A 275,189-nucleotide genomic window follows, 5' to 3' on the forward strand; every position below is an offset into this window, starting at 1 on the left:
TTACGTGAAGAAAAAAATAGCTTAGTAGTTTGTTTTTATGCCGGTGCGCTCACAGCCTTCGAGTATTTTTTTCCCATTCGTGTTTAAATCCTACGCTCTACAATGTGGTAAGATTTGGGTAGAGTCGGGGAGTGCGCGGGGACTGGCAGGGGGCGGTCCCTGCCTCGCTTGTCTCCACCTTTTATTTTGACCGGTCCGATGGCGACCGGCTCGCACTAGGACCCAGGCGCCAGAGCGCCTCCGTCTGTCCTGTAGGTTCATTCAATCTCCCATACACACAGACCCACTGCGAGACGGACACACACTCACACTCAGACACACAACTGCACGCAGCGAGGCTCGGGAAGTCAGGTCGCCTCCTCGCCTCGGCGCCTTCTTCGCTCCAGCCAGCCGGTTCTCCCCTGGGGCCCGGAGCTCGGCCGGGCCGCGCAGCCCCAAAACAGGACGAGCTCGGCGGACCCCGGTTCCTCCATGGGCAAACGCGGGCGGCCGCGCAAGGAGGCGCGCTGCGAGGGTGCGGGGCTGGCCCCCGCCGCGCCCCCGGCCGTGACCGCGCCCCAGCCCCCGGCCCAGCCAGAGGAGCTCGCGGGGACCAAGCTCAGGTGCCCCTTCTCGGACATTTTCAACACCAGCGAGAACTCGATGGAGAAGCACATCAACACTTTTCTGCAGAACGTGCAGATTCTGCTCGAGGCCGCCAGCTACCTGGAGCAGATCGAGAAAGAAAACAAAAGTAAGTTTGGGGGCGCTGGCTCCTCCTCGGCGCCCGGCTCTTTCTTCCTCGCCCATTTGGGCGACCCCTGTCGCCTGCTTGACCCCCCTCCCCCAACACACACACATCCAGCCCTCGGCAGTAAAGCCGATGACACCGGAGAAAGGACACGCACGCACAAAGCTGCTAAAGATGTAACAAAGACGAGCGGGGGGGAAGGGGGGGCCCTGTCGGTGCGTCCGTCTGTCCGTCTCCCAGAGGCTGGCAGGACCGCTGGGCCGAGGAGCGGGGGAGTGTTGTTGTTTGCTGACAACTGAGCCGAGAGCTCATCTCTTCGAGGTCGCCTTTCTTCCTTTTTTTTTTTTTTTTTTTTTCCGGAGCCTTCTCGGGCAGACAAGTGTTGTTTTTCTGTCGCTCGTTCCTGGGTGGGGTGGGGATTAGAAGCCGAAAGTTGGAAACTGTAGGCAGAGCTTAGCGGTTCCAGAAAGAAAACACACAGACACACACGACAACGATAACACCAACAACCAAACAGCCCTCCACGGCGTGGGCTCGGGCTGGCTCGGCTCTGCTTCTCCCTCCTGTCTACTTTGCTTTTTCCTCTCCTCTCGCAGCAAGGCTGGGCTCAGGCCATCGCGTCCACGGATACAGTCCTCCTGCGCCTCTGGTGCCCTGTGGTTTCCTCACCGCCCCCCCACCCCCCACCGAAAGAAACAGGCCGGCAAAGCCAAGCACCGCCAGCAGCTCGCCCCGGACCCGCCGTCCTGCGCCCGGGAAACTTGGCGAGGGGGACGCAGCCAGTAGGAAACTTTGGGATCTCGCAGGAAACAATAGTTATGGAAGAAGGTGTAGGCTGTTACGTTCGGTTTTTTTTATTTTCCGGGATACGGCTCCCGAGTGAGCGCGCTGGGCGAGCAAGGCAAATGCCTTCCTCGTGGATTTCTACTGTTTCCCCCCCCCCACCCCAGATTCAGGTGGAGAGCGATGCTTGGGGGGGGTGCTGGGAGCCCCACCCCGGCCTGGCCTCCTTTTTGTATTTGTTTGTTTCATTTTTGCCTCTGCCAACTGGGTCCCCCCATCCTCCCCAGGCAGTCGCTCAGCGCCGTTAACGGGGGCACGCGTGTGCGGCGTTTCCAGCACGGTCCTCACAAATAATAGCTGCGAGAAGGGCGAAGGGGCCGAGGAATATAGACCGACAGAGTAGAGAAAAGCAGGCTGTTTAATCTGTCCGAACAAGTAGGAAGATCAATGAGATGAGAGAGAGAGAGAGAGAGAGAGAGAGAGAGAGAGAAAGAAAGAAAGAAAGAAAGGGTCCGATTGCAACGTGTCAGATCTTGCAACCTACTCCCCCCTCCCCCAAACACAACAACAACCCTCAAACACAAAAACACCTTAGCTGACCGATACCCCAGGCCTTCGGGGTTAAAGTAACCGTGTGATGGCAGCGAAATCGTGCAGTAGCTTAAGGCAGAAACAAGGATTTGTGTAGCGTGGTCGGTGGTGCGTTCTTTTCTTCTCTCCTGTTTTCTCGGAGTGCCTGGGTTGCGAGAAAGGCGCATCGTCGGCCGTGTAGCTGAATGTTTGCGATTATTCACGGGTTTTTTTGGGGGGGGCAGTGTGCATTCGTCAGTAGGGTAGTTTCTGAAAAGCCAGAGCTGGTGGGGAGGTGGGGGAAGACGTGGTTTTGTTTGGTGTGTTCGCTTTTGTTGGAGGGGGGAGGGGCGTGATTTCTTACGCTATCCTCGGCCCGGGTGCCCTGTTCCCCTGAGTCTGTCCCGTGGCGCCGGCTCTGGCCGGGGGTGCACCCAAAGAGGGCACCTTGGCAGTGTGTGGCAAACCTGGTTGGCCCCCTCCGCCCCCCTCTACAGAAGGGTGTACTAAACAGGCTGCTGGAGCTTCCACCGCATCCCTCGCCCCCCGCCCCTCGCACTCGCAGACAATCGGAGACCTCTACTCCCCACCTCGCCGCCCCCACCCTCGCTCCCCCGGCCGCCTCGGCCGCCTCAACCTCCTTGTTTACCGGTGCCGGGGCTCTGGCGTGGCCACCAGTCACGTAAGCAGAGGGCCGGGCGCGCTGGGCCGGGCTGCCCCGTACCGGGCGGGCCAGCGGCAGAGGAGCCAGGCTCCCGAGACCGTGGAAGCCAAGGGGCTTCCTCCTGGTCCCTTTCCCGAGGCGTCCGCGCTGCAAGACCCCGAGAGGGGCTCGGGAACCTGGGCACCCCAATCGAAGTCAACTTCGTGTGCGTAATCAGCCCCTCGGCCCCGCTGCCCGCCTCCTTCGGCCGGCTCCCCGCGGGAGTATTTTTAGCTCTCTTGCCTCTTTTCGCAGCCGCTGTTTGGCTCAGCATGACGTGATGCCAGCGGCCCCCAGATTTCCCCGAGAGCGGGAACTCCGCTCGAGGCCCTTGCCCCCTCCCCAACAGCTCACGCAGGCGAGGGTGACCTCCAGCAAACTATGGGGCGACCATCCGCAGGGCCCTCTATTATCTCCCCTTAAAATTGGAGCGGCCCACGGAGGCCACTTTATTTTCCCCACTCTCGCCCCGCCTCCCGCCCAGTCTCGGTCTCCTAGTACGGAAAACAGCGGGCCCTACATCTGCCTTATTTTATTAGGGGTGCTTCTTCGCGCTGGCGGCGCTCGCCGTTGTTTTCTGCTCGCTGCACACAATGCCTGCGCGTCACGGCGGTCCGCGTGTGCACAGCAATAACGCGAGTCGGGGGGCGGGTCGTGCGTGCGTCGGGTTCGGGCACTGAGGGTCCCTCCGCGCGCGCAGGACTTGTTTTGCTTCAGAGCCCCGCTTTCCGAAACGCTTACATCATTCAGTCGTTGGGGGAGGGAGGGGAATCTAGGCGTTCCGATAGGATTACAGTGTTTCTCAGGTCCCTGGTTTTTGGAAGGAAGCAAGGACCCTAGCTTTTTAATTATTTTTATGATTGGAGGGCGCCTCAAGTTTTGTTAGTTGAGCAAGGTTTTTTTGTTTGTTTGTTTTCTTAGGTCACTACTGCAAAGGGCATTACTGGCCGGCTCAGGTGCACAATCTCCCCGCTTTCATTTCAGCCAGTTCTCCTGTAATCACTTGATCTCAGTTTCTCCGCCTCCTCCTCTTCCCCCTCCCAGCTAGAGACACATGGTTTCCACATGGAGACAAACTTCTTTCCTCTGACTGGACTTGACCTAGCAGCGTCGCTCAGCCAATCGGCAGCTTCAGCTTCCTCTGACGTCACGCGTTGCTGAGGCCAGAGACTGGGGGGTGGAGCCAGGAGGCAAGCCAGAAAATCACGGGGAGCTCTAGTGTGGCCAGCTGGTACGGTCCCTTCTTAAAGGGACGCTCTTCACCCGGGTGTTGAGCCTCAATTCTCCATTTCGGGTTCTGTGAGACATTCTCGAAATGCACCGATAGGCCCTGGTCACGAGTTTACACGTTCCGCTTTTACCGTTTGCAAAGTATTTACTTGGCAGGAGCTTGCCTTATTTTCCATTGTCACCAGAGCTGCTTTTCATGGCATCTTTGAGGTTTCCGTACTAGGAGAGCTCACTGAGTGTACACAGTACTGAATTATTCTCAGTATATATAATGAGTTTTCTTGGGGTGTTCAAATTAAGTCACTCAGTATTGACTGCTCTGTGCAAGGCAAGGATTGCTTAGGATATGCTGGTACATTCTCCCAAAGTTCCAACTGATGTGAATCCCTGAGAATCTCAAATTAAAGGCCTCCAGAAATATTAATCATGGATACTGTGACCCTGTTATCACAAATTCAGAAATTATACATAAATAACCTCTGACATATCACCCATATCCATTTGGGGTCCAGTGGAGGGATAGCAATTTAGGACTGACTGATTAGTAGAAAAAATATGTACTTCCTGTTTTGGAAAAGGTTAAAAATGAAAGGGAATAAGAAAGAAATTCACAAAAGGGTGTTCTGTGCATAAAAGTTGTTCAGCAGGCAAGTGGAAGTTACTATAACCGGTAAGGTCTACAGGACAGAAAAGGGCTTCCCAGTCTGTAGGGAAGGTGGCTTTGGGGCAATGCTTAAGATAGAAAAGAAAGATTAAATGGGAGTAGAAGCCATGGGTGGCTCTCTGGAGTGCATTACCTGGGTTTGAGGGTGAGGTGCTTTCCTAAGGGCATGGACAGGCCAAAGAGCAGCCTCTTCCTCCTGATAGAGTAAGCTGCTGCTGTGTGGTGTCATTTGGCCCTACCCTGCCTTCCTGACTTAATCTCCTCTGCTCCCGTCCAGCAGGTCCACCAGCAAGCAGGCTTTACAGTCATGCCTCTATGCTTGACTTAGACTCTTCCCTCTGTCTAAAATGCCCTCATTCTCTTACTCCCCTGGGGTTATCTGTGTCTTACCTACCCTTCAAAGCCTAGGTCGGTTCCCACCTCCTCCAGGAAACCTCCCCTGAATATTTCTTAAGTCAGGGTAGTTGAGAGAATGAAAGCTTTACAGTCACCCAGAGCAGGGCCCAAATTCCCCCTTCACTGCTTACTGGCTGTGTGACCTTGGGCACAAGTTACCTAACCTTTCTGAGGTTTCATTTCTTTTTTGTAAAACAAGGATAACAATAGCATCGGCCTCCTGCCATTGCTGAACAACTAACTGAGGTGCTCCATTTAAAGTACCTGGAATATAGTAGGTGCTCAATAAATAGTCACTTCTTTGAGCCTTGATAATCAGCAAGTCTCTACTTGCTTGCTGTGCATTAGCTTTATCCTCACAGGGAGAAGATTAGCATCTTAAGGGAAAAGATCACTTACAGTATTTCAATATATGTCACTGTTGCATAACACTGGGCATACGGTAGACAATATACATCCTTTGATTTGTTGGATTTGTCATTTACTGGCTATGGCACAGTGATGAGGTTTGAAGGCCAGGGGACACATGACAGACTTTCTGAAGACTTGGAGAAGAGTTGGAAATACTGATCTCTTCCAAGGAAGGAGGATGTCTCCCATTATCAATGCAGAATGCCCTTGGGCTGTAAAGACCAGGGCTTATAAGGAGATGGTAGGTCAGGCCTAGAGAGATGAAACTACATCAGCTGTGACCCTACAGACGGATCAGTTATTGGTTTAGAGAGCAGGAAACCAGCGCAACTTATGCTAAAATTGAGGGCTTTGGTGGCAACTAATGTTCACCTAGGTCACATTTCTGTACAGCAGGCATCTTATGATTCATTCATTCATTCATTCCACAAATATGTATTGAGCATGTACTATGTGCAATTGCTTTTTTTTCTGAAAACTCCATGGGTTGATTTATGATGGGAGTGGAGTGATGTACTTGTTTTTGGTGGAGTTATGTAAAGAGCATTATTAAATCAGGCTTCTGTTTCCTCTGCATCCTAAATTATGTTCCTCAGAGTCAACTTTTTTTCCAGTTTTAAATATTATCTCTGCCCATAGGTAAATGCCAGAAATAGACTTTTGAGGACTGTTGTGGCTTTCAGAGTCCCATATCTCCCAGGGACTGGGTAACCTGTGGAGGGAACCCAGGAAAAGCATCTGGACCTTGGGAAGTTAGAGAAGCTGAATTGAGCCATTCCTGGTTTGGGAGGTGGGGGTGGGGGGGGAGCTCTATCAGATCCAAGGCAGAACAACAGCTGCTCACCTACCTGCCCTCTCTGACCAAAACACTGTCCCACTGATGGACCTAGAAATGGGGGTTTTCATCTGAGGATGGCTGGCAGAAGTCTGGGGGTAGAGCTGAAAGAAATGAAGAGGGTGCCAGCATGCGGCGGCAGCAGCAACTAATTGCATTGTATAATGTCAACACTGGCAACTATTTATCGAGCACTGACTATACTTGGTAAAGAATGGGGCTAAACATGCGTTATCTCCTCCAATCTTCACAACAACCCCATGGCACATGCACTTCTATTACCCCCATTTTACAGAGGGGGTAACCGAGGAACAGGGAGCTGAGTAACTTGCCCAAAGGTCACAAGGGTTAATAATGGCAGAGCTGAGTTTTCAACCTAGGCCTCTGATTCAACTGAGCCTACAGTTTTAACCATATATAGGTGTATGCATTTTCCAGCCAAGGAATGAAGTCCAGAGAGGTGAAATGACTTGCTCAAGGTCATCCAATAATCTGAAGCAGGGCGGGTGTTTGTAACACCCTGTTGACTGTCCAGGGTCTTTCTGCACACACTCTGCTTAGAAAAGGTTTAGAAGTGAAGCTGGAGACAGAAGAGCCAACCAGAGAGATTTTGTTTTTGTTTTTCAGAGTTGTTCAACTCTGCTGGCCCTAACTCAAGTTTAGGCTCCTAGGAAACACTGCCCCCCTCCTACTGCCTTTCCCAAGTCTGTCCTCTGGACATATTAGAGGACTTGGGGCTGTTGCTATGGTACTAGGGCCAACAGCAGGTTCACCAAAAGCTGGGTCTTTTGCCTTTTTTAAAAAAGCCTGGCCCTGCAGCAATGAATTGGCCACAAAGATTTGCATCAGTCATTGTGGCTTGTTCTGTTTTAGATCCCCCTGCCTCCCTACCCCACCCCCTCTTCCCTACCACCACCACTTTCTATAAATACAGTTGGATAAATATTGATTTAAACTGGGTTTCTGGAGGAGAAGCCCATGGTTGCCCTGCCCTGGTCTTCACTTAGATACCACCAGTATGCCAGGCCTGACACACCTAACCCCTGATAGCGCTGGCTTCCAAATGACCCGTTTAGGGGAGGTGACTTGTGGTTTTTGAGTTAAAAAAGAGAGAGAAAGAAAATGAAGTATAAAAAGCAATAACTCAGCAAAAAATGGGAATCTTCCTGCAGAATGAATAAAGGCATATTCAGCAGGAAGAAATGGGGGAAGGTTTATGGTAGCCTGGCCTTCTGAACCAGTTCTCTTCCCTTTCCCATTCTGCCTTCCACTCCCCTTTTGGGTTTTGTTCTAAAGGAGGCAGGTGGTAAGACGGAGCATCAGGGCCAGAAGGAGCCCCAGAGGTCACAGAGCAGCCATCATCCTCACTATATAGAAGGGGAGGTCGAGGCCCAGAGGGGGACAGTGGCTTACCCAAGATGACACAGGAGAGGCAGAACCAGGTCCTTCTGGGCTGTGTTCCCTGCCGCCTGAGAATGGGTCCCAGGCAGAGCCCCAAACCGGGCTTTTGTTTTACAAGTCAGGTGTTCATAAAGTCAGCAATTCTCAACCCTGGTTTAGTGATCACAGGGTGTGTCCGGTTATTGCAAAGGTCATTGCAACATTCTCAATAGTCTCTCAAAATTGAGCTAATTTGAATTCACCATTTAGAAGAAATATTTTCTTTTACATTTAGGGTGGGGGGAGTGGGTGGAGCCCGAAGGCGATGACAGTGAGAGGATGGCTACCCAGCCTTAACTGAGGAGGAAGAATTCAAGTCTTCCCAGAGGGGCCTCCTTCTGGGGGTGGAGGGTGGAGCTCTGGCTCACACTGGAGAGAAGCTTCAATTCCGCAGGGAGAGACACCTGCTCTCTGGCTCTTCTGCTAAACTAAAGGGAAGTAATTTTCTCGATACTGTTGTCCCTGAGTGGCCTGGCTGGAGGTGTTAAAACTGTCAGCAGCTGACTTGATCTCTCCGGCCAAAACCAGTGGGCATTTGCCACCATCCTCCCCAGCTGGAGGTTCCTTCTTTGCTTCCTCATCTTGGCAGAATGCTGTACAGGGCCCCTTGCTTGTGAAATATTTTGAAAGTTCAGGTGACCCTTGTTTTGAGCAATACATCTCCAGGAAATATATGTAAATAGGATCTCTTTTTTAAAAATTTAGGTTAGAGAACCTTTCTTTAAAAGGCCCCTGTGGCAAATAATTTTATCAAATGTGGAATTATATTGCATGCCAGGAATTCTCCCTAAATGTGTTCTGTGAGTTTGTTCATTCATCTATCCATCAAACTGGTATTTAAGGGGTACACACTGCTTTATGTCAGGCTCTGTGCTAGGACCTGGAAGTACAGTTTCCTGCCATCATGGAGTTAAACTCTACTGCCGTGCCAGATTTTAGAAATTCAGTTGTCTTAAAGTAAACCCCAACAATGTGGGACTGCATCTGACTTGGGCTTTGTGTCTTTGGTTCTAGCCATCATTACAGATAGAACAAAAATGTATGCCGGGCTTCCAAAAAAAGGAATAGTCCCTCCCCTCCCTGCATGCACCCTGCCACCCCCCATCCTGGTGTTTAAAATCCTTTGTGTTCTGTGTTTATCCTTGTAATATTTACAGATCTGACTCTTTTTTTTTTTTTTTTTAAAGCTGCCTGAGCTTAGGAAATCAAGTACTGTGTAAGCAACCTTGTAAACAAGCACATTCCACTCCTAGTTCTTTACAGACGGGGGCACTCTGCACTTGGAGGATTGTCCATAGCAGTGCTCCTACCAAGCCTGCTCTCCCATACAACATGCCCTTGGCCTCATACCTCTAATATCCAACTCCAGTGTCTGCCAAGGAAATTTAAACACAGCAAAATTAGAAAGATAAACACAGTGTCCTGAGGGAGAGAAAGATTGGGAAGTTTAAAGCTAATAAAAGGGGATTTGGATTACCTGCTATTGGAGATATTTTACTCCATGTCTTTATTGCCATTAGCAAGGATACTTGAATAAAGATGATTCGGGACTATTTTAATACTGTTGTATTAAAATGGAGGGCGTGCCCAGGGCTGCTCTGTTTTTGGCCATGGGTGGCAAGTGTAAGCGCATGTGGCCTTTGTTTTTATTTCTACAGGGGCCCAGAACTTCCTAATGATGTCCCTGTGTTATCTCCCTCTTACCTCCACCACACCTGACCATCTCTACCATATTTCTTGACTCCCAAGACTCTGAGTACCTTGCATGCAACTTTCTTTCCTTTTTTCCACCAGCTGTAAAATTTCTAACACCTGTGAGGAGCCACGCACTGTGCTTGTTGCTTCCAAAGTGCAGTATGTATGGTCTCCAGTTCCAGTTCTATATTCCAGTGCAAGTGACAGACAAATAGAGAGCAGTAAATAATACTTGCCTGTGTCCTGCGAGTCTGATAGCCTGTCCCCAAGGAGGCTGCTGACAAATACAATGTTGTCTCTGTTTTCCAAAGGCATAGTGATAATGGTGCCCTTTTACTGAGCAGTTACTATGTGCCAGCACAATGCTAAGTGCTTTATATTAAATCCTAACAATCATCCAACAGGAGGGTGCTGTCATTATCCTCATTTTATAGATGAGGAAAGCCAAAGCCTTAGCCTTAGCAAGGCTAACTGACTTTCCCAAGGCCACCTGCTAACAAAGAGTGGAGCTGAGACTCAAAACCAGGTTTTTCTTTCTTCCTGGGAGACTTCAGGACTCTGAGAGAAGTGTCAGAGAGCAAGAGGCAAGAAATGGAATCTGGAATGTTCGAGGTTCAGGCTGAGGGTCCCCTTGGGAATGCCTCCCTGGAGCGACTTCCTTTACTTCCCACTCATCCTAGGGCAGAGAGAGGGCAGCCAAAACCTTCTGGGACTCTTTAGGCATTGACACTGAAGCCAGATAGGGCCCTTTTTTCTGGAAGGCAATGGTCTAGGGTGTTGCCACTTGCCCTTGCAGTGCCACCTTGCCCAGCACCCCCTGGGGAACTCACCCAACCAGTAGGGCTCCTGATACTCTGGATGCTACAATGTCAAGGGTGTGAATCCACACCCTGTCAGGCTCTACTAGGTTTCCAGAAGGCACTTGAGCTTGTAGGGCAACTGGTCTGGCCCGTGCGTGGCCAAGTGTGAGCCGCACAGATGAGCTTGAGGCCCTGGCTGCCACCTTGCCAGTGTGGGCCAGCTGGTTCTGGTCAAACGGCGTAAGTCCAACCTCTTCCTCTCCTCCATCGAGATCTAGGAAACAAGAGTGATCTTAAATATAACTGGGTTCATGTCATTTATTTGGTTAAAGCCCTTCAATAGTTTCCTTCCTATCTCACTTAGAATAAAATCCATATTCCCTGCATGGCTGTCACCCTTACTGTTTAACCTGAGTGTGGTCTGAAGATGGGTAGCCCTGGTGTCTCCTGGGACCTTGTCAGAAATGGGACTCCCAGGTCCCACCCCAGAGCTGCTGAATCCAAATCTCCATTTTAGCACGATTCGCAGGTGATCTGTGCGCTCATTAAAGTTTGAGAAGCTGGCCTAGACAGCCCTTGTGATTGCCCCAATCCCTCTACCCACCTAAAGCTACACACCCCATCTCATTTATTTTTTATCCCTTATCCTACTTATCACGGTTTACAATGATTTTACTTGCTTATCATCTGTCTGTCAGGCTAGAATACAAGCACCGTGAGGACAAAGACCACAAGCAGTTTTGTTCATTGTTCTCTTTAGCATCTAAGTTAGTGCCCAGCATGTAATGGAGGATTAAGGAATATTCATTGAACGAATGATGAGTTCTCTGCCTTTAACCTTCTGACCTAGTGTTTATCAACAAGGGAGCTATTGATGAGACAGTTCTTCTTGAGCAGATTCATCTGGAATACTGCAGGATTTAACATCCTTGGTTCGTACTCACTAAATGCCAGTAGAACTCCCCAGTCATGGTGACACTCAAGAAAGACACTCCTGGGCTTCCCTGGTGGCGCAGTGGTTGAGAGTCCGCCTGCCGATGCAGGGGACACGGGTTCGTGCCCCGGTCCAGGAAGATCCCACATGCCACGGAGCGGCTGGGCCCGTGAGCCATGGCCGCTGAGCCTGCGCATCCGGAGCCTGTGCTCCACAACGGGAGAGGCCACAACAGTGAGAGGCCTGCGTACCGCAAAAAAAAAAAAAAAAAAAGAAAGAAAGAAAGAAAGAAAGACACTCCTACACATTTCTGAAGTCTTCTAGGTGGATGGTATTACGCCTGGGTGAGACCATTGCCCTAACCAATTTTGTCTGACCTTGTCTGACGGAACATACCCTGACGTATGCCGTGGGGTCCAAGAGTTGGGAGATCTAGGTTTGAATCCATTTGCTACCTATGTGACCTTGGGCAAATCACTTAACCTTTTGGGGCCTCATCTGGGAAACAGGAATCTCAGAGGTGTGTCGAGGATTAAATGAACCGACTATACAAGGGGCACCACGCACATAGTTGGCTCTCATTATGTAGCAGCTAGGAGGCAAGTGGAGGCATGTTGTTCTAGGATCTCTGGAGAATCCCAGAATCCTAGAATCAGAATGCTGGAAACAGAAGTGATGGTGAGATCACAGACATCTTTGGCCAGGCAAAGGCCTGGTGTTTTATTCTAAATAGTGCACCTGAAGCTGAGAACTCAGCCACGAGGCAGCAAGGCTGGGTGTGTGATTTAGTGTCCGGGGCCTGGCTGGCCCTAAGAGTGACCTCCACAAGGAGGTCTGCCGCCTGAAAGGGAGTGGTGATGCCAAGGGGTGGTGAGGCAGGGCAACTGTAGGCAGGCTCCTGGCAGGGGAGGGGGGGTTACCCAGGGTTGTGTCAAGAATGTGGGGCATCCTCTTAGCAGCAGGGAAGGCCTCTGGTAATATATTTTGTTAAGGCTTTAAAATCAAGCTGCATTTAACTTTGAAAGAATAGGTCATTGCATCCAAAACCTGATAAGTGCAACAAAAAATGACAGTACATTCTTGCTTTTGAATATAGATGGCAACATTCTAAACAAAATATTAACCCATGGAATGAGCAGTTTTAAAGAACAACATACAATGGCTGACCAGGATATATGCCAGAGATGGCTGAAAGTCACAAAATCTATCAGTATAAATGATTATAACCACAAGTTAAAGGAGAATAATACATGACTACAGCAACACATGATGAAATGTCATTTGAGAAAAAGTATTCGGGAGGCATTCCTAATGAAGGAAGCTACTCCCATACAACAGAGATCATTTACCTGTGCTGGTCTTTTAATTAAAGTGATGTAGCGAGGTTGGGCCCATGGCTTGTGGTCATCACCAGCAGAGGAGTTGATTCTTCCCTTTCCTTAGGGAAGAATGAACCTTGAACAGAAGATGAAACAGAACAGGCTTCGGATCCCTTTGGAATGTAACTTGATCTAGATATTTAAAGGAGAGGGTCTCCATAAATTTAAAAGACCAGAACATGTATTCCACTTTATTTATCTATTTATTTTTTATTTATTTTATTTTATTTTTTTATAAATTTATTTATTTGTTTGTTTGTTTTTGTTTTTTGTTTTTTGGCTGTGTTGGGTGTTCGTTGCTGTGCGCAGGCTTTCCCTAGTTGCGGCTAGCCGGGATACTCTTTGTTGCAGTGTGCGGGATTCTCATTGTTGTGGCTTCTCTTGTTGCAGAGCACGGGCTCTAGGTGCGCGGGCTTCAGTAGTTGTGGCACGTGGGCTCAGTAGTTGTGGCACATGGGCTTAGTTGCTCCATGGCATGTGGGATCTTCCCGGGCCAGGGATCGAACCCGTGTTCCCTGCATTGGCAGACAGATTCTTAACCACTGCACCACCAGGGAAACCCCATATTTACCTATTTATTTTTAAAACCACAAATCAACTAGAAAAAGAATTATGGAGATGGGTAGAGAGCACAGGATGAGAGTCTGTAAGACTGAGTCCTAACCCTTGCTCCATCAGTTTGATAGATAACTGTGTGACCTTGGTAAGTTACCATACCTCTCTGAGCCTCAGTATTTTCATCTGAAAAATGGAGGCTGGATTGAGGAATAAGCTTAACGATACAAACTTCTATGAAACAAACCATGAAATGTTATTTGGGGGAACATTCACTTGGCATGGCCCTAGCAAGATCCTCCTGCATACTTTATCAGTTGCACCCCCAAGTGGGGTGCTCTGGGGTAAGCAAGAGTCTTACGTGTGCATATTAATTGAGTCCTGCAATGCAGATTTCTTCTTGGATCCAAGTTAATGCAAAAAAGAAGGAAGAGGACATTCGAGAGATTAACACATCCCTTATAATCACCGAAATAGGCTGCTGTTATAAGGGCCATTTAATAAAATGTAAGAAGCCCTTTTCTAAGAGGGAAGAGATAGGCCAGGATGGAAGTCAAGTGCAGCTGGTTGAGCCTCTGCCAGTGGCCTGATCTCACCAGAAAACCAAAGTTAAAAAACAACAAACTTCCAGATTCAGCGATCTCAGATTAACACTGCCTCCCCCTGCTGTTTCCTCCACCCTCATGTCCTTTCTTTCCCTTTATCCCCAGCTCAGGCACCTGGGTCGCGGTGCTTTTCCGTGTGGTTGGGATGTCAGCCGGCAGCCCTGGAGACTGGAGCCCTGGGAGGCGGCAGCTACCTCTCGGGTTTAGCATTACGTCATCCCTTCTAGACCCAAATTTATCTCGGCTGCACACAGACCCGCAGCTCTGAGCTGCTGCTGACTCGAGGAGAGCTTACGCATGAAGTTAGGCAAGGCTGACTCACTGGGCAGAAGAAAAGGTTTTCTGCTGCTCTTCACGTTTCTGGGCTCCGAGGGGAGAGGCGAGGAGGAGGCTGCGGTTGTCATTTTGGGGTGGGGGATGGAAAGATGTATAACTGTTAACAGTTCTTACTTAGGAGCTCAGGACTTACCCTCCCCGGTTCCCACCCTTAAAGATAATTGCGGAAAACAGTGCCCTGCACAGTATACACTTTGCAGTTTCAGGGAAGTTCTCTTAAGCACCAGGTGTCACTAAGACAGTGACTTCGGACTTGCACCTTAACCTCGTGGCCCCTTCCCCTCTATTCATCTTTCCTGTCTGCAGAAACGATATAACACAGACCAGCCTCCTGCATTGTTCATGGATCTGCAGTACATCATTTGAAAATTTACGTTGAGTAAACGGTGCAGGGAGAGGACCCCTAGGAATGGAGAGCTTTGCCGTGTTCTTCCAGAAGGCAGACTGTCCCCATCCAGGCTGTTTGTTACAGGGCTGGGGGACTCTGGAGGACTTTTTCCGTCTTCAAAAGAGACTCCCCTGAGTGAGATACTTTAGGGGGAGGACAGAAGAACCAGAAACTATGGGTAAGATTCCAGGTTCTTTTGTCAGTAGACTTTGGAAGCCTTGCTTTTCCTCAGTTTCCCTATTTGTAGTGCAGATTGGATTCATCTGCCAATGAAAGGCCATGGCTGCCTCTGGGCTTCCCCAGGCTGGGCTGGTGCTGAGGGATGGTTTGTGGGTAGCATCACTCTCCCAAGGCTAGAGCCCCAGGCTTTGTGCTGTAGGAGGCCCTTGTGGCCAATGTCCATGCAAGAACTCTGGGAGTCAGCCGGAGCAGGTCATTTGCTGTTAGAAGAGGCTGGATATTTCTGTACAGAAACCAGTTCTTAACACTGCCCACCATCACCATTACCTTTTCTCTTCTTCAGCATATGCAGGTGGCCTTTTGGTGATTCTCGCACTACTTTCCATCTCATCTCCCTCTTGGCCATGGCTTTAAGAGAAGGGTTGGTTAATTCACCTGGAGGTCAACTGTGAAAGGCCAGGCATGTGCTCCAAGCATCCTGCTTTCTCTAAATAGCCTGCTAGGGCTTATGATGTATGGATTTAAGCCCATCTTGAACACATGTGTATTTTCAGTTTGTACTTTTTCCTTGACTGCATGTCACATGATTTACCTCCCATTGGGTAGAATTTTGTTATAAAGCTACCTCTTTTAAGTTCCTGGGGTAGCCCTTGGCAATTTGTGATCTGAAGTGTTAGAAATTTTCAACTTTATTAGAAACTTTCAACCTTATTTTTATTTCTACCCTCAACTTACAGATGTTCTGCGTGAACAGGTATTTTCTTTTAAATAATTCCATTCTTCCCCTAGCCAACATGTCCCTTGTTGAATGTGGAGGGTGCTTGTTACCAACACCCAATGGGAAAGCCCAGATCTGGAGTGACCTAGCCAACAGGTGAAAAAGCACAGTTCCTGTTTCAAAGCTTTTACAAAAAAAAAAAAAAAGCTCGGGCTTCCCTGGTGGCACAGTGGTTGAGAGCCCACCTGCTGATGCAGGGGACGCGGGTTCGTGCCCCGGTCCGGGAAGATCCCACATGCCGTGGAGCGGCTGGGCCCGTGAGCCATGGCCGCTGAGCCTGTGCGTCCGGGGCCTGTGCTCTGCAGCGGGAGAGGCCACAACAGTGAGAGGCCCGCGTACCGCAAAAAAAAAAAAAAAATCTCCTGTGGCTTGTGAACATCTCTCATTTTGGGTCTCCCTGCATTTGATGGAACATCTATTTGGTTCTTAAATGTGGTGCCAAGTGTAATATTTAATAAGGCTGGTAGAATTTTGCAAATTTTGACCTCATTGGAAATCTTGTTCACTTTGGAAAAAAAAAGGAGGGAGAGCATATTAAAATGCAGCATTAAGCCCATGACATTTTTGAGAGTAACATTTTCATTCTGAGATGGTTATTTTCTGCAGTAGCCACTGGAATGACCACAGGAAGTTCTCCCCTCACCAAGAGCTTCCTGTTATTCTGGATGTCCACCAGCAGGTTAAAATAATCAGGGTGGGGAAAAGTTATGGATGTTTATGCAATTCCCAGCTTGCTCCTAGAGCTTTCAACAGTTATGACCCTCTTGCCGTTCTTCGCCCTAGACCAGAGCTTCTCATTCAGGGGTGATTTTCTGCCCCAAGAGACATTTGGCAATGTCTGGAGACATTTTTGGTAGTCACACCTGAGTTGGTGGTGTGCTACTGGCATCTAGTGGGTAGAGGCCAGGGATACTGCTGAAAATCCTACAAGGCACAGGTCTCCAACCCCACCCCCAGTTAGGAATTATTCGCCGAAAATATCAATAATGCTGAGATTGAGAAACTCTGGTCTAGACTTTGAGGACTTGGAAAGACGGTGATGGTGAGGGCAGCCACCGGCAGTCTTTTAATGTGGTCCTGCTGTCTTTAGCCTCTGCTTTCAGTTCCTGCTCTGTGGAGGAGAGCGTGAGAGGAAATGATCATCATAGCTTCCATTTATTGAGTGACATGTACTAAGTGCTGGAATTATTTAATCTTCACAATTAGCCCTACTGACTACACACTCCTTGAGAGCAAGGCCCATCTCTGTTTATCTCATTACTGTACACATTATGTCTAGTACAGTGCCTGACACATGGCAGGCCCTCAATGTTTGGATAAATGGAGTAATTATATCTGATATAGATGTGAGGAAAATGAGGCCTGAAGAGTCCACACAACTAGTGTTAAGTAGCAGAGTCAGAACTTGAACTGAGCCTCATGTGACTCCAGCACCAAACCACTGAATTATATCCCTCACTTGCAGCACCAAAGAGGTTTTCTAGCTTCTAAAATCTCGAGGTTTTCTAGCCTTTTCCCGTCCTGAGGGAGGGGAAAGGAGTTTTAAAAAATAAGATTAAAAAAAAAAAAAAAAAAAAAAAAAACTACCTCTCTGTGAAAATTGAGGTGGAAGAAGGGCCTGATGGGAGCCCTCTCTGGCTCTGATAGGATCAACCCTTGTTCCTGAACAGGGATTTTTGGCTTTTCAAGTATTTATTCTGCACATGGGGCAACCAAGGCACACAAGTTACAGGAGAAAGTAGTAGTAGATAGAAAATTGGAGCGTGGCACTGCGGATCAAGCATGCTCCAGCTCCTAGGCGCCCGCCAGGAGTCACTGAGAAAAGGGCTCCCAGGGAGTAGACTCACAGTTCGCTCAAATCCTTCCCTCCGCGAAGCAAAGCCCAGAGAGCTTCTTAGTCTTTGCATCTGGGAGGTACAAGTTGAGCGGGACTACATCTCCCGGCGGCCATTGCGGAATTTGGCAAGGCGCAGGCGCACTGAAGCGGCGTGCGCACTACGACTCCCGGCGTGCAGTGGGCGGGGCGGGACTACATTTCCCAGGAGGCAGAGGAAGGGGCGGGAGGGGGCGGGCCGCGGCGCTGCTCCCGCCCCTCCCCCGTGCTCGCGCGGAGAGGTAAACAAACCCCGCGCCGGCTGTCTGCTGAGCCGCGGGGGCGGCGGGGCGGCGGGGAGCGTGCCGAGCCGCGGCGGGGCTGGCCCGCCCGCCGCCGCACATGTCCCGGGGCGGTGCCGGATTGTAGCCGCCTGAGGCGCCTCCTGTCGGCCGGGGAAGGGAGCGCGGAGAGCCCCCTGTCGCCGCCCGCGGTGCCCATGGAGCAGGTGCGGATGATCAACGTGCAGCGCCTGCTGGAGGCGGCCGAGTTTTTGGAGCGCCGCGACCGAGGTAACGGCTGGACGCCGCCGCCTCCTCCACCGCCTGAGCCCGCGCACTCCAGCTCCGCGCAGGGAGTGCGGTGCGGCGGGTGAGGGGTGCGTGTGTGAGGAGGGTGCGTGTGTGAAGAGGGGGTGCGTTGTGAGGAGGGTGCGTGTGTGAGGAGGGGGGTGCGTGTGTGAGGGGGGTGCGTGTGTGAGGAGGGGTGCGAGTGTGAGGAGGGGGGTGCGTGTGTGAGGGGGGTGCGTGTGTGAGGAGGGGGTGCGTGTGTGAGGAGGGGGCTGCGTGTGTGAGGGCGTGCGTGTGTGAAGGGGGTTGCGTGTGTGAGGGGGTGCGTGTGTGAGGAGGGGGTGCGTGTGTGAGGGGGTGCGTGTGAGGAGGGGGTGCGTGTGTGAGGGGGTGCGTGTGAGGAGGGGGCTGCGTGTGAGGGGGTGCGTGTGTGGGGAGGGGTGAGTGTGTGGGGGGGTGCGTGGGGGGGTGCGTGTGAGAGAGGGTGGGCATGTGAGTGGAGGGGTGCATGAGGCAGCAGGTATGTGAGGGGAGGAGTACCACTGGTGCGTGCGTGAGGGGGCACATGTGGGTGTGTGTATGTTAATGAAGGGGAGGAGACTGTCACCTGGGGGAGATGGAGAGAGGGGTCAGGCTGGACCTGGGAGCTGCCCTGAGTGGAGGTGGACCAGAGGAGAGGGAAGGAGGGTGTTGAGAGTGGAGGTGATCTGAGGACCTGGGAGGAAAGAGGATGCAAAGAACTGGAGGAAAGGGCTGGGAGCAGTGCAGGTAGGGGTGGAGGAGACAAGGCTGAGTGCAAAGAAAGGGAATGTCTGCTGAAGAGCAGGGCGGAGGAGGACAGACACTTGTGGCCAAGGGACCTCTTCGAATCTGAAGTGCGATGCGATGGAATCCCCTTAGGAATGGAGACTCAGGGAGATGTAAAGAGATTGGGGTATGAAGAGTACAGCCCCTGGAAATGGTGTTGAGAGAAAATGTCCTCCTAAGACTAGGTGATTGAATTACTTGAAGCACACAAAAACGTGGGGCTTAGAGAGACACCTTCTAGAAGGGGGATAGTTAAAGGAAAAGGGCTTTTGAGGCAAGTGAAATAATTTAGGTGAATGGTAATTGGTCTCAGAAATGAAGGTGTTGGAGTCAAGAATTCTTGGAGAAAAGGATTTTGGAGAGGAGGGAGAAGTTCCTTGGTTTAGAGGAGGTGTTGGTACACCTTCCAGGGGCGAGTTGGGTCCGTATATAATGTCACAGGATTGATGACCAGGCAAGGACTGGGAATTTTATCTTCCAACCAGAAAGAGTGGAAAAAATTTACCTCTTTTTCTTCTCTTGTTTTCAGCAACCTGTTACTGCAAGGACCTGACATCTGTAGATCCATGAATTCGGGTATATTCCTCTTATCATATCTTTTTTTCTTGCCATTTCTTTAGAGTGTGAACATGGCTACGCCTCAGCATTCCCCTCCATGCCGAGCCCCCGGCTGCAGCATTCAAAGCCCCCACGGAGGTTGAGCCGGGCACAGAAACACAGCAGCGGGAGCAGCAGCACCAGCACTGCCAACAGGTAGCAAGCTGGGGAGGTTTAGAAAGGCAGCTGGGGGCTTCCCTGGTGGCGCAGTGGTTGAGAGTCCGCCTGCCGATGCAGGGGACGCGGGTTCGTGCCCCGGTCCGGGAGGATCCCGCATGCCGCGGAGCGGCTGGGCCCGTGAGCCACGGCCGCTGAGCCTGCGCGTCCGGAGCCTGTGCTCCGCAGCGGGAGAGGCCACAACAGTGAGAGGCCCGTGTACCGCAAAAAATAAAAAATAAAAATAAAAAGCATAAAAAAAAAAAGAAAGGCAGCTGGAGGGCGGGAGCACATACTCAGGCAGAAGTGCTGGCCCAACTGACCTCAGTTCTCCAGTAGCGAGTCGAGAGCAACACTGAACAGCCAGATGGGTGCCTTTCCCACCCTCCCTCGGGATTTGGCCCTTTTAAAATAATAAAGCCTCGGAATCATAACCTACCTCTGTGTAGAAGGGAAGAAATAGAATCTGGAAAGACAACTAAAGAAGTTCCTGCTGGGGATTATTAAGTGAAGATGTCTGTGACTGAGAGCGATAGTAAGTTCAGAGACCTGGCAGCATGTGTCCATGCCTGCAGCCACATGCTAAATGCAATCTTGGGTCAGCTTTAAACTTGGATGATCCAAAAATTTTTTAAAATCAGAAATAGCTCAGGCAGGATATAAAACAGAATCAAGGGTTTTGTCAAAGGAATAAAAATATTTAGGTAGAGTAGGAAGTTAGTGGGCACAGTCTATTTTTTTGTTTGTTTGTTTAAGGATGATAAGATTGAATTGGGAGCTTTTAAAGGAAAAAAAAAACGGAAAAGAAAGAAGGTGCTTATTCTTCAATCAAAACAGAAACTTAGAAAATGCTTACTTGGCTGTACTCAGACATAGTTGACTTATATTTTTTTTGAAAATTTTTGGTAGTGTCTGGCTGTCTCTTCAGTGTTTTTGTTCTAGAGGGTCAGTGAATTCTAAAGATTCATCTCATATGAAGTTTTCAAAAGTCCGGTCTTGAAAGAAAGTCAAAATCAACAGATGCTTGCCTTTTCCATTGATAAAAGGAATTAAATGAGATCTTTTTTTCCAAAGTTTGGTCTAGAGAATGTAAGCATTCATTTTGGAGGGACACAGAGCAATCTCTGGGTAACTAAGTTTGCCTGAAGACTTTGGAGAGCTCCAGACAGGAAACTGGGTAACACCTGGGGAGGTGGATTGGGGAGGGAGCAGGAGTAGGGGCTCTAACTCATTGATGCAGCAAACCTGAGGTTCCCGTATATAACAGAGCTCAAAATGGTGGATCTTCCCACTCTGGATTACTGAGGCACATCACTAGGATTCACTCTTCTTTCTTTGACTTATCTTCAAAGCTGTGTTTCCTTTATGGCTTCTTTTCTTCATTAAGACTACTCTGTGTATTTTAAACAATTTTAAAAATTATAACAATCATTAGCCATAAGTGTAATATGCTGTATCTATGTTTATGTGTGGATCTAGAGCGTTTGTTGTGGTATGGTAGGTTTGGGATGAAAATACGTAGTATGATATGCAGCATTAAACAAAAAGTACACATAAATTTTCTTGCCCCTCACAGTTTCTCTGGTTAAGGTTTCGTCAATTAAAACCTGTATTCAGGAATTTATGAGTTTTCCAATCCACGTGTAGATTAAAAAAAAATTTATTTTTAACTTTGAGACATGGGAGAAATACCAGGTAGGAAACCAAACGTGGATTCTGCCATGCTGCAAGTATTTATTGTTTCCTACTTTCTAGAAATCAAGTATATGATCTCATCGCATTTTTTCTCTGTCCTTTACTGTCGTCATAGTAAATTGAGGGATGAACTACGTACTCACCAAGGTCCCGCCTTCCCCTGAAGTTCTGTGACACTGATTTATTGACAGTTTTAGAAATCAGTTACTATATTGGTTATTCAGTACACCACCCCATCATTGCAAATGTGACATTTTTACTAACAACTCAAGGATTATAGAGGTATAAATAAGATGTGTATTTCTAGATTTTACCAGTTATGTTACGGGTCATTAATGTCTTTGTCATCTGTTGACTTATACTTTGCTTAGCTTGGGGTTTTGACTAAGTGATGTTTCTCTTTCATGCTAGTGTTCTTGTCAGGATTCTACTATTGTGTGTGGGACGACATTGCTAATTACTGTGTATTTTAGCACAGCATGTCAGATAATTTGTAACACTACAAGTATGCCATGTTGTTCTTAGTACCCAAGGGAAAATAATTACATGTACATTGGACCACCTAAGACTAAGTAAAGTAATGTTTCATGGGAATATAAATAGTAAGAAAGAAAGAAAAAGAGAGAGAGAAAGAAAAAGAGATTTTAGGATATATTATCTCAAGGTCCACCCATGTGTGGGATTTAGGGTGGGGCCTTTAGATGAAAACTAGTATGTTAAAGTGGAACACTAGAAATTATTTCTCCTTACCATTTAAGATTTCTGCTTCATGGAGTAGGGAACCAGGGATCAAATTCTAATCCTGGGGTACTTGGGAGATAGTATTGTTGTTTCATTTGTAAGGGAGCACTGTAGACTCCCTGTTAACTTTAAGCCTATTACTGGATTTAATAAAAGATTTTATTATACTGGTTGCATAAAGCAGAAAGAAAGAAAACGTGTAAAAATTTTCATTTATTAGTCATCTGAAACAAGGAAAGGAATAGAGTTGATGAGTATATGCGTCTTATTTTCCTGATCAAAAAGCTACCTATGTGGAAGTTGCTGTTCTTATGCGTCTTGAACATTGATCTCTTGTATGTCGTAAAGTGACATTTGTTCCCTGACATTGTAGTATCCTTAAGATGTAATGTTGGTTGACTTTTCCCCCTAATATTCTCAGATATAATATGATATTCCTGATATAAATGTTACTTTATAAATTTATGCTGAGAGTTGGCTCATAATATTATAAATTCCTATTCCTCCTTTCTCCCAAGCGTTGAAACCTTACTTTCATAGAAGTAAAAAGGAGAGAAAATGAGTGATGTAATGTGAGTTTAAAAGCATGTACCTTGAAAATCCCAGTAATTTTATCATTTGGGATCCTTTTAACAATTAGGAGGTGGGATCTGTAATACATAATTATTTTTTAAATTCATGGTTGACTTTAGTCTTGGTTCATGGCCTTCTGGCACACTTCCAAAAATCACCCCTGCTAAGATATTACTGCTATTAGAGAACTGGCTGCAATTGCTATCTGGCTTATTGAGTAGTATAAGATAAGTTCAAATTCCCAGCTTCTTTACTGTTTGGTCTCACAGCTGAAAAATATTAAGATCTGTCATCTTTAAAACTCTACTGACACTACTCTACATGGCTTCAGGGTAACACTCATTTCCTCCTAAATACCTCTGAACCTGCCTTTTCTCTTAGCTTAACACTGATTTCCTCCTAAATATCTCTTGAACCTGCCTTTTCTCTTACCCTCCTAATCCAAGATACTATCACTCCTCACCTGGACAGCTGTCGCGACCTCCTAACTGGTATCCCTGCAAATACTCTTGTCCCAAATACAATTCTGATGAATTATATTGGCTAGCCTTCCTTCAATTGTTTCAATAGACCATGTTTCCTCCTACCTCAGGGTCTTTGCACATCTGTTCTCTTCTGAGAATCATTTTTCTTCCCCTTTTGCCATGTTATCTCTATCTAATTACACTCTTACTTCAGCTCAATAATAACTTCTTCAGGGAAGCCTTTTCCTCATCTGCCAAACTAGAGCAGGTATTCACATACCTCATGGCATCCCTACTTTTCCTCCACTGTTTATCACAGTCTGTAGAAATGCAGTTATCTGATTGATAAATTCATGTCTCATTTATTGGACTGAAGACTCCATGAAGGCAAGGATTGAATCTCTTCTTCTTAAAGATTTATCCCCAGTACCCGTCACAGCGCTCTGTACACAGTAGATGTTTCTGACGAATGGAAGGTTTTCAAACTCCAGGTAGACTGTCCTAAACTGGAACTGAGTTTTTCTTTTGTGCCAAGTATTATATTAGACTCTGTAAGTAGAAATAATGGAAGAATGTGCAACTCTGGCAAACTCTGATTACTTTGTGTTCTGAAGGATATTAATGATAATACATCTGGAAAGGAAAACAATATATAGTATTTGAAGAATAAAAATCTTCAGATTGCCAGTTCTTTTAGACAAGTATGTTATAGTAGACGACAGAATGCTACAATTAATTTTAAAGACTACTATTGTCATCTATGTCATGAGAATTCAGTGATATCAGAACTCATATGCAAAGAACCAAAAGTCTGTCAAATATTGGCAGTAAATATTCGTATGAGCTTGTACCACGCATATAGTAATTGTATTATTTTAAGGTGATCTACAAAGTAGTAAGTACAGGCATACCTCATTTTCTTGCACTTCCCTCTATTGTGCGTCACAGACATTGTGTTTTTTACAAACTGAAGGTTTGTGGCAACCCTGCATTGTCAAGTGATGGTAAGCATTTTTTAACAATAAAATGTTTTTGAATTGAGGTATGTACTTTTTTTTTTTAGACATAATACTATTGCACATTTAATAGACTATAGTAGGGACTTCCCTGGTGGTCCAGTGGTAAAGAATCCGCCTTCCAATGCAGGGGACACGGGGTCGATCCCTGGTTGGGGAACTAAGATCCCACATGCCGTGGGGCAACTAAGCCCGCGTGCCACAACTACTGAGCTCGCGTGCTTCCACTAGAGAGCCCGCATGCTGCAAACTACAGAGCCCATGCACCCTGGAGCCCGAGCGCCACAACTAGAGAGAGAGAGAAAAAAAACCAGCACATCACAACTAGAGAGAAGCCCGCGTGCTGAAATGAAAGATCTCGCATGCCTCAACAAATATCTGGTGTGCGGCAACTAAGACCCAATGCAGCCAAAAAAAAAAAAAAAGACTATAGTATAACGTAAACATAACTTTTATGTGCACTGAGAAACCAAAAAATTTGTATGACTCACTTTATTGAGATATTCGCTTTATTGCAGTGGTCTGGAACCAAACCCATGATGTCTCTGAGGTATACCTGTACCAATTTACGGTTGAATTTCAAGTTGATGAAAAATGTCTTACATTTTTCAGCTGCAGTATTTCAGTACTATGTGCTAAGATTGATGACATAAAAAACAAAACAAAACAACTTTCCTTTTGCTTGTAAGGCTTTAGTTTAACTTTTCTTAAACTACAGAATGATGAAATGTTTTAGTCTTATTTTAGAGGGAATGATGTTATATTTTCAGCTTTATATCCTTTTGTCTGTCTTCTTCATGGATTATTAGGGGTTTTTTTGTTTTGTTTTGCAGGAGCGGGGTGAATTCTTTTTCTAGTATAGTTGTAGAGGTTTATTTTCCCCCTAGTGGAAGTAATTTGAGATATATCTTCGGTTTTTATTCTTAAACATGTACTTATTTGTTCACAGAATAATAGAATGAAGACTTATTTTTATTTTTGTGAAATTTCTTATTTGTCTATATTTTTCAATTTTTCTATATTAAATAACTAGTTGCTGAGTCTTTGTCCAGTATAGAACTCCCAAAGTTTCAGGACAAAAGTGGAAATTAGTAGCAGTTAAACGCTTAATGATATTAGTGTTGTTCTTCAAGTACTTTCCAAATGTTGAGTGATGTGATCTGATGTGTTCTGTGATATTCTGTTTTTCACTAAAACCAAGTTTAAATGAAAAATTCTCAAGAATTATTTATATACCTCAACAAACTCAGATTTTCCATTAAATGCTTCATTGAAGCATAAGTTTGCTGTTGTTGGATTTCTTAAGAATATATCCCCCGGTGGAAGTATCGTTTGAAGGAGACTTGCATGATCATGGCTTGTATGTTGGTAGGACAACTCCTTCTGTTCCTATTTGATGAGAGGCCTTTTGCCAGAATATTTATGTGATACTGTAATATAGGTCACAAATCATAGAAAGGGAATTGAGGATTTCATCTGGTACAGCTCTCTGCTTTATGAAGGTAAGATATTATCATATATTTTATGGTTAAAGCTCATGTGGCCTAGAGATGCTTAAGGGATTTTTGTCCAAGCCTTATAGCTATAAGTGATGGTTAAGTTTAATATCAGGCCAGATTTTAAGCAGTATATGCATAATTCTAACCAGGCAGGAATGTTAACCTGAAGAAAGCTTTCTCTTCTAGTTTTTTCCTTACAAATTAAACAGCATTGCCTCCTTTTGGATATATTGTAGCATGATTCTTTGTCATTTCTTAGGTGAAGACACTTTCCCCAATACTAACCTAATCAAAGAGGTTTTGTGGTGTGGTTTGAAAAAATATGTATCCAGATCTCATTTCTGTTCAATAGTGCTAATGTAATTTAAGTATGCATATTTTTTTAGATTGTTTTTATTTTCATTTTGGCTTCTAACATTTTAAAACACTGGCAGACTTTTCTTCCGTGTGTGTGTGTGTGTGTGTGTGTGTACACATATGTATACCATCTTCATTATCATCTAACACATGTTACCAAGTAAACATATAAATACATTATTTCAAACTATGATGAGCTTAATAGAGAAAAATAGAGGATCCTGTGAAGGCCATAATAGAGGACCTGATCAAGTTTGAAAGATGAAAGAAGGCATCTCAGGGTTGTGAACCTTTGCAATCCTGCTTTCACTTATCCTGAACATTTTTTCAAGTTTGTACACATCTGTTAAGTCATTTTTAATTACAGCATGATATTCTACTTCATGTGTGTACCATAATTTGTTAAGCCAACCATCTGTTAATGACGTTTTTTAATTTTATTTATTTATTTATTTATTTATTTGGCTGCACTGGGTCTTAGTTGTGGCACGCGGGCTCTTTCGTTGTGGTGGGCACACTCTTTGTTGCGGCACACAGGCTTCTCTTTAGTTGTGGCCCATGGGCTCCAGAGCGTGCGGGCTCAGTAGTTGTGGCATGCAGGCTTGGTTGCCCTGTGGCATGTGGGATCTTAGTTCCCCGACTAGGGATCAAACCCCTGTTCCCTGCATTGGAGGGCAGATTCTTAACCACTGGACCATCAGGGAAGTCCCTGTTAATGACATTTAAAATGTTAATTTTACATTACTTTTTCATGCCATGCAGGGCTACTATGAACATCTTTGTACAGATACTTTTGTGTATTTGTCCACCTAGATCCTTAGGATAAACATGAAGAATTAGAATTATTGGATCAAAGGGTAGAATCTATCTTCAATAACACCTTGCATTTAATATGCTACTTGTGTGCAAAGCCCTTTAACATACATTATTATTTCTTTTGAATTTCAGAACATTTCTGTGAGGTGAAGTGGAATTTATTTCTCTATTTTTTTGATAAGGAAACTGGACTGGTATGCACAGTACAACTAGAAGATGAGAGAACTCCCTGTAATTTGTTTCTCTGGAATCAGCAAACAGTCCTTAGTAATAATTTATTTAAAAACTAAGACTCAGTGACAATAACCTGAAATTTATGTGTTTTACTGTTCTCCTTTTCTGCTCTGGGAAATGCCTGAAACGTGTGGTCTGCACCTGCTGTTTTAATGCCTTATCACCAGAGTTTTTTTTTTACCCTTTGCAATTTGCTTCCTTATTTGCTAGCTATTGGAACTGCTCTCTTAAAATAATTTGTAATCAAATTTATTGAACTTACACTATATATATAGAACTATTGCTGAACATGCTTCCCTACCATAGAGGAGCTTGTGGTATATTTGGAAGAATAGTATATATAGTAAAAGTGATAAATAATACAAATCAGCAAGATGTTATAGACAGGGCCATTTTTATTTATGTTGGATGATGGTACAGAGAGTAAATAGCTTAAGTTTATAGAAAAAGGTTATTATGGAAATGCTATAGATTCACAATACATACTTGTTCATTGATTAAATTTAATGTGCATTCAAGGAGACATAGGGATTCCACAACATAGTATTAGAGAGAAATTCCTTATGTTTTATCTAAGTAATGAATTTCTTATAAGAGAAAATATTTGGTTTAGTAGATAATTTTGTTATTAATGTTACTGTATACATTTCAGGGGAAAGTGTTATGGATTTTCTTTTTATTTAGTTTTATGACATTGGATAAAAGGGTTTTCCATGTGGTATTTATTTCCTTGTCTTTGTTTATCATGGGAAATATTTTTGCTAGTCTTTTGAGAACACAATGTAAATACCATTTGTGGAGGCCACATGATGAGAGCTTTGAAGCCATTTGAAATGAGCATTTTTAAATTATAGAAGAATATAATCTTAGTCTTTAGTCAGTCATGTATTTTGATAAAGCAACTGATTTTCCTTTACTCTTATTTTGATTAATTAGACGGGGCAATTTAGGATTCTTTTTGAGGAACTATAAAGAACCTTTCCTCTCATGTAATAAAAGAGACTAGAGAGTAAAATGTGGTAAGTTTGCCTTGGTATTAGAAGAAGTAAATTTTCAGGTTTTTAATTTCGATCACCGTAGTCCTGTGTGATAGTATATATCTTCTATAGGAACAACAGAACAAAAGTGATCTTTAGTCTCCACAAAAACTCTGGATAATGTATGGTCATTAATACTTAGTCTGTTGGATGGTTTTTTGTAGTCTTTGTTGGTAACAGTAAATGCACATAAGTTACAATTTAAAATTTGGATTTCTAAGCCTGGCTCTTAAGGTTTGGTGTACTTAATTTTATCATTCTAACATGTTACCCAATCATTTGTCCTTTGGAAGGCAGGTTACATTCCTGGAAATAGCACTATTAGTCAAAAAGAAATATTTGAATCTCATTTTCGTATAGAATCATTGTTTATTGCTGGGTGGGGGGGGTTTACCAAAAGCTCAGAGTCTAATATTTTAATGGAATTTATCACAAACACCATATTTAATCCACTGACTGTTTAAAGAAACACAGTGATTTATTTGTATAAAATTTAAACATGCTTAAGCATGTAGAAATTAGTTTAAAAGAATTACATGGTGGTTATCTAACATTGTAAGAATATAGTGCCATAGTGTATGGTATATAGTTGCAATTTTCTTAGTAAGTCCTGTGTTACTTTTGCTGTTTTTGTTATTTTTACTTTTTGCAAAAATTGGATGATGGAATGTGAGCTACATGAGGGAAGAGACTTTGAAATTTTTAAGTACTTATATTCCCAGTGTAGGCACTCAATAAATCCTTACTAAGTAAATGAATGGCTGAATACTTTGAGCATGATTATGTAGACCCGAAGGTACTTTTTATGAAATGTTGGTGTAGTTTTGAGAAGACTTTTAGAGAAACTTAGGCTTAATTGATTGTTTTGTATGAAACTGATCTAGGGATGTTTAATATCTTTATTCTCATCATCAGTTTATTTGTAGCAGGTAAACTCATTGGAGACAAAGTTGTTTTTGTTTTGATTTTTTTTAGCATTTGAAGTTAAGACCCATATTATCAGAAATAGCTGAGTAACATGTTTCTTTTATTCTTTCAACAAACATTTTAAGTATCAGTAGGAATTTAATATTAATTTATTAAATATCAGTATGTGCTTCATACTGTTGGCCACAAATGTGAAAAATCATTTGGCTGTTAGTGGTAAAGTGTAACAAGTGTGAGGCACTGTCCTGTAAGATGAAGGTCTCTTATTCTACAGGAGTCCACAGGAAGACTTGAACATGCATGGTCATGGCATTATTCGTAATCACCGAAAGCTGGAAGCAATTGAAATGTCCATCAGCTAGTGAATGGGTAAACAAAATATAGTATATTGTACAATGGAATACTACCCAGCAATAAAAAAGAAAAAATACTCATACATATGACAAAATGGATGAACCACAAAAAACTTATGTAAACAAAGTCAGAAACATAAGAGTACATATTGCATAATTCCATTATATGAAATTTATATTTATAAGGCAAAACTATAGAGATAGAAAGCAGATCAGCGGTGGGTGAGGGGACGGAGTGCAGATTCACTGCAAATGGACATGAGGGGACTTTTGGGGTGATAGAAGTGTTCTAAAAGTAGAATGTGGTAATGGTTACACAAATACGTAAATTTACAAAAGCTCATTGAATTGTACACTTAAAATGGGTGAATTTTATAGTATGTATCAATAAAACTTTAAAAAAAGATTGCCTGTCTTATTGCAGTAAGATAATGAAGGGTCTTGAACATATGACAAATGCTAAAAAGAACTAAAGGTAGAATGAATGAATGAATATTAAGCAATGTTTCCTTTATTTTTTTCTTCCAGTTTTATTGAGATATAATTGACATACGGCACTATATAAATTTAAGGTGTATAGCATAATGACTTACATACATCATGAAGTTATTATCACAGTAAGTTTAGGGAACATCTATCATCTCATACAGATACAAAATAAAAGAAAAAGAAAAAAATTTTTTTCCTTGTGATGAGAATTCTTAGTATTTACTGTCTTAACAACTTTCATGTATTACAAACAGCAGTGTTAATATTTTAATCATATTGTACATTACATCCCTGGTACTTACTTATCTGATAACTGGAAATTTAAACACTTTGACTGCCTTCATCCACTTACCCCTCCCGTCACCCCCAGCCTCTGATGACCACAAATCTGATCTCTTTTTCTATGAGTTTGATTGTTTTTGAAGTATAACTGACCAACAACACTATGTTAGTTCCCAGTGTACAACATAGTGATTTGTTATTTCTATTCATTACAAAATGATCACCACAGCAATGATTCCTTTAAAACTTGAAATAAACCAATAAGGAGTAGTGAGTGTAGTCAGTTGGAAGAAGGCACCTCCACTCTCCTGCAGCAACCAGAACAAGGAAAATTCAGCTATCCTGCCAACCTCTCCTCCCTTACTCCCTTTGAGAATCACTTTTCTATGTGATATATTTCCCATAGACAGGAGGATTCTTTGAAATAGATACATGTATAACATCTGTGTCTGCTTCTAGTACTATAGTGAGGAATGGAGTATAGTAACAATGAAAATTGGGATCTATGGGCTTTCTATTATGAATAGTGCTATTAATTATGGTACCATTTGGGGTTTTTTTTCCTCCAACAAATATCTACTCAATGTTTATTTCATGCCTGACTCCTTCCTGAAATACTGAATTACAATTTGGAAGTCCAGTGATTTAGGAAATCACTGATATTTTTTCCATTTTTAAAGATTTTTTAGAATGTTCTTCTGTAATAGAATCAAATAATGAAGCAGTCTAGGTAATTAGTGGTTTGTCTTTTTAAATGCCTTGTTTTAACTTTTGAAAATTTGTTTAAGAGCAGTCATTTTAATCTTGAAAATTCTCTGTAGTTCCCAATATTGCTTTTACCTAAGAAGTGATTATTCACAAATACTGTAAAACTTTAGTATGTATTTAGATGTGTCTTAATTTCTGGCACTAAGATAAAAGTTAGTTAATACTAAATGGCTTACAAATTAAAATAACATTCCTCTGCTTCATCTATCCCCATCCAATTTCTGCTTCCTAGAGGCTACAACTTGCAGTAATTTAACAGTTTCTTCTACTGTTTGCTCTCATATTTCTAAATTAGGAACTTATCCTGCTTGTTATCTGTTGACTTCCTGTTATGAAGATGAAGATTTGACTGTCTATACTCTTGACTGACAGCAGATTAATCATATGCCAGATATGAAAAAAAATTAAGTAGATGAAAGAACAGATAGTCCCCAAAGGGCTTATGTTTTTAAATTATGCACTTTCTAGTAATTTGTATTATTAGTCTTCTAGAATAAGGAATTGATGTTTTAGTCTCATTCCTGGGCACTTTATGGTAGATTAGAGTATTGCCTCAATTGTAGGATGAGGTTTATAACTTAAAAAAAAGTTTTGATGCAGTGTAATTTCTATACAATAAAATTCCTCAATTTTTAGTGTATGAGTCAGTGACTAGACGTGTATACAGTCATGCAACCCCCAACACAATTATGATACAGAACTTTTTTTATCTCAAAATATTATTACCTCATGCCTCTATAGTCAGTTTCTTATCTCCACCTTCTGATCTGTTTTGTCACTACAGTTTTGCCATTTCTGGAATTTCATATAAATGGAATCATGTATATACTATTCTGTGTCTGACTTCTTTCACTTAGCATAATGTTGTTTGAAATTCATTCATCTTGTCCTATGAGTCAGTAGCTAAGTCCTTTATATTGCTGAGTCCATTGTATGAATATGCCACAGTTTGTTTATTCATTTACCAGTTGATAGACATTAGGTTGTGTATAGTTTCTAGCTATTATAAGTAAAGATGCTACATACTTTTATGAACAGGTCTTTCTGTGGACATATGTTTTCATTTTTCTTAGCTACGTAGGAGTAGAATTCTGGGTCACATAGTAAGTGTGTATATAACTTTATAAAGAAACTATGAAACCATTCTCCAAAGTGGCTGTACCATTTTACATCCTGACTAGCAGTGTAGGGTACTTCCAGTAACTCCAGATCCTGGATAGCACTTGGTATTGTCAGTTTTTTAAATTTTAGCCATTCTAGTGGATGTGTCGTAGTATCTCACTGTGTTTTATTTTGCATTTTCCTAGTGATTTTGAATATCTTATTGTGTGTTTGTTTGCCATTGATATATCTTCTTTGGTGAAGGGTCTGTGTCTTTTGCTTTTTATTTTATTTAGTTGTTTTCTTATTGACTTGTAAGAGTTCTTTGTAAATTCTGGATACAAGTTCTTTGTTACATATGTGGTTTACAAATGTTTTCTCCTCAGTGGTATGCCTTTGTCATCTTCTTAACAGTGTCTTTTGAAAAACAAAAGTTTTAAATTTTGAGGAAGTCCAGTTTACATGTTTATCTTTCATGGTTCATGCTTCTTTTTTTTTTGAATTTTTGAATTTTATTTATTTTTTTATACAGCAGGTTCTTATCAGTTATCCATTTTATACATATTAGTATATACATGTCAATCTCAATCTCCCAATTCATCCCACCACCACCACCCCCCACGCCACTTTCCCCGCTTTGTGTCCATGTTTGTTCTCTACATCTGTGTCTCTATTTCTGCCCTGAAAACCAGTTCATCTGTACCATTTTTCTAGGTTCCACATATATGTGTTAATATACGATATTTGTTTTTCTTTTTCTGCCTTACTTCACTCTGTATAACAGTCTCTAGATCCATCCATGTCTCTACAGATGACCCAATTTCGTTCCTTCTTATGGCTGCGTAGTATCTCATTGTATATATATATACCACATCTTCTTTATCCATTCGTCTGTCAATGGGCATTTAGGTTGCTTCCATGACTGGCTATTGTAAATACAGCTGCAATGAACATTGGAGTGCATGTGTCTTTTTGAATTATGGTTTTCTCAGGGTATATGCCCAGTAGTGGGATTGCTGGGTCATACGGTAGTTATATTTTTAGTTTTTTAAGGAAACTCCGTACTGTTCTCCATAGTGACTGTATCCATTTACATTCCCACCAACAGTGCAAGAGGGTTCCCTTTTCTCCACACCCTCTCCAGCATTTGTTATTTGTAGATTTTCTGATGATGCCCATTCTAACTGGTGTTGGGTGATACCTCATTGTAGTTTTGATTTGCATTTCTCTAATGATTAGTGATGTTGAGCAGGTTTTCATGTGCTTCTTGGCCATCTGTAAGTTTTCTTTGGAGAAATGTCTATTTAGGTCTTCTGCCTATTTTTGGATTGCGTTGTTTGTTTTTTTAATATTGAGCTGCATGAGCCATTTGTATATTTTGGAGATTAATCCTTTGTCCATTGATTCGTTTGAAAATATTTTCTCCCATACTGAGGGTTGTCTTTTCATCTTGTTTATAATTTCCTTTGCTTTGCAAAAGCTTTTAAGTTTCATAAGGTCCCATTTGTTTATTTTTGTTTTTATTTCCATTACTCTAGGAGGTGGATCAGAAAAGATCTTGCTGTGATTTATGTCAAAGAGTGTTCTTCCTATGTTTTCCTCTAAGAGTTTTATAGTGTCCAGTCTTACATGTAGGTGTCTAATCCATTTTGAGTTTATTTTTGTGTATGTTGTTAGGGAGTGTTCTAATTTCATTCTTTTACATGTAGCTGTCCAGTTTTCCCAGCACCACTTATTGAAGATACTGTCTTTTCTCCACTGTATATCCTTGCCTCCTTTGTCATAGATTAGTTGACGATAGGTGCGTGGGTTTATCTCTGGGCTTTCTACCCTGTTCCATTGATCTATGTTTCTGTTTTTGTTCAAGTAACGTATTGTCTTGATAACCGTACCTTTGTAGTATAGTCTGAAGTCAGGGAATCTGATTCCTCCTGCTCCGTTTTTTTCCCTCAAGACTGCTTTGACTATTTGGGGTCTTTTGTGTCTCCATACAAATTTTAAGATTTTTTGTTCTAGTTCTGTAAAAAAAATGCCATTGGTAATTTGATAGGGATTGCATTGAATCTGTGGATTGCTTTGGGTAGTATCGTCATTTTCACAATATTGATTCTTCCAATCCAAGAACGTGGTATATCGCTCCATCTGTTTGTATCATCTTTAATTTCTTTCATCAGTGTCTTAGCGTTTTCTGCATACAGGTCTTTTGTCTCCATAGGTAGATTTATTCCTAGGTATTTTATTCTTTTTGTTGCAGTGGTAAATGGGAGTGTTTCCTTAATTTCTCTTTCAGATTTTTCATCATTAGTGTATAGGAATGCAAGAGATTTCTGTGCATTAATTTTGTATCCTGCAACTTTACCAAAGTCATTGATTAGCTCTAATAGTTTTCTGGTGGCATCTTTGGGATTCTCTATGTATAGTATCATGTCATCTGCAAACCGTGACAGTTTTACTTCTTTTCCAATTTGTATTCCTTTTATTTCTTTTACTTCTCTGATTGCCATGGCTAGGACTTCCAAAACTATGTTGAATAATAGTGGTGAGAGGGGACATCCTTGTCTTGTTCCTGATCTTAGAGGAAATGCTTTCAGTTTTTCACCATTGAGAATGATGTTTGCTGTGAGTTTATCATATATGGCCTTTATTATGTTGAGGTGGGTTCCCTCTATGCCCACTTTCTGGAGAGTTTTTTTATCATGAATGGGTGTTGAATTTTGTCAAAACCTTTTTCTGCATCTATTGAGATGATCATATGATTTTTCTTCTTCAATTTGTTAATATGGTGTATCACATTGATTGATTTGCATATATTGAAGAATCCTTGCATCCCTGGGATAAATCCCACTTGATCATGGTGTATGATCCTTTTAATGTGTTGTTGGATTCTGTTTGCTAGTATTTTGTTGACGATTTTTCCATCCATATTCATCAGTGATGTTGGTCTGTAATTTTCATTTTTTGTAGTATTTTTGTCTGGTTTTGGTATCAGGGAGATGGTGGCCTCATAGAATGAGTTGGGAGTGTTCCTTCCTCTGCAATTTTTTCGAAGAGTTTGAGAAGCATGGGCGTTAGCTCTTCTCTGAATGTTTGATAGAATTCACCTGTGAAGCCATCTGCTCCTGGACTTTGTTGTTGGAAGATTTTTAATCACAGTTTCAATTTCATTACTTGTCGTTGGTCTGTTCATATTTTCTGTTTCTTCCTGGTTCAGTCTTGGAAGGTTATACCTTCCTAAGAATTTGTTCATTTCTTCCAGGTTGTCCATTTTATTGGCATAGAGTTGCTTGTAGTAGTCTCTTAGGATGCTTTGTATTTTTGCGGTGTCTGTGGCAACTTCTCCTTTTTCATTTCTAATTTTATTGATTTGAGTCCTCTCCCTCCTTTTCTTGATGAGTCTGGCTAATGGTTTATCAATTTTGTTATCTTCTCAAAGAACCAGCTTTTAATTTTATTGATCTTTGCTATTGTTTTCTTTGTTTCTATTTCATTTATTTCTGCTCTGATCTTTATGATTTCTTTCCTTCTACTAACTTTGGATTTTGTTTGTTCTTCTTTCTCTAGTTCCTTTAAGTGTGAGGTTAGATTGTTTATTTGAGATCTTTCTTGTTTCTTGACATTGGCTTGTATTGGTGTAAACTTCCCTCTTAGAACTGCTTTTACTGCATCCCATTGGTTTTGGATCATTGTGTTTTCGTTGTTAATTTGTTTCTAGTTGTTTTTTGATTTCCTCTTTGATTTCTTCAGTGATCTCTTTGTTATTTAGTAACGTATTGTTTAGCCTCCATGTATTTTTTGTGTTTTTTCCATTTTTTTCCACGTAATTGATTTCTAATCTCATAGCATTATGGTCAGAAAAGATGCTTGATATGATTTCAGTTTTCTTAAATTTACTGAGGCTTGATTTGTGAACCACGATGTGATCTATCCTGGAGAATGTTCCATGCGCATTTGAGAAGAAAGTGTTACCTGCTGTTTTTGGATGGAATGTCCTATAAATATCAATTAAATCTATGTGGTCTGTTGTGTCATTTAAAGCTTGTGTTTCCTTAGTAATTTTCTGTTTGGATGATCTGTCCATTGGTGTAAGTGAGGTGTTAAAGTCCCGCACTATTATTGTGTTACTGTCTATTTCCTCTTTTATAGCTGTTAGCAGTTGCCTTATGTATTGAGGTGCTCCTGTGTTGGGAGCATATATATTTATAATTGTTATATCTTCCTCTTGGATTGATCCCTTGGTCATTATGTAGTGTCCTTCCTTGTCTCTTGTAATGTTCTTTGTTTTAAAATCTATTTTATCTGATATGAGTACTGCTACACCAGCTTTCTTTTGATTTCCATTTGCATGGAATATCTTTTTCCATCCCCTCACTTTCAGTCTGTATGTGTCCCTAGGTCTGAAGTGGGTCTCTTGTAGACAGCATATATATGGGTCTTGTTTTTGTATCCATTCATCGAGCCTGTGTCTTTTGGTTGGAGCATTTAATCCATTCACGTTTAAGGTAATTATCAATACGTATGTTCCTGTTACCATTTTCTTAATTGTTTTGTGTTTGTTTTTGTAGGTCCTTTTCTTCTCTTGTGCTTCCCACTTAGAGAAGTTCCTAAGCATTTGTTATAAAGCTGATTTGGTGGTGCTGAATTCTCTTAGCTTTTGCTTGTCTGTAAAGCTTTTGATTTCTCCATCAAATCTGAATGAGATCCTTGCAGGGTAGAGTAATCTTGGTTGTAGGTTCTTCCCTTCATCACTTTAAATATGTCATTCCACTCCCTTCTGGCTCCTAGAGTTTCTGCTGAGAAATCAGCTTTTAACCTTATGGGAGTTCCCTTGTATGTTTTTTGTCATTTTTCCCTTGCTGCTTTCAATAATTTTTCTGTCTTTAATTTTTGCCAGTTTGATTACTGTGTGTCTCGGCATGTTTCTCCTTGGGTTTATCCTGTATGGGACTCTCTGCACTTCCTGGACTTGGGTGGCTATTTCCTTTCCCATGTTAGGCATGTTTTTGACTATAATCTCTTCAAATATTTTCTCTGGTCCTTTCTCTCTCTCTCTTCTGCTTCTGGGACCCCGATAATGCAAATGTTGTTATGTTTCATGTTGTCCCAGAGGTCTCTTAGGCTGCCTTCATTTCTTTTCATTCTTTTTTCTTTATTCTGTTCCACAGCAGTAAATTCCAGCATTCTGTCTTCCAGGTCGTTTATCCGTTCTTCTGCCCCAGTTATTCTGCTATTGATTCCTTCTAGTGTATTTTTCATTTCAGTTATTGTATTATTAATCTCTGTTTGTTTGTCCTTTAGTTCTTGTAGGAGTTTGTTAAACATTTCTGCATCTTCTTGATCTTTGCCTCCATTCTTTTTCTGAGGTCCTGGATCATCTTCACTATCATTATTCTGAATTCTTTTTCTGGAAGGTTGCCTATCTCCACTTCATTTAGTTGTTTTTCAGGGGTTTTATCTTGTTCCTTCATCTGGTACATAATCCTCTGCCTTTTCATCTTGTCTGTCTTTCTGTGAATGTGGTTTTTGTTCCACAGGCTGCAGGATTGTAGTTCTTCTTGCTTCTGCTGTCTGCCGTCTGGTGGATGAGGCTATCTAAGAGGCTTGAGCAAGTTTCTTGATGGGAGGGACTGATGGTGGGTAGAGCTGGCTGTTGCTCTAGTGAGCAGAGCTCAATAAAACTTTAATCCACTTTTCTGCTGATGGGTTGGGCTGGGTTCCCTCCCTGTTGGTTGTTTGGCCTGAGGCTACCCAACATTGAAGCCTACCCGGCACTTTGGTGGGGCTAATGGCGGACTTTGGGAGGGCTCGAGGAGTACTTCCCCGAACTTCTGCTGCCAGTGTCCTTGTCCTCACGGTGAGACACAGCCACCCCGTGCCTCTACAGGAGACCCTCCAGCACTAGCAGGTAGGTCTGGTTCAGTCTCCTGCGGGGTCACTGCTCCTTCCCCTTGGTCCCGATGCGCACACTACTTTGTGTGTGTCCTCCAAGAGTGGAGCCTCTGTTTCCCCCAGTCCTGTCAAAGTCCTGCAATCAAATCCCACTAGTCTTCGAAGTCTGATTCTCTAGGAATTCCTGCTCCCGTTGCTGGACCCCCAGGCTGGAAAGCCTGACGTGGGGCTCAGAACCTTCACTCCAGTGGGTGGACTTCTGTGGTATAAGTGTTCTCCAGTTTGTGAGTCACCCACCCAGCAGTTATGGGATTTGATTTTATTGTGATTGCGCCCCTCCTACTGTCTCATTGTGGCTTCTCCTTTGTCTTTTGACGTGAGGTATCTTTTTTGGTGAGTTCCAGTGTCTTCCTGTTGATGATTGTTCAGCTGTTAGTTGTGATTCCGGTGCTCTCGCAAGAGAGAGTGAGCGCACGTCCTTCTACTCGCCATCTTAAACCAATCTCTCTGGTTCATGCTTCTTATGTCCTAAGAAATATTTGCATAATCCAAGATCACAAAATTTTCTCTTAAGTTTTCTTTAGGTAATCCATTTAGATCTGAGATTCATTTAGAGTTAATTTTTGTAGAAGGTGTGAGGTAACGGTTGAAGTTCACTTTTTGGCAAATGGACCTCCAGTTGTTTCAGTATCATTTATTGAAAAGACATTTCTACATTGAGTTGCCTTGGCATCTTTGTAAAAAATGAAAGGACCATGTATATATGAATCTATTTGTGAACTCTCTATTCTGCTCCATTGATCTAAATATTTATCTTTACCACAATACCACACGGTCTTAATTACTGCAGTTTTTCTAGTAAGTCATGAAATAAGGTAGCGTAAACCTTCCAAATTGGTTCATCTTTTTCAAAAGTTCCTTTGACTATTCTAGGTCTTTTGCATTCTCACATATGTTATTGAAGCTGCTTGTCACTTTCCACAACAAAGCCTACTAGAGCTTTGATTGTGATTGCATTGAATCTGTAGATTAATTTGGGGGAGACTTGACACATCTGAACAACATTGAATCTTTTGATGCATGAACATCGTATATCTCCCCATTCATTCAATTATTTAGATGTTTTTAAAATTCAGCAGTATTTTGTAGTTTTTCAGAGTGTGGGTAATGCGCATACTTTGTTAAATTAGTTAATATTTATTAAAGTAGTTAATATTCTTTGATGCTATTGTATATGGCAATTGAATTTGGTATATTGACCTTGTAAACCTACTTCGCTAAACTCACTTATTAGCTCTAGTAATTTGTATATTCTTCAGGATTTTCTAAATAGACACTAAATGATGTTGTTCACGTTAAAGATATTTTTACTCTTTCCTTGCCTTTCTGTATGATATTTATTTTTCTTGCCTCCTTTCGTTGGCTAGGACCTCTAGTACAGTGGCTGAATAGAAGCTGATGAGAGTGAACATCCTTGCCTTGCTTCTGATATTGGGAAAACATATTCTTTCACCATTGATATGACAACTGTAGATTTTTTTGTAGATGCCTTTTAACAAGTTGAGGAAATTCCTTTATTTCCTAATTTGCTGAAAATTTTTATCATGAATGGATGCATGAATTTTGTCAAATGCTTTTTCTACATCTATTGAGATTATACTGTAGTTTTTATTTTTTATTCTGTTAATATGGTTAATTGCACTGATTCATTTTTTTGAACCTTAAACTAATCTTGCATTCCTGGAATAAACCCTACTTGGTCATGGTGTATTTTGCAATACTCACGCTAACGTCTCTAGTTAGCACAGACTCCACAAGTTTAAGGGTGCAGTCCCCAACATGACTGCCCTCACTACAGTTGCCAGATGCAAGTTTTAAGAGTCCCCAGGCCACCCACATTTATGACCAACTGACTACAAATTTAGGTGTTCCCACAATCCCCTCAGGTTCAGTAGTTCACTAGAACTACTCATGAAACTCAGGAAAGTGCTATACTTATGGTTACAAGTTTTATTATAAATAATACAAATAGAGACCAGCCAAATAAAGAGATGCATAGGGTGAGGTCCAGGAGAATCCTGGGCATGGAGCTTCTGTGTCCTCTCCGTGTAGTATCAGGATGCATTACCCTGCTGGCAGATTGATGTATTCACCAACCAGGAAGCTCACCTGAACCTTGGATACTAGAGTTTTTATTTCTGTATCATTATGTAGTCACAGTTGATTGAATCATTCACCATGTGATTGAACTCTCTAGTGACCCTCCTCTCCCCAGAGGTTGGCTGATATCAGTTGCTCAAAGCCTGAATCCTCTAATTACATGGCTGGTCTTTCTGGCATGACCAGTCCAATTTAAGTCATCTCCCTAGCATAAACTCAAGAGTGGTCCAGGAGCCCACCATGAATAACAGAGACACTCCTATAACTGAGGAAATTTCAAGGTTTCTGAAGCTCTGTCCCAGGAAATAGGGACAAAGACCAGACAAGTTTTTTATTGTAAACTGATAGTTTCTATAAATTTGCTAATATTTTCTCAAGAATTTTTTTGTCTGTGTTCTTGAGGGAATGGTAGCGTGTGGTTTTGTTTTGTTTTGTTTTTCAATGTAAGTTCTTTGTCAGGTTTTGGTATCAGGGTAATAACTGCCCTCAAAGTGAATTGGGAAATATTCCCATTTCCTTTATCTTTTGAAATATGTCCTGTAGAATTAATATTATTTATTCCCTAAATGCTTGGTAAAATTTTCCAATGAATACTTCTGGGCCTGGAAGTATTTTGTGGGCAGGTTGTTTTTTTTTGTTGTTGTTGTTGTTCTCGCTAATTTTTTCCTTGCTCTTATGGTACCATTACTTTTTTTTTCTTTAACATCTTTATTGGAGTATAATTGCTTTACAATGGTGTGTTAGTTTCTGCTTTATAACAAAGTGAATCAGTTATACATATACACGTGTTCCCATATCTCTTCCCTCCTGCGTCTCCCTCCCTCCCACCCGCCCTATCCCACCCCTCTAGGCGGTCACACACCACCGAGCTGATCTCCCTGTGCTATGCAGCTGCTTCCCACTAGCTATCTATTTTACGTTTGGTAGTGTATATATGTCCATGCCACTCTCTCACCTCGTCACAGCCTATACCTCCCCCTCCCCATATCCTCAGGTCCATGCTCTAGTAGGTCTGTGTCTTTATTCCTGTCTTACCCCTAGGTTCTTCATGACATTTTTTTCCCTTAAATTCCATGCATATGTGTTAGCATATGGTATTTGTCTTTCTCTTTCTGACTTACTTTACTCTGTATGACAGACTCTAGGTCAATCCACCTCATTACAAATAACTCAGTTTCGTTTCTTTTTATGGCTGAGTAATACCCCATTGTATATATGTGCCACATCTTCTTTATCCATTCATCCGATGATGGACACTTAGGTTGTTTCCATCTCCAGGCTATTGTAAATAGAGCTGCAATGAACATTTTGGTACATGACTCTTTTTGAATTATGGTTTTCTCAGGGTATATAACCAGTAGTGGGATTGCTGGGTCATATGGTAGTTCTATTTGTAGTTTTTTTTTGTTTGTTTGTTTTTTTAATTTTTATTTATTTATTTTTATTTTTGGCTGTGTTGGGTCTTCATTTCTTTTTTTTTTTTTTTTTTTTTTTGCGTTACGTGGGCCTCTCACTGTTGTGGCCTCTCCCGTTGCGGAGCACAGGCTGCTGACGCGCAGGCTTAGCGGCCATGGCTCACAGGCCCAGCCGCTCCGCGGCATGTGGGATCCTCCCGGGCCGGGGCACGAACCCGCATCCCCTGCATCGGCAGGCGGACTCTCAACCACTGTGCCACCAGGGAAGCCCTGGGTCTTCATTTCTATGCGAGGGCTTTCTCTAGTTGTGGCAAGCGGGGGCCACTCTTCATCGCGGTGCGCGGGCCCCTCACTGTCGCGGCCTCTCTTGTTGCAGAGCACAAGCTCCAGACGCGCAGGCTCAGCAGTTGTGGCTCACGGGCCCAATTGCTCCGCGGCATGTGGGATCCTCCCAGACCAGGGCCCGAACCCGTGATACCTGCACCAGCAGGCAGATTCCCAGCCACTGCACCACCAGGGAAGCCCTATTTGTAGTTTTTTAAGGAACGTCCATACTGTTCTCCATAGTGGCTGTATCAATTTACATTCCCACCAACAGTGCAGGAGTGTTCCCTTTTCTCCACACCCTCTCCAGCATTTATTGTTTCTAGATTTTTTGATGATGGCCATTCTGACCGGTGTGAGATGATATCTCATTGTGGTTTTGATTTGCATTTCTCTAATGATTAATGATGTTGAGCATTCTTTCATGTGTTTGTTGGCAATCTGTATATCTCCTTTGGGGAAATGTCTATTTAGGTCTTCTGTTTGTGGGCAGGTTTTTGATTATGAATTCAATTTCCGTAATAGATGCAAGGCTGACACTAACTCTCTATTTCTTCTTGAGTTAGTTTTGATAGTTTGTATCTTTCAAGAAATTTGTCCATTTCATCTACATGTTGAATTTATTGGCATAAAGCTGTTCATAATATTCTCTTATCATCCTTTTAATGTGTGTAGTATCTGTAGTGATGTGCTGTCTTTTGTCCCTGATATTAGTTGTTTTTTTTGTGTTGGTAATTTCTGCCTTTTTTCTTCATCAGTTTTAGAAAAGTTTATCAGTTTTACTGTTTTTTTTTTGTTTTTTTTTTTTTGGCGATACGCGGGTCTCTCACTGTTGTGGCCTCTCCCGTTGCGGAGCACAGGGTCTGGACGCGCAGGCTCAGCGGCCATGGCTCACGGGCCTAGCCACTCCGCAGCATGTGGGATCTTCCCGGACCGGGGCATGAACCCATGTCCCCTGCATCAGCAGGCGGACTCTCAACCACTGCGCCACCAGGGAAACCCTACTGTTTTTTTCTTAAGTCAACTTTTGGTTTTATTGATACTCTCTGTTGTTTCCTGTCTTCTATTTTGTTTATTCCTATTCTTGGCTTTATTATTTCTTCCTCTACTTCAGAGTTTCTCAACCCCAGCACTATTGACATTTTCTGCCAGATAATTCTGTTTTGAGCGTTATTGGATGTTTCGCAGCATCCCTGGCCTCTCCTCACAAAATACCAGTAGTGTCTCCCTGGTGTGATAACCAAAAATGTCTACAGATGTGGCCAAATATCTTCTGGTGGGAAAAATAGCCCACACGGTTGAGATCCATTGCTCACCTTCTTTTGGTTTAGTTTGCTTTTTTTCCTACCTTCTAAAGGTGGAAGGCATTGATTTTGGACTCCATCACTGCCCCCCACCCCAACATAAGGATTTAAAGCTAGAAACATTTTTCTCTAAACACTGCTTTAGCTGCATGCCACAAATTTTGAAATGTTATATTTCTTTATCATCCAGCTGAAGATACTTTGTTTTCTTTGTGATTTATTCTTTAACCTGTGATTTCTTATTTCCTTTTCTATTTCATTGGGCTTAATTTGCTCTTCTTCTTGTAGCTTCTCAAGGTGAAAGTTAGACCATAACTTTTTAACCTTTCTTTTTTATACTAATAGAAGAATTTAAAGCTAAACATTTCTAAGTACTGCTTTAGATACATCCAACAAATTTTGACATGTTGTGTTTTCATTATCATTCAGTTCAGAATATTTTCTAATTTCTCTGTCACTTGTTCTTTGTCACTTATTTTATAAATATTGCTATTTTCCTAGTTATCTTATTGTTACTGATTTCTAATTCCATTGTGCTTAGAGAACTCACTCTGTATGATTTTAGTACTTAAATTTATTGAAAATTATGCTTTACAAAGTGCATAACTTAGGGACATTTATGTAATATATCAAAAGATTTACCAGAGACAAATTAGAGTGTTTGCTGTATTTGAAATAAGAATTGATTTTTACTGAATTTGATTCATGTGTAATTTTTTCATTTTTTGTTTATTGAAAATTTACATACAGAAAAGTGTATAAATCCTAAGTGTATAGCTCAATGAATTTTCACAAAGGTGAAGAAATAAAATATTATAGACTTACTGTCAACCCTACCTGAGATAACCACAATCTTCTTTTGATACCATTGGTTTTGCCAGTTTTTAACTTTATATGAATGGGGTTATGCAGTGTGTATTTTTGTGTTTGCCTTTTTTCATTCAGCACTATGTTGAAATTTTGAAAATTCATCCATGTTATTGCATAATAGTTCATTCTCAGTGCTCTATAGTATTACATTATATCAATATGAATGTTCCATAATTTATTCATCCATTCTACTATTGATGGACATTTGAGTTTCCAGTTTGGGGCTAGTATGAAAAGAATGTGTATTCTCTTGTATGTCCTTTGGTGAGCATATTTATGTATATTAGTTTGGTGTATGCCTCTGAGGGGAAATGCTGAGTCATAAGGTATGCATATATTCAGCTTTGATAGTAAGTTTTAAGAAGAACTTATTAATTGTAGTTATTGTTATGCATCCTGTTTAGACACTTGCTTTTTTGTGGCCTTAGTTATTGTGGTGGGGTTTTTTTTGTTATTGTTATGGAAGAAGTAGTACGTTTCTTATGAGACATTTTCCCTAAAAGTGTGCAGTATTCAAGTTTTACTGTCTTTAATGTTTTTTTAAAAATATGTACTTGTGATAGAAATAAATGTACAAAACTACTTCTTTGAAAGAATTACTTTATTGAAATAAGCATGATTTTCTTTTATTACAGTGTTCTTCAAACTTTATTGACCACTTTATTATATACCACTAGCAGCAAAAAAATTCTGTATACCTAATATATTTGTATGTGTTGATAATTGTATACATGTATTACTGTACTAATATTTTATAAATACAGAATAAAGTTTAAGAAGAATAATAAACATAAATAGAAGTTTCACTATTGAGCCAATTATTTTTCAACCCCCTTTAGGTATATACTTCAGAGACCCCCTGCTCTAATAAAGCTGAAGTTTAAGCTTTAGGATACAGTTAGAAAATATTCATTTAGTGTCATAGAATGTGTTCTTTTCATTGTGTGGAGGACAACATCCATTAGGCACTTTAGGATTAGAAAATAAGTGAAATGAAAATGTTAACAAATTAGGGGTTGGCTCATTAATCCAACAAAGATAGAAGTCTTTTCTTTTGTTGGAAGAGAATATTAATTCTGGGAACGGAGGCTTTTATTTTCCTTCCATGGTGGTACTACTCTTGAGCCAAATGGTACCATTTTGTGCAGTTTCAGTTCTACGCTTCATTTCATTGACTGCCACCAAACTGCACCCTAAAGAATTAAAAGTTTACATATTAGAGCAGTGTTGTAGTCAGTGAGAAATCACAGATTTGGTTGAGATAATGACTCCCACTCAAACAGAGAATGCGTTAGCGTGTCTCTTAAAGGGATAGTATTTGCGAAAAAGATTACCTGTGATTTGATGATAAAATGATAGAAATGTCTTTATCCCTGTCCTTGGAAGTTGTTAAGCATTCAGAGTAAGGGTGTCTGAAAGAAAGACAGTTCATAGTGTTTGTTCTCAGAGGTGTATTTTTGTTTGGAGAAGAAAGGTGTGCTAACCAGATGGATTATTCAGAACATCTCAGCTTTATAGGGAATTTATCATAATGGGTTATTTTAATGGCATTTTATTGGAAGGGCTTGGTCAGGCATATAGGCTCAGGGAAGCAAAGCGGTTGTTTCTGAGTGTGCTAGGATGTGATGCGTTCAACTTCTCTGTTTGCCAGCACTGTTTGGATCGTTATTTTCTGCTTGTACGTATAATTAGACATCATACCTTAAATCTTATACTGTCCTCACAGCCGACTAAATGATCAAAACCCCTATCTTTTCCTTCAGTTTCTTTTTTAATCATTATGGTTGGTTGGTTGTTTCCAGGCTAATTCCAAGTGTTACTAAGAACCTCTCAATTTGTTGCCCCATGTAATATGTTTAACATTGTTTTAGGTAGTATATTTTCAGTCTTGTTAAAAATAATAAGAATATTTGCAGTGGCTAACATTTACTGAATACTTACTAGGTGCTGATGCTTTTACATTATTCTCTAATTCTCACAGTAACCCAGCCAAGGCATGTGGTATTATTCCAGTTTTACAAACGAGAAAACTGTTGATTAGAGAGGTTAAATAATTTGTTCAAAGTTCCACAGCTAATGTGAATGATAGGGCTAATATTTAAACTCAGGGCTTTTTTCCATTTTTGTTCTCTGGTTTTGCTTTGGACTTCTCAACTCTGCTTGTTTGCTTGTGCTATATCCTTTCCACTTGGAATGTCTTCTCCCTACCGGGTCTGGTTTCTAGTAGTAGCAAATGTACTCATCATGTAAGCTGCAGATCAAATGTCCCCTTTTCTAAAGCCCCATTTTCTGATAGCCCCATTTGTATGTAAATTCTGCATCCTTTAAACTCCCACAACACTTTGTACATTTCTTAATATATTTGTTTTGCCTTGAGTTATAATTATTCCTGTAAATGTCTTAATCTACCAGCTAGAGACTGTCTCTGATTCCTTTCAGCTTAAGCCAATTTTGAACATTGAAGATATGCAGTATTTGTTGACTTGATATTAGAGGCAAAAAAGTCATCAAAATAGGAGTAAACACTACTGATGCATTTTTTAAAAATTGGAAGATTACGACAATATGATAAAGATTAGTACATACATGATCATTTTTGCTTCTTGGTATTTGGAAATCTTGTTCAATTTTACTAGTGGTATAACTAGATATGGCATACATTTTCTGGTTTGGTGGAAAAGTTCATATACTTAGCTATCATTTTATATTTTTTAAGAAGATAATAAAGAAAAATTTGAGAGAGGTGGGAAGAACCTGCTGTTTTAATTTTGTTCACAGCAGTGGTTCAGATTATGTTCTTTTGGTGCTAGCTTTGATAGTAGGCTCAATATAATGCTGGAACTCAGCAATTGGTTATCTTTGGATATATATCTTTTTTTTTTTTTTTTTTTTGCGGTACGCGGGCCTCTCACTGCTGTGGCCTCTCCCATTGCGGAGCACAGGCTCCGGACGCGCAGGCTCAGCGGCCATGGCTCACGGGCCCAGCCGCTCCGCAGCACGTGGGATCCTCCCGGACCGGGGCACAAACCCACGTCCCCTGCATCGGCAGGCAGACTCCCAACCACTGAGCCACCTGGGAAGCCCGGATATATATCTTTTGCATTTAATGCCATATGTGGGATGCCAGACTGTTTGAAATAAGTATACGGTACATAGTCTTCGTCTCTCTAAATAGATTATTTCCATTTATTACTTACTGTAGTATTTCTTTTTTTTTTTTAATCTCTGCTTCTCTCGCGCGCGCGCACTCTTTTAAATTAATTAATTATTTTTAAAATTTTTTGGCTGCGTTGGGTCTTCATTGGGCTTTCTCTAGTTGCGGCGAGCAGGGACTACTCTTTGTTGCGGTGTGCGGGCTTCTCATTGCAGTGGCTTCTCTTGTGGAGCACGGGCTCTAGGCACGCGGGCTTCAGTAGTTGTGGCACTCGGGCTCAGTAGTTATGGCTCGTGGGCTCTAGAGCACAGGCTCAGTAGTTATGGAGCATGGGCTTAGTTACTCCAAGGCATGTGGGATCTTCCCGGACCAGGGCTCGAACCCATGTCCCGTGCATTGGTAGGCGGATTCTTAACCACTGTGCCACCAGGGAGGTCCCCTTACTATAGTATTTCATTGTTTTTGTTTTACTTGTTCTGAGTTTTCTTCTCAGATTAAGGCAATTAAACCAAAACTTACTAAGAGGGGGTGCGTGGAAAATTTTATTATTGATTACACGTTCAAATTTTGGACAATATTTTTTTCCTTTAAATCTCTTTAAAATACACCTTTTCCCTCTTCTAACTTATTGATTTACTTTGACATTTCATTCAAACAAAAAAGAACTTAAACCTTTTTTTAAATACTTATATGTGTTAGAGATTTGGTTGTAATTTATTGAGTTTTGAAGTCTGAGTCTGTGTTATACTAAAAATGCTGTGTTTTTATTGTTTCTCCCATCTGAGTCATACATATCCTTGCCATTAATTTGTCTGAACTCTTAAAGCATCCTGAGATTTTTTTTACATCTCCAGAGAGAGAGAGAGGTGTTTTTTTATTAAGATAATCTCTTGAAAATGAACATCAAACTACAATGAGGTATCACCTCACACCACTTAGAATGGCCGTCATCAAAAAATCTACAAACAGGGGCTTCCCAGGTGGCGCAGTGGTTGAGGGTCCGCCTGCCGATTCAGGGGATACGGGTTCGTGCCCCGGTCTGGGAGGATCCCACATGCAGTGGGGCGGCTGGACCCGTGAGCCGTGGCCGCTGGGCCTGCGCGTCCGGAGCCTGTGCTCCGCAACGGGAGAGGCCACGACGGTGAAAGGCCTGCGTACTGCAAAAAAAAAAAAAAAAAAAATCTACGAACAGTAAATGCTGGAGAGGGTGTGGAGAAAAGGGAACCCTCTTGCACTGTTGGCGGGAATGTAAATTGATACAGCCACTGTGGAGGACAGTATGGAGGCTCCTTAAAAAACTAAAAATAGAACTACCATACAACCCAGCAATCCCACTACTGGGCATATACCCTGAGAAAACCATAATTCAAAAAGAGTCATGTACCACAATATTCATTGAAGTTCTGTTTACAGTAACCAGGACATGGAAGCAACCTATGTGTCCATTGACAGGTGAATGGATAAAGAACATGTGGTATATATATACAATGGAATATTACTCAGCCATAAAAGGAAACGAAATTGAGTTATTTGTAGTGAGGTGGATGGAACTAGAGTCTGTCATATAGAGTGAAGTAAGTCAGAAAGAAAAAAACAAATACCGTATGCTAACACATATATTAGGAATCTAAAAAAAAAAAATGGTTCTGAAGAACCTAGGGGCAGGACAGGAATAAAGACGCAGATGTAGAGAATGGACTTGAGGACATGGGGAGGGGGAAGGGTAAGCTGGGACAAAGTGAGAGAGTGGCGTGGACATATATACACTACCAAATGTAAAATAGATAGCTAGTGGGAAGCAGCCACATAGCTCAGGGAGATCAGCTTGGTGCTTTGTGACCACCTAGAGGGGTGGGATAGGGAGGGTGGGAGGGAGATGCAAGAGGGAGGAGATATGGGGATATATGTATATGTATAGCTGATTCGCTTTTTTATAAAGCAGAAACTAACATACCATTGTAAAGCAATTATACTCCATTAAAGATGTTTTAAAAAAAAAAAAGAAAATGAACATCAGTCTTTTTCATCCTGTGTCACTTGGACCTTATGAAACTGCTAAGAAAGCAAAAGGTGGACAGTAGACAGTAATTCAAAGAAGCCTTTTGGCTCTTGAACTAAGACAGTGGGTAAAATTTCCACAAATTATGAGACTGACAAAAATATTCTTACTGTTAAAATTTAGAAATTTGATTATTAAATATCCATTAAAATAATAAATCAGATTAAAGTAATCAGTAATGTAATAATCTGAAGGCTTTTGACATTAACCAGAATATATTAAATGCTTAAAGTTTCAGTTCTGATGACAGGAACTTAAATTTTCCTTTATAAAATTCCGTTATTGTTAATGCTAAACTATTGTAAAAGTAATATGTTTATTCAAGAGAACTTAGTATAACATAATTCTAATAGTAGCTAACTTTAGGTAGAGTTTGTTATATTTTGATGTTCAACATAAACTTGTTTATTCCTCATGACAATCATATGAGGCAAGTACTGTTATTTTTCCTATTTTGTAGATGAGAAAACTGAGCACAGAGAAATGAAGGGACTTTTAAAAGGCCACACAATATTTGAACCCAGTCAGTCAGGCCTTAGAGTCTGTGCCTTTAACCTCTCTTCAGTATTGCTTGTCACTGAGTGGTTAAGAACTTGGGGTTTGGAGTAACAAAGACGTAGGCTTAAATCATGGCTGTGACTTATATTCTTGGGACAAGAGCATGTCTCTTTACCTCTCTGAACCTCAGTATTCTTTTTTATAAAACGAGGGTTGTTTGGAGGATAAAATGAGGTAATGTATGTTAACTGTTTAGCAGACACTCAGCTTGTTCAATTGATGGTAAGTATTATTATAACAAATACTAATAAGTAAAATGAAAAAAAGTCACAAATAGAAGACTTTGTTAGCATTTTGAGGTGTATCCTCCCAGTCTTTTAAACATGTGTTTTTTATTTTATTAATATATTTTCTTCTGTTCATGTTATTTTTTTCCCTTGTATAACTTTTTTTGATTTATGTTTCACATTCAAGGAAGGAAGGCTTGAATTTGTCTGTATCACTTAGCAATAAGGCAAGCCTGTTTCAGCTTCTGTGGTGGCCAAAACTTTTTCTCTCCCTATGTTTAGGAGTAAGTAAGTGGAGATAGAAGAGGACACAGAAGTACATATACCTTTTTTTTTTAAACAAAAAAAATGGGATTATGTTTGAATTAAAATTTCTAATATGATGTCTACAAATCAGTAAAACGTAGGACCCTAGAAGTAGGCAAGAGAATACTTGCTACTATCAATTTTATTAAAAATGATAATGAGATCCTAATTTCAAAATATTTAGAGTTGTTAACTGAAAATGGTATACCTCAATGAACAGTCTTAATGAACATAGACTATTTCTTCTTGATGAGTGAGATAGATAGAAGTCTGACCATGTATTGCATTGTTAAATAAATTAACTGGGTGAATTTATTTAGCAGTACCTAAACTAATCCCCCTTTCTATAGCCTCAGCAACAAAACATGGCTAATACTCTTTTTTTCCCCCTTTTTTCCTGCCTTTTAGGTCTACACACAATGAGCTGGAAAAGAATCGGTGAGTCAGTGACGAGGTGCAGCTTTCATATATGTTAAAAAGCAAACTCAACATTTTACCTGTGAAAATATATTGCATATGTAGTTATAACTTTTTTACATGTGTAACATATCATGGTTCTGATATATGTGTATTCTCTCCAAAAAATAGTCCGCTTACGCTATCTAAACTGGAAGACATAAATATACTCTAAGTTTATTTGAATTTTGAGTTTATGTTGAGCGTTCTTTATTTCTGTCTCAATGGGTTAATTGTGATAGGCTCCTGGCTTAAATATGGTCTTGCTAAAGGATTAGGTTTCTGTAATGTAGCTAATAACTATTATGGCAAATTGTAGGATATTGAATTTCTCTTTCTTTGCAGTTCATTCATTCATTCATTCATGCATTCAACAAATCTTTATCTTGCACCATCTATATGTTAGTGCCAGGCAGGCATAATGCTTTACATAGTAAATACAAGAATGTGTAAGGCAGTTTCTGACCTTAAGGAATTTTTAGCTTCCTGGGAGAGAAAGATAAGTAATTAAAATACTGTATAGTGTGGTAAGTATGATGATGGAGAAGCGGAGGATGCTGAAAGATCATTTTTGAAGGTCACCTGATTCTCTCTTGAGGGAGTCTTAGGAGGCTTTCCAGAGGATAGTGAGCACTGGTTATTGAGGAAACTGCAAGAGGTTCAGTATGAATATAAAAGATGGTAACATGAGGCAAGCCAGGCCAGATGTTGACAATTATGCTGAAGAGTTTGGACTTTTTCTGAGAGCAGTAAGGAGCAGTTGAATGATTTTAAGGTGGGTTGTCATATGATCAGATTTGGGTTTTGGAAAGATCACTTTGGCTACAGTATAAAGAATTGGCTGATTGGCAGAAGGGATCTCAGAGACAAGAAAACTCTTTGGAGGCCATTGGAAGTCTCCAAGGTAAGAGATGATGGTAGCCATTGGAGATAGAAATAGACAGAATAAAGAAATAGTATGGAATATAAACCAATAGAAATTGGTGATTAGTTGGCTATGGAAGGTTAAGTTTTAGATTGTATTATCATTTACTAGAAAAAGGAATATAGGAAGGGGACAAGTTTGGGGGAGAAGATGAGGATTGAATGACTAAATATTCTCTTTTTAGTACAGAGGTTAAAGTAATAAGCAACAAACTGGAATTGTTTATATTAGCCATTTTTAAAATTATATAAGTTTCAGATATACAACACTATAATTCGACATCTGTATGCACTAAAAAGTGATCACCATACAGTTGACCCCCTTCATCCATTGCACCCTGCCCCACAACCTCCTTCCCCTTTGGTAACCAGTAATCTGTTCTCTGTATTTATAGGTTTGTTTTTGTTTTATTTTGTTTGTTTTGTTTTTTTAGATTCCACATACAAGTGAAATCATAGGTATTTGTCTTTCTCTATGCGGCTTATTTCACTTAGCATATACCTTCAAGGTCCATTCATGTCGTCACAAATGGCAGAATTTCATTCTTTTTTATGGCTGCGTAGTATTCCCTCGTGTGCATGTATGTGTGTGTGTGTGTGTATACACTCATACATACACATGCCACATCATCCATTAATCCATTGATGGACACTTAGGTTATTTCCATATCTTTACTACTGTAGATAATGCTGCAGTGAGCATAGGGGTGCATATATCTTTTCAAATCACTGTTTTCCTGTTCTTTGGATATGTACCCAGAAGTAGAATAGCTGGGTGGACCACCCATTTTTGACAAACAAGATCTCTTTGACCTTCAGCTTTTTGTCCTGCCCTTTTTTAAATAGAAGGGCCCTTACATATTGACTAACCCAATTGCCTCATTGCAGATGAATTTAAATGTCAAATCCTCTTGAAGAGGCTTAGCATTTTCCTCCAGGCTGACTTAGTGGCTTTTACCACTTTATTCGCACAATGCTCTGTTCATATCTCCTATTGTAAAACTTAATCAGGTAGTCTTATAATTATCTGTTTATATGTCTCTTTCTGCCAAATGACTATGACTACCTCAAAGGTAGGGATTCTGTTTTGTTCAGTTTTGTATTCTTGGTGTCTAGCATTTGATGCATGTATAGTAGATGGTAGCTTTAATACTGAATGAAGGATAAAACTGGAGCAAAGTTCAGTGGTCTAGTCAAAAATGTTTTGCTAGTTTGAGGCAAAGCAGTTTGGCAGGAAATGTTTTATTTTAAAGAGTTTCTTTTCTGTCTTATATTTCTAGTATATTAAAGGAAGTATCTGGCTAGTTTAAACATGGCAAAAGGACTAAGAAATAACAGCTTTGAAGATACTAAAAATAAAACCTTCTCTTGACCTTTAGAGCACAGAGTGTATTTTGGGGCCATATGTTTTAAATACTGATAAACATGTGGCTTTTATAATTATTTCACCCACATGAATGTGGCCCTTGGGAGACCCTCATTGGAAATCTAGCAAAAACCTTTGTTTAACACGCGAGTAAAGAGACTGTTTAGTAAAGTATTTGGAATTGAGCTTTTAAAACCTTTGAGTAAACTTCATTCAATGCATTCTGTCTATCAATTCTGACTTATTGATAGGCTTATCACCCATAGTATCACTTTGATATGCCCTGTAAATAGTTTAATCTAGTATTTGTCTATAGCACTGGAGTAGCATGTGTGGCTTTTATCACCTGGACTGTACCTGATCTCTGCTCTCTCCAGTGAAGGCTTTTTGTTCCCATTTTATTTACTTAGGTCTGAGACTTTCTGGCTGGTTTCCTACCCTACCTCTCTTAAAGCATGGTTCACTCATCCTTTTCTGTCCTCTTCTGATAGTCCTAGTGTCTTTATTTCTCAAATTATGTCTTCTCCTCTCTCCCGTCTTCCCTCCTGTTCTTTCGTCCTCCCTCCCTCTCTTCTTTGAGGTTGAAAGGTAATATAGAATTAACCTTTCCAAGATATATTTGTTTTTTAAAGGGATATTTATCAATATAAATAAATCTCTAATTTGTGGAATGTGTCAGAGGATGAGTGTTAAAGGAAGAATCCAATTGAATAACCTATACTCCACTTCTGAAAAGTGGATCTAACAAGAAAACAAATATTGGTAGACACAGGATGATTTAAAGGGAGGGGTGGGGGGATGTTTTAGCCAAAGAGCAGGAAAGCAGCACAAGAATATTTTTAATATTTAAGCCTGTATTGCTATTACACTTTTTAGGCCCCCACCCAGTTCTATTTAATGATCCTTTTTTCTAAGGCAGTGTTTTTATTTGACATATTAAATAAAAAGTTAACGTAGATTTGGCACCCTTTAAAATAAATAGAATTTTGGCTTTACCTTTCATTTGCTTTTGAGTGTGAGCTTATATGAGGAAAGTAATTCACTGTCAAAGGAGTGATTTGATTTTGTTTTCATTCTGAAAAGATATCCCTGAAGCAAGTCATATTTTTGAAATTTTGCTGCTCTACATAAAATATGTTCATATCAAAAGTTTTTTAAAAAAGCTTAGTTCTAAAATCTTGCATATAAAGCTACTCCAAGTTAGTGGGGTTTTTTTACTGGGGCAATGCAGTGAGAATTAAAGTAGATGATTTTAAATTGTTAGTGAATGACAGAGTAATTCCAGATGGCTATCTTTTTTTAAAATTTATCTATCTATTTATTTATCTATTTTTGGCTGAGGTGGGTCTTTGTTGCTGCTTGCAGACTTTCTCTAGTTGCAGCGAGCAGGGGCTACTGTTCATTGCGGTGCACAGTCTTTTCATTGTGGTGGCTTCTTTTTGTTGCGGAGCACGGCCTCTAGGTGCACGGGCTTCAGTAGTTGTGGCACTCGGGCTCAGTAGTTGTGGCTCGTGGGCTCTAGAGCGCAGGCTCAGTAGTTGTGGCACACAGGCCCAGTTGCTCTGCAGCATGTGGGGTCTTCCTGGACCAGGGCTCGAACCCATGTCCCCTGCACTGGCAGGCAGATTCTTAACCACTGTGCCACCAGAGAAGTCCCCAGATGGCTATCTTAAACAGAGCCCTAAGATTGTTGAAGCCCTGGGTCTGGCCTTGAGGAGACAATAGCCAACAAATGTTGAGGTTCGTACTCCCAGATTTCAGAGGGTCTGGCGAGCACAGAGTAGTTTGCTCTGGCCCACAATTACCCCAAGATGCCTATAGCCCACTAGGGAGCTTTTAGGTAGTTTCAGACCTGATAAAGAAATTCAGATTCTTTCTTGGACAGGTCCTGGGTTTCTTTTTCTGCCTAAAACCTTGATGGTTACACTGAGCCTGGTCTAGGTGGCACAGAACATTTGTTACCTGTGTATTCACCCTGTCCCTCTAGACCTACAAGAGGTCGTAACAGGCTCAGGAGGTAGAAGTAATGGGAAGTAGAGTACCTTTAGCTGTTGCGCATTCCTCAGGAGCCTCTGTGAATCATCTCATGGTGAAGTGAATTTTACTTTTGGGTCTTTGAGATTTGAAAATTAAGAATATACATTGCCCCATTGGCTTATCTTATAAGTTGGGTCCTTTGCCAGAGAAGAAACCATTCAGTACAGATTTTAGATCACTTCATTGCTTTTTCATTTTCTTAATTCAAATTACTGAAGATGTTTTTGAAAGAGTCAACAACTTTAATAGGATTTTAATGATCAAGAATCTTAGTGCTGACAGCAGGAGAGGCCGTTTAACCTTAACAGTTGTCATTCCATTGAAACAAAAGGCTTACTCTTATCCCCACTTTGGCAAAGCTGAAAGGACCACATGAGGACACTGGACTTACAATGCCTTCCTAGGCAGAGCAGAAGTACCCCGAGTATTTGTGATAAAAGAGAAGCATGCCCAGTGAATGGTAATAGGTGTCCTCCATATAGAGATTTTCTTATACCTCTGAAGGAATGGTGGAAATGAGCATTTATTGAGTACTTACTGTGTTCTCCCACTATGCAAAACCATTGTTTAATCCTGTAAGGTAGGAAGGCAGAAAGTATAGATCAAAGTGTTATTAAAAACTAGCCATTTTGACCATCATAACTACAATTTGAAACAAGTTGATGGGAACACAAAACAGTCAATCATCGTATCTGATCATAAATATGATAGCTATATGTAATATCAGTCTTTCTCTTCAGTAAGGATTAATAAATACTGTGTTTGGCATCATGGTACATAAAATGAAGTATAAGCTACCCTGTCCTATCCTTAAGGTTAAGGCCATTGTAGTTTGGTAGTTATAAGTTGCCTCTTTCAATACCAGGATATGTATGATATGTTAACAATTAATGTCTAGAAGGATGCATTAAAATTGTTTTTCAAACTGAAGGTTGAAACCCATTAAGTAGTCCATGCAGTCATTTTAGTGAGTCATTTGAAAAAGAAGTAGCATAGAATAGAAGATACCAAAGTGCGCTGCTTGAAGTAAAGTTAAATGTAGAATTGTGAAACTTGTGTATACTGGCTTGTGATGTAAAAATGCTGTGGTCATAGTCAAACAGCTACTGCCCGGATAGTCAAGGAGAATGTATCCTGAGCCATGAGGAAGAGAGAGACTTTGAATCTAAGGAAAGAATAAGGAAAGGGGTCAGAGCCATGGAAGCAGTGGCATCATAAGCTCTGTCCAGGAAAGAGTGCGTAGACCATATATAGTGGAAGAGTAGAGTCTATCAAATTGGTGTTGGGAAATGAGGCCAGAAAGGTGGTTTGATACTAGACGGCAGTGTTATTGAATGCCAAGGAATTTGGATCTTATTTTGTTGGTAGTAGTGAGTTTTTGAGACTGTTGATCAAAACATACACATACAAACGCACACACGCACACACAGACATACGCCTATACGCACACATACTCTAGCTGTGAAATCAGGGAGACTGGTTTGGATATTCTGAAGCAGCCCAGGTAGGAGAAGGATATAAGAACCAGCATTCCGTTGATGGAATTAGGAATAGAAAGGGACAGAGCAGACTAAGAAACAGTGTAAAGAAAGAATATTATTTTCCGTTAACTGCTACTATTCATTCCTCCTTACATTTCATTCTTTACATAGCAGCAAGAGTAATCTTCTTAAAGGATATATCACGTCATGCCATTTCTGTTTACAATCCTCCACTGGCTTCCTATTGCAACTAGATAAAATCTATGGCCGACAAAGTCCTACCACTCTATCCCTCATCTCCTGTGGTCCAGCTGGCACTGTTTTCTTTCTTTTCCTCAAACACACCATGTTTATCTCCATCTTAGGGCTTTTGTACCTGCTGTTTCTTCTGCTTGGAAAGCCCTTGCTCTAGTCTTTCATTATTATTTAGTTCTCAGTTTTCAGGTCATCTCCTTAGAGAACAGTATTTGCCCCCCAGTCACTTTCTATCCCATTGCCTTTTCTGTCACCTTAACATTTATCTCTGTATGAATTATTTATTTGTTTGAGTTATTTGACTTCTTTTACTAGAATATAAGTTTCAGGAAGGCAGAGACTTTGTCTTATTTACCCTTAGCAGATAGCAGTCATTCATTAAATGTTCACTGAATGAAAAAATGATTAAATGTATTATTGAGCATATCTATAATCAATATGTTATTAATTGAATTATAATGACAAGTGAAAAATGACAAATATATAAAATACTCTTGAGAGCTCAGAAGACATATTATTATAATAAAACAATTTCATAAGAGGTAAATGGAAAACTTAATGAATTCTTAAAATGTAAATAAATTATATGGAAAAAACTTGATAACTGGCAACATACTAAAGGATTTTTACGATGCAGAACTTTATCCGGCTCATAAGAAGAGAATTGGTAACTTTTTTTTTAGAAGCTAATTGATTCTTTCAGTTCATTAAGATATCACACAGCACACTAAAAAAAAGACAGGTAATTTTGTAAAGGGGAGCAGTTTACCTGACGGAGTTTATGCTGCACTTGTGAGGTCTTTACTCTTTTCTCATTCCATGACTTGAAAATGGTTAAGCATTTTTTGAGGTAAAGATATATACTTGGAGAGAATATCATAAATAATTTCAACATTTTTGTGTTAGAATTTTTGGTGTATTACGTTTATCTCAGTGGTTTGGACATGATAATGAATACAGTTTTTTTTAGACTATATACATGCCCTCATTTGACATGGACATTTTGACAGAGTGATTGTTTTGGTCTACATTATCTTAGAACAAGACATAAGAGTAAATCTTTGACCGTGGGTTAGGCAGTTGTTTCTTAGTGTATCACCTGACTATTTAGGATTCCTTGGCAGGAAGAGCATATCTTAAATGGTTTTAGCTGCGTATTTTGGGTGCTTTAATGACACTTGTTTAAAAAGAACATATGCTTTTATGTACAGTGTACACATTCTAGAAAACAATGTACATTTGTTAGGAGGAAAAACAACTTGCAAGATTGGTTTGGTAGAACTTTCATTAAAACTCTTATCTCAACTAACATTGAAGGATATTAGCTTGCATTAAAAACAGGTTATGTGGGACTTCCCTGGTGGCGCAGTGGTTAAGAATCTGCCTGCCAATGCACGCAGGACATGGGTTCGAGCCCTGGTCCGGGAAGATCCCACATGCTATGGAGCAACTAAGCCCATGCGCTACAACTACTGAGCCTGCACTCTAGAGCTCGCAAGCCACAACTACTGAGCTCGCGTGCCACAACTACTGAAGACCATGTGCCTAGATTCCATGCTCCACAACACAAGAGAAGCCACTGCAGTGAGAAGCCTGCGCACTGCAACAAAGAGTAGTCCCCACTCACCACAACTAGAGAAAGCCCACGCACAGCAATGAAGGCCCAACACAGCCAAAAATAAATAAATTAATTAATTTTTTAAAAAGTTATGTAGTTTAGGAAACTATACCTTTATTGTAGGTTTGAAATATAGAACTGCAGCTGGATCAAAAGTCTGTAGTTTTAGATTGGGTCCAGTAATTCTGGAAAGTTCAGTTGAAAGTTTTTCTTAGCCTTGGTTTATTACTAAGATATAAATTTCATTATGAAAATACCTTATAGTAACTTCCTTAGCCTGATAAAAAAGGTCATTTATGAAAAACCCACAGCTAACATTGTACTTAATGGTAAAAGACTAAATTCTTTCCCCTAAGATCAGGAGTAAGACAAATATGTCTGCTCTCATGCCTTCTACTCAACATTGTACTGGAGGTTCTAGCCAAGACATTTAGGTGAGAGAAAGAAATAAAAGGCATTCAGATTGGAAAGGAAGAAGTAAAACCATTTCTACTTGCAGATATCATAGTCTTGTCTTATGTATAGAAAATCCTAAGGAATACACATAAAAAACTAGAGTTCATTAAAAAATTTAGCAAAGTTGCAGCGTTGAGGATTGACACACAAAAACCAGTTCTGTTTCTATAGATCAGCAGTGAACAGTCTGAAAATGAGTTTAAGAAAACAATTCTATTAACAATAGCATCCAAAAAAATCAAATACTTAGGAATAAACTTAACAAGGGAGGTGAAAGATTTGTACACTGAAAAGTACAAAACACTGTTTAAAGAAATTAAAGAAGACCTTAGCTGGCAAGAGATCCTGTGTTTATGGATTGGAAGACTTAATATTGTAGTACTCCCCATATCGATCTGCAGATTCAATGCAAGCCCTGTCAAAATCCCAGCTTCTTTTTTTAGCAGGGATTTACAACTAATCCTAAAGTTCATATGGAAATGCATAATACCCAGAGGGGCCAAAACAATCTTGAAAAGAACAAAGTTGGAAGATTCATACTTCCCAATTTCAAAACTTACCACAAAGCTATGTAACCAAGACAGTGTGGTATTGATCTAAGTATTCTTATACTTACAGACTTATAGATCAATGGAATAGATTCCAGAAACAATCCCTCATATTTATGGTAAATTAATTTTCGACAGGGATGCCAAGACAATTCAATGTCTTTTCAACAAATGGTGCTGATACAACTGGATGTCTATATGCAAAATAATGAAGTTAGATCCCTGTCTCACACCATATACACAGATAAACTCAAAATGGATCACAGACCTGAATTTAAGGTATAAAACTGTTATAAAATTCTTAGAAGAAAACCTGAGAGTAAATAGTTGTGACTTTGGCCTAGGCAATGGTTTCTTACATAAGATACCAGCAGCACAAGCAACACAAGAAAAAATAGATACATAGGACTTTATCGAAATTTAAAACATTTGTGCTTCAAAAGACACCATCAAGAAAGTAAAGACAAATTACAGAATAGGAGAAAATACTTGCAAAACATATATCTGTTAAGAGGCTTGTATCCAGAATATATGAAAAACTCTTACAGCTAAACAATAAGACAACCCAATATAAAAATGGGCAAAGGATTTGAACAGATATACAAAGGGTCAATAAGCACATGAAAAGATGCTCAATATCATAATCATTAGGGAAATGCAAATCAAAACTATTGAGATACCACTTCACCACTCACTAAAATGGCTAATTGCTCACCAACTTTGTGATCATCCTTTCATCATACCAGTCACCATTGGCTGGGGAAAAGGTCTGAAAAAGTCTACTGACCTCACAGTTCGGCACTTAGAAAGTGCTGATTTCATCATTGTCTGATGGCATTGCACAAATGACTCAACACTTTACAACTGCTTAAGATGTGTAATTAACCACAGATAAATTTCCAATATATTATATGGTGCTACTACCTAATGTGGTTCAAGTACTTGATAATGAGAAAAGATTGAGTTCTGTAACATATAAAAAGGGAATATTTAAAGATTTTTCAGAGCCTCTACTTAACAATGAAATTTAACAAAATTAAGACCATATATTGAAAGAATATAGTAATTGTATCTGTTTTGCTTAAGGTATACTAAAATGTAACTTGATTGTATTTGTCAGGCCTTGAACAACAAAATTTTAAAAGTATAGCTGTGGGGGGCCTCCCTGGTGGCGCAATGGTTAAGAATCCGCCTGCCAATGCAGGGGACACGGGTTCAAGCCCTGGTCCGGAAAGATCCCACATGCCACACAGCAGCTAAGCCTGTGCGCCACAGCTACTGAGCCTGCACTCCAGAGCTCGCAAGCCACACTACTGAGCCCAAGTGCCACAACTGCTGAAGCCTACATGCCTAGAGCCGGTGCTCCACAACAAGGAGAAGCCCACGTACTGCAACGAAGAGTAGCCCTTGGTCACCGCAATTAGAGAAAGCCCACGCGCAGTAACAAAGACCCAACGCAGCCAAACATAAATAAGTAAATTAATAAATAAATTTTTTTTAAAACACAGTTCTTTGGAGGATTTTTTGATGAAAAAGTATAGCTGTGGAGGGAAGGAGAAACATCATTGTCCAGATAGCAGGAAATAGCTACTGATCTAGTTTTCTGATTAGGCAAGTAAAAATGATGGCTGTTTCCTCTTTTTAGTCTAAAGATGGAAAACTGGCCCTTATTTTTTAAATTCATGTAAAAGTCCCTGAAGAAGTTAATTTTATTCTTTGTACTTTTTTAGACAGTAGGAGTCCAGTTACAGTACTGAACTATCGAGGGTAACTACAGAACCCTAAAATAGTAGCTATGCACTGGAAAGTAGGGGACACATATTTAATAGAATTTGGCTACTTATGAAACTGTAGAACCAGCTATATAGAGATGTTAGCATTATCAAACAGTATGCAGAGTAACATCATCATTTGTCAGAGACATGTAATTGATGCATTTATTGTTGTGTGCAAGTAAATGAATATTTTAACTGTAGTTTTATAGGGGTAGGAATGCTGAAAACTGTAGACAGACTAAAAATAGCTGTCCAAGTGCAGAGATAGGCACCTGTTAGAGTTCAATTCAATTATAGTTGAATGTTATATGAGATAGAGATGAAGTAATGGGTGGGTTTTAGAGCTAAAATTTATGGTTAATAGAGGAAGCATAGCCAGGATAAAATTACACATCTAAAATGCAGCCTATACAGTGAAGTCATTGCAGCAGTGTCTAGACAGATTCACAGTTTCTATATTGACCTTTGTTAGAAATAGCTCATTAAGGCTAAGCTTTCTATTCCCTGACTCAGGCTGCAAGGTGACAGAGGCTGACTCAGACAAGGATTGCATTCTAGAAACTAAGTGTTCTCAGAACTTCAGTTATCCAATTCCTAAAGTTTAAATCAATTCTACAGATGATACCTGGGAAGAGATGAGATCATTAGGTTTTAAAAATAACCAAGAAATATTATAACTTGAAACTCAGATTCTAAAATTAGGTCTATAAATAAATAAGTCAGACTTTAAATAATTGACATGGTGAGTACTATAGTGAAGGTGTAGTAGCTTTTTATCCAAGTGATTGCAGAGTGTGTATCTCAGGGCAACTGTAACTTGTTTAGGAAAACACTTCCTCTCAAACTATGAATTTGTAATTTAAAGAGGAATAGTAATAGAAGGAACAGTAATAGATTTTCCTGATATATTTTAGATGATGCAGTATACAAGAATTTATTTTATGTCAGCTTTAAGGAATGTGTTTGATCCATAAAACTGGGTATACCTTTTACACCAATGTTCATAATAATTATACAGCAGCAGAATTTCACTAGTTTTTAAGGCAGTGTGCTGTTTTGCTAAATTCTTTTGTTGCATACAGTAATTAATGCAGTGTAAATGCTCTGATAAATATTGGTTTAATAGGGCTTCCCTGGTGGCACAGTGGTTGAGAGTCCGCCTGCCGATGCAGGGGACACGGGTTCGTGCCCTGGTCCGGGAAGATCCCACATGCCGCGGAGCGGCTGGACCCGTGAGCCGTGGCCACTGAGCCTGCGTGTCCGGAGCCTGTGCTCTGCAACGGGAAAGGCCACAGCAGTGAGAGGCCCACGTACTGCAAAAAAAAAAAAAAAAAAAAAAAGCATGCCAGAGGTACATCAGTGAGACATCTTTTTATTATATTAGATACTTTTTTAGTATCTTCAATATATTTACTTTTAAAAATGAAGAGATTCAGACTGTTTGATATGTTTTAGCTGTTGCAGAGGATAGTTATTTTGGACATGCTTATCTTTTTCTGTGCATTCTAGTGAATAATGCCAGTTGCAAGGCCCATGGGTGTTAAGAGTGAAAAACCACAGTTCTAAAGGAGAATTCAGTAATAAGAATAGAATTTTCTAATATGGTTACTTGCTATCCTTTTTTTTTTTTTTTGCCTCACTGTGCAGCATGCAGGATCTTAGTTCCCCGACCAGGGATTGAACCCATGCCTCCTGCAGTAGAAGCGAGGGTTCTTAACCACTGAACCACCAGGGAAGCCCACTAACCAGCTTTTGAAGACAAATTTGCTTGGAAAATAATTGATTCAGCCCTGGGACAACCACATGACATATTGCTTATATTCATATCTTCTAAATCAAGAAAAGTTGAAACTTTGTGAACTAATAAGTATGAATGACTTCCTTTTTTGTTGTTGTTATTTTGGGGAAAGCTAATAGAGAAAGGTAGATTTTAATACTAAGTGTGATTTAGGAGCTAAATTGTCAAAAAGGATACCTGTAATCCAACACAGATGACTTCTTTGGGGATATGTAATGCATTGATGTGAGAATTGTACCAGAAGTTAGAAGATAATAATTTTTCTTTTCATCTCTACTACTGGTAGAACAATTTTTCTTTTCATCTATACTAGTGGTAAGTTGTGGATATTATAAGTTAACTAAATTCTTGGGGTCTTGCTTTCCTTGGCTGTAAAAATGAGGGCACCTAGATGATCTCTGATTCCCTTCCTACATGAAAAGTTTTATAGTTTGTGAATTTTTTAAGTGTAATAATTACAGGCATATTAAAAACTTAAATATTATTCTGCTATCTCCAAAGCATATATGTATGTATGTATGTATGTAAATACCCCCACACACACACACACAAGATTAAAGAGCAGCTGGAAAAATGAGCTTAGAACCTCGTCTCATTCAAACTTGAGCTTTGTAAAATATCTGTAGATTATTGTAACACATGGTGCTATAGCTACAATAAAAGCTTATTTTGTAACAAGTACTTATTTTATAATGATAAATAGTAAATATTTCTGTAAAACTAGAACTTGCCCTAAGAAGCATATGTGTCTTTTATAACTAATATAAACACATTCCTCAAAGCTGAATACACACATAAATATAGATATGAGTTCTGAGATTTAAATACTAATGAATATTAGGACCTTGTCCCTTTTGGAAAAATACTTACCATTGACTCACTAAGGAAATGTAACGAGTTAATCTGTAAACATTATTGTGCTAAATCCTGGTCACTTTTTTTTTTTTTTTTTGTATTCTCTGACAAGTTTAAGTTTACATTTGCTCAGGCTCCAGAAATCTGGTTTTGTGGTTGTAACTGTATTGTATTGCTATATCTAATCAGTCATTTTAATAGGCCCCACTGATCATTAGATGAGGGGTGCCATACCAGGAGGAAAAAGCACACTGCTGTTACACGAAACTCCAGGGAAGGGCAGCTTAGCTAATTTAAAACATTTGTCTGTAAACAATCCGAAGAGGAAGTAGGTAGGTATATTGGGATCTTTCTTCCTTACCATTTGGACAAAGTAGCTTTTCAATAATGTCCTCACTGCTTTGATAGTCTGCCAAACCCATCCCTAATTTTAGGACATCTCCACTGTTTATTTTTTTTCCTCTTCAGAGTTGGTAAAGTGCTGGAAATCAGAGCTGTGCTGACTGGGTCCACTAGAAACTTACGCTGTCTTTAAATGTAACATTATGGGTCGGTTATTCTCACTTCTTATTGTGTCTCTATAGCATTTATCACAGTGACTATTCAAACCCTTCTAAAAAAATCCTTTCAGCAGAGTGTGGGGTAAAAACTCAAAGCTAGGGGTCATCAAAATCACATTCTAGATTACAGATAAGACTTTCGTTTCTCTAAAATCTGGAAGTATAAGTGAATGATCTTTAAGATCCCGTCTAGTCTGAAAAAAATTATGAGATTTGAAATACCCAATTCCACTTTTTACTGTCAGACCTAGTTTGTGAACCAAGGGCTAGGACTCATATCTCCCAATTCCTAGTCTTAAAGCTACTTATGGTATATTATTGTGACTCCCGTTTCTTCCTTTGCTGAAAATAACTCCTGGTTTGAACTTCTTCATCTTCCTCTTTATTTTCTACCTTCATGGTTTTGGCTCAAATTCCTTCCTCCCACCCCCACCCCACACTCCCCTTTTAAACTTCTAATGCACAGAGAGGGATGAATAAGAATAACAAAAATGTTTATAATAACCTCAAATTAGAAGTAACATGGCTATTGTAAATAGAGCTGCAATGAACTAAATAGAGCCGCAATGAATAGCCAGGACATGGAAGCAACCTAAGTGTCCATCAACAGATGAATGGATAAAGAAGATGTGGCACATATATACAATGGAATATTACTCAGCCATAAAAAGAAACAAAATTGAGTTACTTGTAGTGAGGTGGATAGACCTAGAGTCTGTCATACAGAGTGAAGTAAGTCAGAAAGAGAAAAACAAATACCATATGCTAACACATATATATGGAATCTAAAAAAAAAAAGGTTATGAAGAACCTGGGGACAGGACAGGAATAATGACGCAGATGTAGAGAATGGACTTGAGGACATGGGGAGGCGGAAGGGTAAGATGGGAAGAAGTGAGAGAGTGGCATGGACATATATATACTACCAAATGTAAAATAGATAGCTAGTGGGAAGCAGCTGCATAGCACAGGGAGATCAGCTCGGTGCTTTGTGACCACCTAGAGGGGTGGGATAGGGAGGGTGGGAGGGAGACTCAAGAGGGAGGGGATATGGGGATATATGTATATGATAGCTAATTCACTTTGTTATAAAACAGAAACTAACACACCATTGTAAAACAATTATACTCCAATAAAGATGTTTAAAAATTTTTAAACAATTGATTAATGTAATAGCATAAATTCTCCTAAAATTAATATATATTGATAGATGTCCTATAATATTTTTTGCTAAACTGCCAGCTTTTTAAAAGATTTGAATGAAATGTTCCTAAGAGTCATATGGGAAAATAAATGCCCAAGTATATCCAATAAATTATTTCCATGTTAAAAAAAAAAAAGAAGAAGTAACATGAATTCCTATCAAAAGGGGTATGGCTAAGTAAATAATAATACATCTATACCTTGTATCGGGTGAAAAGAATGATACAGATTTCTATGTGTATATGTGGAAAGATTTCAAAGACATACTAAGTGAAAAAAAGCAAATTGAAAAATGGTATTACCAGTTTGATCTCATTTATGTTAAAAATAACACAATCAAGTGTGTAAAGACATTGGAAAAGTTTTGGAAAGATACATGTCCAACTGAAACACTTGTTGCCTCTGGGGAGGGGAGTGAGATTCAAGGAGAAACTATCATGTTGATTTTGTTAGAATTTCTGTAGTAAGAGTGTATTACTTGTGAACCTAAAGATTTTTTTGAAAGGCAATAAATGTAATTCTACCTATATACATTTCCATAGATAATAAAGCTAGAAGGATTCTTAGAAAATCATCTAGTCTAGTATTCTTATTTAATGGATAAGGAAAACTAAGTTCCTCCAAGTTTTATACTCCACCAAGCTAATGACAAAGTCAGGAGGAGAATCTAGATTTTCTGATTCCTGAAGAAGAACTTTTTCACACTGCCTTTAAGGTGTAGCTAAAATATGTTTTTCACGAAGTCTTTTCTGTTTATCCAAAATGATATCTCTTCTAAGTTCCTATCTGTTCACTGTTTGTGTCATTTATATGAACTTTAACCCATATTACCTCATACTGTAATGTCTTTCCTTTCTTGGTCATGCGGAAAGGGACTGTAACTTGCTCATCTTTATATCTGACCAGTGTCTTGCATGTAACAGGTGGTCAGTGAATTAGTAATTTACATTTTTATTTGATTTTTATAGCTGGCTATGCACATTGTGTTAGATTAAGAGAAAAAAGTTAAATGCCAAGTCAAATAAGTAGCTGGGGTTCTTTTGTTTTTTGGGTTTTTTTGAAACCTGCCACTTCAAGATAGAAAATATTTTAGGAAGGCACATAGTGAGATATTTGCTACCCTGAAGATACCTTCCGTTTCCAAGGAAAATACTTTTGTTCTCCACTCCTGCTTCAGAGAGAACAGTTTGTCCTCATAGGGTATTCTAGGTAATATGACCCACTTAGGAAGTATGTGATGATAGTGCTTCATAATGGGACCTCTTCTAAAGTTGTATCATAGGAAAATACCTCTTGAGTGTGATGGGTTTACAGATGCAAGTACATGTCTCTCTGTATCTGAATTCAGTACAGCAGACTGAGAAACTCAATTGTGACTTAAAGTTTTGCTATAAATAGCAAGAAGCGGTGACAGATCTTTTTGTTGTCGTTATAAAGACATTTCCTCAGAATGTTTAGAATTTATACAGGTGTCTTCCCCTTGATGTGTTGTTACCTTTTTCTGTCTACATAGCTCTAAGATGTTAACATCTTATTACATATTAGCTTGCTTTTTGAGATATAGACTCTTCCCTGTAATTTTTTTCCCCTGTAATTTTTATCTGCAGTTGTGTTAATCCTGTTTTGCTTCTGATTTTTTGGTAACTTGATTTATTCTGATAGCTGTTGATTTTGACATCATTAAAAGCCTGTAGAATTATCTAAATAGATTATTACATGGAAGTTTCCATGATCACTTAGAACATTGTTCTTGGGTGGCATCTTGGGAAGACATTATTTTCTTTTCAATTTTATTAGAGTATAGTTGATTTACAGTGTTGTGTTAGTTTCAGGTGTACAGCAAAGTGGTTCAGTTATACATATACATATATTCATTCTTTTTTAGATTCTTTTCTCTTACAGGTTTTCACAGAATATTGAGTAGAGTTCCTTGTGCTATACAGTAGGTCCTTGTTGATTGTCTGTCTTATATAGAGTAGTATGGTATATTCATTCCAAGCTCCCGATTCTCCTGATTTATCCCTCCCTCCCCACCCACATTTCCCCTTTGGTAACTGTAAGTTTTCGATATCTGTAAGCCTGTTTCTGTTTTGTAAATAAGTTAATTTGTATCATTTTTAAAAATTAGATACACATATGAGTGATATCATATGATATTTGTCTTTCTCTGTCTTATTTACTTAGTATGATAATCTTTAGGTCCATCTATGTTGCTGCAAATGGCATTCTTTCATTCTTTTTTATGACTGAGTAATATTTAATTGTATATATGTACCATATCTTCTTTATCCATTCCTCTGTCGATGGACATTTAGGTTGCTTCCAAAGACATTCTTTTTTGGAAGGCTAATGTCTCTCTTAGTTTAGAATTAATAGCTTTAGGAAAACATCATAGAATGCTGAGAATTTCCATAAATGCTTCTAGCCAAATAGATTGTTATTGAAATGGCCAATTGGTGCTCATAGGTATTCATATAGAGCTGTTTCTTTTATGCCTGAATTTAAAAGTGTGTGTGTGTGTATGTGTGTGTGTATTTGTTTAAAAAGTAGCTATGAGTTTGGCTCACTTGAAAGCTGTGAAGTAATTAAAGTAAAGGTAACAAGTTTAGTAAATAGAAAGTGATCTGTAACTACTTCAGTGAATTTCAGATATGGAGTATTAAAACTTGTTCTTGCTCTGTTGAGCATTTTATTAGAAATTTAAAAAATAATCATGTTTAACACTCTTTGATCAGCTCTGCTTAGAAGGAAAGATACTAGTGGTTAGTTTTCCCCTATTCTTGAGATCCTAGATTTTTTATTTTCATACTGACAAAGATACGTAGATTAATTTAGTTGTGATAAAGTTAATAGATATTTGCCGTCATTTTTCTAAACTTTTAATTGGCTTTACAATTTGCTACAATAAAATTCATTTTATTTTAAAATTGTAGTCAACATGCTTAGTTTAGTAACATTTGAATGGAGTAGGAAAAAATGGATTTTTAAACAGGAGCTTCAGGGTATTTTCTGGTTAGTGCTTTAATTTAAAAATAATTTTTTTTCAGATGGTAGTCCTCTACAGAGAAGCTTTTTTGGAAATGATATAAAGAACTGTATTCTACTTCTGTCCAGGATTTCTTGGTTTAGACCTAGCAAAGCTGGAGCTCAAACATATGTTTGAACTTAGCTTCAATTTGCAAAATGGCCTTACCTTTGCTCGGCAGGTGAAGGTTTATTGGAGGTTTCTCAACATTTTTGATAGAGCTTTGAGTACTTTGAAGGGTTGGTTGGATGCTAGTACAGGTCCAAAAGACAGTGGTTAGGAATAAACAATTTTTGTCTTTTAGCAGCAGTTTTAGTGTTTCAGCTAAGGTACTATTTGACCTCTCTGTAACTCTCTCCCCTCATCCACCTTTTGCACTTTTATTTTAACTCAGAAATATGTTGAAAATTTAGGTTTAGGATTTGTTTCAAGTTTCCTTGATCTTGAAAATTTAGAATTTGTTTTGAACTTCCTTTGAATATCAATCTAGGATGACTTATAAGTTATTGGTAATGGTCAGATGTCTATGCTAATGTCTCTTAACAGCCTTACATACTGTTAACCCCAAGATCATGTTTTCTGATTTAAAATCTTGGTGTGGAAATGGGAGTTCATTTGAAGTGGCTTAATTCCTGGCACTGACAAAGGACTCCTAAAGATAATTATAAATCAACTGACAAGCATTTATTAGGCATTGACTGTGTGCTAGGTACTGGGGATAGGATAAAAGGAGGAGAAATCCCAGGCCCTGCTTTTGAGGATTTAGTCTAACTAGGTATAAGACAAAATTATAAAGCCCCGGCAAACAGTATGTAACTAACTGCTAAGTTGTGTGTGTTCCAGATGGGAATTGTGGTAAACTCAAAGCAGGGGGTTATCATGGGCTGAGGCTTGTATGAACAACTTAGTTACGAGTGATTATTCCTGTGACTTGCATGATTCTCTGTAGGAGTTTGCCAAAATTGGTTTCAAAACATTGTCAGTGTGTTTGAAAGGGTTTTCAGGAGAAATGCTGCATCTGAAACTTTTTTGTTCTTTCAGTCATTAAAGGATAATTTGTCACTTGTTCTGGGGTGAAAGTGGACTTTCAGCTATTCAGCATGGATAAGATAGATATGGGCCTGGGACTACATTTAGAGAATGTGATAAAGCCTTTTTATTCTCTTAATCTATAGTTGCTTTCCTGGTATTTCTTTAATGACAGCTAAAATACAGTGTCATTTGTAATGGCTATGTTTTCCCTGTGAAGGGGTGTCTACTAGGGTTCTCCCTCTTTTGTACTGGCAGTGTAGATGAATGCCCAAGTGTCTTGTGAAAACAGCTAAAAGCTTCAGCTGGGGCAGGTGCATCTGCTATAGCTTCAGGTAAATAAGGATAACACCAAAGGCCAGTTTTCTTAGCTGTCCAGAATCTCTTGGATGTCATTTTGTTTTGGAGTACTGTTGAAGATGTTCACTGTACTCCAGTAAGCCCTTTATGATGAAGAGCCAAGTAACTTTTGCTATCATGTGTTTCCCCTTGTAACTTTTATTTCATCTGAGTGTGTCTCAATTTATCCTTTAATAGAGAACCCTGAACAAGATATATCTGTGAGAAATCCTGTGCCTGTGTAAACTCTGTGCCTGCTCTAGTACATCAACCTTAGATTGTTGACTTTTAAAAATTTCAACATACAACCTGTCACTTTTAAGTTTGCCTGATATGGGAGGTTGATATAGGATTTTATGCCATTACCAAAAAATCTATTTTTTTATAGCATCCTTTATTTTCCAGTACTTTTATCCCAAAGTAATTAGAGCAATGCTGAGCCTTTAAAATAATCTAAAATTAAATGAGAAAAATATCTTTCTAATATGGAAATGCAATAGCTAAATTAGAACAAGGGAGAAATCTGGAAATTAATAAAGAATACAACTAAGATTTTTCCACCAAAATCATAACGGACTAGAGTTAGGAAGTTTACTCCTTTGAAGCTTGGAAAGGTTGAAGGAGGAATTTTCGGATTAAAAAAAAAGGATAGTCCTACTGTACACAGTGAGTGCTAACTACATAGGGACTTATTACCCTAATAAAAAATGAAAATAAAGTCAAACCAGTTTAGATCAGTTCTTCGAAAAAACATTGCTATTGCACTTTAGTAAGAAGATGTTAGAGGTATGTCTCTGTAATATACATGTATTGTCATGTAGGACAATCGTCATAGTTTCCCTGAGCCTGCTGGTGTCACTGACAAAACTTACTCTTCGGCATTTGAATCATTGGTGTGACCAATTATTGCATTTTTCTCTAGGGTTGTAACGTCTGTATGGTTTTTCTATCTTGATTCATTTTAATCCAGCTGGATTCACAATTATTCCTTTACAGAACAGCTTGTATTTGGCATAGCTGTAAAAATAATTCAGTGTCTTCTAAATAAGGTTCTTTTTCAATTGGAAATTCCGTCTTCGCAGTTAAAACATTTGTAAACATAACACAGTTTAGATAGAGCTGAACGGCTTTGCAAGACTGCTATTTTTGAAATGGAGGAGGCTTTTCCTAAAGAGCAGTTTGGTGATACTGGGCTCTTAGAACTCCCTTGAAAGCAGTTGGAGTTTACTGCTGCGTGTATTGGGTCAGATGAAGGAAGAAACATGTATTTGTTAGCTTGCAATATTCAGGAAATATTGGTGTGTCTAGAAGAATACTGAATAAATTTTGGGTCTTATTTTCCTTTATTTCAAAAGATCCTTCATGTATCTTTTGTTCCCTGAGATTAGAGATGTTGGTGATCCTGAAAGATGTTTCAAGACTTTCACCCTGAAAGGAACTGTGGCCAAGTTGGACAAACTTAACCTCCTAACTCTACCCGCTTCTTTGGCTGAAGCAACAGTTTTTATGTTGTTGTTGTTGGAATATACTTGAGAGAGCCACACAACCTCCCCCATGAACAGCCAGGATTTTGATTGAGTGGTAACAAAATGGAACATGTTCCCTCAGCATGGCTTTTCCTTCTTCTCAGATCCACAGAATACAGAGTTTTCAAGGCTGTTCTCCTGGAATCAAAGTGTAATGGCACTTTTGTAGCAGTCCTTGAACAGAAAACTATAATGGTATTGCCTTGAGGCTGGAATCATACAAAATAAATATTATATCTCTGATTGTTTTCTCATTTAATTTTTTCTGGGCTTATCCAGAGGAGAGTCAAACTAAGATTTAGACAAATATAAATAGAAACAAGCCGCAAAGTGTAGTGTTGCAACCCAGTCTTAATTTGAACTCAGTCTTTTACTGATAAAAGTTTACCTATTAGGAGACTATTGTAATTGTTTTTAATCCTTTGAATACCTTTCCTTTTCAGAAGCGTTTTTAAAAGTAAAGTAGTTCTTAAGGCATGTTCACTTTCTACCTGCCTAAAAATGCTCTCTGTCAGTGCCCTAATACAGCACTGAAAAAATTTCTGCTTTATCGGAGGAGAGCATGCCTAGGATTGGTGCCAGCTGTTATGCGAGGCTGCCTCCAAAAGTAACTCTCAAAAACTACTCTTCAGTTGGGCCCTTTGTGGTCAGAAAAAAATGTGATACAGTATATAATGAAAGAGAAAGATCAGAGGAGTTAAGTAACTTTGAAATAAGAACATTAATTCTCTGTCATTGTCAGGACTGTGAATTCTGTGCATCTTATTTTAAAATTCTGTGAATCTTATTTTTTAAAAGGTTCCAAATGCCCTACAAATACCTCAGGACTAATTTTTTAAAAATTACACCTGGCCAACAATTGCCCTTTGTCACCCTTTTTCCTGCCCCAGATTTTACCACCCCAAAACAAAAACAAAACCAGAAAACCCCACATTTTGATTTTGGGGAAATTTTGCTAAAATGGGGCTTTACACATAATCCCTGGCTTGGATTGACTAAATTGGCAGATGTCCAGCGATGCCAAACCATTTGCCGTCTGCCAGTAGTAAGCACGGTCACCAGTTTTAGTCATTTAGCTCTCTATTTCAGGTTACTTATATTCAGTACAAATTGTGAATATTCATCTTCCAGGGATGCATTAATTCTTAGGCCAGAGTGTTTCTGTTTCATGTAAGAAAGGTGCCTTTCCTCCTAAGTGCATACACCTCCTTAAAGTGAACTATTACACTAATCACATCTTAATAGTGGGGCTATTTTTAAAGGTATCATATGCTATTTTCATGTTATGCTTCTAAATGAACATCTACCTTACAAAGCATTCTTGGAGTGTGTTGTTTGTGCTAAGCAGGATCGCCATTTTATTAGGGGTCAGTAACAATAGTTCTTCCTTTCCCTCTTCCACCCTGGACTGTGATTTGATAAACTGGACTGGGCTGTGGGTAGGAATGGAGCTGTGAGAGGTAGACTTAAACTCTTATAGAATAATAGACTGATGCTTGTGTGCATTTTGTATATAAAACTAGGGCAGTGTCTTACAGAAAGTTATCACTGTGTCGCAAATCTGACTTGCCAGCACGTAGGAAGTTTGTTTTGGTTTCAAAATGTACTTTACCCCATGGTGGCTGGCAGGGTACAATACTATTGACATCACTGTGTTTCAAATAGAAAATTAACAAGTAGCTACTGTTGTGATTGCAGATTGCCTTCCCAGTCCCTGTGAGAGAATGCTTTTTCTTTTGGACAGCAACACTTCTCAGCCCCTTGGTACCATTAAATCAGTCAATGGGGGCTGCCAGAATAGGGATGAACACCAACAAAAGACTGAAGAATAGAAAAACTGTTAATAATGCAAAAATCTTTAATCAGTTTCCAAATTGATGTGAAAGATAAATAATTTAAAAAAATTTCTCTCCCACCCACAGCTAAGTTTTGACAGTAGGCCAGGTTCAGAGCCTGATCTCTCCAGAGAGGAGTATCCTTTCCCTCCACCCAAAACCCTGGAGAGTTGCCAAAGGAAAATAAGCTATTTTGTATTTAGAACAAATTGCCACTGTTTTCACCAGTGATGTAGCCCTATTTCCCAGACTTTGAAACTTGGAATACAGAAAGTTCTTGTGTGACCAAAGAAGAAATATGGTGAATGAATGATCAAGGTTTTTTTTTTTTTAACAAAATTCTTGTAAACAGATATGAGAGGGAATGAGACATATGCGTGGAAGTTAAGTTGAGCACAGAGTGGATATCAAGTGAGCAATTTCCGTTAAATCACTTCGGAGATTGGGTTCCTTGTGGGAGTTTCAGTAGAGAACATATGCCTCTGGAACCAGATTTTAATTATTTTTTTCAAATGAGGCTGTCAAAAGTCAAGTCTCCCTTAGAGATGAATGCAGGACAATAAAAAAGAAATAATTTATGTGTTCTGTACTGTAGGCTTCAAGGGATCAGCAGTCCTGGGAGCTTGTAAAACTATGCAGACATGAGTTTCTCATCTTATCAAATGAGATAAAAACTGTTCATTTAATATTTCCCCCCTTGCATTGTGGAGTATTTCTTTTTAGACTTTTCCCTCTCATACCTGGGTTTTCTTAGCTATTTTTTTTCTATTTTCTCCTTAATAATTGCCTTCCTGTCATCATACTTGTTATTATCACCATTTCTTGAACAACAGCTGGAACAGAGGCCAGACTTATCAGTCAGGTTTTCTACTTGCTAGGAGGCCTGTCAGTAAGGTCAGAAAGTTGATATTGGTGACCAAAAAAAATGGATTTAAAAAAATTATCTGTGAATTTTATTCGATATTGTTGACCTAGTCCCCCATCACTGTAAATACTTTGATAAGTCACTCTCTTGTAATGGATGCAGTTCCCAACCCTCTGCTTCATGTCGACTCGTTAAAGAGTTGGTTGGAGATTGTCAGTTACTCTACGTGTAGTCATCTTGGATGGCAACCGCAGCTGCACACCAAAGTATAGAGTTCTGGCATCCATAAGCAAATCTCTCATGAATGTTGGCCTGCCATCTGATTATACTGTTTGGAGGCCCCTGTATTTTTACCTCAACTTTGGTGAGTTAGAGAGGCCCAGAAATACCCACTAGAAATTGTTACATCCCTTCTCCCCACTGTGGGCCAGTCATCCTGTTTGGGTATTGGAAGAACTGAAATGACTAAAAAGTATGGATTCATTCTTATCCAGAAGATAATTAAAATATAACGTGATTAGTGTAAAAATCAAGTATTAATTATCTGATGAAGGGATATGGCAAGGAAGGCCTCATGGAAGCAACAGTAGTTTGGCTGTGGGCTGACAAATGAGTTAGATGCCCACTAGAGGACAGTGGAGGAAAGGGTATTCCAGGTAGAGAAATCCGTAAATACAAACCTTTGGTTTGTGGAAGAGGTTTGCAAAAGGGAATGGATAATGGTAGGTGGAGCTGGAAAGGTGGTAGGCCAAATTATAGCATCTTCAAACAGATAAAGATTACTACTGGCGTCTTTAAAATTTTTTTTACAGCATCTAATTCAGTGGCATAATAGAGTGTAGCTCTTTGTTTACTGATGGTCATTGTTATTGACTGAGTGGCACTTCATCCTCTTCATATCTCTGAGATATAAAGACTAAAATTTCAGCCTGCATGGAATCTGTGTAGTTTAAGAAAGAATATGTCACTGTCGTCATTAATTTATTGAGTACTCCCCTCTCCCCTGCTCACTTCCCCCGCTCCACTCTTTCTCTCTCTCTAAACCTTTGAAAGACATAATCCCAACAATAATTCAGAATTGATGTTCTGAAGTCCCGAGCTCTGATAGTGATCTGTAGTAATTTGCTCTAATAGTTTAACATAGATTCCTGGAGGTCCTGGGTTGTACTGTGAAATAATGTTAAGATTGATTTGAAGTCTTCTTCATATGAAGAAGAACACTATTTTATATAAACACTATTTATATTATCAGTTCTTGTTTTTATATAAAATAGTGTTCTTTTTCCAAACCTTTGAGGAAAATTATGACTTCTGGAAGGCATGCTATATTTAGCTTTCTGGCTTTAAATACTCTCTGGTGACTTCCCTGGTGGTGCAGTGGTTAAGAATCTGCCTGCCAATGCAGGAGATACAGGTTCGAGCCCTGGTCCGGGAAGATCCCACATGCCACGGAGCAACTAAGCCTGTGCACCACAGCTACTGAGCCTGCGCTCTAGAGCCTGCGACGCACAACTAGTGAAGCCCGCGTGCCACAGCCGCTGAAGCCCATGCGCCTAGAGCCCGTGCTCCGCAACAAGAGAAGCTACCACAATGAGAAGCCCGCACACCACAACGAAGAGTAACCCCCGCTCGCCACAACTGGAGAAAGCCCGTGCGCAGCGGCGAAGACACAATGCAGCCAAAAATGTTTAAATCAATAAATTTATTTTTAAAAAATAGAATAACTTAAAAAAAAAAAACCTCTCTGGCTCCCTACCCTAAGAACTACTTTGATTTTACTGGGAGAAAGTGATTTTTTTTAAGTTTTCAAAGAATGAGTAACATGTATCTCAGCCTTACTGATTTTCTTGTATATAGATGAGCCCTTTAAGTGCTGAGGTGGATAAATGTGACTGTAGAATAATTTATATTATCATAATATTATGTACTTTATATAATTTATAACTTCATTGTAACACTTGTTAATATTCCTATCTGTTATTTTACAAGATACCAGTTGAATTAAGAGGAATATTAATGAAAACAGTTTTTTTCTGAAAAGTGAGAAGAGGGTCCTAGCTATTCTCCTAAGTTTTAATTTTATTGTCCTTAAGCCCCATGACACCACAGTCAATTCTGACGCTAAGGAAATGCCACTTACTAAGTTACTCACTGGGAGTTAATAGTCTATTTTTTATGAAGTAGATAATATATAAGTTGTAAATGAAGCATATAATTATCATGTGCCGTTTTATGGGAATAGCTTGTCTAAAGCTTATTTCACAAACAGAGTAAGCTGAACAGCAGCAGAATATGATCATATTTGTTTTTGTAAATAAAGTTCATGTGTAGCATGATTGTGCTTGATATCTGGATCCATCTTTAATGTCATTTTTTTTTTATAAGAAAAGGAGGCAGGCAGTTTTTTGTTTGGTTGGTTTTTTTTGGTAACTAGATTTTCAGAAAATTCTCAGCATGTTACATTTAGAGAAATGCTGGAGTATAAAATGTGTAGGAAAAACAGCTAGTTGCTGTCATGTGCAAAAGTGTTGTGTAGGGAGTTGGGAAACCTGGCCACAAGCCACTGCAGCTTTGAAGAAAGTGGCTCAAGGGAGGACTCACAGCCCATTGCATAATATTCAACAGAGAGGAAAATACAGTACTGTCCCTATCGCTTGACTTGTTTTCCATTTTTATTTCGTTACTTGGCAAAGTCTTGGTATCCCGTAGTGGAGGAATGAAAGACAAGTAAGTTCCAGTGAAGGACTGTGCCTCCAAGGGCATCAGCCAATGGATGGTTTGTGAGGCTGGGCAGGCGTTAAATTTCTTATTGTTGTTGGGCAGAGGGATTAGAGTTTCAAGAGACGACTTGAAAAACATCATCGTGTGATAGATGCTTGCAATTTTTTTCTGAAAGGGAATTCTTTCCTCTCTCCTCCCTCAACAGTGTGCTTCTCCTGGTTGATATACCTATGCATTAAAATATCACACCTACTAGCAGGGGCCATTTTATGGCAAAATCATTTCCCCTCATGTTCTGTGATATTTCACTTTGGCAGTAGAGTTTACAAGGTTTGAAATCAAAAGCAGCACTGGTTCTTTCAGGGAAAAATGATCCCAATCTACCAAAATAAAAGCCAAACAGACTCTAATTGTTCCTTCTCCCACAAGGGGCTTGCCCTTTTTGAAGGTGTAGGTAATTCTGATAGGACCTTCTCTCTAACAGGGTTAGTCACTGGGAATTGCCTCTTCCCCTGGGTAAAACCCACTTTTAAATCTCATTTTAAAACAGACCTCAAAGTATCTTTGAAAATAAAAGTACTTTGCCATCTCTCCATTGTCTTGCCCCTCCCTCTCTGCAAGACTCCAGTTTTCTCACAAGGCACCTCCTGCTGCAGTGTCTAATCTTAACTTTGCTTTACAGTCACTCACGCTAAATTAGGAAAGATTTTAGTTGTATAGTTTTTATTGAGCTATTGATGTGTTGTGAAAAGTTAAGTAACTGCTAACCAGGGTGCTACATTTTTTTCCATCAAGTTTGATTACGTTAATTTTACAATGTGAGGTCTTTTCCTATTGATTGTTAGTCTAATGTTCCCCAGAATATTCAGAACAGCAGCCTTAACTTTCCCCAACCTTCTTACCCTACTTTGACTAAAGGTACAGAACCATGCCTTTCATGAATCCTTCTTTATGTCAGTTCTTCCACTCCTTGAAGACTTGAAAAACATCATCTCATGATAGTTGCCGATTTTTTCTCAGTACATAATAATTTTCAAATCAAACCAAGCTTTTTTTCTTCTCTGTCTCTTGTCCTCTTTTTCCCCCATTGTCTTACAGTTCATGATTTGGCAGCTCTGTACAGGAGACTCCTGAGCCACCAGTCACATGAGAATGAAGGCAAGAAAAGAAAGGACCAGATGGCATCAAAAGACGTGCCTTTCTAGGTCATTGGTGGTTAAGCTTGCAATCTGGTTACCAGCAGGGAGACTATGGGGGAAAGGGTGGAGAGCAGCACAGCACCATTGTAAGGGAAGAAGAGTTTTGCCATACAGTTCATTTCATAATTTGCTGGAGAGAAAAAACCTACACATGGAAGAGAATGGATTTTCTGATTGAACTTTCCAGTTTACAGTCACAGAGAGTCCATTGCATTTACTTAAAAGTGGCATATAAGCACATGTGAAAAACTGTGTGCAGTATTTGAATGGCAACTTTGAAAAGTGTGGCTCCGCCTTGGTCAGCTGCTATCGTTCAACTTCCATTAACGCTTTGTTATTCTATTCTCCAAATGCCTGATTCACTTACAAGTGCAAAAACTGGAGGAAATGACATTTGGCTCCCACACATACACTTGTCCCCACAGAAGAGCAGAGGACATCATTCACCACTCATCCTTCATAATATTATCTGTTTTCAAGGACCCTATTTACAAAACATGGAAAATGGCATCACTGGCCTTGGTGAGACATGTTATCTCAGGGTATGTTTTCTTAGTATAAACTGCATCTTGGAGCACATTTAAAATTACTTGACTGAAGAAATGTTCAGTAGTGGAACCCTTCTACACTGTTGGTGGGCATGTAAATTGGTGCAGGCATTATGGAGAACAGTATAGATGTTCCTTAATAAACTAAAAACAGAGTTACCATATGATCCTGCAATCCCACTCTTGGGCATATATCCAGAGAAAACTCGAATTCAAAAATATACAAACGGGATGTACCTGGTGGTCCAGCGGGTAAGACTTCATGCTTCCAATGCTGAGGGCTCAGGTTCGATCCCATAGGCAGTGTGGCCAAAAAATAAATAAATAAACTCCATGCCTGTGGTGATGGTTACACAACTCTCTAAATATACCCCAAAATCATTGAATTGTACAAGTAAAGCAAGTGAATTATATAGTATGTAAATTATAACTCAATTAAAATTCAAAAAAATACAGGCACCCCAATGTTCATTGCAGCACTATTTACAATAGTCAAGACCTGGAAGCAACCTAAATGTCCATCAACACAGAGAATCCTAAAGATGCCACTAAAACTACTAGAGCTAATCAATGAATTTGGTAAAGTAGCAGGATACAAAATTAATGCACAGAAATCTCTGGCATTCTTATACACTAATGATGAAAAATCTGAAAGTGAAATTAAGAAAACACTCCCATTTACCATTGCAACAAAAAGAATAAAATATCTAGGAATAAACCTACCTAAGGAGACAAAAGACCTGTATGCAGAAAATTATAAGACACTGATGAAAGAAATTAAAGATGACACAAATAGATGGAGAGATATACCATGTTCTTGGATTGGAAGAATCAACTGTGCAAATGACTCTACTACCCAAAGCAATCTACAGATTCAATGCAATCCCTGTCAAACTACCACTGGCATTTTTCACAGAACTAGAACAAAAAATTTCACAATTTGTATGGAAACACAAGAGACCCCGAATAGCCAAAGCAATCTTGGGAACGAAAAATGGAGCTGAAGGAAACAGGCTCCCTGACTTCAGACTATACTACAAAGCTACAGTAATCAAGACAGTATGGTACTGGCACAAAAACAGAAATATAGATCAATGGAACAAGATACAAAGCCCAGAGATAAACCCACGCACATTTGGTCACCTTATCTTTGATAAAGGAGGCAAGAATATACAGTGGAGAAAAGGCAGCCTCTTCAATAAGTGGTGCTGGGAAAACTGGACAGGTACATGTAAAAGTATAAAATTAGAACACTCCCTAACACCATACACAAAAATAAACTCAAAATGGATTAAAGACCTAAATATAAGACCAGACACTATCAAACTCTTAGAGGAAAACATAGGCAGAACACTCTGACATAAATCACAGCAAGATCCTTTTTGACCCACCTCCTAGAGAAATGGAAATAAAAACAAAAATAAACACATGGGACCTAATGAAACTTCAAAGCTTTTGCACAGCAAAGGAAACCATAAACAAGACCAAAAGACAACCCTCAGAATGGGAGAAAATATTTGCAAATGAAGCAACTGACAAAGGATTAATCTCCAAAATTTATAAACAGCTCATGCAGCTCAATAACAAAAAAACAAACAACCCAATCCAAAAATAGGCAGAAGACCTAAATAGACATTTCTCCAAAGAAGATATACAGATTGCCAACAAACACATGAAAGAATGCTCAACATCATTAATCATTAAAGAAATGCAAATCAAAACTACAATGAGATATCATCTCACACCAGTCAGAATGGCCATCATCAAAAAATCTAGAAACAATGCTGGAGAGGGTGCGGAGAAAAGGGAACCCTCTTGCACTGTTGGTGGGAATGTAAATTGATACAGCCACTATGGAGAACAGTATGGACGTTCCTTAAAAAACTACAAATAGAACTACCATATGACCCAGCAGTCCCACTACTGGTCATATACCTTGAGAAAACCATAATTCAAAAAGTCATGTACCAAAATGTTCATTGCAGCTCTGTTTACAATAGCCAGGACATGGAAGCAACCTAAGTGTCCATCAACAGATGAATTGATAAAGAAGATGTGGCACATATATACAATGGAATATTACTCAGCCATAAAAAAAATGAAATTGAGTTATTTGTAGTGAGGTGGATAGACCTAGAGTCTGTCATACAGAGTGAAGTAAGTCAGAAGGAGAAAAACAAATAGCGTATGCTAATACATATATATGGAATCTAAGAAAAAAATGTCACGAAGAACCTATTCCTGTAAGACGGGAATAAAGACACAGACCTACTAGAGCATGGACTTGAGGATATGGGGAGGGGGAAGGGTAAGCTGTGACAAAGTGAGAGAGTGGCATGGACATATATACACTACCAAACGTAAGGTAGATAGCTAGTGGGAAGCAGCCACATAGCACAGGGAGATCAGCTAGGTGGTTTGTGACCACGTAGAGGGGTGGGATAGGGAGGGTGGGAGGGAGGGAGATGCAAGAGGGAAGAGATATGGGAACATATGTATATGTATAACTGATTCACTTTGTTATAAAAGCAGAAACTAACACACCATTGTAAAGCAATTATACTCCAATAAATATGTTAAAAAAAACAGATGAATGGATAAAGAAGATGTGGTATATATATACACAATGGAATATTACTCAGCCATAAAAAAAGAATGAAATAATGCCATTTGCAACAACATGGATGGACCTAGAGATTATCATATTAAGTGAAGTTAAGTCAGACAGAGAAAGACAGCTATCATATGATATCACTTATATGTGGGATCTAAAAAAAGTGATACAAATGAACTTATTTAGAAAGTAGAAGTAGACTCAGAGACGTAGAAAACAAACTTATGCTTACCAAAGGGAATAGCAGGGTAGGGGTGGGGGAGATAAATTAGGAGTTTGGGATTAACATATACATACTACTATATATAAAATAAACAACAAGGACCTATGGTATAGCACAGGGAATTATAGTTAATATCTTGTAATAGCCTATAATGGAAAAGAATCTGAAAAAAAATGTATTTATAACCAAATCACTTTGTTGTACACCTGAAATTAACACAACATTGTAAGTTAACTATACTTCAATTTTTAAAAATGGTTAAAAAAATTGACTTGACTGAAGAAATGTTCAATAGTGGCTAATAAAAAAAAATATTTTAGAGGAGCAGTCTGCCTTCCCTGTTCATTTAGGCATTACTTACACCTTGACTCCTTTCACCTGGGTAGCTCCTGATTTGACAGTGCTGTTGTAGATCACCAGACTGCTGAACTTGGCTGATATTTCCTTATAGAATTCCAATTCAGTTGTTTTCTCTTGAATGAAAAAAACTATTTTTAATTTTTGGTTTAAACTTGGTCCCAATATGTGAACTTTGAATCCTTTACTCTTTTAATTACCTTGAAAATCCTTGCTTTTTTCATAAACAAATTCAGCATCCCTCAAGTTCAAAGTCAAGTTTCAACCTCTTTTATAAGGCTGCCTTCTCCAATTACAATCTCTCCTTTTATTCAGATTCTGTTGCCCTTGATACCTGTATGACTCATTTCATTGTGAACCAAATGAAACAAAATATCTCATTTTGTAGTCTAGATTATAAACTCTTAAAATATACGTTTGTTTTTTTTACTTCTCCCACTCAAACAAGTGTCTGGAACATCATTGCTGAGTACACAAGAGTCATGTAATATACAACTGAATGATTTTTAAAAAAGAGAAAACAAACATTTTAACATTGTTAGTTGATTTCTTCCCTTTTTTTTTTTGGCTGCTTTTTTTTGGGAGGGGGGTGGTCTTCATTGCTGTGCACGGGCTCTCTCTAGTTGAGGCAAGCGGGGACTACTCTTTTTTGCAGTGCATGGGCTTCTCATTGCAGTGGCTTCTCGTTGCGGTGGCTTCTCATTGTGGAGCACAGACTCTAGGCGTGCAGGCTTCAGCAGTTGCAGCACACAGACCTCAGCAGTTGCAGCACGCAGGCTCAGCAGTTGCAGTGCACGGGCTTCAGTAGTTGTGGCACGTGGGCTCAGCAGTCATGGCTTTCAGGCTCTAGAGCGCAGGCTCAGCAGTTGTGGCACTAGGGCCTAGTTGCTCCACGGCACGTGGGACCTTCCTGGACCAGGGATCAAACCCGTGTCCCCTGCATTGGCAGGTGGACTCTTAACCACTGCGCCATCAGGGAAGTCTCTTGTTAATTGACTTCTGCCTAGATTGTATTTTTTTTTCACATTAAAGCATAGTTTTATTTTTTTCATCTTTTTTTATTGAAGTATAGTTGATTTACAATGTTGTGCCAGTCTCTGCTGTACAGCAAAGTGACTCAGTTATCCATATATATATGTATGTGTGTGCATACACACACACACACACACTCCTTTTTTTATATTCTTTTCCATTATGGTTTATCCCAGGAAATTGGATATAGTTCCCTGTGCTATACAGTAGGACCTTGTTTATCCATTCTAAATGTAATAGTTTGCATCTACCAACCCCAAACTGTCAGTCCATCCCTCTTCCTTCCCACCTCCCCCTTGGCAATCACAAGTCTGACCTCTGTGTCTGTGAGTCTGTTTCTGTTTTGTAGATATGTTCATTTGTGCCATATTTTAGATTCCACACATAAGTGATATCATATGATATTTGTCTTTCTCTGTCTGACTTACTTCACTTAGTATGATAATCTCTAGTTGCATCCATGTTGCTGCAAATTCTGCTTAGATGTTAATATGACTTTAACTTAGATCTCACAAAACATAAAACTGACCCACCCATTTTTTTCTTGATATGAAACTATAGTAAGGAGTCACTTGGAAGTTTCTTAAGCTAAAAGTAAAAGTTCCTATATATGCACTGAATTTCTGGGGTTAAATAATTTAAACAAAATTGACAAGTTATTTCTGTGGCAAAATACTTGTTAACTTTACTAGTTAGTTGCTTTGTTAACTTTTTTAGATGACTGAATTCAGAGCTCCCTTGGGAGCCTCTAATTATTGCAAGAGAACCACCAGTCTCTCTCCACCCTCCAGTCATCTCACATGAGTTCAGTTGTTAGGCATATGCTATAATAATCCTATTGAAGAGTTCAAAGGCACTTTTTATTTATTTTTATTTTTATTTTTTTGAATTTTATTTATTTTTTTATACAGCAAGTTCTTATTAGTTATCCATTTTATACCTATTAGTGTATATATGTCAGTCCCAATCTCTCAATTCATCACACGACCATCACCCCCGCCACTTACCGCCCTTGGTGTCCATACATTTGTTCTTTACATCTGTGTCTCAATTTCTGCCCTGAAAACCGGTTCATCTGTGCCATTTTTCTAGGTTCCACATATATGCGTTAATATACGATATTTGTTTTTCTCTTTCTGACTTACTTCACTAGGTATGACAGTCCCTAGATTCATCCACGTCTCTACAAATGACCCTATTTCGTTCCTTCTTATGGCTGAGTAATATTCCATTGTATATATGTACCACATGTTCTTTATCCATTTGTCTGTCGATGGGCATTTAGGTTGCTTCCATGACCTGCCTATTGTAAATACTGTTGCAGTGAACATTGGGGTGAACGTGTCTTTTTGAATTATGGTTTTCTCTGGGTATATGCCCAGTAGTGGGATTGCTGGGTCATATTGTAATTCTATTTTTAGTTTTTTAAGGGACCTCCATAGTGGCTGTATCAATTTCCATTCCCACCAACAGTGCAAGAGGGTTCCCTTTTCTCCACACCCTCTCCAGCATTTGTTGTTTGTAGATTTTCTGATGATGCCCATTCTAACTAGTGTGAGGTGATACCTCATTGTGGTTTCGATTTGCATTTCTCTAATAATTAGTGATGTTGAGCAGGTTTTCATGTGCTTCTTGGCCATCTGTATGTCTTCTTTGGGGAAATGTCTATTTAGGTCTTCTGCCCATTTTTGGATTGGGTTGTTTGTTTTTTTAATATTGAGCTGCATGAGCTGTTTATATATTTTGGAGATTAATCCTTTGTCCGTTGATTCATTTGCAAATATTTTCTCCCATTCTGAGGGTTGCCTTTTCTTCTTGCTTGTAGTTTCCTTTGCTTTGCAAAAGCTTTTAAGTTTCATTAGATGCCGTTTGTTTATTTTTGTTTTTATTTCCATTACTCTAGGAGGTGGATCAGAAAAGATCTTGCTGTGATTTATGTCAAAGAGTGTTCTTCCTGTGCTTTCCTCTAAGAGTTTTATAGTGTCCAGTCTTACATTTAGGTCTCTAATCCATTTTGAGTTTATTTTTGTGTACAGTGTTAGGGAGTGTTCTAATTTCATTCTTTGATGTAGCTGTCCAGTTTTCCCAGCACCACTTATTGAAGAGACTGTTTTTTCTCCATTGTATATCCTTGCCTCCTTCGTCATAGATTAGTTGACCATAGGTGCATGGGTTTATCTCTGGGCTTTCTAGCCTGTTCCATTGATCTATATCTCTGTTTTTGTGCCAGTACCATGTTGTCTTGGTTACTGTAGCTTTGTAGTATAGTCTGAAGTCAGGAAGTCTGATTCCTCCAGCTCCGTTTTTTTCCCTCAAGACTGCTTTGGTTGTTCGGGGTCTTTTGTGTCTCCATACAAATTTTAAGATTTTTTTTTGTTCTAGTTCTGTAAAAAAAATGCCATTGGTAATTTGATAGGGATTGCATTGAATCTGTGGATTGCTTTGGGTAGTGTAGTCATTTTCACAATATTGATTCTTCCAATCTAAGAACATGGTATATCTCTCCATCTATTTGTATCATCTTTAATTTCTTTCATCAGTGTCTTAGCGTTTTCTGCATACAGGTCTTTTGTCTCCATAGGTAGATTTATTCCTAGGTATTTTATTCTTTTTGTTGCAGTGGTAAATGGGAGTGTTTCCTTAATTTCTCTTTCAGATTTTTCATCATTAGTGTATAGGAATGCAAGAGATTTCTGTGCATTAATTTTGTATCCTACAACTTTACAAAAGTCATTGATTAGCTCTAGTAGTTCTCTGGTGGCATCTTTAGGATTCTCTATGTATAGTATCATGTCATCTGCAAACAGTGACAGTTTTACTTCTTTTCCGATTTGTATTCCTTTTATTTCTTTTACTTCTCTGATTGCCGTGGCTAGGACTTCCAAAACTATGTTGAATAACAGTGGTGAGAGTGGACATCCTTGTCTTGTTACTGATCTTAGAGGAAATGCTTTCATTTTTTCACCATTGAGAAGATGTTTGCTGTGGGTTTGTCGTATGTGGCCTTTATTATGTTGAGGTAGGCTCCTTCTATGCCCCCTTTCTGGAGAGTTTTTATCATAAATCGTGTTGAATTTTGACAATAGCTTTTTCTGCACCTATTGAGATGATTGTAGGGTTTTTCTTCTTCAATTTGTTAATATGGTGTATCACATTGATTGATTTGCATATATTGAAGAATCCTTGCATCCCTGGGATAAATCCCACTTGATCATGGTGTATGATCCTTTTAATGTGTTGTTGGAATCTGTTTGCTAGTATTTTGTTGACGATTTTTGCATCTATATTCAGCAGTAATATTGGTCTGAAATTTTCTTTTTTTGTAGTATCTTTGTCTGGGTTTGGTATCAGGGAGATGGTGGCCTCATAGAATGAGTTTGGGAGTGTTCCTTCCTCTGCAATTTTTTGGAAGAGTTTGGGAAGGATGGGTGTTAGCTCTTCTCTAAATGTTTGATAGAATTCACCTGTGAAGCCATCTGCTCCTGGACTTTTGTGTGTTGGAAGATTTTTAATCACAGTTTTAATTTCATTACTTGTGATTGGTCTGTTCATATTTTCTATTTCTTCCCAGTTCAGTCTTGGAAGCTTATACCTTTCTAAGAATTTGTTCATTTCTTCCAAGTTGTCCATTTTATTGGCATAGAGTTGCTTGTAGTAGTCTCTTAGGATGCTTTGTATTTCTGTGGTGTCTGTGGCAACTTCTCCTTTTTCATTTCTAATTTTATTGATTTGAGTCCTGTCCCTCCTTTTCTTGATGAGTCTGGCTAATGGTTTATCAATTTTGTTTATCTTCTCAAAGAACCAGCTTTTAGTTGTATTGATCTTTGCTGTTATTTCCTTTGTTTCTATTTCATTTATTTCTGTTCTGATCTTTATGATTTCTTTCCTTCTACTAACTGTGGGTTTTGTTTGTTCTTCTTTCTCTAGTTCCTTTAAGTGTGAGGTTAGATTGTTTATTTGAGATCTTTCTTGTTTCTTGACATTGGCTTGTATTGGTGTAAACTTCCCTCTTAGAACTGCTTTTACTGCATCCCATTGGTTTTGGATCATTGTGTTTTCGTTGTTAATTTGTTTCTAGGTGTTTTTTGATTTCCTCTTTGATTTCTTCAGTGATCTCTTTGTTGTTTAGTAACGTATTGTTTAGCCTCCATGTATTTTTTTTGTTTTTTTTCCATGTAATTGATTTCTAATCTCATAGCATTATGGTCAGAAAAGATTCCTGATATGATTTCAGTTTTCTTAAATTTACTGAGGCTTGATTTGTGACCCATGATGTGATCTATCCTGGAGAATGTTCCATGCGCACTTGAGAAGAAAGTGTTATCTGCTGTTTTTGGATGGAATGTCCTATAAATATCAATTAAATCTATGTGGTCTGTTGTGTCATTTAAAGCTTGTGTTTCCTTAGTAATTTTCTGTTTGGATGATCTGTCCATTGGTGTAAGTGAGGTGTTAAAGTCCCCCACTATTATTGTGTTTCTGTCGATCTCCTCTTTTATAGCTGTTAGCAGTTGCCTTATGTATTGAGGTGCTCCTATGTTGGGAGCATATATTTATAGCTGTTATATCTTCCTCTTGGATTGATCCCTTGATCATTATGTAGTGTCCTTCTTTGTCTCTTGTAACGTTCTTTATTTTAAAATCTATTTTATCTGATATGAGTACTGCTACACCAGCTTTCTTTTGATTTCCATTTGCATGGAATATCTTTTTCCATCCCCTCACTTTCAGTCTGTATGTGTCCCTAGGTCTGAAGTGGGTCTCTTGTAGACAGCATATATACAGGTCTTGTTTTTGTATCCATTCATCGAGCCTGTGTCTTTTGTTTGGAGCATTTAATCCATTCAACGTTTAAGGTAATTATCGATATGTATGTTCCTGATACCATTTTCATAATTGTTTTGGGTTTGTTTTTGTAGGTCCTTTTCTTCTCTTGTGTGTCCCACTTAGAGATGTTCCTTTAGCATTTGTTATAAAGCTGGTTTGGTGGTGCTGAATTCTCTTAGCTTTTGCTTGTCTGTAAAGCTTTTGATTTCTCCATCAAATCTGAATGAGATCCTTGCAGGGTAGAGTAATCTTGGTTGTAAGTTCTTTCCTTTCATCACTTTAAATATGTCATGCCACTCCCTTCTGGCTCGTAGAGTTTCTGCTGAGAAATCAGCTGTTAACCTTATGGGAATTCCCTTTTATGTTATTTGTCATTTTTCCCTTGCTGCTTTCAATAATTTTTCTTTGTCTTTAATTTTTGCCAGTTTGATTACTGTGTGTCTCGGCATGTTTCTCCTTGGGTTTATCCTGTATGGGAGTCTCTGCACTTCCTGGACTTGGGTGGCTATTTCCCATGTTAGGGATGTTTTTGACTATAATCTCTTCAAATATTTTCTCTGGTCCTTTCTCTCTCTCTCTTCTCCTTCTGGGACCACTATAATGCGAATATTGTTATCTTCATGTTGTCCCAGAGGTCTCTTAGGCTGTCTTCATTTCTTTTAATTCTTTTTTCTTTATTCTGTTCCTCAGCAGTGAATTCCACCATTCTGTCTTCCAGGTCATTTATCCATTCTTCTGCCTCAGTTATTCTGCTCTTGATTCCTTCTAGTGTATTTTTCATTTCAGTTATTGTATTGTTCATCTCAGTTTGTTTGTTCTTTAATTCTTCTAGGTCTTTGTTAAACATTTCTTGCATCTTCTCGATCTTTGCCTCCATTCTTTTTCTGAGGTCCTGGATCATCTTCACTATCATTATTCTGAATTCTTTTTCTGGAAGATTCCTATCTCCACTTCATTTAGTTGTTTTTCAGGGGTTTTATCTTGTTCCTTCATCTGGTACATAATCCTCTGCCTTTTCATCTTGTCTGTCTTTCTGTGAATGTGGTTTTTGTTCCACAGGCTGCAGGATTTTAGTTTTTCTTGCTTCTGCTGTCTGCCGTCTGGTGGATGAGGCTATCTAAGAGGCTTGAGCAAGTTTCCTGATGGGAGGGACTGGTGGTGGGTAGAGCTGGCTGTTGCTTTGGTGGGTAGAGCTCAGTAAAACTTTAATCCACTTTTCTGCTGATGGGTTGGGCTGGGTTCCCTTCCTGTTGGTTCTTTGGCCTGAGGCGAGCCAACACTGGAGCCTACCTGGGCTCTTTGGTGGGGCTAATGGCAGACTCTGGGAGGGCTCATGCCAAGGAGTACTTCCCAGAACTTCTGCTGCCAGTGTTCTTGTCCTCATGGTGAGACACAGCCACCCCGTGCCTCTACAGGAGACCCTCCAGCACTAGCAGGTAGGTCTGGTTCAGTCTCCTGCGGGGTCACTGCTCCTTCCCCTTGGTCCCGATGCGCACACTACTTTGTGTGTGCCCTCCAAGAGTGGAGTCTCTGTTTCCCCCAGTCCTGTCAAAGTCCTGCAATCGAATCCCACTAGCCTTCAAAGTCTGATTCTCTAGGAATTCCTCCTCCCATTGCCGGACCCCCAGGCTGGGAAGCCTGACGTGGGGCTCAGAACCTTCACTCCAGTGGGTGGACTTCTGTGGTGTAAGTGTTCTCCAGTTTGTGAGTCACCCACCCAGCAGTTATGGGATTTGATTTTATTGTGATTGCGCCCCTCCTGCCATCTCATTGTGGCTTCTCCTTCATCTTTGGATGTGGTGTATCTTTTTTGGTGAGTTCCAGTGTCTTCCTGTCGATGATTGTTCAGCAGTTAGTTGTGATTCCAGTACTCTCGCAAGAGGGAGTGAGAGCACGTCCTTCTACTCGCCATCTTAAACCAATCTCAAAGGCACTTTTTAATGTGGAGTTTATTTTGTTTAGTTTTAGCCTGTTCAGCAAGAGCACTCTGTGATCATGTGAGAGTCCTCACCTAAGAGATTTTCCAGTTAAAAATGAAAATTCTACTAAAGGTTCTATGATTTTGGGTAGCATAGCAGGGGAGGAGAGTGACTTTAAAATTGTTAAATCTCATTAAGGGGAATCCATTGATAATCCTTTAATTTAGGGCAAGTTTCAAAATAATTTTTCCTTATCCACATTAGGTATGTTAGGTTTCAGCCTGGAGCCAATTACTAGATTTTAGTTGTTGAACTCAATAAAGAGATTTGGAGTGGAAATGCTAGCAGACCTTTGACTAGCTGGGCTAGTGGGTACTGGAAGAATCTTGACAATTCATCTGCCAGATCTCTGACCTCACTACCCTTAATCATCCTTACTTGTCAATGGCATAATTGGCTGCCTTCTCCTATCCCTCTTTGAAATTGCTAGCATCTGAGAATGCCTCTTGACCTTATTTCTTATGTATTAAGGCAAAGAAAGCATAGTTCAGTGGCTGAGCTAGTAGACCGTTTGGGCCCTCTTTGAGGAAAAAATGGAGGATGTGTTCTGTTCCTGGGGCAGTTGAAACAGTTGCTAAATGTTCAATTATGGCTATTTATGGAATAGAGCTAATCTATGAACACATGTGTGGATTTTCTTCTCAGATATATTATTAACTGATGAATTATGTTATACTTTATGAAGCACAGGACCAGATATAGGAACTAGTATTGTTTCAGGGTGAAAATATGTACCCAGAACTCTCATCATGGTAATCATAGTTCCTGTAGGGTATAGGGAATATAAATTCATGAGGCTCTCTACTAGCATTTACAGGAGAAATTTTCCCTAACTTGCCCACAGGATGGGTGTATTAAAGAATACAGTGACTTTTAGTGAAGAATTCTGTCATGGCTTTTTTCCATGTGTAGAAAATTGGAGGTGGGTAAGGGGTAGTAAGAGAGAGGGAAGAGGGAGACAGAAATAAAAATGAAAAGCTAATGATAGCTGGTACACTTAGATATTAGGAAGCAGGGGACTGTTTTATGGGTTGTTGTTTCAGTGGCTAGAATTGATCTCAGGGCCATATATTTTGCCTAACCCTATCCTCACTGGCCACAGAATTTTGCTGTTTCTATTGTGTTGGATCATATGAAGTTGCCATTTTTATAAGTGAGAAATGGTTGAATATCAGAAATTTTGTATAGTTCAACCTAATACATAATAACATAAACACTAGGATGGCTACAGTTGTGGAGAGGGGTGTGTGTTGTGTGTGTGTGAATGAAAGGTGGAAGGGAAGAAATGGAAATTTGTGAGCATTTTGGGGTGCTCTGAAGCCAAAAACCTCTACTATAGCCTGTGGTTTTACACATTCAAAATCAAATACAGTTGCCCAAATATGTTTTCCTACTTCCACATTAATACAGTTGAGACAGTTTATGGGGCAGGTTAAAATTAAATCACCTCTGACAGAGATAACCATTGGGGATAATAATCTGAAGTGACCAATGTCTTCAGAGTACAACAGAAATGTCAGAAACTGAAAACCAGTAGGCACACCTGCACTTGCATGCAGATACTTTGTTGAAACTGAAGAATTAGGGGCGTAACATGCTTATAGACTGAATAATGTGCAAATTCTTATTTGTCTTAAAATAGGCTTTAGGATGTTTTTAGTGGAATATTCAGGCTGTACTGATTGGACTTTTTTGTCTTTCTTAGACGAGCTCATCTTCGCCTGTGTTTAGAACGCTTAAAAGTTCTGATTCCACTAGGACCAGATTGCACCAGGCACACAACACTTGGTTTGCTCAACAAAGCCAAAGCACACATCAAGGTAGGAGTTTTTTGTCATATTTTCACATGATTCTCAGTCCTGCTCTCTTTTTAGTAATGATTCCTATTCATATATATCAGCTAGCACAGTGCCCTCCTTTAATAACTGACCTCAAGAGAAATTTTCTGAAAACTTATCAGCTAATCTGATGGGAGCAACATAACCTGATTACATTAAATTGTTTTGACAGCGTGGTCATTTGAAGAGCTGAGAATACTAGGAAAATAACAATTACTCTGCTGATACCCTGAAGGAAGGCAGTTGTGCCCTCTGGTGGAGATGACTTCATTTGGCTGTGTCTCTCAGTAATTTTCCATCAAACTATACTGCAGAGCAAGTTTCTCTTTTGTGGTGGTAACTTGACAGACTGAGAATTCTATACTGTTCTAGTAACGTAGCATTCATTACACACACACACACACAAAGTGAAGAAATAACTATTTTTCATGTTTAAAAAATATGTACTTATGTATGTTTTTATGTATACACACATGTATAGTCATCCATGTTTTCTCTGTCAAAGAAGAAATCTTTAGAGATGTTAGGTAGGAATCAGTTTTACTGTTTGTACTGTACCTTACACAAACTTAAATATCACTTTATCATTTTAGAAACTTGAAGAAGCTGAAAGGAAGAGCCAGCACCAGCTAGAGAATTTGGAACGAGAACAGAGATTTTTAAAGCGGCGACTGGAACAGCTGCAGAGTCCTCAAGAGATGGAACGAATACGAATGGACAGCATTGGATCAACTATTTCTTCAGATCGTTCTGATTCAGAGCGAGGTAGGCAGTGAGCTTCTTCGCTAATGAAACACTAGCGTCCCTGTATCTGAATTTAGAGAGGGGAGGTTGGGTGACGTTGTATTTGCTTCCTTTTTTGCCAACACTGAATGTAGCATTCTAGATTTTATGTAGTCACAACACTGTCTAGCAATGCCTGTATGAATTATAGAATTTTTTTCTTGATTATATGTATATTGAAAATTTTCCACTTTGAAACAATTTTAGACTTAAAAGTTGTAAGTTTGCTGAAGAAAATTGTTGAGTTCTCATATACCCTTCACCCAGGTTCCCCTAATGTTAATATCTTATGTAACCATAATACAGTTATTGAAACCAGGAAATTAACATTCATGCAATACTATTAATTATAAACCTTATTCAAATTTCACCACTTTCCCCAGTAATGTCCTTTGTCTGATCCAGGATCCAGTGCAGTATCCTACATTGCATTAGATATTTCTTCAGTCTTCCTTTCATGTCCATGACACATTTGAAGAATATTGGTCAGTTATTTTATGCATATGTGTTCCTCAATTTGGGTTTGTCGGATGTTTTTTCATTAGATTGAGGTATTATACATTTGGGGGAAGAAATATCACAGAAGTGATGTTGTGCCCTTCTCAATTCATTGTATCAGGAAGATACATTATGTTGATATGTTTTATTACTGGTGATGTTAATTTTTATATCTATATTTTAAAGTACCATGCCCTTCATTTCTCTTTACATCTGCCCCAGAACATTTGTCTTTGGCAGAATTAAAGAACAAAAAATAACCAGAAAAGAAATTGTTTGAATCTTACTGATCTGCTCATCTGTAGCTCCCACTACATCAGGCCTCACACCACAATAAAAGGTCCCAGAGGTGAACTTTAACTAGAGCTCACAAGATTTTGAGGATTCAAAACAAAAAAAGAAACTTTTGTAAAATTTCTTTTGACTTTGTATTATGGAAATTTTTAAACATACACAAAAGTAAATCGAGTCATGAACTCTCATGTACCTGTCATCCAGCTTGAACAGCTGTCAACATTTTGTCATTCTTCTTTCACCTGTTCTCTACTACCCTTACTCCCTCACCATTTTTTCCGGAGTTTTTTAAAATCAAATTTCAGGGAACATTATCATTTTGTTCCTAAATACTTCAATATGTATCTTTAATCAATAGGACTTTAAATATATATATATAATACTATTATAATACCCCACAAAATTAATAAAACCAGATAATCCTATTTAGTGTCATCTAATGCCCAGTCTCTGATAGCCTTTCTCAAAAACGGCATCTTACCATTGTTTTTTTGTTTTTTTGTGTTTTTTTTTGTTTTTTGGTACGCGGGCCTCTCACTGTTGTGGCCTCTCCCGTTGCGGAGCACAGGCTCCGGACATGCAGGCTCAGCGGCCATGGCTCACGGGCCCAGCCGCTCCACGGCATGTGGGATCTTCCCGGACCGGGGCACGAACCCATGTCCCCTGCATCGGCAGGCGTACTCTCAACCACTGCGCCACCAGGGAAGCCCTGGTATGTTTGAATTAGAACCCAAACAAAGTCTACATTACATTTGTTTGTACCTTTTAAGGTACAGTTGGCCCTTGAACAACACAAGTTTGAATTACACAGGTGCACTTATGTGTGGATATATTTCAATAAATATGTGCTATAGCACTTACATGATACATGATTGGTTGAATCTGCAGATAGGGAGGGCTGACTGTAACGCTAGACTCAGATTTTTGACTGTGTGGAGAGTTGGCATCCCTAACCCCCTGAGTTGTTCAAGGGTCAACTGTACTTCTAATCTATAATAGTTTTCCCTTTCCCACTTTTTTTTTTCAATGCCGATTATTTCTTGTAGAACCTGGGAAACTGTGCCATTTTTCTTATAGAGTTTCCCACATTCTAGATTTGACTGAATGAATCCTCATGGTGTCATTTAACATGTTCTGTCCCTCATTATTTCTTGTAAACTGGTTGGTAGATCTAGGGGCATGATTAAATTCATGTTCTTTTTTGAGGCAAGAATACTTCATGGGTGGTGCTGTGTACTTCCTGTTGCATCAGTGTTATTTTTTATTGTCCCATGATAGTGATAACATTGGTCAGTGGGTTCAGGTGATGTCATCTTTTATGCAGATGTATCAACCTTTCACTTAATAGTTTTAACAGTCATTGATGATTGTTGCTCAATCACTATTTCATTAGGTGTTACAAAATAGTGATTTTCTAATTCTATCATTCTTGTTGTGTCTATTAACTTTTTCTTCTTTAAAGAAGAACATTTCCTCATCAACTTTTTTGGTTACCTTCAAATAACCAAAAAGTGGGTACCTCCTTGTACCCACCCCACCTCCAAATTGCAGAGAGAGGGTATGTTTTCATTATTATAGTTCTCATTTTTTTAGTATTCCCAAAGTTCAAGTACCTTACCAAGTACCATTCTTGTTCTGCTCTGGCAGCTCTCTTTCCCAGAGTTACAGGGACTCTTTTAGTAACATCTCTAGTCCATTTGGCTAGAACAGTCTGTCATTTTATTTTGTTTTAATTGAGTTCAGCATGCTCTGTTGGATAGGGTGTCTTGATTTTGTTTCCCAAATGTAGGTTGGATGAGTGTTCTGTGATACTGGGAAACACTAAATAGCCTGTGAAGCATTATGGATATGAAACAAATAGTAATGAATTCATAGGATTATTTGTACAGCTTGTTTGGACAACTGCCTGCATTTTAAAAACAGATTGCTAAAACTTTTTGAAGCAACAAGCCCTTTTGAAAATTATGCTCTTTAAAATAACTTACTCTGTCTTCTTGCGCTCAGCTAGAATCTGTGTTTCCTAAAGTGATTGTATGATCAGTGCGAATAGCTAAAATCAGTGCCAAATCAGGCTTTGAGTTTGTTTTAAGAGAATTGAAGATTATTGAGTTCATCCTGTTATGGGAGAAAATGGTCTTTCAACTGCCTTTAAAAAAAAATGTGTATTGCTTTTTATATATTATTGGTGATTGTATATGTAGTATTTAACAATTAAAATATCTATACATAGCTGGGTCGTATATGTATTTAGATTTTTTTTATCATGTTTGGCTTTTGAAGTAAAGTTAAATACCACCAGTATTAAAATAAAGTGCCTTTACTGTAATCTTTACTATAGATCTCACTACAATCCAGAGACTTTTAAGCCTCATGCCCTCATTTCAAGCTATATTTGATGGAAGAGAATTTAATTGAAGACAAATCTCTCGGAGTCCACTTTATAATGACTGGCTAATTTTGGTTACTGAATAGTCAGAGATCTTTATGATGAATCCTAGAAGTCTATAGAACTATCTGTAAAATAATACCACCAAAGGCCCAGATGGATACATTTTCTAGTTCACCTGTATTCAGTTTATGCTTTTATCCCCCTTTAAGGCAACTCTGCTTAATAAAGATCACTGAGAATTAGTTTCTAGTTTAATGCAAAACAAATGCTGTTAAACCACTTGGGGTTGGGATCTTTTAATATTAAGCACTAATTCCCAAATAGGTCAAGTGCTTTTGGTGGAAGGTCTAGACGGACTGGTGTCAAAGGCTTTAGTAAACTTGCTGCTTAAATTGAGACCACCACTGTATACCAGACATTTCCCTTGCAAAATATATCCCTGTGTCTCTTAATCTTTGGGTCCTTCTGTTCTTCAGAGATCACTGATAATAGTTTGTATAACAGTTTATACTCCAAAAAAGTAATTTCTTTTCCTCATGCCCCCCTGTTCTTGAAGGCACACGTATACTAGATTACTAACATTCTTCCTTTTTTCCCTTTGGCAGAGGAGATTGAAGTGGATGTTGAAAGCACAGAGTTCTCCCATGGAGAAGTGGACAATATCAGTACCACCAGCATCAGTGACATTGATGACCACAGCAGCCTGCAGAGTATTGGGAGTGACGAGGGTTACTCCAGTGCCAGTGTCAAACTTTCGTTCACTTCCTAGAACCCAGCATGACATAACAGTGCAGGGCAAAATATTCACTGGGCCAGTTCAATCCAAACAATCTCTTAAATTGGGTTCATGATGCAGTCTCCTCTTTAAAGCTAAACAAAACTATACTTGAATGGAAGGGTCAAGAGACCTCTGTTTAAGCAAATACTTAGCAAAAAGTGGAGCAGCGGCTCCTCAGCAGAACAAATATTCTAATATTCATATCTGAAAATCAGTTTCTAATGGCAGCAGAAAACGTGTGTGAAATTTTCTCGATTTGATTTAGTTAATTTGAAAGAGGACATTGGAGATTCCATCCTCTTTTTCTTTTCAAGTTTGCTCATACTCCATTGATTGAGTAGACACATTTAAAGATGGGATTATGAACCCTTCCTGAGCTTTTTGGTCCTAAAAACAAAAATCAAATCTATAGTAATGACAAGACAAGATAATCAGGCATTAATCTTGGATAGCTAAAGAACTATTAAAACTCAAGCCTGGGACAGCTTATCACGAAGCCTGTGGATGATCAATTCTTTAAAAAAAAAAAAAAAAAAAAGCTCATTTCATGCTCTGCAAAAGGAGAGACTCCCATGAAGCCTTTTGGAAGGGATCATCATGCAGCTCAGCTTTCTGTTGGATTCCATGCTAAGCAAGCTAACCTTATCCAGCATTGTTAGCACTAGGGCACCCAACCGCCAGCTCTACAGTCAGCTGCCCTTAGGCCCTTGGGTCTGTGTGCATGACACCCTCTACCACACAGGGCCTGAGTTCGGATTGAGGGGCCAGAAGGAAACAGCTCCATGCGTCTCTGTGTCTGCGTGTGGGGCCAGAAGAGTTGTGCACACAGATTAGCAGGCCAAGGTCTGAGCCATGGCAGCATTTTTATTTCAGATTTTGATAACTGTTTGTATGTGTTGAAAACCAAAATGACATCTTTTTAAAGCTTGTCCATAAAAAACATAGACGTCTTTTATAGTGAAAAACACATGGGAAAAAATCATCTATTTTGATGCAGCATTTGATAATGATAAAACACCTCACACCTCACTCTTTATAGTGCACAAAATGAATGAGGTCTGGGCTAAGTAGAAAAAAGGTCAGTGCTGTTTTGGTTTTCTTTTAGATCATTACCTTTTACCATCTTTTAACCATCTGATATCTATAGTAGACATACTATCATAGTTAACATAGTTAAGTTCGGCACTTGTCTCATTTTAACGTAAGGATTTGCTTCTGTTTTCCTACAGGCAGTCTCTCTCCCTCACAATCCCATTGTGCAGGTGCTATTGCTCTTGTCACTATTTTCAGAAATGTTATTTTAAGTGAAATTCTAGCCTGCACTTTGATGTCATGTGTTCCCTTTTTGTCTTTCAAACTCCCAGGTTCTCCCCTGGCCCTCTCCCTTACCCCAGGAAGCCTTGGGAGACCTTACCCTGGCTCTTTGGACTCTGTATACTTTAAATAATTTAACTACCCTTAATTACTTAGAAAAGAAAAAAAAAAGCTTTATGATTTTCATAACTTATTGCTGATTTTAATGGGTTAATTTCAGTCCTGTAGTTTTATTTTGTTTAGATAGGGCTGGGCAAGGAAAAAGAAAATAAAGACAACCATATTTAGCAGTGCAGTTGAGTTGTGTGTGTAATGTTAGGCCATCCTTTGTAAGTAGCACTTTTAACAGCTCTCACTGCTTCTATATATGAAGTGAACCATCTTGGTCATACACAAGGCCTCATCATATACTTGTTCTTGTGCTCTTCCCGTGCCTCCAGAAATATTTTGTCCTTGACTGTGGTATGTTTGAGTGGAAGAAATTCTTTGAAGTAGATGTGTGAAAAACTGCATGCCTTTAGAAGCCCATTATTAGAACTTGCTACTTCAGGTGCTGGGGACTTAATGAAAAACATGATAAAAGAAATTCATTTCTGTGGCCCAGGTAAATTATTTCTGGTTTCATTCATAATTACTCCTGTCCAGGTCAAAATGTTGCTCTCTCTGTTTGCTTATTTTTGACTTTCCCAAGGGAGACAGTTTGGCGACTCTGCTAACTACCATGGAAAATAAATGGAAGCCAGTGACAGAGCTTCCATTTTGTAACTCCCATGGCATTCACTTGCATCACTTGCCAGAGGGCTGGAATTTCGGACTTCATTTAGGTGAACTTGAGGTGCTGCAATTTTGTTGTATATGTACAGGATGGTGGGCCGGGAAGCCTGTCACGAACCTATAGTACCTATTTCAACTGCCCCCTAAATTACTCCTTCCCTGAATTTGTTTTCCTTGGGGGAGGGGGATGGACTGTATGATGAATAAGTATTAATTTTTTTTTAAGACAAATGGACTTTGAAGATACAAAAAGTTAACTGCAAGAAATAAAAATTGTGAATGAAGAACACACGAGTGCTTTTTGTACCGCCCTTCTCTATGAAGGAAAAAATATGAATGAGCATCCATATCTTGAGAGGCAACTATCTCCTTAAATGTGTATGTTTATACCACTTCAGTGGTCTGAATTAATGGCAGTTTAAATCATTGCCATTTCCTGTTCAGTAATTTACAACAGGTGCCTTCTTGACTGATAATTCCACATAACCTAACTGCAGATGGTTTAATGTACCCAATCTTAAATTAATTTCTTCAGGTAGGACACAAAGCCATTTGTCATTCTAATTATCTGTTCTCCAAATAACTTTTTAGGGAATCCCTTTGACTCTACTATTATTCAAATTGAAAACCAATCTGGAAGTTCCCATTTAGTCCTTACTAACCTGAGTTAACACTGCCCCCTATGTAAAATGTCTGAGTGACATATTAATAGGTACAGGTAAATCCTATTTCTGTGAATATTATTACCAAAGATTGTGATGAAGTCACTGAGACTCTAGTTTCTGATTAGAATAGGTATGAGAAACTCCAGCAGAAATGCCTTTTCTAGGGCCATAACAATGACAGTTTTTAGCATTATGAAGGGATTTTAAAAGACAGTGAGGATTGTTCAGGCAAGGCTCCTAACCTAAAGCCACACTGCATCCTGGGTCATTTCTCACAAGGAAATGGTCTACCCTTTCGGGGAAGGGTTTTTGAGGGTTTGTTTTCTTCCACTTGAAGAAGCAACTAGCTGCCCTTTTTCTTTTATTATCCTTCCACCTCAAAAATTCCACACTCCCGGGCCTCCCTGGTGGCGCAGTGGTTGAGAGTCCGCCTGCCAATGCAGGGGATACGGGTTCGTGCCCCGGTCTGGGAGGATCCCATATGCCGCGGAGCGGCTGGGCCCGTGAGCCATGGCCGCTGGGCCTGCGCGTCCGGAGCCTGTGCTCCGCAACGGGAGAGGCCACAACAGTGAGAGGCCCGCATACCGCGAAAAAAAAATAAAAATAAAAAAATTAAAAAAAATTCCACACTCCCTTCCAAAAAGAGCATAATAGGGGAAGAACAAGGGTTTTGGTTACATTTAAACAGCAGTTCTAACATTCGCTAAGGACCCTGGGCAAGATACTAAATTTCATGGAGACTTGTTTCCTCCTGGAAAGTTGATAGAAATATTACCTCTATTTTGAAAGATTGTTAAGGATTAAAACTGATATATGTAGACTGAGTGAACTGATGAGGATGATTATAATTTTTGACTTTCTGTTTGAATAAAAAAAGAAAAAAAAAATTACAAAAGTGGACACATGTGGATCCATGCCACCCCCACAGCCCAGGAGCATGTAGCGCCAGAAGGAAATTAACAGGTGTTATACTTCTCTACTTCCTCTGATGAATGCAGCCTTTTAATCTCTTCATCCTTAATCTTGAATTTTAGTTATTCTGACTCTGGGTCCTGCAGAATAAAACTATTAATAAAATGGTTCATTTTCACAAAATTCTGTGGCAGCTTATACATTGTAAGAAGTAAATTTTGACATCCTATATAAATTTTTAAATAAAGGCTTTATAAGATTTATGTATCATTGGTTTTAGTGATTACCTGGTCTTCCTAAAAAAAGGAAAGGACCTGAGCTTGAGTATGTTATACACTGATAGTAACCACTGCATAATAAATTGAGTGTCCTAGTTAATATTTTAGTGCTGGCCTCACCATGAAGAAAAATCTTATTGGCCTAGGTACCAGATCCAACAGGAAACTAGTTTTCTTTTGGAATACATCTGATTCTTGTAAATAATAAGTGTAGTCAAAATAGATGTACTGGCTGACAGCTTCAGTTGTTTGTTTTACTTTTCTATATAGTAATTATTAGGGGAAATGGCTTAAATGAAGCTCTTCTAAAGTACTGCCAACTTTCTATAATTTTGGAATATTTTCTATTTTTTCAAGCTCTTAGCTATGGAAAAATGCTTTTAACCCTTTACTACTAGGACAATAATTGGGATATTTTAGATTTTCACACCAGGGCACAGAATAGCATTGTAAAAACATAAAAGCCATAAAATATCTCTAAAATGTATGTAAGAAATACAAATTTAAGAAGTCAGTTGTTTCTAAATTAGCAGCTTCATCACACTCACTCTGAAAGCTAGGTCAACTAAACCTGACAGGGCTTTTGGAGGGAAGAATTCTGAGCAAAAGAACCAAAGGGATACTTACTCCTCCTTCCTGCATACTTCTGAGCAATTAACAATTGGGACAATTACCATCTATTAAAGACTAGCCTAGCTACGGATCTCAGCCTTCAACTCTAGTTTTCCCAGGATGTAGAGTCAAGTGTTTCCTCCAAGCCTGAATTCTTTGTTTCTCTGGTCAGAAATTCACTGCATCTTGCTAATAAAGTGAGTACAGGGCTTGAAAGGAGAAAAAACAAAAGCACATCAGTTTCACCAAAAAAGGCAAATCATGAGCCAGCAAAATAATAACCATGATTTTTGTGTGAAGTAGCTCTTCACACAAAAAACAAACCTTTTCTCCCAATGAGAATAACCATAGCTTCTTTAGCTGTGCTCTTAAAAAAAACTAACTGGGGAAACAAGTTACAATTTTAATAATTCCAGTAACAAGTCCGTACTGGTTTTGTAAAAATGAACTGGTAAGGTGCTTGGTGGAAGTAAATTGCCAGCTTTTATTTCTGGGAACTAAAAGATGACAAGCAGCCATAATTTGATATTTTTAGTTAGTTCAGCTGTCAGCTAACCCAAGCCCAGCATTATTCTCAGATCTGCTTTTCCCCACTCAAGGCCACAAAAGAACCTTTATATACTTAAGCTGAATGGCAGAAAAGGCAAGTGACGACCCTCACAGAATAATACCACCTGTTTTTGTTTTACTACTTTTGGCTAGGCCAAAACAAATTCTTAGAATGTCAATATTATTGGTTTCTGAACCTCTTGAGATGTTTCTAAGAATACATCTATACCCATCTATACAGGTACGCTTTTTTAAAAAATCATAGTATAAGGGGAATCAATAGCTTTGGTTTTGTTTAAACTATGGCATTACCTGTTATTTTACCTGCTGTGCTTTTCCTCTCCACTGCAGTAAAAATTCAGTTTAACTTGCAACTCAAAAATCCTAGATATAAAGAATGTTTACATTTACTGTTGAACTTGTAAATTACCATTTATACTAACTGGCTGTTTCATAGTTTAATACAAATACTTAATACAATTCAGCACATGTTTATTGAACTCTAAATATTTTAACCAATACAAAACCTTGTTGGGTTTAATACATTTTCTTCCTTCTTTTATATCTCAGTTAATACCCAGTTGAGGCAAAAAGCCAAATCAAAACTCTAATATTTCGCTTAATTTGCAAGTGGTATTTTTCACCTTATATAATCACAATCTACAGACACCACACAACTTACAAAACTGAGTTTCCTTTGTCACCTCATGGTTTTCCCTTGCTATTTTAAAGGCAGACACAGCATTAAAACTGCATTGTAATGGAAACACACACGTGCATGCACATGCACATCCTTTGTTATGAAAAAACAAGTATTTAAAAAAATGAGTTGTTACATTAAATGGATGCATTTTCACTTTGGTTTGATGCCTAAGTCTTCATAATTGGGCTCAGAAAATTGCCACTTATAAATTTTTGCCTTCATTTCAAATATCCGTTTTCACATTTAACCCAACACATGGTGCTCAGCCAGGGATGCACATCAGAATCACCTGTGTGGTGTCTGTCAAAAAACAAGACATGCCTTGGCCTGGATAGGCCTGGGGTAGGACCCAGATCCAAGAATCCCTCGTTAATTTTAATGAAGAATTACGAGTGGGGCTTCCCTGGTGGCACAGTGGTTGAGAATCCACCTGCCAGTGCAGGGGACATGGGTTCGATCCCTGGTCCAGGCAGATCCCACGTGCCGCGGAGCAGCAAAGCCCATGCGCCACAACTACTGAGCCTGCGCTCTAGAGCCCGCGAGCCACAACTACTGAGCCCACGTGCCACAACTACTGAAGCCCACACGCCTAGAGCCCGTGCTCCACAAGAGAAGCCACCGCAATAAGCCCGCGCACCGCAACGAAGAGTAGCCCCCGCTCGCCGCAACTAGAGAAAGCTCGCGTGCAGCAACCAAGGCCCAACGCAGCCAAAAATAAAAATTAAATTTTAAAAAAAAGTGATTTTTTTATTAGGAGTGTAACCCCCTTCCCACTAAGAAACAAACCCTAAAATATTCTAATACAAAAATTTAAACCTCTACCAGGATTACTTAATGTCTTAGAACTTTGGTAATTTGGTAACATTTCAGTAACACATTTATAAGCAATAGTATTATTTCCATTATAATGTGAATTGTTATTCAAGTTAAGGGAAAAAGATCAGATAGTCACCATTAGCTCTGCACAGTAGTAGCAAACACTTCTATCTATAGTGCTTACAACATACCAGGTACTCTACTAAACACTTCACACATATTAACTCACTCATCCTTACAACCTAATGAAACGTATTAATTTAATTCTACAGCTGAGAAAACTGAGGCAGAGAATTATGCATACAAATAATAAATGAGGGAGCCAGGATTCAAACAGCAGTCTGGCTCCAGAGTCCTCGCTCTTCCAATGACTCTTCTACATGTTAATTAAAACACTGTTATCTGTGATTAATATTAAAATTTAAAATTGTTTGTTTTGGGGGTGTTAGGACTGTACTTTCCTTGAAAGAGTCAATAACAGTCAAATGTCAAGTTTTGAGAAAAGACAAATGCAACCACAGCCACGTGGGGGCCAAGTATGGTTCAGTCTGTCCGTTTCAGAGCTTCATGTCTCCTTTCTTGACAAGAGGGTAACCTCTAAATTTTATAACAAACCTTCATAGACCAAGCATCATATCTGATTTTAGAATATTGAGAGCTTAACCACCTGCATTTGTAAAATACCATTGGTATCTTGCTCCTCATTAAGCATTTCTCAACTTCAGCATCCACTATGAGACAGGTCCCCCCAGGATTCCTAATTTTTAAGTTTAGTCCAGAGACACTATCATCATCCTGACAACAGGGATTTACAAAGGACCACATCTAGGTCTTTGACACACAGGCTCTTCATGCTATATGCCTATTTGTTAAAAAATGTTTTCTACAACACGGTCACTTTTTTTTCCCCTTTTTCTCTCCTCCTACTGCAAAGCCCTCCAGGAAAATTAATGTGCGGAAAGGAAGGCCCATAGAGTCAAAGGAGGCACAAGTCTCAACACAAGTCTTGCCTACACAAACACCAAGTGAACTATTACTCCAGCAAACATACCAAGATAATCTCACCAAAAACTACTTTGTATGGCCACAGAGTTATACCAAATTTCTTTCCAGTGCTTTTTAATTACTAGGGTTCCCTTGCAACACTTTAAGGATACCATTGATTTAAAGTTTGTTATACTGGTAACAAGACCATTAGTATATTTAGAAGTTCTTCAGGCTAAGTAGCTCCTTTTCTACTGTACTTTGTGCCTTGTATTGAAAAACTACCTCACCTTTCATTCTGTCCCTATGTGCTCTACCCTTTGGCCATAAATTACAGGGAGAGAGACAAAAAAACAAAACAACAGTGATCTCCTGGGTTGGGAGGGAGATGGAGACACGAGGAATTCTCTCTCATCACTGTCCTCCTGAAAGTTTCAATTTACCAGACTTCCCTGGCGGTCCAGTGGTTAAGACTCCGAGCTTCCACTGCAGGGGACACGGGTTTGATCCCTGGTCCAGGAACTAAGATCCCACATGCCGTGCTGCGTGGCCAAAAACTTTTTTAAAAAGCTTCAATTTACCAAAAAAATTAAAATTCATGCAATAAAATTTTTTTTTCTTAATGAAATAAAAATTTTTATTTTCCCTTTCTACCAAAAACTTACAAACACCCCTATGCAAACACAACCCTTAAAATAAAACTAGTCTGTCCTTTCCAATTTCTTATGTCCAATATAAGGAGCACATAGGATTTATCAGAACATTTATTACACACTCAATATTCTTTCCTGTGGAAATGATGTATGCTTAATCACTATATCAATGCTGGCAGCTAACTTCACCTTTCTGTTAACACACCCTGGAGATTTTAAAAACACTTTATTTAATAAAAGTTAAACATACAAAAACTGAAATTATTACACATCTTAAAAATCACCATCTTCCATTAATAGGAAGACCCTTTTCTACGCATACATTTGGCTTAAACTCAACTCAGGATAACTGTGATGTTCACTTACCAACAAATGCTGATAACTTGATCTAGTTAACAAAAATTACAAACTCAGCTACGTGAACATAATATACAGGGAAATTATGGTCAGATTAATGCACAAGAAATACAGTAACTTTTTAATGATGAAACATTCGGTACTCTTGTTCATTAATTTAGCCTTGGTTTTTTACAAAAATAGTATCTACATTGTATACAGGGCTATACATCAGCTTTTTGTTTTCTCATATAAACATTACACATCCAAAAAATGGTACCACTACCATAAGTGAAAATCAACACAGGAGGAAAGCAAACGTACAAAAAACAAACAAAAAAAACATTAGAAAAGGTAGCTGGTCCTAAACATGGTTTCTTACATAAAACTAAAATTCAATGAAAAGAATACAGAGCTGGATCAATTTTAGAGATGGCCTAATAGGCTTAGGAAACGAGTTGAGAAAAACCTCAGAAAAAACTCTGCCATTTACAAATCAACCTACTTTTAGGTTAACTGGGCAACAGCTAGGTTTAAGCTGAAGATAAAAAAAAAAATGAAGAGAAGCTCTTTAGCAGGTTGGTATTTTGCCTTGATGTTCCAGTGAATTGCTAGAATATGTGTTAAGTTCAAAGCATCTGAAACTTCCCAGTTAAAACCTTACAAAACGTATATGCCATCCATTAAGTGGGGCCTGATACTAGGAAGATCAATGATTCATCTAAGCGCTGTATTTACTCAGCATCTATCTAGAAAAGTTGCTTTATCCAACAAACTTTGAGGAAACTGGTAGTAGTAATGAAAAAAGTTTAAATGAATAGCAGTTATCAAATACAATTTCTTCAAGTTTCATTCTACTGAAGTCAAACAATGACGACAATGGTATCTTCCTTACTCGTCTAACAAATAATTTACCTTTAGAAAAATATAAGGATAAAAAGGTAAATGTAAAGCCCTGCAGAGATGAAATCCAACAGTTTTTCTGATTATTGAGGCATCAAATGCCTAACATTGTATTTAGAGGTATCTTGATACTGTGTCATAGGTTTATCAGCAATTCCACAAGTTCCTACTCCAACTTTGCCAGTTACACTCTCAGGTGAAGCAAAAATACTCCTCTTTACCTAGGAGAAATGAAACAAACAATTCTTAATTAGTTTTGGAAAAAATTAAAATTCCAAAATACACCTATAAGGAAAAGTACCTCAAGGGAACCTGAGTGCTCATAAAACTCACTAGTGATACCCAACATAAGGCATGTTAACAAATCAGGTAGGGTTCAATACACTCTAAGCAGTATGTAAGATAGCAAATAATTTTTCAAATTTTAGTTTATAAAAGGAAATCAGGGATTTCCCTGGTGGCGCAGTGGCTGGGAATCCGCCTGCCAAAGCAGGGGACACGGGTTCATGCCCTGGTCCGGGAGGATCCCACATGCCGCGGAGCAACTAAGCCCATGCGCCACAACTACTGAGCCCACGCTCTAGAGCCTGCAAGCCACAACTACTGAGCCCACGTGCCACAACTACTGAAGCCCATGCACCTAGAGCCCGTGCTCTGCAAGAAGAGAAGCCACTGCAATGAGAAGCCTGCCTGCCGCAACAAAGAGTAGCTCCCATTCACTGCAACTAGAGAAAGCCCGTGCGCAGCGATGAAGACTCAACACATCCAAAAATAAATAAAATAAATACATTTATTAAAAAAAAATTTTCTTTAATAAAAGGAAATAACCTAGATCTTTTATAATTCCTGGTATAAACTCATTCATAGTGCTTCCACTGCAGAGACAGTGGCTAATGGAGATATTTTTCAGTAAGTGAAAATGAAGATTAAAGAGGATTCTGAATTCAAGATCCCGTTACTATTTCGTTAAATCTATGAACCTCCTTTTTCATTTTCAAGTTACTTTGTGCTCGCTTTCTTTTGATGACAGTTGCACTTTGCAAATTTACGAAGTATGATGAAAGGATTCACTAACCTGGCCTTTTTTGTTTTTAGAATAGGCTCTGTTGTTGAACTGCTGCCATTTCACCTTCTGGTCCTCTCTTTCTTGTTCAAGTTCTTTGATTCTCTGTGCTTTTTTCAAAGCTTTCTTCTTTTTATATTCACGCTGCTGGGCAATCATTTCTTTTCTGTGTGGACAGAACAGGTAAATGTCAACTCTTAAAATTTAAAAGATGACTTCCTTAGAGATATTTAGCAGTGCAACCACTGCCCCCACCCCCCAAAAAAACCCCAAAACCTAATGAACTTACACATTCTTCACCCCACGAATAAAAGCTAACATCAATACCGATAACTCAGGACTACTAAGAAATAAATGTTATTTGAAATATACAGTATCCTTGGAAGCTTTTGAACGCAAGTGTAGTAATCTATTACCCATTTAATCAAACATTTCAACTATGACTTTTAATTTGCCGTTTACATGGCTTTTGCCAGTTGTGTTTTAGGAATAGGATGAGTTTCAATATTAAAAGCTATCTAAACCTGTATCAATTGTTAAATGGGCAGTTAGCAAGTGTGATATGATGCATTTGGAAAAACTGTATGAAGAGATTCAATGCAGATAAAACTATTTCATGTAGATTGGAAGAGCACAGCAGTACAAAGGGAAATCATAGCTAACAATTCTTAAAACAAAAACAACTAGGGTTTTCCAATCAGAGCCTAAAGCCCTCTCAATAATTTCTGCTCAGTCTGTTAACACTGACTTCTCACCAAAAGAAGGACGAAGAAAGGTCTTTAAAAACAAGGCTATATGATCTAGACTCCTCTGTATCATATCATCACTACTATGAAGTGTGGTTTTTACACAAATATCAAAGACTAAAAATAGAAATGTCATGTTATTCTACAATCTTTCTTATTGGGATGCTTAAACCAAATTTATTTTAATAGATGATATAATTCTCCCAAATTCAAATATATTTATGTAGCAACTTAAGTTTTGAAAACTCCTGACAAATCCAAAAGATAGCAAGTTCCAGCAAATATGCAGAACTGAAAATTGTTCATTCTATCTCTTAAATACCTCTCAAACTATACACGGGTCCATCCTTAACTGCTCCTCCCTGGGTTCAGGTCCACAATCATCTTACACCTGGATGACAGCGGTAGCTGCCTTCTCTCTGCTGCCAGTAATCATTCAAAAGCTCCAATCTGAACACATCAGATCCTCTCTACTGGAAATGCATTCATGGCTTTCAAGCTTTTTATGATCTGGCCTCTGCCTCTCTAACCTCTTCTCTTGTCAAACCACCCACCCTTGAGTCCCAAGTTTTTACCAAAGGAATTTCTTTCTGTTACCTCTATGTTCCCACCTTGTTTTCTTCTTTAAATGTAAACATTTACTGAGTGAGATCTTACTACATGTCAAGAACTGTGCTACATGTTTTACTCATGCTGTCATTTAATCCTTACAACCCCATAACGGATATACTATTGTCCCTGTTTCACAGATGAGGAAACAGAAGTTCAGCAGCTTGCCCAAGATCGTACCTTCTAGTTCATTAACTGGCTAACACCTGTTCTTTTCAAATCTCTGTTTACACATCATTTCCTCAAAGAAGTTTGCCCTGATGACTAAAATGCAGTTTAGGTACCTTTTCTTTGTTCCCTAAAAGTACGCATTATGTTCCCTCCATTACTTTTACACTTTATTATTAAAGTTCTTCTTTAATTATGTGTTTGTTCTTTAGACTATAAACTCAGTCAGGACAAGGCCTAATTTGTTCTTCTTTGCTGTGATGGAACCCAGAACCTGGTTTAGTGAGAAGTATCAATATATAGAATCCTCTTAATAATTATTCATTAAATGCCTAAGTGGGAACCAAAATGTCTTCACTTTACCTAGGCATACATATACAGACAATGTTGACCATACACTGCTAATCTTCAAAAAAATGGTAAACAGTATTATAAGTTTCTTACTCTAGTCTAGCCTGCATAGATTCTGCAGACACCTCAAGTACCCAAATGGGGAAGATCACATTTAAAATGCTAAGTCACTTACTTTGACATGGGTTTGTTGCCACTGTCCTCCTTTGCCTTCCTTCCTTCTTCTACAGGCTTGAGGTTCAACAGTGGAGTCACTTCAGCATTGCCATAGCCAGCAAAAGTGATTGCAGCGGTGCCGTTTTCTTCATCTATCTCCTCGATCTCCGCTTCATAACACCTGTAAAGATATCATGGCTGTAAGCAGGTGAGTAAAGGTTTAGCACTCAGCCTACAAGACTTATACTGCAGTGATTCAACTATTGAATTTGTCTAAAATGAAACTCCTATAATCAAATGTCCCTTTGGCAAAGATAATAGTGGCTCGAGTTAGCCATCTGCTTTTAAAAAAGGAAGTCCTAACCAAAATATTGCCAAGGAAGTCTCTTACATGTCTACTACATGTGCTTTAGTCAATCTCTTTTGAGAAAAGATACTTCTTATAGGAATAATTTCAGTATTGTGCTTCACAAAAGTCTAAGATAACCAACCATTACTCAATTTTCAATTCAAGGAAAAAAGAATTTAGACTATTTTTTTTTAAATATCCATTCATTTTCCTCTACTTTCATGTTTATTTCCTCTAGGATCCAAGCCATTCTTCTGCCCTAAAACTTAACCTAAAGCTAAAAATTCAACTGTATTAATGGTAACCACCCAAGAATCAAATTCGTTCTATAAGTCATACTGGCTATTATAGAAAGATTAAAATAGGGTAGTTCAAACTGAATAAAATCACCTTACCATTGTACTTTACTATTTCATGTTATAGTTACAGTTTTTTCTACACTTACTGTCCATCTTCACTCCAGATTGCCATACACTTGTCTCCTACTTTCCATGAATGAGTGGGCTGAGTAGAAGCAAAATTGTCTGAACTTGCCAGCGTTTCAGAAGGTTGAGTTGACAGAAGGTCTTTGGTTAGTTCTATAACTTCCTAAAAAGGAAAAACAAAAACCATTAACATTATTTTTATAATTCACATTGTCAACTACTTTCAACAAGCAAGTTCTTTCAGTTTTTGATAACAGCTCTCATACCACATAGCACTCATTAAGTACGCTACACATATTTATTTGCAGTTCATAACAATACTATGATGTAGATACTGTGATTATCCCCATGTAGAAACTGAGATACAGTATTTTATACACTGGTGCTGGGATTTAAACCCAGGCAGTTGCCTTCCAATTTAATTAACCTCAAATACTAACAGAAATAGGGTAGACTTGAATTTACACTGTACATTATTTTTAAGCACCTATTTTAGCTGAATAGATCTCTCTAAAGATGAGAAACAGTCAACTGTAAGGCACTGACCTAGATTCAAGATCACTTTTCTCTCACATCACTGTCACGTGTACGTCGCGCAACTGCACTTTTTACAGGGCACTGCTTGACAGTCGTATTAACTGCCTGCCAACAGGTGAGCTCCCCCTCAAAAACCCCCAAACACTTGAAGCAGCCTTATTAGTAATAAAAATGTTCCTGCTCATACATATTTCTACCAAAGTACTGTAGATATATTTTAAAAAACAGTAGTTTCTCTATTCATTTATTATAAAACCTATCCCATCTGGGTAAGCAAATTACCAAGTCAGATTTAAAATATCCCAATACCTTAATGTTAAGCACATTAGTACAGCTTCGTTTAAAAGAAAAAAATAAAATAAATGTAACACACACAGGTAGGCAAAACCTTTCTGTGTGGCAAATATATTTTCCAACTCAGGCTTACACTTACTGACTTTAAAGGTGTTTAGTAGGGTTGGTTGAAAAATTTAAGAAATAGTACAAATTGATAGATTCTGCTACCAATCTGCTATATTTTTACTCTGATGAAGACTCATATTATGCATCATCTTATCTGATTTATTTTAAGAACTTGCATACCTGTTCCTCTGCTGTTGCAAATAAAATACCTTAAACATCACACTGTACGTTCTTGGAGAAAAATGAGCAAAGTAATACTCTGTATTGAGTTTCTTCTGGTTCCCATTGAGGTTTTATAATAGTAGTTCTGGTTCAATAGCCAAGAAAGTTTAATGTTACTTCTCTCCTAAAGATTTTAAATCTTCCTGGCTATTTCTTAAAAACTTATATTTGAGCCTTAAAAAAAAAAGGATTATTAAAGCCCTTGGAAAAAGATCAGTTTTATTAATTAAAAAATTTTATGAATGAAGAAACTAGAAGACTCAGATTTAAGTTAAAAATTCAGTAGATTAACATCTTTAATGAAAGTTTTATTAGGTGCCAAATATCCACTCAAATACTTTTTAATAAGACAATCTTTTGCAAATACAAAGAACTTCTAAATAAATAGATCATGTACTACACAAAGAAAAAGAGTAAATTATCCAGTCTTGTTTTTAATTAACCACTTTTAGGGCCAAGAATATAATCCAATAAGCCTGACTCAAGAGCCCATACAATCCCTATCATTAAATAATTCCATTTAACTAGGGATCATTTAACTACTAAAGCACAAACATGAAGTCTGTGTTTGTAGGTCTCAAGATTTAGAACTCTACTTGTCTTGGGATAAAACATCTCCCCACTATATTTTCATAAGGAAATACATTTTCACCAAAGAAAAGGGTCCTGAAAAGCTGTGCATGTTATAATTTCCAGAGTCCTGCACTGAAATGACACTTTAAAAAATCTGGAGCATTTATCTCTAGTTCTCTCTTTACTTTGCCATGTTTTACATACCCCTCCCAACAACTATGAAGACCCTTCTAAATGTTTTTTCTTTTTTTCTTCACATGTGTATATGGACCAAAGTATTAGAGAAACTATTTTATGTATGAGGGAGTTCTTAAAGGTACATACCATTAATTACTTTTCCTCCCCCAAGTCTGAGTTCTGAAACTGCTCCTTCATTGACAGATGGGCAGCAGTTACAGTAATCGGCAATCCCAGGAAGCATCAGATGTTGTGATCTACATATCAGCAGGTCAAAGGGTGTGCACTCAAGCACTCTGCTTACTGAAGGAAGGCGTTTCGGGGATGCAGAGCCACTGTAACATATGAGACAAGTGACTTGACCCCTGCCTCCTTTAGAACCAGTGTATTCAGCAAACAGCCTAATAAATTGACTATTTTTTGTGATTATCAGAGACTGCCTGGGGAGCTAGCCAACTAGCTAGCCTGGATTTTACTAAACCCACTTCTTTTAAGTGAAAAAAGAAAGGCAATTAGGACTTTAGTAAATTAATCTGCTGCCTGTTGAGTAACTTTATATGAAAGATAGTACATAAAGAAATAAACATAGAAGCCTTACTAGCAAAATGAGGGTCACTGAAAAACATGCTGAAAGAACATTTTGCATAAATGAAAGGGCAAACAAAGTTTTAACCAGAGTAAGGATATTCCATAAAAGAAACACAAGAAAATAAAGGAGGCCACAAACTCAAGTCATCAGTATGAACAGATTCTTCAGCAAATATAAAAGGCAGGATTAAATATCAATGGCACAAGGTATATCCCAGAATGCAGGGAAGCAAAAGGATTAAAAAAAACAAACAAACACACACAAAAAAAACCTATGACAAAATAGAAGCTGTAGCTGTAGTCAATGGAGATAACAATTACTAGATGGAAGCAGACAGCAAAAAACTTTCCAGAATTTTATGTAATCCTAAATGATGCCTTCCACCTTTGAGTAGTTTTCAATTCAAAACAGACCTATTTCTAGTCACCAAAATGATTTTTTTTTCCATGACAGAATAAGAGGAAAAGAATCCAAAGTCAAGACTGGTCAGGAAAAACATTCTCTATTATTTCTAACTCAAGTTAGAACTTATGCTTCTAAATCTGTGCCATCTGATATGGTAGCCACATATGGCTACTTAAAAAAAAATTAAAAATTCAGCTCTTCGGCCATCCTAGTCTTATTCCAAATATTCGACAGCCACATGTGGGTAGTGGCTATATTATTACACAGCAGATATAGAACATCTCCATCACCACAGAAACTTCTATTGGACAATGCTTTTCAAAATGGTTACAGAGGGCTTCCCTGGTGGCGCAGTGGTTGAGAGTCCGCCTGCCGATGCAGGGGACACGGGTTCGTGCCCCGGTCCGGGAAGATCCCACATGCCACGGAGTGGCTGGGCCCGTGAGCCATGGCCGCTGAGCCTGCGCATCCGGAGCCTGTGCTCCGCAATGGGAGAGGCCACGACAGTGAGAGGCCCGCGTACCGCAAAAAAAAAAAAAGAAAAACAACGGTTACAGAAAACAGGACATTTTACAGATAAATGGCCCCCAGGTCATTATTAACTGAACCCTAAGTAAGCCACTTACCTGGTTACTACAATGCCTACCACAATGGTCTGTCTCCCAATAGTATTTCCACTATGGATCATGTCCTAGTAAGACAATTCTGCCCAGGCTCTGACAATTTACTCTGTAAGTACTAAAAAGACCTCATAATAATGTTCTCAGTCTTCACTCCCAACTCCCCTCTCCACCAGTTCCACGTATACCCCTCCCTCCTACTCCCCAGGAAGCAATGTATACAACATTAGCATATGACGTTTTATTTTCTTCAAAGAAATAAAGCACTGCTTTTAACTTGGGTTTAAGAAAAAAAGAGAGAGAGAGAGAGACAGAGAGACAGAGAGATGGGGCATGCCAGGCTCTCTCCTTGAGGCAAGAAGAAAGTTGGCCTGAGAGTGGGAGAAACTGCTCCCAAAACATCTTTTTCTTATTGACTGGCTCCTTGAAATCCACTGGCCTGATTTCTACGTATTGAAGAGGGGCCCTGGTTTCTGTGTTTTTAGAAAAATAACATACTATTGCAACTTCATGAAAGTCTATCCTAAATCCAGAATTTGAACCCCAAAATATTTAACTCATCTTAATTATGCCCAGGTAAGCGCTTTCAGAATCCTGAATCTGGACCCCATTTCACATAAGTTTCATTTGTTTGCAGTTCTAATATCCCTAAAATTTAATAATTTTAATGGGCAAAAGAATGATATAAAAGGAGGGGAAGGATTACTTAGATAGGATGAAGATGATTCAAATTTTGTTTTGAATCAGTGAACATAGACCATCTAATCAAAACATCTTTTAAAACTTTCCAAAAACTCAGGTTCAGAATTTTAAGTTCACAAATTTGTTAAGATGAAAACTCATACATATTTACAAGTATTACATATGGTATTTTTATTAATCAACCTGTTGTTCTGAGAAATAACAGATATTTACTATCATGCCTTTATGTTTGTCTCGAAACCCCAGAGCAAGTTTTAAAAAGCAGGTTTCATACTTACTGCCCTTCCACAACAAAAAGAACAAATTAAGATCTCCTTCTCACATAGATTTGGTTTAATTTTAAGTTGCTAACAAGTGTCAAAAACTACATGTAAAACCTAGCCTTAAGTTCAAACATTATATAACATTTATGCAGAAAACAGGCATCTCTTTAGGTACTTTTATAATGTGTTTTCAACACAAGGCACTAGAGCTAGCTCTGTTACACACAGGATCTCTGGCATGCACGCTCTATTTCATTTTCAAAGAATCTTTTGGCATTAAAAAGAATCTTAATCAGGTTATATTTTCCTCCTTTAATTTTAGTTACCCTTTGAACTAAAATTCCTTTTCCAGGTCTTTAAAAACAGAAGTGCGGGGCTTCCCTGATGGTGCAGTGGTTGAGCATCTGCCTGCCAATGCAGGGGATACGGGTTCGAGCCCTGGTCTGGGAAGATCCCACATGCCGCGGAGCAACTGGGCCCGTGAGCCACAACTACTGAGCCTGCGCGTCTGGAGCCTGTGCTCCGCAACAACAGAGGCCGCGACAGTGAGAGGCCCACGCACCGTGATGAAGAGTGGCCCCCCGCTTGCCACAACTAGAGAAAGCCCTCACACAGAAACGAAGACCCTACAGAGCATAAATAAATATATATATATATATATATATATATATATATATATATATATATATATATATATATATATATATATATATATATATATATATATATATAAAACCCAGAAGTGCGATTCCTTGTAAAGTTGTATGTACCTCTTTCTCTAGAAAGTTTGACAGTGACTTCTAACGTTAACTCTTATTTTTAAAAATTATATGAGCATACAAGGTTGATGTTAACAAAGAACAATGCTTCAATCATTTTGATGTACACAAACTGAGGAAGCAACCCTACTCCTAGAAGCCATGTATGGCTATGTGCGTACACACTTGTACACACAAGGGGTGTAAAGGGATGAAACACTCCCTCCAAACGGTGTTCTGGATACCCACAGATTCTTCACAATAGATCATTTGTAAAACACAGAAATATTCTTTTCAAGCAATGTAACTGTAAGTGTCCCCTCAGACTTACTTGCAAATCTTTCTTTAATTTTAGCAAATCTTCGTTTTCTCCATTTCCAGACAGCGCAGCTTCAACTTGCTGGAGTTGAGCTTTGTAGCTTGCCAGTTGCTTTGCTAGATCCTCCGACATCTGGAGAAAATAAAAAGAGTAAGGCCATGAAAATGGAACAACAACAACAAAAAAAAAAACCATAAAAAATAATTTTCCCTGTTTGCCTGAATCAACCCTAACCAATTTTGCTCCCAACTCATTATTATAATTCACTGCAGCGTAGTTTATCACTGCTACCTTTACTTTCAATTCAGAGAAAAGCTGTGAGCCAAACACAAACTTCAAGTATTCTGATGATTATAAACATGTCAGACAATTTCCATATAGGAACAGAAAACAAGAGATAAGAAGAAAAAGAAGAACTTCTGATTTTCTTTAAAGTCCTGTAACAGGGAAGGCACTGTGTTAGGCTCAATTAACAGGATTGTTATACTGTCACAAAAAAAAAAAAAGGCACTAAACTGTTTAAAGAGTTGAGGCTTCTGATTTTTAAGCACTAAAAAATACTTCCAAAACCAATTCCAACTGATTTTGGATTAACTACAAAAATAACTCTCCACAAGAGCTATTCAATTAGTATGAATGTGTTTAGAAACTCTTATCCAGAGCAAAAACCCAGTCACTTAAATACTGACGATGCATTTTCGGCAATGAAAGAAACAGCACAGATACTCCCCTATTTAGGCAATCTAAGGAACGTGGCTTTCACCAAATCTGGCTCATTCTTCTCCCGAAAATAAGATAGGAGAGAATTCTTTCTCGCTTTATTAGCAAACATACGGGGTTTCCGAGGACCCGTCTGTTTTACCATCCCCGTCCAACCACAGCCTGGAAGGACTCCAAAAGGGTTAGAGCAAGCCAGGTTGCTCCCCCTCGGTCACCCAAAACCTCAAAGCCCGCCACAACTTGCTCGACCATTTCAGACCTCGAAATTCAGCTTCCAAGGAAACCGAAAACACGAACCCAGCGGAGGCCCCCGGAGCCCCACCCGCAAACAGGCTCGGAAGGGCCCGGAGCGTCCTTAAAATGCCAACCCCACCCGCTGGGTTTCCGCGGCTAGCCCAACCCCGTCCGAGGCCGCTCAGGGCTCAACTCTTGGTGGAAGAGGAGGCCGGCGCTCCTGACACTTCGGCCGGCGCCTGGGCCTCTCCAGCGCGGCCCGCTCCTCGGCCTCAGGCCTCCGCTTCAACTAGGGGGAGGCCGAAGCCCGGCGAGGCCTTACTCTCTCCCTCATCGCGTTTGTTACCTTGTGTGGGGCTGGGGGCGTGGCGGCGGGACGGGGTCGCGGCAAAGCAGCCCAGTGGTGGTTGCGACAGCGGCAGCAGCAAGCAAAAGCTCCGCGGCGACAACTAGGCGACTCGGTCTGGAAAAGAATACCTCACTCAACGGCGAGCGAGAGAGGACTAACGCCGGGCACTGAAAGGAGGAATAGAGGAGGCGGGTGAAGTCTCGCGAGAGGTTAAAAAATCCTCGCAAGACGTCGCTCGACTCACGTGATTCCCAGCTCCCTCTAGGCCGCCGGCCGTTAATCACGTTAGGGAAGTGAAGTGGGCGGGGTTTCGTAGGAAGGAAATGACGTACTGGTATGCGCCAGGCGCCGAATGTAGGTTCGTTTTATCCTAGTTCCGGCTCGGAGTGGGTGTCAGTTGGGTAGTTACTTCAGGGCTGTGTGCTGTTGGTCCCTTCTTGAGGTTCCCAGGGTGCTGGGTGGTGGGAGGAACGGGGTTTAATACAGCATTCATACTACCGGTTGGTTCTCTGAGTGTGGTCCCGCTAGCATCAGCCTTGCGTGGTATTTATTTTTTTTACAGTAATTTGTAATCTATTGCAAAAATAATTTACTATAAATACGGTTTCTCAACACCCACCTCATACCTTTGAGTCAGAAACTCTGAGGATGGCCTCAGCAACCTGTTTCAACAAGCCTTCTAGGTGATACCAATGTCGGTCAAGTTTGAGAACCACCGCTTCACAGAATAATAAAAGTCTTAGTGGCAACCAAAAGCTGATTAGATTGTGGCAGAACCTGTTCGAGAGTAGATTGGTTTATTTAAAACCTAATTGGACTTTTCGAGGGTGGTGACCCAATCTGTGGAGTCGCCCCAGGAGCCGGAGCTGTCGCATCCCCGCCTCTTCCACTTCCTGTAGCAAACAATAAAGGCCATGCGTACAGTTAAAAAAAAAAAAGAAAAACCTATTTTGTTAGCACTTACTGGTTTTAATTAAGTTATATAGGTTAATGCCTCCTGAAAGGGGACAATCTCCAAGTTACAATCTTGAATGATAAGCAGTGGTGTGAATACGTCCACTTATGTTTAAAAAGAAATGCGTGTTGTGTGTATGTTTGTAATAATATATACCATTTATGGACGGATGCACGAATCTATGTGGAGATTTGGAGTGGAAGCTACATGTTTTCACTAATAATCCTTTTTATCCTTTCTTTTAACCATACGTATATAATTTTTCCCAATTAAAAAAAAACTAGTTAAAAAAAAAGATAGGCTTCCTCCTCCTTCACCGCCTCCGCCTCGGAGCTCCGGCAGCCCCTGGGCTGCGACCGCAGGAAGGAAGGAGCCCCTCGCCCGCCCCGACGCCCGGCCTGTCTCCCCATGACTGCACCCGGCCCCGCTACCGACGGACGTCGCCCCAGCGCCCGGGTTTAACACGGTCGGGGGCCGCGGAGGGAGGAAGAGGGAAATCCGGCAAGTCCCGCGTCCCTCTCGGCCCGGCGTGGTGCCTCGGCCGGAGCCATGACCTCGCTGACCCAGCGCAGCTCGGGGCTGGTGCAGCGGCGCACCGAGGCCTCCCGCAACGCCGCCGACAAGCAGGACGAAGACGACAAGGGCGACTCAAAGGAAACGCGGCTGACCCTGATGGAGGAGGTGCTCCTTCTGGGCCTCAAGGACCGAGAGGGTTACACATCTTTTTGGAATGACTGTATATCATCTGGATTACGTGGCTGTATGTTAATTGAATTAGAGTTGAGAGGAAGGTTACAGCTAGAGGCTTGTGGAATGAGACGTAAAAGTCTGTTAACAAGAAAAGCGATTTGTAAGTCAGATGCTCCAACAGGGGATGTTCTTCTTGATGAAGCTCTAATGCACGTTAAGGAGACTCAGCCTCCAGAAACGGTCCAGAACTGGATTGAATTACTTAGTGGTGAGACGTGGAATCCGTTAAAATTGCATTATCAGTTAAGAAACGTGCGGGAACGATTAGCTAAAAACCTGGTAGAAAAGGGCGTGTTGACAACCGAGAAACAGAACTTCCTTCTTTTTGACACGACGACACATCCCCTCACCAACAACAACATAAAGCAGCGCCTCATCAAGAAGGTGCAGGAAGCCGCTCTCGACAAATGGGTGAACGACCCTCACCGCATGGACAAGCGCCTGCTGGCCCTCATCTACCTGGCCCACGCCTCGGACGTCCTGGAGAACGCGTTCGCGCCCTTCCTGGACGAGCAGTACGATCTAGCCACCAAGCGGGTGCGGCAGCTCCTGGACTTAGACCCTGAGGTGGAGTGTCTGAAGGCCAGCACCAACGAGGTGCTGTGGACGGTGGTGGCCGCCTTCACCAAGTGACCCTGCGCAGAACCGAGCGTCCTCCTTTCTCTCGCGGGAACCAGTCGTTTTTCTTCCAGGGACTCCTGGTTTTCTGCAGTTTGTACTTCCCACAATATAATTGGCTTTTGTTCTATGAAATGGCTTTTTCTTTTGTGTATGTATGCAGGATTCTGCTGGTACGAGAGGCCTTCCTCTTTCTGTTGTGAAAAAAGTTTCACCGCCATTCTGGCATTCCATTGCTCGTTGCCATCCTCACTGTTGCCCGTTTGGGTTCTGGTGTGCCTTGACCGTCAGAGTACCTCCAGGTTCCTCACACGCACATCTTTTGGATTACCTCAGGTTGAGTTTCTCCCACATGTGCATGTACATCTCGCATAATGCCTGCAATTCAGACAGAAGTCACAAAAAGGCCTTTAACTCACCAAAGGTAAATATCTATCAGGACATTTTATACATAGACCTCAGTTGAGATGTATACTTAGCAAAATTATTTTTAAATTGAAATACACAGTAAATAATATAAAGTGCCCCTTGGATCTTGCTTTCCATGTAAATCTATTGTATTATTACACTTGTCATAATTTTAACTATTAAATCATAAAGGTCCAGTTGTTTCACACAGCCAGTTTGGGATGAGCTGCATTCCAGTTATGCTGTATATAGTTTGAATTATATAGAAGTTGTTCCTTCTTCTGGCCACCACTGCCCATCTTAGTATTTTGCAGGGTTTAATTAGTTGTACACCTGGTGCCCCTTACTTTCTACAATCATTGTAATTTGATGGCAAAATAGACCTCTCATCATTGAAGGAGAGAGAAAACATGTGTGTCTGATTGGTCCCAAGATTTTTTGAGCTGTGCCATTCATGGTACTCTTTGCCTATGCATCTCCTTTCTGGAATTTTTTTCAGTCTTATTATTTTTATCATTTCTGTAGAGAAGAGGCTTGTGACCAGTACTAATCTTGAGTACAGTTTTATCTTTTTCTGTCCACAAGTAAATTAATGTCTGCTCTTAAATAAATATCTACTCACGCTTTCTTGGGGGAAAAAAATCAAGTGTCAGCAGTAGCAGATGTTGCATGTAAATCGTTAGCAAGTAACGACTACAACTCAGATGATTAAGAGTTTTGTAACAGAAAGCTCTGCTATGTTTTAATTTTTATATACAATTATGATAATTAGCACATTGTAAGAATATAAACCTTTGCTTTTTAGAGTTTATTTTTACTATTTCTTTATCATTGTTTATCGTATCACCATTGGTTTCATAATGTAAATACTATATATTGAACAAATTAAATGTCAAATTTTTTATTACCATAGTTCATGTTACTAGTGGGGCTTTCAGGTGTTTAGAGACTTTTTTGGTAATGTTCAATTCAGAAGTGCTAGATAGTGTATAACTCTAGAGTTGAATTTTAAGGGATTCCCTAATATGTATACTATCTTTTTATCTGAAGTAATAAATAAACTATGATCTTGAAAGTGCCTGAATCAGAAAAAAAAAAAAGATAAAGGCCTGAGACACGAAGAGGCTATGTGAATGCCAGGAAAGAACGTTCCCTGGAGGACTGGGGTCTGTAGCTGGACCCTTAAGAAAGCCCTCCTCTAAGGTGGGTTTGTGATGATTAAGAGTGGCAGTCAGCTTGCAAGAAAGGAAAATGCTGCAGAGGGCAGCAGTGTGTAGCTAGAATTAAGAGGGAAGACAAACCAGAGAGGATGTACTTTTCTTTAATATAGTAGAAATCTATTAAAAACACAATGTAGTATTTGACAACTCTTATTTCAATTGTGTATTTTAAGAACTAATGCCAGGAGGATCTTCCATGAATATAAAGTAAACTTTACAGCTGTTTTAAAATTTCTCAAATAAGAACTCTTAATGAACCCCCAAGATCAAAAAATAGGAAAATATTTGTAAGCTTCAGTATAGTTTTCTGATAGCTTTTGTTTTCAGGATTGCTTTTAATCTCTCCCTGTGTGCAACATAGATTATATTTGGAAAGAAAAGTTATACTGAATGTTATTAGTTCTCACAAAGAGATAACAGTTGTGTGTACCAGACACCATTATAAACACTTTACATGTATTCATTTATTTTTCACTGTGATTCTGTGTGCTTTTAAAGACAAAGCTGGAGCAAGTACAAGCTTTGACTAAGAGAGTTCCTTCAAATAGGCGTTCTGACTTACCACTTCCTTTGAAGTGTCAAAATCTTAAAACATTCTCACTCAAATTTAATCGTGTTTATCTTCAAAAAGAACAGTATCTAAAACCTCTAGTTCTTTAAAGCTGGTAACTCAGTAAGTACATAAAATTTAAAGACTCCACATTGTCATATATGCAGCTATTTCCTTTCACTACTAAAGTTAATTAAAGTATAGCCACTGCCTTTGGAAATGTACCAACTCACTGCAGAGCATAAAGGTATAGAATAAACTAGTACATGTTGGTTAAATGGGAGATTGAATTCTTTAGCTTAGCTTTCATTGTATTCCTTCTTGACTAAAAGTAGCCCCAGATTTGCCTACCTTCTTTGCTATCTGTACAAATGCCTAAGGTAATGAATTAGAGATGTGTACATAGTCAAAATAACTATGCCTTTTGCCCTTTTTAGTCATAATAGGTGTTTTGAATGTTTGCATGGAGATTTGTTGCAGGGCAAGCTACTGGCTTTTTCTGCCTATTGAGTGTTTTGGGGTACAGTACCTTGAAAATATATCCTGAGATGACTCTTGGGTTATATCATCCATTTAAGTTTGATGGAAAAACAACCTTAAATGAATGCTGACGGATGCAGGTGCTCACCAGTCATAGCAATCCTGATTTGTTCACTGAAATCTGCATCGCCTTTCTAGTCTTAGGGTGCACATTTTCAGCTATTCTATGTTTCACGTGTACCACTAAAACAAGAAAAAAGGATTAGTTTGAAAAAGATGATAATCTAGGCTCTACAAGGATCAGAAATGGCAGAGTCATCAAAGTTCTTTAGATCTATTTGAAAGTGGTGTTTAATAGTACTCCTACATTCTTCGTGGGATATATTCTGAGGGCAGAAAGAACAAAAACAAAAAATCTCAAACATCACAGATTTATTTCTAATAGTACTATTCGTAATGTAATTTTAAAACTTTTATGTCTACTCTAGATAAAATGAATAATTAATAAATTTTGTTAGTTAAAACTCTAATAAGAGGAAAGAAAAATATATTTAAAAAAGAAGTTTTTGAGGGGAAAGCCCTCTGATGTTAAATTTGAATTTTGGGAAAAAATATATATATACACATATATCTTAGAAGTAATGTTACCCCAGTGGAGGGTGCCTGTATCTTGATATTTAAATACAATTCTCCACAAAAGAAACAGTATTTCTTGGGGAAATGGTTGCTTTTGGGTCTTAGGCCCAGAAAGTACAATAGTACAAAGGTGAGCCTGGAACATCTTACCAGAAAACAAGGAAGTGCCCCAAAACTAACAGGATCAAGTCAAAAGTTCACATAACCCAGCTTGAGGGGACTCCACTGGCTAAATATGAGTCAATCACGGCACTAAAAAGAATAATGACTGTGATAGATGGTCAAATCATTAAATACATTTTAAAAATCCGTAAGTCCAGAGTGATACTCAAAATCAAGGGTCGGGGAAGGGATTTTTTTTCTTTATAGATGAATGCCAGCCAATAAACATAGATGGAATTATGGAATTGGAAAAATCACCTTGTGCAGTCCCCAATAATTCAGGCAAAGGTCATCAAGAGAAGCTAAAACCCATCTTGGAAAAGGAGGTAGCGAAAAGGAGGATGTTCACACAGTGTCAGAGTATCACTCCATATATTAATAATTACAAAGGGGAAAATATACCTTACAATGAAGAAATTCAGCAGTCACCAACTTAGCCTAGTGCTCACACTTAGCGCCACTAATGGTAGAATAACCTGACTTTAGAGGCCTCTTGATTTGATGCAATATGAAGTAACAGTGTTACCTATGAAGGAACCTTGCCAAAGATGCTTAACTTAAATATAATCAAGCCTTTTGACCCAACTTCCAGTTTATAGGAAATACAGGGATAGAGGAACAAGTAAAATGACCCTGAGGGTAGAATCAGATCCAGAATGTGGGACATAAGAAAACTGGCCTAAATTCTTCAGAAGGTCAGTGTCATTAAAAAGAGTGGGGTAAAAGCTATAACAATTGAATGCAATGGGAAAATCTTGATTGGGTTTTGGTTTGGAAAATAAAGCTATAAAAGAAAATTTGAGGACACTTTGGGAAATTTCAATATGGACTGGATATCTGATGATACTGAATCATGGTTAGTTTTATTAGGTGTGAAACTTTCTTAACTTACTTAGGAGAATGTCCTATTCAGGTATTTAGGGATGAAGTGCCATTACATCTATGACTTAACCTTCAAATAGTTCTGCCAAAAAATTATATAAAATTTTGCTAAATTTGTTGTGTGTGTGTACACACACATACCTATATGGAGAGAGAAAGAATTAAAAAGTGGCAAAATATTTAACAGTCATTGTGGAGGATGCATGTGTTTGCTCATTGTACTAATCTTTCAACTTTTTGTTGAAAAATTATGTCTCAGAATTTTCAAAAGAAAAAGATGGAGAAAAGTGTTCATAGACTAGTTAGAATAGTTTTGACTGGTGTTGTGCACGTTGGCAGGGAATGGTGAGGAAAGGCAGCAGATAGTTGAGGAGAAATCTAGGACCTAGCAGTAGTTTAACAAGCTCAAAAGTAATATAGGAGATTATAAAAGCTCGTGTGATTGTCAGAAACAAAAAGCCACAGAAAGCCAGATGGGTCAAGGCTTAGCTGGAAGATGTGGGCAGTGGAGTTTGAAGTAGTCACAGGAGCTCTTTGAAGGCCAGGAAGGAAACATGAGAAAAAATTGCTTTGACTTCCCCACATGCAAGAGAGAGTCCAGTGGGCCTTGCCCTCTGATGTGGTGAAAGAAGCATTTTTCATTTTTTGGTTCTGTTTGGATTTCTTTTATAACAGCCTCCATCGGTAGTCTTAAGATGGTCTTTTACACCCAGAGTTAATTGAATTATCTGCATCATAGCCCCTGAAAGTACCCTCCTTTATCTGTGTTTCCCACCCCCATATTCATGTGGCCTGTTTATTTATCTTAGAAAAAGCTTATTGCAGAAAAAGCAGGAAAAGCCTGGTACATTCCACATCACATCACTTTTATTGCACAGTGGATAGATAATAAAACAATCTTTTTTTAAAAGGATACATATTATATCAAACAACCATGGGAAGTAGGGGGATATATATTCTCTCATGTAAAGAGGAAAAAGGAGACAGTTAACATGACTTTTTCCAGAAGCCAGAATGAGCCCCAGAGTTTTGCCACAGTAAGACTAGTGGTCCATAGTTTGATATGGTCACATTTAGCCAATTTATTGGTATTGTGTCAGCAGTTGGGAAAAAAAGAACTACGCAATGGAGACCTTAATGCTCACAGAACCATTAGGTGGCAGTGGGGACACAGGTATCTTTTGAGGTCCGATTTGCACCCCCACCCCCCACCCCAGTGATGGAGCCTTAGTGAAGGAGCATTGCCGAACAGATTTGTTGGGGAAAAGACAGCCACAAACAAACAGCCAAAAAAACTATGGTTTATAGTATCCAAGTGATGAAGGCCTGCTATTCATCTATACTCAACTCCTGTTCTTGGTTTTAATATACACATTTTTACTTGTACTTGCTATAATTTTTTAATAAAATAACTTTATATCCAAATTCCTTCAGATCACCATGTTCTGTTTACAACATCTCTCTGTTGCCAGTGTTAGAACATAAGCTGAAACATAAGTAGGAAGTGTGGCTCATCTTGTTCAAGACCCAGTACATTTAATACATACATGCTTCTATAGGGACACCTTCATTCTCTGTAATTAGTGATCACGAAGGGCTCTTTGTGGTCCTGGTAGGGGTAATGGGTTGGGGTTCCTGGGAAAAGGACTCAGATTTCTGTGCAAGAGGTTTATTGGGGTATACCCTTGGGAACATCACCTGTGAGAGGTAACAGGAGCAGGATAGGGCAGAGGGAGAAAGAAGGAGCTGCAACACGGTTGCAACAAAGGCCTCAGCCAGTCCTGTAGGAGCTCTGGAGCTGGGATGGCCCTTCAGAGATGCTCCCCGCCTGAAGTCAAGGGAGCCAGGGCTTTATACCCACCCAATCCCGAATAATCAGCCAATAGATATGGGCTGCCCCTGTGAAGGGGGCTAAGAGCAATTCAGCTGAAAACTCAGCCACCAACACTCCCTCGCTCTGGGAGAACAAGCACCTCAGTCCTGAAGAGGGAATCTGGGTAGGGCACCCAGCATCCACAGTAGGGAAGAAAGCATACTTTCCCCGTGGCACCCCTGTTTTTGGCACCTCTAATGCTGCCTCTCTTGCAGAAGCTACCCATTTTATTTATTTATTTATTTATGCTTATTTATTTATTTGTTTTTGGCTGCGTTGGGTCTTCGTTGCTGCCCGCGGGCTTTCTCTAGTTGCAGCAAGCTGGGGCCACTCTTCGCTGCAATGCACGGGCTTTTCATTGTGGTGGCCTCTCTTGTTGCAGAGCACAGGCTCTAGGTGCGCAGGCTTCAATAGTTGTGGCGTGTGGGCTCAGTAGTTTTGGCTCGTGGGCTCTAGAGCTCAGGCTCAGTAGTTGTGGCACACGGGCTTAGCCGCTCTGCGGCATGTGGGATCTTCCCGGACCAGGGCTCGAACCCGTGTTCCCTGCATTGGCAGGCGGATTCTTAACCACTGCGCCACCAGGGAAGCCTGAAGCTACCCATTTTAGAAACCATGAAACAATGTCACCTTCTCATCTTGTTTTCCTTGTGTTAAAAGTTAATGGAGGGGCTTCCCTGGTGGCGCAGTGGTTGAGAATCTGCCTGCCAATGCAGGGGACACGGGTTCGAGCCCTGGTTTGGGAGGATCCCACATGCCGCGGAGCGGCTGGGCCCGTGAGCCACAACTACTGAGCCTGCACGTCTGGAGCCTGTGCTCCACAACAGGAGAGGCCGCAATAGTGAGAGGTCCGCGCACCGCGATGAAGAGTGGCCCCCGCTTGCCGCAACTGGAGAAAGCCCTCGCACAGAAACGAGGACCCAACACAGCCATAAATAAATAAATAAATAAATAAATAATTTTAAAAAAAGCTAATGGAGGGCTTCCCTGGTGATGCAGTGGTTGAGAGTCCGCCTGCCGATGCAGGGGACACGGGTTCGTGCCCTGGTCCGGGAAGATCCCACATGCCGCAGAGCGGCTGGGCCCATGAGCCATGGCCGCTGAGCCTGCACGTCTGGATCCTGCACGTCCAGAGCCTGTGCTCCGCAACGGGAGAGGCCACAACAGTGAGAGGCCCGTGTACCACACACACACACAAAAAGCTAATGGAAAAATGTCTCAGCACTTCCTGCAGGTGTTTGTTTCTAATTGATTTCTGATTATATATATATATATATATATATATATATATATATATATATATATATATATAATGCTGTAGGAGAGCTTGCTTATGCTTAAGCATCTCAGGTACAAAGATTAAGCATTTCCATTGTTGAAGGATGCTCCAAAAATTTTTGGCACAATTGGTGATTATTTACTCTGGCACATCAAAAGCCAATAGGGCAAATTTTATAAAAAGAAAAGCCATTAAGGTAAGTTGTTTTTTTTAAGGAGGAATAAATGATATGTTCTGAAAATAGCCTCTTTGCAGGCAGAAAATGCATGATCAACTATTTATAAATAAGTTTTTTTTTAATTAATTTATTTATTTTTGGCTGTTTTGGGTCTGCATTGCTGCATGTGGGCTTTCTCTAGTTGCAGCAAGCAAGGGCTACTCTTTGTTGCGGTGCGCGGGCTTCTCATTGCTGTGGCTTCTCTTACTGCAGAGCACAGGCTCCAGGCGCATGGGCTTCAGTAGTTGTGGCACATGTGCTCAGTAGTTGTGGCTCACGGGCTCTAGAGCACAGGCTCAGTAGTTGTGGCACACGGGATTAGTTGCTCCATGGCATGTGGGATCTTCCCGGACCAGGGCTTGAACCCACGTCCCCTGCATTGGCAGCTGGATTCTTAACGACTGCACCACCAGGCAAGTCCCAAGAAGTTTTTTAAACTTTCTATTTTTTGCCTGATTTTGTCTTCTTTTGTATTCTGTGATACTGATGCCCTTCTTATTCTTTTTTTCCAGTTTCAGCTAAAGGAATCACCTTTCTCCCTTATAGTAGTTTGACTAATTCTACTCACTAAATGTCTTTTGTATGTATTCCCTCTTCTCCATCCCAGTGCTGCAGACCAAGTTGTCAGCATTTCTCACCTAGCCTGATGCAGTAGCCTAAGAATGGGAATCCTTCCCTGAGATGCATCTTCCATACTTGGCTGCCGGATTGATCTTCTGGAAACACCAATCCAAGAATATCCACACCTACTTGTCAGAATCCCATTTGTTAGCCCAGCATATAAGGCCATTAGTGATATGGCCACAACCTGCTTGTCAGCCTGAGCACTGACCATACTCTCCACATATGAACCTACCCTGTTCTTTCATGCATTACTGCTTTGCCCCTAGTGTCTGTTCTACATCACATGCCTTTCCCCACTTTCCTGCTTGGAAGAATATCTTTAATGACCCAGTTCTGATGAGACTTTGGTGACTGCTCACCAGCTTTCACAGAGCTCCTTGTTTCCCATTTCTGCTCCTTTAGTGTTTTATATCTAGTAACGAATACCCTGGGCTATTGGGGTTTAGAATGGAGCTACTCTAGACATCATATCTAAGGGGAAGTGATTACATCTTGTTCTTCTTTGCATCGTCAATATTTGGCAAGGTGTGCCTGGCTCTAGTAGAATTCGGTCTCCTTGAGACACATGGAGTTTGCTATCAAAAGCAAACTTTTGACAGAAGTGAACATTATATTTGACTTTGGAGAATATCCTAAAGATTTCTTGTAATTAGCATTATAATATTTCTCTGACACATGGGCATATGATATCAGTTGCCTCATAAGGTTATTACTACAGTAACATATAAGGAGTTAATGTTTTGAAGCATTTTCTTGCTGGAGAGAATTTCTGATTAATCCTAATTAATGACATGTCTCTTTTCAAGCAGTTGAAAGTGATTTTTACATTCCTGTTTGCTGGTAAGTATATAGATAGGAAAAACATGACTGCAATTGCTTATGAGCAATCAATGTATCTCTGGTTTATTTTTTTTTCAGTGTTACTGATTAGGTGCCTAATTTGATACTTTCTCCACAGGCAGAGTGAATAGAACCAATTAACCTGACAGTGGAAGAACAAAACTCATGTAACTGGGACAAGAAAGTGACTACAATCTATAGATATATGTGGCCATTCGTCTTATGGTTTATGAAGAGAAAAGTATTGAACACAGAGCCCATGTTTGTTTACTCTCATTTTTGCTGTGACTTCTAAAGTGCCCTGGATTAAGTCACTTTCCTTTTTTCTGTCCCATCTAAAAAAAATGATAACATATTTCTTGTATCCTCATAAGACAAACAAGTTGATGTGAATATAATAGCTGCTTCTAACAGTTTGTGAGCCCGGATTAAATGGTTGTGGGCTTTTTTTGGTTGTAATTGATGCTCTGTTTTGTCTTACTCCATTTTTCTTTTGCATTGCTCTCAGATCTCTATTTTATAATCAAAGGAAGACATGACAACTTGCTTGACTGGCAGGTAAAACAGCACACTGGACCTAGGATCTGTAGTTCTAGTGTGGATTCTGCCTCTTACTAGCTGTGAGACCTTCAGCAGGAAGACCTTAACTTTGGCCAGCCTCCATTTCCTTATCTGAGCCCTGAGATTCTGTGATTCTTAGTTTATAGGAGGTCAAGAAAGTTGACATATGATCTTCTCTGATTAATCCAGTCCATAGACAATTATTCAATATTACCTCCATCTCTCCTTCCTCTGAGTTTCTACTGAAGTATATCAAGGCTACACCATCTAACCAAATTAGTCCTCTGATGGTAAGCTCTAGTAAGGCAGGGTTCAATGTATGAAATCCCATCTCATCTCCTGCCTCCCTGCCCCCACCCCGGCCAACTCCCAGATCTAGGCATTTGTTGTAGACTCAAATAATATATGTTGGCTAAAGGAGGAAGCTCAGGGACTCTACAGCTATCTATAAGAGTTGACTTCTTTTACCTTACAGAGAAAAGAAAGGTCATTTGGCAAGAATTTCCTTTGATAACTTCCTCCTCCAGCACATAACACCTAAAAATAATTTGTGTTAATTCATCCTTGAAAAGATCGAAAAAATGGGACTATATTAAAATTCAAATCATGCATACAACCAAAAGCAGCATTACTAAGTTAAAAACAAGCAACAGATCACAAGAAGGTATTTGCAAAAAGAAGTAGTAACCAGAATATTTTTTAAAAATCCTTCATATCATTAAGAAAACAGACAAATAACCCAACAGAAAAGTGAAAAGAATGGGGAAGAGGAGGAAGAAGAGAAGATATGAACAAACAATTTACAAAATGACACCAAATAGCCAATAAACATATGAAGAATGCTCAAACTTATGAATAATCAGAGATATATCAACATAAACTTATCAAATGGGAGAAAATTTTAAATTTTGAATTAAAAAAACACTCATGCACAATTGATGGATATTGTTTTATCCACTTTGGAGAGCAAGTTGGCTTTATCTACTGAGGGGATACTGACATCAACAGTTTAAAAATTAGATCTGTAGTATTTACATGGTAATAAGTTCCATGGAGAAAAAGGAGAGTAAGAGGATGGGTAGTGCAAAAGGAGGGCATAGGTTGTATTCATTTTACAGCAAATAGTCAGGAAAGCCTCACTGAAAAATTGACTTTGGGACAGATATTTGAAGGGAGTAAGAATTGTGAGCCATGCGGACATCTGGTAGATCATTCCATGCAGAGGGAACAGCAAATGCAAAGACTCTGAGGTGGGAGTGTTCCAGTTTTGGGACATGTTGAGTTTGAAAGGTCCATTATACATTCAAGTGGAAATGCCACAAAAGCAGTTGAATAGATAGATATATAGACGATACAGAGATAGATATCTCCCCTCACTAGAATGTAAGCTGCATGAGGGCAAAGCCTTGTCTGAGAAAAGAGCAGTGATAGGGCAAGGCCAGGGCAAGGCCCTAGCACTGAGAAAAGAGCCTGGCATGGAATAGGTGTTCAACAAATATTTCTTAAGTGAACGTTGAAGCTACTTGAATAGAAGAGAGTGAGGAAAACATGGATGAGGAAGGAACACTAGCATTCACAGGCTGGGTGGTAGAACAAGAGTCTGTAAAATAGACCAAAGTCCCAGCAGCCAAAGGAAGGAAATCCAAGATAGAATAATGTCACAGAAGTCACAGAAGGGTTTCCATAAAAAAGGTGTCAAATATTGTGAAGATCAGGTGAGGTGAGAACTGCAGAGTGGCTCTCTGTTTTTGAGAAGTAGAAGAGCCTTGGTGACTTTGTGGATGACAGTCATTTTAGCCATATCGTACATATTATGTGTATGTGATATGTATGTATCTCATATGTGTATGAAATAAATAAAGGAGACTTGGAGAGGAGCATGTTTGCTGGAGGTGAGAGTGAGAGAGAGAGAGAGAGAGAGAGTGGAAATAAAGGGTTTAGTTTAATTGGGGCTAAGTTAAGTGTATGGTGTCTGTTAGAGATCAGCACAGAAATATAAAGTGGGTACTTGAATTTGTTTAACAAATATTTATTGGGGACCTGGAATTCCAGATCTGTTAACAGCAGGTAGTTTATATTGGATTAACCCTTTTGCAAATAATAATTATAAACTCTGGCGGGGGGCATTATCTAAAGACATTAAAGAGTAACCAAACTAGAAACTAGAGAAGAGTTGACGCTTAGAAGGAGGGAATGACACTAGATGAGTTTTCTGTTTGTTTTTAAAAATGATTTCTTCTGCCTGAGGGCACGCTTCAGTCAACTCCATGCTGAGGCTTTTAGAATGTGGACAGAAACCCACAGTTTTGGTGAACTGGTTTGAGGAATTAGAAGACAGAGTTTGAAGTTATCACAGCAACTGGAAAAAGTTAGTGGTCATGGAGGTATCCTAGAAAGGAGAAAACAACAGAAGAGAACCTCCAAATTCTGTGCATTAAGTTTTCCCAAACCTCTGGCTGATCTCTGAGCAATACTCATGTGAGGCAGACTTCCATCAGCCCAGCTAATGATGAAAGAACTGAATAGAAATTTCAACCCTTGCCCACCACAGAGGAGAAAAACATAGTCTAACCAAGTTAACTCTTTTTTTTGTGGGAGAGGGACTTAAAAATTTTTTTTATTGAAGTATATTTGATTTACAATGTTGTGTTAGTTTCTGGTGTACAGCAAAGTGATTCAGTTATAAATGTATTATTTTCCATCATGGTTTACTATAGGATATTGAATATAATTCCCTGTGCTATACCATAGGAACTTGTTGTTTATCTATTTTATATACAGTAGTTTGTATCTGCTAATCCCAAACTCCTAATTTATCCCTCCCCCACCCCCTTTACCCTTTGGTAACCATGAGTTTGTTTTCTATGTCTGTGCCATATGTTATGTTATGTGAGAGGAACATAACAGAAACCATAGTCTCTACAATGTATCATTCACATTGTGCAAGCACAATCTAAAATTAGAGACAATCAAAGAAACATAAAAGTGGAACCATGTTCAAGAGGAAAGACAATCAATGATGCAGAAGTTGGGATTAGGAGAGAATTATTTTAAACTAGCTATTTTAACTGTTCAAGGACATAAACAAAGATACACTCATAGTGAATGAATAGACAGGAAACCTCAGCAGAGGAACAGAAACTATAAAAAGGAACCAAAAATTCTGGATGTGAAAAATACAATATCTGAAATAAAAACTCACTCAATAAGATTAACAGGTGACTGGAAATGTTAGAAGAAAGAGTCAGTGAACTTGAAAATAGATCAAGAGAAGTGATCAAAAACTGAAGAGAGAAAAAAATGTTGAAAAAATTTAATAGAGCCTCAATGACCTCTGTGTCAATATCAAAAGTTCTAACATGGTTGTAATTGTCACCCCCAAAGAAGATGAGAGAGAAAATAATTCGGAAAAAATTTTTAGAAAATAGTGGTTAAAATTTTTCCAAATTTGATGAAAGACTTGAAATTACAGACTCAGGTAGCTTAGTAAATGCCAAGCAGAGTAAGTAAATTTAAAAAACAAACAAACCATACATAATACTCAAACTGCTAAGAGCAAAAGATTCTAAAAAATACTGAGCACCTACTGTGTGCTAGGCCCTGGAATAAAATAATGCACAAGACAGTTGTAGTCCCTCTACTCAGAGCCAATACATTTTTAACTGAGAAAACATTTTTAAGTATCAACTGACCATTAGCCGGATGAGCCACCGATCACCCACATGTCTAAAATGGAATTTATCTTCTTTTCTCCAGTGTTGCTTCATTTCTTATATTTCCTTTTTCAAGAAATGAGGTCACCTGCCACATTCTCCTGAGGGAAGCCTGGAGTCCCTCTGGGCTCATCCTTTCCTTTCTTCTCTACCTCAGTGGGACACCAACTCCATTTATTATACCAAATCTCTTTCCCCCTCACAGCTGCTGTCTTAGTTCAATCCCTTATCATTTAGAGCTTGGGAGCCTACTACATTGTCATCCTGCTCTTTCTTCTTTCAGCTGCCAGAATCATTATTTTAAGCCCCAATCCTTATCAGCCCAAGGAGAGAAACCTTGTACACGTGCTTAGGTAAGGATACCTGAGGGTACTGAGGCATATTGGGCTTATTTTCCCACCAAGAGGATAACTTGGGCTAAGTGTTTCACCTCCTTAGGTGATCACCTCTTTGTATGATCGCTAGCACTTGGGTAGACCAGCTGACTTAAACTAGGAGAGTGGTCTTTTTCAGTGAAACTGTTTTTGTACTCTCCCCAGTTATACATGATTGACTACTCTTATTTACTTTTTACATCGCTTTTTGTGGAATAATATTCATGCCCATCATTTATATTCCTTGGGTCTTTGCTTCTAACCTAGATTTAGTAGGCCCCCTTATGTCTGTCTAGAATGGGTTTAAGCAATTCATTTGCCAAAACAAGGTCCAAATTTCTCCAAAATATTATCTTTTTCTTGCAATCACTTTCAGCTCATCAGCATTTTTGATTTCAGATCAACCACGAAGAGAAGACTATGGCATTGACACTAGGGAAGTGGTTCTCTCTGAACTTAGAGACCAGCTCAAACTAGGAAAGATAGAACCTGCAGAGAGATTTGGCTCACCCAGCTGAACAGGGGTGAGTCATCTTTAACTTTGCAGGGATGCCTCCCCTACTGCGTCGCCCCTACCTGAGCTGCCCTCCCTCACATTCCTGCTCCTGCTTCTGCTCCATCTTCTATATTCCAACGTGGTTGGGTACAGGGCTGGAACCAGGTGAGCCAGCTCTTACCTCTGCCCTCACTGGCTTATGCCAGTCCTCTCCCCTGTGGCCTAGTGTTCTCCTTCTAGGAGCTCCCAGACAGTAACCATTCTCTGGTAAAGTTTATAGTATGTCACCTACTTGAAAAGTATGCACATATTCTGTTTATTTCATTGCCGAAGCTAATTACCACATTAATACTTTCTGTAAATACCTCTCCTACCCAGAGTTCTCTCCCTGAACCTGTTGAATAATAACATAGGAAAGGCTCTTGAAACCTGGGAGAGGAATATTCCTCAAAAGCATCCAGCCCAAGACACGTATGGCAAGTCTGTTGCCAACTCTCTATTTCTGAGAAACTCCTTTAGCATGCAGGAGACCCCTTTAGAGTTCACTAAAATGCAAGTTAGATGCAGCAGAAGTAGTAACAACAAAGGTATAAAAAAGAAGGAAAATAAGTTTTTACAAACAGTGAGTAATGATAGCGTTTTTTAAAAAATCAATATCTGTCCACATACTTCTATGCATGAGGTACATCCATCAAAGTGAGTGGGTGATATTTGTCTAAGCCTGGCTGAGCAAGCCAGTGCAGCATGACTCACCTTCTGTGCTATCAGTAAACTGCCAAGCCTCTTGCCTGGAGTTAACAAATAAAAGAAACTCTACTCTGAATATGTCACTAGTTGAATCTTTAAATGTAATCCAATTACCAATCAACTCACAAACTTTCTCCATATTCTTCAGGTTGTTTCTAATCTTCCTCCTAATCACTCTGCAGCCTCGCTGGATTTTATTGGGTTTATCTTAGTTTGCTTTGAGAAGGGATCGAAATGTCTCCTACTCTAAGAAGATCATTGTGTATCCACCACCCCCCCCACCTCACAACAGGTTGGGTAGAGCAGAAAGGTGATCTCATAGGGTTTTTCCACCCAATTATTCTGATTTTTCAAACACAAATGTATGAAAGCCCCAATCGTTGCCTCTTAAAATCCCCTTTGTACTCAAAGAGGAAGCTTGGTGAATAGTTTCAGCAAAGTATCAGGAATATCAGATAGCACTGATTCACCCAGTTCTGGAAACAAACCTGTTTCTTCAATCATTGGTTCAAGATGAGAAAACTCTAAAAATGTGAAAACTTCCCTTTGTCATGTACTAATATGGCAACAAACCAGAGATCAGCCTGTCCTCTGACAAACATGACACATGAATTTGACAAGTGTTCCATCTTGTTCCACCCCGGCTCATGCTGTGCCCTTCTGGTTACATTGCTCCCCGTGTTCTCTATTCAAGTCTTATTCATCTCTGGAGGTCCCACTCTCTCCCAGTAACCTTCCCCAATTTATTGGCTTAGAGGGAGCTTTTCCTCCCCTAAACTCCTCTGGCACATATGTCAGAATGTGTTAATTGGCATTTAGTTGATTTCCAGGGTAGAGATTGTGCTGAATTCTTATTCTCACACCTATGGGGTGCTGGTGCTTTACTTATAGCACTGGTGTGCAATGTTGACTGGGCATCAGAATCACCTGTGCAGCTTTTAGGAATTACAGATGCCTGGGTCTCACAACAGAGTTTCTGAATCAGACGCACTACTTAGGTGATTCTGATTTACCCCTGGAATGAGAACTACCACTTTGCCATCATTGTAAGGATTACATGAGCTAATATGTGGACAGGCACTTTTTAAAAAACTGTAGACTTTCATTACAAATTATGACTTGAAGTGAATTCTATGGCTGCTCCCTAGCCCCACCTTTAGCCCTTAGACCTGATTCCCTTCCTTTCTAACAGAACCTCTGTATGTTCAGAGGGCCACCCCTCCTCAACACAGTCCCTTTACTTCAGAGGAAGCCCACCCCATCCTCACTGTGTGGTGAGGGGCTGGACGGTCTGAGGCTAAGTCCATGGTTCAGGAATGGGTGTGTGACCCAATTCTGGCCATTGAGAAGCAAGAGGAATGCTAAAGACTTTGGGAAGGGTCTTCCTCTTTACTCTTTCTCCCGCTATTACCTTAGTTGTTACTGGCAGCCACCCTATGGTCTTTCTCTGTCCCTCCCCTCTCTCTCTTTTCCAGAGGGGAGAAAAAACTTTAGGATGAAACTGTGAAAAATCCTGGATCCTTAATGGTGGGACAACAAACCTGAGTTGATCTAAATTTGGACTTCCACTTATGTGAAACAATATATACCTAATTGTTTAAAATGGTTCTGTTACTTGTGGCTGAAATATCCTCCCAGGTATACTTGTTTTCATTCCTTTGATCCCAAGTACCACCTGGCACAATGCCCTCTTTAGTAAATGCTCAATAAGCATTTGTTGAATGAATGAATAAGCACATATGAGTGCCTATATATGCCAAATACTGGAGATATAGTAACTAAAAAAAGTCCCTGTCATCATGGATCATTTTGTATTCTGGTGGGAATAAAACTGCATTTGTGGGTCAGGTTAGCAGCTTCTCTACAGAAACAAGCTGTATGTTTCCACTTTGTGAGGAGATGGGTTCAACCATCTTAGTTAGAAGAGGAACACTTGTGCCAAAGGGTCACTGCTCAGGAATTCACCTGACCACCAGAGTGACTTTCTTTTCTTTTTTAATTAATTAATTTATTTATTATTTATTTTTGGTTGCATTGGGTCTTTGTTGCTGTGTGCAGGCTTTCTCTAGTTGCGGCAAGAGGGAGCTATTCTTTGTTGTGGTGCATGGGCTTCTCATTGCAGTGGCTTCTCTTGTTGTGGAGCACGGGCTCTAGGTGCACAGGCTCAGTAGTTGTGGCTCACAGACTCTAGAGCGCAGGCTCAGTAGTTGTGGCACATGGGCTTAGTTACTCTGCGGCATGTGGGATCTTCCTGGACCAGGGCTCGAACACATGTCCCCTGAATTGGCAGGCGGGTTCTTAACCACTGCGCCACCAGGGAAGCCCCAGAGTGACTTTCTGAAGTTAAAGAAAAAGGAAATGACAAGTGGCATCATGAAGAATACTTTGTTCCCAAGTTTATGATTTAGAGGAAAAACTACAGTGCTCTTATCATTATACCTCAGCCTCAGAGCATAAGACAGGTAATTGCGGAGGACCAAATGGGGAGTAACAATCTGAAAAGGTTAGGAAAATGTAATTTTAATAAATGAATGGAATTTGGAAAAGGGAAACCAATGACCTACTGAGTGTCAATCTGTGAGTATGTGAAAGGTAACCACAAGAGGTAGCGATCGGCTCATCTCCGAATCTTCTCTCTGTGTGAATGCAGGCAAAGGGAGGATGTCTTCCCCTTAGAGATTGTCCAGTGCCAGTTTAAACTGGGGGTTGGCCTTCCTTAGAGATATTTTAGTATAGGATAGACTCTCGTTTAAGACCACCTTAGATGTATTCTTTGTGTATGTTATAGGATGACCTCATTCATTTTCTGGGGTAGTGAACGCTGGTGAGGGTGAATGCAGCCATCACTGAAGATTAAGGAAGGAACCACCTGGTGAGGGAAATGACTGATGTGAAAGCAGACTTTGGGCAGCAACAGGCCTAATGATTCAGCTAGCTGGTCAGAAAACAAATTCAGAGGGATCATGTAAGAAGGAGCAGTCCAGCAAAAATGAGTTGAGGGGCAAAATCAGAAAGATTAATGATGCTGCAAAGCAAAGGTAAACACTCTAGACATACGGAGATGAGGGCTTCAGGGAGCAGGTGTCATTGAAGCCTGACACCAGGGAAATAAGAGTCAAGGACATTCACGCTAAGGTTCTGAGGTCAGGTCTTAGTAATTAAACTCAGCACCAGCTCACAGACAGGAGACTGACAAAGCATAACCCCTGCCAGGGTAGAAAGTGTCACATAGACCTTGTGAGATAAGCTATGGTCAGTGCTGTGTAAACGTTCAGTGGGTGAATGAGCTCACCAGGCTGTCCTGTAAGAGGGTGGCAATCAGACAGTTCTTCATTCTTAAGCTCTAAAATTGTAGGTTCTTCTGGAACTGGCAGAAATTTCAGTTCTCTGAAACAAAAAGACCATTGTAATGGACATCTTTTTTCCTCCCACAGCTTGCATCTCTTCCCCTGGTGATAGCATTGCAGTTTCCTTTGGGAGACCACTCCTCCTTGGCTCTCAGGTGATGCCAACTCCCAATCACGCTCTCCCATCTAGGAGTGGGTGAGTGACTTGGTTTGACTAATTAGCATATTCCATCCCTCTAGACATAGTGATTGGTTCAGGGAAGGCACGTGATCCAAGTTGGTTCAATGAAAGTCAATTCTGAGATTTTTGCTGGGACTCCTGGGAAGAGGAGTTCTCTTTCTGCTGGGGCTCCTGAGCTGTACAATGTAGAATGTAAGCACAGAGCTGGCAGAGCCACTTCATGGAGAGGACTTGCCTGCAAATGGAACCAATCCAGAGGCAAAGAGAGCTAAGGGGGGAAGAGGGAGGGAGAGATTGAAAGACAATTATTCGGGTGATATAATTTGAGTCTCTGGAACCACCTGTGCCTGAAGACAGACCTAGCCTTTTCTGTTACAATCAAGACATCTTGAATTGGGTTTCTGTTACTTGTGACTTATTATTTATCATTGAAATGATAAATAATGGAGACCATATTATGATAAATAACTTTGTTTCCCCATCTTTTCAGATGAGTTGATGAGATCCAGCCAGTCAACTTACATTGTGCTTTCTATTGCCAAATACTGTTCTGAGCACTAGGGATACAGCCTTGAATAAAATAGAGTCCTTGCCCTCAAGAAATTTACCTTCTAGCAGGAGGAGACAGCCATTAAACAAGTCAACAATAAATAAGAAAAGTTTAGGTATAGATAAGAGCTATCAAGAAGATTAAATAGGATCATGAGTAAGAGAGGCCATTTTTAGTGAAGGTAACCAGGGAAGGTGTCTTGGAGGAGAAGGTGACATTTGAGCTGAAGTCATAATGTTAAGAAGAGACAGCTGTTCAAAGATTGGGGAAGAATGCTCCCAGCAGAAAGAAGAGCAAATATAAAGGCCCTCAGACAGGAACAAGACTGACCTGTTCAGGGGATGGAAAGAAGGTGAGGGTGGCTGGAGTGTCCCAAGTGATGGGACAAGTGGAGGGAAGTGAGACTAAAAAGGGACTAGCTTGGGACAGACCCCTTGACCTTGTGAGAGTTTGGGTTTTATTCTGGATGCAATGGGCACTCACTGGAGTGTTATCAGGACCTGACTTACCTTTTAAAAACATTATTCTTATTGTCGGGTGAAGTTTGGACTAAAGGAAGACAAAAGAGAAGTAAGAAAGACCCATTAGGAGATAATGCAATTGTCCAGGCAAAAGATGATGGAGGGGCTGTGAACTAGGGTTGGAGCAGCAGAGATGGAAATGGAGAAAGGTAATTGTATTTAGGATACATTTTGGAGGCAAAGCCAATAGGGTGTATGAATGGATTAGAAGTGAGTTATGAGGGAAAGAGATGATTCAATATGATGACTAAGTTTCAGCCTGAGTAGCTAGGTGGATTATGGTGCCATTTACAAAAATGAGAAAGCCACGTTGGGGAGATTTGGGGTAGGAAAGGATCCATAGTTCTGTCTCAGCTGTGTGAGACATCCAAGTAGAGATGCCAAGTGAGCAGTTGGCTAGCCATATCTGGAGTTCAGGGGAGATGTTTAGGCTGGAGATGTGTATGTGCAAGTCATAGACATACAGATAGACTAGATGAGTTCACCCAACTAAAGAAGAGAAGAGAGATGGTCAAAAACAGAGCCCTGGGCTCTGCACCATTCAGAGGAGGAGATAAGGAGCAAAGGAGAGTGAAGAAAGGCCAGTGAGGTAAGAAGAAAACCAGACAAACATGATGTTACAGAAGCCTAGATAAATGTTTCAAGAACAAGACAGATGTCATCTAAGCTGAATGCTGCCCAGAGGTTGACTAAAATGAAGACAGATCACCAACTGTTGGCTTTGGCAAGATGACCCTGTTAAGGGACCTCTCAGTGGAGGGATAAGGGTGAAAGCAAAGAGAAGAAAGCCAGAGGAAAACACCCAGGTGGTGCTTTAAGGCTTGCTGGCCAGTTCTAGACATGTGGAATGTACTGACAAGCCTTTGTTAGGGATAGGCTGTCTTCTTTTTTTTTTCCAAGAGTCAAATATTTTTAAAGTTTATTTTTAGTTTACGTACAATGAAATGCACATAGCTTAAGTGATGACTTTCTTTTATTGAGGTAAAATTCACGTAACCTAAAGTTAACCATCTTAGAGTGAACAATTCAGTAGCATTTAATACATCACCATGTTGTGCAACCATCACCTCTATCTAGTTCCCTAACATTTTCCTCACTCCCAAGGGAGATCCCGTACTCCTTAATGGGTATGGGGGTGTCCTTTGGGGATACGCTTTTTTTTTTGGCCAACCCGCATGTAGAATCTTAGTTCCCTAACCAGGAATCAAACCCATGCCTCCTGCAGTGGAAGCGCAGAGTCTTAACCACTGGACTGCTGGGGAAGTCCCGGGATATGCTTTCTTAATACACCATTTAATGCACTCCAAGAAAGCAGATTTGTTTTTTAGCTCTGAATAGCAAAAATCCACATAAAACAGTTCTTTATTGAAAGGACATTGGCCAAGCCAAAGTAAACTATTGTGTAAGAAGTCAGGATTGTGGTTACCCTTGAGAAGGAGAGAGTTTGTAGTGAATGGAGGGAGAGCATCAGGGGATTTCTGGGGTGATAGAGATAGTCTGTTTCTTGACTTGGGTGCTGGTTGTGGAACCGAGCAGGACCCTGTGGGACTCCTGGGCCTGGAAGCCTTTCTGTTTCCCCCGTTCCTTGTTTGTAGGGAACAGACCCCAGCCTCCCTGACCTTCCCTGAGTTCCAAAGGGAAGATTCCAACAGTTGCTAATCAGGGAAGGGAGGGGATGCAGAGACAAGGGAGGAACAGCCAAGAAACAATAGTGCAGCCTTGGAGCAGGGTCCTGGTTCCTCCTCAAGTGATACACATATCTTTAAGCTCTTTATAGAACGAAACCCCGAACAAATGGAAGATGTCAGCATTCTTCAGAAGACCACCAGAGACCAGATTAAAGGAACCAGAGAAACTCATCAAAATAGTACCTGAGACCAGATTAAAGGAGTGCAAGCCCTGCACACACCCTAACCTTATCAGCAACCCCACCCTTGAACTATTGCTATAAAACTCCTCATCAAATCCTCCCGGATTGGGACACACAGTTTTCGAGGGCAGGAGCCTGCTGTGTCCCCCTTTGCCTGGCAAAGCAATAAAGCTATTCTTTTCTACTTCATCCAAAACTCTTGTCTCCAAGATTCGATTCGGCACCAGTGCACAAAGGCCAAGTTTTCAGCATCAGTTGCATGGATGTATTCACTTAACAATAATTATTCAAGCTGTACTGTTATAATATGTACACTTTTCTGTATGTACGCTTCGAGTTAATTTTTTAAAATAGCTAAGGAATCAGGATGCCTGTGCTTTAGTTCCAGCCTGGAGGTGACTAGCTGTGTGATACTAGGCAAGCCACTTAACCTCTTTGGAACTCAGGTCCCCTCACCTGTAAATGAAGAGGATTGAGCCAGATGCCCTCCAAGGTCCCTTCTACCCAACATGGTTCCACATGTGGTTTCCTCCGTTTGAAGTCGGGCACCTGTGCTGCTGAAATCAGCCTGAAGCCTCGCTGAACTTGGCAGACAGGGAGCCAGGCCTTTTTTTGCATTCCTCCTTAGAAATTAGGCGGCTGAATGTTCAAGCATTATTGTTATTTTTAAAAATCAATTAGCTGAATAAGAAAATGCCATTGAGACAAACGTTGATTTTTCTCCCTAGCGTGATTCCAGCTGGGTAGGAAGATAATGTGGTCAAATCCAGAAGGGGAAAATATGTTTCTGATATATTGGAACTAATACATATATTTTAAACTGCATATGGGACTTCCCTGGTGGTCCAGCAGTTAAAACTTCACCTTCCAATGCAGGGGGTGCGGGTTCAATCCCTGGTCAGGGAGCTAAGATCCCACATGCCTCACGGCCAGAAAACCAAAACATAAAACAGAAGCAATATTGTACCAAATTCAATAAAGACTTTAAAAATGGCCCACATCAAAAAAATCTTTTAAAAAAAAGCTGCATAGGAGAAGATGGAGGCTTTTAAATTTTTTTTTTTAAGTTTTGTAGGGGAAGAAGTTTCACACACTTACTTGTGATTTGTACCCACTGCTGCATTATTAACAAGCCACTGGCTCTGGCAATGACCACATCCCTATTTCCTCCTTTTAGAAAAAGTTTAGTTAAAAAAAAAATTCTTCTAGGACATCTGGAATGTTATCAATCAGTATTCCTATCTCTGGGATTAAACCTGGAGAGTCTATGAAACAAATTAAATGAAACAAACATTTTTTCCTGTACTCCTCTTGTTCATTATTCCAATAACTGCATTTAGCCAAGCAGAAAATATGATATTGTTGTGTTTGTTTAAAGCTTTTCTCTGAAGATTACCTGGCTCTGTGTCCTGCATTAACCAGGTAACTCTGGGCCAGTTTTTGTTTGTTTGTTTGTTTTGGCTGCGTTGGGTCTTCGTTGCTGCATGCGGGCTTTCTCTAGCTGCGACGAGCGGGGGCTACTCTTCGTTGCGGTGCATGGGCTTCTCATTGTGGTGGCTTCTCTTGTCGTGGAGCACAGGCTCTAGGCGCACAGGCTTCAGTAGTTGTGGCATGTGGGCTCAGTAGTTGTGGCACATGGACTTAGTTGCTCCTTGGCATGTGGGATCTTCCCAGACTAGGGCTCAAACCCGTGTCCCCTGCATTGGCAGACGGATTCTTAACCACTGTGCCACCAGGGAAGTCCTGGGCCAGTTACTGAAATTTCCTGAGCCTTAGTTTTCCTTTCTTTGAAAGAAGATACTGTTAGTACCCACCTCAGGGTGTGTGTGCGTACACGTGTGTGTATGTATACGCGTGTGTGCATATACACACAGGCAAATTCTTTTACATAACCCATGGAAAATGCTTTGCCCAGTGCCTGACATATAACAGGCACTCATTAAATATTAGGTGTTTTTACTCTGGGAAAGAAGAGGCATTCTTATGTCTGTGGGGAAGGAGCAAGGCAGGGTCAGGCAGCAGAAAGTGCATCTGACCATTTTCCTTTTGTGTGGCCTTGGGGAATCCTGCCCCTAAGGGCTCTTGGCCGCTGTGGCTCTCACAAGACCCCAGCAAGGCCTTTAGATTTCTGTGTGCTTGTCAGTTTTTAGTCCCTGCTTGTTGCACTTTAGAACCACAAATAGCCCTGGAGAGAGGGAGTCAGAAGTTCTGGGAGTAATGTATGGTGACCACACCCATGCCACCACAGCTGGTGACAACAGGCCTTTAGCATAATGGAAGGCATTTGGGGATCTATTTTTCTCTCACTGCGCAGAGCATTACTCACCTCACTCCTCTGTGTCACAAGGAAGGAGGAAGGAGGGGGACACGATAAATTGTCAAGGATGAGTCAAGTTTCAACAGAGCATCTTTGCTCAGAAGGCAGTGACTCCTGTTTCGTTTGCATTCCTGAGATTCAAATTGCAAAGCAAGTCCCAAACTCCTGTTTCTTTCTTCTCCTTCTTCTTTTTTTGTCCCCAGGGAAGGACAGCAACTGGAACTGTATTTTGATTGTGTTCTTTCTAGGTTAGAGATTGAAGGAAAATGATACTCTCAGAGCAGGCTTCTTTAGGGCCTCTGTGATTGTGTGTTTTTTTTTTAATATATTTCTATTATACTTTTTTTTCTTCATTTTTCGGCTGTGCTACATAGCATATAGGATCTTAGTCCCCTGACCAGGGATTGAACCCATGCCCCTGCAGTGGAAGAGCAGAGTCCTAACCACTGGACCACTGGGGAAGTCCAGGGCCTCTGTGACTCTTGATCATGGACGCAGGCTGGTTCTTTGCCTCCTCAGCCTCTCACCTTCTGTTAAGACATCAGCTCCCATCTTAGGTCTTCTGCCCTTCCTTCCCTTCTAGCAGTGGCCACGATCATGAGATGGTTTCTCAACTGGCTCTAGATTAGAGATGAGCATGGAGAACTTTCTCTTTCCCACAGGTGTACCACCTAATCGCTGCTGTGTTCATTTCAGGTAAGAGGCTGGTTGATTCCTACATGGGCGTAAGTGCCTCTTCCTATGGCTCTGATGTCCCTATAAAGCACTCTCTTCTCAGGGTAGCATGAGGTCTTTCCCCAGGAGGTATCAAGAGAGAGGAATACTAAAAGGAAGGAAGAGATGTGATCAGTTTTATGATCATTTGGTGTTTAAGCTAAAGGATTTTTCTTATAACACGTTGTATTTACATATATTTTCTTATTTCCATGGTACAAAGCAATGGAAAGATCAGAAGGAAGATAAGGAATAGGGTCAAGTTCAGGGTGTAGGGCAGGAAAGGGAGCATATGACATTGTTGAATTAACCAGCCTTCTGTCTGGCATGAGACATATTTTGAGCATCTCCAAAGACCACAGGAAACAACATTGCAGAAAACATTGATTTTAACTGTTGTACTTGAGGCCTGCGGTTCCCAAACTTGGCTGAGCGTTAAGAGGTACGGGGAGCTTGCTGATGATGTAAGCTCTGGGCCCTGGGCCAGGGAATTCTGAGTCCCTGGTGTTGGGTGGGAAGCTTTATTTTAGAAGTTCCCCCAGGTGGTTCTGATGACAGGTCAGGTTTGGGAACTAACTAAGTGAGGCCACACTTTCAGGAGAGATGGTCACATATCATGTACCATCAATAAGGCAGTTCTGGTTTATTCCTAAACCTTTTGTTGTGACGTGTAACACACATTCAGAAAAACACACAAATCAGAAATGTTGTTCAGAACAAACACCCGAGTGTTTAGCTCCCAGTTGAGAAACAGAACATTGCTAACAGATGCATTTTTGGGCAACTAAACAAAATCTGGAACATTTTTCTATTTATAAATCATTGGAGGGCTTCCCTGGTGGCACAGTAGTTGGGAGTCCGCCTGCCGATGCAGGGGACGTGGGTTCGTGCCCCGGTCCGGGAGGATCCCACATGCCGCGGAGCAGCTGGGCCCGTGAGCCATGGCCACTGAGCCTGCACGTCCGGATCCTGTGCTCCGCAACGGGAGAGGCCACAGCAGTGAGAGGCCCGTGTACCGCAAAAAAAAAAAAAAAAAAAAAAATCATTGGAGTTATTCCATTCTGTAGCACCTGAATGTGAGCCTTGGGTTTTAGGTGTATCTCTGATACTCTCAGGCTTTTCTCTGATTTAAGGAGCTGACTTTTCATCCTTCAGAATCCTGCACTTGGATCCTGTAATTAATCAGGAGTCGGAATTTTGCTTCAAACCCCAACTCCTCTGCTTGCCGGCGGTGTGATCTTGGGCAAGTTATTTTACACCTCTTGCCCTTAGATTCCTCCTCTATAAAATAAAAAGAATAACAATATCTACCTCATAGGATTTTGCGAGCATTAAATTTACTGTGCAAACTCAATATTGCCCAGCAATCTACAATTTTTCTTTCAGAACCCATTTTCACTTTGCTCCTCTCCAAAACGTCTCTTCCCAGAAATTATCCTCTCTCTCCCCTGCATCTGGGTCCTGTGCCAGAGACCTGTGTCATGTCCATCCATATAGAGACATGCTCTCTTCTATCTTGACTTAAAAGGAAACAAGCAGGGCTTCCCTGGTGGCGCAGTGGTTGAGAGTCCGCCTGCCGATGCAGGGGACATGGGTTCGCACCCCAGTCCAGGAGGATCCCACATGCTGTGGAGCGGCTGGGCCCGTGAGCCATGGCCGCTGAGCCTGCGTGTCCGGAGCCTGTGCTCCGCAATGGGAGAGGCCGCAACAGTAAGAGGCCCACGTACCGCAAAAAAAAAAAAAAAAAAAAAAAGGAAACAAGCAAAAAACGCTCCTTGACCCCATATCTCTCTCCTGACATCACCTTATTTTTCTGCTTCCCTTCATGGCAAAGTTTTTGTAATTACCGTCTCTGCTAATTCACTCTATGCTTGAATCTGGGCTTCTGTAAGCCACCCCTAAGCCACTGAGAACCACACCTGTCAAGATGACCAGTATTGTCTGCATTGCCCCAGTCCAGTGATGACTGCTCTGTTCTGAGCTTACTTAGCCTTTCAGCAGCATCTGACAGAGTTGACCCTGCTGAGAGCTAAAGGCAAAGGCTTTTAGGTGTGGGAAACTGCAAGTTCAAAGGCCTTGAGATGGGAACAAGCTTAATGGGTTCAAGAAACAGAAAAAAAGGCTGGTATGGCTGGAGCACAGAGAGGGAAGGGTGGGAGCTGAGAAGGCAGAGGTCCAATCACGTGTCAACTGGAGTGAAGCTTCAGCACTGGGCCTTGTGCAGAGCAGATGCCCCTGTTTATCACTGTTACAATTAAGAGCTTAATAGTGCCAAGTGGGAGAGGTAGGAAGGGAGCTGGGCAGGGAAATGAAGAGAAAATTCCAGGTTTTGAAGAGCTTTCCCCCTAGTTGAGGGTCTAGATTATACCTGTCACATAGGTAACAGGACAAGCAAGTCCATGAGCTGATTTCTTGATGGTCAATCTGTTGTCATCACCTTCCCTCCAACACTAACCCTGCACACACTTTCTTGGTGAATTGTGTCCCATCCAGTGATTCTCTCTGGATAATTAAGGTTTAGTTTTTCACTTGAAAGGAAAGAAAAGTGGGCTATGAGTCTCAATGAAGAAAGAGATGACTAAGAAGATACCAACCATGAGATCACAGTGTGGGCTGGGGACAGAGACCAGCCTCTGCTTTTCCAGACTACTCAAAGTCATCTCCTCCAAATAAATAATAGCTGGTCTTTGCTGTTGTTTCATTTGGGCCAAGCTGCAAATCACACAAAAGAAATCAGGCTCTGGAATCAGCCCTTTGGATTCCTGATGCAACACATGTGACCTAAGGTGAGTGTGTTTTTACCCTCCTGGTGTCCTTGCCATGCACAACCCTATCACAGGCACACCTGCAGGCACACACACGCAATCACACATACACACACTTACACACAATCTATGCACATATACCCTCAACACCCAGACATTTAATGCACATAGACACTCAACACACACCCTCAACACACACAACATACAAGCACAACACACATACTCAATATATACAAGTACACACACTTGATACACATACATACTCAACTGATACACAGAGCAATACACACACACACACACACTCAGCACTGACACATTCAAACACTCATGCAAACGTTCATGCATAATCTGAACATTCATGATCCTAGTGGACTATGAAATTCTTCCCATCTCTATACCTTTATTGCCCAGCAAATGAAAGTGGGCCAGTGTGGAAAACTGAAGTGAGTCAGGAAAGACTCACCACTTTCAATTATAATTTTATGTCGCTTATCTGCCAGATCAGAGGCTGGTAGAAAGGAGATAGAGAAAAATGAGCAAGTAATTCTTGTACATGAAGACACAACTGACAGAGTGCACTCTCTTTTTCTATCTCTGTCTCTCTGGCTGTCTTTTTCTCTATCTCTGATCATGGAAAAGTTGGCCCAGAAGGGTGACCCATTTAGAAATTAGCTCAACAAAAAGTTAATGGGTACTATAACGTTTAAAGAGATGTGTTTGGGGGGCTTCCCTAGTGGCGCAGTGGTTGAGAATCTGCCTGCCAATGCAGGGGACAGGGGTTCGAGCCCTGGTCTGGGAAGATCCCACATGCCACGGAGCAACTAGCCCCATGAGCCACAAATACTGAGCCTGCGCGTCTGGAGCCTGTGCTCCGCAACGAGAGGCCGCGATAGTGAGAGGCCCGCGCACCGCGATGAGGAGTGGCCCCCACTTGCCGCAACTAGAGAAAGCCCTCACACAGAAACGAAGAGCCAACACAGCCATAAATAAATAAATAAATAAATAAAAATTTTTTAAAAAAAGCAAAATTCCTTTAAAAAATAAAAAAATTAAAAATAAATAAATAAATAAAGAGACGTGTTTGAAATAGGCCACCCTGAGTTTACTCCCACAAAGCTTGAAAGTTTAGAGAATATTTCAGATACCATCTAGGCAAATTAATTGACGTTGGATGATGTGAAACCAAAACTTTAGTGAAGAATTCTGTGAACAAGTGGAATAGATGATTTCGCCTTATCTAAAATTAATTTACTTTCATTTCCAAACTTGGACACTAGCAGACTTCTTCCTCAAAATGATAAACCCATAGAGCCTCCTGGGTGATGGCATGTAAACAAGTAAGATCACTGTGTTCCCTGTTTTTGATTCTGGTAGACCACTCATGTGGCGAGAAATATGCTAGGGAAGAACAGATTCTGTTCTTAATCCGGTTGTTTTCAGACTTTTCTGCCTGAGGACATTTTGTCATTACACTAGCTTTCTAATGTTCCTCTTTTTCATGTCTGGTAGCTCAATTGTTTTTTTCTGTCATGCTCGATTTTCAGCACTCCAGGACAGTGTGATATATTTACCCTCTCCATTTTAGACTCTAATCTAAATTAGATTAATCTAGCAGAGCATTAAAAGTCAAAGTGACAGAGAAGGACAGTTGTCTTAGTACTTTTAATGTTTGTAAAACATTTTAAAATTTATATTAATCTTATTTTATTTTAGAGCATATCTATCTGCCACTGACAGAAAACAAAACCAAACTGGTTCATCACCATTAGATAGTCTGAGAAGCAATGAAATAGACAATGTTAAAACCGAGACATTTAGTTCATGAAAAGACACATATGGAGAAACTAGCCCCAGAATGGAGAAAAAAATGTTTGCAGCACAGTAATTGTTAAAGGAGTTATAAGACTCAATTCAAATAAAAATGGGCCCGAAACATGAACAGATATTTACATGAGAAATCCTAATGCCTGGTGAGCACGTGGGGAGTGGTCAACCTCACTATCACCAGGGGAAAGAACATTAAAACCACAATGAAAGCCACAGAGCCACCAGATCAATAGAAACAAAGCCTCATAATTCCAAATGTTGATGAGGGCGCTCAGCAGCGGGAGCTCTCTGGCGGGAGCGTAAACCAGCCAAAGCCTTTGGAACGTTCTTTGGCAGCATTCACTAAAGCTGAGCCTAAAAAGCTGGATTCGTGATCCACAATTCCACTCCAAGTCTTAGTCCTAGGAAGTAACGACAACTTGTGCACAAACCCGATGACGAAAGCAGCATGATTTGTGATGGTTGCAAAGCGGAAACAAGCCATATGACCACCAACACTGGACTGGATAAGTAGATGCTGTGCTCTTTACACTATGAAACAGTAAACAGCAGCAAAGCCCATCAAGCCACAGCTTCAGACAATGACGTCGGCAAAGCCCATAGGATGCACCCTCTGTCAGGACATCTCAGGACATTTGTGCAGGACATCTCAGGACATTTCAGGGTCAGACTCTCCTACAAGTTCAGTAACATTTCGTGCTGCAGTCATTTCTGTCTTCAGAGCCCCTGCTTGGCGCCCAGATGCTGTGGGAGTGAGAGAGGGTCCTTGAAAGGGTCTTGGGCCAGAGGAGTCCAATGCTGTGGTGTTGTGTCGCTCTTGTTGAGAGCATTCGACCCGCTGGTTCTTGAACCACAAGTTCCTGAAGTGAGTCAGGAAAGACTCACCACTTTCAATTATAATTTTATGCCGCTTATCTGCCAGATCAGAGGCTGGTGGAAAGGAGATAGAGAAAAATGAGCAAGTAATTCTTGTACATGAAGACACAACTGACAGAGTGCACTCTCTTTTTCTATCTCTGTCTCTCTGGCTGTCTTTTTCTCTATTTCTGATCATGGAAAAGTTGGCCCAGAATTGAGTTGTTAGCCCTCCTGTTGCTCTTAGGCTGGCTGATTGCCCTTCTCATAGTGTTTCCCCAGCTGCTGTTGCTGTTCCCTGGTGTGGACCCTGCGTTCCTGGTGCCACCTCCTCTGGGGCCTGGTGATGGTATGGGGCCCATGAGATTCTTAGGTTCTTACATCCTTCATTCCTCTGTTCACTCCCCTTGAGCTTGGTACATTTTTAAATGGTTTTTCTCAATTGTATTTCAAGCCATATACTAATCCAGAATAGGGTCCCCCAGAAGCATTAGAGAATGAAGCAGTCATGGCTCTAACCTCTGTGGACATAGCCCAGATTGACTGGGTAGAAGACACACAAGGAAATGTTAAGACATTGAATGAGGACCAAGGACCTACCTTTTCCTCCAGGGAATGACCAGCCTCCTCTTTTCCTTCCCAGCTGCAGGCCCCCATAGTTCTTCTCCTTAACCATGTCTTTCAATCCCACCCCAAAGATCTCATTTTAATTTTGCCTAATTGCTCCAATAGGTCTTGTGGGGTTTTTTCCTTCCGAGATCTCTCAAAATTGACTCCCAATCTGCCCACCATCCCTAATCAGCATCCTAATAGAACAAGCCCCAGCCTCAGCTTTTGGAAGAAGCCAAGTTACAAATCAGCTCAGAACTCTGGGGTGGCTTCACACTGAAATGTGTATGTGTTTATAGATTTTAATTGTTATATTGCTTTTTTTCAAATTAGTCTAATTAAAAAATATAAAATAGGTAGAACATGGACATTGTACAAAATTCAAAAGGTAGAGAGGGGCGTATAAAGGGAAAAAGAGTCTCATGCTCTCATTCCTGTCTCCAGCCTCCCCAGCCCACTCTCCAGAGGCAACAATGTCACTAGTTTCTGCCAAAGACAGTCTGCATATGCAAGATTACATGTATAGATAGCCTTGGTCTTTTTAAAAACCTGAACAATGGCATACTACATACAATGTTTGCCTTTTTACTTGAGAGTTCTTGGCAGTTGGACTTTTAGCTCTGCCTTATTAAAGGCATCATACTACTCCACTGTATAGAGATTCCAACTGGGGGACACCTGAGATTTTTCCTGATTTTTGTCTGTTACAAGGCTGCAGTGAAATAAGGACCTCTCCGTTTCAACTGTCCTTCTCTGGACTGAGTTTCCCTGGATAGTTATTAAAATGCTTAACTTTCCTTTCAAGAAAAGAGGATGTGGGAAGGGAGGGGTCTTCTGCAGGCCTGTTGGGAAAACAGGGCTCTTCTGTCTACTACCCCGCCGCCTTGAGAGAGCTGCTTGTCACGTGGAGGTGATGTGGGAAAACTCCCAGAAGAATGGACTGCACGCAATGCAGTAACACATTGGTCAAGGTACTTTAAGAAGCTAAAAACATTTTTTTAATTTAAAAACAAAATTTTAATTAAAAAAATTTTTTAAATAAATTTTTAGGGACTTCCCTGGTGGTCCAGAGGTAAAGAATCCACCTTCCAATGCAGGGGACGCAGGTTTGATCCCTGGTGGGGAGACTAATATCCCACATGCCGCAGGGCAACTAAGCCCGTGGGCCACAATTACTGAGCTCGCGCCTCAACTAGAGACCGCGTGCCTCAAACTACAGAGCCCACGCGCCCTGGAGCCCTTGTGCTGCAACTGGAGAGAGAAAACCCTCATGCCACAACTAGAGAGAAACCCACGTGCCACAACGAGAAGCCCGGTCCACAGTGAAAGATGCCACGTGTCGCAACTAAGACCTGACAGAGCCAAATAAAATAAAATAAATATTTAAAAAAATTTTTTTAAGAAGAAGTCAAAAACGTTATACAGGTATAAGGTGTGACTATAAAGTAATGGGGCAGATTCTACTGGAATCAGATGCTGGAACCAGCCACTTTGCTTTATGCTTGGATAGGTGATACCCAGAAGATTGAGAACACCTAATTCAGAATAACTCAGGGGAAAACTGGAAATATATTGTCTCACGTACAAGTCCATAGTGTAGGGCTGGCTTTAGGAACCACTGGATTCGAATGCTCAGATGATGTCACAGGACTCAGTTCATCGATCTTGGCTTCGCCTTCTGGTGTATTAGCTCTGTTCTCAGAGGTCTACCCCTTGTGGGGACAAGATGCCATAGCAGCCCAAGCTTCAGTTCCCCTTCAGCTTTCACACAACACGAAAGAATCCTCTTTCCTAGTAGCTGTAATTGAGTCTCCTTGACCCTGATTGGCCAGTCAGGTGGCTGTCCCTGAACCAGCCAGAGAATGTGATTCCCTGGTTGTCCCAGTCCTGATGTCCCAGTTCTGAGACTCAGGTCAACATCAACTCCACTGGAATCCCTTGGACTGAGAAGAAAAGAGTGGATATCTGAACATAAACCCCATGCTATTCTGGTATTAAGTGACATGGACACTGGGCCAGCAAGAAACTACACATTTTCATCACACTCAGGACTTACTGTTCATGAGCCTGTCATCTCAAACTTCTGGCGCAGAGAGCTGAGTTGCCTTTAAGGGATTTCTCCGCGTTCTGTTTTACGGGGTGGTAGAAACAAGCAATTAGATGCATGTGTGGGGCAAGAGGAGTGTTTATGTATTGAAATGAACTTTTAAAATGTTTCTTCCCTTATGAGGCCCAAGAAAACTCTTCTTCCTGTCAAGTAAAGAGGTTTGCCCTATAAAGAATGAATGTAGTTCTTAATCAGAGTTACAGGGAAAGCAAACACAAAAAGGCTGAACGTCTTTCCTCTGCACGACTGAGATCAGCTGTAGAAAACCCTGCAATATGTGGAAGGACATTTAAATCAAAGAGGAAAAAAAAAAGCAATTATTGTTTTCTGATCAAACATGATTGCATTTAAGAAAAGCTCAGCCATGCCTTTACTGTCACAAAGGGAAAGTGAAGGAGGGCCCAAATAAGCTCCCCTACCCTCAAGCTTTGAAAGAGCCAATAACGGGATGCAGACCATCCAAACTTGTGCGAGGTAGTTAACGCTGAAGTAATCAATGAGTGTGTCAGTTCTGCAATCTTATTTTCTCAGCTTACGCATCTATTTTAACTCCTTTCTACATCTCCCTTCTGTTTATTTTCCCAGCTCCATCCTATCCTCACATCTTCACTTGCCAGTCTCACTGAGCACAGGGGAAGCCAGCAGTGCTTGCAACCTATGCACAGGCCCTCCTGAGCTAAGGCTGGCTGCTTAGGGTCCTTTTCCCATCTCACCTTTCATGCAAATCAGCAGTCACCATCCTGCCCTCCATTCTGCTTTTAGGGAGAGTGGGGTGACTCTGGAGGCAGGTGAGCCCCAGTAGGCAAGCTGGCGGGGGCCACAAGGGGCGTGGGTGTAGAGCAGGCAATCTGACAGCCACAGGGAGGAACCAGGACCAGGGGGCGCCCTTGGCTCTTTTTCTGGCTCTGTGGCCAAGCAGTTCCCAGCTCCCTCCTGCACATTCGTTGTTCCCCCACAATAGTACCCAAAACTGTGTTGACTCTCAGATTTTGCTTTGTTTGCCAGTAACAGGCTTTAACATTTTAAATGTAAATGCCTTTGGGTAGAATATACATCTCCTTTAGTTCTCCGAGCTCTGCGCCCCCTTACTCCCTATGCCTTTCATAGTCCTTCTCCATTACACCTTATCTGACTCTGACCTTCAGCTCCTGTGTGACATATTAACTTTTCATTTTTAGCACCTTAATTCTCTCCTTCCTTTCTCTCTCTCTGAAGTAAACAGCCTCAAGAAATGACTCTCAATCTTGAGTGGATACCCACTCGTGTGCCTCCACTGCTTCCCTGGGCCCCCGTGGGCCCCGCTCTCCACATCTTCCTTTCATGTCCTCAAACAAGCCATCCCCCTCAGATCTGCACACATTCTGGCCCCTCTTCCTGCCATGCCATCTGCCTCCCCTTAATTAATTCACACTCAGCCTCCAGAGCTCCACCCAAATGTCACTTCCCCAAGAAAGCCCTTCCCGACTGCCCCAGACTAGGCTGGATCCCATCACATGCTCAGAATGCCCTGTACTTCTGCTTCATTGCCCTTACCTCGACTGTCTTGTAATAATTACCTGGACCATTAACTATTAACTGATATCTGCCTTCCTCCCTCTCCTCACCTGCTGACCTCCACCATTTCCCAAACAGGAGCTCGGAGAGGGCAGTTACTCTGTCTTATTCATAGCTGTATCTCCAGCTCCTGGCACAATTTGAGTGCTCATTACATATTGATCAGTGAGGGAGGGAGTGAATGAATGAAAGGATGGATAGGATGTCATCAGGCTGAGATGGCAGGGAGAAGCGTCAGGAGAAAGACAGCATGAAGAGAGGGCCCGAGGTATTACAGCATGGGGCATATGACAGTACCGTGTGGCATCTAGTTTATTCATAATTTCCAGTCTCTGTGAATGAGTTGGACTTCCAGAAGCCACCTCAGGGATCAGGCGCTTTTGTATCATCATTATTTCCTCCACCACTGTATTCCAAGCACCCACCATGTGTAGGCAAAGGAGGATTTCCCAGCTTCTGTGGCCCTTTTTAGTTGTCCGCAGTAAGTCCCCTCTGGTAAGCTGTCCTCACCTCCCCACTCTGTTTAAACTCCTGACTCCATTCCCTCTTGAGATAAAGGCCGTTTGGTGAGATTGTCCTTGGTTTCTCTATTCTGCATCTCAACTCTGACCCTTGACAGTATTAATATTTAGTTGTGCAGGGAGAACAGTCTTCCCAGGACAAGTTTTTCTAAACGTTTGTAGTTTTACCTGAATTGTTTTTGTTTGAGGTTTAAATGGATCCATCGATTTTTCTCACCCATTCAGGAACTTTGCTATTTTTAAATAAAACAGAGATGTGCTAAGTAATAGCAAGCTGAAACCACCTCCACTGGTGAAAATCACCTTCCAGAAGGACAGACCACCTCTTGGAGGTCTGGCAAAGTAGTCGAGGAGCTCCAGTCCAGGTGCAGGGGATCTGGTGCTGAGCCTACTCTGACCCCAGCCCCTGGCGTGTGGTCCTGCACATCACGGGCCCTCTCTGCACTATGAGGGGATTGGTCTGGGGATGGATCTCAAGCCCCCCTCTAATTCTGGTGACTCACCTGGGTCCCTGAGCTCAGGGTCGGTGGATGTCACTCTTTCCCCCTCTACTGAAAGCCCAGGAAAGCCCCAGAGCATGTCACCACGTGGCAGTCTCAGTGACCTTGACTTTGTCCTGGGACAATCATCTTGCCCGTCTGGGTAGGGGGTACATTGTGAGGTCCGATTTACAGGAAAGGAAGGAGATTAGAAAAGTCTCTTTCTGTGTTCTGTGAAGACTCTAAATAAGCCAGCCTATCACTTCCACCCAGTGGGCCTGTGACTCAGAAGGAGACCTCATGGTTGGTGTTATGGATTGCAGTGGATTGAAAGTTTGTGTCCTCCCAATGTACATGTGTTGAAATCCCAACCCCCTAATGTGATGGTTTTGGGAGGTGGGGCTTTGGGGAAGTAATTTGGTCATGAGAGTAGACCTCTCCTGAATGGGATTAGTACCCTTATAAGAGACCCCAGAGAGCTTACTCTCTGTCCACCACGTATGGACACAATGAGAAGTTGGCACTCTGCAGCCTGGACGAGGGTCCTCACCACAACCCCACCATGCCAGCACCCTGATCTTGAGCTGCTGGCCTCCAGAGCTGTGAGAAATAAATGTGTGTTGTTTAAGCCTCCCAGTCTACAGTAATCTTCTATAGCAGCCTGAGCTAAGCTGGGTTGGAAGAGGGATTCTCTGCATACAAGGGGTCTCCCCATAATCCCTTCAGGGTTCCCCACATCTTTTCCCTCCTCCAGCTCTGGTCAGACAGGGAATGGAAGGAGGCCTCCTCCACTGCACCCCTATTCTAACCAGAGAGGCATATTTATAGCCAAAAAGGACACAGATCTGGTCAATCATTAGGTATTCACTCTCCCCTGGGGAACACATTGTAGTGGAACAGAAGAAATTCCCAGAAAAGTCACTGGCTCAGGAACACATGGCCTGGACAATTAATAATAAAGCATGGGGTTTCCCTGGTGGCGCAGTGGTTGAGAGTCCGCCTGCCGATGTAGGGGACACAGGTTCGTGCCCTGGTCTGGGAGCATCCCACATGCCGCGGAGTGGCTGGACCCGTGAGCCATGGCCGCTGAGCCTGCACGTCCAGAGCCTGTGCTCCTCAACGGGAGAGGCCACAACAGTGAGAGGCCCGCGTACAGCAAAAATAATAATAATAATAATAATAAAGCATGAAGTTAATGCAAATCAGGACCAGAGTGACTAGGATCCGTTCACCCCAGGGCCCCAGGAAGTAATGGCAACGTCTCAGAAAAGCTTGGAGCTTACTGAAGGGTCAGTGCTGGACATCAGGAAGAAACGGTAGATGGAAGAGGGCATGGGACAGGGGTTCAGGACACCAGGTGCCAGATAGCGTAACGCCTGCCACTAAGTCAAGCTGCCATGCCTTGTCTGTGAAGCAGGATGAGATTTACAACACTGAGCATGGCTGGCCTTCTGGCCCCAGGCTTGACCCATCCAGAGCCTTCTGCTCTTCCTAAGTGACTTTCATTGGCCTCTCCCTGCTCGTAAAATTTTATGAGTCTCTAGTTTTCTAAAGCAAAACAAATATGACCTCCCCTGCCAGGCCAGTGCTCAAGGCTGCCCTGGTCTTTCATGATGGAACCTCCCCAGCCCTTTTCACTTCTGCCCTCCATAAGACAGCTGGAGGCAATGAGGCACAAGCCTCCATGCCCACCCACCCCTTTTCCTCTAGTCCTCACTCCTTTTTTAAGGTCTGTTTCTGGGTCATCTTCCTTCTTGAAGACCCCTATCCACCTGGTCTCGGTGGGTCTCTTCTCTCTCTGAACTTCACTATAGGAATGAAGTGCTGCACCCCAGTCCTGACCCTCCAGGTTATAAATTGTGTGAGGGCAAGGACTGTTCCTGTGTTGTTCACCAATGTATAATTTCCATCATCTAGGACAGTAGCTGGCACATAATAGGTGCTCAATAAATGTTTGCTGATTTAATGGATTCCATTTTTTATTGTTTGTTTTGTTTCATGGATACAATTTGGTTGCCCCAAGTATACTGCAGGCTCTTCAAAGCTTAACCCTGGTTCCATAACAGATACCTGTAATATTCTTGTCCGTTGATGAAGGTGGCCATCAGAGCCCAGAGAGAGTAGTTACTATGTAAGATTGGCTAAGGTCGGATGTCTTTGCTGATCTTTTTCTGGAATGCAATTTGAAATATGATTCAAGAGCCTTAAAACTGTCCTCGTTCCTGGATTTGGGCATAGTACTTCTATCAATTCATCCTAAGGAAATCAACGGAGTTGTCATCCATATTAATAAAACAAGAGTGGCTGTAACTTACTAAACACTTATATGTGCCAAACAGCCTGCTGCTAGCCACTTAACATCTATTCTTTCATCTGATCCTGTGAGCCACCTTATAAGTATTTTGATCCTCATTTTACAAATCAGAAAACCGAGGCTCAGAAAAGTTTATGAAACTTGACTATGGTCGCATCCCTGGTAAATGGAAGAGCCAGAATCTGATCTGGGAATATCCGACTCCAAAGTCCATGTATCACATCCTTATCATAATAGTAGAGAATCATAAGCAATCTAAATGTCTAGCAAGAGGAAACAAATTGAGGTAATTATGGTATATCGACAATATGGAATGTTAATAACCATCAAAAATAGTTCTTGGAAGACTGTTCAATGCACAGGAAATACTTTAAGAAAAAAGTTAAGTGAAAATAAGATACTGTGGTGGGTTGAATAGTGGCCCCTAAAAGATAAGTCCACATCTAAATCCTTGGAGCCTATGATTTTGACCTTATTTGGGAAAAGGGTCTTTGCAGATGTAATTAAGTTAAGGATCTTGAGATAAGATCACCCTGAATTACCCAAGCAGGTCCTAAATCAAAAGATAAGCAACCGGACTTCCCTGGTGGCACAGTGGTTAAGAATCCACCTGCCAATGCAGGGGACACGGGTTCGAGCCCTGGTGTGGGAAGATCCCACATGCCGCGGAGCAACTAAGCCTGTGTGCCACAACTACTGAGCCTGCTCTCTAGAGCCCGTGAGCCACAACTGCTGAAGCCCGCAGGCCTAGAGCCCATGCTCTGCCACAAGAGAAGCCATCGCAATGAGAAGCCCACGCACCGCAACAAAGAGTAGCCCCCACTCGCCGCAACTAGAGAAAGCCTGCATGCAGGAACGAGGACCCAACGCAGCCAAAAATAAATACATAAATAAAAAGACGAGCATCCTTATAAAAGACAGAAGAAGAAAAGAGACAAAGAAGTGTAGAATGTGATGTGAAGGTGGAGGCAAAGATTGGAGTGATGTGGCTACAAGCCAAGGAATGCCAGCAACCATGAGAAAGTAGAAGGGGCAAGAAACAAATTCTTCCCTACAACCTTTGTAAGGGATGTGGCCCTGCTGACACCTTGATTTCAGACTTCTTGACTTCAGGACTGAGAGAATAAATTTCTGTTGCTTTAAGCCACCAAATTTGTGGTGATTTTTTGCATCAGCCCCAGGAAACTAATACAGATTTCAAGCCATATGTGCCTTTAGAAGCCTTACTCTCTGTCATGACAATCCATGACTCTGTGACTCCAACCTATATCTCAAGTCAACAAGCATTCTGATGATTCTGCCCCAGGAAATGCTGTCCTTTCTCTACTGGGCCTGTGTCCCTTGAGTGTTCCATCTGGAGATCAGTACACGTATAGACATGTGCCAATATATCTGATATAAAAATCTATATTGAATACCACCATCGGGATTTGGTGCAGTCAACACACAAGCACTGAGCACTGGGCTGGGCACCAGGGATACCATGAAGATCCCTTTCCACTGTGTAATGCTTTCAAGTTTGCAAATCACATCCCTATGCATCGGTCTATTTGATCTTCACATCACCCTAAGGCAAAACATTTTATACCTGTTTTGCAGATGAGTAAACTGAGGCTCCAGAGATATTAAGTGCCTTGCTCAAAGTTATGAAGCAGGGCAGAGCTTAAACCCAGATTTCCTGCCTATCCTTTCCAGGATACTAATCTCCCTCCAAACTCAGTGTTTTGGAAGTCCAAGGAGAGGAAAGTGAAATATCACGTCAGGGAGCCAGGAGCGTTCTTAGCAGAGGCACAATTAGAGGAGAGTCTTGTAAGATGGTAGAATCCCAGTGGATCAGGGCAGGCAAATTATGGCCTGCAGGCTAAATATGACCAGCCTCCTGTTTTTATAAATGAAGTTTTATTAGAACGGAGCTTCATTCATTTGTTTACGTAATTGTCTATGCTACAACTGCAGAGTTGAGTAGTTGTAACAAAAACTGTGTGACCTGCAGTCACTAAAGTATTTACTACTTGTCCCTTTACAGAAAAAGCATGCCAACCTCTGCAATAGATGGCTCCATGTGTGTGGGAGGAGCTTGTGGGGATGGAGGTGAATGCCTCCAAGATAAGGAAACCCACAGCTTCTGGTTAAAAGTAATTTTCAATTCCTTGGAGTAACTATCTTTCCAGTCGTAATTATAGCAAACACTTATGTGGCGCCTGTTATGTGCCAGGCAGTATTTTAACTGCTTTACACATAGCAACTCTTCATTATTATTTTTTTCTTTATAAATTTATTTATTTATTTATTTTTGGCTGCGTTGGGTCTTTGTTGCTGTGCGCGGGCTCTCTCTAGTTGCGGCGAGCGGGGGCTACGCTTCGCTGAGGTGCACAGGCTTCTTCTTGCGGTGGCTTCTCTTGCTGCAGAGCACGGGCTCTAGGTGCGTGAGCTTCAGTAGTTGTGGCTCGCGGGCTCAGTAATTTAGTTGGGGGCTCTAGAGCTTCGTTGCTTACGGACTCCAGAGCTTAGTTGCTCTGCAGCATGTGGGATCTTCCCAGACCAGGGCTCGTACCCATGTCCCCTGTATTGGCAGGCGGATTCTTAACCACTGCACCACCAGGGAAGTCCTATTCTTCTTCTTCTTATTCCCATTTTATAGATGAGGAAACAGGGACAGAGAGATCAAGTAGCATGCTCAAGCTTGCATAACTAGCAAGTGGCAGAGCCTGTGTTCAAAGCTGGGCAGTACCTGCCAGAGGCTGTATGCGGAAACACCTGCTATGATGCAGGCTCAGTGCTCGATGCTATAAGAAGAGCCCGGTGTTTCTTTCTGCTCCGACATCTCCTACAATTTTCCTGACAGCCCCACACACCCTGCCACTCATCTGGGAGCAGAGGAAAACCATTCACAAGATGGTGACTCTCTTTTGATGCACTGGCCTTGGCAGGTCAGGGAAGCTATGACAGAGTAAGTGTAAATGCTTTTCTGGAACAGAGACAAAATACTAAAGCCATGATGCTGTGATCAAAGACAGCGTCACCAGCTGAGTAAGAAAGGGAGGGAAGCTGTTAGGGTCCTGTCATGACGCCCAGAGACTAGTCACCCAGCCCTGAGGATGTCTTCTATCCACTAAGGCTGCCGGACTCTGCTGAAAGCCACACTGTGACTGACTGGAGAAGATCAGAATGATGGGCAAGCCAGTAGCTGCAGCATTGAACCCCACCCTGTCAGCACCAATCAGCTTTGTTCAGCTGCCTAAATATCCTATCCTGGCTTGTTTCTCATCCCTTTGCAAATGTGATTGGTGCAAGAAAATTAAGTATCTGGCATCTCATCTGGAGACACAGAACTTCATACTGATTATTTCATCTGAGGGTGGGGGAGGGAGGGGGAAAGGAAGGAGGCCGCTGTGTGGGTGTATGTTTAAGAGCACACTGGAGCAGGCACCCACCTGCGGAGGCGAATTCACCTGTCCCTGGCCTCCTGCCACCCCACCCCCAGCTGCTGGGGAGACGGGAGTGGGAAGAGAAACTGCCTGCTGAGGGAAGTTTGTCTACAATCGGTATCAGCCCTCTCCACTCACAGCCCCTGCTCTCCAGGCAGAGAGCCTGGCAGGAGAGAAACAGGCTGTACTTCAGTGCTTCTCTGTCACATAAACCCTTCCCCTACCCACCTCACTGGCCCAAGATGGAGAAGAAGAAGAAAGAAGAACTGATCAAGGCTCCCCAGCCCTTGGGAGGCATCACATACAGCATCAGTCACGAAGTCGTGGGTGTTAAGTGGAAAAAAAGAGTACGCTCCTCCCCAGATTAAATGGAATGAAAGCAAAAAATACTTGGGTATGAATAACAGGCTGCCCTCTCAAGATAGCTCCACGATCTGGAGGTGAGCCCAGAAGGCAGGAGAGGGAACTGTTTCTGAGTTTCTTAATCATTCTCAGAGTGCGACAGCCCCCTCAGGGGGCGTCCGCCTCCGCCATCTGCCCGTGACCTCAGCACGCAGCCCCTGGCACAGTTGCTGGTGAGCTGGTCGGCTGGGGGCCTGGGGGACTTTCACAGCTCAAAACTCCTGAGAAGAGGATGGAGCACCAGAACGTACTTCAAAGACACACGCAGCCTGGCTTGTACCTCGGCACCTCTGCACCTGCTTGGCTGGTCTGCCCTGAGGGGCTAGGCACCATTCACCGTTCCAACCACCTGGCCCGCATCCCTTTGTGCCTGGAGGGAGAGGCTTAAGCAAGCTCCCAGCTGCAGGCAGGCCTGGCCAGGCTTCCAAGAATGAACTAGCAAATAGGTGCTTGTTCTAGGTGCCCCAGTCCAAACCAGCAGATGCCACCATTCATTTAAATTAGCAAGTGATTATGGAGAATCTCTATATGCCAGGCCAAGGGCCCAGAGACACCAAGGGCCCAGACGCTGCTCACACGGAGCTTAATGTCAAGTGGGGGGACCTGGAGCTGAAACAAATACAGAACCGTAAGTGACACCATGTGCTCTGAAAGAGAAGAGCCAGGGGCTGAGAGCGGGGAGCTTCCAGGAGACCTAAGATAGCTGGGTGCTCAGAGGAAGTGTTAAGGCAGCTGTGCAGCTTTGCGGTGGGTGGGCTGATGAGGCTGGTGGGTGGAGGTGAGGGGCGGGCCATTGCAGGCAGAAGAAACCACACCTGCAAAGCACACGGCTTAGGCCAGCAACGACCAATTGGGTATAAGGGGAGAGAGTGGAATGAGAAAAAAACAGGGGTTCAGGCAGGCCCGGATCAGATGTGACTTTTACTGGGATTTCCCTGGGGCTCCAGGTACCAAACAGAGCAGCCCCTAGTTCTTTCTCAGGAGATTTGCATGTTGTTTGCTTGCTGTTCTTCAACTGTATATTTTTCACTGCTTTTAAACCCAGACCCTGCAGCCTTTTTTTCCCCTGTGTTCATGTTTCAATGCCATCATTTCTGCTCTCTCTGAGTTATACTGGGCAAAAATATATGTCTAGGAAAGAAGCCAGGAGACATGAGAAAGACTCTCGGAAGGGCCCTAACTTGGGGTCTCCTTCCTTGGAGACCCCGCTCTCTGTCCAGTGCCGAAGAACACATTCCTGACTCTGCTACCAGCTGACTGTGGGATCTTGAGCAAGTCACGCACCCCTCTGGGTATTTGCTGTCTCATCTGTGAAACGAATGGATCACATTAGGTCACGGGTGCCCTGCCTGGGATGCACGGGTAGGCTTTAAGGGGATCCAAGAATCCCTGGAATTGTAGGTAAAATTTAGTGGTCATGAGTGTTGTGCATTTTTCTGCAGAGGGTCCACAGCTCTCATTCGATTCTCAGATAGGACCAGGACCCCAAAAGGATTAAGAACACCTGTGCTGGGTGATGTCTCTGCACCCACAGCTTTCACGATTGTTGGGTTGTCAACTCTGAGGTCTCATTAGAGGTGCACTGACTGTAAAGCCCATGAGACGTGAGCTTCCGGGGCCCTGTGAGAGCAGAGAGATTCTGGGAGTGTTCTAGGCAGGGAGGGAAGCCGGTTATAAACAGGAAGCATTTCTGCATGAACACTTCTGATAAACTGCCTAAAGAGATCACTGAAGAAACAGACCAGAATCTGCAGGGCATCAGCAATGTGCTGCGATCCCTGCCCCTACCCCCAAGCTAAAGAAATATTCACTTGGTACTGAACTTTGTTTTCATAGTTTTGTATTCTTTTTATTAAGGAGCGCTCCTATATTGTAAGTCTTTGGACATCATACAACCTGGATTCACTCCTGGATCTGGAATGTAACCAAGGCTGAGATGACCCAGGGGGCTTGTGCACTGGCCACGCCGGTGGCAGTCAGACACCAGGTGCTGCTCGGACTGGCCAGCTCTCCTCTTACTTGGAAGCTTAGCCATCCTGCTTTCTGCTTCTTTTCCTTTCCTTTCCTTTCCTTTCTCTTTTCCTTTAATGTGGTTTCCAGGGAGTGGGTTGGAAATGACCTGAATGAGGGACCAAGGTCCCTGAGACAATGGCCCAGTATTTTTGACGTGGGAGCAGCGTCTGCTGTGACTCAACCCTATACCAGCCCAACATCTCCTTCAGAGTAGCCACTGCGTTTCGTTTCAGGCAGCCCAGCTGTGTTCTGCATGACCGAATTGGACACCTCTCACTTCCTCTGAAAACGGAACTTGGTATTTGGATGACGTGCAGGCAAGTCAGTTGGGCAAAATAGCACATATCTACCGTCGGTCTCCCACCCCTACCCCCAGGCCTAAAAAAAGCCAAGAAACAGAAAAAAGCAACACCTGAAAGGAACTAAGCTTCCAACAAGTACAGATTTTGTGAGACACAAACGCTGCTTGCAGGACTGGAGAGTGACCGTGGTCGCTCCTGAGACCTGCTTGAATCTCAGTTCCACGCCTTCCTGACTATGTGACTCAGGCCAGAAGGTCACTGAAATAGCACTGTGCTCAACTGGCCCAGCAAGGAGCACTTGCTCTGAGCCTTTTGGTCTTCATCTTCTCGGGGACAACGACTTACATCTTTGTGAGGCATAACTGGGTGGCACAGGTAGGGTGCAGCACCCAGCAGGGCACCTCCTCCGGGGTGGCAAGAAGAGCTGGCCCTGCCAGAGGGTGGAGCAGCTAAAGCTCATCCCCGCCTTGGAAGTCCCTCCTGCCCACCTCTTCTCCCACCCCCAATGCAGGGTGGGTCCCATCGTCCAGGCTTCAGGCCATTTGAGGGGTGGCCAAACCCTCCAAGTAGGAGGGAAGCCCCATCTCCACGTGGGTCACAGAAGTCCCAGCTCCCCAGCTTGACAAGACACACCCAGGACAGATGTTTGATCTCTGAACCTGACCATTTCCTTCCTGCTCACAGGCTCGGTGGCTAGACCATGACACACATCGATGAGCAAATCCTCCAGGAATGATGCTCCTTTAAAGTTCTTGGCTGAGTGAAAATAAGCAAATAGCTGAAAAGATCTACAAGCCACGTGAGGCAGGGTTGTCTGCAGCAGCTGACGGCAGAGTCTCTGCGAGGTCACAGAAGGCACAGGCTCTCCTCACACAGGTCTGGTTTGCCTGAAGACGGTGGAAGATAAACAAGCAGTGGGCACAGCGTAAAAAGTCAGAGGCCTGCAGCCTGAGAACTGGGGCATCACTGACGCTCTCTGGGCCTCCCTCTCCTGTCTGGGGGCGACTTTAACGCCCACCTCAGAGAGGTGTTTGGAGGATTAAAGGAACACGACTTAGCATAAGTTCTTAGCACGTAGTGGGTGCTCAGTGCGTATTCATGACCCCCCCTTCCTTCTGAGCCCCTTCCCCTACCTCTGGCTGCACTGTCTCTGGGATGACGGTACTCACCTCTGGGACCCGCCGGCACTCCAGGCTTCAATCTCGCTGTCCATCCTGTTCAGCAGCCCCAGAGGCCTGTGGATGCTCCTGCCTTTGTATCTTGCCTCCCTGCTTCTTCCCCAAATGTGCTGCAGTGCCAGGTCCCTTGTCTCTGGTCTGGATTCCAGCAGCCACTTCTCACCTGCCTTAGGGTGGTTCCGTGCTCTGAAGCAGGATGCTATTCTGCCAGTCCGTGGACTTTGTCTACTTTGGTTACATGCCTGCCCTCCTTCCCTTCCACTGGGACCTCCCCTAGGGTCCTTCTCAGCTCCCTTCTGCAGACCTTGCATGCAGTCAGGTCCACGACAAGGACCACCGAGAGTGTCCCCAGCTGAAGGATCCAGCCTCTCCCCACCTGCCCATCAGACACGGAGGGTCCAGGAATTGCCATCCTCCCAGGAAAGGCCAAGAGTCAGAAAGATCAGCCAAGCCCCAGCCCCACCCCAGGCAACCTCCTCACAAGGAGGAAGTCACAGCTTTCAGAGTTATGTTCCTAGGACATCCTGTGGAAAGAGTCAGAGTTCTGTCTTCCAGGGCTTCATGCAAGACCTGGGGTGGAGTGGGGTCACCACCAGCCTCCATCCTCGGCCCTGGCCTCTCCCCCACACCCCCTCTGCTTCGAGATGGCCAGGAACACAGTCAGTACATCTTGTGGCACTCCATGCTATCATCAGTTTGAGTTTGCAGTGGAAGCCTCAGGTTTGCCATCCTGGAGTGCCTTCCGAATCTGCCTGAGTGATACCTTCTTCTGGTTTTGAAGTTTCTGCCAAGGAGGAATGTTGCTGGAATGCAGCCTCTACTGACACCTGGGCTGCTGGTCTTCAGCTGTGAGGCTGACCCAGCTGGCTCACCCATCGGATGCTGCAGCTTGCCAGGTATGGACCAGGGGCCCTCTGATGAACCAGCCACACTCTCCCAATGAGCATGTCTCCAAGACAGGCAGCCCAGTTAAGGACACAGTCTGTGGCTAGAATGATTACAACAACAACAAAAATGAACAATGGTAGCTTAAAGCATGTCCCATAGACCAGGCTCTGAGCCAATCACAACCCATGCAGGGTCTAATCTCATCATCTCAGGCAACCCAATCAGATATTAATATCCCCATTTTACAGATGAGAAAACTGAGGTCCTAAAATTGGGAAAACTTGGGAATTCCCTGGTGGTCCAGTGGTTAGGACTCCGTGCTTTCACTGCCATGGGCCCAGGTTCCATCCCTGGTCAGGGAACTAAGATCCCACAAGCCGTGTGGCAGGGCCGTAAAAAAAAAAAATGGTGGGGGGGGAAACTTGCCCAAGGCCACACAGGGGTGGAGCCTGTGTGCCGGGCAGCCCAGAGCCTGCTCTAACCACTGTGCTTGGCTGCCTCGTGGAAATGGAGTGAAACTGATTCTGAGCCCACACAGAGGTTTGGGACACAGGTTTAGTCAGCACAAATGACTGAGTGTGTTTGAGCAATGCTGCCAGCGACCAGCAGAAGGGTTCCCCTCCACCAGGGCCCCAGGTGGAAAAACAAACGGGAAGGAATGGACCAGTCCTTGCCTCCCCCTCCCAGCCTCCCCATTCCAACCCATTTTCCTCTCCCACATGTTTTCCAACCACCCTCCCATCATCTCCTAAAATCTACCAGGAAGGAGGAGAGAGATATTTGAGCACCTACAGCATGTCAGTTTCTCTTCAAAACACATTTATTCCTCATCCAGCCCTTTGAGGGTGGGTATCATTCTTCCCATTTTATAGATGGAGAAACTGGGGCTCTGAGAAGGCAAGTGACTTGCTCAAGATCACTTTGTTGGCCGAACTGGGCTTGAGACAAAGCTAATCTGATCTAGAGCCTGAGCTTGGTAGGCCACACCAGGAAAAAAGAGACTCCCTCAGAAGTAGCAGAAACAACTTCAGAAGTTTGGAGAGCAAGGTGAAGCCTGACTGAGAAGGAGGGGATGGCCAAGGAGAGATGTGACCTCCCCTGCTCATGCCAGCTCACCAGCTCCCTGCCAAAAAGGAGGACACCGGTCCTACAGCATCAGGCGTCTGTTTGCAGGCTAAGCCACCCATCACCGCCTCCCCTGTGATACACCTAGCACAAGGCATAGGGAAGCAACAGACCAAGGGGCTAGACTTCTGGATGCTGCTGCCCATAGGCTGCTCATTAAGCCAGGGAACGCTCAACCTCCTAGGCCCTCGGATTGTACACAGCCGTCCACCAGGCTCCCTAGCGGCTCACCCAGCCAGCCAGAGGTTCCCATGCCAGGGAGCTGGGTTGGGCTCTGTGACTTCCTTTTAGGGAGATGCCTTCCTTGGGGCCCCCCCAGACCACAGGCACTGATGTATTGGCCTTGCTGCCTCTCACTGTAAAAACAGAGCTGGGCAGGAGCAGACCTACTGCACAGGGCTTGAGAAACTTCAAGGAAGCGCAGGTAGCCATGGAGCCAGGTGGCCATGGGTTAAATCCCACACCTCCTCTCATCCATCGGGTGACCCTGGGCAAGCTCCCAGGCCTCGCTAAGCCTCAGTGTTCACGTTGGAAAAAGGCATCAATAATACCCATCCATAGTTTTGGTTGAATCAGGAAATTTACATAAGCATCTATCCCAATGCCTGGCACAAAGTAGGGACCCTTTAAGTTAAAGCTTTTAATTTTTATTATAATACTCAATGTCTCCAAGGTTCATGCCATCGGAAAGAAGAGGACCTGAATGATCCCAAATGATGGAGCAACAAAAGCCACTGACTGAAGTGTCCTCTGTGACTAAGAACCAAAGGATAGTTATTTAGTCTGGAAAGAAGAAGACGGTGATATGAGGAGAGGAGCCACAACAGGCCCATCTTAGGTGCTGTGCTTGTGCCATAGTGTGTGTATGTGTTTGTGTGACCGAGACAGAAGGGGAGGGGACACACATTCAATAGACTAAAATTTAGTCCCCACCCTCAAGCCATTTGCACAAAACTGGAATACAAAGACAAAGAAAAAGTGTTAAAATTGCCATTCATGAGACAGACGTGCTGTAGGATACAGAGAAGGGAGAGTTTACGTCCCACTCAGGTGGGGTCCTGAGTGATTTGCCACGCGTGCTGGATGAGTTGCTCTTTGAAGAGACTTTGGAGATTGGATAGGGTTTCAACAGGTGGCAATGGGGGTGGGGGGAGGGGGCAAAGAGGATTGCTAAGAAAAGCCACGGAACAGGGGAAAACGAGTGTGCTCAGTGAATCTCAGGTAATACAGGAAAAATACCAAATATCAAAATATTCTTACTAGTTACCTCTGTGTGGTGGGATTGATTTTTATTTATTTATTTTTGTACCTTTCGGAATACTCTAAAATCTCTATCGTAAGCATGGATGATTTTTATGTTCAAGAAAAAAATTGTTTTAAAATTCAGCGTCAATAACAAAATCAGCAAAAAGACAGATCCTTTGAGGCTACAGGTAAGGAAGTGAGAATTTTTAAAATTCCAGGAAAGGTGGCAGTAGAGAAGGGGGCTGGTGTCCTGCTGGGACCCCAACTTCAGCACTACTGACATTTCGGGCTGGATCACTCTCTGTCCTGTGCTTGTGGCATCCTGGACTCTACCCGCTAGATGCTCCCTGCCTTTACTCCTGCCCTAGATGTAACAACCAAAAATGTCTCCAGACATTTGCCAAATATCCCCAAGGGGCAAAATGGCCCTGGGTGAGAGCCCTCACTTTAAGCCCTGGAATCTTGAATGTGAAGGACAAGTCATAGTTCCTTCCATAGTTCCCCACATGCACAGGGAGTGGGATCTCCTTCACTGTGTCTTTCTCTCCTGAAATGCTTCCTTCTTTCATCAGTCCCACCCCAGACCAGGAGGCAGGAAGCCTGAACTGAGGTCTCAAGTCTTAACACCACCTGGCTACACGACCTTGGGTGAGTTGAGTGGCCACTCTGTGCCTCAGTTTGCTTATCTGTGAAATGGGTACGCTAGATGAGCTCTAAGATTCTAGGAGACCCTGTGTCGATGCCCCCCCCCCTTATTTTGTAAGTGAAGAAAATGACATTTGGAAATGTCGTTTTGCTCAAGGTCACACACCTAACCACTGGCAAGGCCGTGACTAAAACGCAGCTCTCCTGATTTCTGCATGTGCCTCCTTCCTTCTCATACTCTTCCTTCCGTGCCCTCCGTGGATTAGAAGCATTGCTTCCTTTCGCCAAAGATAAGAAAAATGGAGAGTGACTGGGCCAGCTCACGTATGTGTGCCATTAAGTGAGCAAGGCCACAGAGAAACCTCCACTCCTCAGTGCCAGTGACATGACTTTCCGAATGAACCAATGCTGCTTGCAGAAACACAGGGCTAATTGGCTCTTTCGAGGCAGTGGAGAATCTGGGGGTGATGCATTGTGCGCTATTCAATGGCGGGTCGCTGTGACAAGGGGCTGCAAATGCCACTCTGGGGATGTGTTAATGAAGGCTCAGCATGCACAACACAAGAGGCAATTATTCTGCTCTCCCTGGCACTGGCTCTTCCTGGAAGGAGTGCTGCCCACAGGGTTGGAAGGAGCTCAGTGGAAAGTTCACTGAGAAAGCCAGATGGAGAAGGAACAGGACTTGCTGTCTGGACCAGCCATCGCCAAACAGATGGTGCGCTTGTCCATCTGTGCCGCCCTTCTCCTGGAGGACATGAGGAGGAGGTGGCTTGGTGGGAGAAGAAAGGAGACTCAGCTGGTGGAGGGAAAGAGATCTGGGCTGCTTCCGGCCGCCTAGAAGCCTCCATCTCTGATAACAACTCTACAGCCTCTGGGGCTGCCTTCCCTCCTGGCTTGGAAAAGCCATCCAGATGCCCTCACATGACCAAGCAGGTGAGTCAGGAGAGGAGGGAGCGAAGGCAGATCAGTCTGCAGACGGGTGGCATGGCATTCACCTACGGGGCAGACCCAGCTTCTTTCTCCCAGGCTCCTGCAGGGGAAGGCTGTCCAGCAAAGAGGCTCTTCAAGGTGCTGGGAAGGGGAGTTTGTCACCTTCCTCTCCTGCTTGGGACCAGCCCTACTAGTGGAATTGTCCCGGCAAATGTGGTCCCCACCCCACACGGGTGAAGTCAGTTTAAAAATAACATTGGGGGCAGCCGTGAAGACCAGTCGAGTTGCCAGGGCTCAGGGTAAGTGGGTCCCACACGTTTCCCAGGGTGACGTTGGGGACAGGGGCAGGTTTTGGAGTCTGAGGAGGGGCAGATGAGCCCCAGGCCTTAGCAACATCCTCCCCCTACCCTGCCTGCTGGCATTTCCAGGACGGGAGGGATCGTTCTGCTCCACCGTGTCCCAAAGGCCACCTGCTGCTGCTTCAGTGAGTCAGGAAGGCCTGCCTGGCTTGTCGTGTGTCACTTGGCATCATTCACATGCCTCTCTTCTCTGTTTCTAAGTGTGCTTCAGAAGATGGCTACAGCACCTAACACTGCCACCCAGGAAATTACCAACACAAACTCGAGGGAAGCATCATCCCAGGCTAGTGACCTGGTTGGAAGAGCAGTGCAGAGAGTGTGAGAGGTTTGCAGAAAGGGACAGAAAGGAGCCTTCTGGGGGCAGCTTCTCAATGATGGAGGGATTAAGGGAGTTGGAAGCTGAGGTGTTCTCGGGATGAGTGAGCCACCGTCCTGGCAAGAGCTTGGGCTGAAATAATAGAAACACCAGCCCAGCCCTCCTGAGGACTCTCCTGTGGGCCTGGACAGCTCAGGCCTGGGGTTGGAAAGCTAACTGGTTAGGCTGTAACTAATAGGCAGAGGGAGAGGACAGCCAGCAGGGCCTGGGGGAGCCTCCAAAGGACGCCCTTGCTCACTGAAACAACTCCAAACACCTTAGTGCATCATGCACTGCCACTCGGGGCCTCCTTACCTCATGTTCCAGTCGCCCTGCTCCCCACTAAGGGGGCAGGGGAACACAGTGCCAGGGGTTTCACACTGCGCGCAGCAGAACCATCTGGAGAGATTGTCAAAATCACAGCTTCCGGGCTCCATTTATTCCCTGAGGTTCTGATCCCACAAACCAGGACAGGACCCAAGACTCTGCATTTTTATCAGGCAACCTGGGAAATCCCCAGGCAGGTGGTTTCTAGACTCCACTGTGAGAATTCTGGGTTCAGGGCCTAAGAGCTCAGATTCTGAAGCCAGACCAGAGTTCAAATCCCAGCTCTGCCACTCACCAGCCATAAGACCTCTGAGCCTCGGTGTCCTCACCTCTAGAGAAGGAAGGCCTGCCTGCAATGATGACAATACCGTCCTCGTGCTGTGAGGATTAAAGGAGGTGATTGGTGTGAAGGCCCAACAGCCTGCCTGGAAGGCAGTGAGCACGTAATAAACGTTAGTTCCTATTGCTGGTGACTCCCAGCTCTTCTCTGCTTCTCTCCCCACCACACACACAGGTGCTCAAGACACAATGACAGATGTTTGTGACTCTGACTCAAAGCCGTCCTGTTCTTTAGGGGAAATGATGCCAGGGCTTTGGAGGGTGACCTCCTCCCTGTTTGGAAAGCTAAGCCTCTTTGCCATCCCTGAGGGTGGACCCCATTTTCCTACTCCAAAGATGAATTAAAAACTTAGGTTTGGGGCCTCCCTGGTGGCGCAGTGGTTGGGAGTCCGCCTGCCGATGCGGGGGACGCAGATGCGTGCCCCGGTCCAGGAAGATCCCACATGCCGCGGAGCGGCTGGGCCCGTGAGCCATGGCTGCTGAGCCTGCGCGTCCGGAGCCTGTGCTCCGCAGAAGGAGAGGCTGCGACAGTGAGAGGCCCGCGTACCGCAAAAAAAAACCACCTTAGGTTTGGCCATTTCCGTGTGGAGCAAAGAGATAAAAGACTCTCTCCTAGTACCTCCACCCAGCCAGAGCTGTGCTGGAAAAGCCTCTTTGACAGCTTGATGTCTTTTTTGGTTTCAAAAAGAAAACAGAAGTCAGCTTGTGAATAGTACCACCACTGCACTTGGAGCCCAAGGGAGTGGGCAGGGCCAGACTGAGCAGACGCTGGTGCAGGAGCCCTGTGAGGAGGCTGAGGCTCTCCACATGGAGACTGTTGGCAGCTCAGCCCTCTCCAAGCCCTGGCCTTTAGGGCTGGGCTGCCTTCAGATGGATGTGCCCACACCCCAGGGCACAGCCCAGGTCTCCCTCTGCTGGGCTCCCTCCTCTCTGGCTGCTCCTTGCCTCCATGCCTCAAGAGCCCATGTTCTGGGCTCTTCTTTCCCTCTTAGGTCACTCACTCTCTGCTAACCATGAACCTGGATCCAGAGGCAGCAGCTTGTGCACACCCCAGGGCTCCTTGGTCTCCCCCAGGGGCCAGGCCTGGCAGAGCTCAGAAGACCGAAGGCTCCGAAGCTGGTAGCCCCAGAAGTGGACCATTCCCTCAAGGATCAAGACATCAGGAAAGGTCACTGGACAGGGAAGGAGTCAAAGCAACCCAGGAAGGGAAGTCTGCTTACAAAGCTGCTCAGAATTACTGTTTGGCAGCCAGACCTGCCAAGTTTTCTCAAAAGCCTCCCTCACATTTCTCCCATGGGTCTATCCAGTCGAGTCTGAACTGTAAGACCTGGACATAGTGACAGAAGCTGATGAGCCTGCAGCTTAAAAGCAACCATCCCGGGCTTCCCTGGTGGCGCAGTGGTTGAGAGTCCGCCTGCCGATGCAGGGGACACGGGTTCGTGCCCTGGTCTGGGAAGATCCCACATGCCATGGAGCGGCTGGGCCCATGAGCCATGGCTGCTGAGCCTGCGCGTCCGGAGCCTGTGCTCCGCAACGGGAGAGGCCACAACAGTGAGAGGCCCGCGTACCGCAAAAAAAAAAAAAAAAAAAAAAAAAAGCAACCATCCCATTTGATGCCTGAAATTGTACCATTGGAGCTCTTCACTTCTCATAGGCTTTGGACACCATCTACCTCCACATGATAATACTGTAAACCCTTACGAGGGGGTGTGATGACACCTGTATGCCTTGCATACAATAAGCACTTTATAGTTGATAGATAATAGCAGAAGCAGTTATCATAATTTTAACACTATAGTGTCACCCAACTTCCAGTTCTTTGCAAAGGGTATTTTTGAAAAGAGGCAAAAGAAGAGAGCATTGGGCGTCTGCAAGAGAGAAGGAGAGGGCTCCATAAAGTCTGCCGCAGAGCCTGCTAAATTGCGTGGCCTCAGACAAGCCAGCCAAACACTCTGTGCCTCGGTTTGAAGAAAAAACGAGGTCAGAGCTTTCTACGGGGTTTGGAGCCATATTTACCCTGTATATACGTAAGGGCAAGGGGGTCTGATGCATAACAACTTCTGTTGGTTGTCAGCACCCCGATTCTGCCATTGTCTCCACAACCTATGGACACCAAAGAATGCTGTGCATGAACACTAACTGATCTCCAGCTACACACGGCGGGCAGGGAGGCTCTGTCCAGATTCTATGTCCCGCTAGCTTACAAGTCCCACCTCCTGCCAATGGCTAACGTCACACTCCACCTGCTGAGTTGGAAGAGAAACCACAGAGGGAGGCATCTCACAGGCAGTGAGGTGAGTGGTTAAGAGCACAGGCTCTGGGGTCAGGTTTCAACTCCACCACTTAGCAGTGGTGTGACCTTGGGCAAGTTCCTTACCATCTCTGAACCTCAGTTTCCTCCTCTGTAAAATGGGGACCCAAGCTGGGCTGTGGTGGAATTCACCCAGAGCCTGCCTGGAAAGCGCTTAGCTCAGACCTGACATGGTGGGAGGAAAAACCTTAATGTTTGTTGCCTCCCCATCTGCCTCCTCTCTCCTGTCTCCAGTTTAATGTTTTATTTATTCTTTTATGGGAAGAGAGAGGAGACCACTTCTAAAAGACATTCAGGAAAAGAGACTCGATTTCAGCATTTCATGGAGCACACTGAGAGGCTCCTTGGAGCAGGAAGCAATGAGCGTGTTTCTCCTTCAAAGGCTGCCCTTGGTGACCTCTTTTCTTGTCCCCGAGGGAGGGCCCTAGGGTAGTGGCATGAAGCGGTTCCCCGGGGAGAATCCACGCCTGTGTCATCGCTGGTCCTGCAGAGCTGAGTGTTCTTCCCGACCCTGGGCTGACTCACATCCACAGGCAGGAGGTGTGCCCCGGAGACAGCTGCCCTCTCAGAGAAAAGCCCCTCCTGGTGTGGGGAAAGGGGAAATAGAAACTCACTGACCTTTACCTAGAAACTCCCTGTCTACTGTGTCATTAGTTATTTCATGTCTCTCTCCCCTCTGGGCTCCTGAGGCCCCCCTTGCTCACCCTCTTAGTGCTCAGGACAGTGGGTACTCCAGTCAGTATATGTTGAAAAAAGTAAATGGACTGATGGATCAATAAATGAACATGTGGAGGGAGAATTATGGTGCCACCCTTGCCCTGAGCAGCTCACAGCCCAGCTGAGAGGTCGAGATACACCCAAAACAGTTTGCAAGTGCAGAAAACAATCTTTGCTTAAACATCACATTGAAGGTGCAATTTGTAGAGTCCAGTGCTCTGGGGAGGCCAGTGAGAATGAGCCTCACAGACCTCCAGCTATGGGAAGTGTACTTAGCTGGGGGCTCCAGCTGCTATGTTCTGAAATGCATCACTGCTGAGGCCATGCTTCCCGCAGGCTGCACTCAGCCAGCGACAGGGCAGCAGGAGTGCAATGCAGGCCATTCCTGGGAGACGACGGACTCCTGTGACTGCTGGCTTTGGCCAAGGACCCCCAGCAGCCTTGCCAGGTTTTCCTTAAATAGTTGGGGTTGCTTTCACCTAACCTCCCTTCCCTCTATCCTTCACTCGGAGTAAGACTTGCTTTGAGGTTGCACTGACTTCTTATCGAACAAAAGAAAGAGCAGACTCCTCTCCCCTCCGCAGCACCAGAATGCCTTGTGCTGCCTGTGTTCTAGAAGCCATTACACTTTACTGCTACAGAAATAATTACACATTTATGTCTGCTGTTTGCTTCTTGGAGGAGGTCTTATTTTGGAGACCCAAAAATCTGGTAAATAGTCAGTGTCCAAAGAAGAAATTAATGGAATGAACACACCCATGGCTGAGGGGAAAGCTGGTCATGAGGATATGGCTCAGTTATCACAATTGAGAGGTGGCTCCTGGTGAAAGGTGGGGATAAGCATGTGTAGTTTGTACAACAGTCAGAGAAAGATCTGGCTGCATCCTGGCACCATGGTCAGCTCCTTTCTTTCCAGCTACGTTCTGTGGTCTCACAAGGAACTTCTATCTGAGGCTATCTCATAGGTTTCAAAGTCCTGCCACACACATGATTTTGGGGGAGCCACTCAACTCTGTGGCATGGAGAGCTTAGCTATTATTCCCAATTTTACAGCCTGTGGTTTTAGGCTGCCCTCATCCAGCACTTCTGCTGGTGACAGCGCCTTGATTTTGCTTTGAGGAATACCCCCTCTCCATCGGATTGTCTTGTGGGACTGTCCACCAAAGTGCCCCACCCTTTCCTGGACAAGGGCTGTTCACATGATTTGATAAGGCCATTCAGACACTCTTCCTAAAATTTGACCCTTGCATGAAGAGATACCATAATTAAAAACAGTTGGGGCTTATGCTATGATCCAGCAGTTCCACTGCCCTCTTGTATCTGATCCCTGGAGATCAGACAGGGATCTTCCTGTCCCTTCAACCAGTAGAACCTAGTTTCTGAAGATTCTCTATGCTGAGAAGTAGGAAAGAGGTGGGCCCCTGGGAGGAAACCCCCCAGTCCCATAGAGGGACAGTCAGGAGACTATCGTTCTCAGCTAGAGACCCCAACCATGGCAGGGTCACTTAGGCTCTCTGTACCCTGGTGTCTTGGTCATTCCACATTTACTAAGCACTTGCCAAGAACAACAAGATGAGCAGAACATGGTTCCACCCTCCAGGAGTTCTGTAGGGATGTCCCTGGTGCCCGTCCCACAGCCCCCCCGGGCTGCTTTCAGCCACAGGTGCATTGGACAGTACCTGGCAAGCCCAACAGCATCACAGCTTGCCTCCCTAGTGCCTGCCCCAGGGCTCTCTCCCACCTGCGGGCACCTGCTGGGTCTGCAAGACAGTGTAGGCTGGCAATGAGCAGAAGTTCATTCCCCCAGAGCAACTAACCACCAGTGGAGGATGGAGCCAGTGGGTAAATGCAGGGCCTCCTTCCCTGGGGCAGACAGTTCTGGCTGGCCTTCTGAAGATATCTCAGGTGGTTCCAGGGAGCTGAGCCCCCAGTTCCCACAGAGGACCACCTTGATCACACACCCCTCTAAAGGCTTCCCTCCTTCCCATTCCCCTTTCCCCATCCCTTACCCCCAGGATCACCTTTGGCATAAATTACCTGCACCCAAGTCCTTACTTAGGCTCGATTTGGGGGGAATCTAAGGTAGGCTCCTCATGTATTATCCAGGTGATGGATCCTGAAATCAAGATTGAAGTAGGGTGCGGGGAAGCGTGAGGAGGAAGCACCAGCCGCCTGGGGACAGGAAATGTCACCCAGTGGTGGTGACATTTGGTTTGAGTGTTGAAGCATGAGAAAGAGTTGGTCAGCAGACAATGGCTAGGAAGCTCTATTCCACACAGGGGGGCAGCCCACGCAGAGGCCCAGAAGTGAGAGGGAACATGAGAAACCTTGGAAAATTTCAACCCACTAGAGTCCAGGGTGCCAGTGAGGGGGGGCGGCCAGAACCAGGGGGTGTCCAACACAGAGTGGGGGGAGGGTCCACTGTGGTAATGGACGAGAAGCGCCCATGTAATGACCACAGGTACGTGAGGGCCTGCAGCCAGGCCTTTCCAGTCCACTGGGGCCCCCAGAGCTGGCAGGAGAAGCCAGTGGACTGGGGCTGGCAGTTGGCCGTACGCTGGATCCTGTAGCCGGGACACAGCGCAGCCTCCCTGACTTCCAGCAGCGAAGAGGAGGGTGGAGAAGGACACGATTGAACACGGGTGCGGCTTCACTCTGCAAAGCTCTTGTGGGCAATCACCCCAAGGCCCTTTCCTGTTTCATGACGTTTGTATGGTTTTTAAGATAGCACAGAGGGGCTGAGTAGGGTTTTAGATTGCCTTTTTGTATTCTCATAAGAAACTACTTAAAAGATGCTCAACATCTGATGACTATCAGGAAAATGCAAATTAAAACCACAATGAGATATCACCTCACACCTGTCAGAATGGCCATCATCAAAAAGAACACAAATAACAAATGATGGCGAGGATGTGGAGAAAAGGGAACCCTCGTACAATGTTGGCGGAAGTGTAAATTGGTGCAGCCACTGTAGAAAAAAAGTATGGAGGTTTCTCAGAAAACTAAAAATAGAACTACCATATGACCCAGCAATTCCACTCCTGGTTATATATCTGAAAAAAACAAGAACACTAATTTGAAAAGATACATGCACTTCCATGTTCATAGTAACATTATTTACAACTGCCAAGATATGGAAGCAAACTAAATGGCCATCAACAGATGAATGGATAAAGATGTGGCACGTATATACAATGGAATACTACTCAGCCATAAAAAAGAACGAAATTTCGCCATTTGCAGAAACATGGATGGACTTGGAGGGCATTATGCTAAAGGAAATAAGTCAGACAGAGAAAGACAAATATTGTATGATATCACTTACAGGCGGAATCTGAAAAATACAACAAACTAGTGAATATAACAAAAAAGAAGCAGACTCACGGATATAGAGAACAAACTAGTAGTTACTGGTGGTGGGGGGAGGGGCAATACAAGGTTAGAGCAGTAAGAGGTACAAACTATTAGGTATAAAATAACCTACAAGGAGGGAATTTCCTGGCAGTCCAGGGGTTAGGACTCCGAGCTGCAGGGGGGATGGGTTCGATCCCTGGTCAGGGAACTAAGATCCTGCATGCTTCGAGGCATGGCCAAAAGAAAAAATCTGTAAAGATATATTGTAAACAGGGAATATAACCAATATTTCATAATAACTATAAATGGAGTACAACTTTTAAAAATTGTGAATCACTATATTGTATACCTGTAACTTATGTAATATTGTACAGCAACTATCCTTCAATTTAAACAAACAAACAAACAAACTGCTTTATGGGGCAGGAAGCATCCCTAGGGCGCTTGCTATCTGGAGAAGTGACCTGGCTTGACCTTTCACGGACAGATAGGGATCTGCCACCGACCTCATGAAGGACGGAGGGAGCTGCAGGCCTCAGCTTCCCACCCACACACCAACCCAGAGCTGGGACACAGGGTCTACCCTTGTGGGGAGTCCTTACGTAGGTCTGCCCCCAGGTTCCGTGGGAGCTGGTGTTTCCTCTGCTCTAGACCCTACAGGCTGCCTGTGGCCCGAGGGCCCCAGCCTGACAGATCTGCACACGACAGCCTCTCCCTGGAGCAAGAACACAGACGATCCCCCCAGCACAGCAGCTATAACTTCCTTTTAGCATTTAGTCTAGGCCAGGCCCTGTACTAAGCACTTTACATGTGTTAGATCATTTCATCCTATGCTACTTATTATCCTCCTTTTGCAAATAAGGAAATTGAGGCACAGAGAGGTTAAGTAGGGAGCTCAAGATCACACAGCTAGCAAGTGGTGGAAAGGGGTCCTTAGGTCCTATGAACCCAGGACAGCAAGTTGGATGGTCCCATACCTGGTGGTTCTACAGCCTGTGTGGAGGGAAGGAGCGGGGGAGGGAAGGAGGAGACACACATGTGAGTGAAGGTGGGTGGGATGTAAGCAAAGTCGTCAAACGATAATGCTAGGGGCATCCACTGAGCACTCAGTGGGTCCTGGGCCAGGTGCTTTACCTGTACTAACTCACCAACACCTTGATGAGGTAGGTACCACTGATGCCATCATTAGGAAAGATCCTCCCTCCCTCCTTTCCTTTCTTCCCTCAGTTCTCACAGGGCAGTTGCCCCCATACTGTGGTCCAGATGCCCAGCAAGAGTGGCCCTGCTCTGGCCTGAGTCCACTATAAAGAGACTTCCCGCCGGCTGTGCTCCTGGGAGGCCTCAGACGCCCAAGGCCCAGGCACATGTGCCGAGCACCTCCCTCATCCATCTGTACTCTCTTCTTTCTCTGGACCAGCTGCCCTCCCAGCCCCACAGCTGCTGGTGACTTCCCCAGTTCCTCCCAGGCAAGCTCTCAAGCCTGTGCTCTGCTCACCCAGCACCCCCATAAGCTCCCACCCCACCTGCCCGGCCTGCCCACCAGTGGGGGGAAGGCACACACCCCTCTCTTCATCAGGCTGGCCGTGCAGACTTGAGAGCAAGCGGGAAGTTAGTTACCGAGTTGCTGCTCAGCCTTGCATCTAGCACGTGTCCCTGGGGGGCATGCTCTGTTCAGGCTTCATTCAAGGTCTTGGCCGATGGGCTGGAGAGACCCTACTGCTCCAGCAACGCCATGGGCCCCACCCCTGCCCTCCTCTCCAAGGCTCAGCATCCAGTGTCCATCCAGGAAGTTTGTCCTTCCTTTCCGGGCAACCTGGCCTTGGCCAGGGAGCATCCCGGAGTGTGATTTCTGTCCAGCTTTGTCCCATGACTGCTGAGCCATGGAAACGCTCCCCTGTGCTCCCCTCCAGCCCCCTTCTCTCCCTTCCCCCCTCTCTCCTCTGTCCCTCCCACTCTCCGGAAGGGAGAAGAAGGTCTGTCACCAGGTCCCACAGTTGATTAATAGCCCAGCTTTCACTGATAATTCCACCCCTGAGGGCTGCAGCTCAAAGCTTTGAGGAAACATAGTGATTTTCCTTAAATAAACATCCTCCCCACAAAGCAAAGTTGGTGACCAGGCCAGCCGACCCTGCAACTGTTTTCACCTCCTGGTTCCCTCTGCTCTCCCCCACTCGCCATCACTCATGTGTGGGAACGGTTTGGGGATCGATTCCCAATAGGCCCCCAGCTCTCACTCTGCTTCAGCTACAGCCTTCTAGATCCTCTCTTCCACCCAAGGAAGCTTCCCTTCCCCAAGACCACACCCCTACCTGCCACCTGCAATTCCTAGCTGTCAGTTCTATAGGCGGCTATCGCCTGTCCCTGCTACCACTGACCCTTTTTTTTTTAAATTAATTAATTTATTTATTTATTTATGGCTGTGTTGGGTCTTCGTTTCTGTGCGAGGGCTTTCTCTAGTTGTGGCAAGCGGGGGCCACTCTTCATCGCTGTGCGCGGGCCTCTCACTATCGCGGCCTCTCTTGTTGCGGAGCACAGGCTCCAGACGCGCAGGCTCAGCAATTGTGGCTCACGGGCCCAGTCGCTCCGCGGCATGTGGGATCTTCCCAGACCAGGGCTTGAACCCGTGTCCCCTGCATTGGCAGGCAGATTCTCAACCACTGCGCCACCAGGGAAGCCCACCACTGACCCTTTAAATGGCTCCAGCTACCAAACCCGACAAGGGGCAAAGGAACACAGACCAGCCTGCCGCTCCATGTGCTTCCATTTCCATCTGCTCTTCCTGGCTGTCCTCTTAGCTCTCTTGGATTTGGGAGGCCAAACATTCCTGCTTCTCATCTCCCACCCTCCATTCCATCCCCACCTTATCTCTAGCATGTGTCTGGACCCACTTTCTCACAAACCTAGAAACACCAGGAATGATGGGGATGACATTTTCTGTAGCCTGGAGGAATGGGGCTCAGAGTCAGAAATTAATTCTACTTCTAAAAAAATGACTTCTGAGTTTATGCATCGAGGTTTATACCCATAATGACTAAAAGACTTGAAGTTAGCAGAGTACTCCACTTTATTTACTGTCTTCTTGCTGGGCCTTTGCATGTGCTGTTCCCTCTGCCTAGAGACAGCCCTTAATTCCCACTCAGTCTGTTTGATGAATCCCATTAGTCCTTTAAAACCAGGCTCAGATGGTGCCCTCTCTCTTGGAAAGGTTAACAATAGCTTCTTATTCAAAATGAATTACTCTAGATTTATTTAGCAAGTCATAGGTATATACTAAACAAATTAGTATCAAGTTTAAATAAATTTTATATCCGTCTCACACTTGTTAATCCATTCTTACTGAGATGATTCAATCCGTTTCCACATAGTTTTTTTCACTGTATGTAAAGATTGGCAAAATTACAAATAAGCATTACAATTTTAATTCACAGAAAATATTTACAATCTGAAGAGACCAGAATCTGTTTTGAATATGTGCTCTTGTTTTTGTAAATATTAGTTCACTATCACATTTTCCCATATGTTTCTGTACCCACCTTTTCTTGGAACTTAAGGGCAGGAAATGATAGAAGAAGGCAGGACAAGAACACTTCAAAGACTTTTTTTAAAAGATTGCATTTCCTAGAACTAATAAAATGGATGACTTCCACTGTACCTCTTTGGTCATAAGAGGAATAGGAGGAATAATAAATTCTCAGCATACTTATCAACTTCACTTAACATCATCAGAATGAAGGGTTTATGTGAAAGATTCAGTTAAAAAAATAAAAGGTCATCTTCCTAGATAATCCTCTAATATTCCTAGCGCTCTCACTTATTTACCTTTGTGGGTTGTTGTTTCTTTTAAATCAACTGGAAGTATATAAAAAAGAATACAATGGAAAGACGATATGTGTTTAAAAAAATAGAAATTGGATAAACAGGAATTCCCTGGTGGTTCTGTGGTTAGGACCCCATGCTTCCAGTACAGGGGGCACGAGTTCGATCCCTGGTCAGGGAACTAGGATCCCGCGTGCCATGTGGCACAGACAAAAACAAACAAACAAAGAAATTAGATAAACAGATATTGTAAATATTAAACCCCATTTTTATGGGGAAAAAGAGAATACATTTTCAATTTAAAGTCTGCTTCTTTTCAGAAATTTCCCTTACTCATAATGTTCACTTCATGCTTTTATAATTTTCATTTTTAAGAAATTAATTGCTTTCCATTCCCCCACACAGAAAAAAATGAAAACTTACTACACTGAAATGCTTCACTATTATCAGTTGAATGCACTCCATTCATTTTTATGGCTAAATAATATTCCATTGTGTGGATATACCGTATATTATGTATTCATTCATCATTTGATCAACATTTGGGTTGTTTTCACTTTGGGGCTATTCTGGATAATGCTGCTAAGAACATTTGTGTACAAGTTTTTGTGTGAACATATGTTTTCAATTCTTTTGGGTACATACCTAGGAGTGGAATTGCTGGATCATATAGTAATTCTATGTTTAACATTATGAGGAACTGTCAAACTATTCCAAACTGGCTGCACCATTTTGCATTCCCACCAGCAGTGCATGAGGGTTCTAATTTCTCCACACCCTTCCAGCACTTGTTATTATCTGCCCTTTAGATTATAGTCATCCTAGTGAGTATGAGTGGTGTTTCATTGTGGTTTTGAGTTGCATTTCTCTAATGACTAATGGTGTTGAGCATCTTTTTCTGTGCTTATTGGCCATTTGCACATCTTCTTTGGAGAAATGTCTATTCAAGTCCTTTGCCCATTTTTTAGTTGAGTTATACGTCTTTTTATTTTTGAGCTGTATGTGTACACATTTCTACCAGTGCATTTACTATGTTGTTCTGTAATTTTATGTTTTACATGTCTGAGTTCCCTACTAGACTGTGGCCAAATGTGGGCAGGGCCTGGGTCTGATTCAAATGCACGCCCTCCTCATGGGCACAGTGCAGGGCGTATGTGATGAGCTCTCGGTAAGTGCTTCAGGACTGGTGACCCAAGCTCTTCAGGAAGTTGTCGTGGTCTCAGCCAAGGTTCTTCCTTCTCAAAGTACCTACCCTTCTAGATGGAAGCCCATGATGGCTCTGGGGTCCTTTCTTGGGAAGTGAGGTGGAGCTCAGTGGTCTGAGTTCTGGGATACACTGCAACACTGCATAGGGAAGGGCCCCACCCAACACTTAGCCTGCTCTGCCTGCTCTCTTTGGTAGAGGTGATGGGGAGAAGAAATGCTTGCTTCTGAGACAGGGTTAATGCAGCTCAGGTCGAATTTTAAATAAAGGAAGGAAATCTCCACCTCTGTTTGTGACACATAGATCCCAAGATACATTGGTCTTGAGGGCACATCTCAAGTCCCTTCTTCATGGAGTTGATGTGAGTAGGAAATGAAGCAATGGCTATTAGGACAGTACCCGGCACAGACGTAGGCCCCCAGCCATGGTAGATGCTGTTGTTAGGATGACTAGAGCTTTGGGTATTATACAGGGAACTGATGTACTCCTTTTCCTTGCCTGCTTGGCTCCATTTTATTTGGGATCAACAGCTGAAGGACAAGTAACTGAAACAGGAGTAAAATAGATGTTTAATCAGCACCTTTTCATGTGAGGGGCTAGTGGGAGGGCACAGAAGTCTAAGAGAAGATACTGCTCTCAGGGAGTTGACCACAGAGTGGAGAAGTCAAGACAGAGCCCCAGGGAACCAGGAGACGAGAGGGTCCACTGGACCTGAATGGCTACAGTCTTGGCCACTCAGGCACTTGAGCCTCCTGCCACACATCGGGGGCTGGGATTGATTCCGTGTAGTTCTGGGGGCAGAGCCGGTATCAGGAAACGAATGTTTCTCCCAGCTCTAGATCCTGTGTGACTCCCATTTGATAACACGTGAGCCTCTTTCAGGTTTATCTCAGAAGCTGCCAGAGTCTGACAGGAAGGGCATTGACCTTGGAGGCCGCTGAGACCTGGGTGTGACTGCCATCTGCACTGCCTGCTGCCCAGGCCCCTGGGCGGGTCATGTGGCATCTCTGCACCTCAGCTTCTTCATCTGTATTGAACACACAGAGGAGCCTTTTCAAAGGGGGTAATGGTCACTCTAACTTTAAAAAAGAAAGTATCTAAGGCAGGAGGATAAGGGCTCTGGGAGTTCCCTGAGGCCAAAGAGCCAGGCAGAGCCTGGGCTGGACTGAGTGTTGAAGGCCCAGTGAGCCTGGTTGGGTGACTAGGGGTGGGGACTGTATCAGGGCAGGGGGTCCAGGGCGCCCTGTCGAGAAGTCATCCTCCAGTGGGTGGAGTTGAGTGAGGTGCTGTGGTGCAGCTGAGAGTGAGATTGGAGAGACTGGTGGTGTCTGACCCCTGTTTCCTGATGGGGCCCAGGGCAGGGCAGTGGGCAGCATGAGCGGATGGGCAGGGTTGTGGACAAATGCTGGCCATGGAGTGCCAACAACTGCAATAGAGTTCCACACAGCCATCCATCCCTTCATTTGCTCAGCAATATTCAAGGAGCATTTGTTAGTGCCCGTGACATTCCAGACCAATGTCAGATGTGGGGACACAGCAGGAAAGAGATCCAAGTCCTGGTCTCCAGGAGAACACAGACTAAGAGGCCTCATGTGGTTGGCCCAGGGCTCTCTTGTGAGCTCTGTGACCCGGAGCAAATGACTCACGTTTTCTGGACTTTTACCTCATAAGTGGGGACAGTGACTGGACTTCCTCGTGGGGTTGATTAGAGGAGTAACGACGTGTGAGATTATGATGGAAAATATTTAGCATGCCCTGAGCACTAATAAATGGCAACTTTTTATTGACGTTCATTCATGTGTGCTTGTAACCTTAAAAAGTAAATAGACGTTTTCCCAAAGAAACACTTCTGCATGTGCACAAAGAGGAATTTATGCTGAATTGTCTGTTATAGCCAAATACTGAAAACAGCCTAAGTGTCCAACAGTAAGGGAATGTTTAACTGTAGTGTGTGCATACTACGACCCATGGCGCAGCAGTTTAGAAGAGTGAGGTAGCTCCTATGAACTGGTGTGGAAAGAGCTCCAAGAAATAGCACCAAATATAAAGGGCAGGTTGCAAAATAAGTACAGAATGGTTCTATTTCTGTACACCTACCAAAATAGATCTAAAAGAACCCACACAAAGTGATTTCACAATGGTTATCTCCTGGGGAGGAGATGTGGGTAAAGAGGGTGGCCCGAAGGGGGTGTCAACTTTATCTGTATTGTTTAAATTCAAGAATACCTGTTATACTTCAGGTATCAAAAATGATTTTAAAGGAATGACTCTTTTTTTCACCTCTCTGAGCCTCAATTTATTCTCTATAGAATGAAGGAGCTATTCTCTACACTCAGAGATATTTAATGGTCCTTCCATTAAATTTTTCTTATTGTGGTAAAATATTTATAACATAAAACTTACCATTTTAGCCATTTTTAATTGTACGGTTCAGTGACATTAGTGCATTCACACTGTTGTGCATCTATCACTACTATACATCTTCAGAGCCTTCTCATCACCCCAAACTGAAACTTCATACCCATTAAACAATAACTCCCCATTTCCCCTCTCCCCCAGCCCCTGGTAACCACATTCTACTTTCTGTCTCTATGAATTTGTCTATTTCAGGTATCCCTTATAAATGGAATCACATTTGTCCTTTTTTTTTTGGCTGCACCGCGTGGCATGTGGGATCTTATTCCAAGACCAGGGATCGAACCTGCGCCCGCTGCAGTGGAAGTGTGGAGTCTTAACCACTGGACCAGCAGGGAAGTCCCTATTTGTCCTTTTTTTTTTTTTTGGTCTGGCTTATTTCACTTAGCATAACATCTTCAAGGTTTATTTATCTTGTAGCTTGTATGAGAATTTCATTTCTTCTTAAGATAGAATACTATTTCATTGTATGTATACAGCACCTTTGTTTATCTGTTCACCTGTCAGTGGACATTTGAGTCGCTTCCATTCTGGCTATTGTGCATAACGCTGCTATGAACATCGGTGCACAGATATCTGAGTCCCTGCTTTCAATTCTTTTGTGTATATACGCAGAAGTGGAATTTCTGGATCATATGATAATTCTATGTTTAATTTTTTGAGGAACCTCCATACTGTTTTCCATAGAGGCTTTACCATTTCCCATTCCCATCAGTGAAGCACAGGGTTCCAATTTCTCCACATCCCTGCCAACACTTGTTTTCTGCTTTTTTAATAATAGCTACCATAATGGGTGTGAAGTGATATTATGGTTTTGATTTGCATTTCCCTAATGATTAGTGATGTTGAGCATCTTTTCATGTGCTCATCGGCCATTTCTTTATCGTCTTAGGAGAAAAGTCTTTTCAAGTTCTTTGCTCAGTTTTGAATTGGGTTGTTTGTTTTATTGTTGTTAAGTTTTAGGAATTCTTTACATATTCTGGATATTAATCCCTTCTCAGATATACGATTTGTAAATATTTTATCCCATTCCGTGGGTTGCCTTTTTACCCTGTCAATCGTGTCCTATGATACATAAAGTTTTAAATTTTGATGAAGCCCAATTTATCTAAAGGAATGACTTTAAAATATTTATAATAAAAAAGAAGAAAAGAAAGAAAGAACAGGAAGATGAGGCAGAGACAAGTGGAACAAAACACAGATTCTGGGGTCCCTGGCCTTTGTTCCTTACCCGACCTCACTGCATGTCAGAGGCCCAGCCCAGGGGCACAGGGGGAGAGCTGCAGGTGGAGCGCGAGGTGGAGTGGGCTCTGCTAAGCCCCAACCCGGTCCCTGTCAGCCTGCTTGCCAGGAGTGGGCGTGTTTGTGGAAGGGCTTGCTACCCTGGGGTTTCCCTGACATCTGTACACTGGGGACCGGTGGGCGGGCTCAAAGGCAGGAAATTCTCAGTAAGGAAGCCTGTGGGCTCGCCCACCTGCCTCTCTCAGCCTCGTTAACTGCAGGTTAAATTCCAGGCCCAGAGCCATGGTTTCTATAGAGCATCTGTCTCTCTGCCCTTTGCTCCCTGCATATCACTCGTCACCTGTCACTCCTCACCTTTCCTTTGTTTCATGAGGCTTTTTCTTTTTTTCTGATTCTAAAAATAATACGCCTATAGCAAACTGACCGGAATATAAAAGGAAAAAACTAACCACAAAGTCACCATCCTGCGGTGATAATGGTCACCAGTCATTGAGTGTGAACCTTGTGCTGGGACCCCTGCTTCAGACTCTCCCACAACTGCCTGACGCTCTCGCCATGCCCCCCACAGGCCCTTCACATGGATATAAACCCCATTTTAGGACCAAGGACACTGAGCCATAAGTGAAGGCCTGGTGTGAGCAGAGAGGGGCTCAGCTCAGGTTTGTCTGGTTCTAAAGCCCATTTCGATTTTAGCCTCTATCCTGCTATTGTTAATATTTGGACTTATTTTTCCTAGCCTTAAAAATAATTGCTTTATGTTTCAAAACTCTTCTTAGAAATGTAGAATTGTTTGGTTATTCTAGGAATAATAAGATATGCTATTTATAACATCGGTTACTCATGGAATGATCATACTGGGTGTTGTTTAAACTTGTTTTGAAAAGAATCAGGCTCATCATTGTCATGCTGCTGTCTGTTCCCACCCCAATCCCCGCCCTGCTGGGCCCTGCCCCGCCAGCAGTCTTTATTCTCCCCATAACACATCTCAAGGGGGCAACTCAGCCAGGTTTGAAGTCTTACATAGTCTCTGGATGCCAATCATTGGGTAAAGCATCCTCTCCCCACCACCTTCTGGAAAGAGGCAAAAGGTATGGGTTTCCCATAGGCTCCTGGGAAGGTGCCCCACTGGTCTCTGGTGGGGACTCTTCCAACCTCCACTCGCTGTTGGTGAGTGGGAGGGGATAAATCAGTCAATAGCTATGGACCGTTAATTGGCAACATGTCATAAAATTATAAAGACTTGTACTGTTGGATTTGTTAATTCTGCTTCCAGGAATTTATCCTACAGGTAGACCCACAGGTGTTTATCATGGCGGATGACAACCTAAATGTCCACTAGGATAGGATTGGCTAATAAATTACGGGATGGCCACACACCAGAATACTATGTAGCCGTGAAAAAGCATCAGCAGGCTCTCCGTGTACTAACGAGACAGAATCTCAGGATATCGTTCAGTGCAAAACGGTGCTGGGATCTTTTCCACCATCACCCATGGAACTGGCCAGCTCTTCCTCCAGAGACAGGTCCTGGAGATCACAGCCCGCCCGAGGTCCCCCATCCCCAGTGTGCTCTCCAGCCCAGCACAGACTCCAAAACTGGTTAGAACACTGGGTTTGCCTACAGAGCCAGGGACACTTGGAGCATGAGAAACAGAGGCCGGAGGCTGCTCTAGGGCATTTTTACTCGACTGCCAGCCCCGGGCCCTGAACCCTCACTGCTAAGGCCTACTGGTGCTTCCTTGCTCTTCTGTCCTGTCTTGTGTCCACAGGCCAAGCCAAACCTTCACTCCTTCCCTCCAGGAGTCACCCCGCTGTGTCCAGCTCGACTCGGGCTGGACCATCTCAGGGAGCCCCCTCTGGGGCTGAGCTCGTTCCCGGAAACACTTGCCCTGCAGCTCAGCTTCCCGAGATGAGTCACCCAGGCCCCCAGGATGCTCCTCTGTCCCCCCCCCTCCCCCTCCTCCCAGGCTGCATTTCACAAACGCACCTTCTCTTAAGAATCAGCACGTAGCCCGGTGGTTACGTACAAGGGCTCTGACAGTCAGCTCCTGGGCCCCAGTCTTGGCCCTGGGATTTGCTGTATACGTGAGCTTGGCAGGGTCACCTGCTCTCTCTCTTCTGAGGCATAGAACTGCTCATAGCTTCTCTCTTTAAGATCTGCTTAATACCACTTGGCACAAAGTACCCAATGAATGTTACGATTATTTTACGTGCCACTGGGAAGTTCCCTGGAGTCAATCCACAACGTATCGGGAGGAAATTTATTTTTTCCTCACAGTTTCCCTCACGGGAACTCAGGAGGAGAAAGTCATTTGGCAACTCTCTGCCCAGCAGCCCAGCAGCTGGGCTGGGGGAGGAAGTCCCGTGTGCCAAGTGGGGCTTTGCTTGTGTTTTAAGAGGCGTGGCTGGACTCCAGATAAGGCCCGGGCTACACACCCTCCCCACTGTGTCAGCTGACCCTCCCCTCTCTGCTGGGGTCCACCTCTGGCTGAGGATGCGGCAATCAGGAGTGGGTGGAGCTGCAGGGTGGAAGCAGCTTAGGTCACCCAGTGGGGCTTTTTTTTTTTTTTTTTTTAACAAGTAAGGAATGAATTTATAACCGTGAAGTCTTTGGAGGAGATGGGTTAGGTGATCTGAGAGAATTAGGGGGAGGGAAGGAATGTCCTCCTTGTGAAGTCACTGAGATTACAGCTGGTGGGCCTTTTAATTCCAGCCTTAACAACTGCACACAGGTGAGAGGACCTGGAGTGGAGAAAGGGATGACAAAAGGGATGTGGATGCGAGAGGAAGCCCCCTCCCCAGTCCTCTCCAGCTGTGGCTTCCTAGCTGAGCTTAGAGACCCCCCTCCCCCTCCTCCCCCAGGTGCTACTGTCAGACCCACCCTGGGGCCTCAAAGACTGACCTAGTCACCCTGTTTCTGGGCAGGAAGCCCCTCTCAGCCCGCCCCTCCTGTTCTCCAGTCTCCGGCTGCCTCACTTCCTCTTGGCCTCACACAAAGGCACTGGCGTTTTCCTCCCCCTTTCACAATGGGGCCGTATGGCTCTATTATTCTCATATTCCCCAGATTCCTGACATCAGTGCCAAGGGAGGAATCAGGTGCTCCGAGGTGCAGGCCTTGGTGTGAAGACACATCTACACTGAAATCTGCTCTCTGGAAGCAGGGGATGGAAGTGTCACCAGCGATTTTCCTTAAAAAATGCGACCCGGGGGCTTTGTGCTGTCAAGCAGTTTGTAGCTCTCTTGGCTCTGAGAAGGCGGATGGGATGGGGGAGAGACCCACAGGGGCACATTCAACTCCCCCAGGCGGGGGTGGTAGCCAGGTATTAACTGGGAATTAATTGAGGGCGATTTGAGAGCTGGGATGGGAACTCCAGCTCTTGGGGGCAGTAATGGGCACTGACTAAATACACGGCCACACTTTGCCCATCCACTCAGTGGGCTCACACTGGACGCCCTCCTCTCACATCACCGTGGGGACTCCCCTGCCCAGCCCGCGGGACATTGGCACACACGTGGACTCACACATCCAGCAGATAACTCATCCTCACGCCCAGCCATTACACACAAAGCAGACTCACCAAGACAGCCTTGTTCCCCGCTGGCAACCCCCAGCAACTCACAGAGACGCATGAAATCTACACGCAAAACGGCTCCCACAGGCAAGAGATAATTCTCTACTCACACCTCCCACCTCTTTCACTTCCACTCGCAATGTGCACACACAGCAGATTCACAGACGCAGAGCTAACTCCCAGCCCTCGCCCTCCCCACACAAACACCGGCCGCTTTCGGACCAGCCCTGACCCACGTAGACAACAGACCGTCCTCACAGCTCTCACTCGTCCCCCGGCAGCCCAGAGTCTCATCTTCCCCACCCTCTCAGCACATCGGGGTGCACGTTCTACGGGGTGAGGGTGCTCTGGGCTCCTAGGAAAGCAGCCCTGGGGAGCGGCCCCTCCTTGGAGGCAGGGGGCTCCTGGTCAAGGTCTGGCCCCGCACTACCCCCCCATCACCCCTGCCAGCCCAGTGTGAGCTCTGGAAACTCAGGGAATAGGGTGACGTACTCAGCCTGAACCCCTTCGGTCCTGAGCAAACCCCCATGTTGATCACCACCTCAGGGAACCCAGCTGGGGCCTGGCTGGGTAAAAGCAACCCCTGCTTCAGCCTGGAGGCAACTCATTTCCCCTGAGTTTCTCCCTCCGTTTACAGGTCTACTAAATGGAGTGTGGCTTTTCCTCAAAAAGTGCTCTTGGGCCCCAACTGCTGTCCTCTACCCATGGCCACCGTCCCCTCTGTCCCGAGGCCTCCAGCCTGCAGGCAGGGACGTGCTCAGGCAATCTGATGCACAAGCCAAGCCCAAAAGTGGCCTGGTTTATGGCCCCAGAGTTCCAGCAGGAAGCCTGGGGGCAGGGCAGGGAAAGCTGGACAGGCAGGCCCGGCTCTGAGAGTAGACACTGCTCCATAGGTATGCTTTAGAGGGACGGTTCAGGTTGGACCCCCTACCCGAAGTGTCACCCACCACCCGTTATTCCACCATTAAAGCTCCGGTCCTTAGGGTTCTGAGGAATTGTCTGTCACCTGCCTGGTCAGACATCCCCTGACCTACCTCATGCAGAGGTCATCCACTCTGCAGGCTACCTCTGTCCTGTTCTTCAGGCCCAGGGAGTGTGAAATGGGGGGACAGGAGGGGCAGGGGGAGCCAGAAAGCCAACCCTTCCTCTGCTGGGTTTTGCTGAGATGGTAGAGCATTTCCATGGGCTGCCCTGTGGCTTGGAGGACAGAGCCAGGCTTTCAAGGAGACCCACCCAGCTCTGGACCTTGTCTTGCCACTTGGTAGCTGTGGGACCCCAGGCAAGTGTCTTTACCTCTCTGAGCCATTCTTCACCCTTAAAATGGGGATGCTATAGGATGGAGAATGAATTTGGGGAGTATATCAGTTGGTGTGTGTCATCGTTCTGTCTAGTAACTGGCCCACACAGGAAGTGCTCCGTAGGTGGCGTCTGTGGTTCGAAGCATCTTCAGGCCCCAGGGTGGGAAGCCCCTGCCCTTTTCTTTTCCCAGAGTCTCAGGGATGCTGCATTTCTACCCAGAGCCCAGGCTGGGAGCGCCTGTGGACGGCAGTATCTCAGAAGCCCAGGTCTGAAGGCAGTGCCGTTGGAATTAGCCAAGTAGGGCCAGGTGGAGGCTTGGAACTAGGCCTCTGGAATTGCCCCTTTGATGGAGACCAGATTCCGTGAGCAAGGGTGGGAAGGCATGGAATTCAGGGGGTCAGCAGAGAGGGGCTTTCCTATACACCCCCCTCAAGGACTTTGACCTACAGGGTCCTCCTTCGTCACTTCTAGGCTGAAGGTTGGCTTGCTTCATGGATTTAAAATGATTTTTCCTTAATTGATAAATCAATCTCACCCAATTCTCACTCTTGCCTTTCAGAGGTAGGAATTTTGAATTTCCATGTTTACAGATGAGAACCAGAAAAGTGAAGGGACTCACCGAGATCATGCAACTATTAGTGGCAGAACTGAAATTTCAAGCTGGATCTTCTGGCTGTGATGCCAACTCCCTGCCCATCACACCAGGGTGTCCCTCGGGTTTCCGAGGGCAGGTGTGATTTGTCCCTCAGGAATGGCAGCCTTGGGCATCAACTTTATTCAGTATAAGACCCTCCTCCTCCTGACGCCCCCTCCCCTGTCCCGTCACCGTCAGTTCCTTTGGACACACCCTGGGAGCTCGTATCACTGCAGCCCACCAGGCCCTCCCCCGTCTTCCAGACCCGGCCTCTCCCCGTCCCCTGGGCCACCCTGAGCCCCTAGTGCAGCCTTCTGCCTTGGCTCACACACTTCCCTCCGCCTGGAGTGCTCTCACATGCATTGCCCACCTGGCTATAACTCCATGTGTCTTCACAGCCAGCTCAGGTGCCATCTTCCCCGGGAAGTCTTCCTGGCCCCTCTCCCTGAGAAGCTCGACCACCTGCCTCACCTTTGTGCTGTCCTCTATCGGGTACTACCCGTGCACCATCATAATGGCTCTTTTTTTTTTTTTTTTTTTTTTTTTGCGGTACGCGGGCCTCTCACTGCTGTGGCCTCTCCCGTTGCGGAGCACAGGCTCTGGACGCGCAGGCCCAGCGGCCATGGCTCATGGGCCCAGCCGCTCCGCGGCATGTGGGATCCTCCCGGACTGGAGCACGAACCCATGTCCCCTGCATCGGCAGGCGGACTCTCAACCACTGCGCCACCAGGGAAGCCCATAATGGCCCTTTTCTTATCTTCCCCTGGAGTAGTCGGTGGTAAGCTCCACAGGGCCACAAACCTTGCCTTACTCTCTCGGGTCAGCAACACGGTAGACAGGAGGGCTCTTTCTCTGCAAGAGTCAGAAACCCATCACACACGGGCTTAGCTAAAGGGAACTGGTTGGCTTATACGGACTGAAATGCCAAGAAAGTCGGTTTGGCTTTAGACAAAGGGGGAAGTTCAAAAGATGTGATCAGGAATCTTCCTCTCTCTGTCTCTTACACACACACACACACACACACTTCTACTCCTCTCTATGGGAACTCCATTCTTAGATTCTGCACAGTGCTAACCAAGATGGTGGCACCCAGCTCCAGGCTTCCATCCTACAGCTGCATAACAGCTGCATAGAGAGAACTCTTCCCCAACTCTTCCAGCCAAAGTTCCAGGGTTGGCTCTGATTGGCCAGGACCAGCTTTCATGCCCCCTTGGGGATCTAGAGAGTAGATAAGCCCCACTGAAGCACATAGAGCTAGAGTGGGATGGGGTGGGGGATGGGGGCATGATTCTTCCAAAGAAAGAAGATCTGTTTAAGCAGAAGAAGGGGGAACGGACCCAGGGCAAGCAAAAACTATGCCCATTAAAGTGGTGCTTTTCAAATTTCAGTAGCACACAGATCTCTTGGGGATCTTGTTAAGATGCAGATTCTGGTTCAGCAGGTTTGGGGTGGGGCCTGAGAGTCTGCATTTCTGACAAACTCCCAGAGGATGTTGCTGCTGCTCCACTGGGAACCACACTTTGAGTGGTGAGGGGCCTAACGCACCTAACACCTGGGCCCGAATGGATTTCATGTGCGACGAGTGAGGGGAATCAAGATGCTGCTGGGACTTGGTGCCCACCTTAGTCCTCCCTGCATCCCCAGGCCCAGTCGTGCCTCTTAGATTGCTCCTTGCCATAACTGGTGAGGCAGGCAGGGCAAGCCTTCTTATTCCTATTTTGCAGGTGAGAAAACAGAGGCTCAAATAAATTCTGTGACTTTGCCGAGTCATACCTATCCCAAGGAGCTGAGCTGGTCCTGGGTACCTGCCTGCGTTGAGAGACTGCAGAGCTCTCCGAAGGCAACCCCTCCTCTTACAGGAACAGAGCCCTCACCAGAACCCCTCCCACTCGTAGGAAGGGCCTGAAGGGCTGCCAGGACAAACAGAAGGAGAAGTGGTCCACCGTGCTACGGTCGTATTTCCCCAGGATTGGAAATTCCCAGGCCACTGAACACAAAGCTGTGTCAGCTGGTGAGGTGACGAGGTTTTTATAGCCCAAGTGACCTCTCGGCTGTGCTGTTTGTAAATCAAAGTTGCAAAGGGCTAAGGTCATCCTGGCAGCCCCTGCTCCCTAGGTTATTTTTAACCTTCTCTATCTTATCAGTTTTCTCCTTCCTGCTCTCCATCTGTTATCTTTAACAAAGGTAGTATCACCAAGGGTAGGGCCAGTCACACCTGGGTTTCTAGGAAAGAGATGTGCGTGTCTCTGGCCCCTGACCTCACCTCGCAGGGGTGCTCTGGGCACCTGCAAGTAATTTGAAGGAGGAATCCTTAGTGGATCTATGGGCTGGCACAAGAGGAAGATTGTTAGGGTGATCCAAATATGGAATGAGCTAGTGGAGAGGGAGGGAGTTCTCTGTTATGAGCTGAATTGTGTGCCCCCAAAATTCCTATGTTGAAGTGCTAATCCCCAGTACTTCAGAATGTGACCCTTGGAAACAGGGTCTTCGCAGATGCAATAAGTTAAAATGAGGTCATCCTGGAGTAGGGTGAGCCCCTAATCCAATATGACTAGTGTCCTTATAAAGAGGGTAAATTTGGACACCAAGACACACACAGGGAGGACAGACGCCATGTGAAGATGAACGCAGGGATTGGGGTGATTCAGCGGAAGCCAAAGAGCAGAAGAGATTGGCAGCAAATCTCCTGGGCGAGAGGCATGGAACAGAGTCTCTCTCAGTCTCATAAGGAACCAGCCCTGCTGACACCTTGATTTCAAACTTCCAGCCTCCAGAACTTCGAGACAAGGAATTTCTCTTGGTTAAGCCACCGAGTTTGTGGCATTTTGTTATGGCAGCCCTACGAAACAAATACAGCATCTCTGGAGGTGTTCAGGCTGAGACTGACAACCACTTGGTAGGATGTCATTCAGTGGAAATATTATGTAAGCCCTCCATGTCATTTGTAATTTTCTAGCAGTCATGTGAAAAAACTTAAAAGAAACAGATGAAATTAATTTTAATAATATATTTTATTTCACCCAATAAATCCAGAATATCATTGCAACATGTAATAAGTACTAAAAAGAGCTTTTAATGAGATGTTTTATATTCTTTTGTTTGTTTCATAGTAAGTCTTTGAAACCTAGTGTGTTATTTTCCACTAACGGCACAGCTCAATTGGGATTAGCCACATTTCAAGAGCTCAATAGCCACACAGAGCTAGTGGCCACTGTATTGGACAAGGTAGGTGCAATTCGTTCTCCCCTCTGTATCCGTGGGGCTTTAGGCAATTTACTGAAACTGATAGGGCCTCAGTTTGTTCACCTGCAAAATGGGGACAATAATAATACCTCCACCACAGAGTTGATGTGGGGAGTAAGTAAGAAGGATGTGCCTGGCTGAGAGTCTTCTTGGCACCAGGTAAAGCTCTGTAACCCAGGACTGTTACTACGGTAAGGCCTGTGGACAGCAGACCAGCTATTTAAAGACCTTCCCATTCCAAAGGCTTGTAGATCACCACATTTCTCACTAGGCTCATCTTGACCCTCCTCCACACTCAGACCCACCTCCAGGATCCCCACTCAGACCAACTTGAGTACACCTCCTCCAGGAAGCCTGCCTAAGGGTCCCAGCCCCCGTTTTAAATTCTCAGAGCACCCTGGGAGAGCCTTACAATTTAACACTTCATTGTTCTGTTAATTGTGTCATTACTTGTGAGTGAGGTTTTAAATCCCTTGAGGGCTGGGATATGCCTCTTCTGGTTTCTCCTCTGGCCTGAGTTCTGAGCCTGTTCAATCACTCAGTAGGGCAATAAACCTTCATTGAGCACCTAGCCGGAGTCATCCATTGGGCCCTGCCAGACTTAGAGTGGGATCAGTTAAAGACGTGCAGGTCAACTCACCCATGCACACCGCTCAGAAGCCCCCAAACAGGTGATCTCTGGGCACCAAGGCCCATAGCTCATGCTAGAAGAGACATACCCTGGACCAGCCCGGGGTAGTGGAGGTCCTGGAACCTTCCAGAAAAAAGAGGTCAGAAGTGCCGAGAGTGATGTTTTCCAGTGTGCTTCACCCCAAGCAGGGAAAGGTTTCCTGCCGTGGGCTGGTGGGTCTCACGCAGGAGCCCCGAATGCCTGGCCCCGGATGAGACTTGGGTCTGGCAGGGGCCCTTTGAGCCACCCTCTGCTCCCCATCTCCCCCTTGCCTGGATGGCATTTGGGGGCTTGTTTACTACAGGTTGCGCCCTGATAGGGTCCCAGCTGGCTGCGGAGCGGTAACCGCAGCACCTCCACGAGACTGATGTGGAGAGAGGCATAGTCACGCCCACCCAGCCCAGCCCCCCTCCTCCCCCAACACGACAGTCGCATGGGCTGGGTGTTGACCCTAGGGCTGAGCCTGGCACAGGACAGGGAAAGGCCAGCTGAAAAGGCACGTCCTGTGGGCACACAAGGCCCCGCCCACTCCTGCTTCTGTGAGCAGCATCTATCTCTCCCCAGCAGCGCTCCATACAGATTACAGAGGGGGCATTTGCCCCACGAGCCAGGCCTGTGGACCCATCCCACCGCAAGCTTCCTGCTACCTTCTCTCTTATTCCCTGGAGGCAAAACACCTGGCTTTGAATCACACTATGCCCTCCTCTAGCTGTGTGGCCTTAATCAAATTATTTAATCTCTCTGAGCCCCGGATTCCTCGACCATAAAATGAGGAGAGCGATAATATCTACCTTGTCGGGTTGCTGTGAAGTTTAAATGAGACGCTTTCCATCACGTGCTTGCTGTAGTGAGCGGCACCTTAACGAGTGTGCACGTTAACTGCTCTTTTATGATCACGGGGATGATTATCATTTGCTTGTAAAGCCTGACAGGAGGCTTATTCTGCTACCCAAATGCACATTCCAATCTTGCAAAGCTAGGAAACGTGACGTCCATTTCACCTGCTTTTTTTGGGATTTTGTAACCTATGACTTTTTTGTTGAGGAATTTGTACTGATACAAGACAACTCTTTCATTCTACAAATATGTACTGAGCACCTGCTAAGGAGATGATGTATTCTTGGCTGTCCCAAGAGCAGAACTGGGCGATGCAGACAAGAGGTGTTTCTGGAAGCTGCCCAGGCCCACATCGTGAAAGTTCCTTTCATGCTTCGCTGAGGGGATGGCAGGTTCTTTGTCTGTGTCCCTGTATCAGGCCTAGCATGGCCTGGAGGTGATGTCCAAGGAGGTGAGCAGAAGGGGCCTGTGCAGGAATTTGGACCAGCTTTGGGGTTTGGGTTCCTGCTTCTAACTCTGTGACTCTGGGAAACTCAGTTAGTCTTACAAAGCCTCAGTTTCCTTCTCTGTTAAATGGGCATAATAACACCTAGCCTGTGACCTCACAGGGTTGCGGTCAGCACATGTGTGGGTCTCTTAATAACTGTATTTTTTCCTTCCTTCCTTCATTCTCTGCCTCCCTCCCCCCCTCATCCATCCACTCAACCATTCAACATTTTTTTTGATTACCTACACTCTTTCAGCTGCTGGGGAAGAAGCTAGAAGTAGAGGGAACCCAGACAGCCCCAGGGCAGCGCTGCCCACAGGGATTCTCAGCCCTTCTCCCCATCTCTGGGTGTCTGTATTGGAGCAGGAGGACAGGAGCCATCAGACAACTTCTTGGGAGGGGCTGACCCTTCCTCAGTACAGCCCAGGTGACTGGTGGCCCCTCTGGGCCCAACCTGGTCTGGGTGAGAAGCAGCCCAGGCTCCCAGGCTCCCAGGCAGATGCCCAGGGTGGAGCTCCCTGCTTCTTGGACCCCAGCCAACCCAGCCAGCCCTCCCAACTGGACTCTTGACCCTGTGTTTTCCCGTTCCTCGGCAGGAAATGAGCTCTGAAGGAAAAGGGCTGAGTGGGCTCCAGACATACCCACGCTTAAGGCAGGAAGTAGGAAGCAGGGGAGGTCCCAGCCATATCTGTCCCCTTCTCTCAGAAAAGCAATGCTTTTTAGACAGCTCTCCCCAGCAGACTTCTGCTTAGTTCTCTCTTTGGAAAGGACTGGAACCTGTGGCCACTTCCAGCTGCAAGAAAGACTGGGGAAAAGGGAGCAGGAAAATCATGATCGGCTTAGACCGAGGGTCGGCAAAGTTCCGTGAAGGGCTCGGTGGTAAATATTTTAGGCTTGGTGGGCTGATCAGTCTCTTTTGCAGCCACTCAACTCAGCCTCTGTGGCGTGAAATCGGCCCGAGATGCTACATAAACAGCGGGGTGCGGCTGTGCGCCAACACAACTTTAGTTACGGACACAAACTTGGATTTCGTATAATTTTCATGGGTCACAAAATATTACTTTTCTTTCTATTTTTTTCAACCATTTTGAAAATGTTAAAAACCGTTTAAGCTTGTGGGACGTACAAAAACAGGGGGCCGTCCGATTCGGCCTCAGGCCGGAGTTTACCAATCCTTGGCTTAGAACACTCATAATCCATTCCTTGGGGCTGGGCACACTGGCACTCCAAGGAAGCGTGTGTGTGTGTGTGTGTGTGTGTGTGTGTGTGTGTGTTTACTAACAGGCACTGGGGGCAGGGGTGATGCAGGGGGTGCATTCTATGAGCAACTAACAGTATTCACCACAGGCCATATTGCCACTTCACAGGAAGAACAGCAGGAGTCGAACCAAACCATCCAAACTCCAGAGCCCGCTCTCTAAGCCTCCATGCAAATATTCTCTGCTCAGCTGTGAAGGCTGGGGCATGAGCAGGGTGGGAAGGCATGTCAGCATTGGTCCCAAGATGGCTCACACAGGGACACAGGCTTAGGTACTGTTGACACCCTCCAGCAGCCTCTCCTCTCCCAGGACCTGGAGGGAAGATCACAGGAGAGGGGTGTGGAGTGTGGAGAGTGGGGGGCGGCAGAGGGGCTCCCACCTCCTTTCCTCTACAGGCCAGTGCACATCCCTGGTGTGGGTGATGGGGTGGAGGCTTCCCTCCGGCCCTAGAGCAGGATTTCCTTTTCCCTTGACATTAATAGACAGGAAATTGGGTCTTATTCTCATGGGAAGAGGAGAAGCCCTCCCCCCTCCCCCGACTCCCCTCTTTCTCCTGCCCTTCCTTTCCTGCCCACCCCCAGCACAAAGGAGATTCAGGGAAGGAGTTAACAGCTGAGGGAGCCTGAGAGACTTTGAAAACTCAGACATGTCACCCTGTCAGCCACTAAAAAATCTTTTCTTTAGCTCCTACAGTATGATTTATTCTTTTAAAGTTCATTCAGTTCCCCCTGAGCACAAGCTAGGCACTCTTGCAGGGAATTTTACATGCTTTGATTCATGTAATCCTCCCTGACACCCTGTGAGGTAGGTGTCATTAGACCCATTTCGTGAAGGTGGAAACTGAGACCCAGAGAGTTGACAAAATCAACGGCAGAGCCAAGATTTAACCCAGGTCCGACTGACTCCCGTATGCTGCTGAGGCTGCCTCTGCCCAATGGGACGACCTGGGAAGAAGGGGTCAGTGAAGGATCTGAGTTCACAGCTCAGGCACTGGAGTCAAAGAGACTTGAGTTCAAATCCTGGTTAAAGATGTATACTAGCTGCTTCCTTGGGCAAGTGATTTAATATCTCTGAAGCTCAGTTTTCCCTCCTATTAAAAAAATAAAAATCTATTCTCTCTTCCTCCAGCCCATGATTTCTCCTTGGGAAACCACTGTTCCCCAATTCTCCATTCCTATGGTTCACCTGGCAATGACCCCACTTGCCGGCAGTAGTGTAGCACATGCCCTACACCCAGCCAATCAGAGCATCTTGTTCTCTCAGACTAAGTGATGCATTCAGGGATAAGTACATGTGACTAAATCCAGCCAATGAGAGTTAGGTTTGGGATTTTTGCTGGACCCATTAAAAAAGGAATGCTCTCTTTTGGCTTACTGGGATGTAAGCCTAGAGCTTCGAGTGGCTATATTGTCACTGCACAGGAACAGCCTGCCTGAGAGTAAAGCAAAGGAAGAAAAAAATATAGAGAGAGGCTGAACTAAGAAACCCTGAGAGGGAGAAGAGTCCCTGTGAGATGACTTCACCTGAGCTCCTGGCTCCCAGCTTGCCTAAGATGTACCCTCTGTTGCCTTCGTTATATAAGGCTAATGTGTCCTTCTCTGTCTATGCCAGTCTGAGATGTTTCTCTGACACTTTCAATCAATGAATAGAATGAAAGCCCCACGTGGGCAAGGATTTTTGTCTGCTAAGTTAATGTATCATCTCCAGTGCCTGGAACAGTGCCTGGCACATAGAAGGTCCTCAATCAATATTTGTTAAACAAATATAACACCTCATCTCATGGGATGTTGTGAAGATAAAGTGGAGGCATGAATATCCAAGGTTGTCCCCAGTGCATGGCCTGGTGAGCCTCAACAACCATGGCTTTAAGCCAGAAGCCCTGCCCTCCAGCAGCTTCTAGTCTGGTGGACTGTCCTCCCCACAGGCCTCAGGCAGGTCAAGGCAGGAGTGGTTTAAGTAATGAGCAGTGATCAAAGACCATGAGTGGAGGGAAGTCCCTGACGGCCCAGTGGTTAGGACTCAGTGATTTTACTGCCGAGGGCCCGGGGTTCAATCTCTGGTCAGGGAACTAAGATCCCGCCAGCTGCACGGGGCAGCCAAAAAAATTCAATCAATCAGTCAAAGACCATGAGTGGAAAATGCATTACTCAAAGCTGTAGGGAACGCAAATGATGCTGCAGACCTGGTCCCTGCCCTCCAGGACTCTACTTGGCACCCTCCAGTCTCTGTGGCCCCCCTCACAGCTCATTGGGTGGGATGGCATCAATCTCTGGTAAGGGAGATGGGCGTGTGGCATTTCCATGCGGCAGAGGGAAGAGCATCCACATCCAGTCAGGAAGGGCGACTGTCATGGGGGCAACCATGTCTACTCCCAGCTGGCATGTAGAAAATGCAAAAAAGAGTAACTACTGGCTTTTGGATTTGAACAGACACGATGGTGTCGCAAAAAGAGCACTGTGCTGAGTGAACTGAAGAGCAGACTTCACCATTAAGGACCTGAGGCCAGAAGGTCTTGTATTGGGTCCTACTTCTGTTTTTTGTGCATGGGGGAGACTCTCTCCAACCCAAGCTTGGGTTTCTCCAGGGACCACTTTTTCTACTCCCTCTCACCCCAACCCTGCCTACTGCAGAGCTGGGGGCACTGTAGGCTCACAAATACACAGACAACTCTACCTGGAGAGCCAAGACATTTTTCCTCTCCCCCCACCTTCAGCCTTGTGGAAATAAACCTGTTCCTGTTCCCAAGAAGCACCTCAAAAAGTTACCCTCTAGATCCTGTTCTCCTAGTCACTCTCGATCTGGGTAATTAAACTCAACACTTCCGGGGTGATTAAAAATTCATTCAGCATTCAACAGGCCGGGAAATGAAATGCAGTGGGAAACACACTTGGTGCGCCTGGTTAGATGTAATTAGAAAATCGTCCTGCTGGGGAAAGTATTATAACTAAGGCAATGCGGCAGCCACAGAAGTGTCGGTAGGGAAGGCGACTGCCCTGCTTATACAGTCACAGGCCTCTTCTCCGGCCTTTAATTACTTTCCGTTACTCAGCTGTTGCTGACGGTTGCCCTGCAGGAGCAGCTGGCTTACAATAAGGGTTTTCACTTCTAAACCGGCGAGGGTTCATAGGCATTTCTTCTGCCCAAGCCTGTTTGAGCCTGCACTCCTCTGTCTGTGCATCCCTCCCTCACCTCCCCCTGCTGACAGCCGCTGCCATCCCTTCCCTCCCCACTCAACCGCACCACCTGCAGGGCTCCATCCTGGCCCTTCTACATCCTGGCACCACCCCAGCATCTCCTCACCTTCTGCCCCTGATGCCCTATCCCTGCACAATTTGGTCCTCTCCTTCCCCTTCCCTTTGCTTCCAGCTACTGTCCTCCAGGAGTGGTCCCAGCTGGAGGCCAGCTGCCTCCGGGAGGTCTTCAAGGCTCCTTGTCTGCCAGACAATAGCCCCATTGCTTGGGATGCCTGCCTGGAGGCTGGTATTCTCAGATGCTGCAGAGGGTCATTTCCTTTCCCCATCTCAGAAGCCACCAGGGGCCTTCACACCTCCCAAACCATCCAACTTTCCCATCTGGTACCTCTGAACACCATGGGCAGCAGGGAATGTCTTGTTAACCCTTGAGGGCTAGAACACCTTAGAATTTTTGAGTTGCTTCAGGGGCCTGTAGCAGAAACTGTGTTTTGCTCAAGATGGTCCTTGTTCCTTACTGTGAACCACTTAACTGTGACAAGGCATGAGAGGAAGTTCTGGGTATTTCCTGTGGCTTATGGAAAAACTAAGACAGTGCTGTCCAGTACTATCGTCATTAGCCACATACGGCCATTAAGTTTAAATTAATTAAAATTGAATAAAATTAAAAATTCAGTTCCTCAGCTGTTCATGTGGCCAGTAGCTACCATATTGGACAGTGCAGGTGTAACATTCCATCATCACAGAAAGTTCTATTGGATGGCACAGCCCTAGAACATAAGCTCTAATAGCACAGGTACAAAGTTGGGCAGACTCTCTACTATTTACTCTATGACCCACTTAACTTCCTGAAGTATCCCTCCATTTCTTTCTTTCTTTTTTTTTTTTTTGTGGTACGCGGGCCTCTCACTGTTGTGGCCTCTCCCGTTGCGGAGCACAGGCTCCGGATGCGCAGGCTCAGCGGCCATGGCTCACGGGCCCAGCCACTCCGCGGCATGTGGGATCTTCCCGGACCGGGGCACGAACCCGTGTCCCCTGCATCGGCAGGTGGACTCTCAACCACTGTGCCACCAGGGAAGCCCCCTCCATTTCTTCATCTATAATAGCGGCTATCTTGGAGAGTCATGAGGTCCAGTGACAGAATCCAAGTAGACACTCTGCAGAGTTTGATAAGAGGAAGAGCTGATAAATGGAAGCTATTGACCCTTGGAGTAGAGGGTGCAGCTTGGTGAAGCAGAAGGACTTAGGCGAAGGAGACTGAGTTCTAGTCCCAGCTCCATCACTGTCTCTAAGCCAACTGTGAAGTGTGACCCACACAGCCCAGATTAAAAAGGTGAATAGAAAAAATCAAAATGAAATGGAAAACTCCAGCACAGATTTTTCTCTGAAGCCTGGGACCCAACATCCACTGCCTGCTGAGCAGCTCCTGTTAGATGGCTTCCAGGGTCCTTAGAGTCAAGAGTCACAAACAGGCAGGAGCATCTTCCATCCCAAACCCACCTGCCCCTCTTGCATCTCCTCACTCACAAGTAGCACCTGCTTTCCAGAAAGCTAGAAACTGTACCTGCTCTGTCTGCTTACTTTATAATCGTATGATGTAGTTAGAGTTAACACCATTTTACAGACAAGGAAACTGAGAGATTACATACCTTGCTAGTTAGCAGTAGAGTCAGGCTCCAGAGTCTCTGCTCTTAAGCAGTGTGTGATGCTGCCTTGATCCATCAGCAAAATCCCTTGACTTTACCTCCTCAAATCTGTCCACTTCTCTCCAGCTGCATGGCCAGCGCCCTATCCTAGCCATCATGGCCTCTTGCCTGGCTCAGAGCAACAGTCCTCTCCTTGGTCCCCAGGTGTGCTGACTGGCTCCCTTTCCTCACCTTTCCCCCCCAGCTTCAGTCCTCTGTATAAGATGAATATTTGGTGCCATCACTTTCCTGATGGGAATCCCATATGATCTTGTTCACCATTGTGTCCCTGGAGCCTGGCATGTAGCAAGTGACCCCCAAATATTTGGTTGAGTGAATCTTTTGAAAAAATCCAATCCAAAAGACTATTGGGAATATATAGTCAAAATAGTTTGGGATCATTCAGACTGGAAGAAAAGTGATCTGTATGAAACCTCAGAGAGGGGTGAGGGATGAGTTATTATAACTAAGAAAGTGTAGACTAACAAATCATATGGTGTCCCTTCTGAGAAAGAATGGGTCAAAGAGGATGGGGGAGAGGAACTGGTCTGCAGGGCGTCCAGGAAAGGAATTCAAAGAACAAAACAGTGGCACTGTGCCTCCAGGGCTACGTGAAGGAAAGTGTGCTGAGCAGCATCCAAGCCATGATGAAATTGATTGGCTGGCCTGTCCCATTGCCATTAGGACAAAGAATTCAGGTTTAGACTCTTGTTTCCAGTGTTTGGTTAATGTCAACCAGGTCCAAGACGGCAGTCACCTCTGGGTATCCTCAACAAACCTAGTTTCTGCTTCTGGCAAACTGGGGAGCAGACCCTGATATGTGGGATAATTTCAGAGTGCTGTGTCCATTCCCCTTCCAGACGCCCCCATGAGACCTTCCTAGGCAGCCAACCTGACTCTCTCTGGGAGACAACTCGAGCTCATGAGCCCTTAGACAAGTCATTTCATTACTCTGGGCCTCAGTTTCCTCCTTGGAAGGTTGGGGTTGAACTAGATAACTTCTAAAGGTCGCTTCGCCTCTCTGTTAAGGACTGGTGTCTGGAGGATAGCTGTGGCCCCTCATCAGCCTCCCTCTTGGTGCTCCATGCCTATCCCTAGGCAGAAACAGACTCTCAGACTAAAAGTGTGCAAGGAAGTATAGACCTTCTCCCAAGGAAGTCTCAAGAATTAGACCCTTCTGAGCATTTGATCAGATATGGTCAGAGGCAGGGAGTGGGCTGGGCCCTGAGCTGGGCTCAGTCCAGCCCCAGTCCTGTCACTGACTTTGTGGGTATTTTGGGTATTTCTCTGCACCTTAATTTCTTCATCCAGAAAATGGAGGTAGAAACTTGTATACTAGGTCAGAGATTCCCAACCTAGGGCTCCCGGAGAATTCCAAAGGGGAATAGATATTTAAAATGGAGAAATCTGGTGGATACCGCCAAGTATGCAAACTTAACAACAACAATCTTGGAAAAGACTGGCATTATGGGCTTCCTGATATGATGCAATGAGAATGTCATCTATGTAGTATTCTTGCCCCCAAAACTGTCTCATCTAAATCTAACCATGAGGAGACAGTCAGACAGATCCAAATTATATGATATTCTGTAAAACATCTGGCAGTGACTCCTTAAAAACGTCACAGCCATGAAAGAAAGAGAAGGCAGAGGATAACTAATCACCTATTGCATGACCCTTGTTAAGATCCTAGATTAAAAAGAACATTATTGGGACACTTGGAGAAAATTTAATATGGAATATATGCCAGATGATATTATTGCACCAATTTAAATTTATTGAATGTGATAATACTTACAGAGAATGTCCTTGTTCTCTGGGAGATAATAGCCGATGTATCCAGATGTAAATGGTCTTCATGCTTGCAACTTACCTCCTAAAGGAGAGAGAAAGAAAGCAAATGTGGCAAAATGTTAATTACTCATGACTTCAGGTGAAAAGTATAGACATGCTCATTGTATTAATCTTTCAACTTTTCTGTAGGTTGAAATTTTCCAAAATAAAAAGTCAGGAGGGAAAAAGTCTTAAAAGAAATTGTTATCTGTGATAAGGCTGCTTTGAGTTAATCAGTAAGAATCAGAGCAAACATTCACTGAGTTTTTACCACATACCAGACACTGTCAAGAGCTTTAGGTGAATAATTTCTCTTAATTCTTACATCAATCTTATAAGGTAGGACTATTAATACAAAAGATCCTCAGGCGGGCTTCCCTGGTGGTGCAGTGGTTGAGAGTCCACCTGCCGATGCAGGGAACACGGGTTCGTGCCCGGTCCGGGAGGAACCCACATGCCGCGGAGTGGCTGGGCCTGTGAGACATGGCCGCTGAGCCTGCGCGTCCGGGAGAGGCCACAATAGTGAGAGGCCCATGTACCGCAATAAAAAAAAAAAAAAAAAAAAAGATCCTCAGGCACAGAGGGGTGAAGTAACTTGCTCAAGCTCACACAGCCTGGAAACAGCTGAGCCCAGATACTGTGGATCCAGGCCTTCCCTCAACTACTTTATCTTAGATTAAGTCTTTCAAAACATGGATTCTCCAGGGTGAAAATAATAAAAAGAGGAGAAGAAAAGATCAGTGGTTGCCAAAGGTTAGGGGGGAGAGAGGGATGAATAGGCGGAACACAAAGGATTTTTAGGGCAGTGAAATTACTCCACATGACACTATTACGGTAAATATATATCATTATACATTTGTCAAAACTCATAGAATGTGTGGGACTTCCCTGCTGGTCCAGTAGTTAAGAATCCGCCTTCCAATGCCGGGGATGCAGGTTCGATCTCTTTTCGGGGAACTAAGATCCCATATGCCGTGGGGCAACTAAGCCCAGGTGCCACAACTAGAGAGAAGCCCACAGGCCACAACTAAGACCCGATACAAAAACAAATACCATATGCTAACACATATATATGGAATCTAAAAAAAAAAAATGGTTCTGAAAAACCTAGGGGCAGGACAGGAATAAAGATGCAGACATAGAGAATGGACTTAAGGACACGGGGAGGGGGAAGGGTAAGCTGGGACAAAGTGAGAGAGTGGCATGGACATATATACACTACCAAATGTAAAACCGATAGCTAGTGGGAAGCAGCCGCATAGCACAGGGAGATCAGCTGGGTGCTTTGTGACCACCCAGAGGGGTGGGATAAGGAGGGTGGGAGGGAGATGCAAGAAGGAGGAGATATGGGGATACATGTATATGTATAGCTGATTCACTTTGTTATAAAGCAGAAACTAACACACCATTGTAAAGCAATTATACTCCAATAAAGATGTTAAAAAATAATAATAATAACTGGTACCTAAACCAATTCTGAGTGCTTGATTTAAAAAAATAAATAAATAAAAATAAATGCACTTTGATTACATGCCAGTAGAGCAAATGTATTTAAGGCTATGTCGTTGTCCCTGAATAACTATACCTAAAAGAAGAAAAGAAAAAAAAAAAGACCCAATACAACCATAAATAAATAAATAAATAAATAAATAATAACTCATAGAATGTGCAACACCTAGAGTGAACTCTAATGTAAACTATGGACTTCTGGTGATTATGATGTGTCAAACTAGGTTCATCAATTGTAACAAATATATACCACTCTGAGCTGTTGATAGTGGGAGAGAATGTGCATCTGTGAGGCCAGGGAGTATATGGGAACTCCATACTTTCTGCTCAATTTTTCTGTGACCCTAAAACTGCTTTAAAAAATAAAGTCTATTTAAAAAGCATAACTACATTTCTCAGGCCTCCTAGATTCCAGATATAATTCACATTTGACCACATGATTCACATATTTGAAAGTGGAAGCAGGCTGAACTTGCAACTACTTCTCTTTTTGCTGGCAAGCCTGGTTTTACCTCGAAAGTGTCAGCAAAACTCAAGAGTCTAGTTGCTGGCTTGGTGGATGTGAGAGGCAGGACATGGGCACCCAGCCTGCCTGGATCATGTCAGGCACATGGTGGTTCTGGAGCTAGTGGAAAGTGGTTCCATGATCATGGTGTCTTCTGAATGTGTCATTGGTGGTCCTTTTCCATTGCAGAAGAGGCAACAGCTCTCTTGGCGACCCAGTTCTGCAGTGTGACTTAGGGGTCATTCCTGAATGCTCAGTCTAGAGTTTGTTTCTTCAACCTTCCCAGCGATTCTGCAAGCCATGTAATACCCAGTTATAATCTCCTCCTCTTTGAAATAGTTAGACTGTTTCTATTCTCAGTTGAATCCCAACTGATACAACTGTCACAGGTTGGATGCATTGAGTTCAGAATAATTACTTTAGTTGATTGAAAAGCAAGTCATTGGCACCCATTCTTTTCCAGGTGCTCTACAAAGACCTCAGGGTCACACAAAGGGTCCTTACCTTCAAGGAGTTTAATGCCTAAGCAGAGATGGCCACCAGAAGAGCAGGAATGCAGGAATTCAGGAAAGGGGGAAAGTATCAATATCAATAGCTCTTAGACATCTGTTATTTTACTGTCCACAACCACTCACCTGTCTCCTGATAAGCTACGTCAGTTTCCCTCTAGAGGGTAGTGAAGCCCAGCCCTCTGCAACTCTGAAGGTGCAGGTGATTCAGGTCTAAGCTAATCTATGGACTCCAGCCCCCTGGACATATTGACTGATTCAGGAATGGGCACTTGACCCATGTCAAACCAATCAGAGATGACATGTCTCAATTCCAAGACTAAGTCTGAGCTACAGAGAAATTGACTCACTCTTTCCACTATGCCTGAAACTTGTAAGAATGTAAAAGCTAGACCGCTGTGCCCTTTTGCTACCGTGTGGAGCCTGAAACTTCAGCCTTCAGAGAAGAAGGCAGAACCAAGATTTAGAGAGAAGGAAAATACTGATAACATTATTTGAGCTCTAAATCCAACCTCACTTAAAATAAGATCACCTGGGCTTTTGGGTTCCTTGCACCCCAAACTTCCATTTCTTCTCTTAAGCCTGTTTGGGATGGAATTTTCTATCACTTGCAACAAAAAGTGTCTTCAATGATTCAGAAGGTGTCCTGGAGGAGTTGGAAGGAATGAGACCCTGAATGACTAATGGAATCCAGAAAGGAGAAGAGGTGGAAGGACATTCCAGGCAGAGAAACAGTCCATGGAAACCAGTGGACCAGGGTTCCCATAGTTCTTGAGGACTTGACATCAAATCCTGGCTCTACCTCCTGGTAACCCTCTAACTCTTAACACCTCTCTGAGCCACAATGGCCTCTTGAATCAAACATTCTTAATGGCACCACCTCCCAGGGCTGTGGAAATGAAGATAATGGTGACTCATTCATGCTCCCTGAGCAAACAAGTCGATCATTTTGACTGGAGGAGAGAACGGAATAGGAAAGTGATACGTGATTAAGATGTGGAAGGATGGGAAGGTTCATCTACTGAACCCGACTACAAGCTTTGTACCAATTATCTCCGGTCCTCACAACAACCCTGTAGGGCATTACCATCCTGTTTCCAGATAAGAAAATCGAGGCTCAGAGAAGTGAAGCAACCAAAGTCACACAGCTGACAAGCACAGGAGCTATGATCCAAACCATATCTAATTGACTCCACACCCATGCCTTTCCCACCATAATGACTGTTCCCTGTGGGCAGGGGCTGAGACCCCTGGGGGCCTCCAGTGCTGACCAAACAGAATGACCTTTCCCTTGTAAGTAAGAGCAGGCCACCCTGACTGGGGCAAATATTGAAAGGAATGTTTCCATCCAAGACCACTTGGTTAATAGGTAGACTAGGTCAAGCATGGCAGAGAGAAGACATTTCAAAGAGCCAGCTCTCTGGGCCAGACCCCAGAAGTGGCAGAGGATGGTGTGGGAAGAGTGCAGAGAAAACCCAGCATTTGGGAAGTGGCTGGTCTGAGCTCCTCAAGCTGGAGGAGGCTGGGTCCCTGTGACCAGCTTCATTCTGGGAAACATGCAGCCCCCACCGAGAGGCCCCTGCTATTTGGGCTCTGGGGAGAGGCCAGGAGGAAGGGCAGACGGGGCCTGGGAACACTCCCCCAGTGCTGAGGAGGAAGATTTATATCTGGGGTGTAGGAGGAGGTTGTTTGTGGAGGGATGGGTGTGTTGGTTGTTTGTGTCTGCTCTTCCTTCTGCCAGTAGCCCTCTTCTTCCCCTGTCAATAACTGGTAGAACCTGCAGGGCTGATGCCCAGCCTGGGTCCTTTCCTCTGACTCAGCAGGAGGGAAGGGGAGTGTCCCAGAGAGCTGCCCATGTCCCTGGCTGACAGCCTTCCTCCAGGACCTCTGTGTCCACCAACTCCCACTGGGTACAAGTGGGGCTTGTTCCTCTTTCCGCTTTTCCTTACAGGTGAAGGCCTCCGGGCACAGATGTGCAGCTCCCTCAGGCCTCCAGCGGTCAGGATAAGGCAGGTTAACAGGGCCTGACCCTCAGACAGCACTTTAGCCTTTCCCCAGTTCATCCGCTGCCTGCCTCACCTGATTCCTACATCACCTCTTGAGGTGCAAGGCATCAGTCCCATTCTACAGAGGAGTAAACTGAGGCCAAGAATGGGAAGGGGACTTGCCCATATGGCTAAGGAGGGGTCTGGCAATGGCCAGATCCAAATCTTAGACCCCCAGTCTGAAGTTCTTTCCATCATAGCCAGCAAAGGCACCCATGCCAGGAGAGCTATCCTTCTCTCCAATATGGGACCTCAGTGGACTTGCCCCCCGGTCATATCTGGAGGTTCCTTGGGTGTTGCACAGGGGCCCATGGTCAGTCTGCTGATGTTTCTTCTGCTCCACCTCCTTGCTGATGTCTGCTGTGTGCTGGGCAACTGAGGCAAGGACTTGGCCTCTCTCACTGAGACCCAAGAGGTCCCTGCTTCTCAGGCTGTGACCCTGGCACTGGCCCAGGGCACAGGTCCTCAGTCACCACAGCAAACTGTTCTGTGCTCTGAGCCGAAATAGGCAGATGGCTCTTCTCTAACTTGTATTCCAGTTTGCAACCCAGGCCCCAAAGAAGGCTCTCAGCTCTTCCCTGCAGCTCTCCCTCTAAAGAGAGTGAGGGGGGGGGGCCTCCCTGGTGGCGCAGTGGTTGAGAGTCCGCCTGCCGATGCAGGGGATACGGGTTCGTGCCCCGGTCTGGGAGGATCCCGTATGCCGCGGAGCGGCTGGGCCCGTGAGCCATGGCCGCTGGGCCTGTGCGTCCGGAGCCTGTGCTCCGCAACGGGAGAGGCCACAACAGTGAGAGGCCCGCATACCGCAAAAAGAAAAAAAAAAAAAAAAAAAAAGAGAGTGAGGGGGGTCAGTGTTTTTTGTCAACCTGTCCCCATTTACTCACTTGCAGTAACAGCCTCAGCTGAGTTCATGTGATTCCAGTGAAACGGTGAAGGGATAGGTACATGATCAAAGTCAGGCCAATCATAGCCAGTGAAACTCAGTTCCAGAACTTTGAGCTGCCAGAAGAGTGGACTGGTTCTCTGTCCTGGCACAGGGGTGTGAGGCGTGGAGCTTCTGCAGCCACCTTGTGCCCATGGTGTGGGATCTGCCTGTGCTTCAGCTGCTACCCAGAGAAGAGCTGAGCCACAAGATCACAGGTCTTTTGAGCACCAGGTCAAGATGTGATGCTGTTTAGAGTCCCTGATTAAGCCTCATCTGAACAACCACACCCTTGGACTTCAGTTCCCAGGCCAATACATTCTGGTTTCACGTTAAGCAAAAAGTTGGGTTTTCTTTCATGTGCAACCAAAATTCTGGTGATGCAGAAGGTCAGATCTGGGCCCCTTGCTTCTCTCCCTGCCCAACCCCTTCTGCCTCATCAACTTCCTCCTCAGAGGCCTACCTCCCCCCATTCGAACTGACTCATACAAATAGATACACAGGGCCAGCTGCTACTAGCCTGTAAATGCCTTTGTGCTATTTAGAATCATTTGCGCCATATAGGAAAAGTGGTCCCAGACATGGTCCCTTCTTGGCTTGGTGAGATGGGAGTGGGTGGGGAGTAGAGAAGCCTGCAGAGAGAACAAGGCACAGTGGCAAACACTGGCCCTGCCCAATGGATGCAGGATGCCAAGTCTGGCCCGTCTCCTGAGGGATGTGCGCACAGCCAGACTTAGCCCAGGGCTCAGCCTGATGTGGCCTTCAGGGCCTCCTACTATTGCTCCTGGAAGGATACATCAGAAGAAAGAAGAGACCACAGATGGGATTGTCTTTTTTGTTTTGTTTTGTTTTTTGTTTTTTGTTTTTAAAGATTTACTTTCTATCTCCGTATTCTTCCTTTTTTAAGATTTTTTTTTTGATATGGACCATTTTTAAAGTCTTTATTGAATTTGTTACAATATTGCTTCTGTTTTATGTTTTGGTTTTTTGGCTGCGAGGCATGTGGGATCTTAGCTCCCCGACCAGGGATCGAACCTGCACCCCCTGCACTGGAAGGTGAAGTCTTAACCACTGGACTGCCACGGAAGTCCCTATTGTTTTTTTAAACTGGCCCCTTCCCAGGATGATTTCACCCTGAGCTAAGAGGCCCCAGAGCACCCTCGTTTCTCACTGTACCCTCTGGCCTGGCTTCCTCCCGACCGCACCCCTAAACAAGTCCTTTCCTTCTTAGAGTAGGAGCCTGAGTCAGTGCCTCATTCCCTTCATTCCTTCCTCACTGGTCAGGCCTCACCCCTCTGCCAGCCCCTTCTCTGGGCAGCCATCTGTACCATGTATGGTGCAGGCTATGCCGGCAGAGGCGCTCAAGGGTCCTGTGCTGTGAGGAGAGGTGGATGGGGCTGACCTCTTAGCACCTGAGGTTTTATGAGAGATCTGGGGCCTCAGGGGATGGGCCACAGCAACTGGGGTCTGTCCCAGCCCCTAAAGAAGGACTTTCTCTGGGGTCTCTCCCAACAGGCCTTGCCTTTGTCCACCGTGTCAAGTTCATTTCTGTGTCTGTCCCAAAGAAGGGGAAGGAAAACGCCTCTAGAGAGTGCCTGCTGGGTCCCAGGCCCCGCCATGAGCTTTGAGTTCTCGTAACAACCCTCGGCGTGGTGAGCACAGCCGCACAGCAGAACGAGGCTCTGAGTGGTGGAGTTCACCCCCGCCCCCAGCTGCCAGCACACCACCCCTGCTTGCTGGGGCCGGGTGGCGCTGCTCCCCAGCAGCTGCCGCTGTCCTGGGCCGGTCCATTCTCTCTCTCTGCCCTCACCTCCAGCAAACTTTCTTCAGGCCTGAGGCTGGCTGGCCCCAAGCCAAGAGTGGATTCTTTTGTCTTCTCTGGTCTAAATCAAACTGCATCAGGAGCAACCCCCAGGGGCCCTGATGCCTTATTTGGAAGAAGAGCAGGAAACCAGACAAGAAATATCTACGCACCAACACACCTCTTCTCATGACCACACCACAGATGCTGTCGTTCTCCAGAGTGTGGGGAATCTCTCTGCACCAGAGGTCCCTGAGCTGGGATGTCAGACCAGAGGGGCTGCCTTGTACGGCCCGAGAGGAAGGCAAATGTTTGTGGGTGGTAGCAATTAAAGGAATGCTCGACTCTCAAACAAAAGCTAAGGGGGACTCGGAAGGAAGCCACGGGGAGCCCCATGGGGCCCCTGGGAAGGTTATCTGGGTGGGCGTGGTCTGTAAGGAGGGGTCCGTTCAATCAGGGGCAAGTCTCTGAGCGCGGGTTTACCTCAGGCTCCGCTCTGGGCCTGGGCTTCCACAGTACTGAATCACAAGAAGGATGGTTTAGTCAGCACCAGGTAACCCTGGTGTCTCAAAAGAGATAAAGAAAAGCAGGCTGGGGTCCTGGAGAATCTTCTAGGATCAGTTCTCAGCCCTGGCGGCACTGTAGAATCACCTGAGGAGCTTTTAAAAATACTGATTCCGGGGCCCACCCCAGTCCAATTGAATCAAAATCTCAGAATGAGGGCTGAGCAGCTGTATTTTTTGATCCCCTCAGGTGACTCTACTCAGCTTTGTTTCTCAAATTTCCCTGATGATAAAAATCACCCAGAGGGCACATTAAAAAAAAAAAAAAAAAAAAAAGATGACCAGGCTCCCAACCTCCAACCAATCAGACCAACCAAATCAGAATCTCTAGGAAATGAGGCCCAGGAATGTTCATTTCTCACAGAATCACCTGGGAACCAAGTGACCTATGCTGACTGAAGCTGGGAAACCAGGATTCCAGCGCAAACTCCTTAGGTGCCCCAGCCTCATTCAGCCGACCCCCTCCCTTTCCATCCTCAGCGCTGCACAGAGGACTTCCCTGTGACTAAACACAGCACCCATTCTCTTCATAGCACTTATCACTATTTATACACTATGTCTATTTATCTCTGTGTTTGCTTCATGCCCCTCTCCACTAGGCTGTAAACTCCGTGCGGACCAGAACGTCTGTTTGGTTCCATGGAGCAAGCTCGGAAGCTTGGATGGCCTGGCCTCAAATCCCAGCTCCCTGATTCACCTGTTCGTTGCTCTGAGCCAAGTTGCTTCCCTATCTGGTGCCTCAGTGCTCTCATCTGTAAAATGGATATTAGAATAATAACACCTGCCTCATGTGGTTGATGTGAGGAATAAATGAGGTGATATATGTAAAACATTCCACATGGTTCCAGGCACAGAGGCAGTGGCCAATAAACGTTCATTGGATCCATTACCTTTTGCTACGTAACAAACCACTCCAAAAAAGTGACTTAAAACTACAACCATTTTGGGCCTTCCTGATGGTGCAGTGGTTAAGAATCCACCTCCCAATGCAGGAGACACGCGTTCGAGCCCTGGTCCAGGACGATCCCAAATGCCGCAGAGCAACTAAGCCCACGAGCCACAACTACTGAGCCTGCGCTCTAGAGCCCGCACTCCGTAACAAGAGAAGCCACCGCTTGCTGCAACTAGAGGAAGCCTGCACGCAGCAATGAAGACCCAATGCAGCCAAAAATAAATAAATAAATAAATTTATTCCCCCCCCCAAAAAAACTACAACTATATCATGGCTTACAGTTCTCTCTGTTGGGTTGACAACATGGGCAAGGTCAGCTGGGCAGGCTTGCCTCTTCCCCCAGTGGTTTTGGCTGGGCTTACTCTAGCCTTTGCAGCCAGTCTGCTGAGGGCTGGGGGCTCCACGTGGGTTAACTCACAGGACTGGTATCGGTGAGGGCACCTCAGTTCTCCTCCATGTGACCTTTCCAGCGGGCTAGCTTGGGCTTCCTCATGTGGCAGCTGGGTTCCAAGAGGAAGAGAATGAAAGTCAAATGCACTTTCTTGACATTCTGTTAGCCAAAGCAAATTACAAAGTCAGCCCTGAGTCAAGACATGGAGAAATAGTGCCAGTTTTCGACAGGCAGGGGGAGGTGCAAAGACCTTCTGGGCATTTTTCATCCTCCATAGATGTTAGATGATGTATCTAGCATGGTGTGCACAGCTGCCTGGCCCGGTAGGCATTTAATATACATTTGCTGACAAAATAGATAAGTGGATAAACAGAAGAGAAACTGGAGACCAGAGAGGAAAATGAACTTGCTTAAGGTCACACAGCAAGTGAGCGGCAGAGCCAGGGTTGGAAACAAGTCTCCTGGTGCCCAGTCCCTCCTCTTCCCGTTATATCAATCTACTCAGACAGCTACCTGAGCTGGGATGGAATTCATCAAATAACTGCCTCACTCTAGAGGCTTCTGCTGGGCCTCTAAAGATGTATCTAGAAGGCCAGGACTATGCTGGTTTCCTGAAGAGTCTGGGTTGGGGAGAAGGAAGCACGTTTCATTTCCATGGGCACAGAGCATCAGCAGTCTGCCTCCAATCCCACTATGTGTGTGTAAGGGCCAGGGGGAGTCAGAGACAAAGGCAGACCACAGTATAGTCATGGCATGACCTGTTTATCCTCCCACCAGCCAGGTGTGGATGCACGCACGCACACACACCTCCTCTCTCTCCTCTGCCTTCAAATCCTGGGAGAAAGCTACCACAAGTTTGGGTGTCTAGACTTGTGGCTCTGATTTGGCCTGGACCAGTAATTCATGGCTCTTGAGCAGTGAATTTAGGGGAGGGAAGCTGGGAGAGAGAGAGCTTGCCCGGGAAGAGTTGCACAATGTAAACTACGTTTCTGTCCCCGGGGGAGACCAGGGCCCCTGGGCACCACCTTCCCTCTAGCAGGAGCTTTCCTTGGGCTTGCTTAGTCACCCACCTGCTGCAGGGAAGGCACCTATTTTTAGCCTTAAGTAAATGAACCCTGCAGTCACCCAGACCATGTTCCCTTGTGTCTCTTTGTCACAGCTGGTATAGCTGGATGTGAATCACGTCACAGGGTACACCCCCACCCCAACCAATTTACCTCCATCTCCTTCTTTTGAGAAGCCTCACTGCATGGCAGTCACTCACGTAACCAAGGGTGACAGAGTAGCAGTGGGTGGCACCGAGGTGCGGGCAGTGAGAGCAGCCCACCTCTCAGGAGGGGGTGTTTTAATCACTGACATTGTTGAGAATTCCTGTGCATCACTTTCAGTTTTGCTATTGTTTTTAGCTTTTCCATAGACACTACGTCCCCGCCTTGTGCCCGGTGGACCACTCCCGTGACCCCAGCTTTGGTGATGCTGCTGCTCGAAGCAGAGACACTGAGGCTCTTGAGCCCAGCGGACTGATGAAGCCAGGCTCGCTCGCTGTCTGACTTGAGCAAGACCCTTAACCACTCCGACCCCTGACCTCACAGGTCACCCAGGCTGGTGATGGATTATAGGATGTTGGGGCAGGAAGAGCACCTAGATGTCATCAAGTCAACCCACACGCACACACTTTATTGATGGGGAAATGGAAGCAAAGGAAAAAGCAGGGGCTTGCTTGTGACAGGTGCCAGAGACCTCTCTACGACATCATTCAACCAGGGCCACCTCATGGATACAAAGCCAGTAAGAAGCGGTGCTGATAAGTCCTCTGCTGGACAGAACTATTTGGTCCTCAGCCCAGTATCCCCACACCTGGAACCCAGCACGAGGTAGTGAAGGACTTCTCTGCAGACTACCTGCATCAGTAGCACCTGAATCACCTGGGTGCTTACCAAGAGTGCAGGTCCCTGGGCTCCACTGTGGACTGGGGTTTAACTCCAGCACTACACTCACTGTGGGACTTGAGAGGTGTCACACAGTCTCTGCCTCAATTTCCTCACCTGTAAAATGAGACTAAACCTCCCTGTGTAGATGTGAGGAACAGTGCCTGGCATGTCGGAACCTTGAAGCACATGACTGGACTTCTTAGTGTTTGTTTCTGGTCCCAGGCTTAGGTGCCTGGGCTGCCAGGCAGCTCCTGGGAGGCTCAGTTTCCTCTGCCAGGGTGCTGAAAGCAGACCCTCCCTCTTCCAGATCAGCCTGGAGTTATCACCTGTGGGTGACTTCCAGAACTGACCTGCAAATCTCTGCCAATCAGTGGTACTGTTCGGACTAGGCCTCAGATCTCAAGATGTTCCACAGTCGGCTGAGGAATGCCCACCACCATCCCCCAACACAGTTGCTGGACACAGATGTCACTTAGCAGAAAAGCACTGTCCTATCCCTCTCCTGGCCTCTCCCTCTGGTGACTGAGCCCAATGCCTGTCAGATCTTTTTAGAAGAGGAACACTTTTTCCAAACAAAATTTGACAGGGCTCGGGCCTCAGTGTATACAACTGACAAAAGCTGTACTCCATTAGTTTAAATTTCTTTTCTAAGTCCAAATTGCCAACATGTTGCTGTGTTACTTATAAAATCACTGTGAACACAAGTGGGTCCCAACATGTTGCTGTGTTACTTATAAAATCACTGTGAACACAAGCGGGTTCCAACATGTGAAAATCGCGTATCCCTTCTAAATGTGCATGTTGTTGCTTATTATAAATTTTCACATAGTTTCAAATATATCTTGGAAATTATATTTGCATTGAGCATTGGCAAAAGCCACGAAGCTCTCCTGAAAAATGCCAGGATTTTGTTTAGCATGGTTTATAACCCCTAGAGAAGTCCAAAGCCCTTTTATTGGATACGGAGACTGAGGCTCAGGTGGGAGAAGGGACTCGCCCTGTAAGTGGCCACAGCAATGAGAATCTTGGCCCACATTTCCAGCCTCACCAATAGGGTGGGCTGCTCAAAGGGTTGGGGCCAGCACAGGTGGCTCTGGCCAATGGCTGAATTAGCCTTAAGTGGCAAAGACTGTCTATGGCTCTCACTGTCTGCAGCTGATAGGTAGATGGCGGGGACAAAGCCACACTTCAAGGCCTGAGGTGAGGAAGGTAGGAGGCGTGTGGGCCCCTGCTTGGGAGCAGGAAGGAATGATGCTGAAAGGGTCTAGATCGCTTTCCTTTGGCAGCTAAGCTCTTGGTCCAACCAAATTCCTGCTCTATGAACAGCATCTGAATTTTTCAGTACTTTGAGAACCTTAGATAAAAGGCTCCAAAGAAATGCACATTATTGTCATCATTGATGACAGTTCCCTCCCTGGCCAGCAGCTTGCTAGGCTGTGCGCAGCCTGGCCCCTGACCACCCCCCCAACCCCCCCGCCCAGAGGACCCCTGTGCAGGAGAAGATAAATGATGCACAGAACCCTTGCCTCAGGCCAAGCCCAGGGCATCCTAACCAGAGGAGAAGCCAGGTCTTTCCCACCACATCCTGCCCACCACACCCAGCAGGGGACACTGCTTCTTCCTGTGGGAGAGCAGGCACCAAGGTGCCGAGTCACTGCCTGGTTGTCAGTTGATGCTTCTGCCCAGGGCCCTGCAGTGCCCCAAGAGGGTGTGGCAAAGCACTCCATGCAAACAGGCCTGTGGTGACCCGCCTGTTCCTGGGATGGGGTGAGTGGTCAGCAGGCAGGATCCCTCCCCAACTCTCAGCCTTAGCTCCCAACTGGGGACCATCTCGTGGGGCCTCAGTGCACAGGGCCCTTGCTGGAGTAGGGGTCCAGCTCCATCTGCAGGGATGGAGTGGGGTGGGGGGAGGTCTTGTTTGCTCTCTACCCTTCCTCACCAAGGCCCTTTGGTACCTGAGGGTCCTCCCCCTTACTTAATGGCTGTGGGCTCCGATTCTGTTTGTAAGTTGACTTTTCTTCTTTTTTAAAGGTACATGCAAACAATTTTTTAAAGCTGAACAGAAATAATATTCATGCCTCGTCTGATTCCTTTAATCCAATATTCCTGTCCCCTGGATAACCCTGGCAGCCCTGCTGTTACCAGCTTGGGAGTATCCTTCCAGAAATATTCTATGTATATATAAGTACACATATGTGTATGTGAGTCTATCCTTTTTTTTTTTTTTTTTTTTTTTGCGGTACGCGGGCCTCTCACCGCTGCGGCCTCTCCCGTTGCGGAGCAGAGGCTCCAGACGCGCAGGCTCAGCGGCCATGGCTCACGGGCCCAGCCACTCCGCGGCATGTGGGATCTTCCCGGACCGGGGCACAAACCCGTGTCCCCTGCATCGGCAGGCAGACTCTCAACCACTGCGCCACCAGGGAAGCCCTATTCTTTTATTTTTTTTATGTAAATGTGAACAAACTACATATATTTTTCTGGAAGTCATTTTTTATTTAATGACATATTTTGGAAACTGGTTCATATTGGCAGCTGGGGTCTCTGTCCTTTCTGGTGGCTGTAGGCAAGCCCCCAAACTACCAAGAACTATTTAACCAGGCCCCTACTGATAGACAGTTATGGCATCTCCAGTCTTTTGCTCCTTTGATGAATACTCATGAATGAGTCCATCTGAACTCTGTTCCTCCTATGTTTCTGGGGTGTCCCTGCACACCCAGGGAACTGGGAAGGGGGCTGCAGGGGACAAGGGAGATCACACTGTATGAGAGAATGCCTGGCTCTCAGGAGGGAAGACAGCCCCACCTATGACCTTTAGGGAGGCCTCAGGTGAACAAAGCTGCAGAAGAGTCTTAAAGAGGAAATGTGCAGGGTGGGCAAATAAGATTCTTTTCTGAAATTATTTGAACAAGTTCCTTACTCATTATAAAGTAAAACATATTCATTATTGGAAATTTGGAAAATACTGAACAGATGCGAAAATAAAAGTCACCTGGAATCCCACACATCTGGAGGTGACCACTCTTGATGTTTAGTGCATTTCTTGCCAGTCTATTTTCTAGATACCAGGATTTCTGGTGGTCAAGGGGGAGCATGATGGAAGGTCAAGGGCATGGAAGGTCCTCTCTGAGCAGAGAGTACTTCAGGGAGCATTAAACTCTTTCAGAGAGAGAGTCAGAAGCAGGAGGAGATAGGAAGAGGATGGGGGAGGGGATCGGGGTCCAGATCGAAGGTGAGCCTGAGGGTATCAGGGAAGAGTTTTCCCCTAGATGAATGGGCAATGGGGAGCCACTGCAGGCATCTGAGTGCAGGACTGGTGAGATCAGCCTGGCCAGAGATCTGAGGAGTCTGGCTTTGAGATTTTGGAAGGACATCTAAGAAGAAATTTCATCAGGCCTTTTGAAGAGCAGGTCTGGAGTTCCAGGGGGAGGTCACTTCTGAAAATATTAATGAGGAGTCATAAGAAGAGACATGAGGCCTGAGTGAGAGTGAGACAGAGGAAAAGGGTGGCTTTGAGGCTGAGAGCATTGACTCAGAAACAGTAAGACCTCAGCTGAGTCCCAAAGACAGCGCTTACCAACTGTGTGGCATGGGGCAATTTACGTATCCTCCCTGGGTCTCCAGTTCACCATCTGCCACGTGCAGATGAAATTAATATACCCACATCAGAGGGTAGATGTGAGGATTACAGGAACTGATGCAGCTAAGAGCCCTGCATGGTGCCTGGTACACAGAAAGAACCCAATAATTGCTGGAAGACTACAGAATGAGAGCAAAGAAAGAGCAAAAGAGCTGAAGTTAAATCTGTGGCAGAGGGAGCTGGGAGAAAGAGACGCTGTTCAGGGTTCCAGAAGAGAGCAGCTTTCTGGACGGGAAGAGAATGGCCCCCAGAGCAGAGCAGAGCAGGACCTCAGGGTCTCAGGAGGAAGAGTTGGTGACAATGCCAAACACTGCCTGAGGCCCAGGAAGGGCTCAGGGCCCGGAAGGTCCCTGGTGAGTGGCACCTTCACAGCAGCTGCCATGGCAACATGGATGGAAGGCAGAGGCTGAGAGGTCAAGGGGTGGTGGGAGATGAGGAAGTCCTGGGGTGACTTTACAAGTCTTCTAAGAAATTTGGAAGACTTTAAGGAAAGAGGAGGGTCCTAGCTCAGGGGAAGATCGTAGGGAAGAGGGGACAGAGGTGGTTTTGTTTGGGTTAGAGGCTATTTCAAGATGTTTGTAGGCTAAAGAGAGGAAATCAACTCCTGTTGGGGAGTTCTCAAAGAGAGGAAGTGATGAAAGACGTACTCCACCTCTCTAGACTTCTGTTTCCTCATTTTAAAAATCAGTGTGCATTAGGGATATCTGAGGTTTTGCTGGCTTTTTTAGCTCTTTGATTCATCCATCCATCCATCTTTCCATCCGTCCATCTGTCCATCCGTCATCCATCTATCTGTCCATCCATCCATCCATCATCCTTTTAACACACACTGTCTGTAGACCCAGCCGTGAGCTAAGAGGGAGAGGGGAGCTGGGGAAGGGAGGCAGGGAGGGAGTGGGGGGAAGTAGAAGCCAAGGCCCTCCTCTCCAGGGGCTTGTGTGTAATGCGAAGAGAAGAGGAGACAATCGGGCAATGACTTAGTCATACCACAGAGGGACCTCGAAACCCACGCCCTTGAAGCCCTGTGAAAGGACATCCTAGCCTTTACCCAAACCCCTGCGCCCCTACCCTGATGTTTACCCCTCCCCAGTCTTTGAGAACCTGCTTTTGTCTTATTATTCCACTGAGTATCCCCCATACCTGCCATCGTGCTGGGCCCACATAAGCAACTGGCAAATTAGTCCATTTATTCAGTGTTTATTGATCATCTACAGTGTGTCAGACACTGGGAGACAGAAGTGAGCAGAAGAGATCCCGGTACTCCTTGAATTAGTTGGGGAACAAGACCATCCAATAGTTACACAAAAATCTGTCATTGCAGCTGTGATGAGAGTGAGCAGGGCTTTTCCACAGGCGGGGAGTCAGGGAGAACAGAAAAGTCCTCTCTGAAGAAGAACCTTGGAACCTGCAAGAACAAATATTCACTAGGTGCATTAGCATTCCAGGTAGGGACACAGGTGGGACCAGGCCTGTGAGAAGGCAGGTGACAGAGGGAAGGACAGAGGGAGGACAAGGGCCTGAAAGAGAGGCAGTGTGGCTGGGAGGGGGGAGGTGCTGGACCAGACAGCAGAGGCAGACAGGGGCTTGTGGCCAAGGGAAGGAGAAGGTCCTTTATCTGAGAGCAACGCAGAGCCGCAGGAGTGGTTGAAACATGGGGATGACGTGATGGGCTTTGGTTTCAGAAAAACTCTCCTTGAAGAAGCAAGTTGCAGATGTGTACATGCAGTGTGAACCTATCACTATCTGTCTACCGGGACTGGGATGGCTTTCAGCCTCTACTTTAGATGTGTCTGTAATACTTTTTAATAATGAGCCAGTTCTGCTTTTGTTATCAGGAAAAAAAAATACTGAAGATGATAAAACTACAGAACAGCTTGGGGAGGGACTGGAGTGGATGCCTTGGGGCTGCTGAGGAGCCCCTGGCAGCCTGGGATGGTGGGGATTGTACCCCAAACAGACACGTGGGGCGGGGCAGCTGGGCTTTGGAGCTGTCGTGAGCTGATTTTGATGTTCACTGGACCCTCCCTGCCCCTCGGAGGGCTCTTGCGGTGTGCTTGAGCAAACTGGCTCAGAGGGGGCTCTCCATCCACCCGAGCAGGCGCCCTTCTGAGAGCGCGAGGGAAGGACGGAGGCGTGTAGGCCTGAGGAAGAGACCACATTTCCTGGCAGTCGTTCCACACACCAAGGCAGCAGGAGCCGCCTCCCAGCTAGCCCCACTTCTCCCTCTGCACCAGCCTTGGGAAATGGGGCCTCTCCCTGGAAGACCATTGTTCTCAATCCCCCGCTAGGGCTGGGCCTGTTGGGAGTGTTTTGTTGACAGTACCCAGCAACCAGGGCGGTTGTTTTATCGGGAGGTTGGAGTCTCAAGGCGGCAGGCCCTGCCCAAGGAATCCCAGCTTCCACGGCGCAGAGGCAAGCCTACAGAGGCCGCGGGGTGTTCCCTCGGCTCCCTGCCCTCCCGGGAGGAGACAGGCCAGGGACCTGAGGCAGGGGAGGTGGAGGGAGGAAAGGGGGCTTTTCCCACCCCTCGAATCCTACTCGGCTACACCACCTTTGAGAAGTCACCAGGTCCCCACGAAGGAGTGGGGAGGCCGGGGACCCCCGAGTTCTGGTCCCCTGGGGTGGGAGGGGTGTGCAGGGGAGATTAAGCCTCCGGCAGCGCGGCTGGGACACCTCAGATTTGGGCCCACCTGGGAGTAGAGTCGCAGTCATCCCTAGAAACGGACTCTGCGGGGCAGGAACACCTGGAAACCTCGGGTCCCCAGACCTGAGAGCTGCAGTTCAGAGCTCAGATTTGGAGACTGCGAGAAGAATAGGGGAGGCTTAAGAGTGTGACGGGTCTCGTTTCACGCCCAGATCTGCCTCGGTTTCCCTGCCTGGGAAAGGGGAACCTTGCTGCTTCCACTCCCTCTCATGGCCTGGCGATGGGGACTGAATGCTGTGACCTGAGAAAGACCCTGGTGTACAGCTCCCCTCCCTCACCTCTGCAACCTATTTCCACCTACCAGTCCTCCCCCCTCCCCCACCCCCCACACCCCTCCCCCTCCCCTCCCCTCCCCTCCCCCGCACCCCTCCCCCACACCCCCCACTCCCCTCCCCTCCCCCACACCCCTCCCACTCCCCTCCCCCCACACCCCCCTCCCCGTCCCCTCCCCCTCCACACTCCCCCCGCCCCCCGCTGCCTCCGCTGTGTCCAGAGGCCCAGATTCTGACTCAGTGGCCAGGGGCCGGCCCAGGGTAGGCCACTTCCTCTCTGGGGTCCAGTTTCTTTATTTTATGAAACAAGCTGCTCTGTGGATGGAAAGACCGAAGGCAGGAAAGGTAGTCATTTCTGATCTACAAGCAGTTTTGCAAGAGGTGGAGGCACAATCCAGGCTCGGGCACAGGCCAACCCAAGGTTGTGCTCCCTACATCCCAACCTGCTGAAGCCCTTCTGTTTTCCACGACAACCGGGAGCAAAGGAGGTGAGACGATTTCAGCCTCACACATGAGACACTCCAGTTGCCTCAGGCTGGCCCAGGCGAGAGCTTTCCTGGGAGGAGTAGTGGGTTGGTGGAGGGAGGTGAGGCAGGAGGTAGGGGAGCCAGAGAGGGTGGTCTTCCAAGGGGCAAAGGGGCCAGAGAGATCTCCAGTGGGTAAATCCTGAATTGTTTTCACCTTCGCTCTGTAGAAACCTACTTTCTAGGACTCTGCTCTACAAAACACCAGCACAAACACGGAAAGGTATGCCCAAGAGCACGCTCATCACAAAACTGCTTGTCTGGGTAAAAATGGGAAGCAACCCCAAAACACATACACAGCATGCTGTCACGGGTACCTAGATCAACCTGGAAAGTGGTCCATGATACATTATTACATGAAAAAGCAAGTAGCAGAATTGAATGTATGGTGTGATCTCATTTTATTACTATATATGCCTGGTCACACATAACTGAATATAGTATATGAACCAATTCTACACACACACACACACACACACACACACACACACACATATTTTGAAACATAGAAAATAAAATCCTGAAGGAGCACACGGCACATTTTTAAATTTTATATACTTCTGTATTTCTTAAAATTAGCACGTGTTGGAGCTGAATTTCTTAAAATTAGCACATGTTAGAGCTGATTTAACATCCCCCCCTCCACACCACCCCCAATAAACAAGAAAGGAACTGGAGGGGGTCAAACAGTCTACCTCCTCCTAGGAGCAACCAGAGGAAGTGAGACTAATGTGACACGGTCCCTGTTGCTGTCGATGCCCCGAAAACCATCCAAGAGAGTGAAGTGGGAGCTGTGAAAACAGGGGGGAGGGAGGGACCATTCCATTTTCCCCATGACCCAGGATCCTACCAGTCTATACCTGCATCTTCCAGCACCTGGCTGGGGCCCCACATAGCACTCAGGGACCAACCATGCTCCTTAGAGTAGATGGTACAGGAAAGCTGGCTCTTCAGGGAACCGTTCACCACTCTGCAAGTGCTAGACACTTTTTTTTTTTCTTTTGGTGGTGGGGGAGAGACTCAATTTTATTTTACTTTTTAATTCAGAAAACAGAAGCATTAAATTTTATCAGAGATGTTTTCTGGGAAAAGCAGTATACATCACTGAGATCACCTTTATTCTGTAAGTATTTAAAGGTCTACAAAAATACTTTATTTAAACATGGCTGTAACAGAATCATCTTAAAACAACATAATTTTTTTAAACTGAGCATACAAATTTAGAATCAAAATAACCTTAATTAAAATGTATGTGATAAACAACAGGGACTTACTATATAACACAGCAAACTATATTCAATATCTTGTAATAAACTATAATGGAAGAGAATTGAAAAAAGAATATAGATACATACATATATATGTATAACATCTTTGAAGCATCCTGTTTCTTTATTCTGGGATTCGCACTAACAATTAACCCAGTGGTAATAATAACGCACATCATTTGTAATGCTTTTCTTGTGATAAGTACATTACATGTATCCTTTCATTTTATCCCAGAGTCCTATGAAGCAGGTGGTTTCATCTTTTAATTTCATTTTACAAGAAAAGAAACAGAAGCTCAGAGGGAATATGTATTTTTGCCAAAGGTCTCATAGCCACAGAGGGAAGATGCTGAATTCAAACCCACACACTCTGACCCTGGAATGCACCTCAGAGCCACCCTTCAGTGGTCTTTTAGTGACACATAAAGCAAGTAGACACCAGTGATTTTTTTGGAACATATCTTGCTGGTAAAGTCACCATCAGCCTGACTGCAGATGTTTCACAAGAAGAAACAGGGTTTGGTTTCATGATGTCAGTGACTGGGGTCAGATGAGCCAAGCTATGACTAGGCTGTGATGCCTGGAACAGCCCATGAGCTGGTAAGTACCCAGATTTCAAGGAAAGGTGGAAAAAAAAGTAATCTAGTCCATCATGTAGTTCCACTGGCCATAGTGTTTACATGGTTATACAAGTACAACAAGAAATAATGAAATAACCAAAATCATCATATATTACTGTATTGGGAAGACAGTGGCAAGGGAGAGGATGTGATGCACACAGTGGGGGAAAGAAATCCTCATCTCCCAGGGCAGGAAATCAATAAATTATCCTAAAGCTGTGAAAATCGAAAGGAAACTGTATGAGATGTTATTTAGAGACATGAAAGTGAATGTTCCAAAGAATCGGTTTCAAGAGTTGAAAGTGGTTACCCTTGGAGATGGATCAGGGATGCAGCTGTTCATGATGAACTCTGTAGAGATCTCTGATGCTCCATATTATACTCGTATGTGACTTTTTTTCAAAAAAAAAAAACAAAATTAAATAAAATCCAAAGACAAGCAGCTCATGCAGCTCAATATCAAAAAAACAAACAACCCAATCCAAAAATGGGCAGAAGACCTAAATAGACATTTCTCCAAATAAGATATACAGATTGCCAACAAACATATGAAAGGATGCTCAACGTCACTAATCATTAGGGAAACGCAAATCAAAACTACAATGAGGTATCACCTCACACCAGTCAGAATGGCCATCATCAAGAAATCTACAAACAATAAATGCTGGAGAGGGTGTGGAGAAAAGGGAACCCTCTTGCACTGTTGGTGGGAATGTAAATTGGTACAGCCACTATGGAGAACAGTATGGAGGTTCCTTAAAAAACTAAAATTAGAACTACCATATAACCCAGCAACCCACTACTGGGCATATACCCAGAGAAAACCATAATTCAAAAAGACACATGCACCCCAATGTTCATTGCAGCACTATTTACAATAGCCAGGACATGGAAGCAACCTAAGTGTCCATCAACAGATGAATGGATAAAGAAGATGTGGCACATATATACAATGGAATATTACTCAGCCATAAAAAGAAACAAAATTGAGTTATTTGTAGTGAGGTGGATGGACCTAGAGTCTGTCATACAGATTGAAGTAAGTCAGAAAGAGAAAAACAAATACCATATGCTAACACATATATATGGAATCTAAAAAAAAAAAAAGGTTATGAAGAACCTAGGGGCAGGATGGGAATAAAGACACAGAACTTCTCGAGAATGGACTTGAGTACATGGGGAGGGGGAAGGGTAAGCTGGAACAAAGTGAGAGAGTTACATTGACATATATACACTACCAAATGTAAAATAGCTAGCTAGTGGGAAGCAGCCGCATAGCACAGGGAGATCAGCTTGGTGCTTTGTGACCACCTAGAGGGGTGGGATAGGGAGGGTGGGTGGGAGATGCAAGAGAGAGGGGATATGGGGATATATGTATATGTATAGCTGATTCACTTTGTTACAAAGCAGAAACTAACACACCATTGTAAAACAATTATACTCCAATAAAGATGTTAGAAAATAAAATAAAATAAAATCCAAAGCAAAAGCATGAAGTACAATTCTGGACCCAGATGGGGTGGGATGGAGATGAATGGGCTGCCGTCAAAAGAATGGGGGCCTGGGAAACATGGATGCATTGGTCAGTCAGAGGAAAGCTGATGGGTCCTGAACTAAGGCTATGGCTTTGGAGGAGAGGAAATTAGAATGGTTGCTTCACTTGAAACTGGTGAGGTTAGGAGAAGGTAGGAGGGTTTAAAAAAAGAAGAACTAAAGGAGAACAATAAAAAGTGTGGTTATTCCACAGGCAAGGTCATGCTCCTCTGAGATCTTTAGCCCCTTGTTGGGGCAAATGACTTAATGGGCCCTTTGGTTACACAAATGTAAAATAAAGGTGTGGTCTCTCCACCAAATGAGGAAGTTTCCACCAAGCAGCCAGTGTGTCATTGAACAATGTGAATAATTGGACTCAACCATCCCTGGGGGGTTAGGCCCACTCATTGGACACCTCTGATATTGTGGCCTGAGAGCCTCCAGGGCGTGAATGTGGCAATGGTCTGTTCTGCAGGTAGATATCAGAGGTCTCAGACAGTGTATGCTCTTCCAGACTCCTGAAGATCAAACACCCACAGACCCAGAAGGAATCCCAGACCTGGGTCAGGGCTGGAGAGACAGCCCCCCTGCCCCCAAGGGAACTACGCAAGCCCAGAGTTTGGGCCCAGAGAGGCCAAGGCCACCAGACCTGCCTGTTCCCTCCTCCAGAATCACACTGCCTCCCCCAGGTAAGCATTTTCTGATGAGCTCACCAATTCACACCTTGCCCTTCCATAACTAGCTTCTTATGTTCTGACCTCCAGATATTTAGTCTATAAAGGACACCTCGGCCCCTGTCTGAGAGATGCATGGCCCAGTGCAAAAGCCCAGCCCTTAGCATCCCAGGCCTGGGTTTGAATCTCAGGTTTTCCACATGCTAGTTGCATGGACTCTTTGAGGCTCACTTTCCTCGTCGGGAACATTAGGACTGAAACGCTCACTTCCTAAAGCTGTGAGGCTTAAGGGTGCTCACATGGGCCAAGTGTTGGTCCCCTTGGAGCTGGGCTGGAAGAATGACTAAGACTGAGGGGCTGGAGTGGGGTCGGGGGAGATGAGTGGTGGTAGCCCTCTCAGGGGAACTGCAGGAGCTCAGGCAGCAAATTGGGCTGCCCTCCCTCAGAGACCCCTCTGGACCAGGTCATGCTCATGTCACTCTCACAAAGGCCCTGAGCCCTTCTGGCTGCAGTTTCTCCCACAAATATCTGCACACTGGAGAAGGGGCTGGTGCTGGTCAAAACCTCCATGGGATGCTGGCTCAGGGCAGCTGCCCCTGAAGTTCTCTAGGAAACAGTAATTTGTCCTCAGGGCCCGGTTCAGATGGAAAAACAGGTCAGTTTGCTGTTCTGCTTCAGATTAGGCTTTGATTTCTCTCTCTCTCTCTCTCTCTCTCTCTCTCTCTGTTCCTTCCCACTCCCAAATATGGGTTCAGATGGCACATGCCTCCCCCTATGCTTGTCCTATAACTTCTTTGGATGCCCTGTGTCTGTAACCATGCCACTGGGGTCTCCAGCCAAGGTACATCAAGCACACATGGTCCCCAACCGCGATTCTGACTCTTCCTCTGACCCCATGGATCTCACCAACACCCTTTCCCATCCTTCATCTTCTTCCATCTTCACAACAAGCCTGGGACAGACTCTGGGAGGGACAATCCTCTCCAGTTTAGAGATGAACAGACTGATCAGAGAACCAGTGACTCACTGTTCTCACCTGCCTGGGTCCAATCATCTCCACCCAGCCCGCTGCCCCCTTTAGAGTTACCTACCTAAAACCAGATGGGCCTTGTAATTTCCCCCACTCAGACATTTCTCGCCGTTTCCTAGGGCCCAGCAAGTGAAGAGGCCTGAGCTGACCTGCCCTGTGTCATTGCTTCCATGTCCCTCCATCCACCCTACACTGCATCGATCGCCTGCCATTTTTACTATATGTTTTCCCACCTCCGTGACTTCACTCCTGCTGTATCCTCTGCCTGGTATTCTTGCCCCTCCCTCTCTGAATGTCAAAGCTGAATTAACCTACTAAGGTCCAGCTCAAATGCCACCATCTCCCTTGGGGCCCCCTCCGCCATTCCCCAGGAGACGTTCATTGCTTCTTTCTCTGCACTTGCTGAGCGCTCTGCTCTTAGCTCCCTGGGTCTGTCCCTTTCATTCTGCCTAGAGCTGCCGGTGGTTTGCACAAATTAGTCTCTCCCGGGGTCTGTGAGCAACTTGAGAGCCAGAACCCCAACACGTAGTCACTGTGCTCTAGGACCTTGGGAAGTAACTTGGTCTATAGAACAGGAACAACACCAGCTTTTCCTGGTTGGGGGGAAGATTAAGCAAATCGCCCCACTTAGTGCGTCCAGTACCCATTTGGAGAACGGTGGGGAATGGTGACTGTGAACCAAGTGAGTTAGAGCCAGGTGTGGCCGGACCTCCCAAGCCCAGGAAACATGGTGTTGTTTGTGCACTGTCTTCCTCCCAGAATGTATAAACCTACCTGGGGAAGTGAGGCAGATGTGGTTCTTAAAGGCAGCTACGTACTGGAACCACCAGTGATCTGTTGCATCAGAATCCTCTGGGGAGCTTGCTGAAAATGCAGAGTACTAGGCCTTACCCCAGACCTTCTGAATCACCCCCTGTGATTTTAACAAGCTTCTCACGGGATTCTGATGCAACAGCTCTGGTCACGCTGGGTCATAGTACACTTGGAGGCCAGCTCCGGTGGGGACATGACGTCCATACCTCCCTCTTTGCTTAGGTGACAGTAGAGGTGGATTTGGGTGCTAATGATGCCAACAGCCAGTGCCACTCCCACTCCCCAACCAGCTTTTCCTTGAGCCCCGGCCCAGAGCTGGATATGGGGCTGATCTGCAGCCAGACTCGGTTACCTGATTCACCTCTGTCTCCCAGCTATCGGCAAAGTACCTGGCCCAGGCTGGGCACTCAGCAAATATTTGTTGAGGCAACTGAACTCCCCTCGGGCCACCTCCAGCAGGAGACCGAGGACCCAGACTGCTGGGCTAGACCTCAGCCCCTGTCCTTACTGAGCCTGGCTGTCTCTGCGCAGAGCCAATGGGAGCTTCCAGACTGGTGCCTTGGGGAGGGTGTGTATGGTGAGGCAGTGGGCAGAGGGGGAAGCTTTGGTCCTCAGGCCAGAGAGCCATTCCCCAAGGAAGGGAAGCTGGAGGCAAGAGTACCTGTCTGCTCCCCTCCCCGCTTAGAAATAGCGGCAGATACCAGTCAGCAAGAATTTACTGGGCTGAGACCATATGCTCTGACTTAGAGCTCACCCAGGGCCTCTCAACCCAGCTGCACAGTAGAATATCTGAGGATGTTTGAAAACTATCCAGGCTCGGGCCCCCCTCAGACCAAAAGAATCAGAGCCTCTGGAGTGATGCCCGATCATTGATATTTCTATAAAGCAACCCAGGTAATTCTGTTGTGTGGCTCTAATTGAAAACTTGCTGGACTGCCCCCTCCTTTCTCCTCCTAATGCTTGCAGCCTCACATTACCCAAACATTTATAATAATGACTGCAAATCATAATTAGTGAGCCCCTTCTATGTGCCCAGCACCACACCAGTTACTGTAGGTACAGCAGGGAATAGGCTAGACTTGGATCCTCCCCTCACAGGGCCCACAGGCCAGTAGGGAAGACAGACTAGCAATAATTCCTAATCATGATAACACAGGGTGTTCTAGGGGTGCTCCAGAACCCACCTCAGCTGCTGAGGGTTGGCGGGGATGAGGGGAGGCTTTCTGGAGGGGGTGGAGCCTTTGCGGAGGTCTGATGGACAGGTAGGACAGGTTGGGGTTAGCCAGCGGAGGAGGCAAGTGAGGCAGGCACATGCAAATCCCCAAAGCAAGAAAGAGCTTGGTTCGTGGAAGGAGTGAAGGAAGTTCGGGTCCACTGCACTGTGGTTGGAGGGATTCCCATGGAGGGGAAGGCGGACAGGGATAGATGACAAAGAGGTTTGTAAACCAGGTTAAGAAGCCAGTTTTGATCCTAAAAATAGTGAGACGCCAGTGATGGATTTGTAAGAGGGGAAAGTAGAGGTTGACGCGGACAGATGGGTGTTTCACCTGCTGCTGGGTACAGAATGGATTGGAGAGAGGGAGTGTGGAGGCGGGGAGACCAGTCAGGAGGCGATGTAACCGTCTGGGTGGGGGATGATGCATGCCTGGACTCAGGCAGTGGTAGCAGTGGAAGTAGGTGGGTGAATTCAAGAGCTACAGAGGAAGTGGCATTAACAGGGCTCAGTGATTTACAGGAAAAGGGAAGAATGCAGGTGTCCAGGACGCCACTTGAGTTTCTAGTTTGCAAAGCCAGGTGGGTGGGGTGCCATGTGCTGAGCTGTGGTGCCAGGTAGAGGAACAGGTTGGAAAGGGAGATGAGGGGTCTGGTTTGAGGCCTGTTGAGTTTGAGGATCAAAACTGCTCTGGCTATAGCTGTTCACCCTTCTGACAGGTACGGAAAAGTAGCCACGTAGTCATGGAGGAATGGGAGTGAGATGTCCAGGGACCACCTTCTAGGTTTACGACTCCCCGTGTGCCATTGGACAAGCCCCTGACCGTCTCGGGGGTCCTTTGGGCCTTCCACGTCCTGTACCACTTGGGCCTTAGAGCCCTGTCCCCACCGGCCGTGCTCCTGGAACTGGGCCTTAACATCTCTCAGGGGAGAAGGGCTGTTGTTCTTGGTCCTCCCATCCAGGATGTTAACCAGGAAGGGAGCCTGTGCCCCAGGGAGCCAGTGAAGTGCAAACAGCTCAGAGTTGGCAGAAGTGCCCTGCTCTTCCTGCAGAGCCTCCCACCGGGAGGTAGGCTCCAGGAGGTCCCCAGGCCACCTCGCCTCAGACCCAGGAGGCCCAGAGTGGAGCTCCCGGTGTCAGGGCTGCAGAGAGAGCCAGGCCCAGGCAAATTCTGCTGCTGCTCCTTCAAACACCTGGGCCTTCTCTCCACCTCATCTCACTCTCCCGCCTGCCCCAGAGCTAGGATTGCCAGTTTTAGGGGGGGAAAGGGATACCCATTTAATCTAAATTTCAGATAAACATGAAATACTTTTTTTTTTTTTGCGGTACGCAGGCCTCTCTCACTGTTGTGGCCTCTCCCGTTGCGGAGCACAGGCTCTGGACGCGCAGGCTCAGCGGCAATGGCTCATGGGCCCAGCCGCTCCGCGGCATGTGGGATCTTCCCGGACCACTGAGACGACCCCGTGTCCCCTGCATCAGCAGGCGGACTCTCAACCACTGCGCCACCAGGGAAGCCCGAAATACGTTTTTAATATAAACAAGTCCTAGGTAATATTTGGGACTTAGTTATACTAAGAAATAAATTTGGCACATATCTGAAATCCAAATTTAACTGGACATCCTGTATTTTATCCAGCAGACCTACCCAAAGAAGTCCCAGGAGCCAGCCAACAATCAAAGGAGAAGAAAGGGATGGTTCTCCAGCCCCTCCCCCAACCCTGCTCCACTTGCTCCAGCTGAAGGCTGCTGAGAATTTGTCACTCCCCAAATCCTTGGCAATCGGCAGCCTCCACCAGATGTTAGGGCTGGCTTTGGAGTCAGGGTATCTTTGGAAAGGTGTCGCATCTAATTAACCTAATAAGTAGGTTGTAAGCTCAGACCGGAACAGGCGGAGGAATCACCCTGACAGTTGGGTAGGAGAGGGTCACACCTGCTGCAGGCACCTGCCAAGAAGCCGCCGGTGTGTCCTGCGGAAGAACTAATATGAGGCTTTGACTCCACATCAGATACGGGGCAAGAAGAAGTTAGACCAACATCATATTAATCACCATTTATGGAGCCCTTACTATGTGCCAAGCACTGAGCAAGCATGATCTCATTTAATTCTCACAACAACTCTAGCAGGCAAAGGCTATTATTATCCCCATTTAAGAGATGATGAAACTGAGGCCACAAGAGGCTGAGCAACTTGCCCAAGGTCACACAGCTAGAAAGGTGTAGAGATAGGGATAGAGACTCCGGCCATTTGGACTTTGGAGTCTGTGTTTTTAGCCACTGACTCCTTGGTTTCTTCCCCCCTTGGTTTCTTCCCCACCCCTAATCATTTCCAAAACATTTGTGAATGACATAAATATACTGAGGTGGATGGAAACTCCATTTATTCATTCCACCAACTTTTGAATCATCGTCTGTGTTGAAGACATGTGGTATTCTGGCGGGAGAGGTGGGTATCAATAAATTATTGTTAAAGAAATGAAACAAAAATGTTCAATGAAATAGCCTAAGTGTAATAACACAATGTTGCTGTCAAGAGAAGCAATAGAACATGGTGGTCAAAAGCCTGGGCCCTGGAGCCCAGGCTTGCGCACAAAGCCTCCCTCTACTAAATGGGTGACTCTGGGTAGGTTAATTTACTTCTCTGCACCTCAATTTCCCTGTCTGCAAAATGGGAGTAATATTACCCACCTCACCACGTTGTAAGGATTAAATGAATTAATACTTGAAAAGCACTAGGATAGTGCCTGGCACAGAGTGAGCGCTTTATTCAGCAAGTAGTTTCTGAGTGACTGCAATGTGCCAAACACTGGTTTTGGCTATTGGGACACATTAGTGAACAAAATAGGTAAAAATACCTGCCTTTGTAGAGTTTGTATTGTTGCTTACCTTCCAATGATAGCTATTATTATTTTTACATGAACTATTATCACATAAATACTATCAACAGTTAGCATTTTTTAATTATTATTTTAAATGATCTGGCATTACTTAATAAATCGTGCTCTGTTGATCTTGACAGGGCACAAAGCAGAGAAATATTTAATCCTCTGAGTTGGCCCGAGGACATTTCCTGTGGTTTCAGAGGTGGGTGGATGACTTTATTTTAAACCCTCACTGGGTCTGGGGATGGGACTTGAGGCTGTTGATAATCTACCAGCCTCAAGGCACATCAGTTGAAAATCTGGGGAGCAACAGAGCCTGTAGGATCAGGGCTTGGGTGAGCCCAGCTGTCAACAGCCGGGTGGGCAGAGAAAACGTGGGAATGGAGGGAGGGGGTGGTCTGCCTGCTGGGGCTGAGAGGGCGGGATCTGGTCTTTTTCTGAGAATCCTATGTACAGTGCTGGTCTGAGGAAAAAGCCTGGCCCGGAGTAGGTGGCTAAATTTCACAAAGGCTAAGGTGGTAAGTGAACTTGGCATTGGGAGAGGGGAGGAAATCAGCCACAGCTTTGGCAGCCCTGACTAACCTAAAAACAGGATTCCGGCCACAGGCTCAAGACACTCCAGGGCCCTACATAAGTCTAGGAACTCCCACTACAACCTTGGCCTCCCCGCCCTGCCCCCAAGCCCTGGCACACACCTGTTCAGGAGAGAATGACTTTTGATTTGTCACCTGTCATGCTGCCAGCCTGCCCCAGAGGGTGGGGAGGGCCCCCGGAAGCCCTGTGGGAAAACTGAAGCTGTTGTGAAGATTAGAAGGGAGGGAGAGGGAGGCAGGTGTGCCTGGGAGAGCCCCGGGGATCAGGTGCCCTGTTCTCACGCTCTCATTATCTAGAGAGAGAAGGAGCCTCTGGCTGAGAGCAGGGATTTCAAGTGTCCAGCTGGGTGACAACCCCCCTCCCCCAGCCTGTGTGCAAGCTGTGGGGCTTGTGGCCCTGCAGGGTGTTTAATTCATAGTCAGTGAGGGCCTGGGAGGCCCCTGGGACTGCTTTTGTTTGGAAACACACACTTTAAACTTCTGGTTAGGGCTTCCCTGGTGGCGCAGTGGTTGAGAATCTGCCTGCCGATGCAGGGGACACAGGTTCGGGCCCTGGTCTGGGAGGATCCCACGTGCCGCGGAGCAACTGGGCCCGTGAGCCACAACTACTGAGCCTGCGCGTCTGGAGCCTGTGCTCCGCTACAGGAGAGGCCGTGATAGTGAGAGGCCCGCGCACCGCAATGAGGAGTGGCCCCTGCTTGCCGCAGCTGGAGAAAGCCCTCGCACAGAAACGAAGACCCAACACAGCCAAAAATAAATTAATTAGTTAATTTTTAAAAAAAACCCAAAAACTTCTGGTTAATAGAAAGTATCTTTGGCTCAGGGGGATAAGCGGGAATTCTAGCCCACTGGTAGCTGGTGCTGCATATGTATAAATACAGCAATGTGCTTGCACCCAGGAGGGCACGTCTGCTTTGCAGGCCTGTGGTCATCTCTGGGTGGACCTGTGTGTACATGTCTGTGAGCCTGTGTAGATACGCGAGTATGTTTCGTATGTCGGGTCGGGGTGGGCAGGAAGGAGCTCTACAGAGTAAGTCAGAAAATGTCAGTTTCCCTGTGTCTCCTCCCAGCTGGACATCTCATGGAGTGAGCTCTTGGGTCCTGTCCCTTCTGCTCTGCAGGCCTCCCCTGCCACAGAGCCCGTTAGTCCAGCTACGTTGCCTGGTGCTGGTGACCCTGAGGGTGCTGGGTTCTCAGTGCAGTGTCCCAGAGCGGGGCCCAGGAAGCCTCCATGGATTGGCATAGGGTCACGGGATGCACCCCACGACTGGCTAAGTAGTCCCTTAGCTCGGAGCCCAGGCGCCATCATCCTGGCACTGCTGCCCCTGCTCCCGGCCATGCCCTCTCAACCAGGCTGCTCCGGGGATAGGAAGAGAAGCTCTGCCAGCCCACAGACCCACCCAACCAGCAGCCAGGCTGGAAATAAATCAGTGTTCAGGGCTCCGCCCAGCCTCCTGGTCTCAGCCTGCTCTGTCCACTTCCTGTTGGAGGCAACCTTTAGGCTTCCTGACCTCATGCTATTTTCGGAGAAGCTGCCCAGCATGGATGTTAGCAGGTAGGGGGTTGAGGGTGGTAGCCATCCCTGAATCTGGTCAGCCAAACAGAGTCTCCAGAAACAAACAAAAAATCCATGCCACCCACCCATTTCTGCTCAGACCACCTCTGTCTCCATCTTTCCCTCTCATTCCCAGGCTGGTTGTCCTATTGGAGAAATTCTAGTGCAAAGGCTCTCCAGTGGAACTTTCTGCAATGATGGAAATATTCTCTATCTGTGCTGTCCAATATGGTAGCCATCTGCCACGTATGGCTATCGAGTACCTGAAATGTGGCTAGTGTGACTGAGGAACTGGATTTTTCATTTCATTTCATTTTGGAAAGCACAGCTCTAGTAAACCAATTCCTACAGAAGGGACTAAAAATGGGGTCAACATCCAAGATGCATGTTTGACGCTATACCAATGCCAAAGTTCTTCCATGTCCATCCCCATTGGAGCCTCACAGCAACTCTGCCAGGCCAGGGCAGGAACTACTAACCCCACTGCACAGAGGGCCAGACAACTTGCCCAAGGTGTCCCTAACAGCAGGCAGGGAGGTGGAGCTGGAGGCCAGGTCTTCTAGTTCTAGAAGTAGGCTTCTCTCCGTCAGTAGCCTCTTCACAGCAGACCTTCAGTCAAGCACTGAGAGCCAAAAACAATGACCGATGCTAGAATTTCAGGCCCAGGTTTGACCTGTAGAGAAGAGGTTTGAAGGGTGGTATTGGAACTAAAATGCTCACTCTATTTGTAGATGAGGAGAGGGGAATATGGATATGTCTGGGGGCACTTGTATGCCAGACACTGTGGTAGGCTCTTTACAAATCTTTTTTTTTTTTCGGTACGTGGGCCTCTCACTGTTGTGGCCTCTCCCGTTGCAGAGCACAGGCTCTGGACACGCAGGCCCAGCGGCCATGGCTCACGGGCCCAGCCGCTCCGCAGCATGTGGGATCTTCCCGGACCGGGGCACGAACCCGTGTTCCCTGCATCGGCAGGCGGACTCTCAACCACCACACCACCAGGGAAGCCTGGCTTTTTACAAATCTTATCTCATTTACCTTCACAAAGTAAATTTTACATTTACCCCATTTTACAGATAGGGAGGCTCAGAGAGGTGACTTGAGTTGTCCAAGGCCATACAGCAAACAAGGGGTGGAGCTGGGCTTTGAACCAGGCACTTTGGCTCTGAAGACTTCTCTTCCACTACCACCTGGCTTGGGATGAAGGCCTGATTTAGAAGAAGTTGATTGTGTGAGTCAGACGGCACTCTGCACTGGGCCCCCACTATGTGCAGATCTGTATTTGAGACTCTCCAGGGGCAAAGAGAACAAGGCCCCCTGGACCGCAGCCCTGGGAGCCTACTGCCTTTGCCCGGGAAACAGATACAAGTGAGCCAATTAATGGCCATGAGCAAAGAAAAGGGACTGGAGTGGCCAGGGTGAGCCAGGCTGGGACTGATCCCCCTGGAAAGTCTTCTCCAAGGAAGAGAAAAGCACGTTAGTGATTCACCTGCATTTGATGCTTTTATTCATTCAGCATCTCCACGGGCAGCTTCCTGACCAATTAGTTCCAAGTTTTTTTTGTTTTTTTTTAAAGTAAGTTTGTTTTTTTCTTTTTTTTTAAATTAAGTTATTTATTTATTTATTTTTGGCTGTGTTGGGTCTTTGTTGCTGCATGCGGGCTTTCTCTAGTTGCGGCGAGCGGGGGCTACTCTTCGTTGCAGTGGCTTCTCTTGTTTCAGAGCATAGGCTCTAGGGTGCGCGGGTTTCAGTAGTTGTGGCTCGTGGGCTCAGTAGTTGTGGCACACGGGCTTAGTTGCTCTGCGGCATGTGAGATCTTCCCGGACCAGGGCTCGAACACCTGTCCCCTGCATTGGTAGGCGGATTCCCAACCATTGCACCACCAGGGAAGTCCCGAGCCTTCTAGTTTTATCTTTCAAAGTTCCTCCCCGTTACACCCACTCACTGCCTAACTGAACTGCACTCCAGCAAATACACCTGTGCCTCGGTGCCACTGCACAGTCTACTCCCTGCCCAGGATGCCCTTCCTCCAATCATCCATCTGCCCAATCCTCTGCCAGCTCTCTTCCTCCCCAGGGCCCTTCCCAACCCCCTCCCCCAGAGCTGTCTTCCTCTGCTTTTCCCCCAGTCGTTGATGGGTCACAGTGGCTCACCTGTGGAGGCAGGTGGGCTCAGGAGCTTGCAGGGCCTTTCTCAGCAGCCCTGCGGGAAAGACCGCGCAGGGACCTGGCCTTGATAATGACAGTGGGCCCCAGTGGTCAAACACAAAGGCTCTGGAGCCAGGCTCAGTGGTTCACATCCCACACGCAACCTAACTTTTAGGTACCTCCATTTTCTCACCTGTACAGTGGTGATAAAACAGTACTTAGCTCCTAAGTTTGTTGTGAGAGTTCAATGAGAAAATGACATGGAAGGCACCTGTGTCTGATATGGAGTGAATGCTCCATTGTTATTGCTCTTACTGTTATTAATACGTGCTCCTCATAGGCCTGGCTGCGGATGTCTGAGTCCCTTGGAACAAGAGAACTAAGGCTGACCCCGCTGTGACCTTCAGCCAACTCCTCCCTCCCTCCCACCCTCCCCCAGCCCCTAGAGCCCAGCTGGAGCCACAGTGCCGGGTGTCACAAGGTGCCCTGTTGCTGAGCTCCCAGCCCCCAACCCTCAGTGCCTCCCTACCTGGACTCACCCCGCCACAGACCCCAGGCAGCCTGAGAGGTGTCATCAGGAGACCACCGTCCTCCAGCAGCTGAGGCTCTGGGTGTCACAGAGAAGGAAGGATCTGACGCGTCCCCAGCCCTGGCTGGGTGCTTCTCTTTCCTCTCTCCTGGGAAGTCTGGCAAGGGGGCTATTGAATAGAGTGAGGTCTGTGCCCCTTTCCCAAATCTGGCTGGAGCTCACAGGCCCTGAGACAAGTTTAGAGAGTGTCAGCCTCAGAGTATGGGGTGGGCCTGTCTAGTTAGCTAATCAGTCATTTTTGTTATCCATTCTTTTCTTCATTCCACAGAGACCTCCTGAGCACCTACTACGTACCAGATGCTGTTCTAGATACTGAGGATACAGACAGAGCAGGACTGATAAAAGTGGACCCCAAGAGAAGTGTGCCGTGCCTGTGAGTGGGCAGCCACTTTGTGGCCTTGAGTTCTGGGGGCCCTGTTTGGTTCCCTCCCTCACATCTACCTATGCCTGGCACAGAGGCAGAACATAACCTCGGGACTCCACAGTCAGAATCCAGTCCTGGATGTGCCTCTTACTCACTGAATAGCAAGTTTGCTCAACGCTCCGAGCCTCAGTGTCCTCATCTGCAAAGTGGGAGTACAGTTAGGAGGGCCAAGTTAGCAGCACCTGCCAAGGAGCGAGCACTGTGGCAGAAGCTTCTTAGTATGTAACAAACAGCCTTCGTCTGCCCCTGCCATCGTCACCATCAACTCCCACCTCCTTGGGCTGGAATCTTGCCCTTCCTTCTGACTTCCTGGGCCGGACGCAGCTTTGCTGACAATAGCCAAGTCGTCTTCGGGACCCCGGAGGACGCCGGAGACCTTTCCTGTGAGCCATTTGCCCCCTGATGCCGGGGTCACAGAGGTCTTCAAACCTGAGATCAGAGAAGGAAGAGGAGGAGGGTGACAGGGGCCATATATCAGGGGGCCTGTCCTAGCTGTTAGCAGGGATTCCTTCCCAGCCAAGGACAGATGGGACCAGCCTCCCAGAGTCGGGATCGATTGGGCACCTGGGGTGGAAGCCGACACCAAGGGTGAGGAATTCATGTGACCCTGTCATCCCCTGTCAGGAGACTCCCACGCTCCTCTTCCTGCAGCCAGGAAATGAAGTGACAGGTCATTCTGAGGGGCAATTGCTGACAGGCCCTTCTGTAACATTTATTTAGAACTGGCAGCCCTGTCTCCTTCCAAAAGGGGCTAAGGGACTGCTCTGACATTTGTGGGATGCCTACCGGCTAACCAGGCCTTTCTGCATTCACACCATCATCAAATCCCCACAAGAACCTCCATTTCAGCAATGAGGTAATTGAAGCTCAGAGAGGTAAAGTAACTTGCTTATGTCACCCAGCTAGTCCAAGGCAGAGGAGCATAAGGAACCCAGTTCCTCTGACTGTTATTTTTTTAAATGCAGATATGACAGAACAACAACAACAAACCAAAACCATAACTCTATCAAAGGACAGAGAGAGCAATGTTCTGAACTTCTGGGAGGACCTTCTAAGAAGAGGATATACATATGCATTCACAATGCTGATAAATGAGTTCAACATTTCCTGAAGGGATATAGACGAAACCACGAATAGCACAGACCTTCAGGAAGAGAAACTGGAATGCGGGAAGGAGTAATGAGAGAATTTTGCTTCTCATTCTGTGTCTTCCTGTAGCATTGGAACTAGTTTCCATGCGCATTTAATAAGCAGAATCAAGGGGTCATCTGAGTGGTGAGACTATGGATCGTTTTTCATTTTCTTGTTGATGTTTCTCTGAGATAAAGAAAGAAATAAACATATTTCTTTAAAAAAAAAACAAAGACTGGGCTTCCCTGGTGGCGCAGTGTTTGAGAGTCCGCCTGCCGATGCAGGGGACACGGGTTCGTGCCCCAGTCCGGGAAGATCCCACATGCTGCGGAGTGGCTGGGCCCGTGAGCCATGGCCACTGAGCCTGCGCGTCTGGAGCCTGTGCTCTGCAACGGGAGAGGCCACAACAGTGAGAGGCCCGCATACTGCAAAAAAAATAAAATAAATAAATAATAAAATAAAACAAAATAAAAAAGACTTTGAGAAGCTGATGAAAACTGGACCTCAAGAAAATTTCACAAATACATTTATGCATACAATTAAGAACTCTTTGTAGGGAAGATCGGAGGGAATAAATTATACTTAAAAGCCAGGCTGAACCAAGATTTTCATGACTGAAGGCAGGGTACAGTTCTCTGATATCTGTATTGAAGCTACTGTCATCAATAATTAAAAATGGAAAAACTAAAACCTAGGCTAATGTGGTTTCTGGAACCAAGCATTTCATTTTACTTTGAGCTCCATGCCTTAAATGGAGCCTGGAACACAATAGATGCCCCCCGAAATCCATTGGTTAATAGATCATTGTCTGCTGTGCTCACTGGATCCTGAAGCAGGTACCCAGTCAATACCCATTAATGGAAACCAATAATAAAATGCTATCAATCTCAACCAGTATCCCTGGACCCCAACTACAACCTTAATCCAGGTGGGGCCCGGGATGAGTGTCATCAACAGTGGGCTGGGTCGTAAGACTCTGAGCTCCCCTCCCCACAAAGGGAATGGGTAACCAAGGGGACTGACCCTCATCACTGTCCAGTATCTGGGAGTGGTGAGCACAGGCAGGTCTTCCCTTCCTGATGGCCCTGTCAATACAAAGCACAGAGGATGTGTGGGCTCAGCCTCATTCAATATTTACTGCCCTTTCTCGGCCTACCTGGCCTCCTCCCAACGCATGCAGGTGTGCGGAGGCCCAGACTGAAACCCTCATTCTCACTCATCTCTAGAAGCCAGCATCAAACGCCCACAGGATTCCTTTCCTCCGACGAGACGCCACCCAGAACACAGTGGGTCTGCCGTTGCCTCAAAGACAACACAGCTCCACCTGATTGCACTGTCTTCCTCTAAACCAGACTTTTTCAACTTCCCGCTCTGACCATAGCTTCACATTCCCCCCATCACCCAGGCCTACAGCCTCCGTCTCCAGCCCACTCCCCAAATCCAGTCTCCAGTCACCACGTGTCAAGAGCGCTTCCTCCACCAGGCCCACATTGCCATCCCCTCCAATTTTACTGGCAGCCCCCTCACCAGGCACCTGCAGTCATCTCGTGCCTGGACCACTGCAGGAGACTCCTAACTTGCCTTCCTGCTCCCAGGCCCTCTGTCTCCAATCCAGCCTGCACAGGGATGCAGTTGAATCAAAGTAGAGAATCCTTTCCATCCATGCACAGTCCTGCCCAGAAACAGCTAAGAGTTTCCAGGTGCCTTTAGCATGGGGTCTCACTTGCTCACCAGCATTCATTTAACTTGACCAACGTCTATATAATACTCACTCAGGATCAGGTACTATTTAGTCCAAGTGCTTGCACACATGAACTAATTTAAGCCTCATTAAAATGAGGTTGGTACTATTATGATCACTGCTTTACAGATGGGGAAACAGAGGCATGAAGAGGTAAAGTAACCTGTCTAAGGTCACATCGTTAATAAGTGACAGAAAACGAATTTGAACCCAACTACTAGTCTAGCTCTGGAGTTCTCATTCCTGTCTTTGGGCGTCTGTGGCTAGGATGCGTGGACCGGATCCTCCTTGCTTTCCCAACCTTCTCTTCCAACCCCTGGGACTCGTGAACTGATGAGCATGGCTATCCTTTGCTCCTTTCCTTCCCATGAGGACGTCTTTGCTCTGTGTCCCTCCTACGTGGAATGTCACTCCCCACCCCCTCTGTTCTGTCTAGCTCTTGCCCTGTCAAGGCTAAGCTCAGCCCACTTCCCTGACACCCCCAGCCTCAGTCATCCACACCTCCTATGACTTCCCCTCAGCCCTCACCTGCTGCTCTTGTCCACAGTCTTGATTGCCGGCCCTCTCTCATGGGGTCCCAATAGAATCTACCTCCCCCGTTCCTCTAGGGCAAAGAGAGAGCATGTTGCAATTCTCACTGATCTCCCATATTAGCCCATTGCCAGAGGGAGCGGGGAGAAGAGAGGGAGCCAGTGAGACTAGACCAAAAATTAGGCGACCACAGGAGGGGAGGGTGTGGGCTTCTTGGAGGAGGTGGACATGCACAAACTCATCAATCCCTGCAAGGAGGGAAGGGAAGGTCCTCAGGACTAGCCAGCCCCTGCTTGCCTCTCCCACCCTGTGATCTTCCCATGGCCCCTCCTCATCAAATTCCTGGCACCCTGGCCTCCTCATTCCTGTCCTGGGGCATTTGTGGCAGAAATGCTTTTCCCAAGGTGCTTGCAAGGCCGATTCCTCTTGTCTTCAAGGTGTAGCTCAACAGTAACCTCCTCTTCAAGTCTTTTCCTGACTGCTCTCTCCGATGTTCTAGTCTCTTCATTTCTGTCTTTCTCTCTCCGTTACCCGGGTTTATTGCCCTATTTTATTTTTCTTTCTGGTATTTTCAGTTCCCAAAGGTCTTTACTTCTTTCCTTGTTGTCTGTGGCTCCCACCACTCCATTTAAACAGATCTCCCTTATTCACCTCTGAATTCCAGCAATTTGAGCATAGTAGGTCATTAATAATTATTTATTGAATGAAAAATAAATGAAGGGCCAAATGAGAGAAACTTGTTTGCTGTAGACCAACACAATCATGCATAGACCTGTGCCTCTCCTGCCCCCTTTGGCTGGGAAAGACTATCTGTGCCCACACATGGTGTCAATGCAAAACCTCCCCCAGATGAATGCCTTTGACAAAACCCCAAAGGAACTATGGGCAGATGTGGAGTTGTCAGGACATAGGACTGGGGATAAGGGTGGTCTTGATCCCCGGAGTTTCCAGCTTAAGTGGAATGAATGTTTTTGGTTTCAATCCTGATGCAAATATTTAATGTGTGTAGGTCATTTTGACCATTGTGGTAGGCAAGATTTGTTTAATGTAGGCATACCTTCCTTAACCAACCATTTTCTTACTGGATTCTTATATGAGCCCCAAAAGGTAAGTAGTAATCTGTTTCAATGGACGATGAAGTTGAGGTTCAAAGATATTCAACTACTCACCAAAGATTACTCAGTTCTGGGATGGGATAGGGAGGGTGAGAGGGAGATGCAAGAGGGAGGGGATATGGGGATATATGTATATGTATAGCTGATTCACTTTGTTATAAAGCAGAAACTAACACACCACTGTAAAGCAATTATACTCCAATAAAGATGTTTAAAAAATTACTCAGTTCTAAGTTCTTGTCTTAGATCAGAATATCATTGAATAATGTCTGAACACTTCATTCTTACTGGGGGGAAGGGAGGATTGTTTGTACAAAGAGACCCTAAGAAGAGTAGGTATCAATACTATGTAACTATTATCAAGCTATTTCTATGTGCCAGGCACTTTTCTGAGACACTTACATGTTGAAATTGATTGAATCCTGTCGCTGCCCTAGGAGAAAGGAACAATTGTAATTCTCAGTTAACAGATGGAGAAACTGAGACACAGAGAGGGTAAGCAACTCGCCCACGGACACATAGCTAACGAGCGGATGTGACAATAATAGTAAGTCTCCCCAAATACTCCATTCGCTTCCCTTTGTCTCCCACCCTCTTCCTGTGAAGCTGTGACTAGTTCTAGCCAATGAAATATGAGTGGAATGGACGTCTGTCACTTCCAAATGTAGGCAGTGAAAAGACCAGGCATGATTCTCCAGTCTGTCCTTTTCCCTGACATGAAAGGGTGGAGATGTACAGATGGCACCTCCAACCACCTAGATCCCTAAGTCACTGTGTGGAGGAGGGTCCCCCACTGCCCCACATGGGACATGCAGCATGGGAAAAAATAAACTTGTATTGTGTTAACGGCAGAAATTTGGGGGATTGTCTATCACCATGCATCTCCTAGTCTATCAGTAGTGGAATCAAGGCTCAACCCAGCTCTGTCTTTACCATGAACTCTAAGGCTCAAATTATCTGGGTATGAATCTTATCTAGTAATGGCCACCAAAATCCTCAGAACAAATCGAGCCATTTCTCTCCTTCCCCTGCATGCTGAAAATCAGTAGGGGACATCTCATGGAGCTCCTGGGTATCTTAAAGCCCTCATTAGTAACACTACTCTGTCCATTTGGTTCTGGTGGAACCCAGGACCCAGCCTGGGCAGTGAGAACACTGAATTTTCCTAGCCCCAGGGACTGTGCACACGACTCTGGTTGGTGCAGACAGGGCAAATCCCAGGGCTTGTGTAGGATTTACCAGGGCAAGAAGCACTCTCTCTCCTGTTCATCCTTAGGGGGTATAGGCCTGAGCCGATGGCCATTTTGCCACCCTATGGGACCTAAGAGTGAAACCAAGCCCCATGGTGAGTGCTGAGCTGAAAGACAAGACCCGATGGTGTCATCTGAACCACTGGATTCAGCTGGGTCTGATTCCAGCTCTACTCAAAAATGGCTGTTGTTGACCAAAGCAGTTCAAATGGAAATTTTCTGTCACTTGCAACCAGAAGGTTGTGAGTGGGATGTCACTGCCCCATCTGCTTCTGCCATGCTGCAGAGTACTGTGTGATCTCGATGGAGGGAGAAGAGATGCCTGGGGACCCGGGAGCAGGGGTCAAGGGGACATCTGGAAGAGATGGTGGGCTTGGGCAGAGCAGGGTTGAGGCAGGATGCCTGGAGAGAGGTGCCTGGCAGGTATGGAAGGAAGTGTGGACAACAGTCTGAAGGGTGCTAGAGCCTCTGATCCAGATACGGGAGGTCACAGCTGAGGGTGCGGGAGGATGTGAGACCATGGGACGGGGGCAGGGAGGGGAGTGGGGGTCCGAAAGGGACCAGAGAAGGGAATGGAGTCCAGACCTTAGGGAGTGGGAACCTCAGTTCAATGAGAGAAAGAGTTAAGTGGAAGGTGTTTGTGGCTTGGGGCCAGCTCCTGAGCTACTCTCTCCCTCAGTCTCTTTCTCTGTTAAGTGGGTTCACAGTCTCCCTGTGTTGTGCTGTGGTGAGGCTGGAGGATGCAGGGCAAGCCCATCTCTGAGTGCCAGAGCTCAGCCAAGCTGAGCTGGTATTAATTAAACGGGAGAAGAGAGGTAGAGGACCCAGTGTGGATGTGAAAGGAGAGGCGTTTCCAGAAGAGGTGACTTCCTTCCTGGTGTTCCCCGAAGACGGCTCTCACAGCCTGTTGTTCTGAAATTGCCTGTTGCCACCCAGAGCCCCTCAGGTGGAGGCAGGACCTGTTCTCTTTGTATCCCAGAAACCAGCTGGCACGGGGTTGGCACAGAGCGGGCCCTGGGGGAGTGCTGGGTGTGGGGGCTGGTAGAGGAATGGAAGAAGGACTAGCTGCCCTGCTGACTTCTACAGAGGAGGAGGAGAGGCCCACGAAGAGGCCGTGCAATTTGTCTCCTAAGAAGTTACTGGTGGCTGTTGGGCATCACATGGTTGACTGAGGATCTGCTGCTGTTCCATGTGTCCCTGTCCTTCCAAAAGTCACTGCCCACCACCAGCAAGCAAAAGGAACTGGGGGACAGGGGGGTATCGGGCTGCACCTCTCACTGAGTTTCCCAGGGGCAGACCAAGCTCCCTTTCTCAGGCCCAGACTTGTCACCAGCTGGCTGGTAGCCAAGGCTGCCGCCCCCTCAATTTGGTAGGGGCTCTTATCTCAGACTGCTGGAGGAATTTGACACCTTTGACCCGCTTTCATCCTTCCTGGGGCAGTCTGGCGGGCAGAGATGTTCCAAACAGCAGCTGGGCTCATCCCCAGAAGGGCCACCCATGTATAGGTGATGGTGGCACCAAGGGCACTTCCCCAAGGCAAGCCCCCAGGGAATCTGCATCCTGATGATATCTGCTGAGGCCCAGGAGTGATGCGGGAGGGTTGATCTGACGTGGGCTGGGGCAGAGACCCTAGAAGAACCCTCTGCTCCCGGGTCCCTACTTTGCAAAACTGCACTGGCCCTGCGGCCCTGCATTCCATCCTTGCAGTTGTTGTGAGTCCTCCTTTAAGAGGAAAATACCCCCAGGGTGGGACACAATCACTATAGGGAATAAAAACAAAGCCCTCAGCTGTGGCCCTGTGGACACAGGGAGAACACAGACTTGCTGGAAGGGATAATGAAGAAAGAGAAGGAGTGGAAAAGGACCTCAGCAAACCTTTCCCTCCTTCACAACATTGCCTCCTCGCAGCAGGGTGGGGCTGAGCTCCCTCTCGCCTTTCTTCCCTTCCAGTCTCTTTGTCAGCTGCTGGGTCCGGTGACAGGGACACCAGTTTGTTCAGTCAAGTCCCTTGAGGTGAGAGTGAGGTGAGACCCGCAGAGCCTGGAAGAGAGTAAGGGTCCCTCCCCTACCTTTCACCCCTCCCACCCTCTCCCTTGTAGCCCACCCTGTCTCAGTGAAGAGGAGAGGCACATCTGAGGGACAGGGCTCAGAAGACAGTGGGGGACTTGGGAAAAGCCGCCCTTGCCTCGCCTCTGGATCCTCAGCCCCTGGGTGGGGCGGGATGATCCTCAGCGTCTCTTCCAGCTGAGACCATTGTAGTCTTCAGTGCCACCCACCTCATCCTCCTGACACATAAGAGGAGATTTTCCCCTTCTCCCTGCTCCCAAGTGATTCCCAGGGGTACTGGAGGGGGGACAAACCTTTGTTCCAGATTGGCGCCCCTCTCTGGATCCAGGTGAAGCCTGAAAGGCACAATTAATGCCCTTTACCTAGAGCGGTGGCTCAAAGTATAGCAGGAGTTTATTCTGATGTCACTAGTTTGAGAACCACTGACCCAGGGAAGACTTAGGCTAGAGTTTGTGGGGGGACGGGGTGTGGAGTGGAGACAAGGGAGAGGACATCCCAGTGGCCTGGCTGGCAGCAGCAGGTGGGCTTCTCCACGGGAAGGAGCTGGACCAACTCCAGAGTCAGGGGTCTGGCCCTCCCTCTGGGCTGGGGATGCTTATGGTGGGCAGGCCAGGGGGAGAGCTGGCCCATGGTTTTCATAAGCTGTTCAGAGGAATGTGAAACCCCACGATACTGGAGCCTTTCTCTGAAAAGCTTTTAATTTATGTAATACACAATGAATATTTGAATACATTCCCACCAGAAAAAGTCAGACCATACCAAAACACAGGGCGCAACCAGGAAAAGTCCTCCCCTGATGCCCCTCAGTGCTAGACCCCTCCCCAGAGGCAGCCACTGTGATCTGTTTGGGGTTTGTCCTTCGAGAACTCTCTGTACATGTGTACGTACACACAGAAGTACACGGCTGGGGAGTTTTTACATAAACGGGATAACGATGGGTATATTACACTTCAACTTCCCACCCGTCACCTCCCCCACCGCACCCCCATTTAACAGCTCATCTTAGCAATCCATCACAGGCTCTGGGACTCTTCTCAACAGCGTCTCTGGTGTGGTGGCTCTTGGGGCAAGAGAAAGAAACATGTTCACACCACATAAGACCATCTTCCTTTTCTTGGGTCCTCCACATGCCCCATTCCAGTCATGCCCACCCTACCCTGACACACACACTCTGACAGTGGTCTGAATTGAGAAACCCTGCCCCCCAGCTCTTGACCTGCGTGACAACCCCTGAAATCCCAAGCACTAGGGTGCCGAGGATCTGGGGCCTCCTTTGGCTCCAGGGCAGGCATTCCTTGGCCCCCAGAAGGCCCTCCCTGGAACCAGAGTGGGGATGGGCCCTGGAAGGCGGTGTCACCACTGAAAGAGTTGTGTGCATTTGTACCTTTATCCTGAGTGGGAGTCCAAAGTCTTCCCTCATCCCAAAGGCTTCCAAAACCCTAAAAGATTAAAACCACAGCTGTAAATTGATTACTTCTTAATGGGAAAGAGCATAGTAGTCAAAATAATTCAGTTCTTTCTAGAGCACTTCTAATGTACAGTCGCAGGCTCAGGAGTCCTGCTTGGGAATATGGTGGCCTCACCCTCTCCCCAAGCTTGGGGCTGGGGACAGAGAAGAGGGAGGAAACGAGTGAGAGAGAGAAAAGTTAAAGATAAGATGAGGAGTGAAGCAAGTGAGCAACCCAAATGTCCCCCCCAAAATCCATGTCCTTCCCAGAACCTCAGAATGTAACCTTATTAGATAGGGTTTTTGTAGCTGTTTACTCTTCATGACTGTAGTCTTGTAGTAATTAAGTTAAGATGAGGTCATGCTGGAGTGGGTGGGCCCTTAATTCAACATGACTGGTGTCCTCATACAAAGAGAAGAGAACATACACAGAGGTCCCAGAGGGGCAAACGCCACGTGACAGTGGAGGCAGGGGTTGGAGTGATGCATCTGCAAGCTAGGGACCCACAGGACTGCTGGCAAGCACCGGGAGCTAGGAAAGAGGCAGGAGACAGCCTCAGGGACCAACCCTGCCAACACCTTGATTTGGGAATTCTAACCTCCAGAACTGTGAGAGAATGCATTTCTGTTGTTTAAGGCACCCAGTTCGAGGTACTTTATTATGGCAGCCCTAGGGCCTGAACACACCAAGACAGGGTGGCAAAAAGCAGAGCTCAGCAATGGGTTCTCGGGAGACCGTGAAGGTCCCCCCACCCCCACCAGAGTCCCCGGCTGTCAGTAACTGCAAGGGCCAGACGCTCTGGGTCAAAGAGTCTGCACCATGTCCTACCCTAGCTGGGGCTGCGCTCTCTCACGTGTGCAGGCAGCTCTCAGCCTGGAGAGGTTTCCCCTAGTAAACAGCAAAACCAAACACATGTTCCCCTCCAGGCCCCGCGTCACCTGCCACTTGGCAGTGAGAGACATCAGCCCAGCCCCTGGCTGGCAGCGCTGACAGGCGCCCATCTGCTCCGGAAGTGCCCGGCCTGGGTAAACACAGCCGGGCCCTGCCTCTCACTGCCGGACCAGCCGGGCCAGGCGGGCCGTGCAGGAGCCCTGGGCCTCAGGCCCCCTCAGGGTCACTTTCTACCCCAGGCTGCCCCTACTGGAATGGCATCCCTGGAAACTGGGAGGGAAGACACAAGAAAGGAAGAGTGGCGGCTCATCGCAGGACATAGTCCCCCTCCCAGGTCACTTCCTTGAACCCCACCCTGCTGGGCCCAGGGTCACCGCCCCCGCCCACTTGCCCTCCCCTCCTCGCTCACGCCCACGTAAAGCCATCTGCCACCCTCGCCCCCGGCAGGCACCACAGTCTGTGACTCAGCGCCCAGCCCTGAGGCTGCTCTGTGGGTGGCCGTGCTGGAACCTTGGTGGGGAGGGAGGTGCTGGGAAGGGGGCCCGGGGTTGGTGGGGAGGGGGAGGGCTGGGGGGAAAGACACGTGCAAACCCCAGGTGGCCTTTCCCTGAGCACCAAACCCTGACCACACTGCCTTCATCCGGTTCTTATAGCAGATGACTCTCCAGCAGAGGTGTTGCCTAAAACGTAATAGTCTCGTTAAAATGCGCCTAATTCGGTTCCTTTTTTTCCTCCCAGTTCCACCAGCTGTTCTTCAGGCCCTGACCCTGGACCCAACTGGGACCTGTTTCTCTTGTGTATTCCACCCTCACCTCATGTGCCACCCCCAGCGCCTTGCAGCCCTTGGAACAGCATATTCACCCCATGCTCCCTTGGGTGGATAAATTCCCGCGAAAGGAATAGAGATTTCCTGTCACCTCCCTGCAGACTTGAGCAAAGAGCTTGACCCCAGTGCTTATCCCAAAGGAAGAGCGGTAATGGTGAGACCGTAGGTGTCATTCTGGGGAAGGAGTAAGTGAGGGTGGAGAATGTCACCCCTACCAGCGGCAGGACAGGGGCTGGTCCTCGCGCTGCGCATCTTGGGAAGGTGGCTCCAGGTCTGCTTCTGAGTCAGGAACTCTTTACGTGTGTGTTCTTTTCCCTCAAAGGGGCTTGGCCCCTGGAACTTGGCTCTGGAGGAAAAAACCTGGAGGCTGGGCCTGCCCCACAGCTGGAAGATTGGGATTTGAGGCCCAGCCCCAGCCCGGGGTTGAGGATAGGGGTGGAGGATCCAGCCCCGGAAGACCCGAGTTCCCAGCCCGCAGGAGCCTGCTTGGGCCATCTGTCTCCACTCACTCTTGCTGAGCCTCCTTCCAGAGGGTCCAGCCTCCTTCAGGGCTCTCGTAAGCTGCGTGGAGATTTAGCCACCTCGCCCCAAAGCTGAACGGAGTCCTCGGTATTTGGCCCTCGTTCCCTCCCTTACCTGGCGGCCCCCTGGAGTCTGTCTCCGGATTCTCTTACAGAACCAAGCGATGGTGCCCTGTCTTCTTTTCCCAGCCCTGTTCCCTCCCAAACAAGCTACAGCCTCCTTTCATTTCATAGTGGTTGTTTTACTGCTGGTAGCCACAAGGAAACGGATCGGGCCTAGCAAAAGTAAAGAATCCTAGAAAGCTCCAAGAAACCTCAAACTTGTAGCAGGAAGAGTATGAATGTGTTTAACTTCTGGCTCTGCAGCCACGTGTAAACTTGAGCAAGATACCTACCCTCTCTGTGCCTCGGTTGCTTCAACTCCAAGTAGGGGATAACATGAGTATCTGCCTCAAAGGGCAGCTGTGAAGGTTTAATGAGGCAGAGAATTGTGAAAATACACAATCTGAGATAGTTAGTCTGGTTCCTTCCAAAGTGTACACAGTCTGCTAATAGTAAAAATTAATCATAGTCACATTCATTATTCATTTAGCACTTTTCTGTGTCGACGCAATGAGTGTCAGACACTGTCTAAGGATTTGCCTCCCATAAGTCTGGGTTCTTTCACCGCAGTCTTTCTTCCCACACTTTTTCAAGAGACAGTTCAATGCCCCCGGAGGCGCGCCTCCCTCTCCCTGGGCACTGGGTTATTTTCCAGGCTAATCCTCTCTAGAGGAGAGTCTCCCAGGCACATATGCTGCTTCCCAGAGCAGGAAGGTGGGCAGAAAACAGCCCCAGCTGGAAAATCAGAGTTTGCATTTCCACACAACTTCTTCAGAATAATAGACTTGTAGAAAAAACCAAAAAGCTCCACTTAGAGAGCAGCAAGCTATTTTGCCCAGGGTTCTCCCAACCTGCCCCATTTCACAGCTGCAGAAGTTGTGATATTTCCCAAGGCCACACAGCAAGTAAGCAGCAGAGATTCCACCAACACTGAGCACCTACAACATGGTAGGTACTTTATCCACCACGGTAGGTTCTGTATCCGTCCACGTCGTAAACACCCGTGGCATCCACGCCATGCTCCCAGCTCTGGTCAGAGCACTGGAGAGGTAGGAACCTGGAATGGCATAGACATTCTATGGAGAGGGATCAGACCCCACACAGGTCCAAAAAGTCACTGCTGAGACTGATAAATGCTATGAAGAAAATAAATCTGGGTGCCAGGTGGAGTGGTGGGTGGATTTAGGGGAGGGGGCGCCCTCTTTACCTACTGTAGTCAGAAAGGCCGCTGAAAAGTGACATTGAGCAGAGACTGAAAGATGAGACACAGGTATATGAAGCGCTGGAGGAAGAGGCCTCCAGCTAGAAAGATGGCAAATGCAAAGGCCCTGGGGCAGGAGTATGCTTGGGCTCTTCCAGGAACAGGAAGAAGGCCAGTGTGGCTGGAGCAGCAAGAGTGATGGGCAGTGGAGGAGGCTAGGAGGAGAGGGAGGCAAGGGGCTTCATTGCCACAGTAATGAGCCTGAATTTATTCTAATGGCAACGGGAAGCCACAGGAGGTTTTCTAAGCAGGGCAATGACCGTTATGATGGGTCGTGTACAAAGATCATTCAGGTGGCTGTGTGAAGAATGGATGGAAGGGCGGCAAGGAGCTGTGAGGAAGCTTTGGTGGCCTGGACCACCGGGCCAGCTGTGGGGATGGAGGGAAGAGGAAGGCAGATAAACACCTGATACTAACACATGTGAAGCACTGGCCTGGCATGCATCAAGGGATACTCAACATAGAGTTGGGGGCCCAAGAAGAAAGGGCGCTGGTGGCTAGATGTGTGGCCAGGGTTAGGAGACGGGGGCGGGCAGTGACAAGGAGTTGGGGGCCTGCCTTTCCTGGGCTTAAGGCCACAGGAGGCCAGCAGCCCGAGGTGGGACCCTGCAGGGACAAACTCGGGGGATCCCACATCCTCCTTTCAGTTCCCTAATGTGTATGATGTCTTTCTCTTCTTAAAAGGCCATTGTCAGAGGCACTATGTGTGACATATCAGTGTTCCAGAAATAAAAACCTGGAAGCAATTAGAATAAAAAACAGCTTACTATATTCAGTTTTGTATTTCAAAATTTTGTTTAACTTGTACATACACGTGATAAAAATGTCAGAGTACAAGAGCATATAGCAAGAGGTAACTCTCCCTCCACCCCAACCTCGTCCCTAGAACATATTCTGTTATCTATTCTTCTTAATTTTTCCAGAAATAGTCGCAGCATACACACACATATATATTACACATTAAACATGGAAATAGCATAGTATAGCGTTTTGTATCTTTTTTTCACCAAGCCATATTTCTTAAAGATCATTTCATATTAGTCCATGAATCACTATTTCATTCTCTTTTAGTGGCTGCATGTTACACCATTACAGAGCTGTATCATATAGGAAAGTAGGTATTTAGATGATTTCCAGGTTTGGCTAATATAAGCAATGTAGCAACAAACATCTTCATATGGAGGTCTTCGGCATTTCCATTGGATAAATTCCTAGAAACGGAATTTCTAGCTCAAAGGACAATTACATATTTTTCTGTTTGAATAAGTATTGACAAATTGCTGTTTAGAGCAGTTGGACTAACTCACTCCCCACTCTCACCCACAGCTGACCCTGACAGCATCGCTTTCACAATGTCAAAACAGGTCATTGTCCAAATGTTTCACTTTTGCCAATCTCACCACACCTGACAACTTGCATGTGTTAAGTGTAAGCCCACCGTCATTGGTGTGGTGGGTGTTATCACCCTCATTCTGCAGTTCGGAGAGCTTAGTTCACTCACCCCAGGACAAAGTCAGTGTCCCAGCACTGCTGTGAACCACAGAGATGACAGAAAGCACGTCTGGGAACAGAATAGGCAAGGCCAGGAGTGGGGAAGCTGAGGCCAGGCAAGGGTGTGGTTGCCTAAGCAGACACTCAGGCTCTGGCAATCAAGATGGGGGAAGGAGACATACAGGTCAGAAGCCAAGAGACCAGTCAATGGTCAGGTCTATAAACCCGCTCCACCAGGACCAGGGACACAGTGCTACCTCTTCTGCGCTCATGCCTGGGCCAGCCTGAGCCCCGGATGTGGGCGTCAATGAGCCATATTAGGGCTAAGGGAAATAGGTCAGTCACTTGCTGGAGGAGTAGCAAATTTAGGAGCAGAGATGAGAGTGGATGTTGACATCTGGGACTAAAGCCCCAAGTTTCCTTTCTTCCTACCATGAACAGCTTGGCGGTTGCAAAGCAGGAAAATGCAGTCTCCATTAAAATTGAGAGAGAAAGGTCCCTGTCAATAAACCACAGTTGCCAAATGAACCTAAGTTTAGCATCACACTCTAAGCCTGTTTGGGAGCCTCTTGACTTTTCTAATGGGCTCCACTTCCGTGAACTCAAGGTAATGGAATCAGCTTCAGAGAAAACAATGTTCTAAATAAAGAAATGCAATCAGAGCTGCTAACCTCCGACAGAAGACTCTTCTCGTGCACCTTGGACTTGAAGTAAGGAATGTATGCTTTGAGAGGGTGTATGTGTATGTGTATGTGTGTGTAAAGATTATGAATTTCAGGCGTGACTGAAACCAGAAAGTCCTAACATGTTACTAAGGCTGGCCTATTAAACAAACAAAAACTCAAATAAAAAATTTAGAGTAAGGAGGGCAGGGAAACCTGACTTTTGAAACTGACATTAGGGTCCATCCAGGTATAGGGGGTATTATACAGAGATAGGATGCCCAAAGGAGTGGGTTTCCAAAGACCCCCTCCCAGACTCATGGCACAAGCCTGAGCAGCAATTTGAAAACATGGAATGTTCCAAGGTGGGCAAGGCAAGACTCCCAAAGCAGGCTCATCCTAGAAGCTTGCATCCATAAGGAGAGCGCTTGCTGAGCTATGAAGGTCAGAATCAGGCAACCATAAAGGCCTTCAAGGGGGTCCTAGGGTATCAGCCCAGAGAAGCCCAGGGTGTGGTCTGTGGCTGGCAATGACTGTCTGAGATACTGGAATTTCCAGTTGTTCATCCTTCTCAGTGAAGATGGTCTCTACTCCTTCTCCAATTTTCTGGAAATTTCCATGGTCTTCCATACTGCCTATCCATCCATCCCATCCATTCCACTGTCTCAAGCAGTCCGTAAAAAAACCATTTTTTGAGCCTATGACAAATCAAAGACCATGCTAGGCACCATGTGGGATACAGAGTAGGGCACAAATGGTGGTGGAATGTTGGCAGTGGGGACTCTTACACAAGGTCATGGTGAGTATAGGTAGGTGTAATCACTTTGGAAAACAATTTGGAACAATTTGCAAAGTTGAACTTGCACACCAATAACCTAGCAATTAATTCCTCTCCTAGCTATATACCCCTCCAACTCTTGCAGCTGTGTGAAAGACATGTATAAGGATGTTCAAAGAAGCATTGTTCAAAATAGTAAAATTATGAAAAACCCAGATGTCTATTACCAGAAGGAACACTTTGTGAATTATGGTCTGTTCCACAATGTACTATTATGCAGCAGTGAAAATGAATGAACTATAGTTTTATGCAATAAGATGAATGCATCTTAGAAACAAATGATGAGTTTCTATTTTTATTTTTGTTGTTGTTGTGGGGCTTTTTTTTTTTAATTTTTATTTTTGGCTGTGTTGGGTCTTCGTTTCTGTGTGAGGGCTTTCTCTAGTTGCGGCGAGCGGGGGCCACTCTTCATCGCGGTGCGCGGGCCTCTCACTGTTGTGGCCCCCCGTTGCAGAGCACAGGCTCCAGATGCGCAGGCTCAGTAGCTGTGGCTCATGGGCCTAGTTGCTCCGCGGCATGTGGGATCCTCCCAGACCAGGGCTTGAACCCGTGTCCCCTGCATTGGCAGGCAGATTCTCGACCACTGCGCCACCAGGGAAGCCCTGGGGCTTTTTAAATTATTTTATCACTAACAATTTTTCTAGCTTTACTGAAATATAATTGACATATAACATTTTGTAAGTTTAAGGTGTACAACATGGTGATTTAATACACATATATATTGCAAAATGATTATCAAGATAAAGTTAGTTAACACATACATCACCTCACATAACTACAATTGTGTGTTGGTGGGTAAGAAAATTTAAGATCTACTCTCTTAGCAACTTTCAAGTGTATAACACAGTATTGTAACTGTAGCCTCTACACTGTATATTAGATTCCCCAGTGTACCACCGTTTATTTATCCATTTACCTACTGAAAAATATCTTGGTCGCTTGTAAGTTTTGGCAGTTATAGAGTATCTGTAAACCTTCACGTGCAGATTTTTGTGTGGACATAAATTTTCAATTCATTTGAGTAAATACCAGTTAGTAGGACTGGTGAGTTCCTCAGTATGCCTAGTTTTCTAAGAAACTGCTGAATTGTCTCTCAAAGTGGCAGTACCATTTTTGCATTTCCTCTCTTTGAATGAGAGTTCCTGGGGCTCCACGCCCTCCCCAAGACTTTGTCTCATCTGTGTTTTGGATTTGGGCTATTCTAATAGGTGTGTAGTTGCAGCTCATTGTTTTAATTTGCAATTCCCTAATGATACATAATGAGGTATCTGTTCAGATCTTTTGCCCATTTTTAATTTTTCAGGTTACTTCCTTATTGTTGAGTTTTAACTGTTCTTTGTGTATTTTTAAAAACAGTCTTTTATTGGGTATTTCTTTGCAAATATTTTCTCTCAGTCTGTGGCTTGTCTTCTCTCTCTTTTGTAGAGCAATTTTAATTTTTAATGAAGATCAGCCTATCAATTATTTCTTTCATGCATCATGCCTTTGTTGTTGTAAAATGATGAGTTTTTAAAAAGCGAGTTTCAAATTAACACAACTTTGTAAATCAACCATACTTCAATAAAATAAATTTTTTTAAAAAAAAGAATTTTAAAAGCAAGTTTCAGAAGACTACATATACTGTATCATTTTTTTCTAAAGCTTAAAAACAAGCAAAGCTAAATAACATTTTCTAAGGAAATCAAACAAATGTATCTTAAAATTTTTTTAGAGCCAGGAATACTGAGCATAAAATTTCGGATAGTTGTTACCCCTGGGGGCAGACAGGTTATGGGACAGGGGAGGACCCCACCGGTAGGGCCAATGATCTAGTTCTTGGGCCACATAGGAGGTATCAAGTGTTTGTTTTATTATTATACTTTATTCATTGCATATGTTCTTTGATATCAGAAATACATAGTAAACATTTTCACGGCAGTAACTCCTGGTCTGAAGGAGACTGCCATTTATACGAGAAAACAGAAACACAGACCCCAAAAAAGGCATTTCGTATGTCATAGTGCAAGAAAGAACCTTATGAATGACCATACTTGTTTGGACTCATCGTAAGTGACTGAAACCAAATTCAAACTATTTCAAGCAAAAGTAAGTCTTAAGTAAATAATAAGTAAGTAAGCAAGTCTGTCTCGTTAATTGAGGTGAGGCCAGGACCAGGAACTCTAAAAACTCGAATAATGAGCGACTCACTTCCTCACTCTCTCTGTTTCTCTCTGTGTGTTGGCCTCATTTTCTCCCACTTTGGATGGGTAGCTTGGGGACCTTCCTTCTGGTGAAAGAAGGAGAATAAGGGATGCAGATACTGCCAGCCTGGCTTGCATCATGCACCACGTCAGTTTGGCAAACCCAAAGGAAGGAGAGATGGGTTTTTCTCCCTATGTTCCATTCACAAAATCCCAGGCAAGGATTCCAATTGGCCTGGTTTGGGTCACAGGTCCATCCCTGGGCCAATCACAGTGGCCCGAAGAAAGGGTATTATGTGATTGGAGGCCTCATCAAATCTCAGGGAGCGGACGAGGGGCGGGCTACTCAGAGAAAAGGGAGTCCTATCGTCAGAGAGAGCAGCGGAAAGGATGACAGGTCAGACAAACATGACAGATGTCCACTCCCAAGGCTCAGACAGCAAAGGGAATAAGAGTCGGGGAGTGGGGAACACGGTGAGGCTCTTTGGAAGAGGAGGTCCTAACGTGTAGGCTGAAGAAAGGGCAGAACTTGAGGCCTTAGGGAGGGAGGGAGGCTCCTGCCAGACCCTGGAGGCTGGAGGCTGACTGTGTAACGCAGGAATGGCTCGGGGTGATCCTAGGGGAGCCATTTTAATTGTTCTGTGGGCTGGTCGGCTCCAGGGTGTAAAAACAAACCCTGATGGGAGGGATTCCCTGGGAATGGAAAAAAGGTAAGCAGAAGGCAGAACACAGGATGTTGCGGAAGCCCAGAGGACGCCCACACACAGGGGTCGGGCTGAGTCAAGCGGACGTCTGGGGCTGTGGAGGGGGCAGGTTGGAGGCAGCTGGGAACCGAGCTCCGCTCAGGGCCAGAAGCTCTTCCCCCTGGAAGGAGTTGCCTAGAAGGATGGTTTCCAGCCCGGCCGATCTGGTTCACCACCCCCAGACTGCAGCCCTCAGGAATCCCACGCCAGTTGTGCCAGAGGGGCGGCCCTTGGTGTGGGGACCAGGGCCCAGCTGGCCGGGTGGCCACGTTACTGGCCTCAGGAGAGGCGGGGCCTCCAGGCCCAAGAGTCCCAGCTTCAGAGAGAAGCGGGGGTGGCGGGCGGGTGCGAAAGCACGTCAACTCAACAATGCCATGCATGCCGCGGATCTATTATGAGTCCCGGGCTCTAGCGTTTGCTAGAATCCCTGTTTTGTTTGTTCGAATCCCTGTTTTGACACTTGACGAATATGTGACCTGGGCCGCATGCTTCACTCTCTGAGTCTCAGCTTTCCAATCAGGAAAAGGCCCAGATCACAGTGTCGTACCTACCTGAAGGGCCGACTGTGAGGCTCAGGTGAGAAAAGGTTATCGTTGGCTTGAGGTTCTGCATCAGTATTTGCCATGGTTATAACATGACTTCCTAATTTATAGTCCCTGAGATGAGAGTTGTGAGCCCCCAACAGTGCAGACAGCCACACAGAGGCTAAATGACCCCGTCCTGAGGACACTTTAGAAGGCCCTGTACAGTCCATTTGAAGCACTTCCCCACCCCTGGGCCTTTGCTTATGCCATGCCCTGACACTTGGAAGATGATTCCCTCAGATCCTACATAGCTGGCTCCTTCTCATCCAGGTTTAGGATAAATGTCATCTCCTCAAAGAAACCTTCTCTGATCACCCTAACTAAAAAAAGTAAACTCCTGCCCTCCATCCAATTATTCCCATTTATGATCTTCCTTTCATTATTACCCTCTTATATTAACTTATGTATTTTATTTGCTTATAATCTGATTCCCCTCTGGAATATAAGGTCACTGAGCACAGACACCTCTTTCATCACTGTATCCCTAGCCTAGCATGGCACATTGACTGGTGCTTACATATTTGTGGAATGAATAAATGAAGACTGCCCTGGTAACACTCAGGCCATGCATTTCAACTAAGGCTCAGAGAGGTTCCCTTACATCTCCCATGGCCTTATTTACATCTGGCTTCTCAGAGCTCCTGGCTGTGAGGCCCTGGTTCAAGTCAAGCCATGGAGACACCAGAGCCGGGCACCAACTCCTGAACCCCCATAGCAACCTGGTCTTCCCTGGGGTTCCTGGGGTTCACCCAGAACCTCTGTGTGGGGCTGGGGCTGGCCAGTTGGAGCTTAGCTAGAACATCCATCAGTCTATCAATAAACATTTGCAGAGTCCCTCGCTACCTGCCTTTGGGAAGTGTCCTGGGTTGACCTGAGGAGACAGGGCCTGTTGGATATCCTCCTTGGCCACTATCCTGAAGCCTTCTCCATGGCACCTACTGGGCAGTATCATGCCTAAATGTTTAACCCTGAATAACAATTTATGATTTCATGCTGAAAAATGTCACTGAGCTACAAGCCTGACACTCCAGTTTGCTGATCAGCATGAGCTTCTCTCCCTGCAAGTCAATGTTTTTCAAGGCATGGTCTATGGCCCATCTATAACAAATCATGAGCTGCTTGTTGGGGTGGGGGGAACTACACAGGCTCCTAGCCAGCCTGGACCTGCTAGATCAGAATCTCTCTGCAGCAGGTTTTGGAGTCGGCACTTTTCTTTAGAGTAAATAAGTGGGGCAAGATCACATAACTAGTGAGTGGTGGAGGAGCACCAGACCCAGGCATTTGGGCTCCAGAGCCTGTGCTCCTAACTTTTGTCCAATGGTACCTCTCCATTCCCCCAGGCCCACCGCCGCCTGCCCCAGCAGAGACTCGGCAACAATTGTCTAAGTTCCATTTGCACTCTTCCAACGAGCAGGTCCAGTCCCCCTGATGATGGCCACCTCCATCCTTTGGCAAAGTCTGTTGTGAGCACGCAGGTCGGTCTGTCTCCCCCACAAGCTCAGAGGGTGAACAGTTACTTGGGTCATTTCTGCACCCCTGGAAGCCCAGACAGGGTCTGGCCCAGATTGACTCCAGTCTCTGTGGGTTGCAAAAAAGGATATATTCACCCACCCAATACTTCTGTGCCTACCATGTGCCAGGCCCTTTGTGGGCACTCAGGATGCAGCAGTGTAAAACCAAACAAAAATCCCTTTCCCCCAAGGAGCTTATATTTTGTGGGTGAAGTGTACAGGTGAAGTGATAATGGCCCCTGCAAGGTCTGCTGGGAAGTAAGTGAAATAAACTAAGTGTGGAGAGAAAGGTAAGAGCTCTGGGGACTGAAGCAATCAGGGAGGGCTTCCTGTAAGAGGCTTCATTGGCATCACCTTCCTTATTGTTGAAATCACCTAAGATAAGTCTGTTGAAGACTTGGATTTTCTCTGTAGAGCCTCACTCCCAGTGGCCAATGCTAAGGACGTGGTGTATCAGGCACAGTTCCCACAGTTCAAAGCACCTTGACCAGGGTCTGCAGGGAAGGTGTGGGGGTAGGAAGAATGAGGGTGGAGAGTCAGAGGGACACTTATTAGTAGTAATGTTATTTTGAATGAAATCTTTGTTCTGGAATCCAATCCCAACTGTTTCTCTTGGGTTGCTGTGAGGATTAAATGCTTAACTCGGACAAAGGAGGAGAGGTCAATTAATGGAAGGCATTGTTGCTGTTTTGGGTAGAAAACACTCTCAGTAGTCCCAGCTCATCTACCTTAGTGGGCAAGAGGGAAAGGTAAGAGATGGTCTGGGAGCCTCAGATTATGTGGGGCTTTGCAGACCATGGTGAGGAGAATGGATTTAATTCTGAGATGGGAAGCCATTGGAGGCTTTTAAGCAGGGTGATAATGAAAGATCACTGGCTGCTTGAAAAATGAACTGTTGGGAGGATAGGGTAGAAACAGAGACCAGTTAGGAGGCTACTGCCAAGGTCCAGATGAGGGAGAGTGGAGGCTTGGATGAGGGTAGTAAAAGAGGAAATGTCTTGGTGAACACACATGAACTTTGGATGTGTGAAATGCGGCAGGGGTGGGGCACAAGGGAAAGACGAATCAAGGAGGACCTCAGGTTTTGGGTAGGTAAATGGGGGTGCCATATTCTTAGATGGGGAAGGTAGAGGAAGAGCAGGTTTGGGAGACAAAATCAAGAGTTCTGGCATGCTTGTGTTGGTGGTGGTGGCTGAGTAATGCCCCGCTAATGATGGAACCTGTGAATGTGTGACCTTACATGGCAAAGGGACTTTGCAGATATGATTAAGTCGAGAATTTCGAGATGGGAAGATTAACTTGAATTATTTTGGTGGGTCCAGTGTCAACACAAGGGGCCTTATAAGCGGAAGAGGGAGGCAGGAGAGTCAGAGCTATTCAGTGTGAGAAGGACTCAACCCACCTTTGCTGGCTTTGAAGACGGAGGAAGGGAACCTTAAGTCAAGAAATGAGACAGCCTCCAGCAGCTGAAAAAGGTAAGGAAGTGGCTTCTCCCCTAGGGCCTCCAGAAGGAACACGTTCCTGCTGACACCTTGCTTTTAGCCCAGTAAGACCCATTTTGGACTTCTGACCAAGTTCTCTCCTACCATTCTCTCTCTCACCCACTAAGTTCTAGTCCCAGTAGCATTCATGAATCCTCAAACAGACCACACTGGTCCTAGCCTCAGGACCTGGAACATTCTTTCCATGATTCATACATGTCTGGCTCTTTTTGATCATTCCATCATTACTTCAAACGATGCCGCCACAGCAAGGCCTTTCTGGCCTCCAGCTATAATCGCTCTCCCTTCTCCCCAGCTCCTACCACACAGGCTGGCTTTGCTGAGTTTATTTGTGTATTACCTGTCTTCCCCACTAGAAAGAAGATCCATGACAGCAGGGAACTCATTTACCTTGTTTACCACTGAATTCCGAGTACCTGAGCCAGTGCCTGGCATGTAGTAGGTACTCAATAAATTAAATAAAAATGAATGTTAAAAAAACAACAAACAATAAATGTTGGCGAGAATGTGGAGAAAAGGGAAGCCTCATACACTGTTGGTGGGCATGTAAATTGGTGCAGACACTATGGAAAACAGTACGGAGGTTCCTCAAAAAAATAAAAATAGAACTACCATATGATTCAGCAATCCCACTCCTGGGTATATACCCGATGAAAATGAAAATACTAATTTGGAAAGATACCTGCACCCCAGTGTCCACAGCAGTATTATTTACAATGGCCAAATATGGAAGCAACCCAAGTGTTCGTCAACAGATGAATGGATAAAGAAGATGTGGCATATATATTTAAAACTCAGCCATTAAAAAAAAGTGAAATTTTGCCATTTGCTACAACATGGATGGACCAGGAGGGTATTATGCTTAGTGAAATCAGACAAAGACAAATATGGTATGTTATTACTTATATGTAGAATCTAAAATATAAAACAAACAAATGAAGATAACAAAACAGAAACAGACTCACAGATATAGAGAACAAACTAGTGGTTACCATGGGGAGAGGACTGGGAGGGAGGCAAGATACGGGTAGGGGGTTAAGAGACACAAACTACTATGTATACAATGAATAAGCAACAAGGATATATTGTACAGCACAGGGAATATAGACCATATTTTATAATAACTTTAAATGGAGTATAATCTATAAAAATATTGAATCACTATGTTGTCCACCTGCAACTAATATCATATTGTAAGTCAACTGTACTTTAATTTTAAAATAAATAAATAAATAAAAATGAATGTGATTTAGAGAAGAAAAAAAAAAGATAGTCCTTGGTTTATGGCCACAGAAATCTAGAGTCTGAATGCTGTCAACCAGCTCCCCTCGAATTCCCTGAGCCTATTATATGGTATTTCCTGGGAGGCAGATGGGGAGAAGCCAGCCAGGAGCTCACAGCCCAAGAAGAACTCATGGAAGGGAAGGGGAGGGGAGGGAAGGGAGGGGAGGGGAGGGGAGGGGAGGGGAGGGGAGGGGAAGGGAGGGCAGGGAAGGCTGAGAACTCAAATACAGGGCCCTCTGGTAAATGTCCAAGCAGAGTAGAGTCCCAGGAGCTCAGCGAGGACTGGCTCCGTCCACTTAGGAAGGAGGAGGAAGAGATGCGATTTCAGGGGCTGGGGGTCCGAGAGCTGGGGAGAAAGCGAACGCTCTCTTAGCTCTTTCTGAGAAGGCAAGTGTGGTTAATTCAAGAAAATTCTGTCTGAGGAATATAAACAGCCTAAGAGCCAACTTTGGCACCAAGCCGTTCGCAATCCAGCTGTGGAGAGGAGCCCCAGAAGGGCCCAGCGGAGCACTGCAGGGGTGCAGTGCAGGGAACAGCTTCGGAACTCAGTTTGGGGTCACGCAAGCCTAGGTCTGCGTCCCACTTCTGCCACTGACCGCTGTGCCTCAGCTTCCTTATGAGAATGTTACCTCCTTCACCAGGTTGCTGTGAGGCTTAAAGGAAGATAATAAATCTGAAGTGCTCAGCAGAGAGCCCTGCGCACAGTTTAAGTGCTCAGTAAAAGGCAGCCATTATTATTAAAATAAGTAAGTTGTTCACGGGGCGGGAATCTCTTAGTGTTTTTGAGATTCCAGGGGCGAGAGGGCAGGTTAATGTACCTAGAGATGAATGTCTGGGTCATATATAATCCACCAACCTGTGTTTCTCCCGGTGGGGTGCCCGGCAGACCACCCCAAGAGACCGTGAGGTTTGGGGTCTGTGGCAGGATCCAGAAATCGGAAGTTTAAAAACCCCGCCTCCCCACCCAGTGACGTCAGGCCACTCAAGGCCAAGAACCATTGCTTCAGCGGGGCCACGCTCAGGACAGACTCCCCTGGTTTTTGCCTTTCAAAGCAGTGTTTGGATGACTTTCTCATGGAGGCTGAGTGCCTTAACCCTGCCTTCAGTTTCCCGGAGCTGGGGTCTTCCATGTGCAGTCAGAGACACACCTGGTTTGTGGATCTCTGAGGGCTGGGACTCAAGGAGACCTTCTGAATAAGGATGCGGTTCAGAAATCTACAGAGGGGCTTCCCTGGTGGCGCAGTGGTTGAGAGTCCGCCGATGCAGGGGACACGGGTTTGTGCCCCGGTCTGGGAAGATCCCACATGCCGCGGAGCGGCTGGGACCATGAGCCATGGCCGTTGAGCCTGCGTGTCCGGAGCCTGTGCTCCGCAACGGGAGAGGCCACAACAGAGGGAGGCCCGCGTACCGCAAAAAAAAAAAAAAAAAAAAAAAAAAAAAAAAGAAAGAAAGAAAAGAAATCTACAGAGACTTGAACTGCGGGGAACACTCTGCCTTCTGCTTGGGGCCCCCCATAATTCTACCTCCTGAGCTCCTTTGCAACCTATCCCTGTAACCCCTAAACTGTTCCTTGTTTTTCTCCGTGGCATTTATGACTATTCCACAGGCCACTAGTCTTACTCATTGTGTTTAGTGTCTATCTACCTCCATTAGAATGTAAGCTCTCTGATTATAAGCTTTTGTTTGTTTATTTGCTGTTTTGTTCTGTTTTGGTCTTCTTTGTCCACGCTGTCTCCTTGGGCTTAGACCTGCTGGCTGGCATAGCACAGGCCCTCAATAAATATTCATTGAATGAGTGAATGAGTTGGACAGCTCTAATTCCTTCCTGCCCCAGAAGCTCCCAGTTCAAGAGACAGTACAAACCTGTGTCCCTTCTCCAGCTTTGTCACCAGCTAATCCTTGGGGCAGTGTTGAGGGTCGGGTGGCCTCTATTCTGGGCCTTGAAAAGTTTTCCCCTCTCCCACGCCAGTGTTTTCTTTAATTGCCCCTCTTGTGAGAATAGAGAACATGGCATGGGGCAGGGGCTTTCAGAGCTGGATAGTCAACAGGCAGTCATTCCCTTTTCTGTCTTCCTCTCTCACATTCCTTTTTATGGGGCTGAGTGTATCACAGGAAGGCATGTGCAGCCTCAAGATATCCGTCCTATGTTTACATATATAGACAAAGAAATATTTACATACTTGTTATTTTTAGTTATACAAGTAATAGTAACAGCTGAACTTCACTGAGTGTTTACTGAGTGCCAGGCATTGTGCTAAGCATATGCATCTCCTTGTTTAACCCTCTAAACAACCCCATGTGGTCAGTTGTGTTATTACTGTCATCCCACTTTACAGATGAGCTGCAAGAGCTTCAGTGTCCGATCCAGAGACACATACCTGAGTTTGAAGCTAAACAAGATGGTCTGACTCCAACATACCCCTCATTCCTAACTGCTACAATGACTGCCTCTCTCAAAAGGTGTGCTCATTATCAGAAAGTCAAACAATAAAGAAAGTAAACAGGGGGACTTCCCTGGTGGTCCAGTGGTTAAGACTCTGTGCTTCCAGGGCAGGGGGCACGGGTTCGATCCCTGGTCAGGGAACCAAGATCCCGTGTGGCACAGCCAAAAACCTTTTTAAAATAAATTTTAAAAAAAAGAAAGTAAACAGGAGGAGCTCCCTTCACTCCCCCAAAGAGGCTGCTGTTAGCTGATAATAGCTTTTATACTAGGGAATTTCTTATACCAGCAGAATATAGGTAAGAAGAAGGTCTATATGTCTATAAAAACACACACCCACCTAGTTAAGTGGGTTTTTTCTTTTCCTACAATAGTAGTTCCAGACCTTTTGTTTCACTTAGTTTTTTCACTCTCTAATAATACATTTTGGACCAGATCTTTAAACTTCAATAAGTGATGCCTCCCCTCTTAGAAGCTGTAGGTTGATGTTCTGGCTGCCGAGGCTAAGGATGAAGTGATGTGATGAAGACAAATCTATGGATGAAGCGAGAGGAGGTACATAACATGCTGGCCAGATCGCAGCTGGCCGAGTTTGGACTCTTACAGGCTTAGGAGCTGTCTTTAGAAAGGGGGGCTTGTTTGTTGTTGTTCTTGCTTTTTAGCTTAGGTAGTTCAGGGTACCATCCTGTTGGCTGAGAAACGAATAGGCTTCCCTGCCTGTATCAGCGGATCTCAAAGCCAAGCTCTCCTGGGCAGCCCCAGGTAACCTCTTGGAGACTGGGCTCAAGGGAGCCGAGGGGCTTCCATTCTAAGGATCCTTAAGTATTACACCCATAATTCATTGCTCAGCTTCCAGGCATAGCTACTGTGCTAGCCACCGAACTCCTGGCAGTAGTTCATTTAATCTGCAAAACCCTACCAGGTATTTCACTCTCCCCACCTTACAAATGAGAAACTAGGGCTTCCCTGGTGGCGCAGTGGTTGAGAGTCCGCCTGCCAGTGCAGGGGACATGGGTTCGTGCCCCGGTCCGGGAGGATCCCACATGCCGCGGAGCAGCTAGGCCCGTGAGCCATGGCTGAGCTAGGCTGAGCCTGCGCGTCCGGAGCCTGTGCTCCGCAACGGGAGAGGCCACAACAGTGAGAGGCCCGCGTACCGCAAAAAACAAAAAAAAAACAAAAAAAACAAAAAAAATGAGAAACTGATACTCAGAGAAGTTAATAACCTACCCCGGATCGCACAGCTAGTAAGAGGCAGCGCTGTGCCTTTCTCACTAAGGCCTCAAAGGATCGCAGCAGAAGGTTGGAGCTGGTTGAAATCTTCTAACTCTGGCCCCTTCTTCCATATACATGAAGCACACAGCCCAGGGCCCTAACAAAGTTGGCTGCAGGCCACACAGCAGGTGTAAGGAACTGACTGAGGTTCCGGTTTTTCAGACTCTATTTGTTATGAAAGACCTCCAGGGAAGTTGGTAGAACTGAATGGAGTAGCGTCAGTTCTGCATATCCTGGTAGCCCAGAGGCATTGGAGTAACTGACTTCCTGAAGAGGACTTGCCCACAGTAAAACAAAATTAAGCCGTGTGTCAATATGAAGCCAAGGCAGAAGGGATCGTAATCTATAACTTCCTCCAAAGAGAAAGGTCCTACACCTGCCAAGGGGAGTCAGCTGATAGAGCTGCCCCGAGGGGGAGTATGGGGTGTGGGGATATTATTACTGGAAACCTAAGACACCAGAAACTCATCCTTCAAATAGACCCACTCACTCCAGCTGGCCATTTTTACCAACAGGGACCATCCTTCAATCTGGAGCCCCTAATTAAATCCCTCCACCCCAATCTGCCAAAGCCACATGTATAGCCACCTAGAAGTACTTCTCCCCCCAGTTTATTCTTTTCTGTTAAAAGCAAACAAAACCCTCTGCCCAAAGAGGTGTAGACTAGGATGTCCTTCAATAGGAGATCCAGATAAATGAATTATGCCAAATCCGTACCATGGAATGTTCTGAGGCCCCCCGCAAAAGACTAAAGGGCATCTGGAAGATAAGAGCACTGAGACTTACTAGTAAATGGAAAAAACGAAGTTGCAGAATGATAAGCAGAATACATAACTGAAAATATGGTAAATATACAAAAAGAGTATCACAACTTCATAAGGAAAAATTCGGAAAATACAGAAAAGTAGGGGGGATCACACCCCCCGCACAGACCTCCCACCCTGAAAAAATGAAACCTTGTTAATATTTGCTATATTTCTCTCAGGCCTTCTGGCTAGAAGTGGTCGTGTTACATCAGGTGGTGGTCAGCACACACTGGAGTGTGACCAGAGCTCAAATCCCAGCTCTTCCACCCCTACATGGGAGAGCCTCACTCTGCGTGCGAATCTGTTCTGCGAAAGTCATTCCACCTTCTTGGGATGGTTGTATTGATTAAATGAGGCCAAATATGTAAAGCACTGAGTGCCTAGCAAACAGCACTCAATAAATGCAGCTGTCGTTGTCATTTGTAACCTGCCATTTCCCTCAATATTTTAACATAATTGATTTTGAACATCATTCAGAATCTTTGAAAACGTCACACGTGATGGCTGCTGAATGTACCGATTTCTTCACCATTCTCTTATGAGAAATGTTTTGGCTGCTTCCATTTTTACCTTCGTATAAATAGCTCTGTGATGAACACTATTGTAAGTAGAGCTTTACGTCCCCCATGTTTTGAAGATTTTCCTTACGATCATTTCCCAGAAGTGGAATTACTAGGCCAAAGGGTAATCACCATTTTCAGGCTTCATGGGCGCAAGGCCTGATTGCACAAAACGGGCCATATTTCCTAGACGTAACCTCCCCCACCTCCTTACCATCCCCAGAGCCTCCCTGCCCCCCGGCCTTCTGCTCCCCGGAGAGGACACCTGGCTGCCGCCACCTCCCTTGCCTCCTTCAGTGGCCGAGCTTCTCCCCTCTGCCCATGTAAACCCTCCCTGCTTTCAGTTCTTACACCTCTCCCTGGCCCACCCTGACTGCTGGGCCCTCAACCATCTCCCCTTCCTCTGGGTTTCCCAGCCCCTTGAATCTATAACCAAGTCCAGCCTGACTCATGGACCCTCTTTCCCTTTCAAGATTCAGATTTGGGTCCCTAACACCCAGACAGTAAGCTCCTGAGGTCAGGAATGAAGCCCTGGGCTCTTCTTCCTTCCCCTCTCAGCCCTGGAGTGAGCAGTACAGTGCTAGGATCTGAGTTCCCATTGGGCAAGATGTCTTCCTAGGGTCAGCTGTGGTCCAGGCTAGGCACTATGGCTGCAGGGACCTTAGGAGCTGGCTCCTCCCTCGCTCGGGGCGGGGAGAGGGAAACATAAATAATCGAGTGTAACCATGAAGGACAGGGGTTTTGATACAAGTTCATAATAGAGGAGAGAGAAGGGAGGGTGTCAGCTCAACCTGGTGGGCTCTGCTCAGGCTGTGAACCTTGCTGGATGTCTTGCCATGTGACCCTGAACAAGTCATTTAACCTCTCTGAACCTGGATGCCCCCTTCTGTACCAGGCTCTCTTCACTGGGATGTAGTGAGGTTGAATCAGTTATTCAGGTGAACTTGCTTAGCCAGAGGTATGCAGCAGGTGCTCACTAAATGTTTGCTCCTGGTGAGGGCTCCATACAGACTTGTGGATTAGTAAAGGGGCTGCACTGGCAGGGTGCTTGCAGCCATGGGACTCAAGCATCTCAGCAGGCCTGTTCTTCTCGCTTGGGGACTAGGTTGCTGGATGCCTATTTCTTCCACTGACGGGCGAGTTTCTTGCAGGTTCTGGCCACCTGGGTCTCCACACCAGAGTCTGGAGGGGTATGTGGAAGGGTTGGCATCATGCTTACAAAGAGTCTACTCGTGAATCACCTTTGCCTCCGGTGCAGTGCAGCAGTGGGATGGAATGTTGAAAAATGCCTCCTTTTACATCCATTTTCTGAACTCGTGACAAGCCTGCTCCCATCCCGGTTGCAAATCCTCCCCCCTAGCAGGCAGAACCTTGCATGAGGCCCAAGGAACAGAGGCTTCCGGGGGTGATGTCACTCAGAGCTCAAGGAACACCAAGGGCACCAAGCTGGGCTCTCCAGTTATTCATCCTCCCTGCAGTCAAGGCGGGCTCTGAGCAGGCCCATCCCTGCAACAGATGTGGCTCAAGGTTATGGCCAAGGTCAGGCCTGTTATGTGTCCTTTAGTGGTGGGGGTGGTGCAGAGATCACTGGCCTCAAGTCTGGATTTAAAGCTGAGAGAATCCTTAGACACCATCTAATTCAACCACCCTCCCCTTTGTAGAGGGGGAAACTGAGGCTCAGAAAGGTCAAGAGATCTGGCCAAACTCACACAGCTATGGCATGGGTTATAAAGCTAGGACTTGCTCTTTCCAAACCCCACAGTTACAAGAATTCTCATCAACCTCTTCTCTATCTGGGGTTACCTCTCAACCCACCCCTACCCCCATATACACCAATCACTATAATACTGATAATAGTGGTACCATCTATTGGATAAGCTCTTGAAGGAAGCACTGGGGCTAAATGTTTAGAATGTATTGTCTAATTTAAACCTTTCAACACCTCTAGGAGTTGTAAAATAACTCCTTGCTGGTCCAAGTGTGGCCTGTGGCCAGCAGCAACAGTATCACCTGCAAGTTGGTTGGAAATGCAGACTCTCCAGCTCCAGGAGGAGAATCTGCATTTCAGCAGGCTTCCAGGTGATCTTAGGCACAAGCAAGTTTGAGAAGCACCGCCAAAACTCCTCCCACTTTAAAGACAGGAAACGTAGCATGGAGCAGGGGAGTGACTCCCACAATGTCCCACAGCAGGTGAGGGACAGAGCCCTGGCTGGTGGAACCTTAGGCAGTGCCCTGGCTCTGAAGTCTTGAGGTTTAGGAATGTTTTCCCACTAGTTCTAGGCCAGAGGAGGTAGGATTCCAGACCCCACCTTCCCCAGGAGCAAGGAAGTTACTGATAGAAGGAATATCCCAAGCATTTTACACGGTACTTTCAAGTATATTATTTTGTTTTTACTTTACAACTTGTTAATTATCCCAACTTTACTAAGAAGAAACTGTCCCTTGGAAGAGTCTAAGCCATTTGTACAAGACTGCACTGCTGGCCAATTCCAGAGTCTGGGCCCGACGCTTGTCTCCTTTACTCCAGAACGCAATCACTGTTTCTCCAAGCACAGAGTGACATCCCAGTGGCAGGAGAAGTGACTGTAGGTGGAATACAGATGAAAGTCTATTTGAATTGTCATATATTTTAATTTCTACTACAAAAAACCACAATTAGATTATTAAACCTCAGAGACTACTGTTTAGGACAAAATATAGGTTGGTTTTTTGTTTGTTTGTTTAATGAGTCTCTGAAAAATCAATTTCAGGAATGATAGAGGAGGTGGTACTCAGATATTGCAAAGTCCATGAAGGTGGTAAAAGACTGGAGTGTGGGACACAGCTCCAGGCACCACACAGCAGGGGTGGGGGGGGAAGGCGGGAGAGAAAACCAGCAGCCAGAGAGATATCTACTCAGAGGCTGTAGATTTTTCACATATAGGTGGTTTTCTCCCCATGGCCTTCCCATCCTCACTGCCCCCAGAGTCTTAGTATGGAGCAAATACAATGCTCACTTAAGGGCACACACTCCCCATTTTTAAAAAAAGACCAAGTTTTACCAGCCATTTATCTTTCTAGCCAGAATCTCTATGGTGAAGCTGGAGGGACCACAAACTTGCTCCTTCTAACATCCTCCCACACCCAGCCCACTTCCTGTAGCTTTCAAGGATGCCCCATGCCCATCCAGGCCAGACTTGAAATGCTGCAGGGGGTAGGCTAGGAGTGGGGGGTAAAAATCCCCCTCGCATCCTTCAGAAATAGTCTGTGGCTCCCCAGTGGAGGGGAAGAACTGCATCTTTGCTTTCAAGTGTTTGCTCTCTTCCATCTCTTCCTTTCTCTAACCATGTCCACAGCCACTCTTTTTCGGTCAGACCTTTGAACTTTGAGTAAATGGACATTCTCTGCTGCACCCCCGTTTCATTCAGGGATCACAAGTAAAGAGTTCTGGCAAATAAACAAAAATCTTCTAGGAATTCAGAAAACAGTTATAGTAAGGAACAAGGACTGTTATCTTAGAAAAGATAAGGTGGGAAAGGGACAAGATGACCATCTTCAAATATTTCAAAGAGGGTCTAGGTTTAGACAGTATTTCTCCAGACCTGGAAGCAAAGAGTGGAAAATACAGGGAAGCCAGCTTCAGCTCTTTGTCCTTGGTCAACTGTAAAATGGGGGCAATAGTGCTTACATCACAGGGAGGTTATGAGGATTAAGTGAAGGGCTCAGGACATACCTGACATCTCATAAAAATCCCAGGATATGCTTGTTCCCTTTTTTGGCCTCATTCAAAAATGCCTCATGAAGCAGTAAGCTCCCTCCCTGGAAAATTTCAAAATAGAATTACAATTCCTTACTGCCAAGATTCTGTGCTTCCGTGCTGCCTGTGACTTTTCATAAAGAAAAATACTGGCTCACACGGAGCCCTCACCATGCTCCAGCAGGCAGAGAAGGGCTTTTTGTAGGTACTTCATTTAATCTTCTCATCAGCCCTATGAGGTAGGTACTATTATTATCTCTCCCCGCCCCTGCCCCGTTTTTTTTTTTTTCAGATGAGACAACTGTGGCTTCGAGAGGTGAAGTAACTTGTCCAAGGTCACACAATCAGTAAGCGGCAAACCAGGGACTTAAACGTCACACTCCAAAGTCCTTGCTCTTACAATTGGAGGGGTTATTTATCAAAGCTAAACCCCTCTCCCAGACTTGCCTGCTCTAATGCTCCAGGCTTTATTGATCTGTCTTCTGTAAAGTTTCTTCAGGTCTCAATATCAAAACCACCTAACTTAGTACTTATTATTGTGTGAATGGCTTCTTGTCCTTCCTAGTTTACTGTAAGTGGGTCTGGGGATTTTTACTCTTTAAATATCCTTTTGTACTCAGTAAGCCTTCAGAACAAGTTCACAGGATTCTAGTAATTCTTTCTTTCACTGACAGCTGAATTAGACAGCAAGTAACTCCTTCTTCCCTGTCATGCCTACCCCCGTCTTTTTTTTCCTGTGCCGTTAGAAAAGTCTTTTCTTGGCTGGAAAAAATACTACAGTCTGTTCAACTAGTTAATGTTTATTGAGTTCTTAATATGCACCAGGCACTGTTCTAAGTACCTTTCGTGGATTAGCCCACTGAATCCTGATAGTAACCTATGAGCTAAGTCCTATTTTCACTCCCATTTTACAGAAGAGGAAACTGAATGTACCAGTGCATCAGGATTTGACTGAGTAAATGCTTTGCTGATGGATATTATTATTATTTTTTTTTTTTTGCGGTATGCGGGCCTCTCACTGTTGTGGCCTCTCCCGTTGCGGAGCACAGGCTCCGGATGCGCAGGCCCAGCGGCCATGGCTCACGGGCCCAGCTGCTCCGCGGCATATGGGATCCTCCCAGACCGGGGCACGAACCCGTATCCCCTGCATCGGCAGGCGGACTCTCAACCACTGCGCCACCAGGGAGGCCCCCTGATGGATATTATTAATAGCAGCAACAACCATACAAATACCTTATGCTTGCGTCAGGCTATAGCTTTATGTATATTATGTCATTGTCACTCATCATTAGCAGATAGGCACTAATGTCCCTATTTTATAGAAGAGGAAACCATGACAGGAAAACAAAAGGGTGAGTGATTCTCAACAGTCACACAGCAAGTGCTGCCTGTACCCCTGAGTGAACATTGTATTCATTCCACTCTAAGATCTTGGGGGCAAGGGAGATGGGAGGGTCATGGGGAGAAAAACACCTACACACACAAAAAGCATTCTACAAATATTAGGGAAACAACAGAAGCCGGTCATAGCAGAGGCTGGACAGGAATCCAGATCTTTGACTCCTAGTCCAGTGCTCTTTCCTTTGACCAAGATGGTGGGAAGCAAGTCTTGGGTCCAGACCCAACAGCAGTCTTGATTGGGGATGTTAACACCAAAGAAAGTAGTGCTCTTAAAAAAAAACCCATCATTTTCACGTCTCTGCTTTTTCCACCTTTTCAACAACGAGCGAACGCGCTACTTTCATGATGAGAAACAAGCAAATGAAGAGAGCTGGCAAAATGCATCGTCTGAGGGCTGGAGCTGCTAGAGGACCCTTGGGTTGGCTTCGGGGTGGCACTCTGGGGCACCCTCTGATCCATCCCCACAGGCCACCTGGCCCCACTTTATGGGCAGAGGAAGGAAGCAGGGACGATCACAGGAGTTCCCAGGTCCGTGAAACTCCCTGACATTGGAAGCTGAAAGCTGTGTGTGCACTTTTCCAAGGAACAGGCCCACACTTTTTAAAAAGGGGCACTATGACCCTTCAAAGGGTAAGAACACCAGATCGCAATGATGAACCGGGACCTGAGGACTAGGATGACCGGTCAAGGAGGGTGAAGAAACATAAAAATCTCCTTGCCCGACTCTGAGTAGAACTGGCAGGGGAGAGCGAATGACAAACAGAACAAGGTCTTGCCTCATACGCTCATGTTAATTTAAATTCTGCTTCCTTCCCTGAACCCCCCTCACTCCCATTCCAAAGCAGTGGGCAGGGGGTGGGGGGTGGAGAAAGGCATGATTATTTAAACAGTTCCAGTCTCAGACACACTCCTCCTCCTCCTAGGCCTGTGGCCTCTGAATTCTAGTTCCTGATCCTAGGGCCTGTGCGTCCACAGCTTCCTATCTTGCCTCCTGACGCAGGGTCTAAGGCCCTGATTTATGCTGTGGCCAACTTTTCCCCTGGGTGCCTCCTAAAATGCCTGCTGCTTTCAAGCCTCAGCAAGCACTGGATTCCATTCCACCAACATTGCCTGAGCTCCTACCATGTGCTGGGTGTTATGACTGGGTCACAGATGGTGGGATAAGTCCTGAGTATGGCCTGGGAGCCTTCAAACTAATGGCAGGACAGATAACACTCTGTTTGGGGAGGGGGAAACTGCACAATGTGAGAACACCCAGGAGGGTGACTGATTAACAGGCTGGGGGATTAAGGGGGGCCTTCTTGGAGGTGCAACGGTAGCTCTGGAGCTGGTGTGTGAAGGCAGGGAAGGATTCCTAACAAAGGAATGGGGGAGGCCCTCAAGTCCTGTAGAAAAGTGTGGAGGCAGCAAAATACTGGGCAAGTTTAGGAAATAGGCAGTTTTGTGTGACTGGAGCCTGGGGCTGGGGGAAGGGGGAAGGGGGAAGGAAGGAGACAAATGAGGCTGGAGGTGGGTTACGGCCAACTGGCTAGAACAAGGACCTTGATGTTCCACTAATGAATTTGGGTTTTATCAGACAGTGCGTAGGTGCCACTGAGGGTTTTTGAGCAGAGCAGGTGGGCTCTGTGCTCTGATCTAAGCTTAAAAAGATCACATTGCAGAAGACAAGAGAGAAAGGAGAGGGCTTGGCGATTGGGAGGCAGGATGCTACTGTAGGGCCCAGTGCAGGGCATAATGGGGCCCTTTAACTACAGCTATGGCTAGCACGGGCTACATGATTTGCGGGGCCCAGTGCAACAGGAAAATTCAGGGTCCCTTGTCCAAAAATTATCAAGAATTTCAGGGGCTTCCCTGGTGGCACAGTGGTTGAGAGTCTGCCTGACGATGCAGGGGACACGGGTTCGTGCACCGGTCCGGGAGGATCCCACATGCCACGGAGCGGCTGGGCCCGTGAGCCATGGCTGCTGAGCCCGCGCGTCCGGAGCCTGTGCTCCGCAACGGGAGAGGCCGCAACGGTGAGAGGCCCGCGTACCGCAAAAAAAAAAAAAAAAAAAAAAAAGAATTTCAAGAGACTGACAGCAGAGCATCAAACCAAGCGTCATGCCCTCTAAGGATGGCCTTGTGCAGCTACACAGGCCACACACCCAGGAAGCTGGCCCTGGCCATGGAACTAGAAAGGGCAGGTTAGGAATGACATCTGGAAGGCAGAGTCTTTGGAAGCCAGGGACTTGGTGATCTGTTGGGGTGGGACGTGACAGAGCAATCCACTGATGGATGACCTTCCAGCACTGTTTGCCAGGCCACCTTTCCACTACCCTCTTGGGTGGCCCAGGATCAACTCCTATTTATTAATAAGTCTAAACGTCACCCCCCGCCCCCTCTCCTGCTACACACCCGGACCTGTTCCTATAGGGTCCCTATCTAAAGGTGTCACCATTTACTCAGTCACCCTCTACTCCTCTCTCCGCCATCCCATCCCTTCCGGCAATTTACTTCCTAAATGTCTCTCCCATCTGTGTGGCCTCTTCAATTGCTGCTATCACTGCCAAGTTCCGGCAGGCCCTTATCAGCTCAGGCCTGGATTACCCACAAAAGTCGCCTGTCTGTCTCCCTGACGCCGGTCTGGACCCCACCTCCACTTGCAAATAAAACATCCATCCTCCACAGTGCCACCTCAGTGAGGTCCCCAAATGCTCACCTGACCAACTCACTGAGTAACGCCCTCATCTGGGGCTTCTCCAGCCAAACGATAAGATCCAAATGCCTTAAATGGCACACAAGTCCCTCTGTCACCTGAGCCTGCATAACTTTCTAATAAATGCCAGAAATGCCTTAGTCTCCCACGTACCTCCAGCACATACCTTTTGCTGGGTTCTTGGTTTTTTTCCCTTTACCGCAAGCAGTTTTCTCTGCCTGGAATGTCTTCCACTCTCCCACTCCATGGCCTGGCTCACCTTGATTCACTCTCGTTAAGCTCACCTCCATGGCCCACCTCGCACACCGTGGATGCTCTTCCACACTGACTACAGGACCTTAGGCCTGTGGCGACTTCCCTGGTGGTCAAGTGGTTAAGACTCCACGCTTCCACTGCAGGGGTTCGATCCCTGGCCCCCTGGTCGGGGAACTAAGATCCCACATGCCACGGTGCAGCAAATAAATAAATTAATTAAAAAAAAAAAAAGAGGTCTGTGGGCTGGACCAAGCCTCCTCTCCGAGCTGGGGGCAGCTGGAGCAGAGTGAGTCCTGCTCACTTTGGTGTCCAGCAACCAATACAGAGCCTGGCCATGTGGGTGTTCCACACATGTGTGGTTGTAGGTTGAAATGTCTGGGGCTGGGTGACACTAGAGGAGGAGCAGATTGCAGGGAAGGCTGGCACGTATAATCCCAAATAAAGAACCCCCCCCCCCGCATCACATCTTCGTTGGGATTCCACTGGCAGCGGGAGGACAGTGCCTCTGACTGAAGGCATCTGAGACCCAGAGGCAATGGTCAGCTAGCTGTTGTCTGGTTTGACTGCATTTGATTTCAGAATTGGACTTCTGCTTCCTTCTAAAAACCTCACTCCCCTCTGTCGGTAGTAAACAAGCCCCTCCCTAGTGGAGGCAGGCTGCTTTCCATCAGGCAGTCCCCTCCTGCCTCAGGCTCACAATAAAATGGTTAGTCCTGAGTTTGGGGGTAGAAGCATGCTTCCCTCAAGCATGTCCCTGCAGCTACCAGGGCACAAAGCTGACCCTCAGTAAATACTTGCTGAATGGGTGAATCGTGTCCAGTTCCCCAAGATCGGGGATGGGAAGCCTGAAGCTGCTGGGGACTGGCCGGGGCAGACAGCCTGGGATTATACTTGAGCCACAGATAATCCCCCAAATCCAGAAGCCACCTGTACAGTTGGCTGGGCTGAGCTCCATCAACGGTGCATGTTGATGCTGCAGCTGATTTCAGGACAGATTTTTCTGGGACCCAGAAAACGGTTCCTCAAAAAACAATTATTCTAATTTTTACTGGGAGTGTGACAAAGAAAAGGACCATCAATCCTTTGAGGGCAGAAGCCATTTGGGGAGATTAGTTGCTGGCTCTTCTCTCTCCACTTTTACTTTGAGGTACTTTTATTATGGAAAATTTCAAAATATAAAGAAAAGTAGAGAAAACAGTATAATGAACTTCCAGGTACCCATCACCAAGCTTCAACCATAACAACACAAGCCCAATCTTGAGTCGATAGCCCAGCCTTCGAAGCAAATTCCAGC

At 44.3% G+C, this 275,189-nt stretch overlaps 3 protein-coding genes across 4 annotated transcripts; 2 read left to right on the forward strand and 1 right to left on the reverse strand.

Annotated features, from left to right (window-relative positions):
• The first annotated feature begins 274 nt into the window (after positions 1 to 274).
• On the forward strand, positions 275 to 98,382 carry MXI1 (MAX interactor 1, dimerization protein). 2 transcript variants are annotated; one of them, XM_082631840.1, is made up of 6 exons: positions 275 to 733; positions 19,222 to 19,354; positions 50,378 to 50,407; positions 91,126 to 91,240; positions 91,852 to 92,023; positions 95,828 to 98,382. In XM_082631840.1, exons 1-6 carry the CDS (start codon positions 472 to 474, stop codon positions 95,989 to 95,991), a joined length of 876 nt encoding a protein of 291 aa, XP_082487966.1. In that variant the 5' UTR covers positions 275 to 471; the 3' UTR covers positions 95,992 to 98,382. The 2 variants fall into 2 exon arrangements, with proteins under 2 accessions (XP_082487966.1, XP_082487967.1); XM_082631841.1 differs by lacking the exon at positions 275 to 733 and adding an exon at positions 17,544 to 17,797.
• A 6,087-nt stretch (positions 98,383 to 104,469) lies between these two features.
• On the reverse strand, positions 104,470 to 116,420 carry SMNDC1 (survival motor neuron domain containing 1). The gene is made up of 6 exons (XM_082610308.1): positions 116,234 to 116,420; positions 114,946 to 115,065; positions 109,387 to 109,529; positions 108,612 to 108,773; positions 106,575 to 106,728; positions 104,470 to 105,720 (listed from the first exon to the last, which is right to left on the reverse strand). The coding sequence occupies exons 2-6, from the start codon at positions 115,063 to 115,065 to the stop codon at positions 105,583 to 105,585; spliced, it is 717 nt and encodes a 238-aa protein (XP_082466434.1). The 5' UTR covers positions 116,234 to 116,420; the 3' UTR covers positions 104,470 to 105,582.
• Positions 116,421 to 117,236: 816 nt separating this feature from the next.
• Positions 117,237 to 120,045, forward strand: LOC309792572 (Golgi phosphoprotein 3-like). Its single transcript, XM_082602258.1, has one exon. It carries the CDS (start codon positions 117,741 to 117,743, stop codon positions 118,572 to 118,574), a length of 834 nt encoding a protein of 277 aa, XP_082458384.1. The 5' UTR covers positions 117,237 to 117,740; the 3' UTR covers positions 118,575 to 120,045.
• Positions 120,046 to 275,189: the final 155,144 nt, after the last annotated feature.

Source organism: Mesoplodon mirus (assembly GCF_964341445.2).
Source record: "Mesoplodon mirus genome assembly, chromosome: 2".
Taxonomy (NCBI): Eukaryota; Metazoa; Chordata; class Mammalia; order Artiodactyla; family Ziphiidae; genus Mesoplodon; species Mesoplodon mirus.

Bases quoted from the DNA above. Each gene is read 5' to 3' on its own strand.
- MXI1 (XM_082631840.1), top strand. From the start codon at position 472: ATGGGCAAACGCGGGCGGCCGCGCAAGGAGGCGCGCTGCGAGGGTGCG. The intron at 50,408-91,125 runs GTGAGTCAGTGA...TGTCTTTCTTAG, and splicing joins AATGAGCTGGAAAAGAATCG to ACGAGCTCATCTTCGCCTGT. The intron at 92,024-95,827 runs GTAGGCAGTGAG...TCCCTTTGGCAG, and splicing joins TCGTTCTGATTCAGAGCGAG to AGGAGATTGAAGTGGATGTT.
- SMNDC1 (XM_082610308.1), bottom strand. From the start codon at position 115,065: ATGTCGGAGGATCTAGCAAAGCAACTGGCAAGCTACAAAGCTCAACTC. The intron at 108,774-109,386 runs GTAAGTGTAGAA...ATATCTTTACAG, and splicing joins ATCTGGAGTGAAGATGGACA to GTGTTATGAAGCGGAGATCG. The intron at 105,721-106,574 runs GTTAGTGAATCC...CATTTCTCCTAG, and splicing joins CTAAAAACAAAAAAGGCCAG to GTAAAGAGGAGTATTTTTGC.
- LOC309792572 (XM_082602258.1), top strand. From the start codon at position 117,741: ATGACCTCGCTGACCCAGCGCAGCTCGGGGCTGGTGCAGCGGCGCACC.